The sequence below is a fragment of the Phocoena sinus genome, chromosome 6, assembly GCF_008692025.1.
Source record: "Phocoena sinus isolate mPhoSin1 chromosome 6, mPhoSin1.pri, whole genome shotgun sequence".
Lineage (NCBI taxonomy): Eukaryota > Metazoa > Chordata > Mammalia > Artiodactyla > Phocoenidae > Phocoena > Phocoena sinus.
The window spans coordinates 76,259,826-76,548,183 of NC_045768.1; the positions used below are offsets into that span (position 1 = coordinate 76,259,826).

General features: G+C 39.7%; 1 protein-coding gene across 1 annotated transcript; it reads right to left on the reverse strand.

Annotated features, from left to right (window-relative positions):
* Positions 1-195,377: 195,377 nt before the first annotated feature.
* On the reverse strand, positions 195,378-197,378 carry LINGO2 (leucine rich repeat and Ig domain containing 2). The gene has a single exon (XM_032635611.1). It carries the CDS (start codon positions 197,376-197,378, stop codon positions 195,558-195,560), a length of 1,821 nt encoding a protein of 606 aa, XP_032491502.1. The 3' UTR covers positions 195,378-195,557.
* Positions 197,379-288,358: the final 90,980 nt, after the last annotated feature.

The window sequence follows — 288,358 nt, forward strand, 5'->3', positions numbered from 1 at the left end:
CCAGCTGGTGAAAGCACGATGCTAAGGAAGGATGTCAGTTCAAGCCCTGGGTAGCCCTGTGCGTTTCCATAGATCCTATGGCCAGAGACAGCGGCTTCATCCTGGACTTCATTGTTCAGAAAGGAGCCGGGGCAGGGGTGGATATATGAAGAAATAAATTAGTATAGGTATATTAAGACAGCGCACACAGTGTGCTTAAGAAATCCAAGCCATGTGCCTGGTCAGTATCCTTTGGTTATATCTCAAATCCAGTGTTTTGGATTCAGTTGATTGGAGGCTTCTGTTCAGAGTTTATTTGTGGTTCTGAGCCTGATCCCGTTGAACCACTCAGTCAGCAATGCAATCCTTTTGTAAGCCAATGGAGAGCAAAGGGCTAATGTGTCTTATTTATCTTTTTTTTTTTTTCCCCCAGTCCTTAGAAGGAAGCTGGGCACGTAGGCATTCTATAAGTATTTGTTGAAATTACTGAACTGCTGTATGGAGAAGGAGGATATACATAGTGCTAATACATAGTGAGCACCTACTGGGTACCTGGCATGCTAGGCACTGATAATACAGTGATGAATAGAACCGTCTTTGCCTCGAATCCATGTTCAAGTCTTTCCTCGTGAATAATGGATGTAGAAGATGATCTGGAAAATGTAGCACTGACCTCAGGTGCTCTAAGGTCAGCTTTGGAATTGTCCAAGTTCATGATTAATGACTTCAAGGAGGTTTGTGGTACCTTTTTGGCCATCTCTTGTTCTGCACATATCCTTAATCTGCTTGGAGAACGGAGAGTGTAGGCCTCTAGCATGGACTTAGATATGGCATGGAAACCTGAAACCTACATCTCATTTTTTCTTCACTTGGTTGATAGCTGGCTCAGGTTGGATCAGAGGCAAAAAACTCATTGACTAAGCTGGTCCCTCTTCAAGAAGTGCTGATTCCCTGCCTGGGGGTTGATGGCTGGGAGCATCTCACAAACACACCGTGGATCATGCATGTGTTCAGTAGTTCATTGTTCAATAGCTCTCATGTCTAACTCTGTAACCTTAGTGAAAACAAGGCTATAATAGAAAGCACCTGGGAAGCTCTGACTCATCCCTCCTTGTGTTCCCCCCAGCATCTGTACACCCCTTTCCCATAGAAGTTAGTATGGTAGGGCACTCATTTATTGCTGTCTTCTTCCCTTGGCTGTGAGCTCCTTGAGGATCCAGACTACTGTATGTATAATTGGCCCAGAATCAACCTGCACAGGGAGCTCAGAGCCACGTTGCTAAGGGCTGAAGCTTTCTTTGGGAGAAGCAAAACAGTTCAAACCTCTGACTTCCACTTTCTCTTTTTAGGTGGCTTCAAGCTTCAAGGACATTTCTATTTTGGTCACATCTTCTTTTGCTGATCATTTGCTGAGATAGGCCCAGGAGTCCTCTTTACCCTTTTGAAAAAGTCAAACAGGAACCAGAGTGGGTCCTGGGAAAATCCTGCAGGAAGAGAGAGAGGTTAATGCAGGGCCACTTGTTGCAGTGGCAGGAGTACCAGTCACATTGAATGTAATGTCATGTGAACGGTGCGCCTTGGAGCTGCTTCTGTGAACATTTGCCTCCTCCCCCGTCAGTGGTCACTCCTGTGCAAAGGGGCAGCCAGTTCTCCGGGATAAGAAAGAGTACGGGGATGTCAAACCACAGCCTCAGCAGTGTTTGCACCATCCTGCAGTGTATTGGAGCAACGACTACGCCTCAGGGCTCTGCAGTGAGAGCAGTCAGCAGGAAGAACACAATCGTAGCCACACTTTACCATCACTGATAGTCATTGTCTTAATCTCTTATTTATCTCATTATCAGCAGTTTTAGGCACCCAGCACATGGTAGATATTCAACAGGTGATGGGTGGGACTCACTGGATGACTGCAGCGCGTCCTCCATAACTCCTCTTACATAGTTATGCACAGTAGGAATCATCAGTGAGGTAAGAAGGCTTAAGGATATGTGCAGACATTTGCTGCCCGCTGATGGGCTGGCTTTGCTGCTTTTGCTCTCACATATTCCATTTTGAGCATTTTAAAAAGAGCATAAACTTTAGAGTCATTTTCAGATTCTGGCTCTCCTATTTATTACATGCAAGATCTCGCACAAGTTCTGAGCCACGTTTTCCTCATCTGAAAAATGGGGATAATATTACCTAGCCTAGGTGCTCAGTAGTTATTATTATGCTTATTGTTATCGTCAAAACATGGATCTTTGCCTCCTATGTGTCCAACACCTAGTTACCCTTTCCCGCCATGTTTGATTTCTTTCCCACAGACTTTTGGTATGACCGTGGCGTGCCACTGAATTTCTAGTTTTCATGCTGACATTCTGGATCTGTATGGTAGCCACTAACCAGATATAGATATGTAAAATTTAAATTAATTAAATCTAATTAAGAATTTATTTTCTCAGTAGCACTGCAGCCACATATTGGCTGCCATATCGGACAGCACAGCTATAAAATATTCCATCGCTGCAGAAGGTTTTGTAGTTCTGTGCTGCCCTAGAGCTTATTATCTCTGACATCTGGACTGTCACAGATTGAGTCCCCCAGGGGAGAGACTCTGAGGCAGAGATTTACATTCAGGAAATTGATTTGTGGGGGGAGTAGTCTCAGGAACAAATCTGGAAGGGAGTGAGGGAAGTAAGGTTAGGCAAAGGGAGAGGTTGAACTGTGAAGCAGTCACAAAAGAGGCTTCAGTATATCCCAGGGGGACCTTTGAATCTGGGATGGCTCTTCAGAAATTTCTGGAATTGAGGCAAGGGGGCCAGACCTCTGTACCCCTTATCCAACAATCACTGGACATTGGCTGCCCCACTCTCCTCCTGAAGAAGGGGCATATACTTGAGGGAAGCCGCTTTCTTTTAATAAGGGGGAATGGCAGGGAAGGACACAGGACTGGGCTGTGAGTTGTCAGATGCCAACAGTATTAGCAGCTGAGGAATAAATGCCTTCATCCTGAAGGAGCAATGGAGTGGCTCACCAGTGTCCCCTGCATGGGCCCATTGGAGCTCTGACGTGCTGTCACATCTCAGCCTCCTGAAACCCGAAGATCTTGTGCTCAGGGCTTCTGCCTCATCAACTCTTTTCTGTGCTTGTTCCTGCTCAATGTAACATGATGGGCCATACATGAGAGAGTTTTTCTGAGACTCAACGTTTCTTCTATCTTTCAACTGATGGTACTAATTAAAGCCCAAAGCAAGTGGTGTTGGAGCCATATATACGTTATCTCTGTGGGTCTAATCTTCTCACCTTTAAAATGAAAACAAAAGGTGGAGTGAATAGAACTAACTCTGCAGCTAGGCTAGCACTGGCATTTATCCTTCTACAGTCCAATGTGAGCACAATAGTTGTCTTTGGATGATTTTGATTATAAGTAATAGAAATCAACTCAAGTTGATCTAAGCAAAAGGGACATTTACAAGAAGGATACTAGGGTATCTCATGGGATCCAAGGGCAGCCCAGCTGGAATCACATCCATGCCCTTATTCCAGCTATCGTCATGTTAGGGTAGAACCACATTTCCCCCCAATCAGCATGTTCCCACGTGGAAAGACTTCTGTTAGCGTAGGACTCCTGGCTCCTTTCTACCCCCTCACTCACTCCTCCTTGGGGAAGGATGACTTATCTAATTGGTGAGTTTGGAAGAATAAACTGGGCATATTTGACTCATCCTTTTCCTTCTTTTTGGGATCTATCTGCTTGCTGAGAACACACACTCTGCTCTGCTCCTTCATCCCATATGTTTTAAGATGCCTGAAAGGCGCTTGTAGGGAAAACCTGTGGTGGTCCTTTTACTGTGACTGGAAGGGTAGGTCTGCTTAATCTGAGGTTATGAACTGGGAAACCAACTTCGCCATATACCTAAAGCTGCGATCGCTAAACTGTATCACAAATAAAGGGGGACATTTTGATTTCCACATGTATCCTGCGTCTCCTGCTTGGTTCAGAACTCAGGCACAGAAGAGGGATCTTTGTATTGAGGCTTCTCCAACTCCAACACATCTCTCTTCTTTCCATTTTCTTCGGTTCAGCTCTTCCTGATTTTTCATTCACATGGAAGATGACTGTATTTGCACCCATCAGTTCCTAAGGCCACTTGCAGCAACTGACAGGTGACCTTTCAATCTCAATTCCAGATTCATAAGATGAGTAGCTGGTTGACTTAACTTTGGTCGGATGTCCATCTTTGGTTGAAAAAACTGGGCACAACGGGGGGAGGATAAGTTTACATATTATAGAAATGACTTTTCTGGGTGGCGAAGTAGCTGGCAGAAAGTGAGGTATTTGTGACTGCCCAAAGCAGTCTTTTACACAACCATGGCAAGGGTTAGGTATTTTGGACCAATTAAACGTTTTCATTAAACTGATTAAAAAGTGACTTTTAAGTCTGTTCTTGTCATGGTGGTCTTCATGTTTCTGTTACTATGAATCTATATTCTTTTTAAACTGAACTTTCAGCTCAGAGCTGTTTACATGCCTACCTCTAGAGGGAGCCCTGAGAATCATTTGATTAAATAATCTCTTTAATCTGTTTCCCCCAAAGGTCATATGCTATTGAAAGTTTTGCCGGGCCGTTGTGTGCAAAGGAAAAGAAAAAGGGGAAAAAGTCAACATTTCATGGGACATAGGTCAAGCCGACAGGTAGTACACGGCCATCCAGAAAGATTTTCCTTTATTTAGAATCAGATATCACCAAACTTCATACAAATGGTAGCTTTCAGTGGCATTTCGGACCATCAGATAATCTCTTACTCAGGTTGTGATGCTCCATAATAAAATATATTATCAAACCAGAGTATCCTCTATGCTTTCACTTCAGAGTAACTCTTATTTTCTAGAAACCCAGAGCCAGCTCAAAGTAGTTTTCTTTAACAATCGTTTAGGTCATCTGACCTGTCTCACACCAAAGGCAGGATATTGATGATGAGCCACGCTGTTGATAAATTAATCTTCAATCAACATGTGTATATGTGTCCTCTAGAAGTCACCATTGATATTGCATGGTTTCTTTTATTGTAGAACTGAGGGGCAAGTTACATGTCAAGATGAAATCAATGTGAAATTGATGGGCTGAGAGGAATTTGGTCTTAAGGGCTTCGCAATGGTGTAACAATCGAGTTATTCTTTCCCCTGCCTTACTGAACTATTTTATTTTCAGTAGCAAATTCTCCACAGAAAATGCTATATACACTTCCAACGTAATTCCTTTTTTTCAAGTGCTTTGAACTTCATCATTGTATTTATTTCTGTTTTTATTATAACATTGGTATGTGCTCACTTTATAAAGCTGATAAAATAAAAAATAAGAAAGATGAAAAATTATTCATAATCCTACTACTATAACATTTTAGACTGTTTCCTACTAGTTTATTTAGGCTTTCAAAAAAACAAAATTGAATTTATTTTGTATCTGTAGTTCTGTTTCTCCTTTTTTCCTAACTGCTATCATAGCAGGCATTAACTGTGTTGTTACAACTACCCTTAACACCCATAATTTTTAATGACTGCTTAACCATTCTCCTTTTGTTGAATATTTTGTTTGGTTTCACTTTTTCATATTTATAAAAGGTTCTATAACTTATAGAGCTATATGGATGATACTACAATTTGTATATGAGTTATAAAAACGTATATATGTATTTTTTTTTCCTTCAGATTAATTCCCAGAAGTAGAATTGGAATTACTAGGTCAATGGTTTTTTTAAATTAATTTACTTATTTTTGGCTGCATTGGGTCTTCATTGCCGTGCGCGGGCTTTCTCTAGTTGTGGTGAGTGGGGGCTACTCTTCACTGCAGTGCGCAGGCTTCTCATTGCAGTGGCTTGTTGCAGAGCGTGGGCTGTAGGCACGTGGGCTTCAGCAGTTGCGGCACACGGGTTTCAGTAGTTGTGGCTCGCGGGCTCTAGAGCTCAGGCTTAGTAGTTGTGGCACACGGGCTTAGTTGCTCCGCGGCATGTGGAATCTTCCTGGACCAGGGCTTGAACCCCTGTCCCGTGCATTGGCAGGCGGATTCTTAACCACTACACCACCCGGGAAGTCCCATAGGCCAATGTTTTTTCCTTCGGATTAATTCCCAGAAGTGGAATTGGAATTACTAGGTCAATGTTTCTTTTTAATGTTCTCTTCTTCTTGACTCAGGCCCAAAAAGATTTGCTGGATGCTTGAGAAAGATACGCTTTCTTGGCCTGAGATTCCTTGGGACAAATCAAAACGTGTTCTTTTCATTTCAGTGGTGATGATTATGTCCCTTTTTGCTTTGGACTGTTTTGAGATGCTTTCATTCTCCCCGCCCCCTACCGCCCAACACTCACAAAACGCACACTATTCAATCATGAAAAATGGAGAGCTTCTGCTTATCTTGTCCTGGCTGAGAAAGAAATCTCCTAGCAATTTAAACAATGTAGTTGAAAGTGCAGGAGTTCTAAGTGATTTTAAGGTGTTTCTTTTTCCTCAGGCATGCTGTACACATTTGCTGCTAAAATCAGTGACCTCAAATGCCTGTGGAGTTATAAACACTTGGTGGGCACTTGTGGGATGGAGGAAATCACACTGGATTTGGGTGGGAATATCTGGCTCAGGCCCTGGTGCTCTGCCACCTTTGTGTCTGTTTCACACCACGTGAAGTACTTTATTTGAAATCCATGGCCTCATTCAATCCTTATGGTGACCCCCTGAGCTAGGTATTATCACTCCCATTATATGGCTGGGAGAGCCCAGGTTTAGCAGTGAGGCATGGCTGCCCAATGATAGACTTTAGGAAGATCAGAATTCTGATCCCAAACATTTGCTGTTCCCATTGTCCCAGGCTGTTCTTGTTATCCATGTTTCATTGAACAAGTACTTAACCCCTCTGAGTCTTGCTCTGTTCCTTTTAAGTTGTAGATGATTTTATATATACCCCACGGGGCTTTTGTGATAATCAGGTGAGACAATTTCAACTGAGTGTGCTATTTAAAGTGGAATACGAGTGTTAGGAATTATGAGTATGCTAATGAAAAAGGTAACTAATGTTGTTGTTTCTCCCCCCCCCCCCCCCGGGGGATATTGCTTTATTTATTTACTTATTAATTTAATTTAATTTGGTTACCGAACCAAACTTGGGTCCACTTTCCCACGTGTAGTAAAGCCAATCTGCTGATACTGAGTTGTGGTGAAGGAAAGTGCCGCGTTTATTGCAGGCGCCAAGCAAGGAGTCCAGGACAGCTAGTGCTTAAAAGGCCCAAACTCCTCAAAAGCTTTCAGGGAGAGGTTTTTAAAGATGGGGTGGGGGCGGGGGGTGGGTTGTGGGCTGTGTGGTCAGCTTGTGGACGTTCTTCTGATTGGTTGGTGGTGAGGTAATTGGGAGCCAGCATCATCAACCTTCTGGTTCCAACTGCTCTAGGGTCTACGTGCTTGTGGGCAGCCGACAGTTAGCTTCTTCCATCTGGTGGGGGGTTCAGTATCTGCAAAACAGCTCAAAGGACATGGTTCAGAATATTATCTATAGCCCTTGAGGAGGAACTAAAGGTCCTTGACTTTGTTTACTGGCTAAACTATTATTATTTTGTCTTGCTTGACTGTCTTCCTTTCTTTCTGCATTTTCTCACTTCTCTGATTCAATTTATTCTTTGGTGAAAGTTCTTCTACAGACAAAAGGCAGGCAGAGGACATGGGGGTAGTCCTGTTCCGGGAAGGCCCCATAGGGTCTTGCTCAGTTACAGTTTTATTTTTTTAATTGAAATATAGTTGATTTACAATGTTGTATTAGTTTCAGGTGTACAGCAGAGTGATTCAGTTGTGTGTGTATTCCTTTTCAGATTCTTTTCACATATAGGTTATTACAAAATAGTGAGTATAGTTATAATGTTTACTTACACTGACTCATATAGACTTCTAAAAAGTTTGAGATTTAATTTTTTAGTTCCATTTTACAAGTTTTCATTTTATCTGTTTTCTTTTTTAAACAAAAATTCCTCTGATAAGTCCCAAGGAAATGATGCAAAAGCATTTAATAATTAAATGTTAAGGTACTGGATTTAAGCAAAGCAAGAAGTGAGTTCTTTTAATATAAGTTTCTCTGTCTCATCACTATGACATTTCTGGGTGGGATAATTCTTTGTTGAGGGGGCCTAGCCTGTATATTGTAGGATGTTTATCAGCATTCCTGGCCTCTGCCCACTAGATGCCAGTGGCACCCCCATCCCAATTGTGACAATGACAAATATCTCCAGATATTGCCAAATGTCCCTTGGGGGTGGGGTATGCAAGTTTGCTCCCATTTGAGAATTACTGCTTTAACAGAATGTCTGTCTCATGAGACAAAAAGTTTATTCACTAGGATCTTGGTTTGAGTGTTTTTATTCCTTAATATGTCAAAAGTATAACGTAGGAGAGTTAATTCTGCGAAGGAAACTATCTTTTGCATTTGTTGCCTTGGTCTGTTCAAATTGTGCAGCTTTGTTACTAGACGACCATCACTGTTGTCCTGACTGCCCAGACAGTTTGCACTGACTGCCAATACCAAATCTGAACACGAGATTATAAAAATCAAGAAACAAAGAAAAAGAAATGTCCACACAATTATAATGAGAAGGCTGTTCTAGGGATAACAGCTCCTGTAAAATTTCCCATTTCGATTACCATTTTGGTCTCAAGAATGGATTTGCGTTGTGCCATTTTCAGCTCTTGTTACCGTCGTTGTCATAACGGGGCACGAGCCAAATTGCAATGTGGGGATAATCTGTCGCCTGCAATAGTGTGGGGCCCTGCTCTGACCTTCTTTTATTCCAGAGTGATGGAGAGGCACAGTGGCTGTCTGGGGAAGATGTAGCACTCTGGAGAGATCAAAGGCCACTGAGGCCTGAGGGGCGTCCAGTTTAGCACCGGGGGTTCTGTTTAGTAGTCTAAATTGCAGCTGGTCCCTCTGTCCAGAGAGCAGTATGGCACATAGGTATGCGACACCACTCAGCTCAGCAGAAGGGAATCCTCATTAGAGGGAAGAGGAGACTAGGAAGCGATCTAGTATTTCTTAATACCTACTACGTGCCACTGGGCTGAAAACTTTACATGTGTCGGTTCACATAATCTTCACACCAAACGTATGACGTAAGTATCAGTATATCCAGTTTTTCACTCCAGGAAGTAAAGTAACACGTCTAAGATCGGGTGGAGCTTGGAGGTTCAGATCATGGCTTTAAAGTCTCTAGTTTTGCTAAATCTGAGTACTTCCAGCTAATGACCTAATATTACTGAGTTTTCAGGTCTGCTCTTAGCTCACAGGAGGCTCAGTTGTTCTCCTGTTGTTCAGTTGTTTTCCTGCTTTAGATTCCAAGAGATTTATAACCTAACACCAAGTTCCTCTTCGGACTCTAGTTAAAATTAGCATGGGTCTCTCATCCTTCTAACCCAATGGGCTTGGGGCAAAACAGCTGGCTACACTGGTCTTCCCATTCTCTGAACTTCCCGTTCACTTACTCTGTACTATTCTTTTTCTAAATCTATCAGGTCCTACTTAGCCCTCTCATTTGGCTAATTCCGCAGGTGTGCCCATTTTCTCACCAGATTATAAGCTCTTTAAGGGTAGAAGCAATGCCTCACACTGGGGAGGTAGCATAGCATACTGGTTTAGAACGTGGACTCTGAAGGTAGACCTCCTGGGTTCGAATACCAGCTTTTCCACTGTATCAGCCAGGATAGGCTGGAGGATGTGCCATTACCAGACAACCCTCAACTGTGCGGAGGCTTGACATACCCAGCAAAGGTGTGTTTTTTGCTCATGCTAAATGTCCTACTCAGGTTGGCAGGAGACCTATCATCGTCGTAGTCACTCGGAAGCCTAGGTTGATGGAGGCTCCGTTCCAATACCTACTCAGTGATCATCAAGCCAGGGCAAAGAGAAACTGGTGGATCGAACACCGGCTCTTAGAGTTTCTACCCAAGTGCAGTTCTAGCATGGGCCTCCAAGGAGAACAGAGATATTTACAACCAGCTCTTAAGTCTTCCGTAATTTCTTGCTAGCTGTGTAACTTGAGGCACATTGCTTAACCTCTTTGTGCCTCAGTCTCCTTTTCTTTAAAATGAGATAACAGTAGAACTTAACAATTGTGAGAATTAAATGTGATGATATAGGTAAAGGGCTTAACATTGCGCCCAGCTCATTGCTAATGCCATAGGAGTGTTAGCTGGTGCTACTTATAAATACTTCAAGTCTAAGCTACTTGCTTGATTCTATTCACATCTCTACCTGGAAATGGAAACTTCTGAAGGTACCAGCATTGGCATGCTTCAGGGATGACATCTTGATAGAATTACTTTCTGATCTTCTTTCATATCTTATTCATGTAGGGACAGAAATTTCAGCTAGTGGTTGTGCTGTTCTCTTGCCTTATAGCTTAGCTTTCTTCTAAAAACTCGACTGTACTACAAAAGGCCATCACTTTCCCACTGCAGCACTTACCCTGCCTTCTGCAGAAAATGGCATTCTAAACAACTGTTGATAATTCAAAAGAAAGGAATACACATCTGTTAGCTATTCATTGTGTCCATAATCACCTCGAGAAAATAAACCTCACCATGAGGGCCACAATATCTGCCGAGGTTTGGTTTAGAGATTTTTATTCTCATTTTCTGGGTAGACCCCCTGAATGACTTATCACATCCTTAGCACTATTGGGAAGGAGTTCTCTAGTGGCTCAAATCGCTGTGCTCAGCATTGCTTTGCGGGGAGGGGGTGGGGAGGAGGGGGAAACATAGGGTTCCAGCTGCAGAGGCCTGACATTGCTTTCAGACTTTCTATCAGAAAGTATTCTACTCAAACTGAGCACTAGTTAGAAAAAGAAAAGAAAAAAAAAAACTTTAAAAAAGCTGCCTAGAATAATAAAAAATGGCCTCTATTCTAATAGAGAAGAAATATGGTTTGGCATCCACAAGGGAGTGGACAAGATGAAGTGTAACCAGAAAGATGCAGCCTCATCATGTGATCTAAGAAGTCTTCTTTTGAATAGTTAGTTGCTCAGATATTTGCTTTAGCACACCCACCAGGGGGCCTCAGTGAATTTTTTTTTTTTCCTCTCTCTCCATGAAGGCTGGTGAATAGCACTTTGATCCATTGGGTAAGTGTCTATTTACATGGTGTGTCCAGCTTTCTCTTTCTAAGCACACAGATCCTCCATCCATTCTGTCTAGGGCTCTGCCAAGCCCAGGAGAACCAGGGGATGCACCTGGTGATTTGTGCCCCCATGCCCTGCCTTGAACTAAACCGTAACCCGATTCAGCTGGTGGTTTTTTTTTTCTATATTGTGCTTCTAATTTCTCTGGGATGTTGCCTCTCTGTTCACTTTTCTTTCAGTCATCTCTTGTAACCTTTCCTCTCTCCCCATTTCTCTTGATCTCTACTGTAGACGTCTAGCTTGGATCTCGTATTTTGCTTGAGTGTCATTCAGCTCAGCAGGCTGGGTATTATTTTGTTCTGTTGCTTGATGAAGGAAAATAAGGTAAGACTAAACCAGAAGGTGTGGGTATCTCAGAGTAGCTTCTGTGGATGGCACTTTCCAAATCCTATAATGATGAGGTAGATCTGGGTTGCAAGTTAGGACTAACTAGTGGGTAAGTCACCCATTGACTGAGGTAGCCTTGGTGCTACCTGTAACATATCAACTCAGTGAAGTATTTACCACTATTATGCCCACTTTACAGATGTGGAAAAGGAAACTTGAAGAAGCTGAAGGATTGCCAAGGTCACACAGATATGACTCCAGAAAGTCTGATTCTGAAGCCTGTGATAAAATGGATATTTGTGTCTCCTACAAAATTCTTATGTTGAAACCTAATCCCCAATGTGAGGGTATTTGGAAGTGGGGCCTTTGGGAGGTGATTAGGTCATGAAGGCAGAGCCCTCATGAATGGGATTAGTGCCCTTATAATAGAGATCTGAGAACGCTCTTTTGCCCCTTTCGTCATGTGAGGGCACAGCGAAAACATGGCTGTATATGAACCAGGAAGCAGGCTCTCATCAGACACGGAATGTCCAGACACCTTGATCTTGGACTTCCCAGCCTCCAGAACTTTGAGAAACAACTTTGTGTCATTTATAAGCTACCCAGTTTATGGTATTTTCTTACATCAACTCCAACAGCCTAAGACGGAGCCCAAGCGATAAACTGCTGTGTGAGACTTCAGCCTGTTTGGATCTCAGTGTCTTCCTATGCAAAATGAAAGAATGTACTAAAATTGGGATTTTCAACCTCAGCACTACTGATAGTTCGGGTTGGATAATTCTTTGTTTTGGAGTTTGCCTTGTATATCATTAGATGTTTAGTAATATTCTTGGCTTGTACCTGCCAGATGCCAACAACTCCTCCCCACCCCTTGCCCAGTTATGACAAAGAAAAATGCCTCCAGTCTTTGCCAAATGTCCTAGCCAAGGCAGGGTGTGGGGTGGTGCAAAATTGCCCCTGGCTGAAAACCCCTGGCCTAAATAATTTCCATGGTACTTTCTAGAATGAATAGTCTATAGTTCAATGTGTGCTTCTCTGGTTTCCTTTTCTTAGTTCTTCTCCTACTTTTTTTTTTTTTTTTTTTTTTTGCGGTATGCGGGCCTCTCACTGTTGTGGCCTCTCCCATTGCGGAGCACAGGCTCCGGACGCGCGGGCTCAGTGGCTATAGCTCACGGACCCAGCCACTCCGCGGCATGTGGGATCTTCCTGGACCGGGGCACGAACCCGCGTCCCCTGCATCGGCAGGCGGACTCTCAACCACTGCGCCACCAGGGAAGCCCTCTTCTCCTACTTTTTTATTCCTTCGCTTTGCTTTGTTTATCTTTCTATAAATTAGGGACAATGAACTTACCCATCTTCACATACAGTTGTTTTGAGGATAAAATGAAGCAATGGTACCAGATCCTAAAGACAGTCTTTGACACATGTAAGTGCTCATTAAAAACCATCTGTGTTGTTGTTAAAATTCTCGTCCCTGTGAGCAGATTAACCATATCCCCATCTCATCTGAGACAAGCTCTGTCCCAGCTCACTGTGAGAGGAGAGGAGAAAGGAACACATCCACTCTGGAGACCCTAAAGGAAGCCCTTCTCTTTCCTCTTGGCCTGCAGCCCATTTGTAGTATTGCAGGCTAGGTTCTTGTGGTTTCGGGGAAATGAGAACAGACTTCAACCGTAGTCAATTAATTGACGCAAATCATTTTCCTTTCAGTCAGACTTACGTAATGGCATATCTCAAATGACAAACCCTGCTATTTGTCATCTTCACTAAGAAAAACCCTCAGCTGCTTTCCAACTGTAAATTCTGAAGAGAGGCTGATAGGTTTCCCTCATTTAAATATAGCATACATGCATTTTTAAGAACCCATTCTATCTAAAGGGAATGGAATTGACAGACCTGGACCTTGAATGCTCATTTGATATACTAATGCTCTATGGAGTTCGGCAAGGCTGTTTTTTAACCCACCCTGGAGCACTTTCTGTTTCCTTCCTTGGTTCTACTTCAGACTCTTACTTTATATACTACCTGCAACCAAGGCCAGTGATTACCTTCCCCAGAGAGAAAACTAAGAATATTTTTCTTCTGCAAAGTTTTAAGATCCTTCTCCCTTCTCAACTGCATATCCAGGCATATGCAATGTCCCCATTTGCCTAGAATACGATTGTAGCTTTGCATTCTACTCGTCTTCCATACTACAACCGTTGGGTCAACTGTCTCTTTAGCCAACATCTTTTTGGTGAATGAGGCCTTGTGAGGGGTTGGGCTGGGCCAGAAATCTCTCCTTTGAGGTCCTTGTTTCACTTGCATGTTTACTTGTTGAGGCACCATCTTGGCCTTCAGGAAACAGCACCGTGCATCTTCTACCTCTCTTGCAATATCTTGCCATCTTCTATCCTTTCCAGTTTCTGTTCTGTCCTTTTCATTAGGCTCTTTATTTCCTTCTCACTCTCCTATGAACTTCATTCACCATCCACAGGAAGAAGAGGCAAAAGAAGTGTGTTTCCTGTTGCCCTCTTGTCCAGAGATAAGTCCTAGACAAAGGCACTTTTCCCAAAGATTTACTCCATAGTCGATCATTGGATCTTGTCGTGGAATTAAGATTGGATATTGGGGGTATATCGAGTGTGCTGCGTTAAACATTGTAATTTTTAAAAATTAGAGCATTTCTCAAACTTTTGAACATGATCATGTGAATTTCTACGAAGAAAGATAACATACAAGTTTCTCAAACTTCTATGATTGCATATCCCTCATTTCTACAGTGGAGCATCTTACAGTTTTCTGTGCAGCACATTTTGGGAAGCACTGTTCTAGGCTATTTTACTTGTACTCTAAATGCTCCTTGGAGTTCTGTGTTTTTGATATCTTAAAACTAAAATTTTCTTGCTTTGGAATCAAACGATGGACCTTCTGATGGCTAGAAAGAGCATGAATTTACAAAAACAGCATAACCTAGGTAGCATTCTGTCTTGAAAATTATTAAAGCACACAATGCTTTGTGTTACTGATGTAATCCATCAGGTGAACCCATGGAAAACATTTTACTTCCTTAATCACGACTTTAAAAAAACAAGAGCAGTGCTGACTTGCCCGCCTCTATGTCTTGTGTATACCCCATAGCTTTCCAGGCACTTTCAGTTAGAAAATACAGTAGTAGTAGTTCCGCCTTACCTGCAGTTTTGCTCTGTGTGGTTTCAGTTACCTGTGGTCAGCTGCCATCCAAAAATATTAAATGGGAAATTCCAGAAATAAACAATTCATAAGTTTTAAATTGTGTGACATTCTGAGGAGTGTGATGAACTCTCCCTCAATCCTGGTCCATCCTGCCCAGGATATGAATCATCCCTTTGTCCAGCATATCCTGCACATTATTCACTTATTCACTTGGTTATCAGATCGACTGTCGTGGTACCCCAGTTCTTGTGTTCAAGTAACTCTTATTTTACATAATAATGGCCTCAAAGTGCAAGAGTAGTGATGCTGGCAATTTGGATATTCTCTTACTGTGCCTATAAATTAAACCTTACCATTGGTATGTATGTATAGGAAAAAACATAGTATATATAGGGTTTGGTACTATCTGCAGTCTCAAGCATCCATTGAGGGTCTTGGAAGGTATCCTCTGTGGAGAAGGAGAGATTGCTGTACTGTCATTTAGGGGAATTAAGATTATGTATGTATATATATATATATATATATATATATATATATTTTTTTTTTTTTTTTTTTTTTTTTTTTTTTTGTCTGATTCAGGGCAGTGTAAACCACAAGTTCAATCTCACATCCAGTTCAACCTTCTCCCTTCTCTCTAGCAGGCTTGAGTGGTGGCTTGGGGACTTGTAGTGGGGCATATGTGGCATGATTATTCTACCTTACGATCTCCTGTTCTTTTATTTCGCTTGTGTATCCTTCTAAGTCTTATAGGTGTGGAGGGAGGAGAAAGAAGTCTAGAGAGAAAAAGACAAAGGTCTTTTTTTTGTGTGTGGTATGCGGGCCTCTCACTGTTGCGGCCTCTCCCGTTGCGGAGCACAGGCTCAGGATGCGCAGGCTCAGCGGCCACGGCTCACCGGCCCAGCCGCTCCGCGGCATGTGGGATCTTCCTGGACCGGGGCACGAACCCGTGTCCCCTGCATTGGCAGGCGGACTCTCAACCACTGCGCCACCAGGGAAGCCCTGACAAAGGTCTTTTGCTTTGTCTTATTGCTGCTTGCATATTTCTTGTAACTATCTATGTTCTCCATGATGGGTGTGTAAATGCTGGCTTTTTTTTTTTCTGTCTTGGGCATTGATGGATACTTTGGAGGCCTACTGGACCACCATATTGCCCCCAGTAAGGGCCATGCGCTTTCTAGCTGATTTCCTGTATCTACTCCTACTGCTGGCTAGAGTACTTACAAGGTGGCCCATTTATCTTCCAAGGCATGCACGTAGTTCTCAAGGAATTGATGCATCCTTACGGGGCAATCTGTCTTTTGCTGTGCCATCACAGGCTGCTCCAGCCTGACTCCTACCTTTGGAATTCTCCAGATGAGAGGAAGATCCAGTGTTTATGACTGTGGATGTGAAATTTCAGTGGACACACGTCAGACCCTCCTGAAAGCTCCTTTTATGCCCTTTCACTTGGGTGAGTGCACTGGTTTAGTTCTAAAAGTATCTGCAGCTCAGCAGACATCTAGGTGAAGTGAATAATGCCAGCCTTCTTTCACACAGGACTATCACTCTGGATACATTTTTGGATGCTTCTCTATTAATTTTTCAGGGGGAGGCATTCCTTATCCTCCCCAAACAGAGGAGGGAAAAACAATCCATAGCACTTTTCACCTCAGAAAAATCTCCTACCAGTTCTCTTCTATCACCTTTTGGAATTTCTAGTTTTCCTTACTGAGGCTATTAGGTAGATGATGGGAATTAATAATCACTGGGCTGGTTCTTATTGTTATATCATGGATGAAACTAGCATTCTTTTTTTTTTTTCTTTAGGGAGTGATGAGGTATGAATCTTTATTCCTTTTATTTTTAGTATAGTTTTTGTTGCAAGCTTACATAATTTAAATTTCAAAGGTGGTTCTATATAATAATCAGCTCACAGAATTCCTGCAAGTTGAACAATTGGCTCTTGTGAGCCAGTGTGAGCTGGCTTCAGCACACCGATGCCAAAGTGATTTTTTAAATTAATTAATTTTTATTGGAGCGTAGTTGATTTACAATGTTACGTTAGTTTCTGCTGTACAGCAAAGTGAGTCAGTTATACATACACATACATCCACTCTTTTTTAGATTCTTTTCCTATATAGGTCATTACAGAATACTGAATAGAGTTCCCTGTGCTATACAGTAGGTTCTTATTAGTTATTTATTTTATATATTGTAGTATGTGAAACTAGCATTTTTCCTTCGTGTTACTTACCATCTATTGAATTGCAGTAGACAACAGGAAAAGCCTGATTTAGTTCCTAAATGCAAATATTCTTCATAATATTTTCTTTTGTTGGTATTAAATAATTTCTAAAACAATGTCCGTTGTTAATCAGTTCATCTTCCCAGGAGTGGCACATCTAGGTCAAAGGGCATCAAGGACTTCCCAGCTCTTGCCACTCTATGGCTGAAGCCCAAAGTAAATGACAGCTGTGTTTAGAATTATTAAACTTTTGAATAATACCACAGTATACATGCACCAGAGTTAGAATAGTAAGCACTGGGTGGATTTTATATTTAATTTCAGTAAATGAAATGGTCTAATTAGACAATTCTAGCTAATCATTTTTTTTAACATCTTTATTGGAGTATAATTGCTTTACAGTGGCGTGTTAGTTTCTGCTTTATAACAAAGTGAATCAGTTATACATAAACATATATCCCCATATCTCTTCCCTCTTGCGTCTCCCTCCCACCCTCCCTGTCCCACACCTCTAGGTGGTCACAGAGCACCAAGCTGATCTCCCTGTGCTATGTGGCTGCTTCCCACTAGCTATCTATTTTACATTTGGTGGTGTGTATATGTCCATGCCACTCTCTCATTTTGTCCCAGCTTACTCTTCCCCCTCCCCATATGCTCAAGTCCATTCTCTAGTAGGTATCATTTTTAATTTTAGCTACCTAGAGCTGTATCCCCTTACTAATTCTGTGACCTGGCTGGGCCAGTTCCCTGTACATTCTCTCTCTCCCTCCCTCCTCCCTCTCCTCTGTTTTCCCCTGCTGTTGTTTGCTTAGTCTCAAGTCTCCAATAGTGTCATTTCCTGCTGGCTTCTCCAGCTGTGAGTCACTCCCTTCCCTCCCCTCCCCCTACTCCCCAGCTGTCTCAATGGGCAACATCAAACTGCTGATTTTAACACATTTGGTTAGCATTTAGCTGGGGCCAGGAACTCTGGGTTAACTTCTAAAATGTGTTTATGATGCAAAGATATATTTTGTTCTTAATTAAGCCTTTCACTAAGGGGAAGAATAAAAGGGCCTAGAGGTTTGAGATTTTAAATAGCTGGTATCCCAGAAAAGGGCAAAAAACAGTCAAATAAGTAATACAAGAATTCAAAGGAACCGGAAGTCCACATCTCTGTTTCTCATGAGCTGGGGGCTCACATTGTCTTGCCTTCACTCAGGCTAGGCTGTCTACCGGGAAAGCAGCAGAAATACCTGTTAGGCAGGGACCCCTGAAGTGGACAACACAAGAAACTCCTTTTGTGAAGGCACTGATTTTCAAGTGTTCCAGTATCCTGGAGGTATGTTGTCATTTTTGAAGCATTCACTACATGCAAAGGCAAGAAAGAGACCCTTTGTTTGCTCTATTTAAGGAGGAAAATTGAGATGCAGCTGGGAGAGGCAGGAACCACGCAGTCAGCAAGATAGCAAGGAGAATTTATATTACATGGCAGCTTGCGAATGCGTTTGCTTTAAGACAGACCCAGTGCTGCTATAAGCAAGGCAGGATGTAAATGATTTTTTAAAATACAAGTGTTAGCTCAGATTTTGACTCGAGATGGTGGCCCATGGACCTTGGTATTCAGTAAAAGTATTCTGAATGAATGGGGAAGGCTCCAGTGCAAAGCCTGATATAGAGTAAGCCTTCAATACAGTTCGCTGACTTTCTTGCTTGCTATTTTAAAGAACCCATCTGACCATACTCCCTACTCACCTTCCTTGTTATAATCATCTCTCAACCTCCTTAACCTTGACCATCTCTCAAGGTCCTTCTGCTCATTCATAGAGGATTTGTGCTATCTTCCTCTTCACCCCTACTTCTGTTATTACTTTTGGGAAGTTTCTCATTCATGTGGCTGATTTATCAATCCAGTCCTCTGGCTGATCAGTTAGATGAACTGTTCCTGCTTCTAGCTGAGGCCAACCTCTCCTCTCTACCCAGCACTGGATCCTTCCTCCATCTGCTCATGGAAATGACTCTTAAAACGATCTCTTCTTTTCTGCATTCAAACTGTGTCCACTCACCACTGGATTATTCCTATCGGTTGGTATATTTCTCATCTTAATTACATCAGACATAATATTAAAATAAATATTTTTCATTCTAAAATAAGGTCTCTGTCTTGATTTAACACTTCCCTTAGCTATCACCCCATTTCTCTGCTCCCCTTTATAGCAAAATGCCGCATTTACGTCTTTATGTCCTCACTTCTCTGGGTCTTTGTAGCCATTCCAATCAGGCTTTCATCCCCTCTACTTCATTAATTACTAATGCTGATGTTTCCAAGGTTACCGAGAATCTCCATGTTGCCAGACACTCTGATGACTTCTCTCTCTCTGCTGGAACTGGTAGTTCTTGCTGAACTTCTTAGAAAAATTGGACATAGTTTATTATGCCCTTATCTTTGCAGTATTTCCTTCACTTAGAAACAGAATCGCCATATTCACTGGTTTTCCTGCTCAGTCACCTTTGCTGGCTCCTCCTTCATTCCCCCTCCCCAGGTTTATTGAGATATAATTGACAAATAACATTGTGCAAACTTAGGGGGTACAATGTAATGATTTGATATATGTATATATTGCAAACATGGTTAATTAACACATCCACCACCTCACACAGTTACCACTTTCTGTGTGTGGTTAGTATATTTAAGATCTACTCTCTTAGCAAAGGTCAAGTATATAATACGGTATTGTTAACTATAGTCATGGTGCTATATATTAGATTCCCAGAACGTATTCATCTTATAACTGTAAGTTTGTATCTTTTGACCAACTTCTCCCCATTTCTTCCACCCTTGAGCTCTGGGCAGTCGCCAATCTATCTGTTTCTATGAATTTGACATTTTTAGATTCCACGTATAAGTGAGATCATGCAGTATTTGTCTTTCTCAGTGTCTGACATTTCATTTAGCATAATGCCCTCAAGATTCATCCATGTTGTTGCAAATGGCAGGATTTTCTTCTTGTTTATGGCAGAATAATATTCCGTTGTATATACAGTCGGCCCTCTGATATCTGTGGGCTTCACATCCAAAGATTCAACCAATCGCAGATCTAAATATTTGAAAAAAAATTCCAGAAAGTTCCAAAAAGAAAAACTTGAATTTTCCAGCAGCTACTTACATACCATTAACATTGTATTTATGACTTTTTACAGAGCATTTACATTGTGTTAGGTATTATAAGTAATCTAGAGATGCTTTAAAGTATACAGGAGGATGTGTGTAGGTTATTTGTAAATACTATACCATTTTATATAAGGAACTTGAGCATTCTCAAATTTGGGTATTTGCGGGAGTCCTGGAACCAAACCCCGACAGATACTAAGTGATGACTGTATCTTCCTTCATTTTTTGAACTTTGAATGTTAGCATGCCTTGCGGTTCAGTTCCTGACTCTCATATTTCTCTGTTTACACTGACTCCTCAGCTGATCTCATCTAAACTCTTCACTGATCACTACACTCCTACATACAGCAGCCTAATGACAACTCCACCAAATGCATCTGAAACAAACCATAGCCAAACAGCATCTTTGGTTTTCTTCTACCCTAACATCTGGGCATATGTACCTACACACAAACACCTCCTGTGTTGTTTCCTCATTTAGGAGATGGCACCGTATTCCCTCAGTTGCCCAGGCCAACAACCATGGGCATGTTTAATTCCTCTCTCTCCTTTACAAACCGTATCCTTACGCTTTGTCAGTAAATCCCGTTAGATCTAGCTTCGAAGCATATCCTGAATCTGACCTCCTCTAGCCATCACCACTGCTAGCATCCTATTAATGGCCACCATCATTTCTCTCCTAGACTATTGCTCTAATTTCCTCAATGGTCTTCCCTTTCTTACCTTTTCCTCACTACTGCTTATTCTCCACATCATAGATTTTGTAGAAATGAAATCACTTTGTGCCCCTGTGGGGATTGCCATAATCACTCCAGGTAAATATTTCAATTTAGTTGAAAGAGAAAAGTATCACATTTAATAAAAACTTACATTGAACCTTCCATCAGTTTTTCCTTTTCATAAGTCTGCACATCTATGCACATGCTGTCTCTGAAGCCTAGATAGATCTTCCCACTGCCACACCCACCCAAACTTCACTTTCAGATCCCTGGCAAGAAATACCTCCTTTTCCAAGTCTAACATGATTCTCCCAAGCAGCGTTAGTTGCTGGATCACTTGTGTCTCACTGTATGTGGTTTTCCCCTCTTCATGGCCTCTGCCTCACTATTTTTCAATTCTTTTTATCTGTCAGTTTTCTTCCATTAGACTCTTAGCTCCTTATATCCCCGTAGTTTAACATGGTGCTTGGCACATAGTAGGATACAGTATGCGTGTGAAGAATAATTACCAATTTGGCGTACAGAATTTCTACCTCAGTTGTAGGAAGAATATGATCAGTCAGCAGGATACTGAATCTTTTCCTAAAAATAAGAACAAAAACCGTCCATTTAGGACCAGTCACTAAGAGTGCCAAAGGTTGTTGTCTCTTCATTAATGGAATCAGTCAGAAGAATGTGCAAGGAAAAAAAATACCCGTGAGGTCTAATCAAAAAGACTGTAAGTGGATTTACCTAAGGAGAAAATCCTAAGGTTAGTCATATATACCTTGGTTATAAAGAAATAGCTATAACTTTTCCAGCCTTTGAAAATAAAGGATATGAATCTGTTTGCTGACTTTTAACAGATACTTTCTTATATTCTGTGGCTTCATTAATAACTTCTCTCTTGGTTTGGGGTAAAAGTAAACAAAAAAACAAAAACCATATGTTTGAAACAACCTTTCATTTCAAAATTATTGCTAAACTATAGACTCATTTTCCATTCATTTTTAAAAAACAATGTCTGCTATGTTTAGTAAATAATATTTTAATCTTTTCTGCAGAAGTATGAGTGGTATGCACACTAAGGGGTGATTCTGTAGGAATAGACTTTTAAATTCAATTCAGCACTTTTATTGAGAATGGAGAAGCTTAAAAATTAAGCCAGCAGGCATCCAAAGCCTCAGAGAACACTACTGGATGCATTCTTAATTAAAGCCAATAAAGTGTGTTTTTAGGGAAAGCTTTCCCACCGAAAGCTCAGTGGCAAAACTCAGAAGAAGGAAACAAATTAAATTCTCTATATTAACTGCTTGGCACACTGTTTCTCATGAGTTGTTTAGCCCAACATGGTAGTTGACAAAATTTCACTCTCAAAACTCCAAACAACCCTGAGATAAACTACCAACTACTTGCATATTTTCCCCTAATACCCAACAGTCCATACTAATTTCAAATCTTCCTAGGATACTAGAAAAAAAAAGAGAATGCTGGAGTATGATGAGTTGAATGATGGATGAAGCCTCAAAAATCTTGGATTTTGTTTCCATCACTAGTTTTTTTTTCTTTTCTTAAAAAAACTCAGTAGGCATATTTATGTTATGACTTGGAGTATTTGTTGACATGCTGTATGACACCCATGCAAGTAAACAGGTACTGTTCAGAGGAGGTGGAGCTGCTGGGAGGTGTTGAGTACTGTATTTCAAATATGATGTAATGAGTAGCATTTTAGACTTTTTTGAAGACATGTTAGTGGTGTACACAATGTGGTAAACTGGTTACCAGACGAATAAATTAATCTGAGCATTTCTTTTCCTCAGCTGTGCAATGGAAGTATTTTCAACTCATAAAACATAAATATACCTAACGATTTAAATGGAAAATCTTATAGGACATTGTGTGATTATTCAGAATATTTTAGAATATTTTAAGTGTAAAAGGTATTAAGAAATAGATTGAAATGACATTCATTAGAATGTGAGTTGCTGAGGCCATGTGCTTTATCTCATCCTTCCACTGATTCATTCAGTTTTTCTTCCAGCAACTGATTTTTTTAAATCTTCTTTCTATTTTTTTTTTTTTTTTTTGCGGTACGCAGGCCTCCCACTGTTGTGGCCTCCCCCGTTGCGGAGCACAGGCTCCAGACGCGCAGGCTCAGCGGCCATGGCTCATGGGCCCAGCCACTCCACGGCATGTGGGATCTCCCCGGACCGGGACACGAACCCACGTCCCCTGCGTCGTCAGGCGGACTCTCAACCACTACGCCGCCCGGGAACCCCTAAAATCTTATTTCTTAATTCCCAACACCTTGTGCAGAGTCTTGCATGTAATAGGTACTCTTCTGTCTTGTTGAACATATGAATGAATGAACAATTACTAGTCACTCATCAAGACTTGTTTTCCTCTTAAAAGGCTTCCTAAACTTCCTTTAGGAGGAGGTATATTGAGAAAATTATTTTAATATGCCTTTGCTCCTATCATAGTACTTTCCACTTCAGTGACACTAAATAAATATTTATTGGGGGCAAAACTCAAAACTATAAGATATGGGGAGTATTTAGAGAAGAGAAAGCTCAGGTTCAACAACATGGAGGTCTTCAAATACCTAAAATCCCACTACATTTGGGAGGAAGGTTAGACTTACTTTTATATGGTTGGAAGTGTTTTAATGAGGACCAATTGTTACCAAACCAAACTTGGGTCCACTTGCCCATGTGCAGTAAAGCCAGTCTACTGACACTGGGTTGTGGTGAAGGAAAGTGCAGCACTTATTGCAGGAGCCAAACAAGGAGTCCAGGTAGCTAGTGCTTAAAAGGCCTGAACTCCCCGAAGGCTTTCGGGGAAAGGTTTTTGAAGACAGGGTGAGAGAGAGGGGTTGTTAGGTATATGATCAGCTCATGGACATTCTTCTGAATGGTTGGTTGAGAGGCATTTGGGAGTCAACATCATCAACCTTCTGGTTCCAACCAGTCTGGAGTTTACATGCTTATGGGCAGCATACAATTAACTTCTTCCACCTGGTGGGGGTATAGTATCTGGAAAACAGCTCAACACATATGGCCCAGGATATTATCTACAGCCCTTGAGGAGGAACTAAAGGTCCTTGACTTTGTTTAATGGCTAAACTATTATTATTTTGTCTTGCTTGACTCTTTTCCTTTCTTCGTTTTCTCACTTCTCTGATTAAATTTACTCTTTCTAACTGAAGGAAGGCCTAGGAGGCTAAACTTTTTCTATAGACAAGCAGGCAAAGGACATTGGTTGGGGGGTCTGTTCCAGGAAGACCCCATAGGGTCCTGCTTGGTTACACAATGAGTGAAATCTCCAGGGAGATTTTAGTTTATGATCTAAGGATGTCCTAAACTGCTTTGTGATACATCAATTTCTATTTACTTGGAAGCACCTAACAACAGTGGAATAATGTTTCAAGCAAGCTGAGGAGAGCATTTCAGCCCCAGATGGGTGTTTGAAGTGGATGACTTGTAAGGTCCCTTCTAACACTAGAATTCTTTGGTTGAATGGATGAAGCACAATGTGATCCCCCAACTAAGACTCCACTTGAGTAAAAGCACCAGATGCTTTAAAACTGTAAGTCTTCCCATAGCCTTTCTGGAAAACAATTTTCTATCTATCTTCCCAAAGATCAGGTAAATGCAAAACTAGGGAGAAATATTACTTGGAAAAGCACTAACCTTCCCTGATTTCTTCTAGTAGTTTAAGGAAACACTTTTAGTTCTGTCATGCTTTTCATCAGCTCCATGTAAGCGTTTAGTTCCTACTGCTCCAAAAAATTTTGTTTGCATGTGGGGGTGAGGGGTAGGGATGGTCTTAGGGGTTCCTAAGAGTGCCCCCTTAGATCTTTAAGGGGGAAATTTGTAAAATTCAGTTTATGTTAGTCTTTCTGGCTCTATAAATGTGTATAAATATGAGACTAAGAGCTGGTGTTTTATTTCCTTGATGAAAGAGTTTTCCAGATACGTCTTTTTAAGCTCATGCATATTGAATGGGCATTAAATAAAAATAATTAGCTTCTATATGAATAGAGAACTCAGTCTTCTAAGCATATCAATCTAATTATGTTTTGAAGAATTTCACGTGAGTTTGGGGTTAATTATTAACCAGCAGTATAGGTCAACTCTTAATGTTTAAACTGTTATTAGTTTACACATGATTATAAACACAAAAATGTTTTTTCCTCTGAAAGGCAATACTAAAGAAGAAGTAACATTATTATTTATAAAATTCCATTTAAGCTCAATTTCCACATTAAATTGCCACTGAAGAATTTAAATCGACTGCATTTATGTTTATTGCACAGCATAAAGCATGTAAACAGAATAATACTATGTGCTTCAAAGTAAGTACCTACTAATATAATAAGTACCTGAAGAAATACCTAATTAGTTTTTATGAACTCGTAATGGTACATGTGGTATTTCATTATTTTATTGCTTAAATAATCAATTATTCTTTTACCCTTAAAATGGAAAAAAGGGACATTGATGCAATTTCAGTGGAGATTGTTCAAAATTCTAACTAAATTATTGATATAATGAAATCAATGAATAAAATATCATAAAATTAGAGAGAGCTAAGGGAGCCAAGAAAAAGCAAATATAAAAGACTCTCCTGGAATTCATCCAAAAGGCAGAAAATTAAGAAAATTCACACTTCTCAATGCAATAGGGAGAAAAAGAACTGCATGAGGTCCTGTGGTTCTGAGTAAATGTTACATTGCATATGGTTTCAATAAATATACTGAAGACACTTGATAAAATTTTAGTAATCAAAAATACATATGAACAATAGGAAATTTATTGATAGAAATCTCATATTTTTCATTAGATTACACATCATTTATTACTTGTTTTTTATTTAAAATTAATTAATTTGCTTATTCTAATTTTTTTTGGCTGTGTTGGGTCTTCATTGCTGTGTGCAGGCTTTCTCTAGTTGTGGTGAGCGGGGGCTACTTTTCATTGCGATGCATGGACTTCTCATTGCGGTGGCTTCTCTTGTTGCGGCGCATGGGCCCTAGGTGCACAGGCTTCAGGAGTTGTGGCACGAGAGCTTAGTAGTTGTGGCTCACGGTCTTAGTTGCTCCGTGGCATGCGGGATCTTTCCGGACCAGGGATCGAACCCGTGTCCCCTGCATTGGCAGGCGGATTCTTAACCACTGCGTCACCAGGGAAGTCCCATTACTTGTTTTTTAAAAAGTCATATTTTTGTCTTTATAACAACAAATTAAAGATATGGTGGGAAAAAATCCACGAGAGATTTGTTTCTAGTTGTGATGGAGTAACTTGATGATCATTGCTATCACTGAGGACAATGAATAATGCTGAATTTTTAAAAATCTGATTAAAGACATGAGAGAGCTGTTAAAGTAAGCAGGTCAACAGGGGCCAAGATTGTTGGAGAAGGGTGACTGCAGACAAGTGAGCTGAACTTCTTTAGTGACATTAATCCTGGAGGCATTTGCTGATTGTGGGTATAGGGCAAAAGGCTGTAAGTATCCATGGTTTTCCTAGGCAAAGGGGTTGTGTTGAAGGACAAAGTAACCAGCAGAGATTTGGGAGGTCTTATGGGGCTGGAGAGACATAATTGGAGACTTTGGGGGCCAAGATCCCAGTGAGAAGGGTGGTATGGAGAACAGAGCCTGATTTCCTTTTCAAGATGCTTGTTGAATTCTGAAGCTGCAAGGAACAGGAGGCCACAGAACCAAGCAGAAGGTCTCTGAAGAGCCAGCCAGGGTATTTCACCAGCCTCAAGGTACTGATGTGGATAGATTCAGGACTCACCAGGTGCACCAGTCTCAAGTATGAAACCCTGGAGGCTTACACCCAGGAGCAGAGGTGGACTAGAGGTAAATGGAAACTTACCAGATTGTTGCCCAGTTATGATCCAGTTCAGTCTCAGAGGAAAGGGTGTACCTTTTCTGAAGGAAAATAGTATTGAGACTGTATATATTTTTTACAGATGATACCTGACATTCAGTAAAACGTTACTAGGCATGCCAAAATACAAGGCTATAACTTAAAGTATAAGATTAAAAAAAAAGAATTTAACAGGTGATTCAGATATTGGAGTTAGCATAATAAGAGCTTTAAAATAATTGTAACTAATATGCCCGCCAAATAGAGGGAAATATAAGTGAAATACATAAGGACAAGAAGGATCTCACGAGAGTACTGGAATATACAAAAAAGAATTAAATAGACATTTTTGAATTGAAAAATACAATAACTTAAATTTAAAAAGTCAGTAAGAGATGTTTTAAACAAAAGGCTGGACACAAGAGAAGACAGGAATAGTGAAGGTAGCACAATAGAAACCAAACTGAAGCTCAGGAGGAAGAAAGCAGAAAATACAGGGAAAAAGCATAAGAGACATGTTCCAGTGAAAGAAAATTTCCATACATTAAATAGAAATCCCAGAAGGAGAAGATAGAAATAATGGGGCAGGAGAATGTTTGAAGAGTTAAAGAACATTGGAAGGAAGGAAAATTACAGTCCAATTTCTCTCTCAAAAGCTTAAGCTGAAGAGTTATGATTTGTGTTCTTTTCTGTATTCATGTTTCCCTTAAACAAAAAATGTTAAAAGGCCAAATACATGTCTTATTAAAACAAAATTTGAAGTTCTTGCCATACTAGCACTTAACAGAAGAACTGAAGCAGAGTGGCAAAGGTTTTTATTTTCTGACTTAAAAATTGTTTAAAATTTTACAATATAAAAACTATATAGTAGAAAATGAAAACCTCTAAGATCCCATTATATATATTTGTATGCATTTATATTTTTTCCAACAAGAATAGAATCAAATTATACATAATATTGTATAATTTATATATTTTGAGTTAAAAGTGTATGATGGATATCTAGTTATGCAATTACTTCATTTTTACTAATGGATACATAATATTCCATGACTTATTTTTTAACAATTTGGGTTGAAAATATTTTTCAAAAAATATTTCTTCTTATGAAAAAAATTGCTGTTCCCTCAAGGGAGGTGATCAATATTTCCATCTTAGTGGTTCTTTTTACTTCCTCATAAATGTAATTTGTGAGTAGTTTTCTCTTGGTAGTAATAGCACACTTGATTTTTCATCCATTCAAGTATATTGATGGTTTCCTTCTATATACCAGGCACTGTGCTAGATAGTGAAAGTAAGAGTAAACAAAACACACATATTTGCTGCCCTCAGGGAATTTAGCGTCAAATGGGAACACATACATTGGACATGCCCCAGTGATGTACAGCAAGGTCTAGAGGGAGGAGCGGGTGATGTCAGGAAGGTGTTCCCCAAAGAAGACTCAGAGTATAAGTTTCCAAGTGAATAGGGAAAGGGGAGAGGTCTGTGTATGTGAGGAGAGATGATTAGGTTCAACAAAGGCTATTTTACATAATCTCAAAGGCTCATACAGTAAAATTTCAAAAGTAAAATTTTTTTCTAGAAATTTAAGGTGCCAGTGTACATCTGTTGTGTGTCCATAGAAAGTTTATTGACTATAGAAACTGGTGAACAGTTTATATGTAATATGGATATAAATTTGATTCAGATAAACATATTCATTTTTTTTCAAAGAATTTTGGAACAGTCATTGATCAAAAGTCATAAGAACATGGGGACCTAAATTAAAATTTTATTTAAAGGTCTGATTTAAAACAGCCTGTTGTGAGAAGAAAATTTCCAAATATCCCCTTATTTAAAAATACAAAATACTGTAGTCTATGAGGAAAATGAACGTGAGAAACGACACTTATGAATCAAGGGTTGTGCTCTACATCCCTTGTTCTTGGGCACAGTTTGGATGATTGTGGCGCCTGACCCTGGACTGCACAGTGTGAGAGTGCTGTCACTGAGGCCACACTGTGCCAGTTCCCTGAGATCTGGCGAAGAGCCACAGTAGAGCTCAATGCAGCAAGAATCCACAGGACCCAGAACTAGGATAAGGGCGTGACAACACAACTCATATAACTGAACAATCTCGAATGTTTTCTTGTTTTTTCCCCAGAGGGACAACTTGAATAGTGAAATTCTTGCAACTGAAATGCTTTCGCTTAGAGGTTGGAGAGACACTAGTACTATTAACCTTAAGGTCAAACAAGCATGCAGAACGGTGCTCCTGAAAGTGCTTGAACGGTTCAATTTAGAAAGTGATCACAGTAATGTAATTGCTCCATCACTTCCTATTTTTTAAATTTCAGGGCAGGGAGTGAGAGAGGAAAATATGGGTAGAAAGAGATCAGCAATAAGATAATACTGCTAAGTAACAAGAGAATTTGTGTATGAGACCTGTGACATGCATTCTTCCATCATTTATGTATCCCCTGAAGCCAATGAGATTTTAAATAGAGAATTCAGTGTGTGTTTGACAATGTATTTGGTACTTCCTATAAATTAGATAGTGGAGAATTCTACAATAAGTTAGTACTGCATTTGTTGCCGCTAATTTTTTCAAAGGTAACTAGCTTGGTTATGCTTAATTTATTTTATTCTTTAGTCTGCGGGTATAGTGGATTATATTAATTGATTTTCAAATGTTAAACCAACCTTGCATTCCTGGAATAAATCCCACTTGGTCATAATGTCCTTTTTATATATCACTAGATTTGATTTGTTAATACTTTATTAAATATTTTTCGTCTATTTTCATGAGGGATATTGGTCTATAGTTTTCTTGTAACTATGTGTGATTTTTTTTGTTTGTTTTTTTTGCGGTACGCGGGCCTCTCACTGCTGTGGCTTCTCCCCTTGCGGAGCACAGGCTACGGATGCGCAGGCTCAGTGGCCATGGCTCCGCGGCATGTGGGATCCTTCGGGACCAGAGCACAAACCCGTGTCCCCTGCATCGGCAGGCGGACTCTCAACCACTGCGCCACCGGGGAAGCCCTCTTGTAACTATGTTTTAAGTGTAATGCTGGTCTCATAAACTAACTGGGAAGTGTTTGCTCCTCTTTTTTTTTTTTTTTTTTTTAATACGGACTCGGCATTATTTCCTCGTATTTTTTTTCTTGAGGAATAAACAATTTTATTGGTCTCAGACCAGCAGTCCCTGGGTCTTGAGGACCTCTGTGTATTTGTCAGTTTTTCTCCATGTTCTTTTCCACCTGTTTCCTTAACCTCATGAGCTGCTTTTTCTTCCTGTAATGGATCTTGACATTCTTTCTCTTCTTCTCCAGCACGGCTGTTACTGCCTGGTACTTCCAGCCAATCCATGTGCCTGACTCCCTAGGAAGGCAAACTGGTGGGGGTACGGTGGGGTGCAGAAATAAAGTGGTAAGGAAATGAAGCCAGGGTGCCTAGGGTAGGGGTGTTGACAAGTTGTCCTAGAGGATCCCAGAAATGTAGTAATCCAACTTTTCTTAGCAAGCCTAAGCTCAAAAGACACAGTTACCCCTGTAAAGGCTCCCTCCTCTTCCTGGCATGTTATTTCTTCTTTAAATGTTTGATATACTTTATTGGTGAAGCCATTTGACTTGGAGTTTTTTGTGTTGCAGTTTTTAAGTATGAATTCAATTTCTTTAATACACCCAGGACTATTCAGATGATCTATTTTTTCTTCATTGAGCTTTAGTTAGTTTATGTCTTTCAAGGAATTTGCCCATTTCATCTAAATTATTAAATTTATGCACATAGAGCTATTTGTAATATTTTCTTATCCTTTTAACATCTGTAGGGGGTCTTTGTAATGTCTCCTCTTTTATTCCTAATATCATTAATTTGTGTCTTTATTTCTGGCTGGAAGTGTATCAATTTTACTAATTTTTTTCAAAAGCCAGCTTTTGGCTTTATTGATTATTATAATTTTCCCTTTCCAATTCATTAATTTCTACTCTGTTGTTATTTACTTTTGTGTACTTGCTCTGGGCTTAGTTTTTTTGCAATTTTCTAGTTTCTTAAGGAGAAATCTTAAATAACTGGTTTGAGATCTTTACTAATGGAAGTATTTAATACATTAAGTCCCCTGCATACGAACGAGCTCTGTTCTGAGAGCACATTTGTAAGTCCAATTTGTTCTTAAGTCCAACAAAGTTAGCCTAGATACCCAACAACCATAATCAGCTATACAGTACCAGCTACATCACTGCTGCTTTTACTCTTGGTTCTGGACATCATGGGCTTGAAATAAAGACACTGTACTACTGTATTCTATACAGTACTGTACAGTAAATTACACAAAAGCGCAACCACTTGTAGAGGATGCACACGTGACAATGTATTGCTGACACGTGAACTAACTTATGTGACTGGACATGCCAATGCATGTTCACATCTTTGAAAGTTCACAACTTGAAGGTTTGTATGTAGGGGACTTACTGTTTTATAAATTTCACTTGAAGCACTGTTTTAACTGTATCCCACAAATTTTTATGTTCTATTTTACTTTTCATTCAATTAAAAAGATTCTCTAAGTTCCCTCGTAACTTTGTTTCTGTTAGAAGTGGGTTGTTTAATTTTCGATTATTTGGGGATTTTCCAGACATCTTTCTGTTATTGATTCCTAGTTTAATTCCATTATAGTCAGAGAACCTATTTGTAAGATTTCAATTCTCTCAAATATGTTAAGGTTTTAGGACCAGAATATAGTCTATTTTGGTGAAAGTTTCATGGAAACTTGAAAATAATGTATATTCTGCTGTTATTGGTAGTGTTCTATAAATGTCAATTACATCAGATTAGTTGATAATCTTGTTCAGGTCTTCTATATCCTTACTGATTTTCTGTCAACTTGTTCTATTGATTGCCGAGAAAGGAATGCTGAAGTCTCCAAACAAAATTGTGGAGTTTTCTGTTTCTCTCCTGTCAGTTTTTGCTTCATGTATTTTGAAGCTCTACTGATAGGTGCAGAGATGTTTAGTTACGTTTTCTTGGAGAATTGACCCTTTTATCATTTGTACTGTACCTCTTTATCCCTGGTAATGTTTCTTGTCCTGGAGAATGTTAATTGTTTTTGTGATTGTTGATGTTGTTAGGAGGTTATCAACCTGTTCATTTTCACATCATAGGTTTTCTTTCACCTTCTGTGGATAGTGTTTCCAATCTCATTTCTTTGCTGTGCTGCTTTGTTTCTGTCCCGCACCTGTGCCTCTCAGATGTTCTGTGATCTGAGTTGTGGTTGGAATCTTAGGTATATTCCTGAAACCTCAACTCTACTGCTTGGGTCTCTCACACGTGCAGACTCAGCGGTGAGGCTGATACTTATCTTCAGAGTAAGAGTTATCCCCTACCTTAGCTATCTCCTGTCTCAAATTCCCCCCACCTTCTCCAACCTACCAAGCCCTTTACCCCATTCCTCTGGTCAGAAATAGGATGTTTATATTGACATTTTAGCTACCTGAATTACAGCTCAGTCACTGTGTAGTTTCCTTCCCTAAGTTCTCTCTTTCCTCTACCATCCACCATCTTTTATTTACTTTTCAGAGTCCTCAGGTAGCCGTTTTCTGTATTTTGTTAAGTAGTTTTACTTGTAATGAGAGGTAATATAAGCTGTAGTGGAATTTTTCCTACCATGCTGGAAGAGAAATCTCTGCTCTCTTTTGAAAAGTATCTGAGGCAGGCTGAAAATGCTTTATTGTTATGGAATCATCAAGAATATGGTGAAACCTTCCTGAGTTGGGGAGGATCGAGAAAAATTATGGTCACAGGGGCTGTGGAAAGCTGTAAGCGCAAGGGAATATAAAAGATTCAGGCAGAGCTTTGCCTGTAACTGTTTTTCCTTCTTTTTTTCCCCCCTGCTCCAAAGAAATTTACTGATTTTTGCCTGTGAAACTATTTGAAGAAACTCTGAGCTCCATATGTTCACAGAGGATATAAATCTATTGTTCTAAAAAGTCTGTTGCCCAAATTTGGAATTGTTCATTCAATTGTTATATTGCCCCTTCAGGACCACTCTTTCCTTCTTAGGGTGGGAATTGATTTTTCTTCTCTTATTTTGTCATGTGAGAGTACTAAGTATATTACAACAGCAGAATTTTCACACATTATTTAAAAACCTGTTCACAATGTGAGAAGGTCTTGCGCAGGCTTGTCTATACCAATGTGTAAAAACCTCCAGCTGCCTCTGAAATTGTGACGACAAGCTCTGTTCCTCATTAAGTGCACAGATTAATGTCTGAGGAAAGCGAACGCTTTCTACAGATGTTTTCCAAAATTTGAAGTTTTCTGTATTTGAAGTGACATCACCCTAACCTCTAAGTTTATGCATGCAAATTATTGGATCTTTCCTACCCATAATTATAATAGTTGCTTACAAAAAATCCATCTAAGCATTTAAAATTAGTCAGGACTTAGTAGAAATTTTTGATTTATATAAGTTAATGCTTTTTGAATAAGCAAATCTAAATAGTTATACTCAAAACATTTATTTGCATAAATCCTGCATACATCAAAATTAGGATGACAATTTAAAGGCTGGTTTTGGAATTGAAACACTAACTGATCTATACTTTCAGATTTAGCTTTGCCATGTTTGAGCCTATGTTTTATTTGGTCCCTACCCCCGAACTTCCTTTGATTCTCAACTTTCAAATAGTAAGCTATTCAAACCCTTTTTTTTTTTCTGTCAGTGAAATAAATTGTTCAAAAAGGAAAATTCAAAAATAAAGTATGATGGCATTTCCATAGCATTGTTCATGAAACGGGCTTGTGCAAATATGGTACAGACTGGACTCCCCAGAAAGAAGGATTAGAAGGGGCATGGGTCTCCTGTCCTCTCAAAATGGTATATCTGGGCACAGCTGGCCACGTTCTTGGAATAGGATCTAGGAGGGGACCTACCCCCTTACTGTACATTTTTATGGAGCAAGTGTGAGAGCTGCCTTGCCACTGGAGACATAGGTTGAGGTAGACTGCCAAATAGTCTGAGCTTTAGAGCCAGTTGTTTATAGGATTTATTGGAGACCTTGGGGGAAGGTGAGGTCATGTCCAGCCTCTCCTTCTAGGGGAAAGGCAGCCCCCAGGCCCAGCTAGCTGATTGTCAGGCAACTCAGAGAGAGCTCTAGGGGGCTTTAGACATTCCTGCTTATCCTTACATATCTATTTTTAATATACTTTCAATTTTTAGATAATTTTACATTTACAGAAAAGTTTCAAACATAGCTGCTTTAGACTGAATGTTTGTGACAACCCAACGTTTATATGTTAAAATCTAATCCCTAATGTAATGGTATTTGGAGGTGGGGCCTTTGGGAAGGGATGGTAATTTTGTTATAGTAGCCTGAACAGACTAAGACAATAGTCATTCTTCACTCAGTTTTCCATAATTGTAACATTACTTTGGTACATTTATCAAAACTAAGAAATTAATTACTATTGACAGAACTTCAGAATTTATTGACTTTGTCATTTTTTCCACTACTGTCTTGTTTCTGTTCCAGGATACCATATTGCATTTCATCCGTATCCAGTTTTTAGATGGAACGATGAACATTATAACCTTCTGTCACTGATAATTTTCTGATCGTAATCCTCTGGATACAGTCATAAGCAAATTGTATGTAAAAGCTAACCGATTGGAAAATTCAGTCAGGAGTCAGGGACACTTCTCTTTAAAGATTTATCCAGTCCAGGTGCCAGGTCTTGATCAGAATGATTGGAGGTTGGGGACATATCTTTATTCAACCCATTGTACTTAGCGCAGTGCCTTGTACCCCAGAGATATGCAGACCTTGTTACAAAATTAATGAACAGATGAGTGTCACTCGCTGAAGCTTACTCATCCTGACCTAGCCTAATGTTTCACCATATCAGTGCCAGTTTATTTTTAGAATTCAGATGGTGTCCTGGTGAATCTTTAGTTTCACAACAGTATAAAAATTCTTACAGAAAAGTGGAAATTATGCTTTCCATGTTTTAAAAAAATGCTTTTTTAAAGCAAAACCAATAAGTAAAACTGTAACTTGACCCATTACTCATATATAATATAGATTCTGTTGGATATTACCATTCACCACATCTACCTCTTCCTCCTCTTCCTGTTTTTCTTTGTTTTTTTTTTTAAAGAAAAACTAATTTATTCAGTGAGATTTTGAGAAGTTCAGTATTAAAGAAGATTGTGGCTTGTCCACTTTCATGGATGAGGTTTAGTTATAGATTTCTACAGAGTCAAATTACAAATGTGAAGAGATGAGAGATGAACTAAGCTAGGATGATCAAAAGTAGTCCTGGAATTTTTCTTTCTGATAATTAGGAATGTATATTTATAAAGGGTGTTGCTGATACTGCCCAAATACACACACACACACACCTCTCAAAATCAACTGCTCTGTCAACACATTTTGAAGGAAGCTCTTGTAATAAGAGTAAGAACAAGGCAATGAAGCCATCAGAAAATGTGTTTGAACAGAGAAGTCACTAGCCACGTATAACTATTTACATTTAAATTAATTTAAATGAAATAAAATTAAAATCCAGTTCCTCTGTTGCACTATCCACATGTCAAGGGCTCAAGAGTTGCATGTGGCTGGTAGCCACTATTTGGGGCGGCAAGAACATTTCCATTATCACAGAAAGTTCTATCTTCAAAGCTACTTGTATGACATTTGGCACTGTTTGAGAATTAAACTTAAGTGATTCTGAAGTTAAGGGGATCTGGTTCATTTGGTTAAGTTTAGAAGTTTTACTTTAATTCTGCTTAGGTTCAATCTGAGCAAATATCCCTAATGAATGTTAACCATTCTAACCAGTATTTTCCACTGGAGTTGTACCAGTTTCTCCTTTGGCAAGGCAAATGGACAGATTTCCAGTATAGACCTAATATTCCAGAAATAAATTTCTAACTTTATGCTCTAGTGTAATCAAATACTCTTGCCTTCCTCGGGGTTTATTCTAGTTACGTACCATGCTTCAGGAAGAGTGATAGCTCTACACTGTGGTTCTGTTCATAATCCACAGAGATTATTTTTTAAGCCCAGTTCTTTCTTTCATACTTTGCTTTTCATATTTTACTATCATTGCTATGTGTTTGGAAGGGCAGGGTGGTAGTGGGTACAAATATACATGAAAGCATTAACTTACTGCACCATGTGTGCAGAAGAGAGTTACCACAGCGTGCTTAAGACTATTATCTTTAGAAAGACCTACCTGCAGAGTGGCCTTTGGCTGACAGCTGGGAACTTGGCTGTCAGAGCATTCCTGGTAGTCAACATATAACTGGTAAGGTTGGTGTATTGTGCCTAGACTATGCAAATATGACTTATGCTAAATACTTGTATTCCTTCTGGGAATCTGGAATTTTGGTATGTTCGGGGCAGAGAGTGCCTATGTGACCAGCCCCAATAAAAACCTTGGGCACAGATGCTCTTACGGGCTTCCTTGGGTAGAAACATGACAACACATGCTGCATTTTTGTTCCTGGGGGAAGAGTGTGCTTTGTATGACCCCTCATGGGAGGGAGGGAAAGAGCACAAGAAAACCTGTATGTGGATTCCTCCAGACTCTGCCTGCCTATTTTCCCCTTATGATCCAGCTGTTTATTCTTACTACTTTGATGTGATAAATCTTAGCCATGAGTACAACTATATATGAGTCCCATGAATCCTTCTAGTGAATCTCTGAATTTAGGGTAGTCTTGGGGACTCCTGACACACCATCCTTAACAGAATTCTGTTTTTATTTTTTAGAGAAATGATAGAAAGCCTTTTGTTGTGGGTTACTAAGAAGTCCCAGTGCTCAGATTGAAACAGACTTATAATTCCATCCAAACTGCAAATGTTGTCCTGAGGAGGATAGAGAAAAATAATACTTAAAATATATGTCAAGGTACCCAGCACATAGTAGGAATTTAAATATTATTACTTGTATTTTTCTTTCTCTTATTCCTCCCACCCCCACCCCATTAGAAAGCAATGTTTTTCAGTGGGTGGACATTATGACACATTTATGTTGCCTGTTTTCCTGCTGCTATTTTCTTTGCTGGAAAGCACACAATATATTTAAAAGTTAGATCGTTAACCAGGTTTGTTCTTTTGGCATCTGGTATTTAAGGCAGTTTCAGTTTTCACTCCAGTTTTTTTCATCACATGTTTCTACCAATTGAATCTCACTTGCTCTTTCTGAAAGGAGAAATATGAAACACAGAGAGGGATCATTTTATGGTTTCAAAGTCATCAGGGTCAAGCAGGAGAGCTCATAATTGAAATCTAAAATGTGTGGCTTTTCTCTTCTTTGCAAGAAAAGAAGAGAAGAGGCCATGACCCAAACCACTAGCACTTTGGTTGGTGGAGAATGGTTGACACTGAAGCAATTACTAGAGCTTAGATTTCAAGTCTGGGATGTGTGGGAAGACACATAGGCACTTACCAGGGAAGTCATTCAAGAAATTTTCTTTTCCTAACACTGGGTCTAGTGATTTTAGTTTTTAGCTACTTATTTTTTTTTATCATGAAATGCATAGAATAAACACAGCTTATAAGTTGGGTCGCTGACCAACTAGTGATCAAAATATAAGTGACAAGGTTAAGGACATGCGAGGTGATGCTCACTTCTCAGAAAAGGATATTCTGGTCTCTGATGTGCAGTTACTAGCGACCCATTTTCATTTCTACCCCTTCTCACTTTCACAAACCTGCCTCTCTTTTTTGAACTTGAACCATACCTTCATAGTGTCCCACTGAATATGGATATCTCCATGTAACAGTCCCTAGGTATCTCAAATTTACTGTATGCAAAAACGAATTTATTTCAGAGAAGGTGTCAACCTTTAGAGAATACCTGTTTTGCATCACTTGCAGTATAGAGGCTATCTACGTACATGATCTTACTTGATCTAGTTCCATATCTGAGATATCATGTCATGTCCCTGTAGGGGAACTAGTCTTGCAAGTAAATATCTAAGGGGTGAGAGAAGCCTCAGTTAAGCATCTGGGGATGTTCCTTCAGTAGTCCGCTGCCACTTCAGAGGTTGCATGGATTGAAATAGTGACTATTGGCCATCTTCCACGTGTATAAAGCAGTCCCATGTGAGAAATGGGAGGCCTTCATCTCTGTCCCTCTACCATCCCTGGACAAATTGTAAGTACCTTGCAGTCAGCAGAAAATCACTCAAGTCTAGCTCTCCATTTCCAGTGTGGCTTCTTTGATGAACGACACAATTATAAAAGGGTCAGAAATACTCAAACTCTGTGTCACAGATTCCCAGCCCAGCAAACACCCGGCGGCCATCTCTCAAGTCTGAGGCTGTTAATTTGAAGCTTTTTGTTCCTTATCTCTCCCTCCTGCTGCTGCTTCTTCTGGCTTCTGCCTTACCTGTTGATCACACATTGACCTTTCTGATGCCAGACACTTCTAAGCCCTGTAGCTAACTTCAGATGTTATTATCCCTCCTCTGACTGCAAAGTTGCCAAATGTTCTACCTCACAAAACGTTGGCCAGGAGTACATCTGGTTATCTACCATTTGCTCACACAGGCAGCTTGTAGTACATCCATTCTCTCTCAATGCAAACCTCTATTTTCACACATTATAATCCACTGGCTCAGAGAAAAGAAGGGGGTAGATGCAAGTGCAGGAGAATTTAAAAAAAGAAATAGAAAAAGGTGGGTACATGATTTGATATAGCTCTGAGTACATTAACCATGAAATTAAAATTGTAGATCTCTAGAAGCTGTGGACTTTTTACAAACCTTGAGTGTCATGGGATTCCAGTATACTACCTACCCTGTAGTCAGTCATCTTTGATGTAGCTGAGGTTAGACAGGGCTGGAGGAGGAGTGGCGCAGAATAACAATTGTCTGGTGAGAGTGGTTATTTAATCTGAGCCCATCACCTGAATTGTCTATGAAAATAAGTGTCTATGAGTAGAAAAAGGTGATACTGTAGCTTAGGGGGTCAGTTGTTTTTTGTTTTTTTTTTTTAACAAGAGCTATACAAACATTTCTACATCAGTGGGATATTTTTTGCTCAGATTAGGAATATTTACAAAACACATACTCTTGGGCACGTTCTGGACATCCTCAGAATAAAGACAAGGCTGGAGCCTAATTTGTGTCCTCTCTTCTCGGAGACCCCTGAGATCATACCCCAGAACCCTGGGGCTTCGTGGAGCATAAGGCGACGGTGTGGTCTGGTGGAGAGAGAACAATTCTCAACTCAGATGGACTGGGAGTTTGAGTCCCAGTTCTGCTGATACTACCTCTTGATCTCAGCAATTTATTTAATTTCCCTGGACATCTGTTTTCTCAACTTCAAAAAAATAAGGGCAAATGGTATCTATTTTAAGAGATAGCTGTAAGGAGTGAATGTGATATGTATAGGTGTGGCACACAGTTGGTATTTAACAGATGTTAGTTTTCTTTCCCCTGTCCTTCAATTAAAGTCCCTCCTTCAAGTTAGAATAAAAACGAAGAGCTTTGGTTAAAACATTGAGGATGATATTTGAGAGTGAGGTTTTGAGTACTGCCTTGGGTCTTCTTCCACGTATGAAGATTGCTTTAGATAGGGTTAGAAAGCTGGCTCAGAGAAGATAAGAATGAGAGCTGGTCCAATTAGGCAGCAACGGATGGGAAGAGAAAGCTTGCTGACAGGAAGAGGGTGCTGATGGGGAGCAGCGAGGTCTGGTGAGGGTGTCCTTATGAGGTGTAGAGGACAGTGAAAAGTGTCTGGGGTAAAAAAGGAACATTATAGATTGATGTCCAAGGGAGGGGATCCCGATTAGATTGTAAATTATAGACTTCCAAGATAAATTTCAATAGTTGGGAATTGGATGTTGAGGGGGTAGACCAGTTGTATCACAGAATCACAGAACTTCTGAGCTGGAAGGGAATTTATCCATCATATGGTCCACCTCCCTTGGTTTATGGATGGAGAAATGAGGCTCAGAGAGGTTAAGTGGCTAACGCAGGGTCCCGCAGTAAGTTAGTAACGGGATTATGGTTCTGGTATATTTCCTCTCTCATATATTACCTACTCTTTTAGACTTTCCTCTTATTCCAAGTCAGACTGCACACGATTCCACAGTCTCTCTTAGCAACCAGTTATAATGTTCATGACTCAGAATATAATTCACAAATAAGAAATTCTGTTTTAGGGACTTCCCTGGTGGTCCAGTGGTTAAGAATCCACCTTCCGATGCAGGGGACGCTGTTTCGATCCCCAGGGAACTACGATCCCACATGCTGCGGGACAACTGCCACTAAGCTGGCGCGCCACAACTAGAGAAGGCTGCATGCCACAACAAAGACCCAGCACAGCTAAAAAAAAAAAAGAAATTTTGTTTTACTTAGATTTGAATCTAAGCCAGTAAACGTACTTTCTGATCATTTTTAAAAGCCACTCTACCTGCAATAAACCTGAATGCCTTAGATAAATTAGTGGTGTGTTAAATGCAATAACCCCTTATACACGAGGAACAAATTCATATAGATAAAAAGAGGGAGTTTTGACAAAGAGTAAAATCAGATTTCAGACCCCTTGCCAAAGAGGAGACATAACAATCTGATCGGGAGTAGGAACATTAAGATACCTCTCCAAGTATAGATCTAATCCAATTACAATCAAAGAACGTCTTCTGGTTAACACAGGAAAAAGCACAGAAGCTGGTTAATGACTTCATGAAGAGTTTTAGAAAATATATGAAATTTTTAAAAAGTCAAATGAAATAAAAATACTTTGGTATAAAATCCACAGAGATTAAAAATCCTGCCTGTTATAGTTTGAGAAAGCAAACAGTAAGGTAGTCCCTGGAGGGAGTGGAGGTTGGTGGCACATTGATGTGATGGCTACCTTCTAGGGGAGATTATAGAGCTCTGGGGAATGTACTCGTAATAATAAAATTCACAAGCAACTGGTGCACAAATTGGACGTCACTTTGTTAATTTTTAGTGAAAAAATATAATTGTCACAAGGAAATTTAAGCTTGCATGATACATGCTTGTTCTCAGTGTGGGTAGTCTATCGTCTATGCCTAAAAACCAAGTAGTAACTAAAAACTAGCTTGGAAAATGTACAATGAAAGTTATTTGGATAATCTTCATGGCCAGTGTCATCAAGCTATGATAATCTGATGAGTCTGTCTCCCTCCTGTAGGAGTAGGCTCCATACTGACCTGATATCTATTTTCATAAGTAAGGGACTCTTTTTCCTGGATGGTGCTGGAAGCACAATATTATATATCTATATACATAAACATAACAAAAATTACAATACTGTTGTGAGTGCTCAAAAAGCAGAACATCTCCCTTATGATTGATATTTTTTCATCCATTGATTCAATAAGTATTTAATGAACACCTACAATTTGTCAGGCATTGTGTGCTGGGCATAAAAGAGGAGCAAGACAGACACAGCCCTACAGAGATTAAGATCTAGAGATTGAAGGTACACAATTAAACAGGCTCTGACCACAGTCTGTAAGTGATTGAAGATACACAATTAAACAGGCTCTGACCACAGAGTGTAAGTGTTACAGTAAAGGAAGTACAGGGTGCTGTGGAAGTGAATGAGGGGGCACCTAACCCAGACCAAAGATTGCAGAAGTCTTCCTGTGGGAAGTGGTATCTTACCTGTGACTTGGTTGAGTACCAGTTAGCGAGGTAAGGGGCAGAATATGTCCCAGGCAGGGGCCAGCATAAGCAAAGATCTAGAAGTAAAAGGAGGATACACTTAAAACAAAGAAAAACACAGTGAGATATTCCTTCTTGACAAGTGTGCAGAGGTTTTGTTTTGTTTTGTTTTGTTTTTGTGGATAATGTACTTTGTTGGTGAGTGTATGAGTACATACTCTTTTCTTTTTTTTGAAGGTTACTCCAAATTTTGTTGATCTCTATTTTGAGTACATACTTTTATACAGGGCTGATAGGGGTGTAAATTGATGTGAACTTTTTAGAAGGTAATTTGGCAATGTTATGCCAAAAGTTTAAAGATATGTATACATTTGATACTGTAATTTTAGATATTTATTCTAGGGAAATAATTATAGATGCATAAAAAATCCTAGGTTTTGGTTTTATAAAGAGAAAAATTGGAAACAACAGAGGAATGGATAAATAAATTATATATACCAAAAAACATCCTATACAGCTAATAAAAATACTGTCAAAACATCTAAGCTTCTAGACCATAGCAAACTCTAGCCAAACTATGGCAACAGCATGCCACCTGCTTTTTTTTTTTTTTAACTTTTTATTTTGAAATAACTTGTTTCATAGGAAGTTGCAAAGACAGAACAGAAAGGTCCTGTGTATCATTCACCTAATTTTAACCACTGGTTACATCTTACATAGCTGTAGTACAATATCAAACCAGGGAATTGACGTTAGTACAATGTGTGTGGATTTCTATAATTACAACCACAATCCAGATAGAGAACTATTCCATCATCACAAGGATCTCTCTGTGCTATCCTTTGATAGTCATACGTACCCCTTCTCCCTAACCATGTCTAGACCTTGGCAATCATTAATCTGTTCTCCATCTCTGTAACTTCTGGGAATGTTATGTAAGTAAAATCATATAATCTATTACCTTTTGAAATAGGCTTTTTTTTTCTCACTCTGTATCATGTTCTTGAGATGTATTTAAACTATAGGTGTATTGATAGTTCATTTCTTTTTAGTGCTGAGTAATATTCCATGGTATGGATCTATCAGATCTTGTTTATTTACCTACTGAAGGGGGCATTATGGTTGTTTCCTCTTTTTGGCTGTTACCAATAAAACTGCTGTGACCATTTGTGAATAGGTCTTGGTGTGTACACAGGTTCTCATTTCTCTGGGATAAATGCCTAGAAATGTGATTGCTGGGTTGGATGGTAAGTATATGTTTAGCTTTTGAAGTAACTGCTGAGTAGCTATATCATTTTACAATCCCCCAAAGAATGCATAAAAGATTCAGTTGCCCTGCATCCTTGCCAGCATTGGGTATTGTCATTATTTTTTATTTTAGCTGTTCTGATAGATCTGTATTAATATCTAATCAAGCAAGTTCTTTGTTAGATATATGGTTTGTACTACCACACAGTCTTGATTTCTGTAGCTATAAAATACATCTTAAAATTGAACAAAGTGATTCCTCCCACTGTAGTCTTTTCTGAAAATTGTTTTAGCTCTTCTAGTTCCTTTATCTTTTCATGTGAATTTTATAATAACCTTGTCCATATTTGCCAAAAAATTTGCTGGGAATATGGCAGGAGTTATGTTTAACCTGTATATCAGTTTAGGGAGAATTGAGATCTTAGCTATGTTGAGTCTTTCATTCCATGAACACAATATGTCTGCTACCTGTTTTTGTAAATAAAGTTTTATTGGAATGCAATCATGACCATCCATTTACATATTGTCTATGGTTACTTTCTTGCTATAAAAGTAGAACTGAATAGCGACAAAGATCGTATGGCCCAGAAAGCCTAAAAAAATTTACTCTCTGACCCTTTACAGAAAAATTTATCAGTGTTGGGATCAGATCAACGTTTATGCTGTATTGTTAAGTGAAAAAAGTATATTACAAAATAGTATAAATGGTATCGTACCACTTTAATTTTAAGTATAAATTTTAATCACACTTATATATTTATCTACATATATTAAAATGAAAGACTGTAAAACAGAGATTTTAACCTTGGTTCTTCCAGCACAGTAGTATCATGGGGATTAAAAAAAATCTGTTTTGTGTGTGGTTTTTTGCACCTTCCACTTTCTACTCTAGCTAGCAAAAAAAAGTATCAGGTTAAGGAAGGATTCTGCTTCCCAATCTGTCTCTCACCAATTTTATGACTTGTTCCTTTCAGGTAAAAAGAGACTTTAAAATTATAGCAGGTATGACAATCAACTGTTTGTGTTAGGGATAGAGAATAATGCTTTTCCAATATGCTTTTTCAAAACACAGATGAATTCTTACAGGTTCATAATTTAAGCATACCCTTAGTCAGTAATTGAAGATAAGAAAATGCCATAGATATTGAATCTTAATCCTTGGTGTTTATTCATGATAATAACAATGGAGTGCTCCACCCTAGAGATTTATTTACCAGCAGCTCCATACAAATGTCACATGCTTAAGCCTGCACACCAAGATGAGCAAATTGGTTATCCCTAAATGACCATTTCAAGTTACGGAGACTGGCAAAATGAATACTTGCATGTTTACTGCTCTGACCCTCTGTTAACAATTACTGACAGGCTTCTTCCAGTTCTGATGGGGCGTCAACATAGATACAGACAGATCAAATAGCAAGTCACACCATGAGAGTAATCTGCCATTTGAGAAACTGAATGTAGGGCATAAAACACAGTGATTACAGCTATGCTTTCATCTGGAAAGGGCTCTGATAGGGTCATGAAAGACAAGAGGTGTTTGGAACAGACATAGGTCCCTGACAGGTTAATGACCCACTTCACAGAGTCACAGTGCACCTCAAATGACTGCATTCTCTTCCTGGAGGGATTCTTTCTTAAACCCTAATCTTGATTGTTAACCCTACTCTAAATCCACTCTGAATGCTCATTCATATGGTATGAATTAACAGAAATTAACGTGACTTTAATAACTCTAGGAATTATACATTAATAGTTCCCTCATCCTAACCACTGAAGAAAGGTGGTATGGGGAAAAGAGATGAAATTCTAAAAGGCTCTGATACTGCTCAGAAACAGGCACAAATGTTCTCAGCTGAAAACATGTTTATTACATAAAGACTGCAGATGCTCGGAACAGCTTGTCATCCCTTTGCTTTCAGGTGATGCCCACACAGTACTAAGAATAGCAGAGATGTGGAAATTTTCTAATTAAACCTGATCAATATTGACAACCAGACGGCATCATTCTGGCCCCAGAGTAGATTTGTGGGCCACAGTGATCCTATTTGTCTGTCTACATTGCTCACATTACCTGGGTAAATTGGCTGATCAAATCTCTGCTTCTGTAATACCAGCCTGGAGGAGAGAGGTTTAGGGAATTGCTCAACAGTAGAGAATGGATAAAACGTGTTCATTCGTTCATCCTTTTTTTTTTTTTTAATAAATAAAGTTGACAGTCACTTCTGCTCTACTTGATATATGGAAATTACAAAAATGAATCAGGCATGGATCTTTCTCTACAAGAGGCTTAGAAATTATGGTAAAAAAAAACCAGGATGTATAATCCTGAAAGTATGCTCTAAGGCAGATATGTCATAAGAAATGTATAGATGCAGTACAGTAGGAGTTCATAGGATGAAAACATCACTTCTGTCTGGGAGGAATCAGAAAAAGCTTTCTGAAGGAAGTTGTCTTGATCAGGGACTTGAGGCAAGATGTAGAATAAGGCATAAGCCACAGAAAGGGATGCAGATTAATTAACGAGAGTAAACTTAAGAGATAGCAGAAATTAATTATTCTAAGGATTCAGGGGAGTTTTGGGAGAACACGAAGGCAGACATGCAGCCAGGCCTCAGGAAGGAATTGGAATCAGGGTTGGGAAGCAATCAGGAACCTAGGGAGTTCTTTCTATTTCTCCTTCATTCATGTCTGAACAGACCTGCTTTCTCTGTATCTTCATTCACACAGTGGACTATGGCTACTCCCAACTCTTTAATTGAAGAGAATAATCTTGCCCTACATTATGTCAGTTTCATGAACTACTGCTAGGAGAGTGAAGGCACACATATACAGCTTCCTGGGGAAGATCTAGAAGTTCCTAGATAAGGGGAGATGACTTGCATGGTGATCAGACATTCCCTAATGAGTATGTGCTGTACTGTGTACGGGGAATTGTAGAACAGTGCAATTGGAATACAAATTTGGAAGGGCAGTTAGGGAAAGACAATAAGGACTTTGGGGCATCACTGGGAAGCATAGTTATATGAAATAAATTATACTCTGGACAATCAATTTGACAGCACTGAGTATGATAAAATTAAGTAACAGATTTCTTGTTGTCTTATTTTTGTGTTTGTTGATCTCACTGCATTATAGGCACTTTTGTAAGCCACTTTAATTTCTTTTAGATACAAGATGCAAGATACACAATAATTATCAATATTAAAAAAAAGAGTACAGATGATAGGTGAGAGAAATTCAACTTAGAATTTATGTTATCTACTAATTTGTTCTGTGACCATTGCATGTCCCAAAACCACTCAGGGTCCAAGTTTTCTAGCTTAAAAAATGTGAGAATACATGGGCTTCTCTTCTCTTCAGTAAGAGTAATTGTTACTTATAGAGTATTTCCCCTACAACCAGAAATTCTGAGTGATAGAATCATCTTCCTTGACAGAAAGGCACTTTGTGAATGTTATGTGCTCTCTCTTTATTTCTTTGAATTTTAATATTTTTTTCACTATTTCTCTTAGCATTTCAAAGCATCCAACTGATCTGGATATGAATCCCAGATCTGCTACTTACCAAATGTTGGATGTTAAGCAAGTGAAATAATGTTGTTAAATAAGTAATAACACTTCTTTAAATTTTTGTCAGAGAAAAGTTACTCAATAAAATGAGTTTGGGAGATCATTTGAAAAGAAATGCGAGGATTCAATTAGGACAAAAATGGCTCTTGTGTGCCCCTCATCCCACTTGTCCCATCTAGACAGTACTAAAGTCCTTGGCTTTTTCCCTCTAAGGTTAGACCGGGCCTCAGATTCTTTCTCCATTCCCAGGCAGCTCATAAACACCAATCCACTGACGGTGTCACCTGAGGCCAAAATATTTGCCATCCCTTGACTATGATTGTAAATTGCTAGGTTTTTATCATATCACAGTATAACGATGGGAATTTTTGGCCAATCCCCTTATTTCACAGATGAAAAAACTGAGGCCCAGAAAGAGTGACTGGCACAATATCACACCACCTAGTAAGCTACAGCCCGAAACCAGTCTTCTTTCAGTAATTTTAATGAAGTAATTGTCTTTGCTGTTATAATCCTTCCCGTATGTGATCATTGAGCTTTGGTTTGGAATTGTTCTTCTAAATACATGCAATTGAACTTTCTGATTGTTTTTTGAATTTTGTTTTCTAACAGACTGATGGGACACAGCTACTTGACTTTCTATTTTCTGTAAAATGTAATCTGACGTTCAGTGGACCACCACTGACATATGGGAATTTAGCAATTAGGCAAAAACAATTACCTTAATATTGGGAAATTGGAACTTTAACCTGCTTATGAATAAACGAACGTTTTCTATTTGGTGGCTTGTCAAAAAGAAGAAAAAAAAAAGACATAACTCTTAGTGAGCATTCCCTGGTTTGCTTAGCCATTCTGAGGATTGTCCCTGTGTTCCGTTACTCTTGTATTGTTTTCCTCTTCTGGCCCATGTGCCCTGATTTTTCAACAGCTGGGGGAGTGCAGCCCCAGAATCCTAGAGCTGCAAGGTTTTCTAAGAGGTCTACCGATCTGGTCCTAGGAGTCCAGGAGATGAACTTAGTCAACCAACAGAAAACTTCTAAACTTCTTCTGAGTGAACTCAATAGACACAGACCAGATCAGGATTTTATATCCTTCTTTGGTACAGATATCTGTTTTAGTTTATGAACGCCCTTTAGGCGGCACCCATTGCATTGTGCTGCAATTCTTTGTTCACCTGTTTACCTCCCCTTGGAAGTACTTGAGGATAGGAATGCATATTTATCATCTTGTAGAGCACCCGGCACATGGTAGGGGCTTGATAAACGCCCATTGTTCCATACATGGTGCAGGTGGTGACTGGAATATTCCAGTTTGTTATAAAGCATAGTGGAAGCCTATATCCTTTTGTTTTGCACCTTCAGAAGGGCCCACATCCCCAGCACAGGGACTAACACAAAGTGACCAATCAGGTTGGTCGTGTTGAATGAAATGTGTGTTGAATGAATAGGTGAATAAAAGATGATTTCACACCTCTTAGAAGTCTACTCATACATTCCTTCTTGTGTTATCCTTTATTTTCCCAATTTGTATTGATGTATTTAAGACATTTTTCTCCATATAAACCTGTTCATGCCCTGTTAAACTTCAAAATATTAGTCAACTAGGAGATGTAATAGGCAAAGAATCCCAATTATGTCATTGCTTCTCATGCTATGGCCTTTCCTTACATTGCCAATTAAATTTAACAAGCAATCTTGAGCATCTCTATGTACGGGGCGCAGGGGATGGGGCAGATATTTAAAGATTTATCCGGGGAGGAATGACTTGTCCAAACACCCACACCCTGTCACTTCCTCAATGTGACCAATCCTTACTGACTCCTTGACGATTAGCCTGTTTCCTCCCGTGTCTGGGCTTCCTCTCCTGCTGTTCCTCTACCTAGGCAGTGAAGCATCCTGCTCGCTATTCAGTCACATAATCCTGGGTTTGAATTCTGACTGCTACTATCTAGTTGTGTGATCTTGGACAAGTTACTTAATCTCTGACTCAGTTTCTTTGTCTATAAAATGGGCATAATTATACTTCACAGGGCTGTTGGGAGGAGGGAATGAAATAATGCACATCAAGTGCTAACCAGAGCACCTGGCACACAATGAATGCCAGCTGTTTTCATTATTAATGTAAACGCACCTTCACTCTCCATTTCCTCATCCCTACCCCATGTTCAAGGCCCAGCTCAAAGGCTGCTGCCTCTGAAGACTTCTCTGATGCCTGCCAAAGTGACCTTTCCCTTTCCAAGTATCTTTTATGTTCACTCATTCCACCTCCCGGTCACTCCCTCGTTACATGGCACTATGCTATTCTCCAGTGGCCTGTGGTACAGTTTAGCATTTGGGCATGAAGAAGTTGAACAGCATCCTGCCTTGTTCATCATATAATTATTCCCCGAAGTTGTCTTCTCCTCAGACAACATCTAAGTAACATGTGGGCAAGGACTGTGTAAGGCAAAACACAGGATCTTAAAAAACACAACTGAAGGAGCTGGGCCATGCCTTAGCTTTCTCTCTCTCTCCAATTTTCTTCTCATGTTAACTCCTGCTTTCAGTTAGCTTTCTGATTTAAATGAGCCCATTTTTCTTTTAAAAGACTGCCACAGTCAATTACTGGGCATAAAACACTATGAGAGTCACTGGTTTGTGAAGGTTTTCTGTACCAGATTCACCCATCTCCTCAGTCAAAAGGCTCAGCGTTCTGCACAGCTGTATGGAATTGGCATTTCTATATTAGCTACATCAAAGCAGCTTGAGAAATAGCCAAGTCCAGGGTCTTTATCTATTCATTCAGACAGTTCTAGGAAAACTGCCTCGAAGACTTGTCAGCTAACTGTGGGCTATGCAGGACAGAGAGCTGCCTGCACAGTGTTGGTGGGGATCTCATCCCCTGCTTCACCCAGAGTTTCCTGGCCCTCAGCTCAAGATACCCCAGCAAACTGTGAAAGGAATTACACACACAGATTCCACGGAGTGGTTACGTTTTGGGATGGGGGGTTGGGAGAGAGAAGGGACACGGGAAGGGGAAGAGTAAAAGGGGCTTTCCAAAACAATACTAACATTCTCTCCTTTAACTTGTTAGTGGTTACTTGGGTGTTGGTTGTATCGTTACTTTTTTATACTTTCCAATGAACAATTTTGTATATACTGAATATATAATTTTTTAATGTAGAAAAACTGGTAACTGTAATCCTATTGAATATTATTTATTCCCTTGCCATCTTTTTCCTGCATTCAAAATGCAGAGTCATCCAAGAATTCTAAACTTACTATGGAAAGGTCATCTGGTGATGCCCACCTAGTCAGCTTAGTTTTCACTACCAATTCCCAGGATTCTATCAGAGGTGCCTCAGGCACCATCCCAAGGGGCAAAGGGAGGTCAGTAGGTGGAGCCTGGGCTCATCACTCCTTTCAACCACATGTGATTCTGTTTTACATATTAAGATTCCAGGTAAGAAATGGTTAAGGAGCCAGGAGGGAGGTCACAATAGCTCTTTTCTAATTTTCAAAGAGTATCAAATGAAATTAGGCTGATGTTTATGGCTTCCAAGGGAGACTGAGGATAAATGGGTAAAAGTTCTTGGGAGATAGGATTGAGTTGCTACAAGTACGGTGACTACATCGCAGTTCGCTTGAGGTAACCCAAGTTCATGGCTTTATGCCTGCTGCCCAGGGTGGTTACGAATAGCACCTTCTTTCAATCTCTAAGTGTACCAGTTTGAATAATAAATTGTAAGGTCACTCCAGTTAGAAGGAATACTTTTCTAACAGTTATATCTAAGATTACAAAGAGCTAGTTCCCAAAGCTGGAGCAAGAAGTGAAATAGGGCTTCCCTGGTGGCTCAGTGGTTGGGAGTCCGCCTGCCGATGCAGGGGACACGGGTTCGTGCCCCGGTCCGGGAAGATCCCACATGCCGCGGAGCGGCTGGGCCCATGACCCATGGCCGCTGAGCCTGCGCGTCCGGAGCCTGTGCTCCGTAGGGGGAGAGGCCACAGCAGTGAGAGGCCCGCGTACCACCAAAAAAAAAAAAAGTGAAATAAATGATGAGGAGCAATTAAGGAGCTTTCTTGATCAATTGTTTTTTGAACTTTTTTTTTAAGTAGAATTTTTTTCTGGCTCTTTAACTGTTTCCCCTGAGGCATAGTTTGCAGATTCCTCACCTCTTGGTCTCTCTGCTCTTGATATGTTTCCATTTTTCTCCCAGAGTCTCCAGAAACAAAAATGATAATTCAATTTTGGTCTACTCAGAGTGGATTGAAGAGGCTTTCAGAATTGTAGAATGTTTGTATCAGAAGGAAATAAAAGACCATCAAGCTCATCCCAATAGGAGCAGGAATATGGTGAACTCTGATGTTGGGCCCTTACATTAGAATCGCTAGAGCGTTTGCTGTGCATACATATTTCTAGGCCTGTCCTGAGAGATTCTTATTAGGTTGTTCTGGGATGAAACCTGGGGAGCTGAATTTAAACAATATCTCCGGTGTTGTGTTGCTTGACCATTTTTGGGAAACCTCAGGGAGCCCACTGGTTCCCCAGTGGTGGGCCATGACTCCCAAGGGTGTATAGGATATGTCGTTATTTTAGTTATTCTAAATGCTACCTTTTTTCTTATCAAATAAGTATTTTTCTTCCTCATATTTATATTTATCAAATCTGTAGATGCTATTGTAATTAATAAAATACATGTTTAAAAGTTATCCAATTCATTATAGCTATTTGTCTTTGTTTTTTGTTTGTTTTTTGTCTTTTTCTTAACAAATAAGTACTACTGAGAATATAAACTTTATCACATATATGTCTAACTTGCTTTATTTATAATTAATTGGGTTCTTACACTCTAATAGGATGAAAACTTTATATAATTCATTTAATTTTACAGATAAAGCCAGATAAACCCAAACCAAGGTCATGGCCAGAGGTGTCCTGGTAAATGTCTCATAAATAGCTGTCTGTGGAAGGCTGGGGAGAGAAGTGGGGGGTAGGGGGAGGGAGTAAAGAAATCCCTGATCTGTAAAGTTTATCACTTTCTGTACTGTAAATATTTTTATCCTGGCTACCAACCTGCCTTTATTCAATGAGGATTTGGGAAAAGAGGCAGGCAGTCGGCTCTTGTTGAACTAGTGCAAGCTGGCTCCAGCAGACCCCTGGGCTAACTGAAAATCTAGTTCTCATGACTCCTAGTTTAGCGGTCTTTTCATTGCTCTACAAATAAAGCTGGCATGGTAAGAAGTCCTGGTAGCACATTATTTGTGGAATCAGGGGCTATCATTTTGTATTCGAATTCCAGGGCCACACCAATGTAAAATCATCCATATCTGAATTCCTGTGGATGTTCCTCTTGCCTCCATGACACCTTATTCTGACCTTATAGTTGCCAATTCTGGCTTCCCAGAACGTTTCCATGGGCTTTCGTTCCTCCTTAGCCTAGTTCTTTCGTGACAATCTAATATATCTTCAGGGTAGCCCCTCACTAGGACTCCACTTTGGTGAGGGTCAGCCCTCTTAACTATGACTTTAAGGTTCTATCAGATCTGGTTTCTCAGGGATCATGTGATGACTTTGACAAGCATCATTATCATAGACTCTGTTAATTTTCAACAGCGCTCCTTAATTCAGTGCTTTCCAAAATGGCTTCTAAAAAGCAGTAGTCATTATAGATGTTAAGTGAACAAAAGGGTTTCATGTTCGGATATGAATGGGAAATGTGGCATACTACTATCTTATAGCTACTCCCCTCTCCCTACCACGCTGAAGAATCACAGTCTGTTTTCACAAATTAATGACTGAGCGATCTTGTAGAGAGAAATATACTTACTTTGGTCTGATTTAGCTTTTCCAAAATTTATTCAAACATGGACTTCGTCACTGATCCTTATTTAAATCCCATGAAATATGCTTAGTGAAATACTGAACTAACAGTTCATAGTAGCATCTACCTTATGGCATTTCACAATCCGTATTCCATGTTGGGTTACTTCTTATTTCCCCATGTCTGAATGATGGCCACCTGGCACCATTTGATTTGCTGATTGGAAAAGACTGATGTATTCTGAGGTCAATGATTGGCCCAGCTCTTCAGGTTTCAGTGGCCAGCTCTGTCTTCCAGGGTCCCTCCTACTTTCCAGTTGGACCCTGCATAAGAGAATGGTCTTTAATATACAAAACCTTTCTCATATGAAAGAACTACCAGACAACTTCCGTTTTTCTTCCTCATACATACTTGACTAGAATGGGTGGCATAGAATGGGTAGCTGTGAGTGAGGATAAGGAAGTATGGGTAGAAGGAAGAAGGATAATAGGGGACCTTGATAGTCAGGCAGAGGAATTTATTTTTTTATTTTTTAATTTGGCCACACCTTGCAGGATCTTAGTTCCTCGAACGGGGATTGAACCCGCACCCTCGGCAGTGAAAGCGCGGAGTCCTAACCACTGGACCGCCAGGGAATTCCCAGGCAGAGGAATTTAAATGTGAAGATTTTAAGAAACAGGACATGGAACAGCTGCCCTCTTCTGTTTGAGCAGCTCCTTCAAGGGAGAGAAGTCATGCTTTGGTTGGATCAGCTCATTTAGAATGTGTTCCTTTCTTTTGCTTAGATAATAGCATGGCTTTAAATCTGAGCAGCAACACCTAATGTGACCCAGGTGGGCTTTTGTAAACCTCTTACTGCCCCTCTTACTGAGGTAAGGTAAACCTCTTACCTCAATACTCTTGCATTGGTAACCCTTGAGTTCTTTACCTCTTTCTCAAGTGGTACCTCTGTGCTTGATTCATTGCACCTGTGCTCTCTGGTGCTCAGCCTCAGGTCCCGTGGCAGTAGTCATGAATTTCTTCATTGAACAGGGTGATATCCTTGGAGAATCAAACATGCCCCAAAGGAACAATAAGGTTACTAGTTTTTTGGGTTTTTTTGTTTTCTTTTATGAATGCCCAGCAGAATTATATCCTTGCTTTGAATTTCTCTCTGATAACACTTCCTGTCTTTGGGGAATATCTGTTCTGCCATTGGTTAAATCTATATCTGCAGGGGATAGAAATGCTTTGCCACCCACGATTGCTCTGAAGATATTTCCTTGTCCCAAGAGCCAGTGAGAGAAATGTGAGAACCTTTTAATGCTGCCTTCTTCCACCGCCTCAGTTACCCATAACTGCCTTGAAGAAATGCTTCCTGACATGAGCATCCTAGAGCCTGCCTCCTCTGCCAGCCTGGCCATGTGAAGATCGCCAGACATGGGACTTCCCTGGTGGCGCAGTGGTTAAGAATCCACCTGCCAATGCAGTGGACACGGGTTCGATCCCTTCTCCGGGAAGATCCCACATGCCACGGGGCAACTAAGCCCGTGCACCACGACTATTGAGCCCACATACCACAACTACTGAAGCCGGCGCTCCTAGAGCCTGTGCTCCGCAATGAGAAGCCACCTCAATGAGAAGCCCACGCACCACAACGAAGAGTAGCCCCTGCTCGCCACAACTAGAGAAAGACCACGCACAGCAACGAAGACCCAATACAGCCAAATAAAAAATAATCAAACAAATAAGAAAAAGAAAAAGATTGCCAGACATTTCACCTACAGCCCACTCATTGCTAGCCTTCTTATTCTAATATTCAGAACTTCTCCAGTCTAATGTCGTTACTTTCTGTGTGTACCTGCTTTTACAATATAGCAGGGTCATGGTATGCTCATCTGCTTATGGGACTTCCTGGGACTTTGCTGTTTTTTTTTTTTTTTTTTTTGCGGTACTCAGGCCTCTCACAGTTGCAGCCTCTCCCGCTGCGGAGCACAGGCTCTGGACGTGCAGGCTCAGTGGCCATGGCTCACGGGCCCATCCGCTCCGCGCCATGTGGGATCTTCCCGGACCGGGGCACGAACCCACGTCCCCTGCATCGGCAGGCAGACTCTCAACCACTGCGCCACCGGGGAAGCCCGAACTTTGCTCTTTTACTCAAACCTGATAGCAGATTCGATAAGACAACTGATTCTTTACAAAAAGACACTTACTTTGGAGAGTATATGTTGAAACCTTCTTAATCTTTTGGTTCCCTTGTGACTTAGCTGTTTCTAGGAACTCCCAGTAGAACTTAGAAGGAGACAATGGCTGGAGTTCTTAAGTGGTTATAAACTGTTGAATCTAGTACTCCCCAGTGACTAGCTGAGCTGAATACACAGGTGTACTCAGTTCACTGAGCATACAGGTGTTTGGCATAGATTTTAATTATTCCTGTGTTTTCTCTACCTTCTTATCCCTGGTCCTATATAACAGTTGGCCTTCCCACCCATAATGCATCTGCAGGCACCAAGATGGCTCCATCTACAAGGTATGTTCCCGGTAAGGGCTCAAGGCCCTGTTTCATTTATACTGTGCCTATTGCTTCTTGTTCATCTCTTTGATACTTTGATCTCTGACGTTTTCATGTGGTGCTCGCTATTTCTTTTGGGCTCTGTTTTTTCTTTTGACCATTTGGATTCTTCTCTGGCTTATGAACAGTTTTCTGTCATAAGCTCTTTGCTGGGCATACGCTCTGATTTATATAGTCCTTAAATTTTTTTTTCTTTCTTTTTTTTTTTGCGGTACGCGGGCCTCTCACCGTTGTGGCCTCTCCCGTTGCGGAGCACAGGCTCCGGGCGCGCAGGCTCAGCGGCCATGGCTCACGGGCCCAGCCGCTCCGCGGCATGTGGGATCTTCCCAGACGGGAGCACGAACCCGTGTTCTCCTGCATCGGCAGGCAGGCGGACTCTCAACCACTGCGCCACCAGGGAATACTCCTCAAAATTTTGAATGAATGATGTTCATAATCTCCCTAACCTTTGTGAAAGCCTGCTAGCTGGGCTGGACTCCTTAAACTAGGGAGGAGGGAGTTTTGAAATTTTATTTGAAATCCAAAGTCCGTAGTCCTTCACCTATTGCAGCCAAGGACAGCAGATGAGACCATCAAGATACTATGATAATGGAGGTCTTGTGGTTCTAGTGGCACTCATGGCTCAGCTTGCAGAGATATGGTTGGAGCTACTGAGGCTTCATTTGCACACATTCTGGGATGAAACCTCTACTTTCCTCACCCTCATAACGCTATTGATCCTGCTGCCAAAGAAGTCCAAACGGGAGTCTGACAAACTACTAGGCATCTGTCTACAAGTTCATTTTCATGTGTAAATTCAGGGTTTTGGGTCCTATGAGCACTACATTGTCTTCTGTTTGTTGGGGCATGGGGAGCTGAGTAATATATGATTCGCCTCCAACAGCCTGGCAGTATCCCTTTGTGGTGTTGTATCACGTTCTAGCCTGTCTTATGATTGACATGGGCTCAAATGGAATTGAGGTGAACAATGCCCTTATCTAGCTGAAGAGGTAGAAGATTAGCTTTCCTATTGTGATCCTTTATGTTCTTTTGTTTAACTCTTCTGCTTACCATCCTTTATTCTTCACTTTAGGATAGGGCCATCTGCTGTCATTTTGTATTCTTTTTGGTTGAAGGAGTTTTATAGGCCCCTTTGTGACTGGGTTATAAATAATCACCTGGTTGCCATATGGGGCTGTATGTAGCTCATCTTTGATGTATAGATGCTGAGCAATGGGGAGGAAACGTTTGACTTTAAGTGATAGCCTTGGTGCTGAGATAGCTGAAGCACTTGGGTCCATCTGGAAGCAGTTAAATGGCTAATTGGCAGATGCTGTGCATCACATGATAAAGAACCCAGGAGAAGTTCGGAATTTGAGAGGACCCTCATTTAGAAACATCAAATACTCCTCCTCTGACTTCTTTGCTAGGTTTTTTAAATTACAGGGTAATGAGAGAAGTGAGAAGAAGCTAAATTGGGAGTGGATTGCAAAAGACATTTTTTCAATAGAAGTTTCTGTTTATCGAAATAATTACAGATTTACAGGCAGTTGTAAGAAATAATATGGAATGATCCCTTGTATACTTTTCTCTGTATCCACCAGTGGTAACATTTTGAAAAATTACAGTATAATATCACAGCCAAGATAGTCACATTGATACAATTCACTGATCATTAGATTTCCCCAGTTTCACCTGTCATTCCTATGGGTCTGTGTCTCTGTGTCTCTGTATGTACTAAATTCTATGCAGTTTTATCACCTGCATAGGTTTGTGTATCCACCTCCAGTCATGATACTGAACAGTTCCACCACTATTAGTATCTCTCCTTGCTCTTTTATGGCCACACTGACTGCGTCCTGTCCCCATTTCGTACCTCCTCCAGTCCCAAACTTTGGCAACTACTCATCTGTCTTCCATTTCTAAAATTTTGTCATTTCAAAAATGTCATACAAATGGAATCATACAGTATGTAACCTTTCAAGATGGGCGTTTTTTCCGGCTAATTCCCTGGAGATTCATCTAAGTTTTGCGTGTGTGTGTCAATTTATCTGTCTTGCGTGTATCAATAGTTCATTGCTTTTCATTGCTGACTAGTATTCCATGGTATGAATGTACTACAGTTTATTTAACCATTCATTCCTTGAAGGACATCTGAGCTGACTCCTGTTTTGGGTTTTTACAAATAAAGCTACTACAGACATTCATGTAGCAGACTTTCTGTATGGGTTTAACTTTTCATTTCCCTAGGACAGATACTCAGGGAGGGGTGACTTTGCTGGGTCATATAGTAGTTGCATATTTAGTTATTAAGAAACTGCCGAACTTTTTTTTTTCTCAGAATGTTTATCATTTTACATTCCCACTGCTTCATTGCTGGCGTTTGGGTGTCTTCATTAGTTTTTATTGTAGCCATTCTGACGGATGTGTGGTGAGACCTCACTGGGGTTTCAGTTTGCATTTATAATGGTTAATAATGTTGAACAGCTTTTCATGTGCTTATTTGCCACTTGCGTATCTTTTTCACTGAAATGTCTCTTCATTTTCTTTGTCTCTTGCACATTGTCTAATTGTGTTATTTTCTGTTGAGTTTTGAGAATTCTTTATATATTTTGGATACTAGTTTTTGTTACATATGTAGTCTGCAAATATTTTCTTCCTGTCTGTAACTTGTCACTTCATGTTCTACATATGGGCTTTCACAGAATAAAAAAGTATTTTATTTGGATGAGGTTCAATTGATCAATTTGTCCTTTTATAGATCGTAATTTTAATGTGAAGTCTGCATAGCCCTAGTTCTCAAAGATTTCCCTTGTTTGTTTTTTGTTTTCTGGTTTGTTTCATAGTTAAGTTTATGATCCATTTTGAGTTAATTTTTATTTAAGGTATAAGGTGTAGGTTAAAATTAATTTTTAAGATTTTTTTTTTGCCAATGGATATCCAGTTGCTCTAGCACTATTTACTGGAAAAGGTGGTTCAGTGTAAAAAAGGCCTAAATTATATTAGTGTCAGGAAAACAGTATCCTTTAATCTGGGCTTGAGATGCTACTATGCTACTCTGTAGTGCCCGTGTTCATTGTGAGGTTTTTAAAGGTCTGTAAGACCTTGAAAAGGAAGGTTCTGATTTACTTTGTACTTTATGGAGGACATTACTTATAAGGGTTTTTCAGTGACTTGAAGCTCAGGCCAGGGGTGGCTTGGTAATCATTCATTGTAGAATATTACCCTTTCATCAGAAGATTGAGTAGAATGAGATGAAAGCCTCGTTCTAATTCCAGAAGACCAGGAAGGGCTTGAAGTCCACTGCATGATCAATAGCACAGGCAGACAGACCTCTAGCTTCAGGGCCTGTGGAAGCCAGTTCATCCTCCAAGGGACAGGCCTCTGTAGCCTCTGTGTCTCAGAGGGGACAGAACAGCATCATCTGGATGACCAGCCAGTAGAATAAAACATTCTCTCCAGGATGCTGCTTATGTTTTAGGGTCTCCAGGATGTCAGCAAACGAATTCATCCTAGTCTAAACGATCCCGGCTCCTCTGTTACCTCCAATTCAAAGGTCTTTCCTCTCACTCAGCTGTCACAATAAAGGTTGGCAGGAGTGTATTTTTCAACTATAATGCTAAAAATTTCCGTAGCAGTCAAACAAAACACACGCCATTACTGGCCAAAAATCAAGAAATACCTTTTCTCGGAAGGGTCTTCATTTCATTGACCTTTGGACAACTGCATTCAGCTACAAGTGCCCAGGGAGTAGTGAGCTATGGGAGAAATGATACTAGATTACAGCTAACAGGTCAGGAATAGAGTCTAGTCCTCATTGGCTGGTGAACCTTAGATAGAGCCTCTGACCTCTTTGGACTTCGGTTTCACTTTCCTCAAAATGGCAATAAGACTTGTCTTACCTACTTCACTGTGCCATTGTGAGGCTCAAATTAGACGTAAGTGTGACAGTTCTTTGAACAGCTCACAGTTTTCCAGATTGAGAATGGCCCTGATGTGTGCAACAGAAGGCTTCCCTGGCTACTCGAGCCCTGACTGCTGTCTCCCCACTCTCCCGGTGCAGCCTGGGCTAATTAAAAAAGAAAACACAAAAACCTTTAATCTTGAGGTCAAGAGCTTGAACACAGTGTCTGCTGTCTAAGTGTTCAATAAATCCTAGCTGTCATAATTCTGTCATATTTCCTTGTAGCTTACCACCTTCTGGATGTCAAAGCTTGGTTGTGGGCCGTGACATAGATGGTCAACCGTCTGCTAGATAGCTGTGCTCCCTTCTGTAGCACACAGTTCTCACAGGGAAGTGCTGGCCACCATTGACCACATTTCCAGAGCACGCTTGCAGTTAGGCATGGCCATGTGGTTGGGTTTTAGCCAAAGGCATATGAGTGAGAGTGATGTACGCTACTTGAAGACCTGACCCTGAGAACTCCTGTGGTGCTCTATGCTCTTGTCCCCTTCTGGCTGCCTGGATTGGTGGTGATTCCCCAGGAGGCTCTAGAAGGAATGTAGAGAAAAAAGCAGAGCTTCTGTCAGTCTCCCTGACGTGCCTGAATGTCTACACAGAGGAGGACTGCTCTGCTAATCTGTTTACCTGCCTAAGAAACCTTACTTGAGCAAGAAATATACTTCTGTTGGGTCTGACTAATTGCGTAGTTTTATTTATACATTTTTGACAGCAGTTAGCCTATCCTAAGTAAGTCATGGTTTGCTTTCTCATTTTCTGTGTGAACGTGTTGAGGGACTCTAGACATAGGACATATTGTACTTTGCTCTTATTTTTCCCTTATGACATGTAAAAATCAAATTACACAGAGCAATAGTGTCTTTGGTTCAAATAAATCAATCAGAACAACTTTTTATAATATAGTCTTTCAAGACTACATTTTTCTAGAGTTGACTTTATTAAGTAAAATGAGTGTAACCCACAGATGTTAGCCACACCAATTTTTGAGCTATGAAGAAGGCATTTTCTCTCCAAAAGGCATTTTCTCTCCAGAAGGAATTTATCTAATGAAATTTTCTTCATATGGCCCACATTTGGTGCAGTCACCGAAACTGTAAACTCCTCTGTCTTTATTTTTTATTCCCCCCTGGGTTTGTCAAACACAATGCCACTGCTGGCCCTTTAGATACGTTAGAGATCTTTATTTGAACAAACAAAACCCTGGGGCTCGGAAATGCTAAATATCACATGGACATTTGAGTGTTGTTGTCCCCTCAGCCTTTGAAGCCAAAGGGATCCAGGCTTAGGTCCAACTTTACCTTCAGCAGATCAGTCATGAACCAGTGAAAACTGACCTAAAGACTCAGTTTCCTTAGCTGAAAGAAGAACTAATAATAGTAGCGTGGGATACATGGCATAATACATACAGATTGCAGATTACTTAAAATGCACCCAGCGAAAGTCAGCTGTTCCGTTTATAAGCACTCTTTGTTAATAACTGCACCAACAGCAATTTTAAAACATTTCTGCCTCTTTATTAAAATGAAACGATTTTGCTGTAGGACCGTTATGCGACCAGCCATAAAACAAGCAAGTCTACTAGGAGACTCCTATCTGGATGGTGACCAGTGGTATATATAATTGTATGTGTGTGCGGGTGTATTTGTGTGTGTATGAGAGAAACGATGAAAATGCACATGGTAGACAATGGAAGAAAGTCTCTGAAATATTGGAAGAAAACAAAAACAACTTTCCACCCAGAATGCCATACCCAAATGAATTTTTACCTTTAAAAAAAATTTCTTTTATCACTCTTAATTTCTTTGTGCAGATCTGAAGATCTTTGGCCTGATGTCATATTCCTGCTGCCTGAGGAATTTTTTTTTTTTTTTTTGCGGTACGCGGGCCTCTCACTGTTGCAGCCTCTCCCGTTGCGGAGCACAGGCTCCGGACGTGCAGGCTCAGCAGCCATGGCTCACGGGCCCAGCCGATCCGCGGCATGTGGGATCTTCCCGGACCAGGGCACGAACCCATGTCCCCTGCATCGGCAGGCGGACTCTCAACCACTGCGCCACCAGGGAAGCCCTGCCTGAGGAATTTTAACATTTCTGTAGTCCGGGTCATCTGACCATGAATTTTCTCAGTGTTGTGTTTGTCTGAAAGTCTTTATTTTGGCTTAATTATTGCCCAGTGTAGTTATACCGAGCACTCTGCACTCTGTACTGGGAGGAGGTCCCATCACTACAGCAGGGTGAAAATTTCCCCAAAGCACACTATAGATTCTATAGATTTTACTTATATCTCTTGCTTCTTGTCCCCTAGAATGTCAGTCCCATGAGAACAGGAATGTTCTCAGCACTTAGTGCAGGACCTCATCTCAGCCACCCTTTCCTCTGCAGACACCATCCTCCCTGGTGGCAGCTGTATCCTGGTCCTCCTTTGGCCCCTCGGCTGTTTCCACCATTACCTCCAGGGCCTTCACCATCTGTCACTGCCACCCACCCCTATCACACCCTTGTTGGTAGAAGGGTGATGTGACAAGGCTCTACTATCACATCTGCCCTCATGACAGCAAAGCAGCCAGCCACTGCCTATGGTGGTGAAGGTGGAGAGAGAGGAGGTGACGGGGTAGGAAGAAGACAGAGGTGGCCCAGGGCAGGACCATATCAGGGATGGGCAGGATGAAGAAGCTGAAGATCTGAGGATCCCTATTACTCCCTGGAGGCAGAAAATGCCCTTCAGAAGGAGGAAATGGGACTGAGGAAGATGGTGGCACTCGGGTCAGAAGCTGGTAGGGACCGGTGTGTATGTGTGTATGTATGTGTTTAAATTTAATAGAATTCATGGTAAGCTGATTGGCTGTAAACAAAACTTTTAAAATATTAAGGAGCTATTTACCAGGCAAAGGAAAGAGCCTCTAGACTCGTAGTAAAGAGGGTGTTAGTAATACTAAGTTGTAGTCTTGGACCTGCCTGCCGATTATGAGCTGTGTAACCTCTCTAAAATCTCACTAAATCATCTGAAAGATGGAAAAAAACACTACCTACTGTAATGGTTTATTTTTTTTTTTTTTGTAGCAACTTGACTGGGCCATGGAATGCCCAGATATCTGGCTGAACATTTTTTCTGAGTGTGTCTGTGAGGGTGTTTCTGGGAGAAATGAGCATTTGAATTGGTGAACTGACTAAAACAGATTACCTACCCCAGTGTGGGTGGGCACCACCCCACCTACTGAGGACCCACATAGGAAAAAAGGTGGAGGAAGGTTGAGTTCTCTCCACCTGACGCTTGAGCTGAGACCTGGGTCTTCTGCTCTTCGCCTGGAACTCGCACTATCAGGGCTCTCATCTCTCAGGGATTCAGGCTTGAACTGGAATTAAACCATGGGACTACCGGTTCTCCACCTCTGAACTATACCGTCACCCTTCCTGGGTCTCCAGCTAGCCAAGGGCAGGTTGTGGGAGTTCTCAGCTTCCATTATCCCATAAGCCAATTCCTTAAATATATATTCCTTATATATGTAGGATGTTTCTTCTCTGGAAAACCCTGACTAATACACCTACCTTACATGACAGTTAAATGATGTATCTAATACCCTTGTTCTGTACTTAGAACCCGGAAGCTACACAGTGAATGCTACTATTATTAAGCACATAAACTTGGAAATCACCAAGAGTTTCCCCAAAATAGGATTTGTCTGTCTTTCTAATGTAAAGAGGTCTACATATTCATGACCTCCATGCCTCTTTTGGGGTTTATCTACTCTATGTGAAGTCCATGATTTAATTCCCTGGATTTTGAGTAGAAGCTCTCATTTGCATGCCAGCCAGACATAGATAAATGCATGTATAGAAAAAGCTTCAGTAGTCTTCAATGTATTCTAATTATTCATCTTGGTGATTTTGTTTCATGAAAAATTCCTTGAAGAATTGAGCATCATCATCATTTGTCTAAATCAAGTAAACTCAGAATGTTTGGTAGGCTGTTTGCCTGTGCAAATAGAACTACTCTACTGTTACAGAAATAATAGAAAGAATGACTTAGCCCATATTAAGTCGCCTTCCTGTGTCAGACTTTTTTCCCCTCGCGTTCAGCTTTGACACTTTACCAAACTTGAATTTTTAAAGCACACATCGGAGTGTGTCTCATCTCCAACCCAGACCCCCCAGGGGCTCCCCACTGTCAGATGGCTTGGTCTGACATGCCCGCCACACCCTTCCAGCCTCAACTCTTACAATGCCCCTCAGAGACCTTATGTTCTAGAGAAACTGAGACATACTTTATACCATGTCCCATGCTTTCCCGGTGGGAATGTTTAAATTCTACCCATGCTTGAAGGCTCAGAAAAAATGGCACTTCTTCCTTGAAGCTTTCTCTAACTCCCATTCACCAAATCCAAATTATCACAGAACTTTGTTTTACCTGTCTTGTGTCATATTGTACCTGCCTGTTTGCCTACCTGCCTTTCTCCTTTCCTAGCTCCCTCCCTCCCTCACCATGTACACCTACTATGTGTCACGTGCTGAACATGCAGCAAGGAATAAAGCAGGAAGGATCCCTGTTCTTGTGGATGTGGGGAAAGACAGCCCCTAATCAACCAAAAAGTAAATTTATAATTACAAATGTAGTTGAGTACTGACTAGGAAAGTACAGAGGGCCATAAGCTAGCAGAACAGAGGAATGCATTTAGAATTTTAAATAGGGAAAGAAATTTTGGTCAGGGAGGTGGTACAGACCTGATATAACATATATGAAGGTGCTAACAAAGGACGCCAATAGACATCATACATTCAGGTGTCCTAGCCCCCAACCTATAGCAAAATAATTATGATCTCCTGGAGGATTTATAAAAAAACTGACATTATTTTCTTTGGTGTTCATCCACCTGCCCAAGAGCAGAACACCTTGATTAGCCCTTAGGTGTTCATCAATTTATCCAAAATTTACTGTTCTCAAACTCTCTATGGGTTTCCCTTCTCCCCTTCTTTTCTCCTATGAATCCTGATACTGTTTTTACTAAATGAAATCAGTTAATAATAATTACTAAGTAATTTTTTTTTCTTTGCATATAAGTAAATGACATGTTAATAGATATCTACCTGTCTTGGTTTTTTTTTTTTTTTTTGGCAGAAATTACTGTTTACTGAACTTTGTTTATGTACCAGTGTTGTGCTAAGAGGTTTAAATATATTCTAATTCTCACAACAAAACTCTAAGATCAAATATTATTCTTTTATCATCAAAACGGAAACTAAAACACAGAAAGGTAAATCAAGAGAGGACCAGTATTTGAATGTTCTATTTGATTCCAAAACCTGTGCTTTTAACCATAATGCCATACCATTCCCAGGTGTACATGTTTCTTGAAGGGAAGAAAAATATTCCATCCATAGAGTCCTGATATGTGAGATGGAAAATCAGGTGGGATAAATACACTTGTTACCATTATGTTTTAGAAATACAAGGGCTCGTGCTGATTCTCTGAAAACCAGACTCTCAATTTTAAGGACCCAAATCAGTCAAAATTCAGATACAAGTTTTCCATAATAACTAAAATAAGTCCAGCTTGTAAGCAATAACTCTAGATTTTTTTCAAGAGAACTATTAGATGATATTGTAAATATATTTTCCTTGTTTTCTCTCAACACTTTGACCAAATAGATTCTTTTTTTTTCTTTTTCTTTTTTTTTTAACATCTTTATTGGAGTATAATTGCTTTACAATGATGTGTTAGTTTCTGCTTTATAACAAAGTGAATCAGCTATACATATATCCCCATATCTCCTCCCTCTTGCATCTCCCTCCCTCCCACTCTCCCTATCCCACCCCTCTAGGTGGTCACAAAGCACTGAGCTGATCTCCCTGTGCTATGCTGACCAAATAGATTTTAACCTATTTTTCTATCCATGTATCTGTCTGCCTGTCTGCCTTCTTTCTTCTTTTCTTCCTTCTTTATTTCATTCCTTTTGTATTTCCTTTTCTTTCCTGTTTCTTTTCTTTTTCCCCTCCTTCTTTCATTCCTTCTCTTCTCCATGCATCCATCTTTTCTCATTTAATACATGAATCAAGGAGTGACAAAATAGTTGAAATTTCCAGAAATTCTAAGCATCCTTGCCTTCCACAAAAATGGTTCTCCATGCATTAGCATTCCCATAGCTGGGTTCAAGAACTGGCATATGAGTTAGCTAAGTTGAATAGTTTGTGCATCTCTTGTTGAGGGTGATTTGTAGCTTTATTTGGAAAGGAGTTTTGTTTTCTATAAAAAAAAAAAAAACAAAGGTACTGCTTGCTCCCCACTAGAGACAAATTCTAAAGCCTTCTGAAAGCATTCTACCATGAATGAAAAATAAGGCTAGATGATGAATAGGTGGACCTTGAATCCTTAAACACTGAGATCCTCATCTGAGCCCAAGCTCTGCTTCAGTAGAGTAACCTGATTAACTTCCAAGGTTTGACATTTGCTATTTCCATTCAAGCCAGAATATCTCTAAGGAAAAACCACTTTGCTGTCATATTGGTGCTGTGCTTCAAAAACTCAAAATGGTACAGACCGAAAGTAATCTTAAAAATTTGGTAACATGTACTTGTGAGTGTGTGTTTAGCTGTGCGCATGCAGGATGAAACTTAGACGTGATGGCATCAGAACAGCCTAGTGATGTGGCATCTCCTTTTTTTTTTTTTTTTTTTTTTTTTTTATTTTTTGGCTGCTTTGGGTCTTCATTGCTGTGCGTGGGCTTTCTCTAGCTGTGGTAAGCGGGGGCTACTCTTCGTTGTGGTGCGCTGGCTTCTCACTGCTGTGGCTTCTCGTGTTGTGGAGCACTTCTCTAGGCGCACGGGCTTCAGTAGTTGTGGCGCACGGGCTTAGTTGCTCCGCGGCATGTGAGATCTTCCCGGACCAGGACTGGAACCCATGTCCCCTGCATTGGGGGGCAGATTCTTAACCACTGCGCCACCAGGGAAGTCCCTGGCATCTCCTGAAAGCAATACTCTTTAAAGGGTTGTCCGACATGTAGTTAGTAGTATAGGAGAGCATCTGACTTCCTATTAATAAAAACTATTCCTCTCTTTACGTTCAGAATAAGAGATTTATTAAATGCACTGGATAAAATTTTTAAAGCTTTTCATAACTATTTCCTTCTGTGGCTTTTAGCCATTCATAATTTAATAATGTTTCTTAGTTGCATTCACTAAGGAAAGAAGTAACTTGCATGAATATGGCTGCAGGTTTGTTCAGAATATTAAGTTTAAAAGTATTTTTTCTTTTCTGTTTCATGCTGGCTAAACATTTCCAATTTTACTGTGGTTCTATTTCTTTATCTAGTTTTCCATTGTTGTTTAAACTGGAAATGTTCTTGGAGTGCACTTACATCTTTTTGTTGTTGGAGGGGTGGTGGTTGTTTTTTTTTTAAATTGTATTTGATTTAAAATGTCATTCATTTCTGCTGTACAGCAAAGTGATTCTCTTACACACACACACACGTGTGTGTGTGTATATATATACATTCTTTTTTAAAATATTCTTTTCTATTACAGTTTATCACAGGATATTGAATATAGTTCCCCGTGCTATGCAATAGGACCTTGTTGTTTATCCATCCCATGTATAATAGTTTGCATCTGCCAATCCCAAACTCCCAGTCCTTCCCTCTCCCACCCCTCTCCCCCTTGGCAACCACAAGTCTGTTCTCTGTCTGTGAGTCCATTTCTGTTCCCTAGATAAGTTCATTTGTGTCATCTTTAGATTCCATGTATTGATGCCATATGCTATTTCTTTCTCGTTCTGACTTCTCTTAGTATGATCATGTCTCGTTCAAACAATCTATGTTGCTGCCAATGACATTATTTCATTCTTTTTTAAATTTTTATTTATTTTTTATCTTTATTGGAGTATAATTGCTTTATAATGTTGTGTTAGTTTCTGCTTTATAACAAAGTGAATCAGCTATACGTATATCCCCATATCCCCTCCCTCTTGCGTCTCCCTCCCACCCTCCCTATCCCACCCCTCTAGGTGGTCACAAAGCACCAAGCTGATCTCCCTGTGCTATGCAGCTGCTTCCCACTAGCCATCCATTTTACATTTGGTGGTGTATATATGTCAATGCTACTCTCTCAGTTCATCCCAGCTTCCCCTTCCTCCCCCCTGCCGCGCCGTGTCCTCAAGTCCGTTCTCTACATCTGCGTCTTTATTCCTGCCCTGCCTGTAGGTTCTTCATCTTCACTAGTACCGTTTTTTTAGATTCCATATATGTGCATTAGCATATGGTATTTGTTTTTCCCTTTCTGACTTACTTCAGTCTGTATGACAGACTCTAGGTCCATCCACCTCATTACAAATAACTCAATTTTGCTCCTTTTTATGTCTGAGTAATAATCCATTGTATATATGTGCCACATCTTTATTCATCTGTCAGTGGACATTTAGGTTGCTTCCATATCCTGGCTATCATAAATAGTGCTGCAATGAACATTGTGGTGCATGTATCTTTTTGAATTATGGTTTTTCTCAGGGTATATGCCCAGTAGTGGGATTGCTGGGTCATATGGTAGTTCTATTTTTACTTTTTTAAGGAACCTCCATAGTGACTGTATCAATTTACATTCCCACCAACTGTGCAGGATATTTCATTCTTTTTTATGGCTGAGTAATATTCCATTGTGTATATGTACCACATCTTCTTTATCCATTCATCTGTTGATAGACATTTAGGTTGTTTCCATGTCTTGGCTATTGTGAATTGTGTTGCTATGAACATCAGGGGAATGAATGCATTTAATTTTACAAATTTAGATAAATAACATTTCAGTATAGCATGCAGTACATCATACTTTTTTCTGTGTTGCAGATTTTTCTTTGATTTTTTTTTTGACTTTCAGCTGACTCCTCTCAGTGCTGATGGCTTGGCTCCATATGCATGGAATAGAAGATTTTTGCATCTGTAAATTTACAGCCAACAATGAATACCTTCTGATCTGAGTTTTTCCACTAATTTTAATTATTTGATCTGTTTTTGCAGAGCTGAGAGAAGTTTTCACATTTTTTCTCTCCTCACATGGCAAAGAGGCTTTCATGCCTATGGATTTATGGAAAGAAAGTTAAATCTGGCAGGATCCTCAGAGATCATATGATCAGGCTCATTAGTTTTGTGGAATAAAAGAAAATCAAGCTGAAACAGGTGATGTGAGGCCTCCTGAACCTCCTGAAAGAAGTCACCTGTTCTATCTACAGGAGGACAATGATTGTGCTATGGTCCTTTTGTGTTTCTCCTAGTTTTCAAGCTTCAGTGGCAGCCAGGGAGTTTTAAAGCATCAAGAGCTTTCTGAATGTCTCTGTTCTTTAATTCTGATGCAGCACCACCTTGCAGTCTGGGAGCCAGATGTGGGAGGAGATATAAATAGAGCTAACCAAGAATTAGTTAAATACAGTGTAAATACTATGGAGAAGTAGAGTATATGAAAAAGAAGTAGGGCTTCCCTGGTGGCGCAGTGGTTGGGAGTCCGCCTGCCGATGCAGGGGACACGGGTTCATGCCCCGGTCTGGGAAGATCCCACATGCCGCGGAGCGGCTGGGCCCGTGAGCCATGGCCGCTGAGCCTGTGCATCTGGAGCCTGTGCTCCGCAACGGCAGAGGCCACAACAGTGAGAGGCCTGCGTACTGCAAAAAAATAAATAAATAAAGAAGCATTCGACCTTGTCAGGCAGACTGGGGAAAGCCTCCAAGAGGAAGGCTCATTTAAGCTGAAACCGCAGAATGATTTGGAATTGTCCAACCAAGGGAAGCGATTTCATTAAGAGCACGAGCGTGAAAACCATCCAGTTGTGCTTAGAACGTAAGGTTTGGGACCTTGGACTCTGAGGCTGACTGCCTGCCTGAGAGAAATTCTCTCCTTTAACAAGTTGTCTGTGTCTGTGGGCAAGACACTGACGTTCTCTATTCCCTACCACTCTTTTCTGTAAAATTAGCATAATAATACTACTGGGGTATGATACTGTTATGCTATTATGACAATCGCTCATAAGGCTTGACTGAAATAATGCCTTAAAGCACGTTCGTATAGTGCCTAACACTCAGAATAGGACAACTGCTGGCCATTGTTAACCCAGGGCTTTGCAGATTACAGAACACTTTGATAGGCATCGTGTATCATTTGATCACCATGTTTCCCTCTAGTACCCAGTCATCAGTACCTCTGCTAATGGTACTATGATTATTTTTGGAGAAAACGAGTAAGCTCTGTGGGCCCCTCGTAGGGGCCAGGAGTGTCCCAGAGAGAGAGAACAGAGATAGAGCCTGGGTCTCAGGGTCTCAAAGAATATTCAAGAATCATCCTGTCTAGACTGGAAGCATGTCAATTCTTCAAATGCTAGTAGTATGTCAAGAAGAAAGGAAACACATTTAAGGGACTAGGTTACATTAAGGATTTTGACAACATGACATTTACGGTTTAAGTGCCCCTCAGGAATCATGGCCTCAAACTGTTCAACAATGGTGTAAAAAATGGGTGAGCAAACAATTTAAGTGTTACTCTAAGATAATCTCAGTAGGAGCACAATGTTGTAAACAGTCTTCTCCACATCCCAGTTCTGTGAAGTAACTGTTCGTTGTTGTCCATTTATTGCTTTACATCTATAAGTCTTTGACTAAGTCGCTTAGCATCTTCTAACGATTTTTGAAAGATTTTCTGAGGAAATCCAACATAAGATGGCGTGGGCTATTATACTAACCGTAAAGCATGTGATTTCTATTGTAAAGAGCATGTTTTTCCACTGCACACATTAAACCTCTTTATGTCTGGTGTTATGGCTCATATGAGGGAAAGAATGGTGGCATTCATTGTCACAATTCTACAGCATTTAACATTGGTAGATGATTTTACTGTTGATAAAATACATTACCCACTTTATCGCATTTGATTCTCCAAACAGCCTTTCCCAGTTTTTACTTAGTGAAACTGAGACCTGGAGATGTTTAAGCAAGTTCACATAGTTGGTTAGTGACAGAGCCAGGACTTGAACCCAACTGTTTGGTCTCCAGATAGAGTTCTCTTGTCACTAAACTGATTTTTGCCTTGTTTGCAAAGCTTGCGTGTGAAGACAAGAGCGAGCGTTTTAGAGTTGTAAGACTAGTAGATTGTAGAGGACCGTCTTTCATAAGTGTGTCTTGGAGGACTCCACTCAATGTAGATTCAGTTCCCAGGAAATATTAAGACTTCAGAGGCCACTGGTGAGCAAGAGAGACAATGTTGCAGCAGCCATCATGTGACCTACTGATCCCCTGGGAGGGAGGTACAGAGTTAGACTTGGCCACGTGGCTCTCTTACACCTTGCACCCTGGGGAATTCCTCAGAGGCCAGGAGGCAAATGTTCTCTGAAGGTCCTTGGGGGTTTCCAACTCTGTTGCAGCAGACACTTTCCAACCATTTCCCCCTTAAGGCAACCACTGACAAGTTGCTGATGATTCCCTTAGGGTCCCTCACTTCAGGCACTTTAAGGATTGTTTCACTAGAATTTGAATCAGGGCACTTTTAAAAGAAAAAAAAAAAATCCAGCTTGCTTTTTACCACCCTCCTTTGGGATTAAGTTAAGGAAACTAAAGCCATTATCTGCTTGTGGCTTTGCTGAGTCAATGAATTTTACTCACTAGAAAGTCACACGAAGTAGTTCTTTTTCATGAAAAGATGGCATAGGCATTTTTGAGCCTTGAGTTCTGAAGAATACACAGAAGGCTGATAATTAGAGCTGGCATCAAGGCGGGTACACGAGCAGTAGTGGAGCTTTTCCTTTTCTGACACATTGAGAGACAGAGGTGCAGAAACTGTTTAAAGTAAAATAATAAAAAGAGGGACAAGGTTAGGAAGGGATTAATAACATCTGCAAATCACAGGAAGGATGTGTTTTTCTCTGAATGTTGCTCTAAATTGTACCTTCTTTTCAACTGCTTGAGATACCTTTGTTCAAAAGGAATACAGATTCAATAATGCTTTTCTGGGGCAAACATAATGGACTGCACACATGGCTTAGGCTGAGCGGTGATAACTAGGCAAAGCTACCATATTTTTTAAAATCTAAGACTCCATTGATTCTCAGATGTACTATATTATATTAATGTATCACTAAGAGAGAGAGAAAAAATGCTAGCAGTTGGCCACGTCAGCCTCCTGTAACTTTGACTTGTGTCTTGTCTTTTTGATGGTATTCGTGCTTTCTCCTGCCTTTATTTTATTGCTTGGCACTTGAGAGGCACGTTACCAATAACAAAACAACTTCATTTACATCTCGGTTGTGGCTTCATCCAAAGAACGTGTTTGTTGCCTTGTAAGAAAATGGGGAGTTTCAGTCATTACTTTGACAATAAGTATTTGCTTCACAAAGAATACCAAATTTACATGCAGTGGCTAATTTCAACAAAATGACTCTGTTTCAACGATAAACAATAGTATAGTCTTTTTGAGAGCTGACAAGTTAGGACATTGGATTTGTCATCACTGCCACTGGGCAACAATGATGAGAAGACACATCCCAAATTTGGAAAAATTAAAATGTGAAAAAAAAGTGTGACTTAGAATTGATGAACTATGAGAGTTCATCAGCCTAAACAGCCAAGGGAGAAGACCATCCAGCTGTGGGAATTTCAGTTCCAATGACAAGAAAGAATCAAAGCAGTGAGCTGGTAAACCAGAAGGCCTTGACGTTCCTCTCACCTTGATTAAACTTTAGACAGATTTCTTCATGACTGTGGGCCCTGACCTCCCTTTTCTTAGTGCAAATACTGTAGAAAATTGCAATTTTCAATTCTTTCTCTGCCCCTTGGAGAGGTAAGTTTTCTACAACCCAGAAATGTCTTCTGGAGGACCATCCCTTTGAAATGTAATCATTCAAAGAGACTGTGTGCCTCTGTGGGAGGGTGGGAGCCTAAATTCTATAGGCACCAATTAGCAAACACAGATGGCCTAATCACATTGATCAGTCTCCCTGCCAAGTCCTCCAGTATGTTTCCATTGGCTCACCGCATTTCTTAAGAATCACCCACCTTTTATTCAGCAGAGTTGTTTCTTCTTGCTCCTCTATTGCAGTAGTCTTGAATAAAGTCTGCCTTGCCTGTTTAACTGATCCAGTGCAGTTTTTCTTTTATACTAAGAACTCAGTTCTAAAGAAATAGTCAGCATTAAAATGATCCTTTATGCATACTTAGAAAGTCACAATTCAAAGTAGAATGTGCTTTTTTTTAAATGCACATTCTTTGGTCTCCCACACAGTTTGTGTAGTTTATATGTTTTTGAGACTAAAATCCCTGTAATATATTTTCCCCGGTATTTCCTTATTGTAAATGCTTCAGTGCAAGTGTGTTGAGAATTAAAATTCACAGAACTGTTCATTTTTATTGTTTTTAATCACAGGAGTCAAGGGGTGAAAGGGTGTTCTTTCTGATCCAAGTATCTAATTTTTCAGGCTCATATTCTGTGGCACAGAAATACAGCCTTTCTCAAGATCACATAGCTAGTTAATGGTCAACCAAAGACAAGCCAGTGTTGTTTCCACTAGACCAATGACCCCCACACTGAACTGAGCATTTACACACCTGGAGAGTTTGAAAAAGATGTTGATGTACTTTAAAAAATCAGGGTCCGTTGATTCAGAATCTCTGGTTTTCGATCTAGGCATTTGTGGTTTGTAAAAAGCACACAAAGTTTGTTTGTTTGTTTTTTAAAGTGCATCTAAGATGCAGCCAGGTCTGAGAGCCACCGGAATAAGCTTTCTCCCTGTACGTAACATACTAAAACCAAGCAAGGAGCCAGCTGCTGTTTTATGTCCTGCACAGAGGAGCAGAGGCTAAATTGTAAATGCTTTTTAGCATTTTTGCACTCACCAATTCTCATCCTTAAAACATCCAGCACTTCTCAGTTATTTCTTCCATTACTTTCTTGCCCTAGAATTGTGTAAAGTTGCATGTGGTACAACTGCTTGACTGGTTATGGTAGCTCACAGAACCTGGGAAGGTGGCCTTTGTGCCAAAGCAAATAGTACTTCAATGAATATTTCTATAATGTTACAAATCTACTAGACTACTGGCTCACAAGTCTATACAGGTGATGGGATATTTTTTTGCAGGTGAGATATGCTTCATGAGAATGAGCTCCTAGGAAGAAAGGAATTGTATAAATGCAAATAATTATTTTTATTATGCAAACGAATGATCCTAATACAGTAAAAATAGCAATTAAAAAGAAATCCAGGTCCCTATGCCCTAGAGAGCAACATCTTTGTAAGGAAATCTAATGAACTTTTGTAACTATTATTACATGCCTTAACTGCAAGGTTTTGAGTAAGAACCAAACTTTTAAGTGGGTGTTGTTGTTGTTTTTAATCCATTAGACATAAATTAAACCAAACCAGGAGATTGAAGCGTTTCCTCCTCCTTCCTCCTACACAACTGTGGGCTTAACCTTAATTTGCTGATGTTGGCAGTATTTGTACAAGCACTGCTATCTTCTAGAGCAAAAGCAATGCTACTGTAATGATTCAGGGAAAGAATTAGAAACTATATATTTAAAAATCTTTCCTTTTATGAGCAATTTAAATTGGCAGGAAAAACACAATTAAGCAATTTCAAAGGTGTAATTTTATGGAGAGTTAAACACTACATCTCTAAACACTGTTTTTAAAAAGACATTGGTAATTAAGTTTTCCTATTTTTTATAGTTCTAATCTAGGGGAGACAGTGGTGAAGAAAATTGCCAAGAATGTGATTTTTTACAAAGTACAGTTTGAAAGTTCCCATCCTAAAATGTTGAAATGGAAAAAGATGACAGTGACTAGAGATTTCAGATGTGGAAAAGAGCAGAGATGTCCTCTTGGCATGGCTCTTTAGATCATTAACTAAGGGAGTCCTGCAAACTCCATCCCTCAGCTGCCGATGGAAAAATGTTACAACTGCAAATTAGAGAGATCTTGCTGGAGATACTGTAGAAGAAACAGGAAATTACCAGATGTCTTTAACCCTTCCATTTTCACACCCTATCTTTGTAACCTTCCAATACAAGGTTTCATTTTATAGTTATCTCTGACAGCATCAAGATCTTCAATTACCCAGAGTAGTGGGAACTCCTAGTTTTTGAGTCAGTTCCATTGCCCAGCTTTGCTGCTTGCAAAATTTTTTAGCGCATCAATGAAAATCTGATTCCATATTATTTTTTTTCCTGAAGTTGCCCCTCTTTATAAGTCTGTGTTCAGTGACATCAGATTAGAGCTTAAATCTGCCACAGTGAGATTGTTCACATCAAGGAAATCTGTAAAGGCTACCGTTAATCTGGGAATCTTGGGAGAGCTGGTTGTTAGGTCTTTGCCGGCACACCACTGTCTCTGGAACTAGCTAATAAGTCTGCTTCCTCATCTCTACAATGGGCTTTCAAACATGTGAAGGTTTCCTCCCTGTTCCTCAGAAATCTAGGCCACACATGTTGGGAAGGACCCTGGTAAGGTCTGTAGCTCAGTCTAATTCTGGGCAAGGGGTATGTGTCTTTATCTGTATGTATATCTTCTTCCAGGATATATTGCTTATCTTATTAAGCTGTTTCAGTAATTAAACAAAACGATGCCTGCAAAATGCTCAGCCTTTCACATAGTAAGACCTTGGGTACTATTAGCTATTATTATCTTTAGGGTGAAGGTTTATTGTACCAGAACAACCTTTGTTTACTCCCCTCTCCTATCTAAGGAGGTTAAAAGGTATACCATAAAACGACTTTTATTTTTTCCAAATTGTTTCTTAAATTTGTGCAGTTCTGATTAGACACCAGGGCTAGGTATATGTTTATTTCCAACTTTAAATTGAATACAACATCCCATTAGGACACTTGGTGGATTGTTAGAATGGGGACCTCAAAGTCTGTCTTGCTTTTCTCTTGCAAAGAGAGCTCCAATACAGTTGAAAATACTTCAACATGATCTCTCATCCTGACAGCCTAATCTTTGGTCTGAGGAGAGACTGAGGAATGCATAGATTTCCTATACTATTCTTCTTGGTCTGTCTTTCTATTTCACAGAACCTATAACCCACTCGACCCTCTGTCTATGATTACCTACCTTTCCTCACCTAAAGTCCTTAAGACTCGTGACACTCTCAACACCAAAAGAGGAACACAGCTATGGTTGGTGACATGCTAAGATGGCCCTCAAGTTTTCCTCCTCCCGGTGTATATGTGTCATACAATCCTCTCCTTTTGAGTGTGGGTGTGACTAATATGATGGGATAGCACTCCCATGATGAGGTTATGTCATATGGCACAGTTGACTTTTGAGAAAGGGAGATTGCCCTTTGTGAATGTGTCCTGATCTGGTGACTCCTTAAAAGGGACGGGAAAAAACTAAAAATGGAGTTGCTGTATGATCCTGCAATACCACTCCTGGACATATATCCAGAGAAAACTATAATTTGAAAAGATACATGCACCCCAGTGTTCATTGCAGCACTGTTTACAATATCTAAGACATGGAAGCATCCTAACTGTCCATTGACAGATGAATGGATAAAGAAGATGTATATTTATACAATGGAATATTACTCAACCATAAAAAAGAATGTAATAATGCCATTTGCAGTAACATGGATGGACCTAGAGAATATCATATTAAGTGAAGTAAGACAGAGAAAGATAAATATCATGATATCACTTATATGTGGAATCTAAAATTTTAAAAGATACAAATGAACATATTTACAAAAGAGAAATAGACCCACAGGCGTAGAAAACAAACTTACAGTCACCAAAGAGGAAAGGCAGGGAGGGATAAGTTAGGAGGTTGGGATTAACATATACACACTACTATAAATAAAGTAGATAACCAACAAGGACCTACTATACAGCACAGAGAACTATACTCAATATTTTGTAATAATGTATAAGGGAAAATCTGAAAAAGAATATATATATATATATATATTCTATCTATATCCATCTATCTATCATCTGTCTGTCTATCCTGAGTCACTGTGTTGTACACCTGAAACTAACAACCTTATAAATCGACTATACTTCAATTTAAAAAAAGCTGAATTAAAAAAAAAAAAAAAGGGACTGGATTCTTCCTGAAGCCTGAGGTTTTGAAGCACGAGATGGATTCCCTGGGAGGGAGATTGTCTGTTGCTGGCTTTGAATTAGAGACAGTCAACTTTTAAGGGTCTGAGACCAACCTGCAGCCAACAGCCAGCCAGAAAACGGGACCTCAGGCACACAGCCTCAAGGATTTTTTTTTTTTCCCCCAGAGCCTCTGATAGAGAACTCAACCCACTTCACATATTGAGTGCAAGACCCTGAGTAAAGAAACCAGCTTAGCCAGGATGGACTTCTGACTCACAGTGTGATGATAAGTGTCTGTTGTTAAAAGCTGCTAAGTTTGTGATAATTTCTTATGTAACAATAGAAAACCAGCCTACTAACTGTCATGTGTTCTCATGATAATACCTTCTCCAGTCGAAACAGCTTCAACCTGGTCACCATATTGTCAGGTTCTCATCAGCCATCTTCTGGATTGTTCCCACTTCCCTAATGTTTTCTCTTGAAGTGCGTGTAGAATGACTGCATTTTGTCAGCATTTTGTCTAACTCTGGTTCAACGATCATTCTCTGCACAGGTAGAACATTTGCTAAAATGATCCAAGGGATATTCCCAAATGCAGTAAATGTACTAGAAAAGACATAAACTTCTGAAGAGGCACACGCAATTTACCTCAGCATGAAAAAGTAAATCTTTTCTGAAACAGAGCAGGATAGAAATAATTGAATAAAAAAACCTCTGGCTAAAAATTAGACCCATCTCTCTATCATGGCATTCTTCCCACTGCCATGTGATTATTTTCACTTTGGTCTAGTGTATGAACTTGACAGTGAGGGTCTGTGCTCTATTTATCTCTAAACTCTAAGTTTAGTACTCGGTATATTTTAGGTGCTCAATAAGCATCTTCTACATTTACCTGAAACAGAAGCATTTGCAAATGACAGGATTTACAGCTTGCTGAGATTAATTGAAGTTTTTCTCCAAAGTTGAAAAGCAACAAAGAGGACAATCTGTTCAGAAAGATGTGAAGGGCTGAGGAATGTACTCGAGAGTAAATGCTTTCTCAGAATCACAAAGCGATTTTTATGAAGCAGGAGGTGTTGGCGAGCTCTTTCTGGGTAGGAGGTGAAGAATAGAACAAAAATAAAAATGAAACACCTTAGAATTTGCCATAGAACAAACAAGACAGGAGGTGATAACCCTGAAAGTTCAGAGCTGCCCTGAAAGCATATTTTCTCTCGGGGAGGAGCACTGTTTCTTCCTTGAGAGACACTAGGTTATACACACAGACGTAGCCAGGGGGATTTGTCCACGGTATAATAGCCAAACTAATATTAAGAGAAGAAAATCCACTCACAGCCGAAAGATAAATGGAACAAAGAGGTAGAGGCTGAAGTGCTGCAGGCAAGTCTAGGCTCCCCTACAGGGAACCCAATTAGTACTTTCCTAACTCCGGCTGCCAGTTTCTCAGCGTAATCTGGGGAACATCTGAGGGCAGCAGGCAGTTGTGGAATAACAATAACCAAGAGCAAAACTGATGTTACTATTTGCAGTCTATATATGCATGCATATGTGTAATGTCAGTAACAGTTTCACCATTCTTTAGATGGGGAAACTGAGGCTCACCAGGTAAGTGGCCTGCAGAAGGTTGCAGAGCTAATAACTGATAAGGAGGACTGGAACTGAGTACAGGAATTCGGAGTCAATCTCTGTGCTCTTCCAGAACATCAAATTGTCTCTCCAAGGAGAAAGAATAGGAAAATATTACGCACTTTGAAATTAACACCCAAACTCCTCAGGGCTGCTGTGAGAATCAGATGAAAGAGTTATGTTCTTGGGAAAGTCATTGAATTTCTCTGAAAAAAATTCCAGTAATCCATTCAACTCTGATAATCTTTGACTGCCTGATTGGCCTCTAGCAATTTACTGGTACCTAAAATGGACAAAGCGCCGGGCCTGAGACATTATAGGAAATATAGAAATACAGACTCTCTGTGCCTGCATATCAGTTATTTAATGGATATTTATTAAAAGTCTTCTTTGTGCCGGGCAGATACTCAGAAATACTCTGCTAGATTCTGTGACATTTTCCTTCATCAGCTAATTATGCACAGGTTTTTGTTGAAATTTGGCTGATAAATTCCCATCTTCTCTGATGTCAATCCTATATCAGTGATGTTCCTCCAAACAAATCAAAAGATGTTATGTGTTTTATAAATTTCCTTTTAAAAGCAGGAAATGTTAAAAATGTCACATTTAACTTGAGAGTAAAAATTGTGTTTGTTTTTCAATAGCTACAGGTCATAAACCACTGACTGCCACTTTTTATTACAGAAAAGATCAGTCAATTTAGGATACTTGTTTTTGATTTTATAGAATATTTTGGAAAATGAAAAGTGTATGATTTATCTTTAAGGGCTATCACTTTTTTTTTTTTTTTTTGAGGTATGCGGGCCTCTCACTGTTGTGGCCTCTCCCTTTGCGGAGCACAGGCTCTGGACGCGCAGGCTCAGCGGTCATGGCTCACGGGAAGGGCTATCACTCTTAAAAAATAGACTTTGCCACTGTGAATATCTGAGTGTCTGTGTGGTACACAGTTATGATTACCATCTCATTACAAAGTATTGCATTGCTTCTATTGTTTGATATGATATAATCTTCAAATCCATTGAATGAGGCAGACATAAAGTGTAAAACCACCCTGTAAGTCAAAAGCGAACAAATGAATGAGGATGCCACTCACTGTTACCTCCTCCCTGTGGCTGAACTTCCAGGATAGTTGGCTTGCTATAAGCGGTAAGCATTTCTCCAACATCGGGACAAGAAGCCGTAAATCGAAGTTCTCATATTTTCCCTCCTTGCCTGATACAGCAACTTGTACCATCTTATACCAGCACAGTCATCATTGCCTCCCTGACACTGTTCTCCCTCCCTCCTCCCAGGCAACTGGAGCTCAGTGTGGAGAGCAATATTTAAATAATACATGCTGACTGCAGAAAAATTTAACAACACGTGTATGTGTAAGGAAGAAATTAACAGAACTCCTAGCACCTCAAAACAAAAGTATTTGACCCAACTGGAATTTTTGTGTTTGTGGTGGTTAGTGGGTATGTGTGTGTGCAGTCTTTAATATTTTTATTTTCATATCTCAGCACTTAATAACACATATTTTTTCATTTCTATGGGATTATTAGTATAAAGAGAAACTATTTTTAATATTTATATTTTATTAAATTTATATTTTATCTGACCATCTTACTAAATTCTCTTGTTACTTTTTTTTTTTTTTTTTTGCGGTACGCGGGCCTCTCACCGCTGTGGCCTCTCCCGTCGCGGAGCACAGGCTCTAGACGCGCAGGCTCAGTGGCCATGGCTCACGGGCCCAGCCGCTCCGCCGGACGCGGGATCTTCCCGGACCGGGGCACGAACCCACGTCCCCTGCATCGGCAGGTGGACTCTCAACCACTGTGCCACCAGGGAAGCCCTCTTGTTACTTTTTTTTTTTTTTAATTTATTTATTCATTTATTTATTTTTGGCTGTGTTGGGTCTTCGTTTCTGTGCGAGGGCTTTCTCTAGTTGTGGCAAGCGGGGGCCACTCTTCATCGCGGTGCGCGGGCCTCTCACTGTCGCGGCCTCTCTTGCTGCAGAGCACAGGCTCCATACGCGCAGAGCTCAGTATTTGTAGCTCACGGGCCCAGCTGCTCCGTGGCACGTGGGATCTTCCCAGACCAGGGCTTGAACCCATGTCCCCTGCATTGGCAGGCAGACTCTCAACCACTGCGCCACCAGGGAAGCCCTCTTGTTACTTTTTTTTATTGGAGTTTAAATTTCCCTAGTATATGGTAAAATATCAGCAAATTGTTTTTCAATTTTAAAATCAAATGACTCATTTTCTAGTCTTAGAGCATTTTCTAGAGCCTCTTCGATAAACTGAATTCAGTAAATATATTTAGCAACTACAGTGCAAAGATATTACTAAACAGTCTATCATTATCCATTGGATTTAACTCTGTACTGCTAGGTTCATGGCTTGGTTCATGGCTTAATTCATGGCTTACTGCTGATTCCTCTATTTTTCATCCTCCCTTATCTTGAGGAAATCTGCCTATTCAGCAGATAACTTTTAATGTGCATGAATGGGATCTGATTCCTGGCCCAGTCTAGTTTTGTCCTCAGTATAATTTTTGCATGGCCATTTCCTTCTTTAACTAGTGACGGTAATAGGGAAAGTATTGTTTTGCTCTGATCATCTGGTCTTTATAATTTCATGGTCTAAGAATCTGGTACCTGTCAAGTGTCAGGAGTCAGGGAATCTGGCTGTCTCTTGATGCTAGGATTCTTGCATGTCTATCATGATGATTCTAGTATTGTCTGGCATCTAAGACATCTATCTCTTTGCCACTAAACTGGCTACATTTATTCAGACCACGGACTAGTGATTTCGGTCATGACATTAAGTTGCTGTGTCATTTCCTTTGCTTTTCCACTGTTGATATAATTATTTGTCTGTAATGTCTGTATGAACTCTGGAAGTCTAGATGGGGTGTCCCAGCTGTGAAACCAATGTTTATATATGAAAGTCTATGAATATTTCCAAAGGCAGAATAAAGTAATGGACCCATGGTGTCTGTATTTGCTTTTGATCCAAATGTGAAACTGAAGTTACCAGTTTTCTCTGTATGTGTCTATAAACAAAAAAGCTGAAAAAGCCTTTTTTCTTAAAAAAAAGATTTTTTTCAGCAGTCTCTTCGTATTTATAGCGCTTTTTGTATCTATGGCTAGATCTCTGTCTCTGTCTCTATTGAGCGGAGGCATGCACTCTTATCTTTCTCTCTCCCCCAGGACCTTTAGAAATTAGTCACAATAATCTGTTATTTCTGTGCACTTCAGGGATCTCTTATTGGAAATATCTGCCATTTAAAGGGAAATGTATACAAAGATGGAAAGAATTTAAGAAGCAAGCTAGTTTTCATTTGGCTCGGAGAACGGACGGATCTAAGTTCCAAGTGAGTTTTACTTGTTTTTTTTTTTACAATGTTTGTATAAAAAATATGGGGTAAATTAAGAGGATGGGATTAACAAATACACACTGCCATACATAAAATAGATAAGCAACAAGGATTTACTGTATAGCACAGGGAACTATACTAAGGTAAAGAATGAAAATGTATTGAGAAAAAAATGCAGATTGAATGGAAATTATTACTTCTGGTTTGCCCTGAGTTTCATGTCCCTTCATTAAGACCTGAAAAATCTGAAGTGCTCTGAGTGCATAACCTTTTCAACTCTCTTGAATGTAATAGAACAATTTTAAAGAAACTCACAAATGAGCTAAATCAGATGTGAGGAAAACGTTTGGGTAACTAGAACAAAGTGGGGAAAAAAACCTTAGAGTTCAGACCCTTTCTTAATGGACAGTTCAGGTGGGCAAATGTTAGAGGAGACAGCTTCTGTGAAATAGGGAGAAATGGCCCTAACTATAAACTCCTTATATTGGAGTTAGGAAATTTTGTTCCCAGACTAAGATAACTGCCCAAGTATCAGTACCAGGGAAAGTGACTCTATTAAAGGGAATATCTACCTCCAAATTTCCCTACCTTGACCAAGATATTGGTAAGATTCCTTTACTTTGCAAGTGTACATGGTTTCCTGAGCAAATAGGTTGAAATACGTTTACCTTTTTGGGAGGGGATTAATAACTTACATTATAAAGACTCTTAAATATAAAGGAGTTTCTATTTGGATTGGCTTATAGAGTGTATTTAGTACTTCCATACTCCCAGGATAAGAGACCTCAAAAATTCCTAGATTACAAAGGAACTAAACTTCTATGCTTTAAATGTCCTGGCTTTTAAAGAAAGCTCTAGACTTTTGTTGAAGTTATAACTCAGGGAGAGAAAATTAATGAATATTGTTATAGTAAGTGATATCCAGCTTGTAAAACAAAACAAAAACAAAACAACACTGGGAGAGGTTTAGTATTAAGACTAATTGAAGAATTGTCTTCTTCTTAGTTTTATCCTGTATGGGACCCTCTGTGCTTCCTGGACTTGATTAACTATTTCCTTTCCCATATTAGGGAAGTTTTCAACTATAATCTCTTCAAATATTTTCTCAGTCCCTTTCTTTCTTTCTTCTTCTTCTGGAACCCCTATAATTCGAATGTTGGTGCGTTTCATGTTGTCCCAGAGGTCTCTGAGACTGTCCTCAGTTCTTTTCATTCTTTTTTCTTTATTCTGCTCTGCAGTAGTTATTTCCACTACTTTATCTTCCAGGTCACTTATCCGTTCTTCTGCCTCAGTTATTCTGCTATTGATCCTATCTAGAGTGATTTTAATTTCATTTATTGCATTGTTCATCGTTGCTTGTTTCATCTTTAGTTCTTGTAGGTCCTTGTTAACTGTTTCTTGCATTTTGTCCATTCTACTTCCAAGATTTCGGATCATCCTTACTATCATTATTCTGAATTCTTTTTCAGGTAGATTGCCTATTTCCTCTTCATTTGTTAGGTCTGGTGGGTTTTTATCTTGCTCCTTCATCTGCTGTGTGTTTTTCTGTCTTCTCATTTTGCTTATCTTACTGTGTTTGGGGTCTCCTTTTTGCAGGCTGCACTTTCGTAGTTCCCGTTGTTTTTGATGTCTGTCTCCAGTGGCTAAGGTTGTTTCAGTGGGTTGTGTAGGCTTCCTGGTGGAGGGGACTAGTGCCTGTGTTGTGCTGGATGAGGCTGGATCTTGTCTCTCTAGTGGGCAGGTTCACGTCTGGTGGTGTGTTTTGGGGTGTCTGTGGCCTTATTATGATTTTAGGCAGCCTCTCTGCTAATGGGTGGGGTTGTATTCCTGTTTTGCTAGTTGTTTGGCATAGGTTGTCCAGCACTGTGGCTTGCTGGTCGTTGAGTGAAGCTGGGTGCTGGTGTTAAGATGGAGGTCTCTGGGATATTTCCACCGTTTAATATTATGTGGAGCTGGGAGGTCTCTTGTTGACCAGTGTCCTGAAGTTGGCTCTCCTACCTCAGAGGCAGAGCCCTGACTCCTGGCTGGAGCACCAAGAGCCTTTCATCCACACAGCTCAGAATAAAAGGGAGAAAAAGTAGGGAGAATTAGTAGAAGTATGAGTAAAGAAAGAAGGAAAGGAGGAAAGGAAGGAAGGAAGAAAGAAGCGAAGAAGGAAAGAAAGGAGGGAGGGAGGGAGGGAGGGAGGAAGGAAGGAAGGAGGGAAAGAAGGAAAAAAGACAGAAAGAAAGATGATACAGTAAAAATAAAATAAAGTATAATATAGTTATTGAATTAAAAAATATTTAGAAAAAAAAAAAAAGGGACGGATAGAACCTTAGGACAAATGTTGGAAGCAAAGCTATACAGAGAAAATCTTACACAGAAGCATACACATACACCTTCACAAAAAGAGGTAAAGGGGGAAAAATCATAAATCCTGCTCCCTGAGACCACCTCCTCAATTTGGGGTGATTCGTTGTCTAAAGGAGGGAAGGAAGGAAGGAAAGAAAGAAAGAACGAAGGTAAAGTACAATAAAGTTATTACAATTAAACTTAATTATTAAGAAAAAGAATTTTTAAAAAAAAAGTCATGGACGGATAGAGCCCTAGGACAAATGGTGGAAGCAAGAGTATACAGACAGGATCTCACACAGAAGCATACACGTACACATTCACAAAAAGAGGAAAAGGGAAAAAAATCATAGATCTCGCTCCTAAATTCCACCTCTTCAATTTGGGATCATTCCTTGTCTATTCAGGTATTCCACAGATGCAGGGTATATCAAGTTGATTGTGGAGCTTTAATCCGCTGCTTCTGTGGCTGCTGGGAGAGATTTCCCTTTCTCTTCTTTGTTCTCACAGCTCACAGGAGCTCAGCTTTGGATTTGGCCCTGCCTCTGCGTGTAGGTCGCTGGAGGGCGTCTGTTTTTTCGCTCAGACAGGACGGGGTTAAAGGAGCCGCTGATTCGGGAGCTCCGGCTCACTCAGGCCGGGGGTTGGGGGATGGGGGAAGGAGGGGCACTGCGTGCGGGGCGGGCCTGCGGCGGCAGAGGCGGCGTGACGTTGCGGCAGAGGCCGGCGTGACGTTGCACCAGCCTGAGACCCGCCGTGCGTACTCCCGGGGAAGTTGTCCCTGGATCCCGGGAACCTGGCAGTGGCGGGCTGCACAGGCTCCGCGGAAGAGGGGTGTGGAGAGTGACCTGTGCTCGCACACAGGCCCCTTGGTGGCGGCAGCAGCAGCCTTAGCGTCTCCCGCCCGTCTCTGGGGTCCGCGGTTTTAGCCGCGGCTCGCGCCCGTCTCTGGGGTTCGCGCTTTTAGCCGCGGCTCGCGCCCGTCTCTGGAGTTCCTTTAAGCAGCGCTCTTAAACCCCTCTCCTCGCGCACCAGGAAACAAAGAGGGAAGAAAAAGTCTCTTGCCTCTTCGGCCGGTGCAGGCTTTTCCCCGAACTCCCTCCCGGCTAGTCGTGGTGCACTAACCCCTTCAGGCTATGTTCAAGCCGCCAACCCCAGTCCTCTCCCTGAGCTCCGTCCAAAACCAAAACCCGAGCCTCAGCTCGCAGCCCCGCCCGCCCCGGCGGGTGAGCAGACAAGCCACTCGGGCTGGTGAGTGCCGGTCAGCACCGATCGTCTGTGCAGGAATCTCCCCGCTTTGCCCTCCGCACCCGTCGCTGTGCACTACTCCGCGGTCCCGAAACTCCCCCCTCTGCCTCCCGCAGTCTCCGCCCGCGGAGGGGCTTCCTAGTGTGTGGAAACTTTTCCTCCTTCACAGCTCCCTCCCACTGGTGCAGGTGCCGCCCTTATTTTTTTGTCTCTGTTTTTTCTTTTGCCCTACCCAGTTACGTGGGGAGTTTCTTGCCTTTTGGGAGGTCTGAGGTCTTCTGCCAGCCTTCAGTAGGAGTTCTGTAGGAGTTGTTCCACGTGTGGATGTATTTCTGGTGTATCCGTGGGGAGGAAGGCGATCTCCGCGTCTTACTCTTCCGCCATCTTCAAGGTCCCCTCTTCTTAGTTTTATTTCAGAGTAAGAAAATGAATATTCTTGACCGTAAGAGACTTGATGCCATTCATCATACTTTCCTGTGCCTTTTTCTACCAAGTTCTTTCACTTAAATTCTTCAAACTGCCTAATTATACCAGTTCCAAACAATTTCAATGGTTGACAGCAATCTTTTCAACTCTTGGGTGGACATCTGACCCCAGACTTCTCTTATAAAGTTCTTATAGCCATATATATATATCTCCATGTTCCATTTTATGGTCAACACAGAAATATGACCACAATAATTAACTGCTATTATCAATATCTCACAGAGCCTCAAAGAAATTCAGAGGAAAGGGGTAAAAATGGGTATGAAATTATATAAGCTATGGTCCAATTATTTCTCATGAAGCTATGCAGAGATCATTACAAGATCTGTTTAATTCACCAATTTTTGTCCTTTACCATAGTCAAACCAGTAAGGCTGGAGAGCAACGGATAGCAACTGTCTGTTGTAAACAGCGCACTTGTATACCTTCCAGATGCAACTCCCAGTGTGTGTGTGTACAGATTTATGTGTTCAGATGGCCCTCCTGTGCTTACCACATCAAAACATGACCTGTACTTTTGATACGGTCATCTCGCCTTCCCAGTGTATGCAAAGGCACCCTCCCTCTCCAATTAGTACTGATTTATTTAGAGCCTGACAGTAATTTACCAGGATGCATCTGTAACACTGGATATCATTAGTTTGTTTGGTTAGGGTTAGGGTTACTTATTTAAAAGTTTCCAAACTAGAATGTCTGATCCACAGTTTAAGAAGACTAAGGCCCAGAAAGCAAATGAAGCAGCTTAAGTGTTAGAGACCTAACTTACACTAAACCAGCAACAGTAGTCCAGTAGTCCAGCTTAGACCTAACCAGCAACAATAGTCCTGGATAGTAGATTTTCTCTTAACTGTTTACTGGCCAATCACAGCAAAGCATGCACAGTGTCTAAAATATTGTGTTGTGCCTGGGTAAATACTTGAGGAAAAGATGGAAGCATCATGAACTCAGAGGAAAGGCCACTTGATTATTTAAAGTTAACTGCCGTTAACCACGGGACTTATTCCCTTGGCTAGGTCTAGGCTGAAAAGAACACTACATACAAACTAGGTTCCAATTTTTCTAATGACTTTTTGATTGCCCTTTTCCTTTTTGACTTTCTCCTCTGTCTGATATATACTTGGTTAAATGTTACTATGCAGCCAATATTCTAACCAATATTCAGTGGATGATACAGAATCAAAAAGAGTCAAGGTGTCCATGGTCAACTCAATTCATCAGGCATCTGAGGTGGGCTTAAAGGGAGGCTGAGAAATTAGGAGGCAGTGGTGTGGACCTGACTTAACTGAACTTCCGCAGACAGGTCATCGGCAGCCCTAACTCAGATACGGCTGACTACACTCCTGAAACGGCAGTATTTCTTAGAACCCCTGAAATAATGAAAACTGCATCTCTCATCAGCTCCATCCACTGCTAATGGGCAAACTCTCCTCTTTGGCAAATTTCAGCCAGTTAGGTGTGTTACAGTGCTGCATCCCACAGACCTTCTGCAGTGTTGCCTTGCCTTTGTGCAATGAGATGACCTGTGCATGTTTGGTCTTCCTCATATATGGGTTAATTCTACGTGTACTCTAACTCAGGGGTGGGCAGACTTGTTATGTAGTGTCAGATTGTAAATATTTTAAGCTTGGTTGTATGGTTTCTGTTGCAACCACTCAACTCTACCGTTATTGGCAAAATGGCCATGGACAGTATGAAAGTGTATAAGCATGGATGTTTTCTAATGAAACTTCCTTTATGGATATTCTTTAGATCCATATGGACATATGAATATTAATCTTATATCTTGAGGTATAATGAAGTACAATTTTTTTTTCTTTCCAGTTTTATTGGGATATAACTGACATACAATACTGTATAAGTTTAAGGCATACAGCATAATGATTTGACTTGCATATATTGTGAAATGATGGCCACAGTAAGTTTAGTGAACATCCATCACCTGATATGGATCAAAAAAACAAAAAGAAAAAAGTTCTTTTTCCTGTTATGAGAACTCTTAGGATCTACCTTCTTAACAACTTTCAAATATGTCATACAGTAGTACTAACTGTAGTCATCATGCTGTACATTACATCCCTAGTACTTTTTAATCTGATAACTAGTTATCTTATCCTTTTGACCATCTTTATCCAATTCACACGCCCCCCCCCCACACACACACACTGCCTCTGGTAATCACAATCTGATCTCTTTTTCTGTAAGGTTGGTTTTTGCTTTTCTTTTGTTTGTTTTTAGATTCCACATATAAGTGAGAGCATGCAGTATTTGTCTTGTCTAACTTACTTTCCTTAGTTTAACGCCCTCAGGGTCGATCCATGTTGTTATAAATGGCAGGATTTCCTTCTTTTTTTTTATGGCCAAATGGTATTTTATTCATTCATTTCAACTTCTTTATTCATCTATCAGTGAACATTTCAGTTGTTTCCATATCTTGGCTATTATAAATCATGCTGCAATGAACATGGGGGTGCAGATACCTCTTCAACATAGTGTTTTCATTTCCTTCAGATAGATTCCCAGAAGTGGAATTGCTTGATCCTATGGGAGTTCTCTTTTTAATTTCTGAGAAACCTCCATACTCTTTTCCATAGTGGTTGTACCAATTTGCATTCCCACCAGCAATTCACAAGGGGATCCCTTTTCTCCACACCCTTCTCAGTATTTGTTATCCCTTTCTGTTTGATGATAGTCATTCTAACAAGCCTGAGGAGGTATCCTGTGGTTTTGATTTGCATTTTACTTATGATTAGTGATTTTGACCCTCTTTTCATGTATCTGTAGCCATTTGTATATCATCTTTGCAAAAATTTCTATTCAGACCCTTTGCCCAATTTTTAATTGGATGGTGACGATGATGATTTTGATATTGAGTTATATGAGTTCTTATATATTTTGGATATTAAGCCCTTATCAGATAAATGGTTTGCAAATATTTTTTCCCATTCTCTAGGTTGTCTTTTTATTTTGTTGGTTTATTGTTTTGCTATGCAGAAGCTTTTTAGTTTAGTGTAGCCCCACTTGTTTATTTTTGATTCCGTTGCTTGGGCTTTAGACGTCTTCTCCAAAAAATCATTGCCAAAACCCAAGTCAAGGAACTTTTCCCCTAAGTTTTCTTCTGGGAGTTTTATGGTTTTCATTCTTATATTTAAATCTTTAATACATTTCGAGTTAGTTTTTGTGAGTTGTGTAAGATAAACTTCTAGTTTCATTCTTTTTTATGTGAATATCCAATTTTCCCAGCACCATTTATTGAAGAGACTGTCTTTTGTCCATTGAGCATTCTTGAGTACCTTGTCAAATATTAGCTGACCATACATATGATTGCATGGGTTTATTTCTGGGCTCTTGATTCTGTTGCATTCGTCTATATGTCTGTTTTTATGCCAGTACTATACTGTTTTTGATTACTATAGTTATATAGCATGAAGTCATGAAGTGTGATGCCTCCCACTTTGTTTTTTCTCAGGGTTGCTTTGTCTATTAGAGGTCTTTTGTGGTTCCATATGAATTTTAGGATTATTTTTCTACTTCTGTAAAAAATGCCATGGAAACTTTGATAGGGATTGCGTTGAATCTATAGATAGGTTAGGGTAATATGGACATTTTAACAATATTAATTCTTCCAATTCATGAACACAGGATACCTTTCCATTTATTTGTGTCTCTTTTTGATTTCTTTCATTAATGTATTATTGTTTTCAATGTAGGTATCTTTCACCTGCTTGGTTAAATTTATTCCTAGGTATTTTATTGTTTTTGATGATATTTTAAATAGGATCATTTTCTTTATTTCTTTTTCAGATCATTTTTGGTCAGTGTATAGAAATGCTACTGATTTTTGTATGTTAATTTTGTATCCTGCAACTTGACTGAATTTTTAAATTAGATCTAATAGTTTTTCTGTGGAGTCTGTAGGATTTTCTATATATAAAATCATGTCATCTGCAAATAGAGATAAGTTTACCATTTCCAATTCTGAAGTCTTTTATTTCTTTTCTTACCTGATTGCTCTGGCTAGGTCTTCCAGTACTATGCTGAATAGGAGCAGTGAGAGTAGGCACCCTTCGTCACTGAGTATGAGGTTAGCTGTGGGCTTGTTGCATACAGCCTTTATTTTGTTGAGGTACATTCCTTGTATACCTAACTTGATAAGAGTTTTTATCATGAATGGATGTTGAATTTTGTCAAAAGCTTTTTCTGTGTCTATTGAGATGATCATAGGATTTTTTTTTCTTTCATTCTATTAATGTGATGTATCACATTTATTGATTTGTGTATGTTGAACCATCCTTGCATCTCAGGGATAAATCACACTTGGTCCTGGTAAGTGATACTTTTAATGTGCTGCTGAATTCAGTTTACTGGTATTTTATTGAAAATTTTTGCATCAATATTCATCAGGGCTATTGGCCTGTAGTTTTCTTTTCTTGCAGTGTTCCCTCTTCGATTTTTTGAAAGAGTTTGAAAAAGATTGGCATGAATTCTTTTTAAATGTTTGGTAACATTCACCAGTGAAGCCATCTGGTCCCGAGCTTTTTTCCATTGGGAGAGTTTTGATTACTGATTCAGTCTCCTTACTAGTAATTGGCCTGCTCATACTTCTAGTTCTTACTGATTCATTCTTGGTAGGTTGTATGTTTCTAAGAATTTTTCCATTTCTTCTTGGTTGACCAGTTTGCTGCCATATAGTTGTTCTTAGTAGACTCTCAGGATCCTTTGTGTTTCTGTGGTATCTGTTGTACAATTGTTATGTTTTCTTGATGAATTGACCCCTTTATCATTATATAACAGACTTCTTTGTCTCTTTTGACAATACTTAAAGTCTGTTTTGCCTTATGTAATTAGAGTTACCTCTGCTTATTATTTATTTATTTATTTGGTTGCCATTTATTTGAAGTATCTTTTTCCACCCTTTACTTTCAGCCCATGTATGTCTTTGAGTCTAAAGTGTGTCTGCCGCAGGCTGTGAATTAGCTTCTCTGCCTGGGAAGAATGGGAGGGCCACTCTAAGCAGCCTTCTGGGTGTTCCTGTTTAGGCTTTCTGGTTGGGAGGAGCCAGATACTACACCCAGCAGTAGGTGGGATTATGAATTATCTCCCCTGCCTGGGTGGAGCAAGGGAGGTCTTCAAGCCTGGAAAGGCTCTTTGTTTGCGGCCTTGACTCAAGCCAAGCAGCTCCCCAAGTTCCTTGGCTGAATGTTGCCCCTGGCTGTGCTCTTTAGATGACCAGTTCTGCCCCACTGTACTCCCTGCTTGAACATTGCTGGCTAAATAGCTTCTAGATGTTCTGGTTAACCTTTTTGGTTAGGTAGGCCCAGAAGCTACAGTTAACAGTGAACCAGACTGTGACTCAACTTGCCTTTCTGGGTGGGGACAGATCAGGCTCCAGGGCTAGAAAGGTTCTTCCTTTGAGGGCCTGAATCAGGCATCCTAATGAGTTACCTGGTCAGATGGAACTAACCTCCTGGCTCTGCATGGGAGCAAAGCTGCTGGTTGTGACTACTACCTGGACACTGCAGGTACGAACGTGGTCTGCTAAGATCCAAGTTCTTGTTGTTGTAAGGCCCTTCCGCCTTCTCCATCTCAATCAGATTCCCATTGGTCAAGCCCTACAGATTCCACAGAGATCCCTGAAGGGCACAACCTGAGTAGAGAATCCCATGAACTGACTCACAGTGCTGGAGAAGCTGGATGTCCTCCCTGGGCTCTCTTTTCCTACTGGAAGAACCATATGCTCAGGGGAGACCTCTTGGTGTGGTATCATGTTGGCCTGGGGGAGGGGGATATGGTCATTGTGTAGCCACTTCTCTTACCCTTCTAACGTAGTCTGTCTTTAGTCTCTGTGGTGCAGCGGGCGTGCTTCAGCCTCACCCCTGTGTTCTAGGATTTTCTCAGTGGTGTCTTGTCCGTGAATAGTTGTTAGTTGTTCTCGTGATGGGGAGAGAAGTCAGGAACGACCTATGTGGCCATGTTGGTGATGTCACCTATTATTTATAGATAGTGAAATCTGTTTTTTGTATATAGTGTTCTGTAATAAAAGAAAGAAAAATATTATTATTTTTGATTTATTTTAACCATTTGTAAATGTAAAATATTTCTTAGCTCATGGGCTGTATAAAAGCAGGCAAAGACTGGATTTGGCCCATGGGCTGTAGTTTGCCATGACAGCTACTCCAACTGAGTATTTCTGAGTTGTTCTTTGTCAGAGTGTGACACGCAGAAAAATATGAGGAAACAACAGTAACTTAAGGGGAAAACCTCCAAAGTAAGCTGATGGTGTGAAAAGACGGATTGCCTGCTGGGAAATGTTCACCCTGAGGACATTCTTGGTAAAAAATAAGAAACGGCAAGGAAATGAACTGCGAGATGGGTTAAATATTTTTCTCATTTCTCCTTTTATTTATTCTTTTTTCATTTGATGGATTTCAAGCTTCACAATGGAAACTGCTATCACCTGCTTATGTCATAAACGGACTGCAAAAGGAGTTAGAAATGCTATTTTGAAGTCATCCAACTCCTCTGGTATACATGCGCTATAACCTATTTATATCTTTCTGATGGGCTTTTCACCTCCCATGCTAATAGTGAATTGAATTTTTGTCTCAAAGAAGCAGTGCAGCATAAGCTTTTCTGAAAAATCGAGACAAACAGTGCCAATGTCTAGCAAGTGATTTGTTCCAGAGAGCTTGTAGGAAGCGGAAGAAATAAATGAACGTTGTTGAATAGCTACTATGAACTGAATATTATGCTTAAAGTGGAGAATGCTCAGTATAGCGTTTAGCACAGAGCCAGCACTAAAAACATTAAATACAGCATATCAGTTATAATGATCACATAGTGTCTTTTTTGATCTTCACAAAAACAACCGTGTGGTTGAGATACTATGGTGTCTGTCTTGCACTTGGAGAAAATAAGCCTTGTTGAGAGTAAGTAATTTTTCTCATGTTACATAATTAGTAAGTGGTAGCCCTGGGTACATAGTAGGCTCAACAGGTACTTGCTTAATTTTGTTTTTATTGTGATGAGGACACTTGGCATGAGATTTACGCTCTTAAATTTTAAGTGTAGAATACAGCATTGTTGACTATGGGCACAGTATTCTACAGCAGATCTCTAGAATTTAATCATTTCAAATAACTGGAACTTTTTAATCATGAAATAGCAACTCTCAGATGGTGAGTTACTAAATTAGCGAAGGAGTGAATCTACTGGATTTGAAATCAATTCTGTCTAATGTGAACCTTTCCTGCTTCTACCTGGCACAGAGTGTAGTCTATGGTGACAACTTTTACACTAAAGTAGCTCCCTGATGGGCTACTGGGGTTGTACCTGATGAATTCAAGAAAAAAAAGTTCATCAGCAGCTAAGGGAGAGTGAACTCCTTGACCCAGAACAGATGATGCTGTTACGGGATTAGCAGTGCCGTGTGTAGAGTTATGATTAGCTACATAGTTGGAGACACTTAACACAGGGCTTTTGCTAAGAGGGAAAAAAATAATGCTATCTGTTGTTCATATAATTAGATTTTTCACCTCAAGTGAAAAAGTACATTGAGCACAAGAGGCAGCAGACCTGAAGTGACTTCTTAAAGGTGATGTGGGTCTTTAATTACAGGACTCATCAGATGTAGGACTTCAGACTCACCAGGAGATGCTGCTTTGAATTCAAAAATGTTAAAACCTCCAAGACAACAGATTACTGGTCAGCTCTGTAACCACTCTGGCCACCAGGAGATGAGAATCATTTATACTGGCACTTCATGAGGGTGTGCAATCAAATCCCACTTGAGGTGCCTTGAAATAATTCCACTGCTTTGCCCTGGAAACTTGTGTCAGTCAGTAGGCGGGGCTGCCTTTCCTTCCCCCGTTCCTCTCTCCAGCTCAGCAGCCCTAAACCTTTGCTGTCAGAGATTTGCTGATGCAGCAGCTCAAAGGCACACCTGTTACGTTTGCTGTGCCCTCTCGTTTCCTGCCTCTCTAGATGCTACCTCTCTAAGGATCCATTTCAGTGTTCCTAGTAATTACCCACTCCTGAGACAGGAACTAGGAGACAAACTTCGATGCGACTAGCCTCTCATTTTCCAAAATAGGACCTCCTATTGCCTTGTCTGAGTGTTCTGGAAAATCATATATTTCCTGTGCTATATGATACTACAACCCAAACTAAGAGGAGTCAAAGATTAGGAAGAGGACGATTTTGTACTTGGGGAATGAGGTAAGGAAAAGGACGAGTATTTTGTGTTTCTTTAAAATATAACTTTCATAACAGTCAATCATGGACATAGTTACCTATAGCACCCAAGTAAAAATGTATTTTCTGATAGAATAATTTAATTCCAACAAATCACCTTTTTCAAGTCTCCTAACTAACTAGAAACTGAAGAGTAATTCTTTTTGTTGATATAATGATGTTCTTCTCTGTGCTGTTCCCGAAGTTTTATATTGTTTTCTTTTAAAAAAATTCAGATAGAATCTCTTTGTTTTCTGTATTTCTGGTATCTCTTTATTTTATCTTGTGAATATGTGCCCATATTTTAGTGTGAGCTGCCTCAACACTTTTTGAAAGTGGGGATGTATAAACGATATCCTGAAAAAGAGTAAATCCCTCAGACTAAAAAAGATCTAACAATTCAAAATACATACAAAAAGCCCTTCTCTGTTTCTGATTTAATATTATTTTCTCTGGTCAGCTCTGACTGGTTATTGAATAGTGGGCTTATATTTAATAGATAATGGATACACCACTATTTGGTTTACATAATCCTGAGTTTTACTTTAAGCCCTGCCATGTGTTGATGTGAACATAAAATTTGGCCTGGCAGGGTCTGTTCATCAGAAAAAAGCCATAGTAGAAGTTCCTGAGCCATTGGCTGAGAAACCTTGAGGACATTTGTAGAGATGACTGGGTAGAAGAGAGGCCAGAACATGCCCCACTCCTGAGAAGGGAGGGATGTGAGAGGTCACTGGGACTGCATTAGGAAGTGTCCCTAAGGGGAGAAGAAGTTACTATGAACAATATTGATATAGCTATTTTATCTTTAAATTGCCAAATCTGTGGGGCCCCAGTGGAAGGTGATTTCTTAGGAGAGATTGGTTATATTATGAAAGAGTAGATCTTAGGAGGATAAGAAAAGGAGGCTTTCTCCCTCTTTAAATTTGATACCCTGTTTTCTTCCTTGATTGCACTTCCATTCATTCTCTCAGCCTTTACTTTTGTTTTGATGTTACAAATTAGGTGAGCATTCTTCCAGCTTTGCCTAGGAGAGGTAGAGTTTATTACTACTGTCCCGGTATAATTATGAATAGTAGCCCCTTTCACTTTCAAAAGCGTTTCACCTTGGATGATAAATCACATACGCACTCAGGAGGTAAAATGATTGGTCTATAGATTTTTCTCCCCAAAGGAAGAGATGGAATATAGAGTGAACATATATGGTGGCACTGCTTGGGGACCTGTATGCGGTGTAGAGGACTGTGGGATGAGCAGAGAGGAAGGCAATATGGAGCACTGGTCCATAGCACTGGGTAAAAGCAGCCGAGCGGGGGTCCATCCCCTGGGGACTGAGGCAGGCTGACTGAGGGAGAGATCTCAGCCAGGCAGTTGAGCAGGGGGTCTGCCTGAGGAGGTGATGCCTCCTGAGCTCCTTTCCCCCGACAGAGTTTTCCCTTTGGTTATTGACTTCCTTGCCATGGCAGTAAGACATAAAATAACCCCAAAAATCACACACTTTGGCAAGTTGCCAAGGTTTAAGAACTCTTACAGAGTTTGCATAGCCCTTAGCCTTTTCTCTGTATTCATATACATGAATACCCACAAGTTCTCTTAATCTTCTGCTCCCATCTCTTATTTCTGAGGGCAGATTCATCAGATTCCACCCTTTCCCAGGCACACTGCTTCCTTCAACCTGGTGGCCAACCCCCTCATTCAGTGACAATTAGTCCTGAGTCATTGATGTGGACATTGGTCCCTTTAGGGTCCATTTGCATCTTGGGGACCACCGGATGTAGCAAGCCCCATGCCAATGAGGCCTGGTATAGCTCTTCTTCATGGTTAGCCACACAAAGGATAATGAATCCCTCCAAGCAGACCTGTAAGAAATCTCAGAGAACTTAAAGAAACTGGAGGGTATTGAATCACCTGCTTGACAGAGAAGATTCAGGAAAAGCAGACTTCAACAGTTGAATATACCTAGATTTATTTTGATACCCATATGTGCATTTATTCTTTTACTCATGAATTCAGCAAATGTTTATTGAACATTTATGGTGTCATTGACTGTGCTGGATCTTGGGGACATAGAATTGAATAGATGCAGTTCTTGACCTTAAGTAACTCATTGTCAAGAGAAGGGGGAAGAAAAGAAAACCAAGGTTTATTGTGTGGTGTGGTGTGTCCAGATGAGGATGTGCATAGATTGCTATGGAAGCAGAAGAGGGACATCTAGATCAGTTTTGAAAAATCAGGGAATGCTTCCGAGGATGGCTGTATTTTGGCATAAAACCAGCAATCAATGAGGAGGTTATAGTGAGAAGTGGTGCTGGGGTTGGGGAGATAAAGAAATAATAGTAATCTGACTGCTGTCAGTTGGAATGTGCATTCACTGGAGTGCTGTCCTTTTAGCAGTGCTCTTTCAGGGAAATAAAATTCCACAGTTCTGCTGCGTTAATATTGTAATTGATTTTTTTTGATTTACCCACTTTTTTTAAATTGAAATAGAGTCGATTTACAATGTGTGCCAATCTCTGTTGTACAGCAAAGTGACTCAGTTATATATATGTGTGTGTGTATATATGTGTGTGTGTACATATATGTGTGTGTGTATATATATTTGTATATATATGTGTGTATATGTGGGTGTGTATATATATGTGTGTGTATATATGTGTGTGTATATGTGTGTATATGTATGTGTGTATGTATGTGTGTATATGTGTGTATATGTATGTGCATATGTGTGTGTATATGTGTGTGTGTATGTGTATATGTGTGTGTATGTATACGTGTGTATGTGTGTGTATATGTGTGTATATATGTGTAAATATGTGTATATATATGTGTTTATATATGTACACACACATATACACACACATATACATATATATACACACACACACATTTTAAAAATATTCTTTTCCATTATGGGTTATGCCAGGAGATGTAATTTATTATTTAAGTTTTAAAAAGGGAAGAGGAGGAGGAGTTGCCTTCAGTGCCCCAGACCAATCATATTCAACACCTGCTGGTATATCCCACCCTCTACCAACTCTCTTCACCAGTCATCTCAAACTGGTAGCACTTGGGAGTATTGAGGGCTGGATTTGCTCTTTTATCTCAAGCAATCACCACTGAAAGCATCCCTCCCATTGCCGTCTCACTCCTTCTTATCCAGTACTTTTCCAGTGCTTTAGACAGAGAAGCTGGCCGCTCCGAGGTCTGCATATAGGGAGAGCAAGTAACCCAATGACTTAAGAAAAGTCTCTCACTCAAATATAATTTCATTTATTAAGGGAGACATGAAATGTCTATAAAAACATAACCCAGGAAAACATTTTTTTCTATTATACCCATTAAAGACTCTAATTGAAGATTTAATCACATTTCATTGCCATGTAGCTTGTGTTGTATAATCCTGACAACTGACACATGTCAAAATCAAGCATCTGGAATCTTGTTATGACCTTCTAGTTATGACTCTTAAAACTCTGAGAAAGAGAATCTATAATGCTATTCTGGTCTGGTATGCTGTTAAAACACGTTCCTTGTGAACATTGCCCTGTTCTTAAGACAAATTCATACAAGGAATGACAAGTCCATCTTGCTTATAGTTAATTCATTCAGAAACTTGATTAAGGCAGAGGTTTTCTAACACTCAGGATGAGCTTAAACGTTTAGGATTCAAGGGAGATAGGAGATATCAAGGGATTGAAATCAATGGAACTGTATAGCAATCAGAATATCTTTAACAGCCTCCATCTCCACCTCAAGCAAATCTTAGAGAATGCCTTCTCAGTTTGTCCAATTGTGATACTTTGATTAAAAGTAAATTGGGTTATTAGTTAAAATGAAGATTTGATACCTCAGAGGAGTTGGCTGTGTTGCAGAAGGAAGGAAAGGAAAAACACTTTCAGGAAGAGTGACTTTGGGAAAGTTGTGTGTAGTCAATAACTTAGTTACTTGCTGGGAGTCTGAAATCTTTGAATCTAAGAGCATTTTTTTCCCTCATAAAATCTCCAAAGCCCTTTGGTAATGGTGGTTAACATTGAGCATTTCAACTGAGAGGATTGCTTGTTATCTGTGCCTAATTGGGAAATTTTCTAGACTGAAATAACTCACTTAAGGTAATAATCACAAATAGAAGAGTTTCTTTCAGGCTTCACCGTTGATTATGACATCTTTGGGGATGGATGGCTCAAGCATACTTAAGCGGTAATAATAAATAGGCGAATGCATTCACTAAGCGAGGGGGAGCCTCCTCGCACAGAACTAGCAGCCGTGTTGTGCAATTCTTTTACATGGGACCAAAAAAGGAAGGCATTCCTTCATGTAACTAACATTTATTGAAACAAACCATATGTGTCAGGGTATGTATTAAAGACACTGTAGTATAAGCTTGACTAAGTCACACTCCCTACTTGGAAGGGTATTACAGGGGAGAAGTCAGAACGAGAAACAGATAAAAGATACTTCAGTGTGTGAAGTGCCCTCACGAGGGCCTCAAAGAGTGCAGCGGAGCTCAGAGGAAGGAACTACTTATTTGGTCTGAGATTGTAAAGCAAAGTTTTCCTGAGGAGATGGCATCTCATCTGGCCCTAAAGGTAGAAAAGGAGATAGGAGAGGAAGAGGGGAAGGGTATTCAAGGCAGGGGGAGTATCAGGGGTTCAGGCAGATGAGTGCTGAAAGGACCTGATGAGTTGTATTACAATGGTGACAGAGGCGATGGACCAGAGGAGGTGGGGAAGGATAAGACAGAAGCTCCTGCATGCCAGGTTGAGGAGTTGGGTCTTAATCCTGTTTACAGCAAGAGCAATTGCTTCTTTCTTGAAATATAGGCAGTTGGGTGAACAGGAAGTGCTCATCAGGGTACAGTCAGGAAATAGCTTAATTCCACCATTGTCCTCTAAATCTGCTCTGTTTCTCTGCCTAAATTGGGAAGGTTTCACAGCATTTTGTCACTTTCAGAACCTCATTAGAAACTCCGACGTGCTAAGAGTGAAAATTCCAATTTCCCTTGACCACAGCTAAAGCCTGACCTAGGTGCTGGAGGGGGCGGGGCAGGCATGGTCTCCAAGCTTGCAATGGGGGTGAGCTCCTCCTTCAGTCTGGCTCCCAAGGTGCCTCTCTTGCTTCACCCTCCTCTCAGCCCTGCCTATCCTTTTAATTCCCCAGCCTACCCCACCCACAATCCCTTGCCCTCCCCTCCCCTCCTCTTCCATTCACGATGCTGTTTCTGGCTGCTTCAAGGTTGGGAAAGAGAGGGAGTGGCAGAGAGGGCGAGACATGCCTTTCACTTGGCTGGTGCAGTTTGCTTCTTGACTGTTAATGCCCTCGCTCATTGCAGACACTCCCCGTTCTTTCAGGGCATAACTTGGTGGATTTGGGGGAAGCCTCTGGGCCTTAACAGTTGACAGTTTCCTGATGCGCATATGCGTTCTCCAGATGGCATCTTTTGACTCCTGGGTTCCTACACCATAAGCGTATAGGGAAGCAGATTCACCCGGAGGCTAATGATGCCTCAGCTTCAGAGCCCCTCACTTGGACAGGCTCCGATCAAGACCCTGGGAAGGGTCCTAGCAGTGTGCTCACATGGTCATGTGCTTTTGTAGAATGTGTAGGAGTAAAGCTGTTTTGAAACAAGCAGCTGTGTTCACTCTGATTTTCCTTCTGAAATACTTCCCCTTATCGCTAGCGAACTTGAAGGGCTTACGGGAACTTTGGGGAGCTGACCAAGGGAAAGTTGATTTGAGATTCATTTAGTTAGGGTTTAGTGGCATGTATTTGTGTGGTTCAAAAGTCACAAGATTTTGTTAGCTACGCAGCGTGAAATGGCTTCTAGAAATATTCCAATCGCTCACTGTCATAAGCAGGGTTGCGAGGACAGAGTCTTACTAACATTGTGTCCGATGGCACCTGGCCTTGGAAGCATGTGGGTCATAGAGAAGAAACTAGATTTGAAACTTAGGAAGCTCAGAGCTAGAGTGTGAAAAATTCTTCCAAATATTACAGATACAAAAGAAACTGGTCACAGTTTCCCCAATTTGACAACAATTCTGAAAACTTACATGACATCACCAAAGTAAGATAAGGGAGAGAAAGTTTCTCAACTATCAACAATTTTAAAAAATTAATTCAACTGCACCTGAGGAAAGACTAAATGATCTTTCAATTCTTCTGTTATTGTCATAGGGAGCAGGTTTCAAAAATATACAGCCAATATTTTTAGGGAAAAAACTATTGTGGAAGAGTGTCAGACAGTTAATTAAAATATTATTTTCTGGATTTATGGTGTTTGAGGCATTTTTCAGCTTTTAAAAATTTATATTTCATTATGTATTTTCTTATTCCAAATAAAGCTTTACTTTTGTGGCTAGTTTTGTATATGTAAAAGTAGACCCCGTCCAAGTTATGTGTACTTGAGGCCCCATGAAACTTCAAATCACCCTTTCTGATGGGCTCATCTTTTATTTATTTACTTGTTTTTGATTTTTAAACTTATTTTTTAGTTTTAACTTTTATACTTTCCCATAGAAACTTTTTTCAGTTTTAATATTTTTTATTGAATTAGACTTGATTTACAATGTTGTGTTAATTTCTGCTGTACAGCAAAGAGATTCAGTTATACGTATATTCTTTTTTTTCATATTTTTTTTTAATATTCTTTTCCATTATGGCTTATCATAGGATATTGAATATAGTTCTCTGTGCTATACAGTAGGACCTTGTTGTTTATCCAGTCTATGTATAAAAGCTTACGTCTACTAACCCCAGCCTCACACTCCATCCCTCCCCCAACCCCTCCCCCTTTTCAACCACCAGTCTGTTCTCTATGTCAATGATATCTTTTCAGTCGGGTGTCCTCTTCAGCAGTAAGCTTTCAAGATGACTCAAGCTCAGTGATTTTCCATGTTACCTAGGCCGCAGGAAATATTTGCATCCCTGTACTGCCAAACTCAGGAACGGTGACTTGCTTCAAAGAACTTATTCTCCCTCAGCTCTGATAGGCAGGATCAGAGCTGTATGCGCTCAGCTCACCAAACCTCTAGCCTGGGGCGCTCAGTCCCTCTGGCAAGGACTCTCCTATCCCCCATCCCATCCCCTATACACCGTGCTGCTTTTGCTCCTCCTTTCACTTACCTTGAGGCAGAGGAGAGCAGGGGATGGGTAATGCCTTAGACTCATCCTCCGAGGTCAATAACTAAATCACTGCAAATAAATCTGCTCTGATTATTCTTCTCAGTGATTCTCTAGCCTTCTTGGATGTGTATGTTGGGCAAACCGATTTCACTTTCTTTAACAGGCAAGTCCTATAAGGTGTCAGGCGCATCTTGTTAGAGAATGGGGACGCTTGTTATCTATTATCCGCAGCTGCAGGTTCAGGGGAGGCAAATTGGGGGGTAACTACTTTTGTTCAAATATGTAGTCCTTCCTTGAACCAAGGCTTTATAATTTTTCCTGTAATCAGGGAAAGAATCAATCAAACAAAAAGGAATTCCAGGCAGATGATTCGAGCCATTCAAAGGCAGCAGGAACAGAAAGAAAGCAGGCTGCCTCTGGGGGTTCCTGGGATGTTAAGGCAGCTGCAGCAGAGGGGGTATGAGATGAAGTGTAAAGAGAAGGTGTTAGAAAAGGGCCATGTTGTGACCTTTTGTAGGATATTTTGTTGTTTCTCTAAAGGATCAATGATAAAATCTGAGGCAGCTCTTTAACCTTCAGTAATTTTCAACATTCATTTTGTTTCTTTTATAGTTCCTTTACCTTCCTTACACCCTAAAGTCTAATTTTGTACCTCCCCCAAAATTTCAGGAATCGGCTTTCATGTCTTTGGGTAATTGATTGCCAGAACATATTTCTTTGCTTTCTGAATCTCTTCCTCTCCAATTCGTCACAGACTTTGACCACTTCTAATATCAAACTTCTTCTGTGAAAAGATTTAGCGGCAGAGGAAAGAAGAAGCCCTTCGTGGTCTTTTAAGAAAATACTAAGATCTGAAAGGAGGAAACTGGAATTATATTGACTGATTTTTTTTTCTTGTACTATGCTAGGAATGTCACTCTCTGTGCCTCAGCTATTACAATGAGTTTTTGGTATTTATGATATTTTTTTCATGGAAAATGAATATATCACCAATTTTGTATCATTTAAAAAATTTTGGTTGGCATACCATATAGTATCTTGGCTGAAGTACAACAGCAGATGTCTACGGACTTTTGAGTTACTCATTTGTGCAATGAAAGCAAATATGCACATACAGATGTCTAAGAGCGGGGGGGGGGGGGGGGGGGGGGGGGGGGGGGAAGGAAAGGGCTCTAGGACACATCCAAAGGATTGCTAATTAACGGGAATGGAGACTTAAAAGGAGGGGGTTTGGAATCTCTTGACTGTCAAATAGCAAGATAAAACTAATTCATTCCAAACAGATTTCATTTAATTTAACAAAAAAATTTTTGAGCACCTACCATCAGAAAATATATGAGCACTAAATAGTCCAGGGTGGCCCAGTGGAGAGTGCATGAGATAAGTAAGAAATCTGTGGATAAAGTTCTTTATAGATTGGGGCCTGAATGATATGGGACTTAGAGCCTATGAACATTATTCTAAAGGCAGTGCAGAGCCACCAAAATTCAGAAGCAGAGCATGGAGTAAATTAGAGGAAAGACAGGAGGTAAGGACATTACTAGTGTATTAATATACATTAGGTTAATAGTACAATAGCACAGTAGTGTAGGCCTTTAGGAAAGCTAAGAACCAGAGCAAAGACAGAGGCATTGTGAATTGAAAGGGTTGGGTGGGAGATATAAGAGATATTGAGAGGTGCAAGTTCTAGAATGTAGCAACTGATTGCTAGCAAATAGAGACATTAAAAGGTATTTTCAAGTACACGTAACCAGGAATATACTGATTGCATTATAAAAAATAGAATGTCTATTGATAGATGAATGGGTAAAGAAAACGTGGTGCATATATATGTAATGGAATATTATTCAGCCCTAAAAAGGAGGAAATTGCAACAACATTATGCTAAGTGGATAAGACAGACAGAGAAAGACAAATTCTGTCTGATCTACTTGTGTGTGGAATCTAAAAACAAACAAACAAACAAAACCCCCCAAAACTGAGCTCATGGATATAGAGAAGAGATTGGCAGCTGCCAGAGGCAGGGAGTAGCTAAAATGGGTGAAGGCGGTCGAAAAGTACAAACTTGCAACTATAAAATAAGTTTTGGGGATGTAACATACAGCATGGTGGCCATAGCTAATAATATGGTATTGTAAATGTGAAAGTTACTAAGAGAGTAGGTCTCAAAAATACTCATCACGAGAAAAGAAATTGTAACTATGGTGACAGATGTTAGCTAGACATATGTGGTGATAATTTTGCAATACGTGTAAATATCTAATCATTGTGTTGTACACCTGCAACTAATACAATATTATATGTCAATTATATCTCAATTAAAAAAATTGAGGTTAAAGGAGGAACCATTTGGGGAATATGGCAAATCATGAGGATATTCAGGTATCATTTTCTAATAAGTGGGTGAAGTGTTATTTGTATGGGACTTGGTGAAGAAGATGGGACACTACAGTATATATTTGGGAGTGCTTGGAGGCATTACATTTATGGTGTGGTGAAAAGAGCACTGGACTTAAGAGCTAGGAATAAATTTATAGACGTGGCTACTTTCTATCTTTGAGCCCCCTGGGCAGGTGACTTCACCTGTCTGAGTCTCTCAGTTTCCTTCACTGTAAAATAAAGAACAATAGGTTGTTGGGAATATTAAAGGAAAGGCTATGTACATTGTGTAAGCTTCTAGACAAAGATAAGGTATAATTATATGGAGAGAGCTGGTGGTGAATTTGTGACAGGAGAACCAATGAGATTGCCCAGAGAGTAAGTACAAGGAGATGCAAAAAGATGCTTGGGGAATGCCCACACAGATGGGATCTGGGGAAGAGTCTCTGGCAAAAGAACTGAGAGGGATTGGCCAAAGATGCGGAATCACCTTAGTGTCATCCAAGGCAAGAGAGTCTCAGGAGTAAGTAGGAGGTCAGTGATACCAAATGGTATCAAAGATGACTTGGAGGATCCTATTAAAAGGAACCTATCGAATATGATAATTGGATGGTCACCAGTGACCCTCAGAAAATCAGTTTCAATGAAGGTGTGGCAGCAAAAATCACATGGATAAATTTGTGGGAGGTGAGATTGCTCTCTGATGACCTACTTTTGCCATTCAGCAGTAGCATAGCCCCTCAGTACACACAGGGAGATGAAGATGTTCCTCCTTCTGGCTCTCTAGCCCTCTGTCCTGATATCCTCAGTAGTCATCTGAGGGGTACAGGAGAGACAGTGGGAGGAACAACAAAACCAAACCTTCATAGCTGCTTTCCCTGCGAATGAGTATGTGAAACCATTTGGCCCTTACTGTTGTATCTGTAATTACATGACTATTCCATGTAACTAACCATACCAAGAACCAAAGGCAGAGTGTACTGAAATAGTCATTTGTTTCATTCCGCTTCGTCACCAAGCTCCTGCTGCTGTGTTCTGTATGGCAATAGTTCTTCATGTTCTGAATATTAGTCCTTATAAACTCCCTAAGTCCTAATAGCCTTTATTCTTGCTCTTTATACCTCTTAGTCAAATTTGAGTACGTTTCAGTCTGTGCGTACGTGTGGTAGTCAGTTAGTTGTATGGTTGCACATTGTTCTATGGAATGATCCACTCTGCCTTGCTTACGATGCTTCTGCTTACTCTTATGGAGTGATTTCCTTCTATTAAATCACTTCTTACTCAAACGTAAGAAGTCACCTTCCTCCTTTCTAACCAAATTGTACCCTGATAGAGAAAAATAAACTCTAGTTTTTGAAATTTCCATAAGTGAAGATTTAAAAAATGTCTCCCGCTTACTTCTAGTGTGATTTTAGCAGCACTTGTTATAAAGTTTGAAAAGTCTGTGTTCTGTTCATGTTTTTCTTTAAGTTTTATTTTTATTGATTTATTTTTTATTGAAGTGTAGTTGATTTGCAATGTTGTGTTAGTTTTAGGTGTACAGCAAAGTGATTCAGTTATACATATGTATATTCTTTTTCAGGTTCTTTTCCCTTATAGGTTATTACAAAATATTGAGTATAGTTCCCAGTGCTGTTCAGTAGGTCCTTGTTGGTTATCTATTTTATATACAGTCATGTGTATATGTTCATAATGTTTTATGAGATATTTGGGATCTGTATTTTGTGAGCCGCGAGAAGCCAAAATTTGCCTTCATGTGAGAAGAAATGTAAATGACTGTTGACTTTGTCTTTTTCTCCTTATTATGGATAAATCCCAAAGAGGAAATTAGCGTGGTAAAATATCCTGTATTAAGAATTTACTGGGCTTGCCTGGTGGCGCAGTGGCTGAGAGTCCGCCTGCCGATGCAGGGGACGCGAGTTCGTGCCCCGGTCTGGGGAGATCCCACATGCCGCGGAGCGGCTGGGCCCGTGAGCCATGGCCGCTGAGCCTGCGCGTCCGGAGCCTGTGCTCCGCAACGGGAGAGGCCACAACAGTGAGAGACCCGCGTACTGCAAAAAAAAAAAAAAAAAAAAAAAAAAAGAATTTACTTATTATCACCAGTCAACATCCTAACAATGCTTAAAATCCTACATATACTCATAATCTTTACTATGGTTAGTCTTTTATTGGGACAGCTTTTAAAATGTCCATTTTGTAGCACAAGCCATACGCAGGTGAACTGGCTGATTTGCATATGGCAGATAGGTGTGCCCAATCACATGCATGATCACTCATTGGTTGTATTTGTTCTTAGGCCCGATAGACATTGACAGGCTAAAGAGATCAGATGGATCTATGTAAAGGCTGTCTATGATAATACACTGTCTTACGCGTCTCAAGTTTTTACGTTTACAGTAGTTAGATGAATTTGTGGCACAGATCAAAGAAGAGTGTCTTGTAAAGAATATTAGAGTAGAAGAGGTGAGTTAAAGGCTTAAATTCCAGATCTATCGCGAACCAACCACGTATGTGACCTTGGGCAAATCACTCCACCTCCTCTGGCCTCATTCAGTTTCTTCAACTGTAGAATGCAAGTTTGACTACATCATCTCTAAGGGCCCTTCCAAGTCTGTGATTCTCTATTTAAGTTTTCTTTCTAGCTGAAAAGATGAAGGATTGAAGGACTGCCTTAACACTGAGCAAAAGAATGCATGATTTTATGCTTGCCTGTCTCTCTGCCAGAATTCACAGAGTGAGCTTCAGGCCCCGTCACCTTGACACATCGTGTTTGAGCGAGCTCCCCGGTGCTTTTGTCAGCCCTGGGCTTTTCTTCACAGAGAGTGCCTGCAGGCTGGAGCACTCTCATCTCTCAACGATTTGAACACCTCCTGCATTTGTAATCAGTTTTTTGTTTTGGTTTTTTGTTTTGTTTTTTAGTACTGGTTTTCATTAAATGAATTAAGTCACCTTAAGTGGCTATGAACAGTATGCTTCCCTATACATCCAGGGATCCCTCAGATGGCCCCATTCAGATTGCTTCAACTCATGCATACCTGCTAATTGATCTACTCAATTCTTTAGTACTCTTTCCCAGGTCGAAAGAATACTGAAACAGATGAAGCTAATTTCTATACAAAAATGGCTTTATTCTTTGCCATCTCATCTCAATTTTCCCTTGATTATGGGTTCCTAGGTCCCTCGGCCTTCCAGGCTCCCTCATCTTCCACTTGTAACCCTCAGGAGACTAGTAAACTCATCCCTCTTCAAGGTACAGCTGGACTCCTTTTCTCTTAGATCTGGTGTTGTCATAGAGACACACCAGAGCCTAGGTCCCTCAGCACACTTATTTCTGCTGTAAGTAACCCACCCTCTCATGGCATCTTGGGCTCTGTTACAACTGAAAGTAGGTGAAAAAGGATCAGATAAATCAAGGGATTCCAAAATCCCCTTTCTAGATACCCTGCCTTCACGTTTTGGTGTCTGAGTGGTCAATACCCATTACTCTGTGTACTCGTTCACATCACAGTTGTTTCCCTCTTTCTGAGGAAAGCCACCTCCTTTTCCTATGCTCTCTGCTGTCCTTCAAGCCTCTGTTACTACAAGGGGACCAAGATATAGATACCCATTGAATGCAAAAAGATAGATTTCCCCAATCTGCCCATAGATCTCTCAGAAACTCCCTCAAATAAGTCCTCCGAGTGCTAGAAATATCATGGCAGATTTTGCCAAGTCATCTTAAAATAAGGGGACTCCCTGTTACAGTTACATTCGGGCATTTTTATCTGCCAGCATTTTTATCACCTCTTCTCTGAGTGCATGGCCTGTCTTTGCAACCGTTGATTTAGAAAGAATAAACATTCTGCCCATTTTAAACAACCAGCTCCATTTTGGTTGTGAGGTTATATGAAAACCTGTCAGGAACCGTATTTGTAGAGCTCCAGAAGGTAACAAAAAGCAGGACATTTCCTCTTCTGACCCTCAAAAGCTTATAATTCTGATTCTCTCTTTTTTTAAAACATCACTTTATTTTGTTTTATTTTATTATTAATTAATTTATTTTGGGAGGCCTCACCATGCAGCATGTGGGATCTTAGTTCCCTGACCAGGGATCGAACCCACGCCCCTGCACTGGAAGCGTGGAGTCTTAACCACTGGGCCGCCAGGGAAGTCCCTGGTTCTCTTTTTTCTTTGAGGATCCCTTTAGTTTGGTCTTTGCAGAGCTTTGCAGAGCCAAATCCGCTTATTTGGTTATAATTTATTTTTGTTTTCAGATTCCCTAGCCTTCATTAAGTCTTTGATCTTTTACAGCTAAGACTGAGTTATTAAGAGAACCACTTGTTCTTTCTTGGGTCAGAATGTTGAAGGGGAATCAGGTTACACTCTGTTTTACTACCTTTTGGTAGTTGTTGTCATTAATTAGCAAGAATTTTAGGGCTATCTGTTACCTGGAGCTCATGGTTCCTTGATGGTATGTGTGGAGAGAAGGGAGAGGAATCCAAGGATATCAATATTCCATGCATGAGAATAGGTCTTTTTCTGAAGGGGCACAAAATTTTCATGATATTCTCAAAGGGATCCATGTCCCCCCAAAGTTAAGATCCACTGTTGTAGAACAATGCAAATCTGGGAGTAAGTTCTGGTCTATGAGATCCAGTGGAACTTTTCCCTCTATCGTAAACTGTAGAACATATGATTCTAGTTTTACCAAGAATGGTGAAGATTTATGCCTACCGTTCTTTGATACCCTGACCTGTCATAATGAAAGCTTACATCTATATCTATCAATTCTAGGCAGCAATAAGGCCCTTAGCTGTGTCACTGGGCTCATCTCTGGTTTCTGCTGTTCCCTGCTGGCCAGATAAGTTTTGAGGCAACTAGGAAAAACTAAGAAAGACAGCAACTTGTAGGCTGGTGATCGATTTCTCAGCAACCTCCAAAGGGTAGCACACAGGAGGGAAAAAGTTTAGTGAAAATTTTACCTTCAAGGGCAACTCATGGTCAAGTCTTTTCTATATCTAAGTTAGATTTTCAAACAAAGAAGAAAGTTTGTAATTCTCCCCTCTTTGACCACATTAGCCAAAATAAGCACTAACTTATTTGTTAGACTAATTCTGTCCTTTTGGTCTTTCTGTCTCAGGTCAGGACCTACTGCTGGGAAGGAGAAATAAAATTGCTATTCTAGTGTTAAAACACCAGTAGAAAGAGCAATTATTTCTAAATGTATGCTAGCCAATAGGGTCTCTAATGTCATTTAAGATCTTTATAGTTTCTTAAGGTTCAGGGAGAGGAAAGTATCATGTGCAAGTAAAAAAGTAGCGCATGGGGCGGTCTCGTATCATTGTGTCTTTTTCAAACGGATGAATCTTGGCTCCTAGGAAGCCTATTGGCCAGTTCTCTGGAAAAATATTCTTTATACATTTAACCTCTACAGATGATTTAGGAATTTAAAAACAAGCAGAATCTCTTCTAGACTACAAAACCTTATCCTCGAGGCCCATGGAGAGTTAGAACTTCATAAGCTTGATTAATAAGACTGCCCAAATTAGAAGTTCTAACCTGGCGAGACCCAGTGTGGACTTACCTTAAGTCTTATTACAAATAGCCTACACTTATTACTGCTGCTATGACATACACTAAACTTAGACAACTGAATTGGGGTCATATTCTAACCTGCTCCTCTTCTTTTTTTTTTTTTTTTTTTGCGGTACGCGGGCCTCTCACCTCTGTGGCCTCTCCCATTGCGGAGCACAGGCTCTGGACGCGCAGGCTCAGCGGTCATGGCTCACGGGCCCAGCCGCTCCGCGGCATGTGGGATCTTCCTGGACCGGGGCACGAACCCGTGTCTGCTGCATCGGCAGGCGGACTCTCAACCACTGTGCCACCAGGGAAACCTCTCCTCTTCTTTTTTTATTTTATTTATTTACTTTTGGCTACTTTGGTTCTCTGTTGCTGTGCGTGGTTTTCTCTAGTTGCAGCGAGTGGGGGCTACTCTTCGTTGCAGTGCACGGGCTTCTCATTGCAGTGGCTTCTCTTGTTGCGGAGCACAGGCTCTAGGTGCATGGGCTTTAGTAGCTGTGGCACACAGGCTCAGTAGTTGTGGCTCACAGGCTCTAGAGTGCAGGCTCAGTAGTTATGGCGCACAGGCTTAGTTGCTACACGGCATGTGGGATCTTCCCGGACCAGGGCTCGAATCCATATCCCCAGCATCAGCAGGTAAGATTCTTAACCACTGCACCACGAGGGAAGCCCTAACCTGCTCCTCTTCTGATTGCCTTCAGGCCTGAGCCAGACTTGGACATGCTTAGACCTCTAAAGAAAGCAGTCTCGTTAATATTCAGCACAAAGAATAATTACCAGAAAAAGAAACCACTGAAAGGAAAATTTGTGATGAATAATTCCCAGAGCTTACACAGGGTTGGAAGATAATTGAGTCTGACCATTCAGACTGCAGAAACTTGTAGAACCTGGGACCCTCAGTAGACACACCAAAATGATGTCCTCTTTGTAGTAGGAGTAAACAACTCCCACAGTGCTTTCTGGATCTACCATTAAAATATTAAAACAAGGCTCAAAAATCTCAGGATAAGATCTATCTTCCAAAGAAAACTTACTGCTCTTTAAAAAAAGACAAGATCTAGGCACTCATAACATAAATGTACAATAGAAAATTACCAGACATGCAAAGAAGCAGGAAATATGACCTATAATTAGGGAGAGAATATGTTAATAGAAACGGATGCAGAAATGACAAGGATGATGTAATTAGCAAACAAGGACTTTAAAACAGTATTATCAAAGATTTAAAGGAAAACATGAATATATTGATAAGAGAAATAGAAGATATAAACAATAACCAAGTGGAACTTCTAAAGCTGAATATTAATACCTGAGATAACATACTGAGAAAAAAGTTTTAACAGTAGATAAGATACTGAGAAAAAAAGGTCATTTAACGTAAAGAGAAATAGAAAATATTCAAATAAAAGAATTCACACAGAAAAGGCTAAAAACCAATACATTGAGTCTCAGTGACCTGTGGGACAATGTCAAGCAAACTAAAATGAATACAATTAGTCTTCCAGACAAAAGGAGTGTCAGGAAAAATATTAAAAGATATAATGAGAAAGTTTTTGCTTCTTGATTAAAACTATGATCATAGAGCTCCATAAAGCTAAAATAATCTAAGCAAGATAAACACACACACACACACACACACACACACACACACACACAATCAGGGCACATCAGAATCAAATTGCTGAAACTCAGTAATAAAAGAAAAATTTTAAAGCAGTGAAAGGGGGGAAGGGGACACGTTTTATCCAGGGGAACAAAGATAGGAAGTATTTTTGACATCTCATTAGAAGCAATGAAAGCCAGGTAACAATGGAATGACTTTTTTTTTTTTTTTTAAACTATTTTTTTTTTTTTTTTTTTATGCGTTACGCGGGCCTCTCACTGTTGTGGCCTCTCCCGCCGCGGAGGACAGGCTCCGACGCGCAGCTCAGCGGCCATGGCTCACGGGCCCAGCCGCTCCGCGGCATGCGGGACCCTCCCAAACCGGGGCACGAACCCGTGTCCCCTGCATCGGCAGGCGGACTCTCAACCACTGCGCCACCAGGGAAGCCCTGACTTTTTTTTTTTTTAACATCTATGTACTGATTATTTACATAGATTATGTCTTCACTGTATATAATATCTTTTTTTAAAACATCTTTATTGGAATATAATTGCTTTAAAATGGTGTGTTAGTTTCTGCTTTATAACAAAGTGAATCAGCTATACATATACATATATCCCCATATCTCCTCCCTCTTGCGTCACCCTCCCACCTCCCTATCCCACCCCTCTATGTGTTCACAAAGCACCGAGCTGATCTCCTGTGCTATGTGACTGCTTCCCACTAGCTATCTATTTTACATTGGGTAGTGTATATATGTCTGTGCCACTCTCTCACTTTGTCCCAGCTTACCCTTCTCCCTCCCTGTGTCCTCAAGTCCATTCTCCACGTATGTGTCTTTATTCCTGTCCTGCCCCTAGGCTCTTCAGAACCAATTTTTTTGTTTCTTTTTAGATTCCGTATATGTGTTAGCATATTGTATTTGTTTTTCTCTTTCTAACTTACTTTACACTGTATGAGAGACTCTAGGTCCATCCACCTCACTAAAAATAATTCAGTTTCGTTTCTTTTTATGGCTGAGTAATACTCCATTGTATATATGTGCCACATCTTCTTTATCCATTCAACTGTCCATGGACACTTAGGTTGCTTCCATGTCCTGGCTATTGTAAATAGAGCTACAATGAACATTGTGGTACATGACTCTTTTTGAATTATGGTTTTCTCAGGGCATATGCCCAATAGTGCATTGCTGGGTCCTATGGTAGTTCTATTTTTAGTTTTTTAAGGCCCTCCATACTGTTCTCCATAGTGGCTGTATCAATTTACATTCCCACCAATGGTGAAAGAGGGTTCCCTTTTCTCCACACCCTGTCCAGCATTTATTGTTTGTAGATTTTTGGATGATGGCCATTCTGACTGGTGTAAGGTGATACCACATTGTAGTTTTGATTTGCATTTCTCTAATGACGTTGAGCATCCTTTCATGTGTTTGTTGGCAATCTGTATACCTTGTTTGGAGAAATGTCTATTTAGGTCTTCTGCCCATTTTAGGATTGGGTTGTTTGATCTTTTTGACATTGAACTGCATGAGCTGCTTGTAAATGTTGGAGATTAATCCTTTGTCAGTTGCTTCATTTGCAAATATTTTCTCCCATTCTGAGGGTTGTCTTTTGGTCTTGTTTATGGTTTCCTTTGCTGTGCAAAAGCTTCTAAGTTTCTTTAGGTCCCATTTGTTTATTTTTATTCCCATTTCTCCAGGAGGTGGGTCAAAAAGGATCTTCCTGTGATTTATGTTGTAGAGTGTTCTGCCTATGTTTTCCTCTAAGAGTTTTATAGTGTCTGGCATTACATTTAGGTCATTAATCCATTTTGAGTTTATTTATGTGTATGGTGTTAGGGAGTGTTCTAATTTCATTCTTTCCCATGTAGCTGTCCAGTTTTCCCAGCACCACTTATTGAAGAGGCTGTCTTTTCTCCACTGTATATTCTTGCCTCCTTTATGAAAAATAAGGTGACCATATGTACATGGGTTTATCTCTGGGCTTCCTATCCTGTTCCATTGATCTATATTTCTGTTCTTGTGCCAGTACCATACTGTCTTTGATTACTGTAGCTTTGTAGTATAGTATGAAGTCAGGGAGCCTGATTCCTCCAGATCCGTTTTTCTTTCTCAAGATTGCTTTGGCTATTCAGGGTCTTTTGTGTTTCCATACAAACTGTGAAATTTTTTGTTCTAGTTCTGAGAAAAATGGCATTGGTAGTTTAATAGGGATTGCATTGAATCTGTAGATTGGGTAGTATAGTCATTTTCACAATGTTGAAACAATGTTTCACAATGTTGATTCTTCCAATCCAAGAACATGGTATATCTCTCCATCTGTTTGTATCATCTTTAATTTCTTTCACCAGTGTCTTATAGTTTTCCTCATATGGGTCTTTTGTTGCCTTAGGTAGGTTTATTCCTAGGTATTTTACTCTTTTTGTTGCAATGGTAAATGGAAGTGTTTCCCTACTTTCTCTTCCAGATTTTTCATCATTAGTGTATAGGAATGCAAGAGATTTCTGTGCATTAATTTTGTATCCTGCTACTTTACCAAATTCATTGATTAGCTCTAGTAGTTTTCTGGTAGCATCTTTAGGATTCTCTATGTATAGTATTATGTCATCTGCAAACAGTAACAACTTTACTTCTTCTTTTCTGATTTGGATTCCTTTTATTTCCTTTTCTTCTCTGATTGCTGTGGCTAAAACTTCCAAAACTATGTTGAATAGTAAGGGTGAGAGTGAACAAACTTGTCTTGTTCCTGATCTTAGAGAAAATGCTTTCAGTTTTTCACTGTTGAGAATGATGTTGTCTGTGGGTTTGTCATATATGGCCTTTACTGTGTTGAGGTGAGTTCCCTCTATGCCTACTTTTTGGAGGGTTTCTATCATAAATGAGTGTTCAATTTTGTCAAAAGCTTTTTCTACATCTATTGAGAAGATCATATGGTTTATCTCCTTCAATTTGTTAATATGGTGTATCACATTGATTGATTTGCGTATATTGAAGAATCCTTGCATTCTTGGGATAAACCCCACTTGATCATGGTGTATGATCCTTTTAATGGGCTGTTGGATTCTGTTTGCTAGTATTTTGTTGAGGATTTTTGCATCTATGTTCATCAGTGATATTGGCCTGTAGTTTTCTTTCTTTGTGACATCTTTGTCTGGTTTGGGTATCAGGGTGATGGTGGCCTCATAGAATGAGTTTGGGAGTGTTCCTCCCTCTGATATATTTTGGAAGAGTTTGCAAAGGATATGTGTTAGCTCTTCTCTAAATGTTTGACAGAATTTGCCTGTGAAGCCATCTGGTCCTGTACTTTTGTTTGTTGGAATATTTTTAATCACACTCTCAATTTCAGTGCTTGTGATTGGTGTGTTCATATTTTCTATTTCTTCCTGGTTCAGTCTCAGAAGGTTGTGCTTTCCTAAGAATTTCTCCATCTCTTCCAGGTTGTCCATTTTATTGGCATATAGTTGCTTGTAATAATCTCTCATGATCCTTTGTATTTCTGCACTGTCAGTTGTTACTTCTCCTTTTTCATTTCTAATTCTGTTGATTTGAGTCTTCCCTTTTATTCTTGATGTGTCTGGCTAATGGTTTATCAGTTTTGTTTATCTTTTCAAAGAACCAGCTTTTAGTTTTATTGATCTTTGCAATTGTTTCCTTCATTTCTTTCTCATTTATTTCTGATCTGATCTTTATGATTTCTTTCCTTCTGCCAACTTTGGGGTTTTTTTGTTCTTCTTTCTCTAATTGCTTTTAGATGTAAGGTTAGGTTGTTTGTTTGCGATGGTTCTTGTTTCTTGAGGTAGGATTGTATTGCTATAAACTTCCCTCTTAGAACTGCTTTTGCCACATCCTATAGGTTTTGGGTCGTCGTGTTTTCATTGTCATTTGTTTCTAGGTATTTTTTTATTTCCTCTTTGATTTCTTCAGTGATCTCTTGGTTATTTAGTAGTGTATTGTTTAGCCTCCATGTGTCTGTATTCTTTACAGATTTTATTCCTGTAATTGATATCTAGTCCTATAGAATTGTGGTTGGAAAAGATACTTGATACCATTTCAGTATTCTTAAAACTTACCAAGGTTTGATTTGTGACCCAAGATACGATCTATCCTAGAGAATGTTCCATGAGCACTTGAGAAGAAAGTGTATTCTGTTGTTTTTGGATAGAATGTCCTATAAATATCAATTAAGTCCATCTTGTTTAATGTATCGTTTAAGGCTTGTGTTTCCTTATTTATTTTCATTTGGGATGAACTGTCCATTGGTGAAAATAGGTTGTTAAAGTCCCCTACTATGTGTTACTGTCAGTTTCCCCTTTTATGGCTGTTAGCATTTGCCTTATGTATTGAGGTGCTCCTATGTTGGGTGCATAAATATTTACAGTTGTTATATCTTCTTCTTGGATTGATCCCTTGATCATTATGTAGTGTCCTTCTCTGTCTCTTGTAATTATTTTAAAGTGTATGTTGTCTGATATGAGAATTGCTACTCCAGCCTCTTTTGATTTCCATTTGCATGGAATATCTTTTTCCATCCCCTCACTTTCAGTCTGTATGTGTCCCTAGGTCTGAAGTGGGTCTCTTGTAGACAGCATATATACAGGTCTTGTTTTTTATCCATTCAGCCAGTCTGTGTCTTTTGATTGGAGCATTATCGATGTGTATGTTCCTATTACCATTTTCTTAATTGTTATTGTAGGTCTTTTCCTTCTCTTATGTTTCCTGCCTAGAGAAGTTCCTTTAGCATTTGTTGTAACGCTGGTTTGCTAGTTCTGAATTCTCTTAGCTTTTGCTTGTCTTTAAAGGTTTTAATTTCTCTGTCGAATCTTAATGAGATCCTTACTGGGTAGAGTAATCTTGGTTGCAGGTTTTTCCCTTTCATCACTTTAAATATGTCCTGACACTCCCTTCTGGCTTGCAGAGTTTCTGCTGAAAGATCAGCTGTTAACCTTATGGGGATTCCCTTGTATGTTATCTGTTGTTTTTCCCTTGCTGCTTTTAATATTTTTTCTCTGTATTTAATATTTGATAGTTTGATTAATATGAGTCTTGGCATGTTTCTCCTTGGATTTATCGTGTATGGACTCTCTGTGCTTCCTCGACTTGATTGACTGTTTCCTTTCCCATATTAGGGACGTTTTCAACTCTAATCTCTTTAGATATTTTCTCAGACCCTTTCTTTTTCTCTTCTTCTTTTGGGACCCCTGTAATTCAAATGTTGGTGCATTTGATGTTGTCCCAGAGGTCTCTGAGACTGTCCTCAATTCTTTTCATTGTTTTTTCTTTATTCTGCTCTGTGGTAGTTATTTCCACTATTTTATCTTCCAAGTCACTTATGCATTCTTCTGCTTCAGTTATTCTGCTATTGATCCCTTCTAGAGAGTTTTTAATTTCACTTATTGTGTTGTTCATCATTGTTTGTTTGCTCTTTAGTTCTTCTAGGTCCTTGTTAAACGTTTCTTGTATTTTCTCCTTTCTATTAACAAGATTTTGGATCATCTTTACTATCATTACTCGGAATTCTTTTTCAGGTAGACTGCCTATTTCCTCTTCGTTTCTTTGGTCTGGTGGGTGTTTACCTTGCTCCTTCATCTGCTGTGTGTTTCTCTGTCTTCTCATTTTGCGTAACTTACTGTGTTTGGGGTCTTGTGTTTGCAGTCTGCAGGTTTGTAGATCCTGCTGTTTTTGGAGTCTGCCCCCAGTGGCTAAGTTTGGTTTAGTGGGTTTTGTTGGCTTCCTGGTGGAGGGGACTGGTGCCTGTGTTCTGGTGGATGAGGCTGGATCTTGTCTTTCTGGTGGGCAGTACTGCGTCCGGTGGTGTGTTTTGGGGTGTCTGTGACCTTATTATGATTTTAGGCAGCCTCTGTGCTAATGGGTGGGGTTACGTTCCTGTCTTGCCAGGTGTTTGGCTGGGGTGTCCAGCACTGTGGCTTGCTGGTCTTTGGGTGGAGCTGGGTCTTAGCGTTGAGCTGGAGATCTCTTTGAGAGCTTTTGCTGTTTGATATTACATGGAGCCAGGAGGTGTCTGGTGGACCAATGTCCTGAACTCGGCTCTCCCACCTCAGAGGCACAGGCCTGCCACTCGGCCAGAGCACCAAGACCCTGTCAGCCATACGGCTCAGAAGAAAAGGGAGAAAAAGAAAGAAAGAAAAAATAAGATAAAATAAAACAAAATAAAGTTATTAAAAACTTATTAAAATCAAAAAGTAATAAAAATAAAGAAAGAAAGAAGAGAGGAACCAAACCAAAAAACAAATCCATCAATGATAACAAGTGCTAAAAACTATACTAAAAAAAGGACAGACAGAACCCTAGGACAAATGGTAAAAGCAAAGCTATACAGATAAAATCACACAAAGAAACATACACACTCACAAAAAGAGAAAAAGGAAAAAAATATATATATATATATATTAAAAAAGTGGAAGAGAGCAACCAAATCACTAAACAAATCTACCAATGATAATAAACTTTAAGTACTAAATTAAGATAAACATAAAAGCAGAAACAAATTGGATAAGGAAGCAAACCCCAAGTCTTCTCTTGCTCCCAAAGTCCACCGCCTCAATTTTTGGATGATTCGTTGTCTACTCAGGTATTCCAGAGATGCAAGGTACCTCAAATTGATTGTGGAGATTTAATCCACTGCTCCTGAGGCTGCATGGAGAGGTTTCCCTTTCTCTTCTTTATTTGTACAACTCCTGGGATTCAGCTTTGGATTTGGTGCCTCCTCTGTGTGTAGGTCTCCTGAGGGCATCCGTTCCCCAGGTACATGGGGAGTTTGTTGCCTTTTGGGAAGTTTGAGGTCTTCTGCCACCATTCAGTAGGTGTTCTGTAGGAGTTGTTCCACATGTAGATGTATTTCTGATGTATTTGTGGGGAGGAAGGTGATCTCCATGTCTTACTCCTCCACCATCTTGAAGGTCTTTCTGGTTTGGCTTCTTTAAAGGCTAGAAGGAAAGGAAAAAAGTGTCAAACTAGAATCATATGTTCAGCAAAACTATGTAAAGGAAGGCAAAAAATAAAGGGACATGTTTAGACAAGCAAAATCTGAGAGATTTTTTTTTTTTTTTTTTTGCGGTACGCGGGCCTCTCACTGTTGTGGCCTCTCCCGTTGTGGAGCACCGGCTCCGGACGTGCAGGCTCAGCAGCCATGGCTAATGGGCCCAGCCGCTCCGCGGCATGTGAGATCTTCCTGGACCAGGGCACGAACCCATGTCCCTTGCATCGGCAGGCGGACTCTCAACCACTGTGCCACCAGGGAAGCCCTCTGAGAGAATTTATTATTAGCAAACCTGTACTACAAGAAACATTCAAGGCAGTTCCTTTCACTAAAGGAAAATAATACCAGATGAAAATTTGGCTCTAACAGAGATGAAGAGTGCTAAAATGGTAAATATGTGGATAAATAAAAAAGATGTTTTCTTTCTAGTTTTTGTTTCTTTGAATAATAATTAAATGTTTAAATAAATGACAATGTATTATGGGATTTATAACATGTAGAAATAAAATACATAATAATACAAATGGTGGTGGTAGGGTAGGGTTATAGAATATGCTATTAACAGATTCTTACATTTTACTTGAAGTGATACAGAATTCATGAGTAGACTTTGATGAGTTCAGAATGCATATTATAAAACCTAGAGAAATGACTTAAAGAAATAAAGGTGTACATCTAATAAACCAATGGAGTAAGTAGAATGGAATGTTAAAAGTATTCAACCTGGGCTTCCCTGGTGGCGCAGTGGTTGAGAGTCTGCCTGCCGATGCAGGGGACACGGGTTCGTGCCCCAGTCCGCGAAGATCCCACGTGCCGCGGGGCGGCTGGACCCATGAGCCATGGCCGCTGAGCCTGCGCGTCCGGAGCTTGTGCTCCGCAACGGGAAAGGCCACAACAGTGAGAGGCCTGCGTACAGCAAAAAAAAAAAAAAAAAAAAAAAAAAGTACTCAACCAGCTCCTCCTCTTCTCTTACTCCCCTCCCCCCCAAAAAAAACTGACAAAGAAGAATAAGAGCAGTAAGAAAGACACGATGACCTTTCTTTTCTCTCTGAAGTTGCAATGCTGCTGAGAACTCATCTGCTGAGAAGTGAATTCATCTGCTGGGCACTGTTTGAAAAAGATGTTAAAAAGAATAGGAAGTGGGGAGAAGGACTCTCCACACAGAAAGGGCCCATCTGAGGATGGAGAGCATAAGTTTGTAGTGACATTATTTCACATGGTTGTACATTTTCCTCCAGCAGTGCTAAGCCATTTAGATGAAAGGAAGGGGAGCGAAGTGGTTAGGTTGATATAAGGTTGTCATGCTCGAAAGCCAGACAGCAATGAAATTATGGGAGTTAATGAGTTCAAATGATGGGTGAGGTCTAGGCTAAATATGTGAGAAATTATCTCATTTGGGGCTCACAGTTTGGCAGAATAAAGTGTTCAAGGAATTAGAATTTTTAATAAGGTTATAGAATAGGTATAATAGGAGTGATAAAATGAGAGAAGTGAAGTCATGTAGATTTAGAGTGGGAAACTAGAGTTTAAGTTTCAGAGGTGGAACAGTTGTGGGTGTTATCAAAAAGTGAAGTGCAAGTGTCAGGTGGTGGGGTGAGGTTGTCATTGATTTTTGTGAGGTTAGCATTTTTGGGGGACTGTCCAAATGTACTTGCATATTACTTAAGATGATGGTGAGACTTAAGATGAGTTAGAAAGAGTGTGAACCAGGTGCCGATAATCTGTCATCAGTAGTATTTTCAGGGTATAGGAGTCAAGTTTTATTTTTCAATTTGTTTCATTTTTTAAAACCACTTTCTCAAGGTATAGTTAACATAAAAAGCTTTAATGTGTACAACTTGACAAGTTTGAGGATATGTATACACCTGTGCAACCATCACCACCATCACTGCCGTAAACATACCCATCACCTCACAAAGTTTCCTCCTACCTCTTTATTATTGTTATTATTGTGTGTGTGTGTATCTGTCTGTATGTTGTGGTGAGAACACAACACATAATATCTATGCTCTCAGCAAAGACACATATGCTAGTTATATATACTGCAGTTATATTTTTAAGTTTTTGAGGAACCTCAATATTGTTTTCCATAGGGGCTGTATCTGTTTATATTCTCACCAGTAATGTGCAAGTGTTCCCTTTTCTCACCATCCTAGGAGCATTTTTTTTTTTAACACATAATGAGATCCGTGATTTTGACCTTCCTGTGTTTTGATCTAGTCAGCTCAACTAACCAGCTACAGGTACTTAGTAAATATGGAATATCTATGATGAAAGAACAAGGGGGAAATTACTGGAAATCTCTATAATGGAAACATTCATTCGCTACTAATGCCTACCTGAACTCTCTTTCTGATACTGTGTTAAGACGTATACAAAACAAATGAATCGCTTCTACCACATATTAGTTAGAAAATTCAGAGGAAGACAGTATTATAAACATTGACATTTATACTTGGATATTGTATTTCATGGGTCATTATGTGATTTAAAGGAACAGCTGGAAGGAGAAACAACATCGATTTTCAATGGGCTAATTACTAACTTATGTGCTTTCTACTTGTATAGTGATGTTTAAATACTTATGAACACTTTGTAGATGAGGAAGCTGAGGTTCCAAGAAGGGATGTCACTTCACTGCATTGTAATAGGGTGATTTGGAGAAATTTTAATCACCCTTCTATCTGGAAGAGTTATCTGAAAACAATTCCAAGTCTGAAATAAAATTGATAAAATTGCTTCTGCAGTTGTTAGGGACTTTTATTCACTCTTTTTGGCATTGTAATTAGAGGTCTGCAGAGGGAAGGGAATTACAGATTTGGTAAAGTTACCAGTAGCTTTAGCCCTTGAGCTAGATTAATAATTCCCTTTAACTTTCATTTGAACTATTCTACTAAACTCTACAGAATAACAAAGAGTTAGACTTCTGATATGTGATCTACTTTTTTCCATATATATTTCTTTCTTATTTATTTGGACTATGTTTATTTTTCATACCTAATATTGATATAAGCTTGTGGTTGGTTGCTTGCTTTAGTGGTTGCCTCCATGACAAATAATGATGGTTTGCCAGTTATTTTAATAATCAATATCTGTCAAAAATATGTTGTTCGCCTTGATTTTGTTCTTTCCTTTTCACAGATAGATAATAAACCATGGTAATTTCTAGAAACATTTTTTATAGACACTATTTAGTTTGGGCCCAAATTTTAAGTAGAATAACTTGTTGAGTTAAAAAGGAATGAAATTGGGTCATTTGTAGAGACGTGGATAGACCTAGAGTCTCATCATACAGAGTGAAGTAAGCCAGAAAGAGAAAAACAAATAACATATATTAATGCATATATGTGGAATCTAGAAAAATGGTACAGATGAACCTATTTGTAGGGCATGAATACAGATGTAGACATAGAGAATGGACTTGTGGACATAGGAGGGGAAGGGGAGGGTAGGACGAATTGGGAGATTAGGTTTGACATAAATACACTACCATGTGTAAAATAGCTAGTGAGAACCTGCCATATAGCAGAGGGAGCTCAGCTTCGTGCTCTGTGATGACCTAGACGGGTGGGATGGGGGCGTGGGAGGGAGGTCCAAGAGGGAGGAGATATGTATCCATATAGCTGATTCACTTGTCGTACAGCAGAAACTAATACAACATTGTAAAGCAATTTTACTCCAATAAAAAATGTTAGAAAAATATTATATCATTTGATGTTTACTTCTTTATGTAGTTCTTAAGTATTATCAAAGTCTACAGGTCACCTGAATCCTTTTCTTACTGGAGCTCAGTATTTTGCAACAGGGGGTATCTGCTACTCCTTCCTATTTCTGTCCTTTCCATTCAGACCTGTATCTCCTCTCAGGCAGGGCTAGTATTCTTCCCTCCTCTATCTGTGATATTGTACAAAGCAAGATGGTCTGAGTCCTTGTTCTTCATAGCAGAACTATTGGAGAGGGGCACTAGGGAGGAATGCAGATTATGTATCTCTGGTTACCATAAAGAATAAAAGAAGGACTAAAATTAACATTTATTGAGTCTGCAGTTATTCCATCACTACTCTAAGTGATTAACATATATCATCTCATTAATCCCTATATCAACTATACTATGTATTATCTTCATATTATTGAGAAAAACTGAGGCGTGGGGAAGGTTTGTCTAATTCCAAAGGTCATTATGTTTCTTCTATCACATTCTATTGCCTCTAAAATAGTTTGTAGCTGAATAGGTAGGTTTGGAAATGAGAGAAAATAAGAGTATGAGAGCCCTAAGGGTGGGAAATTTTTAATGGAAGATAAAAGTTACCAATGTCAGCAACTATAAAGAACAATAATAATACAACATAAAAGATAACATAAGGTTAAATAACTAAACTGTATGGAATTGATTAAGAGATTAGACCTGGTTCTCCACCTTTAATTTGAATTAGTCAACTGTGGTGTTTGATCAAATAGAAATTCCTGGGGCCTGACTCCAGACCTCTTGGATCAGAAACTATTGGGATGGGTCAGTGATAATGATGGCCTACATGATATATTTAAAAGACACTGGTATAGAACAAAAATTAATGAAACAAAGGCATACCAGGTTAAAGAGGTGAAGTTGATTTTTCAGTTTGTTCATCAGATGTTGAATGAATTAATGGAAATGCTGGCGTCCTCCTGCTCAGGCCATGATTGGTGCACTCCCCATTTTTCTGTGGCCTTGTGGTCGGTGAGATCAGAAGGTTCTGGCTCATTGTTCTTTGGTCCGAGAGACCGGAGACTGCATGACCCCCTGGCTCTAGGCCTCCACTGCCCTCTCGTGGCCAAGTGCAGTACCGCTCACACCTTGACTCCACTTTGGCTGGAAGCTGTTGGTCAGGCTTAGCAGCAAGAACTTTGGAGAATAGGACTAAGGTGAAAAAGCTGAGAATAAACTTTCATTTATTTTGGAGTGAGAAGAAAAAGAGAGTAAGTAATAGACTTACTGGTTGGGGATGGTGGTGTAATATCAACATATGATGAAATGAGGGCCTTGTGACTCAAATCCTAAATCTTTTTTTTTCCCATTAAAAGTGCACTGCAGATTAAGGATCACACAACTAGCATTATTAAAGAAATAGAGTAGAACAGGGCCACCCCAAAAGGATTCAACTGTCCTGGTCAGTATTAATCATTTAAGAACACTGATAAAACTTCAGGAGGGATTCCTGAATAATGCTGACGATCTTAAGGATATACAGAAAACAAGAAAAGGGTCAGAGGTAAAGATGGAGCCAGGTAGTCTTGATTTTCCAAAATGGAAATAGAGAAGACTCTGGAAAACAATCCAGTAACGCTGATGCGGCCTCTAGGAAAAACTTTATTAAGATTCTTCATAAAAGCTCTTTTAGATACACTTAAAAGGATGCAATAATCATGAACATGAGTGTGTCAGGAACAAATTAGGTCAGAGAGGAGTCCACTTCCTTCTTTAAAGGACTACTAAATTAGCGATTCCAGGGGAGAGTAGACCTAGGGCATCTTGCATGTGCCAATGCATTTGAATTCAAGTCTGTAAAGCCATAAAAGTTTTAGACATCTTTCCTTCTTGGCTTACTTAATTCCCTAATCTTACGTCCATCTTCAGTTCGATCAGGAGTCGCAGTGTGGAGAAAAACAGAGTGTTCACTGGGCAAGTGATCATTGTGGCCTGTCTGGGATGCCTGTCTGTCAAAGTAGACAGAGAATGGCAAATTACCACTTCATTATAAAATCTAGAGTTTTGACATTTTTGGTAGGAAATGTAATTGAGGCTCCCCTTAAATTAACTATTTCTATTTCATAGTATTTTTCTCACTGTTATATGCCTCAGTATTAACTATTTGTTTCTATTCTTAAAAATAAAAATAATAGACATTCATGCTTTAAAAAGTTAAAGTTCATACAGGTACTAAAATTCAGAAAAAATATCACTGAGTCCTCAGTCTCTAGCTCTTCTCTTCAAGAAACACTGCCATTAATAGTTTTAATAGTTTTCCAGAAGAAAATGTATTTCCCATATACTTAAACACGTTGAATCATACTATCTGTATGTACTCTTTTATATCTTTCTTTTTTTGCATTAAATAATGTCTGAGAGATCTTTCCATATCTACAGATATGAAAATTCCTATTCTATCATTTAAATTCATAAAATAGTCTATATGTGTGGTGTTCAGGATCTTAGCCACCAGCCACACTGAGTACTTGAAATGTGGCTAGTTCAGTTTGTGAGTGCTGTTTATGTAAAATACACATATTGAATCTTGAACACTTAGTACAAAAATATGTAAAATATTCCATTAACAATTTTTCTATATTGTTCACCTGTTGAAATTATATTTTGGAAATATTTAATTGAATATTTAATTTAAAATTAGTTTTACCTGTTTTACTTTTTAAAAAGAGGCTAACAGAAAATTCACAATTGCATATATGGCTCACATCTGTGGCATGCATTATATTACTGTTGGGAAGTACTGTTGTATATATACAAAAATATCAATATAATATATACTATATGGTACAAGGAATAAAAAAAGCATTCATATATCCATGACGATTTATTATTCAGATGGTAGGCACTAGTGTGGCTATAGTGACTGTGGAAGGGTGTCCATACTGACTGGTAGGTAGCTGCTGATCTGAACCTCCGGGTGCTCCCCTTACCCCCCCTGCCCCATCTCTTTGGATGTGAACCTCTTTTAAGATTCAGTTCTTAAACATATAAAGCCTGGAAAGCAGTCACTGTTTGGACTCTGATAAATTACTATAGCATTTGTCCTTTTAGATTCATTGGTAGTTAGACTGTTTGGATTATTGCATAATATGTTTTGAATATCAACCCTGCCTATACCTACCACCCAGCTTAAGAATAGATTACTAATATTTCTGAAGCCCTTTACGTAACTTTCCCCTTAGGTTTTCATTTTATTTCCTCTCCTCCCCTCCCATAGGGCTAGAAATTCTTCTTTATAGTTTTACTATAAAATTTGCATCTATAAGTGATAAATTAGTGCTGGTTTCAAATCTGTATATAAATGCAATTGCAATGTGACTATTTTTCTTCAACTTCTGTTTTTCATTTAACATGTTTCTGAGATTCATTCATGTTTGAGACATATAACGACAGTTCATTCTTCTGTTCTGCTGAATAGTATCCCACTTTACCAATACATTGTATCCATCGTCTTATTGGTAGACATTTGGGTTTTTTTTTTTTTTTTAACAGCTTTTTTGTTGTTATTCCAGTAGTGTTGCTGTGGGCATGCTTGAACATATTTCTTCACATGTTGAAGTTTCTCTTGAGTGGAGCGTTTCAACTTTTATTTTCTATCAGGACTCAGCATTACATAGGTTTGGCAGTGCACAGAACACATACACACACATGATCTATTCTACTCTCCACTCTTCTCAGCTCTTGTCCTCTGTCTTTTCTTCTGTTCTCATTTTATGGTGAGGTAAGTTCCACACTACACTCTTCTTCAAGAGGAGAGTTAGTCTGTTGGCGATGCTTGACCCTTTACTGTTCCATATAAATTTCATAGTAGGCTTGTCAACTTCCATGAAGTTGTCCTTTGTCAAGATTTTGATGGGAATTGAGTTGTCTAGAGATTAATTAGTGGACAATTGATCATCATACCCTTCAGAAATTTGTCTAAGTACTTATTTTTTCCAAATAATTGTTGGCTTTATTGATCATCTTCTTTGTTTTCATTAATTTCTGTTCTTCACATTAATTTTTACTTTTCTTCTTTTCTAGCATGAGCACTGAATGCTTAAATGCATCATCTAGGCTTTTGGTGCCTCTTCATAGTACAACCAGATGACCTGCATAATTATCTGAGTCTTGTATCCACTTTCCAACAGCCAGGTTGTTTCGGCAAAGAAACATATTTGAGTGTTCTCCTTACTTAAACATGTGTCTCACACAGTATTGTGTCCACCTTTTGTCTTTCTCTTATCTCCCAGCTTTCATTTTGAGTAAAAAATATTTGGCAATTACTTATAAGCTAGCTATCTTAAAGACATCTTTTAACATTTTAATGAAGTGCTAAAATCCTTCTAAAAAGTTGATGTGTCCTTCAATAGCAAAGTGCATTTTTATTAAAAAGAATAACATACCGACTAAAATGGGCAACTTATCTTGGCCTCAGAAGCAGTGTATGTACATACAAGAGAGTCTCAAGTATGTGGTGCTTTTGAAAAGTCACCATATCTCAAGCACTCTGCTTTGTGTTGGCTAATGGTGAGAGAGCTCTTTTTGAGGCTGGAGTTGTTCAAATCTGAATGTTGTCACCATGGGGATAAACAGAGAGCCCCTCTCCATCTTTTTATGACAAATTATCAGGAAACTGATCACCAGGTACTTTGTGGGGACCACATCTCTTGGTATGCAGATAGATTTTCTGAGTAGACTGCTCCAAATTCACTTCAAATTGTTCCAAATTCTGTACCAGTTTGACTGTAAAAATGTAAAAAAGAAATTCATGTGCAGGTTGAGCATTGAGTAAACTGAGAATGAATTTTTTTTTTCAATGCATTTTTCACCTTCTGGTATGCAAAAGATGAGTTTTATTAAAAAAAAAAAAAGTGCTGAAAGAACCTGGCCTGACCAGGTGCCCGCGTCTGTGTCCTGGGTTCACTTGGATGGCCTGAGGCAAGTGTCTAGCCCCAGAGTATTCCCTGCCTGCTCCTCTTGCCAGGATCCTCCACACCCTGGCTGAGGGGGCCGTTGTTTTGCTGCTTCCACTTTATTTAGAGGGAACAGGCCTGGGCCCCACTCTTCCACAGCACCCCATCCCCAACCCTTGCCCCAGTCAACTGAGAGCACAGGGAATCGGTGTGGCCCGTGGGGACTCAGGGCCTGCCCTAGGTGCTTCGTCCTGAACTGCTAAATAAAACTTCTCGAGACACCAGGACAACGTGAACATAATTATCCCTAGAAGAGGATACATTTTTAGAAAAATTAAAGTTGTGTTTTTTGGAAGGCTGGGCATGTGATTACCTTTATTTCATTTAGAAAATATGTTCCTGGATGTACTGACAAAAACACTCAGCAAGTACTGATTCTCGGCTCACCTCAGTGTTTAGAATGCATGGGACAACTATTCCGGTTAGTCGTTTTTCCTTTTTGAGTTTTAGTCCAGAGTCAGGCACTGGGAGGGCCCTGAAGACATGAAGAGTAATTCTTTCTCCCCTGATAGGCAGCTATGCTGTGGAAGAGGTGATATTTTTGTTACATATCTGGAAATAATGGGGCTGAAGTTCTTCTGTGGCCTCACTGAGTTTAACCTGTATTTGTAGAGTGTGCTCATATCCCCAGGACGCCAGTGAACGCTGTGAAGTCCCAGATGAGCATTTAGCTAGAACAACACTTCAAATAAGTGAGCGCTGACATTGGCTGCTCTGTTCGATAAGAGTACAGGATTCTCATACAGTTTTTGATATTGTAACCCCACTGTAGACATATTATTGTAACCCCTTGCTCAAGACTCGAGAACAAGGTAGCGTTAGGAAAAAGGAATCCCAAGTTTTCAGAGTTTTCAAGAGCTAGGTGGATCTCTGACCTGGAAGCAGAATCAAAAGGAGTATATCTGTGCCTCTCAGAGAAGCTGTCCAGGAACTTACAGGTGAATGCTGGAATCCTTCTCTGGGATAGAAGTGTTGATGGCCTGGGTTTAGCTTTCTCTGTGAAGTGTGGAGAGGGAGAACCTAGAACTAATGACCAGTCTCATGGTAGAGTTTGGAAGAGATGGAGGAGGTAGAGGAATTGTTATTTTCTTGCTAGGTCTCTTAAGGACCTGCAGATGATCTAGCCCTTCGAGCACCTCTCTTCTGAAGACACCTGAAGCTATTCAAAACTTGAAGTTGTAAAACTTCTTAAAGACGTTTATCTTTTGACACTTCCCATATTTGATTCACTGCATGTTATCACAAAGGGAGAAACCGGTGAAATTAAAGATGATACTGTAGTTAGGCACCTTACCAGTCCTCCAGCTTTTTAAAGGGAGGACAGAGGCTTAGAGAACTGAAGCCCTAAGGAAGAGCAAATAATATGTTTCTTGCAAGTCTTTTTTATTTTCCTATCATGACGGTTCTGATGAGCTTGTGTGAAGCAAAGCAAGCCATGTATCTCAGCGACCTACCTCTTGGAGTTCAACTGGTAGTTATAATTACTTTCAAAGTCTCCAGAACACGGAAATCTAAAATGTATTTCCTATTACAAATGGCATGGAAAGGGTGGAAGAGTAGAAATTGGAGAATGGTGTTACCCACTGTTCTTTATTTTTTCTTTGTTGGAGTAAAATTGCTTTACAATGTTGTGTTAGTTTCTGCTGTACAACGAAGTGAATCAGCTACATGGATACATATACCTCCTCCCTCTTGGACTTCGCTCCCCCGCATCCTGCCCATCTAGGCCATCACAGAGCACCGAGCTGAGCTCCCTGTGCTATACAGGAGGTTCCCACTAGCTATCTGTTTTACACATGGTAGTGTATTTATGTCAAACCTAATCTCCAAATTAATCCCACCCTCCCCTTCCCCCACTGTATCCACACATCTATCCTCTATATCTGCATCTCTGTTCCTGCCCTGGAAATAGGTTCATCGTACTGTTTTTCTAGATTTTAAATATATGTGTTAATATACGATAGTTGTTTTTCTCTTTCTGGCTTACTTCACTCTGTATGACAGAATCTAGGTCCATCCACATCTCTACATATGACCCAGTTTCAAACCTTTTTACGACTGAGTAATATTCCATTGTATACAGATACCACATCTTCTTTATCCATTCCTCTGTTGATGGACATTTAGGTTGTTTCCATGACCTGGCTATTATAAATAGTGCTGCAATGAACATTGGGGTGCGTGTGTCTTTTGAATTATGGTTTTCTCAGGGTATATGCCCAGTAGTGGGATTGCTGGGCCATACGGTAGTTCTAGTTTTAGTTTTTTAAGGAACCCCCATACTGTTCTCCACAGGTGGCTGTATCAATTTACATTCCTGCCAACAGGAGGAATTTATTGTTTATAGATTTTTTTTATGATAGCCATTCTGACTGGTGTGAGGTGATACTTCATTGTAGTTTTGATTTGCATTTCTCTAATAATTAGTGATGTTGAACATCTTTTCATGTGCCTCTTGGCCATCTGTATGTCTTCTTTGGAGAAATATCTATTTAGGTCCTCCGCCCATTTTTTGATTGGGTTGTTTGTTGTTTTGATATAGAGCTGCATGAGCTGTTTGTATATTTTGGAGATTAATCCGTTGTCCATTGCTTCGTTTGCAAATATTTTCTCCCATTCTGAGGGTTGTCTTTTCATCTCATTTATGGTTTCCTTTGCTGTGCAAAAGCTTTTAAGTTTAATGAGGTCCCATTTGTTTATTTTTGTTTTTATTTTCATGACTCTAGGAGGTGGGTCAAAAAGGATCTTTCTGTGATTTATGTCATAGACTGTTCTGCCTATGTTTTCCTCTAAGAGTTTTATACTGTCTGGCCTTACATTTAGGTCTTTAATCTGTTTTGAGTTTATTTTTGTGTATGGTGTTAGGGAGTGTTCTAACTTCCTTCTTTTACATGTAGCTGTCCAGTTTTTCCAGCACCACCTATTGAAGAGGCTGTATTTTCTACATTGTATATTCTTGACTCCTTTATAAGAGATAAGGTGACCATATGTGTGTGGGTTTATCTCTGGGCTTTCTATCCTGTTCCATTGATCTATCTTTCTGTTTTTGTGCCAGTACCATACTGTCTTGATTACGGTAGCTTTGTAGTATAGTGTAAAGTCCAGGAGCCTGATTCCTCCAGCTCTGTTTTTCTTTCTCAAGATTGTTTTGGCTATTCAACGTCTTTTGTGTTTCCATACAAATTGTGAAATTTTTTGTTCTAATTCTGTGAAAAATGCCATTGGTAGTTTGATAAGGATTGCATTGAATCTGTAGATAGCTTTGAGTAGTATAGTCATTTTCACAATGTTGATTCTTCCAATCCAAGAACATGGTATATCTCTCCATCTGTTTGTATCATCTTTAATTTCTTTCATCAGTGTCTTACAGTTTTCCACATATGGGTCTTTTGTCTCCTTAGGTAGGTTTATTCCTAGGTATTTTATTCTTTTTGTTGCAATGGTAAATGCCCTCCACTATTCTTGACGTACTCAAGACGTGGGGATCTTGTGAGGAGTTCCTGATCGGATTGTGTGGGGGGGCCAGCTATAGCCCAGAAACTATTTCCCTTGTGAGTAAGAAGGTGATGAAGCAAATACTTTTCATAAGTTTTGCACAACTTGGGAGGCTAATATTAAATGTATGGTATTTAGAAATCTACATAGTTAAGTAGTTCTTTGAATCTATATAGAATTGCTAGGACATTTCTTAGGAACCAGGCAAAATTTGTGGGGAGGTGATTTCTGTTTTCTTGCTACACAGTACTTTTCTGCCCTAGATTATTGATTCTTGAGAGAATGTTTGAGACTCTTATCTAAACCTGAATGGAATAGGGGAAATATTTGTTTTTAAATTTCAATCTTAAGTCTCAGCATGATAGCAATTTTTGTCCTAGTGATCAGCAGAAAGAACTGTTCCCTAAATACCCCCCAGTGAGAGAAAGAGGCAGGAAGACAGGTCCCTAATTCCAACAACTGCAGTAAATGAACAGAGACCCAACTGGGACCTTCTCTCCTTGCACAGGTGTTGAAGTGGAATATGGATTTGCTTTGATATTAAGCTTTCCCTACAGGAAAAGCCTCCTTGGGCCTTTTTGTGATGTGATTAGGGATTTCAGTGGGTGTGATTTGGGGATTTCTGAGGTCATCAGCCAGGGAGTTCATCTTTCTATAGTTCTTTCATAGCTCTAGAGGTCTGAAGGAAAATAGGGTGCTGAGAAATCTAGATGGGTGTGTGGTGGCTCTTACAGAGATGAGCCCAGAAAACCAGCTAGAGTTCTGAACCAGTGTTTGGCGCTGATGGGAACACCTTGGATCCCACAGGCTTAGAGTTGGTTAGAATCTCAAATAAATGCATATATACTTGGCATCTTCCTGAATGAAACCAGATTTTTCAGGGTTGGCAGCAAAGGGAGAATTTCCATAAAGAAGAGGCTTAGCTAAGGCTCTATAACCAGACGTTGTTTCCTTTCTCTAGGGTGTTTCTTGAGGATTTCTATTGCACCATTTTGTAGATGGCATAGATGTATGGTATTGTTTCCCTTTGAACTTTCTTCTCTAAGAGGGAATCTGTCCTTCTATTAACAGTTAGGCTAAAGTTGGGATATTTATATTATTTATGTAAGACTTATCTGAAAGTTGGGCAATAACAAAAGAGAAATAAATGGAGAATGACGTGTAACCATGGTTTACAAGGGATGACTGGCTTCCATGAGCATATGACAGATTACCTGAATTTTAGAAGATGGAGGCATAGAGGAATAAAGCCCTTACCTCCTTCCCAGATAATTGATGACAGTCTCCAGGGGTGACCATGCCTACCTATAAGATTAGAAAATCACACAGTGACTGATAATTCCTAAGTACTAATATAAAGTCATTAAGTTTTGGAGCTCTGTGGCATCTCTCTGTATTATTTTTCTTTATTTATTATGTATTGAAGTATAGTTGATTTACAATATTTGTTTCAGGTTACAATATCAATAGTGATTTGATATTTTTATAGATTATATACCATACAAAATTATTGTAAAACATTGACTATATTTTCTGTGCTGTACATTACATCCTTATAACTTATTTATTCTATAACTGGTAGTTTGTACCTCTTAATCCTCTTCACCTATTTCACTCATCCCCTCACCATCCTATTCTCTGGAAACCACCAGTTTGTTCTTTGTATCTATGAGTCTGTTTCTATTTTATGCTTGTTCTTTTGTTTTTTAGATTCCACATATAAGTGAAAACATACAGTATTTGTCTTTCTCTGTCTGACTTATTTCACTAACCGTAATACCCTCCACCTGTGTTGCTGCAAATGGCAAGATTTCATTCTTTTTTATGGTTGAGTAATATTCCATTGTATAGTATACCACACCTTCTTTATTCGTTTGTCTATCAGTGGGCACTTAGGTTGCTTCCATATCTTGGCTATTATAATAAATAGTGCTGCTATGAATATTGGGGTGCATATATCTTTTCTAATTAGTGTTCTCATTTTCTTTGGATAAATACCCAGGAATGAAATTGATGGATTATATGGTAGTTCTCTTTTTAATTTTTTGAGGAACCTCTGTACTGTTTTCCATAGTGGGTGTACTAATTTACATTCCCACCAACAGTTTTCCATAGTGGCTGTACCAATTTACATTCCCAGCAACAGTGTACTAGCATCCCCTTTTCTCCATATCCTCACTAAAATTGTTATTTGTGTTCTTTTTGATGATAGCCATTCTGACAGGTGTGAGGCAACATCTCATTGTGATTTTGATTTGAATTTCCCTGTTTCTGAGTTTTAAGAGTAAGAAGTTTTGATGCTTTGGCTATGCTATTTACAAAAATCTCAGATTATCTTAATGCCCAAAAAGGTGGGATTCTATAGCCTCTTAAGGAAAAAATGTTTGGGACTCTAGAATGGCCCAAAGTAGGGAAAGAGGAGAAGACAAGGCTTAGGAATTAAAGGGTGTAGGAACATCTCCATGCATGGCTATGAACTTGCTGACATCCAGTATCAAGAGACTCTAGTGATGGGCCGTATAAAAAATAAAGACACTATTATTGTGAAATAAAGAGAACATTATTGCAGATTTGGTGTTTTGTTTCTTCTGAGTCTTATCCGGGCATAAACTTTGAGGTTGCTGGGCTCCTGGGTAATGTCTAAGTAATGTTCTGGCTTTTAAAGTTACATGCTAGCAATAAATGTGTTATCCCAATGCAAAAAATTGTATTTCCAGGATATGGGTCGGTTTTTCTTCCTAGCAATAGGAAAACAGAGTAGAAGAAGGAAACAACACTTAGCAAATCATGACAAGAAAAGATCTTGCCTAGATAGTCTATACTGACATCTTTGTTTTCCCCAATTGGGCACTTTCTAGTAGAAAATAGTGTGTAAATGAAGCTACTGTCATCTGTCCTATTGTCTACTGTATTTGTAACAATACTTTTGAGTGTTGGGCACCCAATTTCACCATGTACATTTAAAAAATTGGTGCATATCTAAAGAAAAAAAGACCACTACAGTGAAGAGGCTAGAATTCAATCAGATGAAAAATCTTTGAAAGTATTAGGAGTATTTAAGTCAGAGAAGTGAAGACCGGAGCTCATTATATAAATAGTGTAAGCATTTCCCAGTGAAAGAGAAGTTTGTTCTGTATGAGTCCAGAGGATATGCTGGCTACTCTTGCCTTCATGGTAAAATTTAAACAATTATAGATAACCCTGCACAAAAGAAACTCAAATAGTTTTGCAGCTCATTTGAAGACAGCCAACATACATATTAAGATCCAAGCATACACATTTTCCTTTTTCATACACCTTTTCATCATTTCATTGATTAAAAATAGTCAATAAGTGACTTGTTGACAATAAATGATTATTGAATGCCAGTGATGCACCAGCTCAGTAGTGACCATAACAGCTATGGTCTCTTTTCTTGCCCCTTGAGCAAAATCCAGAATATTTTATAAATATTACCTCTAATATCACCTCTTTTGTGATCCTACTAACTTCTTTTAATCACCCCTTTCACCATAATATATTCATTTAGTAAAGCATATTTCACATCACATTGTGTTTATTTTTCATAGTTATTTAAGAGTCTGTTAAGGTTAATTTTCTCTTTAGGTTTATAGCCCTATTTCCTGGTATATATCAGGTGCCTAATAAATGATTTATTAATGAAAGAATGGAATTACAAACGTGTCTTCCACATCCGCATATAGTAGGCCTACTTAAGGGGCATCTCTAATGCTTGACTCAAAGATAAAATTTAAGTCTTCCTTTTCTCCATGCTTTTTATAATCAATGTAGATTGTTCTAGTGTTGGTACTGCCCATACCAGAGAGCGAAGGATTATCATGGGAAGGAACAAACCGAGATCCTACTTGATCTGCTATTAAAATTCAGTCTTTATCAGTACTTATTTATACTTTTCATTCGCCAAGAAGTTAAAAAGTAGGTGCTTTACAAACCATGTCTTATGTAACTTAATTCTCATAGCAACCTGTAACTTGGCACATTATTAAGATGTTGGGCTAATTTCTCAGAAATTAAATTATTTGTCCCAAATTCTATTCCTGATATGGTTGCCAGAGTAGAAAATTATGGTGTAGCACTGAACTGGTCTATCTGAGTAGACATTTTTAACTCAGATCATGAAAGCTTTTAAAGAGGGACATCACGTAATTCTTTACCAGCCCATGCCTATTGAACTTTAGTGGGAAAGAAATAATAATTGTTGACCTATTTTAGACCTTCTTTAACTTGATGGAAATAATCATATTTATCTTAGAGGCTGTCAGTTACTCAAATTTGATTAAATTCTTCTCTTATTGGTTAAGATGGCTGTTCTGTGGAGTTTCCTGAAAGATGTAATATTCTCAGTTCTGGGCTTTCATATTGATTTCCATGTCTGGCATTGGAGTTACCCAAAATGATCCTGTCAGTAAATGAGAGCTAGTTTAGCTCTTTGATTTCTTGATCAGCATCTATACCAGGGTCATTATTTTTTTGGAGATGCATCTTTTGATGGGATGATGGAAACTTTTTTGTTTCCAATTAGTTCATGTATTCCTGTTATTGCTAAATGAGATAAGGATCAACATCAATTCCATTCCTATTTTTTGTTTTTATGGATGTCTGAGAAATATTATTTACTGAACAGTAGGTGGGAATGGAAGGAGCTTTGTGATGGAAATGTCACTCAGTTTTAAATCATTTTGAGATACATGACAAAAATCATATAATGATTAATCATCAAAAATACTTTTTATGAACACCTGTCAGCTGGTAAGTTCTTCAGTCAATCTAGGTGAAAGCAAAGAATTAGAAACTCCTTGACTTATAAAAAGATTAAAAAAGAAAATCCCGTCACTAAAGTCATTCATTTTCTCAACGCCCATACCAATATTTAAATCATCCATTTGTTTGACAACTTAAGCCTCTTTCTCTGTAAAATTTGAATACTAGTTTACCTATTTCTTAGGATTATTGTTAGATATTCATGAATTATGCATCTATCATTGTAATAAGAAGAGCCTCTCAACAAGTGGTAGCTATTTCATGATGAGCTTGGGCCTGATGTAGGTAGGCAATCTTAACTAAGCATGAGTGGGGCACAGCATTGAAATGTTCAAGAGCAATGACTAAATAGAAAAGAGATAGACGGCACTATCAAGATTTCGGTATATTTTACAATTTAAAATAGGATTACGTCCAGTGGAAACATCCCATCTCTTTGGGGAGGAGATTGGCCAAAACTGGGTTGGGTGTCCGTAGTCCAAAACATGGGCTTAGGTTAAGAGAAAATTCTAATTTCCAGCAGGAACGAAGTACAGAGAAGAAAAATGATCCAGAAACTCAGTTTTAGAGGTGGGACCAACATAGCAATGTACTGTGGAAATTTAAGGGTGGCTATGGATGGGTGTGCGAAGCTAAGTTTCATCCTCTCCCTATATACGTGCACACATGTATAAACATGTGACAAAGAGCCTAGAAAAAGGAAGGCAAATGAGTATCATCTTTGGTTCTAATTTCTGTGTGTTGATAGGGGATTTCTGGAATGGTGAGAAGGGTTTTTAAGGCCAAATATTGGTTTATTAAAGATAAACATTCTGGTGGGTGGGGTTAGTTAGCATTCAGACTTCTTTGGCATGCCAGGCCTCTAGCAATAAAATTAATTCTATTGATGGTGATCAACTGCTTATTGAACTCCTTATCTTGCTCAGGATTGGTTCAATACCCATACAGGAAGAATTTCAATGAAATAAAAGAGCTTCCTTAATTACGTTCTGAATTCCTTAGGTGGAAAGCAGTACAGAGTACAGCTATCTATCCAATCCAAGGCTGCATGTAGAGTACAAACTGATCAATGATTGTCACTGACTGTAATAGTTTCCCGAGAATGCCTTAGCAAGGTACCAAAAGCTAGGTGGCTTAAAAAACAGAAACTTGTTTTCTCACAGTTCTGAAGGCTAAAACTGCAAAATCAAGGTATTAGCAGGGTTGATTCCTTGTGAGGACTGTGAGGAAGAACTGATTCATGATTCTGCTCTTGTCTGACAATCTCAGGCATCCCTTGGCTTGTAGATGGATTCTCCATGTGTCTTCTCATCATCTTCCTTCTGTACACGTCCCCCTCTATGTACAAATTTCCCCTTTTTATTAGGACACCAGTCACATGGGATTAGGGCCCACGCTAATGACCTCATCTTAACTTGATCATCTCCTCTATAAAAAATGTATTTCCAAATAAGGTCATACTCACAGGTCCTGGGAGTTAGGAAGGACTTCAACATCTTTTTGAGAGCTATAATTCAACTCATAACACTGATATATCCTTAAGTGAGAAACAGGCAAATCTTAGAGCCTTTAAAACACCCAAGGATTTCCCTAGAAAGTGGAAGAACACCGATTAGGAATTAGAAGCTTTTGTTTAAGCCCTACATTTGTCACTTACTGACTGTGACAACCCAGGAAATAATTCAAAAGTTTTAATCTCAGTTTTCTTATCTCTACACTGGGAGTAAAACTTCATAGTTTTGTTAAAAGCATTATAATAAATGAGAATAATAGGTAATAGTGATTTGTAAACTGTGCTATACAGATACTATATGTAATTACAGCTTTTATTAATGCATTGATTTTGTGCCCTATCATTCCTAGATTATTCCAAGCACTAAGTAAAAAAAAGTTGGAAGCTCTAAAGTAGCTAAAAGACAAGTAGAAGCAGGGACCATTATCTATATAATTAGTTCTTGAATTAGCAATGAATTTCATTATAAGCATTAACATAGTTTAATAACTGTTTTCCATAAACATAACTTAAAATACATTGCTTGTCTCACAGTTTCATTTATGGAATGATTTTCTTTATTAGTGTATAGAATATTGAAGAGCCAAACAACATTTAAAATATTTGCAGATCTTTGGAAGAAAAACACTGTGTTGAACGCCCATGGGGGAAATATACAGTGTTAAAGAATACACACACACACACACACACACACACACACACACACACACACACACACACACCCCTTTCCTGTGTCAAAACAATGTGGGCGTAAGAGTGTGCAGGGTCAAACAGGGCTCTAAGTGCTATGACTTAAACTTCTACAATTGGCTAAATGAATTTCCTCAGTCGTTTATTCTGCATGCTTAAAGGTTTCAGGGGCTGACAGATTGCTATTATGACCATTGCAGACATTGAAAAATAACTTAGGAGAAACAGCCACCGCTAGGGGAAGACAAATAGCTTCCCAGGAGAGGGAGATTCATGCAAGAGGTCATTAGCACATACTCGACTACTTGAACCTCAAATACATGTAGACAGTTCAGTATTTGGCAGAATCAGTACAGAAGTTACCTTCTAATTTCTCCTATTTTTTTCCCTCTCTCACCTTACCTTTCTTCTACTGATTCTGATACAACTTCTCCCCTGCTCTAGTCACCAAACAGATAGAATCAATACTAACCCTACAAGTTGAAACGAAAAGACTAGACAGTAAGTCAAAGCTGTATAAAGAAATAAAAAGCTCCGTGAAATTAAATGCAAAACCATTTATAAAAGCTAGTGTTATTGTAACTTTTGTTTGTAACTATACTTTTTGTTTTTTTATATGATTTAAGAGGCTAATACATTTAAAAATTAGTCTAAAAGCTAATATTATTGTAACTTTGGTTTGTAACTACACATTTTGTTTCCTACATATTATAGAGATTAATGCACAAAAAACAAGTATTAGTTAGTGTTTTTAGACTCACATGTATAAGGATGTAATTTTTCTGAAATCAATCATGGAAAGGGGGTAGGGATAGAGCTGTATAGGAGCAGAGTTTTTGTATGTTGTTAAAGTTAAGCTGGTATAAATTCAAATTAGAGTATTATAACGTTAGGATGTTAAATATAATCTCCATGGTAACCACAGAGAAAATAGCTATAGAAAATACACACAAAGAAATGAGAATTAAAATGTTTCATTGCAAAAAAAAACAAAACCAGTTAAACATAAAAGAAAGTAGTGTAAGAAATGATGGACAAAAAGCTATAAAGCACATAGAAAACAAAGTGACAGAAGTAAGTCTTTACTTATCAAAATTACTTTGGGGACTACCATGGGGGTGGACAGATTAAGAATCTGCCTGCCAATGCAGGGGACACGGGTTCAGTCCCTGGTCCAGAAGGATCCCACATGCTGCAGAGCAAATAAGCCCGTGCGCCACAACTACTGAGCCTGCGCTCTAGAACCCGAGAGCCACAACTACTGAGCCCACGAGCCACAACTACTGAAGCCTGGACACCTAGAGCTCATGCTCCACAGCAAAAGAAGCCACCGTAATGAGAAGCCCGTGCTCCCCAATGAAGAGTAGCCCCCGCTTGCCACAGCTAGAGAGAGCCCATGCGCAACAATGAAGACCCAACACAGCCAAAAATAAATAAAATTATTTAAAAAATTACTTTAAATGTAAATATATTAAACTTTCCAATCAAAAGACAAAGATTGGTAAAATGGATAAAATTACATGGCCCAAATATATGTTGTCTATAAGGGACTCACTTTAGATCTAGAGACACAAATGGGTTGAAAGTGAGAGGATGAAAAAATATTTCATAGAAATAGTAACCAAAAGAGACAGGGATGGATATATTAATATCAGACAAAATAGCCTTTAAATCAAAAGCCTATTAAATGAAAAGGTTACAGGGGACAAAGAAAGGCATTATATATAAATAAAAGTTTCAATACAGCAAGAAAATATAACAATTATAGATGTTTATGCACCTAATAACACACCATCAAAACATATGAAGCAAAAATGGACAAAATTGAAGAGAGAAATAGACAGTTCTACAATAACAGTTGGAGATTTCAATACCCCACTCTCAGTAATGGATAGAACAACCAAACAGAAGAGAGAAGCAAGGAATTAGAGGACTTGAACAACACAATAAATCCATTAGATCTAACTTTTAAGGAACACTCTACCCAACAACAACAAATACACATTCTTCTCAAGTGTACATGGGCATTCTCCAGGAGAGACCATTTGTTAGGCCACAAATTAATTCTCATTAGATTTTTAAAAAATTTTATTATTTATGTATTTATTTAAATAGGTGCAGTTTATTACATGTCAATTACACTTGACATGTGGGATCTTAGTTCCGGGACCAGGGATTGGACCCACGCCCCCTCCACTGGGGACACGGAGTCTTAACCACTGGACTGCCGGGGAAGTCCCTCATTAGATTTTAGAAGCTAGATATAATACAAAGTATCTTTGACTCACAACAGGATAAAGTTAGTTATCAATAATGGAAGGAAAACTGAAAATTCACACATTTGTGGAAATTAAACAACATACTCTTAACAGCCAGAAATAAACAGAAATAAACCTATTTCTTTAACAATAGGTCAAAGAAAAATATCACGAGAAGTTAGGAAATATCTTGAGACAAATGAAAGCAAAAATATAACATACCAAAACTTACGGGACACAGTGAAAACAGTGCTAAGGGGGAATTTTTTTTTTTTTTTTTTTTTTTTTTTTTGTGGTACGCGGGCCTCTCACTGTTGTGGCCTCTCCCGTTGCGGAGCACAGGCTCCGGACACCCAGGCTCAACGGCCATGGCTCACGGGCCCAGCTGCTCCGCGGCATGTGGGATCTTCCCGGACCGGGGCACGAACCCGTGTCCCCTGCATCGGCAGGCGGACTCTCAACCACTGCGCCACCAGGGAAGCCCTAAGGGGGAAATTTATAGCTATAAATCTTTGCTTTAAAAAGGAAGGGAGATCTCAAATCAACAACCTGACTTTACAACTTAAGGAAATAGAAAAAGAACAAACTAAACCCAAAGCTAGAAGAAAGAAGGAAATACTAAAGATTAAAGGAGATACAAATGAAATATAGAATAGGAAAACAATAGAGAAGAATAGAGAAAATCAGTGAAAACTGAAGTTGGTTCTTCAAAAAGATCAACAGAATTGATAAACATTTAGCTACATGGACTAAGAAAAAAAGCCTCAAATTATTGATACTAAAATCAGAAAAAAATATAGAGGCCAGCAGCTGGGTTTGCACCAGTTGCATGGGCCCATGGTCTTTCTCAAGCCTGACTGCCTGGCTCTGAGACATGGTGCATTCTGCCCATTCTGGCCCTCCTGCAGAGCTCAAGTCTTCTGCCCTTAGTCCTTAACACTTGGCCTTTTAAGAATGCAGTTGAAGCAGTGTGGAGGACAGTAGCATCTGCAGGTTCTCTCTTGGATGCAGTTGAGAGTGGCTGTGCTGTGTGTGAGAGAGCAGTGTGATGGCACTGTAGGTTTTGGGGGAAGTCCTGATGAATTTTGAAAATTCTTAAGATGAGATGTGCTGCTACCGTTCCATCTACATATGTGATAAAATTAAGAATACATGGTCAACTAGGAGATCTGCCAATCCCTGGAGCAGGGCCTAAGTTGATGATGCTATGGGGCCAGCCTTAATCACTGGGGATGGTGATATATTGATGTGTTTTCCACCAAGCTACCAAGCTGTAGAATATATGAGAAGACCCATTCATTGCTTGCTAAAAAGTGATTTCAGGAATTCAGAAGTATTTTCCAAAGTTCTTTGGGGCTGTTATATATTCCAATGTAACTGGAAGCTATGATGCTGCTTACATTAAGCTTCCAACATTTTGTCAGTTTAGTTTCATTATTTATAATTTTCTAAAGAATTCGCCAACTGAGGAAAAAGTACACTGCATCTAATCCATCTTTTCTGTCAGCATCTATATTTAAATAAGAGAGAAACAAAGGCTAAAAAGGTTGCTAGCTGTCACCTTATAGTGTGCCTCAAGTACTCTAAATTTTTTGTGTAAAATAAGCACAAAAATAAATTTATAGTGAGTATTAATAAACATTACTACTGATTATATAGAAACAAAAAGGATTCTAAGAGAGTACTATAAATAATCGTATGCCAAAACATTGCATAATCCAGATGACATGGATTTCTAGAAACACAGAACCTACTATGACTGAATCATGAAGAAATAGAAAACCTGAATAGAATTAGAACTAGTTAGTAAATCAGTAGTTTAAAAAAAGTCAGCCAACAAAGACAAGCTCTGGGCTTAATGGTTTCACTGGTAAATTCTACCAAACACACACAAAAAAACACAAAACACCCTAAGCTAACACCAATCCCTCTCAAAGTTTTCCAAAAGGTTGATGAATAGAAAATACTTGATAAATCATTCTATTTGGGTCAGTGTTACCCTGATCCAAAGCTACATAAAAATACTGTAAGAAAATTATAGGTCAATATCCTTTATGAACATTAATGCAAAAAATCTTCAACAAAATTCAGCAAACCAAATTCAGCAGTGTATCAAAAGGATTTTACACCATGACCAATGGGACTTATTCTTGGAATCCAAGGATGATTGAAATATGGAAATCAATCAATATAATGCACCACATTAACAGAATGAAGAAAAAAATCATCTCAATTGATGTAGAAAAACATTTGCCAAAATTCAGTACAGTTTTATGACAGTAACACTCAACAAACTAGGAATGGAAGGAAACTACCTCAACATAATCAAACAATGTATGAAAAATCCATAGCGAGAATCATATTTAATGGTGAATGACTGGAAGATTTTTCTCTAAAACCAGGACCAAAGCATGGGTGCCTGCTTTTGCTGCTTATATTCAACCTATTACTGGACGTTCTAGCCAGAGCAATTAGGTATATTGCAGGAAAAACATGTTAGAACTAATAAATAAATTCAGCAAAATAGGATACAAAATCAACATGTAAAGATCAGTTGTATTTCTATGTGCCAACAATGAACAATCTGATAAGAAAACTAAGGAAATAATTCCATTTACAATAGCATCAAAACAAACGACACACTTAGGAATTAACTTAACCAAGGAGGTAAAAGACTTATATTATATGGCTTCTCTGGTGGCGCAGTGGTTGAGAGTCCGCCTGCTGATGCAGGGGACACGGGTTCGTGCCCTGGTCCAGGAGGATCCCACATGCCGTGGAGCGGCTGGGCCCGTGAGCCATGGCCGCTGAGCCTGAGCGTCCAGAGCCTGTGCTCTGCAATGGGAGAGGCCACAACAGTGAGAGGCCCGTGTACTGCAAAAAAAAAAAAAAAAAAAGACTTATATGATAAAAACTACAACATATTGCTGAAAGAAATTAGACAAGACATAAATAAAGTCATAGCATGTCCATGGAATGGAAAACAATCTTGTTAGGATGTCAGTGTTACTCAAAGAGATCTATAAAGTCAATGCAATCTCTATCAAAATCCCAACAATGTTTTTTGCAGAAATAGAAGGAAAACCATTCTAAAATTCATATGGAATAGCCATAACAATGTTGAAAAAGATGAACAAAGTTAGAGTACTCACATTTCCTGATTTCAAAACTTACTAAGTTACATTAATCATAACAATGAGGTACTGGCATAAAGACAGATATATAGACCAATGTAACAGAACAGAAAGCCCAGAAATAAATTCTCACATGTATGGTCAAATAATATCTGACAAGCGTGCTGAGACTATTTAATGAGGAAAAGACAATTTTCAACAGATGTTTCTGAGAAAACTGTATATTTACATGCAAAAGAATGAAGTTGGACCCTTATCTAATACCATATATAAAAATTAATTTGAGGTGAATCAAAGAGCTAAATGTAAGAGCTAAAACTATAAAATGCTTAGAAGAAAACAAAAGGTTCACAACATTGGACTTGACAATGACTTCTTTTTTTTTTCTTTTATTTTCTTTTATTTACATCTTTATTGGAGTATAATTGCTTTACAATGGTGTGTTAGTTTCTGCTTTATAACAAAGTGAATCAGTTATACATATACATATGTTCCCATGTCTCTTCCCTCTTGCATCTCCCTCCCTCCCACCATCCCTATCCCACCCATCTAGGTGGGCACAAAGCACGGAGCTGATCTCCCTGTGCTATGCGGCTGCTTACCACTAGCTATCTGTATTATGTTTGTTAGTGTATATATGTCCATGCCTCTCTCTCACTTTGTCACAGCTTACCCTTCCCCCTCCCCATATCCCCAAGTCCATTCCCTAGTAGGTCTGTGTCTTTATTCCCATCTTACCCCTAGGTTCTTCATGACATTTTTTTTTCTCTTAGATTCCATATATATGTGTTAGCATATGGTATTTGTCTTTCTCTTTCTGACTTACTAGTTTTTTAAGAAACTTACTAGTTTCTTTGGAGAAATGTGTATTTAGCTCTTCTGCCCATTTTTGGATTGGGTTGTTTGTTTTTTTGTTATTGAGCTGCATGAGCTGCTTGTAAATTTTGGAGATTAATCCTTTGTCAGTTGCTTCATTTGCAAATATTTTCTCCCATCTGAGAGTTGTCTTTTGGTCTTCTTTTTGGTTTCCTTTGCTGTGCAAAAGCTTTGAAGTTTCATTAGGTCCCATTTGTTTATTTTTGTTTTTATTTCCATTTTTCTAGGAGGTGGATCAAAAAGGATCTTGCTGTGATTTATGTCATAGAGTGTTCTGCCTATGTTTTCCTCTAACAGTTTGATAGTATCTGGTCTTATATTTAGGTCTTTAATCCATTTTGAGCTTATTTTTGTGTATGGTGTTAGGGAGTGTTCTAATCTCATACTTTTACATGTACCTGTCCAGTTTTCCCAGCACCACTTATTGAAGAGGCTGTCCTTTCTCCACTGTACATTCCTGCCTCCTTTACAAAGATAAGGTGACCCTATGTTCGTGGGTTTATCTCTGGGCTTTCTATCCTGTTCCATTGATCTATATTTCTGTTCTTGTGCCAGTACCATACTGTCTTGATTACTGTAGCTTTGTAGTGTAGTCTGAAGTCAGGGAGCCTGATTCCTCCAGCTCCGTTTTTTGTTCTCAAGATTGTTTTGGCTATTCGGGGTCCTTTGTGTTTCCATACAAATTATGATTTTTTTGGTTCTAGTTCTGTGAAAAATGCCAGTGGTAGTTTGATAGGGATTGCATTGAATCTGTAGATTGCTTTGGGTAGTAGAGTCATTTTCACAATGTTGATTCTTCCAATCCAAGAACATGGTATATCTCTCCATCTGTTTGTATCATCTTTAATTTCCTTCATCAGTGTCTTACAATTTTCTGCATACAGGTCTTTTGTCTGCTTAGGTAGGTTTATTCCTAGATATTTTATTCTTTTTGCTGCAGTGGTAAATGGGAGTGTTTTCTTGATTTCACTTTCAGATTTTTCATCATTAGTGTATAGGAATGCCAGAGATTTCTGTGCATTAATTTTGTATCCTGCTACTTTACCAAATTCATTGATTAGCTCTAGTAGTTTTCTGGTAGCATCTTTAGGATTCTCTATGTATAGTATCATGTCATCTACAAACAGTGACAGCTTTACTTCTTCTTTTCCGATTTGGATTCCTTTTATTTCCTTTTCTTCTCTGACTGCTGTGGCTAAAACTTCCAAAACTATGTTGGATAAGAGTGGTGAGAGTGGGCAACCTTGTCTTGTTCCTGATCTTAGTGGAATGCTTTCAGTTTTTCACCCTTGAGGACAATGTTGGCTGTGGGTTTGTCATATATGGCCTTTATTATGTTGAGGAAAGTTCCCTCTATGCCTACTTTCTGGAGGGTTTTTATCATAAATGGGTGTTGAATTTTGTCGAAAGCTTTCTCTGCATCTATTGAGATGATCATATGTTTTTTCTCCTTCAATTTGTTAATATGGTGTATCACATTGACTGATTTGCATATATTGAAGAATCCTTGCATTCCTAGAATTAACCACACTTGATCATGGTGTACGATCCTTTTAATGTGCTGTTGGATTCTGTTTGCTAGTATTTTGTTGAGGATTTTTGCATCTATGTTCATCAGTGATATTGGCCTGTAGTTTTCTTTCTTTGTGACATCCTTGTGTTGTTTTGGTATCAGGGTGATGGTGGCCTCATAGAATGATTTTGGGTGTGTTCTTCCCTCTGCTATATTTTGGAAGAGTTTGAGAAGGATAGGTGTTAGCTCTTCTCTAAATGTTTGATAGAATTCGCCTGTGAAGGCATCTGGTCCTGGGCTTTTGTCTGTTGGAAGACTTTTAATCACAGTTTCCATTTCAGTGCTTGTGATTGGTCTGTTCATATTTTCTATTTCTTCCTGATTCAGTCTTGGCAGGTTGTGCATTTCTAAGAATTTGTCCATTTCTTCCAGGTTGTCCATTTTATTGGCATAGAGCTGCTTGTAGTAATCTCTTATGATCTTTTGTATTTCTGCAGTGTCAGTTGTTACTTCTCCTTTTTCATTTCTAATTCTATTGATTTGAGTCTTCTCCCTTTTTTTCTTGATGAGCCTGGCTAATGGTTTATCAATTTTGTTTATCTTCTCAAAGAAGCAGCTTTTAGTTTTATTGATCTTTGCTATTATTTCCTTCATTTCTTTTTCGTTTATTTCTGATCTGATCTTTATGATTTCTTTCCTTCTGCTAAGTTTGGGGTTTTTTTGTTCTTCTTTCTCTAATCGCTTTAGGTGCAAGGTTAGGGTGTTTATTCGAGATGTTTCCTGTTTCTTAAGGTAGGATTGTATTGCTATAAACTTCCCTCTTAGAACTGCTTTTGCTGTATCCCATAGGTTTTGGGTCGTCATGTCTCCATTGTCATTTGTTTTAGGTATTTTTTTGATTTGCTCTTTGATTTCTTCAGTGATCACTTCTTATTAAATATTGTATTGTTTAGCCTCCAGGTGCTTGTATTTTTTACAGATTTTTTCCTGTAATTGATATCTAGTCTCATAGCATTGTGGTCGGAAGAGTTACTTGATACAATTTCAATTTTCTTAAATTTACTAAGGCTTGATTTGTGACCCAAGATATGATCTCTCCTGAGAATGTTCCATGAGCACTTGAGAAGAAAGTGTATTCTGTTGTTTTTGGATAGAATATCCTATAAATATCAATTAAGTCCATCTTGTTTAATGTATCATTTAAAGCTTGTGTTTCCTTATTTATTTTCATTTTGGATGATCTGTCCATTGGTGAAAGTGGGGTGTTAAAAGTCCCCTACTATGAATGTGTTACTGTCGATTTCCCCTTTTATGGCTGTTAATATTCGCCTTATGTATTGAGGTGCTCCTATGTTGGGTGCATAAGTATTTACAATTGTTATATCTTTTTCTTGGATTGATCTCTTGTAGTGTCTTTCTTTGTCTCTTCTAATAGTCTTTATTTTAAAGTGTATTTTGTCTGATATTAGAATTGCTACTCCAGCTTTGTTTTGATTTCCATTTGAATGGAATATCTTTTTCCGTCCCCTCACTTTCAGTCTGTATGTGTCTGTAGGTCTGAAGTGGGTCTCTTGTAGGCAGCATATATATGGGTCTTGTTTTTGTATCCATTCAGCCAGTCTGTGTCTTTTTGTGGGAGCATTTAATCCATATACATTTAAGGTAATTATCGATATGTATGTTCCTATTCCCATTTTCTTAATTGTTTTGGGTTTGTTATTGTAGGTCTTTTCCTTCTCTTGTGTTTCTTGCCTAGAGAAGATCCTTTAGCATTTGTTGTAAAGCTAGTTCGGTGGTGCTGAACTCTCTCAGCTTTTGCCTGTCTGTGAAGGTTTTAATTTCTCCATCAAATCTGAATGAGATCCTTGCTGGGTATAGTAATCTTGGTTGCAGGTTTTTCTCCTTCATCACTTTAAATATGTCCTGCCAGTCCCTTCTGGCTTGCAGAGTTTCTGGTGAAAGATCAGCTGTTAACCTTATGGGGATTCCCTTGTGTGTTATTTGTTGTTTTTCCCTTGCTGCTTTTAATATGTTTTCTTTGTATTTAATTTTTGACAGTTTGATTAATATGTGTCTTGCCGTGTTTCTCCTTGGATTTATCCTGTATGGGACTCTCTGTGCTTCCTCGACTTGATTAACTGTTTCCTTTCCCATATTAGGGAAGTTTTCAACTATAATCTCTTCACATATTTTCTCATCCCTTTCTTTTTCTCTTCTTCTTCTGGAACCCCTATCATTCGAATGTTGGTGCATTTAATGTTGTCCCAGAGGTCTCTGAGACTGTCCTCAGTTCTTTTCATTCTTTTTTCTTTATTCTGCTCTGCAGTAGTTATTTCCACTATTTTATCTTCCAGGTCACTTATCCGTTCTTCTGCCTCAGTTATTCTGCTATTGAACCCATCTAGAGTATTTTTAATTTCATTTATTGTGTTGTTCATCGTTGCTTGTTTCATCTTTAGTTCTTCTAGGTCCTTGTTAAATGTTTTTTGTATTTTCTCTATTCTATTCCCAAGATTTTGGATCATCTTTACTATCATTATTCTGAATTCTTTTTCAGGTAGACTGCCTATTTCCTCTTCATTTGTTAGGTCTGGTGGGTTTTTATCTTGCTCCTTCATCTGCTGTGTGTTTTTCTGTCTTCTCATTTTGCTTATCTTACTGTGTTTGGGGTCTCCTTTTTGCAGGCTGCAGGTTCGTAGTTCCCGTTGTTTTTGGTGTCTGTCCCCAGTGGCTAAGGTTGGTTCAGTGGGTTGTGTAGGCTTCCTGGTGGTGGGGACTAGTGCCTGTGTTCTGGTGTATGAGGCTGGATCTTGTCTTTCTGGTGGGCGGGTCCATGTTTGGTGGTGTGTTTTGGGGTGTCTGTGGCCTTATTATGATTTTAGGCAGCCTCTCTGCTAATGGGTGGGGTTGTGTTCCTGTCTTGCTAGTTGTTTGGCATAGGGTGTCCAGCACTGTAGCTTGCTGGTCGTTGAGTGAAGCTGGGTGCTGGTGTTGAGATGGAGATCTCTGGGAGATTTTTGCCGTTTGATATTACGTGGAGCTGGGAGGTCTTTTGTGGACCAGTGTCTTGAAGTTGGCTCTCCCACTTCAGAGGCACGGCACTGGCTCCTGGCTGCAGCACCAAGAGCCTTTCATCCGCATGGCTCAGAATAAAAGGGAGAAAAGAAAGAAAGGAAAGAAAGGAAGGAAGGAAGGAAAGGAAGGAAGGATAAAAGACAATAAAATAAAGTAAGAAAAAATAAAGTTATTAAAATAAAAAATAATTATGAAGAAAAAAACATTTTTTTAAAGTAACAAAAAAACTGGATGCTAGAACCCTAGGACAAATGGTGAAAGCAAAGCTATACAGACAAAATCTCACACAGAAGCATACACTTACACACTCACAGAAAGAGGAAAAGGGGAAAAAATAATAAATCTTGCTCTCAAAGTCCACCTCAATTTGGGATGATTCGTCGTCTGTTCAGGTATTCCACAGATGCAGGGTACATCAAGTTGATTGTGGAGCTTTAATCTGCTGCTCCTGAGGCTGCTGGGAGAGATTTCCCTTTCTCTTCTTTGTTCGCACAGCTCCTGGGGCTCAGCTTTGGATTTGGACCCGCCTCTGCCTGTAGGTCGCTGGAGGGCGTCTGTTCTTCACTCAGACAGGACGGGGTTAAAGGAGCCGCTGATTCGGGGGCTCTGGCTCACTCAGGCCCGGGGGAGGGAGGGGCACGGAGTGCAGGGCGGGCCCGCAGCAGCAGAGGCCAGCGGGACATTGCACCAGCCTGAGTCGTGCCGTGCGTTCTCCCTGGGAAGTTGTCCCTGGATCCCAGGAACCTGGCAGTGGCGGGCTGCACAGGCTCCCTGGAAGGGAGGTGTGGAGAGTGATCTGTGCTCGCACACAGGCTTCTTGGTGGCGGCAGCAGCAGCCTTGGCGTCTCATGCCCGTCTGTGGGGTCCGCACTGTTACCCGTGGCTCATGCCCGTCTCTGGAGCTCCTTTAAGAAGCGCGCTTAATCCCCTCTCCTCGCGCACCAGGAAACAGAGGGAAGAAAAAGTCTCTTGCCTCTTCGGCAAGTCCAGACTTTTCCCCGGACTCCCTCCCGGCCAGCTGTGCCGCACTAACCCCCTGCAGGCTGTGTTCACGCAGCCAACCCCAGTCCTCTCCCTGCGCTCTGACCGAAGCCCGAGCCTCAGCTCCCAGACCCGCCCGCCCCGGCAGGGGAGCAGAGAAGCCTCTCGGGCTGGTGAATGCTGGTTGACACAGATCCTCTGTGCGGGAATCTCTCTGCTTGGCCCCCCGCACCCCTGTTGCTGTGCTCTCCTCCGCGGCTCCGAAGCTTCCCCCTCCGCTACCCGCAGTCTCCGCCCGCGAAGGGGCTGCTAGTGTGTGGAAACCTTTCCTCCTTCACGGCTCCTTCCCACTGGAGCAGGTCCCGTCCCTATCCTTTTGTCTGTTTATTCTTTTTTCTTTTGCCCTACCCAGATACCTGGGGAGTTTCTTGCCTTTTGGGAGGCCTGAGGTCTTCTGCCAGCGTTCAGTAGATGCTCTGTAGGAGTTGTTCCACGTGTAGATGTATTTCTGGTGTATCTGTGGGGAGGAAGGTGGTCTCTGCGTCTTACTCTTCCGCCATCTTCCTCCTCTCTCCGTCGACAATGACTTCTTACATATGACCCTTAAGGGCACAGACGGTAAAAGAAAAAAATAGACAAATTGGTCTTCATGAAAATTAAAAACTTTCATGCATCAAAAGACAGTATTAACAGAGTATAAATATAAATCACAAAATGGGAGAAAATGTTTACAAATCATATATTTGATAAGGGATTAATAACCAGAATAAACAAAGAATTCCTAAGGCTTAACAACAAAATAACCAACAGGCTCTGAGGATGATACAGTCAGCGCTTAAAATGGACGCTCATTAGAAGCTGGACCCTTAGGCAGCAGTTTCTAAAGTAGGCAGTCCAATACCTTCCAGGGGAAAAGCTGGGAGATGGGTGTTTTGTGCCTGCTCTCTCAGTGCTGAGCCTTGGGGGAATAGATGTGACAAGTACTCATGTACCGGTTAACAACTGCTTCATGGTTTGCTATAGTCATGTTGGATTTGTGGAATGTAAGCCTCATTGACTTTCAGAGCTAGGTGATTTGGGGTCCTGTCCTTTGGGTGGCAGTGTTAAATGTTGGGGCACTAGATGTGTGGTCCAAACCCTTCATTGCTCAAGGAAAAGCTGGGAGTTGGAATTTTCCTCCCAATTGTATGGCTCTGTGTTGGCAGTGGGGTTTATTGCAAGAGTGTGTTACCAGTTTTGATATAAGTATTTTCTCAGTCACCCAATGTGTAGGAGTCACTCAGCTAGTTTCTGGATCTCTCTCAGAGAGAATTGCTCCATGTGCGGCTGTATATTTGGAGCATCCATGGGAGGAGGGATACTCAGGAGCTTCTTATGTTGCCGTCTTTGTCCAGAGTCCCTGCTAGGCTCTATTTGAAACATTTCAGAGATATCAACTCCTTTAAACTTTACAAGAAGCCACCCAATACGAAGGGCTCTGTAGACAGGGAATATACAAAAGTGGCCTTCAATCATAAAGGCAGGTGATTTTGGAGACTAGGTCCCATGACCTGCCACCTGCAATGTGGAGACTTAGGAAAGTCGGTGGTATAATTTAGTTTGAGTGTGAGTCTGAAGGCATAAGAGTCTGGGGAAGCAACAGTTAAATCCCATTCCAAGGGCCAGAAAAGATGAAATATCTTCTGAGATATCCCAGGTTAAGTAGGGAGTCAGGAAGCAAACAGGGCCATTATATCATTTTATATTTATCATGTATTTCTCTGTAAAACTTACTGGGCTGTACAATTATGTTTTCATAATAGTTCCTATAAAGTTGGCCAGACAAGAGCACCCTCACTTCATAGACCAAAACATACTCTCCGCAGTTCTAAAGTTGTCACCGTTCAAATAACCACACCAAAAGATAAATATTATTATATTAAAAGTATCTGTGAGAGGAGGGAGTTTTCCTGTATTTCCAGGATGGAGTAAATGTGGCAAGGTTTTTAAAGCTCCGTAAGTTAAGATGCATGTGCTGACCAAAACCATCTGACCATGAATCATGAGAGTGGCACATAGACCGTCAGTCCAGAGACTGGGGGGGTGTGGGTCTGAGGAGGCAGCAGGGTGAGTCAGCTTTACAGCGAAACCCTTCATGTCAGGCATGAGGTCTGAGATTTCAGGCCAATAAGTACCCATAATGCATTCCTGCAATGCTTAAAACATTTTTGACACTAACTAAATGAGTAAACTTCATAATTTATATAGAAGGGAAGCAATGACATGCTTCACGTGTGCCCGGGAAAGAGGAGCCCTTTCACAAAAGGATATGTGTTATTTAAGGGTATCATATAGGACAGGGGTGCCCAACCCCCAGGCCGCCCAGCAGGAGGTGGGCAGCAGGTGAGTGAGCGAAGCCCCACCTGCAGCTCCCCATCACTTGCGTTACTGCCTGAACCATCGCTGGCGTTACGACCCGAACCACGCCCCCAGCGACCCCGTCTGTGGAAAAATTGTCTTCCACGAAACTGGTCCCTGGTGCCAAAAAGGTGGGGGACCGCGGAGATAGGAGATCTTATTAACCTTCTCTAATCGCATGCAAAATGATATATGCTAGTTCAGGATTCAGACGAATTTGCTTAATATTACCCAAAGGAATTCTTTTGCTCAAGATTTTGTAGAGATAGCAAAATAATGTGGAAGGACTAGAACCCACAGAACGAACGGAACAGTGCATACTAAACAGTTAATAAATATTTTATGATGTGTAGTTATGTGGTCTGCTGTTCACTTCCAGTTTCTTCTTACCAGAATTCAAATGAACCTCTACTTTTATGCAAACTACAATAGGGTCAATACTTTGATCCTGGTCTTCATAGCTTTTATTCCATTACAATCTAATTTGGTGGTAGTCCTCAGTGTTTCTCACAGAATACATCCAGCTTTCCACCTTCAAGACACATGATAGAATTGAACTGTTTGACTCCCTTGTGGTTGATAAGGACCAGATGACTTTGATAGGGACTATGTGGTCAATTCTTTTTTTTTTTTTTTTTTTTTTTTCCATTTTGTATTTTTTTTTTTTTTTTAAACATCTTTATTGGGGTATAATTGCTTTACAATGGTGTGTTAGTTTCTGCTTTACAACAAAGTGAATCAGCTATACATATACATATGTTCCCATATGTCTTCCCTCTTGCGTCTCCCTCCCTCCCACTCTCCCCATCCCACCCTTCCAGGCTGTCACAAAGCACCGAGCTAATATCCCTGTGCCTTGCGGCTGCTTCCCCCCAGCTATCTACCTTACTACGTTTGTTAGTGTGTATATGTCCATGACTCTCTCTCGCCCTGTCAAAACTCACCCTTCCCCCTCCCCATATCCTTAAGTCCGTTCTCCAGTAGGTCTGCGTCTTTATTCCTATCTTACCCCTAGGTTCTTCATGACATTTTTTCCCCTTAAATTCCATATATATGTGTTAGCATACGGTATTTGTCTTTTTCTTTCTGACTTACTTCACTCTGTATGACAGACTCTAGGTCTATCCATCTCATTACAAATAGCTCAATTTCATTTCTTTTTAAGGCTGAGTAATATTCCATTGTGTATATGTGCCACATCTTCTTTATCCATTCATCCGATGATGGGCGCTTAGGTTGTTTCCATGTCCTGGCTATTGTAAATAGAGCTGCAATGAACATTTTGGTACATGACTCTCTTTGAATTTTGGTTTTCTCAGGGTATATGCCAAGTAGTGGGATTGCTGGGTCATATGGTAATTCTATTTGTAGTTTTTTAAGGAACCTCCATACTGTTCTCCACAGTGGCTGAACCATTTCACATTCCCACCAGCAGTGCAAGAGTGTCCCCTTTTCTCCACACCCTCTCCAGCATTTATTGTTTCTTGATTTTTTGATGATGGCCATTCTGACTGGTGTGAGATGATATCTCATTGTAGTTTTGATTTGCATTTCTCTAATGATTAATGATGTTGAGCATTCTTTCATGTGTTTGTTGGCATTCTGTATATCTTCTTTGGAGAAATGTCTATTTAGGTCTTCTGCCCATTTTTGGATGGGGTTGTTTGTTTTTTTGTTATTGAGCTGCATGAGCTGCTTGTAAATTTTGGAGATTAATCCTTTGTCAGTTGCTTCATTTGCAAATGTTTTCTCCCATTCTGAGGGTTGTCTTTTGGTCTTGGTTATGGTTTCCTTTGCTGTGCAAAAGCTTTGAAGTTTCATTAGGTCCCATTTGTTTATTTTTGTTTTTATTTCCATTAGTCTAGGAGGTGGGTCAGAAAGGATCTTGCTGTGATTTATGTCATAGAGTGTTCTTCCTATGTTTTCTTCTAAGAGTTTGATAGTTTCTGGCCTTACATTTAGGTCTTTAATCCATTTTGAGCTTATTTTTGTGTATGGTGTTAGGGAGTGATCTAATCTCATACTTTTACATGTACCTGTCCAGTTTTCCCAGCACCATTTATTGAAGAGGCTGTCCTTTCTCCACTGTACATTCCTGCCTCCTTTATCAAAGATAAGGTGTCCATATGTGCGTGGGTTTATCTCTGGGCTTTCTATCCTGTTCCACTGATCTATCTTTCTGTTTTTGTGCCAGTACCATACTGTCTTGATTACTGTTGCTTTGTAATATAGTCTGAAGTCAGGGAGCCTTATTCCTCCAGCTCCTTTTTTCGTTCTCAAGATTGCTTTGGCTATTCGGGGTCTTTTGTGTTTCCATACAAATTGCGAAATTTTTTGTTCTAGTTCTGTGAAAAATGCCAGTGGTAGTTTGATAGGGATTGCATTGAATCTGTAGATTGCTTTGGGTAGTAGAGTCATTTTCACAATGTTGATTCTTCCCATCCAAGAACATGGTATATCTCTCCATCTATTTGTATCATCTTTAATTTCTTTCATCAGTGTCTTATAATTTTCTGCATACAGGTCTTTCGTATCCTTAGGTAGGTTTATTCCTAGATATTTTATTCTTTTTGTTGCAATGGTAAATGGGAGTGTTTTCTTGATTTCACTTTCAGATTTTTCATCATTAGTATATAGGAATGCCAGAGATTTCTGTGCATTAATTTTGTATCCTGCTACTTTACCAAATTCATTGATTAGCTCTAGTAGTTTTCTGGTAGCATCTTTAGGATTCTCTATGTATAGTATCATGTCATCTGCAAACAGTGACAGCTTTACTTCTTCTTTTCCGATTTGGATTCCTTTTATTTCCTTTTCTTCTCTGATTGCTGTGGCTAAAACTTCCAAAACTATGTTGAATAAGAGTGGTGAGAGTGGGCAACCTTGTCTTGTTCCTGATCTTAGTGGAAATGCTTTCAGTTTTTCACCATTGAGGATGATGTTTGCTGTGGGCTTGTCATATATGGCTTTTATTATGTTTAGGAAAGTTCCCTCTATGCCTACTTTCTGGAGGGTTTTTATCATAAATGGGTGTTGAATTTTGTCGAAAGCTTTCTCTGCATCTATTGAGATGATCATATGGTTTTTCTCCTTCAATTTGTTAATATAGTTTATCACATTGATAGATTTGCGTATATTGAAGAATCCTTGCATTCCTGGAATAAACCCCACTTGATCATGGTGTATGATCCTTTTAATGTGCTGTTGGATTCTGTTTGCTAGTATTTTGTTGAGGATTTTTGCATCTATGTTCATCAGTGATATTGGCCTGTAGTTTTCTTTCTTTGTGACATCCTTGTCTGGTTTTGGTATCAAGGTGATAGTGGCTTCGTAGAAGGAATTTGGGAGTGTTCCTCCCTCTGCTATATTTTGGAAGAGTTTGAGAAGGATAGGTGTTAGCTCTTCTCTAAACGTTTGATAGAATTCACCTGTGAAGCCATCTGGTCCTGGGCTTTTGTTTGTTGGAAGGTTTTTAATCACAGTTTCAATTTCAGTGCTTGTGATTGGTCTGTTCATATTTTCTATTTCTTCCTGATTCAGTCTTGGCAGGTTGTGCATTTCTAAGAATTTGTCCATTTCTTCCAGATTGTCCATTTTATTGGCATAGAGTTGCTTGTAGTAATCTCTCATGATTTTTTTTTTTTCTGCAGTGTCAGTTGTTACTTCTCCTTTTTCATTTCTAATTCTATTGATTTGAGTCTTCTCCCTTTTTTTCTTGATGAATCTGGCTAGTGGTTTATCTATTTTGTTTATCTTCTCAAAGAACCAGCTTTTAGTTTTATTGATCTTTGCTATTGTTTCCTTCATTTCTTTTTCATTTATTTCTGATCTGATTTTTATGATTTCTTTCCTTCTGCTAGCTTTGGGGTTTTTTGTTCTTCTTTCTCTAATTGCTTGAGGTGCAAGGTTAGGTTGTTTATTCGAGATGTTTCCTGCTTCTTAAGGTGGGCTTGTATTGCTATAAACTTCCCCCTTAGAACTGCTTTTGCTGCATCCCATAGGTTTTGGGTCGTTGTGTCTCCATTGTCATTTGTTTCTAGGTATTTTTTTATTTCCTCTTTGATTTCTTCAGTGATCACTTCATTATTAAGTAGTGTATTGTTTAGCCTCCATGTGTTTGTATTTATTACAGATCTTTTCCTGTAATTGATATCTAGTCTCATGGCGTTGTGGTCGGAAAAGATACTTGATACAATTTCAGTTTTCTTAAATTTACCAAGGCTTGATTTGTGACCCAAGATATGATCTATCCTGGAGAATGTTCCATGAGCACTTGAGAAAAATGTGTATTCTGTTGTTTTTGGATGGAGTGTCCTATAAATATCAATTAAGTCCATCTTGTTTAATGTATCATTTAAAGCTTGTGTTTCCTTATTTATTTTCATTTTGGATGATCTGTCCATGGGTGAAAGTGGGGTGTTAAAGTCCCCTACTATGAATGTGTTACAGTTGATCTCCCCTTTTATGGTTGTTAGTATTTGCCTTATGTATTGAGGTGCTCCTATGTTGGGTGCATAAATATTTACAATTGTTATATCTTCTTCTTGGATCGATCCCTTGATCATTATGTAGTGTCCTTCTTTGTCCCTTTTAATAGTCCTTACTTTAAAGTCTATTTTGTCTGATATGAGAATTGCTACTCCAGCTTTCTTTTGGTTTCCATTTGCATGGAATATCTTTTTCCATCCCCTTACTTTCAGTCTGTATGTGTCTCTAGTTCTGAAGTGGGTCTCTTGTAGACAGCATATATAAGGGTCTTGTTTTTGTATCCATTCAGCCAATCTGTGTCTTTTGGTGGGAGCATTTAGTCCATTTACATTTAAGGTAATTATTGATATGTATGTTCCTATTTCCATTTTATATATTGTTTTGGGTTCGCTACTATAGGTCATTTCCTTCTCTTGTGTTTCGTGTCTAGAGAAGTTCCTTTAGCATTTGTTGTAAAGCTGGTTTGGTGGTGATGAACTCTCTCAGCTTTTGCTTGTCTGTAAAGGTTTTAATTTCTCCATCAAATGTGAATGAGATCCTTGCTGGGTAGAGTAGTCTTGGTTTCAGGCTATTCTCCTTCATCACTTTCAGTATGTCCTGCCACTCCCTTCTGGCTTGTAGGGTTTCTGCTGAGAGATCAGCTGTTAACCTTATGGGGATTCCCTTGTGTGTTATTTGTTGTTTTTCCCTTGCTGCTTTTAATATGCTTTCTTTGTATTTAATTTTTGACAGTTTGATTAATATGTGTCTTGGCGTGTTTCTCCTTGTATTTATCCTGTATGGGACCCTCTGTGCTTCCTGGACTTGATTAACTATTTCCTTTCCCATATTAGGGAAGTTTTCAACTATAATCTCTTCAAATATTTTCTCAGTCCCTTTCTTTCTTTCTTCTTCTTCTGGAACCCCTATAATTCGAATGTTGGTGCGTTTCATGTTGTCCCAGAGGTCTCTGAGACTGTCCTCAGTTCTTTTCATTCTTTTTTCTTTATTCTGCTCTGCAGTAGTTATTTCCACTACTTTATCTTCCAGGTCACTTATCCGTTCTTCTGCCTCAGTTATTCTGCTATTGATCCTATCTAGAGTGATTTTAATTTCATTTATTGCATTGTTCATCGTTGCTTGTTTCATCTTTAGTTCTTGTAGGTCCTTGTTAACTGTTTCTTGCATTTTGTCCATTCTACTTCCAAGATTTCGGATCATCCTTACTATCATTATTCTGAATTCTTTTTCAGGTAGATTGCCTATTTCCTCTTCATTTGTTAGGTCTGGTGGGTTTTTATCTTGCTCCTTCATCTGCTGTGTGTTTTTCTGTCTTCTCATTTTGCTTATCTTACTGTGTTTGGGGTCTCCTTTTTGCAGGCTGCACTTTCGTAGTTCCCGTTGTTTTTGATGTCTGTCTCCAGTGGCTAAGGTTGTTTCAGTGGGTTGTGTAGGCTTCCTGGTGGAGGGGACTAGTGCCTGTGTTGTGCTGGATGAGGCTGGATCTTGTCTCTCTAGTGGGCAGGTTCACGTCTGGTGGTGTGTTTTGGGGTGTCTGTGGCCTTATTATGATTTTAGGCAGCCTCTCTGCTAATGGGTGGGGTTGTGTTCCTGTTTTGCTAGTTGTTTGGCATAGGTTGTCCAGCACTGTGGCTTGCTGGTCGTTGAGTGAAGCTGGGTGCTGGTGTTAAGATGGAGGTCTCTGGGAGATTCCGCTGTTTAATATTCTGTGGAGCTGGGAGGTCTCTTGTTGACCAGTGACCTGAAGTTGGCTCTCCTACCTCAGAGGCAGAGCCCTGACCTCCTGGCTGGAGCACCAAGAGCCTTTCATCCACACGGCTCAGAATAAAGGGAGAACAAGTAGAGAGAATTAGTAGAAGTATGAGGAAAGAAAGAAGGAAAGGAGGAAAGGAAGGAAGGAAGAAGAAGCAAAGAAGGAAGAAAGGAGGGAGGGAGGTAGGGAGGAAGGAAGGAAGGAGGGAAAGAAGGAAAAAAAGACAGAAAGAAAGATGATGCAGTAAAAATAAAATAAAGTATAATATAGTTATTGAATTAAAAAATATTTAGAAAAAAAAAAGGGACGGATAGAACCTTAGGACAAATGTTGGAAGCAAAGCTATACAGAGAAAATCTTACCACAGAAGCATACACATACACCTTCACAAAAAGAGGTAAAGGGGGAAAAATCATAAATCCTGCTCCCTGAGACCACCTCCTCCAATTTGGGGTGATTCGTTGTCTAAAGGAGGGAGGGAAGGAAGGAAAGAAAGAAAGAACGAAGGTAAAGTATAATAAAGTTATTACAATTGAAACTTAATTATTAAGAAAAAGAATTTTTTAAAAAATTCATGGACGGATTAGAGCCCTAGGACAAATGGTGGAAGCTAGAGTATACAGGACTAGATGTCACACAGGAGCATACACGTACACCTTCACAAAAAGAGGGAAAAGGGAAAAAATCATAGATTTCGCTCCTAAATTCCACCTCTTCAGTTTGGGATCATTCCTTGTCTATCAGGTATTCCACAGATGCAGGGTATATCAAGTTGATTGTGGAGCTTTAATTCCGCTGCTTCTGTGGCTGCTGGGAGAGATTTCCCTTCTCTTCTTTGTTCTCACAGCTCACAGGAGCTCAGCTTTGGATTTGGCCCTGCCTCTGCGTGTAGGTCGCTGGAGGGCGTCTGTTTTTTCGCCTCAGACAGGACGGGGTTAAAGGAGCCGCTGATTCGGGGCCTCCGGCTCCTCAGGCCGGGGGTTGGGGGATGGGGGAAGGAGGGGCACTGCCGTGCGGGGCGGGCCTGCGGGCGGCAGAGGCAGCGTGGACGTTGCGGCAGAGGCCGGCGTGACGTTGCACCAGCCTGAGGCCCGCCGTGCGTTGTCCCGGGGAAGTTTGTCCCTGGATCCCGGGAACCTGGCAGTGGCGGGCTGCACAGGCTCCGCGGAAAGAGGGGTGGTGGAGAGTGACCTGTGCTCGCACACAGGCCCCTTGGTGGCGGCAGCAGCAGCCTTAGCGTCTCCCGCCCGTCTCTGGGGTCCGCGGTTTTAGCCGCGGGCTCGCGCCTGTCTCTGGGGTTTGCGCTTTCAGCCGCGGCTCGCGCCCGTCTCGGGGGCTCGCGCCCGTCTCGGGGGCTCGCGCCCTCAGCCGCGGCTCGCGCCCGTCTCTGGGGTTTGCGCTTTCAGCCGCGGCTCGCGCCCGTCTCGGGGGCTCGCGCCCTCAGCCGCGGCTCGCGCCCGTCTCTGGGGTTCGCGCTTTTAGCCGCGGCTCGCGCCCGTCTCTGGAGTTCCTTTAAGCAGCGCTCTTAAACCCCTCTCCTCGCGCACCAGGAGACAAAGAGGGAAGAAAAAGTCTCTTGCCTCTTCGGCCGGTGCAGGCTTTTCCCCGAACTCCCTCCCGGCTAGTCGTGGTGCACTAACCCCTTCAGGCTATGTTCAAGCCGCCAACCCCAGTCCTCTCCCTGAGCTCCGTCCAAAACCAAAACCTTAGCCTCAGCTCGCAGCCCCGCCCGCCCCGGTGGGTGAGCAGCAAGCCTCTCGGGTTGGTGAGTGCCGGTCGGCACCGATCTTCTGTGCAGGAATCTCCCCGCTTTGCCCTCCGCACCCGTCGCTGTGCACTACTCCGCGGTCCCGAAACTCCCCCCTCTGCCTCCCGCAGTCTCCGCCCGCGGAGGGGCTTCCTAGTGTGTGGAAACTTTTCCTCCTTCACAGCTCCCTCCCACTGGTGCAGGTGCCGTCCTTATTCTTTTGTCTCTGTTTTTTCTTTTGCCCTACCCAGTTACGTGGGGAGTTTCTTGCCTTTTGGGAGGTCTGAGGTCTTCTGCCAGCCTTCAGTAGGAGTTCTGTAGGAGTTGTTCCACGTGTGGATGTATTTCTGGTGTATCCGTGGGGAGGAAGGCGATCTCCGCGTCTTACTCTTCCGCCATCTTCAAGGTCCCCCCTATGTGGTCAATTCTGATGAAGGAGTTTTGGGCAGAATTGACATGTGCTACTTCCAGGCGGAGTTTTTAATTATCTGTAAGGAATTCTACAAAGTGTTCTTTTCCCTTTGGGATGGCTATTGGATTGATAACACTCAGGATGGTCACTTCTCCATCAGCCTGGGTCCCTCAGTGATGAAAGAGTCCCCCTGCAGACCCACAATGAATATGTAGTGTAAGAAATAAATATTTGGTTTTCAAGCCATTAAGAGTTGGGAGATAATAACTGTAGCATAATCTAGCCTTTCTTGACTGATACCCATGCAGTGTTATAGTTCATACTGCTGGACACAATTTCTTATCAGGCAGGTCATAGGTACATACTAATTATGAAGTGTTCTCAGTCTCTGCTTTTCTTGTTTCAAGTTCAGCTTTTAAAGTACAGAAAACTTCTGCTCAGAGATAGCAACCTGCAAAATGAATCTATTGTTCAAGGATTTTAGTTACTACTTTCCATTGCGCAAATGTATACAGATGCACAAAATGCTAGTTATATGAGTGAGAGCACATATTGCCTTCTGAAATAATGCCTTCTTCAAAATACCATAGCTTTGATTGCATACGATTTATAGGCCTTGATGATATATGCAAGTGGTAAATGGAAAATGTTTGGACTGAGTGTTTTCTGGGAGACTCTCCCATTCCTTAGAAAACCTTTCATCTACTGGTTATTCTCTCTTACACAAATAAGTGAATCTTGGCTGTAGTCACGGGTTGTGGCTATTTTGTAACGACAAAAAAGTAGATTACATACGTACATAACATAGTATGAACAGTATTGAAAGGAATTTTAAGACTATCCAGTCTCCTTTGCCTCTGTAAAGACTAGGAATTATCTATCTCTTACCAAGCTGTCTTGCTATTCCTTTAAACATCACCAAAGCATTGGAAAAAATCATTACGTGCGTCAGTGGCTTATGTAATGGTGACGTCATTAAGAAACTAGAGTGACTGCCTCTGTTGGGAGGAAAAAGTCTTGCATTCCACAGAACGGATGCTTCTATCAAATATGACCTTGATAGAGAAAAAGCAAGAGTGCAGTGCCTACTTCAAAGGGTTAGAAACAGTCACAGTAAATGGAAGAAAAGAGACTAAGACTAGTAAGGGGATGGAAAAAAGGTTAATGCCACCTACATATAGCTTCGTGGAATAATATCTAAGAAAAAAAAAAGCTTTTGGAAACTTCATTTATCTAACCACCAGTTGAAAGTTACATATGAACCCTAATAGAACCAACAGGATATAGATAGGTATAGATGTAGATTAAAGACATAGATTATAGATATATAAGAGGAGATTTATTATGGGAATTGGCTCATGCAATTATAGAAGCTGAGATATGCCACAATCTGACCCTGCCATTTACCAGCTGAAGAACCAGGAAAGTTGGTGGTATAATTCAGTCCAAGTTTGAAGGCCTAAAGACCAAGGGAGCTGATGATGTAACTCCCAGTCTGAGGCTGAAGGCTTGAGAAGGGATGGGGGTATATGTGGGCTGCTGGTGTAAGTCCCAGAGTCCAAAGGCTTGAAAACCAACCAGGAGCGCCAGTGTCTGGGGACAGGAGAAGGTGGATGTCCCAGCTCAAGAAGAATGAGAATGTACCCTCCCTCTGCCTTTTTGTTCTTTTCAAGTCCTTAGTGGATGATGCCTGTCTGCATTGTGAGGGTGGATCTTCTTTACTCAGTCCACAGATTCAAAGGCTAATCTCTTGCAGACACACCCTCACAGACCTCCAGAAATCAGGTTTTGCCAGCTGTCTAGGCATCCCTTAGCCCAGTCAAGTTGACACATAAAATTAACCGTCATAAACACCATCCCTTGGAAATGCTAATCATGAAATCCATTCCTATGTGGCTGCTATTTTTTCTGCTTTTGGTATCAGTATTTGCATCGCTTCCATTGTCTTATACAACTCAGCAATTTTGTCTTCAGCTACTTGCAGTATCAATTAACTCCTCTCAGCATGCTTTTCATACAAGAATTTGGTTCACATGCCTCCTAGCCAGAATACAATGAGTTTTCCCACAATTATTAAGTATGCCTATCATTCATTCCTGGAGTATTTCTAAATTTTACCCAATACATTTGAGAATGAGTGATTTTTATATACTAGTATCTTTAATTTTATTTCCAGTTGTTTACCATAATGAATCAAATGGGCTACTCTTTGACAAACGGCTGACCTTTAGTGGTGACCACATGTTTCTCTAGAAGGAGATCTATGGGCAAAAATCTGATAAATTCCACCAAATCATTGTTCTATTTTTTTAATCATATAACTCACAACCATCCCATTTTGGGGACACTGTTTTATTTATATAGTTATTTTGTCTGGAATAATTTATGTAACTGATTATATAAAGAGATTAAAATTAATCTGGGCAAATAATAAAGTTAACATTTTTGTCTCTCCAGTATTTTTGAGTATTTCAAAACCAAGAGAATTCTACAATGACCAGTTCTTAGATTATTAGAGTGTGAAGGGAAACTTTGATATCTTCTAATCCATTTCCTTCATGTAGTTGATGTCTGTTGTTTTTTTTGCACCAATATGTGTTTGCATTTTCTCTTCTAACGGCACCTGGACTTCCTTTGAATTGTATTTGGCGAGCATGTAACTCAGATTCAAGCCAAAGTGACTGTGTCTCATCTTGGTCATGGTTGTTGGTTCAGGGGTTGATGTGAGCTCAAGTTAGGTGAACAAAAGGTGATAAATACCAGCTCCAGGTCCTTTGCTGAAACTGTTGGGAAACATGTTCTCTCCATCCACTATTGTTACACAACAGCTAGAATATAAGCCTGATGTTTCCAAAGGCCATTTTTGTCTCCCGTTGAGAAGGGCCTCTCTGAAAATGAAGCTCAAAGGACACTGAGTGAAGGGTGAAGAGAGACAGTTCAGTATTTTACCCCTTAAGCACCTAGATTCAGCCTTTCCTGAGGTCTGCTACCTAGAAATTTTGATTATGTAAGATAGTAAATCCAATTTTTAAAAATTAAAGCACTCTGATTTGAGTTTCTATGACTTGCAGGCGCAGCAAGCCCAGTTTATATGCTTTATTGTATATACAAAGGAGCTATGACCCCCAAAACACTGTGATTTACTTCCGGTTCACAGCCCTGAGCCAGAATCTAAAACTGAATCCTGCCAATCCACAGCCTTTCCATTTCACACCCTTCCTCTTTAGAAGGGGACTGTTAGGATCCCAATTTGGGGAGCTGACAATTTTCCGTCTTGTTCTGTGTTCGTTTTGCATCACTGCCTATACCAGCCTCCTTGTGTCACATGTAGAATGAAGTTCCCGATCGTTCATGCTTCTGACGCAGAAGGCGACAGATTGACAGAGAGAGAAGGAATGAAAAGATGTCTTTTATTTCTGGATGTTTGTCTTGTCAGAAATAAGGCTGAGCTTTGATAGGATGCCTTGTAAATAATTCTTAGGTGGAATATATAGAACACTCACCTTGCCAAATCGATGGCAGCCATTATGAATTGAGAGGGTGTGCTTTCTCTGACCCAAATGAATTTGAAAAATTGAATATTTAATCTTTCTTTCAGTATGAAGACTTTCAAAACTCTCCCTTAGAAATTCCAAAGTGAGGGCATTCTGTATGACTTATTTTTGATGAGGATCTGACTACTACATTTAATGGTCTAACTCTAAATTTAGGAAAACATAAGATATTATCCTCTAGGTAAAAGGCATATGAGGCATAATTCAAACAAACCTTTAGTTTCCCTGCATGGCCATATAACTATATAAATATTTAGCAGTTTCAGTCAGCTATCAGGCCAACTCAGAAAAAAAAAAATGCAGTCTTTGGTGCTTGAAAAGTTGGTCTTGACTTGGAAAAGTTTTGCTAAAGATTCTTGTTGCTGCATTTCTGATCTGTCAGAATACTGGGGAGGGCACTCATGATATTAAAGTGAATTTGTCTTTTAATTTGCTGGTAAACAGAGCTTGCTCAGCCAACGGCAATGGCGAATGTGGTGTGGTATTTCCTGCTGTCTTTCTGCCTTTATGGAATCATAATCTTCAAGGTGGTGTCAAGGTGACACCAGTGTGAAAGGAGTTAACTGCCTGTGAATCCAGCAAAAGTGCCTCAAGCAAAAAACAAAAACAAGAAAACAACAAAAGACTCAAAACAAACACACAATACAGAAATTCCAGCTTTAAGAATTTCTATTTCCCATCCCCTGAGTGGGTTAATGGAAGGCAGAAATGATTTTCATTATAAGAATTTTTCTTATACATTTGTGAATAAAACTTCTGTTGTTTATCTTAAATGCCGCTTAAATTCGGTTAGAGATTTGTACTTGGCTCACTGTTTTTTAAAGTAGGGCCAAGGCTGTTCTCTTTTGATGCAATTTGTTTTTTTATAGGAGTGGTTTCTTTCTCTCTGAACTAATACATAACCCCTGCCTTCTCAATTTGATGCAACACTTGAGAGTTGGCAGTTGGCTGGTCAGAGCTACCTGAGAAAGGAGGAGTTAATCTGTCATTCAGGTCAGCTGGAGTTGTAGGTGCTGGGGGCAGATGCAGACCTAGCCACACTGCAGGCACATGTGATAGTTTGTTGAACCAAGGGCTACAGTTTAGACACTTTAACTTCACAGGTGGAACTCAGTCCCTAAATGCAGTTTCTTCACATTTCTCCTGTCTCTGCATTCTTACCATCTTCCCAGTAACGTGTGGGATAAGAGGACAGTAGCTTTCAGAGGGACCTAGGTCCCATTTGAACTATGCAGAATGAGAAAGAAAAGAGAGGTCCCATCAATTTTGGAGTCTGGGGAGTCATGGAAACAAGTGTCCGTGGGTTGGACTCACTGCTTGCTCTGAACTCACTCAGTAGGAGGGGTGGAATTAGGAGTATTTTACATTCACTGAACCCAGTTACTTGGTTAGAGAGAGAGAGAGACAGAGACAGAGAGGGACAGAGACAGAATTTGCGTTTTATGATATGCGGTGAAGGAATTTTGAGGAGGGGCACCACCAAGCCTCTTAAAACATAGCTTCCATGGTATCATTGACGTTCTTGCTGGTTCTCTAAAACATGAAAACCCTTTGAAAAGGCATTGATATTCTAATTAAAGAGGTTGGCAACCAATGTTACAGAAAGGTTAGGGAACTTCCTTGTCACCGATTGCCTTGACTGATAAGCCATATCAGAAGCTTCACTCATTTCAGAAACAATAGGCAGCAAATAATATCCAAAGAACTAACTTTTATATTTTGGCCCTTTTGGAAAGGTCAAAAACACCCTGAAACACACAACAGCAAACCTCAAACAGGACGAACAGAAGGAAGTGTTTCCTAAGTCTCTGAGAGAGGAATAGCACAAATCGATTTTGTGAGACCTGATGAGTGGGCTTGCTCAATGTGACACATCATCTTCCCAGAAAAATGTCGACTTGAGAGATGCTTTGGAGAGTGCAGGAGGCAAAGTGTATGACTTACAATGAAATCAGTTGATCATTCAGTCTCTAATGGTTTAATGAGATCTTTTGAACGCCTTTCTTTGCTTTGGGCACGTTGTTGCTGAAAATTATCTTCAGCTGTTTGCTGATAGATGCAGGTCTTTGTTATTTCTGGGTAGCTGGCATCTTGGCAAATTGGGAAACTGAATTGCTCTAGTAATTTAACATTCTGGCCAATGGTTAGACACCTGCTTTCTCCCAACATTAGGATCATCTCTCTTTTTCTCTGTACGTCTCTCTGTCACACTCTCTTCTCTGCCTTCTCTTTTTCTTGCAAGTTTTCTCCCGGGATGTCGATAAAGAACTAGGACTTTGGAAGGACGGAGTTTGCTCAACGTGGCAAAAAGGACACCTCGGCAAAAATGTAGGCTCTGTATTTCGCAGATGTTTCAGAGTCCAATTATGGACCAAGGAAAAGGAATAGGTGAAGCAGAGCTGTTCAGCCATAGAACAGGCTAACCTAGATGATTGTGAATTCTCCTACTCCTGGAAGTTCAGAGGAAGTGAAGCATAGCGCTTAACAGCATGGATTTGGGAGACAGACTGCCCTCGTTTAAAACTCTGGCTCCAACCCATGGCAGCTGTGGGACTTGGGCAAGCTGTTCACCCCAGGAAACTTAACTCTCATTTGTAAAACAGGGACAGTAATTCCTATCTCACAACATAATTTTGAGTATTAAAATACAGCAACTAAAGATTCTTATTAAGTGACACATAGTAGGAACTATGTGTAATTGTTAGGACCACCTATTATACATATTGTAGAAAGAGTCCTATTTAAGCAGTTTAACATATTTCATTCCACTGTTCTTTCAGGAAAGAATTATCTTTCTGGTATTGACTTTCATTCTATCTCAAGAGCTTACTCTAAGAATACATGGTAACTGTCATTACTTGGCTAATCAGGATTTTTTTTTTTTTGTAGGAGTTAGCCACCTAAACTCTCAGTCAGAAAATGGCAAGAATTAAGTGAGTTAGTACTTTGAAGTATTACACCCACCACCCCAATTCTCCCATTAATATTTTACTAAACTTGCTTCATCTCATAATCTATGCATCCATCCAGCCATTGATTTTTGGATGCATTCTAATGTAAGTTACAGACATTAGTACATAGTATCCCTAAATATCTCAATATACATATAATTATAGTTTAATTTTTACCATGCTTTTATTTAGACAAAATTTACATACAATGAAAGGTACAAATCTTAAGTGTACTATTCTATGACTTTTGACAAATGCATAACCTGCATATCCCAAACCACAGTCAAGATACAGAACATTGCCATCACCCCAGAAAGTTCCCTCATGCCCTTTTCTAGTCATGGGTTTACCTCCAGAGGCAATCCCTGACTTGATGTTTAGTTCATCCTGTTTCAGTTTGGCCTGTTCTAGAATTTTATATCAAAGTCTAGGATATGTACTCTTTTGTGTAAGAATGCTTTCATTTAGCATACTATTTTTGAAATTCATGCTTTGTTATCACTGAGTAGTATTTGATTGTATATGAATGTAGCACAGTATTTTATAAAAGTATGTTCTCTTGTTGATAAACATTTGGGCTATTTCCAATGTTTGATTAGTATGAATAAATCTATGAAATTTCCTCTACATGACTTTTTGTGGACATATGCTTTCATAGCCCTTTGGTAAATGCTTATAATTTTTACGAGCTATAGTTGGTGCACTTCCTTTTCAACAATTGGAGTATTACTCTTTTAATTTTAGCTCTTCTGGTGGGTGTGTAGTAGTATCTCACTGTGGTTTAAGATGCATTTCTATGAAGTGTGATTATATTGAGCATTTTTTTATGCGCTTATTACCCATTTTATATCTCTTCCAAAGTGTCCAAGATTTTTGTCCATTTTTTGAATTGGGTTATTTGTCTTTTATTATTGTTATAAAAATTCCTCATGTACCTTCAGTACTAATCCTTTATCATATATGTTTTTTGAATATTTTTTCTCAGTTTGTTGCTTGCCTATTTATTAATGGTGTCTTTTGATGAGCACAAGTTTCTAATTTTGATGAAATCTAATATATCATTTTTTCTTTTGTGCTTATTGCTTTCTGTGCACTGTTGAAGAAATATTTCCTGCCGTCATGTGGTTCTACACTCTTAGAAGCTTTCACATTTTAGCATTTACATTTAGATGTATAATACATCTCAAAGTTTTGCATATGGTGTGAGGTAGGGGTCAAAGTTTATTTATTCTGTATGAATATCCAGTTCTCTTAGTAACATCATTTGTTGTAAAGACTTTGATTTCTTCATGGATTTCTTTGGTGCATTTGTGGAAAAAATTCAAATGATCCTATAAAGGTGGGCCTATTTCTAAACTCTGTTTAGTTCTGTTGACTATTTTGTCAATCCGTATGCCAATACCATACTGTCCTGTAACTTCTTAGTAAGTCAGCATCAGGCAGTATTTGTCTTCCAATTTTATTCTTCTTTTCAAGGCTGCTTTTGCTATTCTATGTCATTTACATTTCCGTATACATTTTTAAACTGGCTTGTCCATTTCTACAAAAAGCCTAGTGGAATTCTCATTCGGATTACATTGATTTTATAGATCATTTTGTCGAGAATTGACATCTAAGCAATATTGAATATCCTAATCCATAGGTACAGTATATCTCTCCATTTGTTTAGGTCTTCCTTAGTCACTCTGAGCAGAGTCTTGCAGTCTTCATTGCAGAAGTCTAGCAGCCTTTTTGTTAAATTTATTTCTTAGTATGTATGTTATATTTTTGATGCTATTATAAATGAAGTTTTTCTTTTCATTTTCCATTCTATACCACTAGTGTACAAAAATATAATTAACTTTAAATATTGACATTATACTCTGCAATCTTTCTAAGTTTAGCTGTTAATTCTGATAGTTGTTTTGTAGATTCCTTAGAATTTTCCACATAAGCAGTCATGTAATCTGTGAAGAGAGATAGTTGCCCTCTTCTTTGATGGCCTTTATTTCTTTTTCTTGCCTTACTGCACTGCTAGGCCATCCAAGAAAATGTTGAAAAATATATCAGAAGTGGATATCTTTGCCTTGTTCTAAGTTTCAAGAAAAACACCTTAAATATTTCATCTTTAAGTGTGATTTTAGCTCCAGGTTTCTCAGAGATGTCCTTCGTGAGGTTTAGGAAGCCCTTTTATATTTCTAATTGTTGAGATGTTCTATTATGAAATGGATTTTAAATTTTGTCAAATGTTTTTCCTACATCTTTTGAGATGGCTATATGTATTTTTCCTTATTATGCTAATGTAGTGAATTAAAAATGATTGATTTTTGAATGTTAAAGCCACCAAGCATTTCTGGGGCAAATCCTCCTTGGTAATGATGCAATGCCATTTTAATATATTTCTAGAGTTGAAACTATTAAAGATTTTTGGGTACTCAGATATAAAATATTTTTTTTCATTTATAAAACTCCTTTAAAATAATTGAATGGCTAAACAAAGATAATAACAATGCATCATGAGAAGTAAAACATATGACAGTAGTTCAAAGAATGACGTGTAGATGAAATTATAATCTTGTAGCAGTCATACATTTTACATGACATATTATAATATTATTTGAAGTAAAATTGAGGTATATTAAAGATGTGTATTGTAAAGCATAGCATAACCACTGAAAAATAAAGCAAAGAAGTAAGACCAATTAGGTAATAGTGGAGAAAAACGGAACTGTACTCAGCCCAAAAGAAAACAGTAAAATAGAAAAAAAAAAAGTAACCAAAAAAAAAAAAAAAAAAAAACAGAAGGGAGAAATAGAAAACAAATAACAAGACAGTTGATTTAAACCCAATGATATTGATAATTATATTAAGTATACATAGTTAAAACATTCCAAATAAAAGATGGAGGTTGTTACACTGGATAGAAAAGACCCAACTTTTGTATTCCACGGAAGCCCACTTTACCCCCATGATACTATGTTGTAACTTTTACTTTAAGCAGTCATATATTTTAAAGAAAGTAAGGGGAAAAATTAATTTCTTTTGATAGGAAGCTTCTAAATTTAATGAAATCTAATGTGTAATTTTTTCTTTTATGATTATTGTTTTCTGTGTCCTGTTGAAGAAGCATGTGCCTGTCTCCAAGAGGCACACGGTATTAGAGCAGAAGGCACATTTTCTGGTTATCAGACCAGTGATATTGTCACTATATCATGGTGAAATTCTGTATACAGGAGTGCTGTGTTCATTGTCAAGCAACCCACAAATGAATATAGCATGTAGTTTTTTTTAGGGATCCCTGGAACACAGCTGTTTCAGGAGGTACCTTCCAGTCAGTGGTCTCCAGGAGGTTAGAAGTTGTGCCCTCAGCAGCTGGACACTCCTGCCACGGGAGATTTCCAGTCCACGTATCTGGCTTATGAGAGCTTGCAGCCGTTTTTGCCTGCCAGAGGAGAGCTCCCATTGGCAGGTGCTCAGAGATGACCGTTTGGCTCTCCCTCCATTCCAGTCCTGTTCCCCACAGTCTCTACCATTTCATCAAACACATGGTAAAACATAGCGTGCACGTGAATGTATAGAGTACAAACATGGGTGAGTGTGCCCTCCTCCTGAAGCAGGGGCAGGGTAAATGGTGAAAAACCTTCAGTGTGCGGCACCTAAAAGTCTGTTTGGCTTTAGAGTGGACTGAGGGTGTCAATGTCTGGTGTTTCTAAATCACAACCTGACAGAGAAATGAGTTTCAACTCCCCCCCCACCCCAATTTAGCAGCATTCTCCTTTTTAAATGAAATTTTATACAGAACGCTATTATAGATAAAATTTCACCTCTGTCTCTGTAAAAGCAGGTAAATGGCTTAAAGGTCTACTCTTTATCCTCCGTGGAAGCCTTGAACACAGTCTAAAATGATAGGAAAGATAATTTATTGTCAAGGTTGGGAAAGAAATCCAGTCCAATCTGCACTGTGTTATGCTTGTTTACCTGGATGAAGCACTAAGTGCTCATACAAACCACTAATAAAAAGACGGAAAGCCTTAAAAAAATAACAGGAAAACATGTAAAAGTCAGTTTGTAGAAAAAAACAAATGCAAATATTAAAATAACTCAAAATATGAAATGAAGCTAAACTTCATTCATAATTAAGAAAATGCATATCAAGACAACAATGAGACACATTCCCCCTTTTTCACATCCGATGGGAAAAAATTAAAATGTTTAATGGTATCCAGAACTAGGTGTGAGAGCGTGGGTAATGGGAATCCTTATACTTTGTTTCTGAGAGAAAATGGGTGCAACCTTTCTGGAGAGAAATTTAACAATATTAATGAAGATAAAAATGACCTGGAAGTTCCTTTGCTAGGAATTTACTCTATGGTTGTGCCTGGAAAAAATTTACCAAAGCATACGTTTTGGGGGAGAGAGGGTATCCCTTCTTCTACACTCTGATGTTTTCTCCCATGTTGGAGGAACTTCCACCACCATGAGACTGTGGCCTTTCTTTGCTCCCTTATTCACTCTTCCCAAGAGGAGGTGGAGTGACATATCTGATTTGTGAGCTTGGAAGGAGAAACAGACTTGTGCATCTCTGCCCCACCCTTTCTCCCTTCTTTAGGAAGCTGCCTGCCTGCAGGGAGTATACATTCCACTCGCCCCTCCATGCTGTAGTTTTGGTGTGTGTGTGTGTGTGTGTGTGTGTGTGTGTGTGTGTGTGTGTGTGTGTAAATCTTCCAATTCTGCATTGAATTATTAGGAAGCCCTGTTGCAGACAGTTTTAAGCCAAATTCTTCAATGTTTGTAGTAATGGAAGCAATATTTTGCCCTCTGTATGCCTCAGTCTTTCTTGTCTCTCTCTTATTTAGTTGAGAACTGGGGTGGGACAAAAAGGATAAACCTTGAGAAATATGGAAGGAATGGAATTTCAGCTGCAAAAGGAACCATAAACATTTTTACCTTGGCAGATTGATGTGACATTATTTTGGAGAACGGGCTGCCTTTCTAGAATCCTATCCTGTTTTTAACTCCTCCAACTGGAATCCATAGATTTCAAGACTTATTTCACGTGATATTTTGACTTTAGCAACATGAACCAGCTTGTGGCATGTTTGTCCGCTAGCTAATGGTTATTTTTATATGTGTCGCACTAGCCTTAGGCAAACACACAAGGGCGTTCGGAGAAGACACAGGCCTTAGCAAACATGTCAGCCTTAGCAAGCGTACATAGCCCTATGCCTGCAGTCCTCCAGAGAGAGAATTTTGCATAAGAGGGATCATCTTTGCAATAAACCCTGACTCTCTTAGAGCCAACATCAGTTGAGCACCTATTTGGATTCTAGTGATCTTGAAGGATCAGTGGGATAAGAATACAGTGGTCTTGGTTGCTAAGCAGAGAATAAGTTAACACACAGCAGAAACCCTAGTTCATTCAGTTATTTATGAGTCTAAGGTGGAAGCAGAAATAGAGCCTAATCTCTGACATTCCTCATCTTCTCCTCTCATCAGGGTACTCCTTCTTCTTCCATTACCTATGCTGATGCCTTGTCAGAGCAAATAAAGATAAGACAACACCACCATGATTCTTGTGTAAGGGGCTTTGCTCTGTGTGTGTAACTGCCCTGCCCGAACTGTCCTTCTCGCCCACCTCTGCCTATCCAGACCTCTTATATTCTTTGAGGCCCACGTGACGTCCTGCCTCTTCCTTGAAGCCATCCTTGATTGCTCACGCTGGTCTTCTTTCTTCTATGAACTTAGAACTTCATATCAAACGGCCTCATGTTTTTCTCTAGACCCAGACGCCACGGGGGCAGGATTTTACTTGTACCTCTTAGCCAAATCACAGTGCTCTATAGTTTTAAAAGTACTCTATGATTACAGGGAGGTTTATAATTGAACAGTTTATGAGTCAGTGATATTTTATTAATATTTGAAAAGTTAAAAGAAAAATTCTAATTTCACTAACCATCACCAGAAACTTTTTTTTTTTTGAAGATGTTGTTGGTAGGAGTTTATTAATTAATTAATTTTTGCTGTGTTGGGTCTTCGTTTCTGTGCGAGGGCTTTCTCTAGTTGTGGCAAGCAGGGGCCACTCTTCATCACAGTGTGCGGGCCTCTCACTATCGCGGCCTCTGTTGTTGTGGAGCATGGGCTCAGTAGTTGTGGCTAACGGGCCTAGTTGCTCCGCGGCATGTGGGATCCTGCCAGACCAGGGCTCGAACCCGTGTCCCCTGCATTAGTAGGCAGATTCTCAACCACTGCGCCACCAGGGAAGCCCACCAGGAACTATTTTTATTTTAACTGTATTACCTGTCTTTCTTTCTAAGCTGATCTCCCTTGCAGATCTACCTTGCATGTAGCATTCTGCATTATGCTTTTATCCCCTTACCAGATAGCATTATGTATAAGTACATGCATCTATATAATTCTCAAGATTATCATTCTTATTGGCTGCATCATATTCTAGCTTGTCGATAGACCATAATTACCGTGTCATTCCCTTTCGTTGGGCATAAAGATTATTTACAGTTTCTTGCCACAGTGTAGAGTTAACATTGTCAAGTGTGTAACTTTTTGGGTTTTGCTATATTTTGAGGATAAATTCCCAGGATGTTGTGTGATTCATAATAGGTGTCAATAATTGAATGCCATTGATTTTGTCCCCAAAACACTTTTGAGTAACTTTGTGGGGTGAGTCACTATAAAAGTTACTCATTTTCTTTTGGTTAACAAGATCTACAAAGAATATTGATTGATTATTAAATAATTTTCTCCTAAGTTTCAATGTCCAACTTCTTTGGGAAATGTGGAGGCACTGGAATTAAAGTCTTCCAGGACATATACTTTTTCCTTTGGAACTTCAGAACACCAGATACAACAGCAACAAAACCACCCACACTTGGCTTGCAAGGATAAAACTGTCATGCAGAAAATCCTGTAACCCAAATAGCATTGTCTCCAGACACATGGCAAACATAGCAGTGTGTCCAGGGAAATATGTATTGGTCCCTCTCATGTCTTCATCTACAGTTCAGTTTTGCTGGCTATTAAAAATGCAAGAAACCTTGTTGGGATTTATCATAGGCTTACCAGCCTTCTTTAAAGGAATAATCACAAACTATAAAACATGCAAGGATTGAAACAGAGTGGATGACACTCATATAAAGATGGTTGTGATTTAAGAGACAGGAAATGTAATTACATGCTGCTGAAGTTCTTGTCCTTGCTTATGCAAGGGCACAGTAAATACGAAGTTTCCATACCCCAGGCAGGGCAAAGTCTTGCTATAACTTGTTGGAAAGATCTCAAGAATTGAGATCGAGAACCATTTTTTTTCTGACATAGCATTTTGTGGACTGCCATAAATATTGTAGATTTGTATTTATTTTAGATGTGTTGTTGGATCAAGGAATAAGTGGATAAGTACCAGAAGGATGCATCTCCAAAACTCATGCAGAGGTAATATGGTATCTCTCTTCTTTCATCCAGGATCTCTGGGTCATACCTCTTTCCCACTTTGTTCTGTCATAAATCCACCTCAGTATTCTGCAACTTATGGACTAAATGGGAGAGAGAACCACCACAAACATAGCTAATATAAGTAGCAAGGGAGAGGGAGCGGAAGCGAAGCAAGGGCACACAAGGAGATGTACCATCTTGATTCTACAGAGTTGAGCCATGAGGCCACAACTGTTCCTTGTTATTTGCTATTTTCATTTCCCATTATTAACTGTTTCACATTCCCCTTTTCTCTGTCCATTATCTCAGATAGCCACAGTTCCTTGCCTGTACGGTAATCTAAACATTTACTTCTGAGAAGACAAAGTGTGTGGTGGTCCCAGCTATGTGTAGTTTGAGAGAGTCTGCGCTTAATGTTTACAGAGTGAAACAGAAGGTGGTTTACGGTATACTCTGGGTTTAAACGCCTTGTGGCCCTCACTGTGTTGGAACAACAGTATTTCCTGTTATTGTCAGTGTGAGTCACCTCAGCCAAGCCCATGACCTCCTTTTTTTTGCGTAAGATGCATGATCCCCAACTGTCCACACTGAAACTCAGATTTCATCTAACGGAAATATTATCTGTTTTCAAGTAGAAATGTCCCTTGCGTGAGTATTAAACCTGTGAACAAGCAGAGTGCTGAGTATGGGATCAAAAGGCAAACATTTTGAGTGTGGACTATTAAATGCACCACTGAGAGGTACCATCCACATTTCTACTCTTTGGTTCCCAGATGTGTTCATTTGGTTGGGGGTGAAAAGCCATGATATATTGGCCTTTGGTTTAGACATACACATATGTTACAAGACATCACTCCAAGTCTACAACATATTTTCTCCCAGGTGGGACTATATTGATTTTCAATGACCTGTTTTAACATTTTTCAGTATCAGCTACTTTTGGATGGTGAATAACATGATAAGACCCCTGGCTTCAAACGGGGTTTAGAACGGAGAGCCTGGTTGTCACACAGAGCATCTTTAAAGAATTTACAATTGAATTGAGAGTTAAGTCCTGAGAAGTCATTTGCTAGATGGAGGGAGGAAGGGGCAAGAGTGTTCCAGGCAGAGGGAATAGAATATGCAAGGAGCTTGTGGGGGGAGAAAGGATAGTGTATCTGAGAAACCAAAGAATGAATAAGAGCGCAGTGAAGCCCAGAGACTGAATGAAAGAGAAGTATGAAATGAGGGAAATGCGGATGGAGATATAGGCGGGGCCAGAGCATATAGAGCCTTACAGACCATGTTAAGTATCTTTGGTGTTTATCCTAAGAATAATAAAAAGCTATAAAAGTGTTCTAAGGATGTGTGTGTGTGTGTGTGTGTGTGTGTGTGTGTGTACACGCACATTATGCACATAGAAAGGAAAAGTTTTGACATAATCAGATTTGCTCTATAAAGCTTTCACTCCAGCTGTAGCGTGGAAGCATGGAGGGCACATTACAAGGGTGCCAGGAAGCATACGTAGAGACTAACTGGGGACCCCAACCAGAGCATGAGAAAAAAATGGTGGCAGATTGGTGGCAATGAAGACTGCGATGAGTATATGGAATTCAAGAGATTTTCAGAATATAACTGAAGACATAGAAATAGATGCGATTACCCAAGGAGGTTGTATAGAGTGAGGACCGAAGGACGAAGCTTGAGACTTGAGGAACTTCAACAATTAATGGTGGGATGGAGGAGGATAAACCTGTGTAGGAGGCTGATAAAAAGATCATAGAGAGGTTGGAGGAAACCAGGAGAGACTTCTGTCATGGAAGCCAAGGGAGGAAAGTGTTTTAAGTGATGGTTGTGATTAACGGTGTAAAACGCTAGTGAGAGGTAACGTAAAATGAGTGCTAACAAAAACGTTCCTTGGGTTTAGTGCCAGAGAGGCATTGATGATCCTTCACGTGAGCAATTTTGGTGGATGGACGCAGGTGGAAGGAAGAGTGGGAAGTGAGGAAACAGAGACAAAGGGATAGCAGCACAATATTTAAGGAATTCTGTGAGACGAGAGGGATTAGTTTCTGGGGAGGAATGTGGGTTAGTGGATAGTGGTTTTTTGTTTTTGTTTTTTTTTTGCGCTACGCAGCCTCTCACTGCTGTGCCCTCTCCCCTTGCGGAGCACAGGCTCCGGACGCGCAAGCTCAGCGGCCATGGCTCACGGGCCCAGCCGCTCCGCGGCACGTGGGACCCTCCCGGACCGGGGCACGAACCCGTGTCCCCTGCATCGGCAGGCGGACCCTCAACCACTGCGCCACCAGGGAAGCCCCGATAGTGTTGTTTTAATAGGAGAGTTTTGTGAGAAAGGACACCCGATAGTGTAAATTTGCTGAACTAAACGAGAGACAGGATTGAAAGAAGGAGGGGGCTGGACATTTCCTCTCTTGTGATAAGAGGGAAGTGGGTTTAGGGTTGGGAATACTAGGAGTTTGATAGCAGGAAACTGAGGAGTTCCCATTTGAAGGCTTTTAATTTTTGTGCAGTAGACGTTATCTGCCGGGAGTGGAGAGCCATGGGGAAAAGATTGGAGATTAGAGAGGAGTTTTGAAATTGCTATTAGGGAGAATGGAAGAGGGAGATGATCATAAAAGGAAAAAAGGACCAGAGCAGGACTGCTGGGCAGTGTTGGTGATTATGAATATATACATCTGAATGAATAGGCTGATGGGTAGATTATGGAGGATGGAGAGATACGTTCAAATGAATTTACCTAGGCGAGTGGTGCCCAGACTGTGTTGAACAGGTCTTTTGTTAAATACCTAAGATGTGAATAGATACTTTGCTAAAAATAGAATAGCATGGCAGGGGAGGGGGAACCTAAAGAATTCTGTCTACTGTCTCCCTCACTTAGGAATTCACAATGTCCTTCATTGTACTGTGTGTCTGTGAGAAGTCTTAAACTTGCTAAATTTTGTTTAAACCAGTTTCCCCCTAGAGAGTTCTTCAAGATCAGGCCTCTGCCTGACGACCTTGCCACCTGTCAGTCTCCTGATCTACTGCCTCCCTCCCCATTTCTCCTGGACTATTTACATTTCTTTAAAATGCCCCAATCCTTCTTTCCTCAAGTCCTTTGCACAGGGTGTTCCCTTAGCCTGGAACATCCTTTTCCCCACCCACTTTTCATATGACTGTCTCCGAGTAGAAGTCACTTATGCCAGAAAGCCTTTCTCCGATCGCCCAAGCTTTGTGTCGGTTGTCTATGTTTGTCTGGTCTCCTGTTCTGAGGTCAGAGCACCCTAACTCTCTGTTGGCTTATAGTCTCTCCCACTGGACTGTAAGCAGCTTGAAGCAAGGAAATTTGCCTTCTTTAGCACTGTTTCCCCAGCACAGGGTTCATTCAGCGTACAGGCTCTGTCAGTGGCTGGAGAGCCAATGATAAATGGTTCTTCCTCTCACCTTGTGCAGGGGAGTGGGGAGGTGCATGATTGCGAGGAATGCTGCGTCAGGTGGATCTGGCCCTGGGTGGGCACTGAATCAGCAAGCTCTGGGCTGGTGCTGGAGGCTTACGCTTCCATAGTTAACTTCGGTCATTGTTTTCTGCACACAGTCATATATATGCATGTTCCCATCATGCATATGTGTAACACACATGCACACAATTTGCATTCTCTCTTTTCTCAGCTTTTACTTTTATCTTCTCCATCTGCCCTGGATTGCTTACAGAGTTATGGTTGTTTTCATACAAATCGTTAATCAATTATGGCAGCAGAACTAATTAAAAAGCATGCATTATACATCTTGTGGACACAGTCTTCATTAGCATAGATTCTCAGCATTACACATTCATGTCAGAGGGAATGAAAAGGAAAAATTAAAAATTAAAAAGACATACATACAGACGAACCAGGCACTTTGGTTTTCTTAAGACTTTTGTCAGGTGTATCTCCTTGTGGATTCAAATGTCCCTTTCATTTTTTGTGTGATTTTTAAAAGAAAAACACGATGTCCTGTTTTTATATATTAAAAAAAAAATCCAATAAACCTTATAATGACAAAGTTAATCCCACTTTTACCCCCTCAGAAGCTTCAATGGTACTCAGTGAATAGGTTTCTAGAAACAGAAACATACCTTTAATTTAGCTCTTCCATAACATTTCCTAATACACATTTGACTTGAGTAGCTCAGTCACTGGACTCTCATATTTGCAATGCGGTTGCTTTCAACTCAGTTCTTATTCCAGAGCCCAGCTTGGACAGTAGCAAGACAGGCCGAGTCAAGGGAAGGGCAGCTCAGAATTGCCATAGAGTTCCTCCGTGTTTTTGACTTCTTCCTTAGGAGGATATGTTGGCTCAGTGACAGTTTGGGCTTAAGGATACTGGACCACGTATCTTCTGTGCTGACAGAGTTCTCTGGTGCATAAGCACTTCTCATAACTTTCTCTGTAGACACATTGACGTGGAAACCAATCCTGATAGACAGTAGAAGTGCTGATATGGGGATAACCAGGCATCCTTTAGTCACTGAGCCAGGTAATGTGATGATTGGATTCTGCTTTTAACCATGAGTATTCATATCACTTTTTAGTGTCTTGCCTCCTTCCAAAATAGGATTCAAGAGCTTGAAATGCAGAGTTGATGACACTGTAATAAGAGCTTTGCAACTCATCTCCCTACATTTACTCCTGGCCCATAGTCTATTCTCCACTCAACTATTCAAGTGAGATTTAGAAAATGTAAATCAGATCATACTGCACCCTGTGTACAACTCTCATGCTTCCCATCATTTAGGAGAAAGTTCAGTCTTCTAAATGGCCATCTAGGCTCTCCTTGATTTGGCCCCGTCTCTAATCTCCTTTCTTATCGCCATCTGTCTTTTCCACTTTGCTCTAATAACACTGGCATTCCTGTTCCTTGGACACATCAAACTCGCTTCCTCCTCAGGACCTTTGCACATGCTCTGCCTTTTCTTCTGACAGTCTTACCCCAGATGTAAGTATGGTTTGATCCATCAGTTCATGCAGGTGTCTCCTCAGAAGGGGCTTCTCTGACTACCTTTTCTGAAACACTAGGTAGCTCTTATGGCTACCTGATCTTTTGTGTACATTTATTTGAAATGTCTTCTCTCTATCAAAATGCAAGCTCCTTGTGGTTAGGGGTTTTATCTCTCTGACTCAGTGTTTTTATAGCACAGTCTGGAAGAGTACCTGGTACGTAGTATTCACTACACATTTATTGTATAAATGAATGAGTAAATCTTCTGTGGTGTACTTGAGTGAATAGTGGTATTTAGATTTGACCAGTTATCAAATTCGAAAGGACCTGTTAGGACACATGCCTCTTAATGTGAGAGCTTAAGAGGAAATTACATAGGATAGGACAGTGAAAAATATTGTAAAGAGGTGAGGCTGGTATTATTGCAGGACAATAATGGAGGGTCAGGTGGGATCTAAGTATACTTCATATAAAAGGACAGAGTGACAATATTACAGTTGCTTTCATCAAAACCTAAAATGGTTCATGAGCGTTCAGGGAAAAGAGCCCTCTTCTACCCAACTGCTCAAACTGTAAATTGGCATCTCTCTGGTGTCACTATTTATCAAAAGCCTCAAAAAGTTGCATTATTTTTGACTCATCAATTCCACTTCAGATAATTTAGCTTACAAAATAATTAGGATCATGACACTCCTAATTAGCTCCAAAGACACTCGGTACAGTCATTGACAATAAGAAAAAAAATTGGAAACGACTTAAATATCCAACCATACGGCTTTGGTTAGATAAATTACAGTATGATTAGACAATGGAATTCTGTGCAGCCAGTTAAAATAGAAAGATATTCACAATAAAATGCTAAGTGAAAAAAGAAGTTTATGAAACAATATGTACCCATTAAAAATACATAGGTATGTAGTAAAATTGGTTTATGCTTGTGTTGATTTAACCACCTAAATGTTACCAGTGGTTATCTCCTCATTTAGAGTGATTGGAAATTTTAAGTTTTCTATTTTTTAATGATTCTGTAAGGAACATTTGTTATGTGTGTATTTGAAAATAGACACCAATAAACCCCACAAAGAGTGAATGATTTGTGAAAGAGCTTCCTGCATAGAAGTTTGTCCATGAATATGCTTCTTCATGCTGTGACCTATCTTTGGGTTATGCATCCATTTATCTGACACACACTTAGTGAGCACCTACTGTATGCCAAACTCCATATTAGGTTATCCCTCTACCATGGGGATGCTGACTTCACACAACCCTTCCCCACCACTGTAGGCATTTCCCTGGGACAGAGGGGAGGCTCTTTCACACACCCCTCTATCTCCCTTTCCTTGAAGATATTTCCAAAATGTCTGTGTTAGCCCAATCCCAAGGCTTTTCATTTTGGACAGGCCACTGTACTGATTTTTTTTTTTTTTTTTTTTGGCCCAGAAGACCTGCTCCTTGATAGTAAAATGGAATGTTTGACCTGCAACAGTTTCTGTTTGAGGTCGTCTCCCAACTGTGTCACTGGACTATGTGCCTGGCCTAGCTTCCCGAGACAGAGCTGATATACTTATTCTGTTTTCTACTGTACAAGCTGGACAGAGACAGGAATAAAAGGCATCTTGCTGAATGACTTCCACCCAGAGAAGTAGCTAAAGGACAGGCAGTGACGTGATACCTCCTTTTCTAGGTTACTTGAAGTGGAATCCCCAGCATATTGGCTCACACAGAGCAGGCACTCAGTAAATACTTAAGTGATTTACAAAGAGTCCAGACATCAGCTTGCTTGTTTCTAATCTCACTGAAAGCACCCTAGAGGGGGCCCTGTTTCTCCATATACCAACTCAGGAACATGTGAAAATGTAAGGAATTTGGGAAGAGTACTATGTGTAGTAACTCTGACAAATGAAAGCATGCTATGGCAAAATGACCAAGATGAGGAGGCACATAAATAACCCATGTTGCACGGTAAAGATTGCAAAAGCACACACAGGCCATTGGTCTTGGCCCTGCTTAATGTGAAGGCATTTAACTGGAAACCTAAATAATAGATTGAGCTTTCTGTGTTGGAATCACTCTCTGTCATTCTGCTTATCTGTCCCCTGAATGAGATGAATTTCCATAGCACGCTTAGATTGCTTTATTCGACACCAGCAGGCAACACTGTTACTGCTTCTTTTCTCTCCTGGTAACCGGAAGGGAGTTTTCATCTTCCTGGGGGAGGTGGTTGAACCAGAGCTGCCCCACAGAGTCCATCTGCATCATTAACCTCTAGGAATAGAGAGCAGCCTCTGCCTCTCTCCTTCCCTAATTAGCAGAAGTTTCCACTGTACTTAATATCCAGTGTTCCCAAATTAGGCATATATGCTTCTGTGTTTCATATACCCCAAGACTTACTGCCTGTCTATAAAAAAAAAAAAAAAAATGAAGGGTCTGCAGAAGAGAGATGCTTTCCCATATAAAGCACATGAGGTTTCCTCTACCTATGGGTTGCACAATCTACTCTTATCTTCTGTTTTACTTCAACTCCAGGAAAATCCCATTCTCATCAAGAAAAATGTGTCAGAAAAAAGAACCCAGACTACTCTTGTTGTATGGGGGTTATATAACCAATTTCCCAAACTAGCTAGTAAAAGGAGGCTTTATCAACATGAAGACAGGAGAGTTTTGAAGGTGATCAGCAACGAGTTTTCTCCCTGTGGCGGCTGTGATCACAATCATGAGATAACTTCAGAGGAAGAAAAATGCCCCTTTGCCCTTTCAGATAGTCGGTAAGCTTTTGCAAGCAGGCACCAAAGAGTCCACTGTACTCTCATTTAGGTTTTAATTAATATCAAATTACAGTTGTGTTTTCACAGCATCCCTAGTTAGATCCTCATTAGGCATAAGAGAGTTCTTCCCGATGGATGTTATTGTGAAGAACAGGGGGTTGAGTACGAGATACAGGGCTGGTGCAGGGGGTGGGAACGGGGGCGGGGGACACATGTAGAACAACAATAGTCACAGGCCTCCTTGTGACATGATTATAAGGTTTTGTTCTACTTAGGAGAGTTTCAGAGTTGAGGGGCAGCATGGCAGAGCGCTAAGAAGAGGATGTTGAAATTGGACAGCATCGGATACGTATCCTACAAAATGAGGAAAACTAGTGGTTGCCAGTGGGGAGAGGGAAGAGGGGAGGGGAGAGATAGGAGTATGGGATTAAGAAACACAGACTACTATGTATAAACTAGGTAAACAACAAGGATATATTGTACAGCAGAGGGAAATACAGCCACTGTGTTGTAATAACTGTTAACCGAGTATGATCTCTAAAAACATTGAAGCCCTATGTTGTACATCTGAAACTAATACACTAGTGTAAATCAACTGTACTTCAATTAAAAAAAGATGGTGCCTATCCACATCTAGGGTTTCTGGGAAGATTAACGAGCTTGTTTTTGTAAAGTTCCAGGTACACGGTGGGTGCCCATTATTGCCTCTCATTTGCGTCTGTAAATTTCAAAGAGGGTCATATAGACTGGGCTGAGTAAGAATAATTTTTTTTTAGAAGAATGTGAACTTTTAAGGATACAATTCCCACCATGATCACTGCAGAGGATTTTCTCAGACCCTTTTTTGCCGCCCTGAATGAGGGAGTAGGCAGGTTATTTCTCCTTTCTGGGCTCTTTTGTTGGCACTTCACCAGAGGTCCTGGAGTGTTGAGTGGAGAGAAATAGCAGGAAGTGGAGGAGAAGGAGTGGGGGCGGGAATGAATCATGGTGGTCGCAGCAAAACCTTCCAGATCTCTATCTAAAAACAGAGTTTACTCTTTAAAGAAGACTAAGAAGCATTGTACTGGGATAATAATTGTGATTGCCTTTCAAAGATAGGCGTATAAAGGATGTTTTCTTTCCTGTCCTCTCTGTATTTTCTACAATGAGCCGGCATATAGTACTTTTATAATTAGAAAAGATAAAAGAAAACAGCCCCCTGTTAATTACTTCATCGTGCTAAGTCTCGTTCTGGACTTTTGAAGGAGTGAAGTTTGAGGAGCTTAGCGGACTCATGGTCAGATGTACATTAATAGGGAATGAGGGGTTTAGACACTCAAATTCTAGCCTCAGAAAGCAGCACAGCCCCAGTAGGCTAGGACCCTAGACCCCTTTAGAGTTTAGAAAAGGCAAGGACAGAGTATTTAATATGAAAGGATCTAGCTTCGTAAACATACCTCTAATCTTGGAAAAAGAAAAGTTGGTCCCTCCCTGATTTCTGGAACGTTGTGTTCCAGCGTGGGACAAAGTCTAGTGGCCTAGCCTCTGATACAGAATTTTGGTTCTCTGGGAACCTCAGCGAGCATGAGTAACTTGGACAATTGCTGGCTTATCACACTGAGCCTGGCACCCTGTTTCTGTACTGTCAGCAAACCCAGTAGGAATAGCTACAGGGGAGCTTGGGAGCATCTTGAGTGAGTTTTAATTTAGGCAGTTATCTTCTTCAAACAGACAGTTTGGGACTCTTTAGGTCAAGCAAATGGTCTTGGCGAATACTGTGGTGCTTGTTTAGACAAGAACACTTTGACTGACGCTTCTGCACCAAAATAACTAGCCATTAGCCTGCCACTTAGCTCACATGGGTAAGCCAATCTGCATACTGAAAATGGTACAGCTGACCTGGAATGTGAGTACGTTTTGAGTAAATAAGAGAGAAAGAGATTTAAGAGGCTACGATTTTTGCAGAATTATAACATAACTCTGGGGATGTGTCGTGAAAAACCAGAAGACACAGCTCTTTAAGGACTTTGGTGCAACAGAATGAAAAGTCATATGCAATTGCAGAAAATTCATGACAACTAGGCCAAGGTCCTGAAGAGTCAAGGAGTAGGAAAGTAAGTGAAAACAAGGAGAGGACTTTTGTAGTTGTTGAAATCCCTTTTCATTCCAACTTCATTTGCTTATATTGACTTCACTGACTTGTCTTCCTAAGATTGTTACCAAACCAGGTTCATCTCCCTCATGCACAGCAAGTCAAAACCCTGAGACTCCAAGATTTGCAGCAGAGAAGGGGTTTATTCACAAGGCAGTCAAGTCTCAGATCCATCTCGCTAAAGGAGAGGGGCTTGGGATATTTATGGGATAAAAAAGCAAGGCGGCCTTAGAAGTGGAGAGAGGTGATTGGAGGTAGGGAAAAGGGGAGGTAATCTGTGTTCTTTGCAGGCATATCTGAGTTACATGCTTCTTCATGGGATATATGTTTAAAAAAGGAGGTGCTTAGCATGCTCTGAGGGTGGAATTTTTGGCCCTCTGACATCAAAAGGTCATTTATTGGACACCTGCATGGGCCCAGTTTTAGGGTGAGTGGTCCCAACCAGACTTAGCCAGCTTGAACTAGACACAGCTGACTCCAAGTTCCTGAAAAACAACTTTGACAAACATCTTATTGTTTGGGCTAGGTGAAGGTTGCAGGGTATACAGTTTACAACAAAATAACTAAGGCAAACTTGCTCACCCAAGGTAGGCTACAAGCAGATGGGTTTTTAGCAAGCTGTAAGACTAGCTCAAGAATTTCTGTTAGTCACTAGTTTCTGTAAGCCCTATGGTGCACCATTTCAGGATAGGTTTTTTAACGCTATGGGCCATGGTTTCAATATTATATACCATCTCTCATGCTCACAGTAAATAAAGGGGATGGAGCGCTGGATTAATGTGCAGAAACCAACTGCTATGGACTGAATTATAGCGATAATTCACTATAATAATTATAGCACTCCCAATTAATAAGTTGAAACCCTAACCCCCAATGTGATTGTATTTGGAGATAGGGAAGGAAATACCCTTTTAGAAGGAAATTAAGGTTCAATAAGGTTATAAGAGTGGGGCTCTAATCTGACAGGGTTGGTGGGCTTTATAAGAGGAGAGATAGAAAGAGATATCTCCCTCTCCCCATGTGCATGTCCCGAGGAGAGGCCATGTGAGGACACATGTGAGAAAGTAGGTGTCTGTAACCCAAGGAGAGAGCTCTCACCAGAGGCTGACCCTGCTGGCACCTTGATGGATTGCCCAGCCTCCAGAACTGTGAGAAACAAATTTCTGTTGTTTAAGCCACCCAGTCTATGGTGTTTTGTTATGGCAGTCCAAGCTAAGACACTAACAACGTTTATTTTTTTGTTTTGGTAAAGTTTCTTTAAATTACTATGGCAGAATCCTGGCCCAGAAGTTTTTAAATAAATCAAATTTAATTGTTTTCATCTCATTTCCTAACTGACAGAGATAATATCTCATGGTTATTTCCCATCACTTGCAGTGACATTTTTTGCTGGAAAGAAAATAGGTCATGTTACCATACACCTTGGAAGGCCTGTTTCTTCACACCCATCTGTCTTAAGTGATTCCACAGTCAGCCTTGAATGTGGATCCCTCAGAATGGGTTCTTCTTAAATTTTTTCAATTCTAAATCTTGAACAATTTTATTTTACTGTTTCCCAAGTAGATATAATTGAGCTATACCAATGAATGTAGGAGAAGGTTGAGCTTCTATTATAATTATGATTAAAATATGATAATGCAACACTATTAATGAAACATTAAAAGGATGAAGAGAAGAATAAATGGTATTTTAGAACATTCAAAAACCAAATACCTTTTTTTTAGGAAAGTATTTTATTTTTGTGTCTCAACAGATGAAATTCATAACCTTGTTTTCTGATAAGACAATTCAAAGGTACAAATCAATTACAACAATGTGCTTATCAGCTCCCCCCTCCCACCCCTGTATTTGAAAGCATCTGACAGTTTTGAAGGACACCAACACAATAGGGCTTAGCTAAACAATATGGCAATTAAAATTGGCCCTCTAAGAAAATAATTACAGTGGTTGTTGAAAAGAATTCGTCCTTTGAGCAAAACAGACAGCATGAAAAGAATCATCGTGAAACGGGTGGATTTTAGCTTCCCTTCCAACAAAAGGGAAAAGAGGATGTATGTTAAAACAATGGTACCGAAAGCTGGGGAGTCAGACTGAAAACAACAGAAAACCCTAGGCAATAAATTTCTCCAATGAAATGCATCCCCTTGAAGATATCCATTCAAACTCTTGTTTTATATTGAAATAACTACCCCCACCCCCAGCACCTGGAAGGGAATCATTTTATTATCCTTTGTTAAAATTAGTTTAATAATTTTTCCAAGCTAACATCTCTCAAAGAGAGGGAAATTTGTGATGAATCTTGTAGACATCATATTAAAGCTAAACCAAGCCAATTGACGGTCAATTAGATTCTAATTGTATTAGGGAGCAGACCTGGGCCTCCCAGGGGGAGAGGGGTTCATACTCAATGACCTTGTCCAGCCACTCTAAATCCTGTAGCACCTTTGTATTAGGCCCCCTATTCTACATACAATTCCCTCATGCTTTTACTATAAGCCTCACAGCACCCTTGTGAGGTAGGTAGTGTTACGGTCCTTTTGAGAGATAGGGATGCAGAGATGTTAAGTATCTTGCCCATTAACATGAGTCCGGTGACAGAGCCCTTAGAACTCTTACTCCAGATCCTTGTCTTTTCAGTACTTAACTACACTGACTCCCTGAGAGTGGATCATTAAAGCAGGTAGGTCCTTAAAGCCAGATTAGTGCCTGGCCATTTGGACACTAAGGCCCGTCTCTAAACTACATGATTTGGATGACGGAATGTGAAATAAGTTGTGATCAACCGTGAAAGCCAAAGTTAATATGGAGAAATGCGGGATTAAAGCTGGGACTACAATCTGATAACAGTTTTATTTATTGATGTACTGTTAAGTTACTATGATAATGGATACTCAGTAGATGTTACATGATTAAGTAGATGAATGAATGAATGAATGAATGATGGAGATTGTGCTTGGATAGGTGGAAAATTAAATTTTGTACATAGTTTAGAACTAGAGAAATCTGATTTCCAATTTCTAATCAAGAATGAGAAGGAAAGAGTTCAGTAGATTCCTGAATTTTCTGTGGGCATGTATTTGAGCTAATACTGACAGCATTTAAAAGGATATAGATACACAGACATTTAAAATAACTTTTAATATAGACTCTGTGTACTTACTGGTTTTGAATCCAAACTATGAAGATCAATATTAGAGGCATTGCCACATACATAAAGAGCATCCATTTCCCTTCAAAACGAAATTCCCTTAAGTATACCTATTTTCTCATTGCCATTTATTTGAAAAGCTTGTGCTCTCCACTTCTTATCAAATCCTATTTTGAAAATACATTGGACTAAAACAGTGAACTTCTTCTCTCTTGACTCACGAGTCAGGGAACACTTTTCAGTTACTTTCCATTTCTGTGAACCTATTTTTTTTTTTACTCCAGAAGACTCAGGACAGAAAACAGCTGCCATGTATTGAAACCAGCCCTCCATTAATACCAGCAATTTTTTTTTTTTTAATTGCAGTGCCGTGGAAGGCTCTTGAGACCACTAAAGCAGAGGCAACTGGATTCTCCAGGTGTCACTAAAATAGAAGAGCTTATGTAAATCAAGATGGTGGAGCTGACTTGGTAATCTCTTTGCATTCACATTTGTTCCGTGTTCAGCAAATTAATTCCCAGTAAGATGTTTGAACTGATACACAGTGAGGCTTAAAGAAACTCTGGACACTGTGGTATGGGTTTGTTTGTGTATGTGTGTGTGTGTGTTTAAAGAAGTGTTTATCTAACTTTCACGAGAGCCCTGAATGTATATAATGGATGTAACCTGTTAGTCTTTTGTACATCCAGCTAATAGCCCATGAGAGAACGAATAGATTAAATGTAGTGAATTGTCTCTATGCTATGGTGCCAGCATGCTTGATTTCTTGCGCTTAAGAATAATATGAGGAGTGATGCTGTCGTTAGGAAAGGCTTATGTAAATGAGGAGGATCTGCTAAATAGATTTATCTTCCAATGTGACAGTGAACAAAAGTATTCAATATATATTCAATATACAACTAACTTTTGCAATCATGTTTAAGATATAGGTCTTTCAAGTAAAGATGTAACCTATGTAGTAGTATGTTGTTTCTCACAGAGACTTTCCGTGGGTTTTCATCTTTCAGACCCTATTTTCTTAGTGATTGAGTTCTGTTCTTAGTTTTCTTTATTAGAGGCAAACAGAATCGTGAGAATCCTCAGATAAACCATATATTTTCCATCTGCCTTTTCTTTTTCCTTATCTTTCTCCTGGTAGTTCTTAGTAATTGTGTGTGTGTGTGTGTGTGTGTGTGTGTGTGTGTGTGTGTGTGTGTGTGTGTGTGTCTGGCATTAAACTACATGTACTATATAGAGAGACTTATTGACATGTTCTGACATTCTGATTTACCCAGTTCAGAGTATTATGGAATGAAACAATGCCTGTAGAGCTATAACAAGAGTTTTCCTTTCAACCCAAAGTTTTTATAGAGGGTCATAATTTTTGCATTTAGTTGTTTATAAGAGTTGATGAAAGGCACCGAGTGACAAGCCCTACAAGCCAGTGTTTTCACATTTTCCAGCCATCGGTGGCAGAATTCCTAGGTGAATTTCCCCTCAGGAATCCCATTAAGGTTTCTCAATTTTTTCCTCAACTTGGCCTTATTCCACATTAGTCTTCACATCCTGGGTTTTAGGTCTGACAATGAGGTAATTATGAAAAGAATATTGGGTTCTATAATATACTTATCTGCCTTAACGGGAGTGTGTAGGAACTCATAACTTTTATTTATACTGTCTCAAATGACACAGAAACATTAACAGCTGGAGCAGGATGCCCATGACTAAGGAAAATGAGAGGGAGAAAAAGACCAGCAAACATCCCCCCAACTCAGAAACTCAAAACTCTGATGGGCTTGAAGCATTTATGAAGCTTGAAATTTATGAAGCAACACATGGTCAGAATGTCCTTATAAGGACAGAGCCAGAAGCCAGACTGCTAAGAGTACATTTGGCTCTCATTTAAACTTCATTATATTGTCTTCTTTCCGCTTATCCTTATTTAAGAAAAAGTCCTGAAATATCGGGGCTATCTTTTCCCTGATCAGGGAATAACTTGATCAGGGAACAGGTTACTGGACAGCCTAACTTGTGATGTATTAGTTGGTAGAGATGTATTCCCAAACATACTCAAAACTATATTCATGGAAAATCTTTCTCCGTTTTGGTCATGCTAGTTTAGTGGTATAAAAGGAAAGCCCACTGTCAGAGCTGTGACTCTGAGTTACGCAGCTTTGGCAGTACCAAAAAATCTTCCGGAGAAGGAAGCGCTTTCTGGTGTAAGCTCTTCATTCTGTAGTTAAAGAATAGCAAGGCGGCCTTTTGTGAATTTCTTGCCAGCAGCCTCAGAGTTTATCTGCTGCTGCCTGGAGGTGAATCTTGGACTTTCTTGTATTTAGCAGTATGACTTCCAGGTCCCATTCCTGCCAGGTTTTCTGCTTCTCCACTTACTCTCTCTTCACTGGAAGGCATCTAACGAGCTCTAGGGGTGAAGATGAAACCACAGGATGACGCTCCCTGAGCACACCTCCCTAAAGCCTGTTCCCTTAAGCACCAAAGGTGAGGAGGAGAAGCACCTTTGCTCTCAGAAGAAAGAGTGCACAAAGGGCAGTTTTTACATTTTCAGTTCTTTTCCTCTTTTACACTAGACAGTCTTCTTTCCTTTGTTACCAATTTGCCTGAAGACGAGAGAAAAGATTTTTCTCTTTTTAATATTTTGCGCCTTATCTCACACGATGTCTCGATCATAGATAGTTGGCTGAGTGAAAGCTCACTCAGAGAAGGTGACTAGATGATCATGTTGTGTGTATGGCTTGCTGAACCCTGCAGTTCTTGATCAAATATATTTCATACCTAAAGTCATGGCCATTACTTGCTTTTTGTAACCAACTCAAATGGATGAGATGATTCTGCAAGTGATACAGGATTTATCTTCAGTAAGGTAGAATATATTTCTAGTGCGGTTGATATGACCTAAATTTGGATATTCAGCGGCTCAAATCATGGCCCCTTGGAATTTTGCTTACGATGAACCTGAAAACTTGGCCTCTGATTCCCTTCTGAGTGGTTTCCATTCACCCCGGCAGTAGAATCAGATTGCCCTGGGCCTGCTGCTTCTCTGACTGGAATTATTTGTAGCTTATCTGTTCTAATAACCATGTTAAAGATATTCATGCAACCTCATGTTCCCGGTAAGGCTCATATAACCTACCTCTCTCAATAAGGAAATATTTTCTGATAGATGACTCCAATTGTCTTTTATTATATTTCATTTCTTAATAATACCCAAATGGATTTAACTGAGATGTCAGATACTTAAGCCCTTTACATCAATAAAGAAAACATGTGTTCTTAACTTACTTTACATGTTAATAAAATAAGTTAACTTATTTTTACATGTTAAAAATAAAACATGCCCACAATAAATCAATATAGTCGACGAGGCATAACCCTAAATCAAGATACTTTTGTCATTAGCACTAATTTGTTTTGAGAACAAAAACAAGCTATCAGGCATTTAAAAAAAAAAGTTTTCTAGGTTGTTGGTTAGTAGCTTCCAGTCATGGGATGGTCCCAGAATAAGACTTTGATAAGACATTAAAGAAAAACACAGACACACAATTCTGTTGTTGTTTTTTTTCTCCTGCTCAAGCTTATCAACTTTAAAAACAGTTACATTTTATACACTTAAAAAAAAATCCGATCACCCTCCCCCTCATATTTATATATGTATATATAAACAATAGCTTTTAAACTGATTATTATTTGGGGCATTTCATACCATATGGAAAAGGATAAAACGTAAGAAGACAACTGACTTGCGTATCAAAGCAACACACATGTATGTGTGGTACACCTGATTTTATAACTGGGGAGGAAAAGAGCCTGTTTCCTTCCAAATAGCCTCTAAAGAGTTTGTTCATGACTCAATTCCTCTCTCTTGCCATCACATAGATATGTATGTGACTCAGTGTGTTGCTGGACACACATTGTTGTAAAGATTGAACTCTTTTTGCAAGTCTGAATTACCCCCCTGCTTAATCTTCATTTGTTGATTACATGGTATTACAGATTACATTGATTTCATTGTAGTGGAGATTACAAATATTAAAGCAATTTAGAATAGGAAGTTTGCAAGAAAATGAAGAAAGTTAACATGGCAACCAAATTTCTGGGTTTTTGTTTTTTGTTTGTCCTTGTAGAATAGACCCAGCATCTTTGACTCTGACCCATTTGTAGTATGGAAAGTTATCGTTTGAACTTTATTGGAATTAATACAGTTAACCAATTTAGGAGAATGTAAATTTGAATTTTTGTTATCTTCTAATGGCTATTTTGCATATTAAAGGCAAAGCCTTCCTTAAAATATGCAGTACTCTCTTGATTATGCCAGCTCTTTGCTCATTCTGCTAAGGCTATAAATAAAGCTTCTATTTAAGGCTGGCATTATATCAACCCACCTGCTTCTAGAAGAGAGAGAGAAAAAATCAGACTCACTCAACCTGCAGATTGCTGTCAGCTTGTGATTATGTGAATGGTAAGTCTTAACTTTTAAAGTGTTATGTGAGATAGGCTGGAGGGCTTTTTAAAAGAAGCAATTTCCAGTTTAACAATTGCCCAAGAATTTCTGAGTACTAATGAGAGGAGACTTTCCCCTGGGGAGAGCATTCATCGATGAGGTATGACAGCAGCTGGGGGGTGACAGTGGTGGGTAAGGCAGAACTGGAGAATGAGGGATCATTTCATTTGTAGTATCAGGAAAGAAGGCAGGAACGGGGGGGGGGGGTGGGGGGGGGGGGGGGGGGGGGGAGTACGAAAGCTTCCCTCTCTCTGTGAGCTGTCTCAGGGGAGTTAGTATCCCCTGATCTTTTCCTCCTTCCTATTCAGAATGTTCTCCAGGGAGAGGGGCAAGGGGAGGGGAGAAGAGGTATTAAAGACTTTGGCCAACTGGAGAAGGGCAGTCTGGGTACTTGCAAGCTTGTCTTGATCAGATTCCTATATTTTGAAAGAGGAACATCAGCTTCAGTTCAGGCCTGTTTTAGAAAAACAAAGCTTTTACAAACTTCTGAATTATGTCTTTTCTTTTTTTTGCTGCAAACATTTTATCCTAGACAATCTGTTGAAAAGCTCACAACAGGTAAGCAGTTTCCATTCTCTAACATTTTTGAGAAAATATGCAGAGCTACATTTACTGCTACCAAAACAGAAAAGCCAACTTCAGATTTGAAAACCTGTCATTCGTTGCTGATTTAAAGCATGGTTTACTTGGCTAAATCTTGCAAGTCTAGGCCTATGGCTGCTAAACACCATTTTTTGTTAGGTAACTTCTTAGCTAAATATCACGGCAAATCAGCTCTCATTTTGATCTTATTGACTTAGACTGTGAAGCTGTCCTTTCCCTGTGGCAGGACTTTTGCTGGAGTGAGACTGAGAAGGCTCTCTTTGGAACGGCTTTTGGAGGAGTTAAGGGAAGAGTAACAGAGATTCATGTCAAATGTTTGCCAAAGTACCAGGAAGCATACTCTGCTGCGTGACATGCAACTCTAAAATCAACAAGTCAGGTGATGGCTCATTCCTCAAGGCTTTCCACACACGAGGGCAAGGATAACTCCAGAATGTCCTCAATCAGAAGAGAGCAAGGATTTTGGAAGAAAGGATGGGGCTCTCAAAGCCAATGGTGGAAAGTCAATGGAAATCACCAGGCACCTCGTGTATTGATATTAGTCTAATGGGAAATGTTTCTAGGGCTTTAACCCCAGGAATAAAGGGGATAAATCTTTACCTAAATACTAAGTAGAATGAATAGCTTTGGCCTCACATGCTTTGTTACTAGGTTCACATGGCATAAAATCCATTTGGAATGGCTTATGTGAGCTCTATAGATGTGACCAGGACATAGGTAAGAGGGACAAAAAAGACACTGATGAAAGTTAAAGAAGAGTATAACCTCTGATGTTTCTTCAGTTAGAAGGTAACTATAAAAAATAGTAATAAAGGAAATAGGATTAAAATGGATTCAAACGTCTCCCTCCAACCCTTCTTTAAACTTCTGATATTTTTTTGGTCAGGTCTTAGCCTTCTAAGTTGAAAATGATGTGTATTTTTTTTCTTTCCTAGAAAGCCTCACGACATATTTTGTGGTGTTGAACAACTTCTGAGCACAGTCCCTGAAGTTAAAACAAATGTCTTGATGTGGAGATAAAGAGAGACCCTGGAAGGGTAAGTTAATCTACATGGGGCTCTACTCAATTTTTCTTCTCCAAGATCACATCCTGTCTTTTGTACCTTATAATATTTAAACATATTTGTTCCTGCTTGAGTCATGGAAAATGACAAAGGTCAGGCTTAAATGCAGGTGAGATTTAAATAATTCTTTGAAAAAGTCCTGGAAGACTGTAATTTCTGGACTCCTCTGAGAACTGAAGAGAACAGAATATTTGACAGAGCAATGGAAAAAGAATCCACCTTGAATACTTTCGAGCAAATCCTGAATGCCTTTATACTACTGGGGAGTTGTTGGTGATAAGCAAAAGTTCTGAGGAACTTGAGCAAAACCAGAGCTCTGAAAATGTCCTCTGGGACTAGGAAATACAAGTCTTGGCAATTCTTGGTTTACATTTTCAAACTTTGAGAATATCTGAAAAGCTCATAATTATAAATGCAATGAAAATGAAAAAAAAAAGTAAGTAACGGGAGAACTTGGAAAAGTAGAAATCCCTTGCCAGGAACACATTAGGCCAAATCGTTTGGTGAGTTATCATACTCTAATAACATGTATTTCAGACATCTGGGGGCATAGATCAGTTCTCTGGCCATTAGGGCTCTAGTCAGGGCATTTTTCTTCTAGAAATTTAATGCCTAGGAAGTATAAAATCTTCTCTGAAGATGCCTAATATGCACACAGAACTGGTCAACCCAGAGTTAAATGCCGAGCCAAACAACTGCATTTCCTCTTAGGACAGTTTGGACAAATACTCTGGGAAGATGATGACCCCGAGATGACTACTCAGGGGAAAATTTGGCCCACTTGCTGATCTAGACTGCTGTTGGTTACCACAGTCTAGTTGGACCTGACAAAGAGGTAAACTGAGGCCATAAGGAAAAATTCCCTTTGTGAAACTCAGTCCTAGAGCCCCAAGATTCTAGTCGACGGAACCCAAGATCAGAGCTTTGCAGTTATAAAAAGGAACCCAAGATCTGAATAGATAGTGAGAATGTAGAAAATTAAGTGGCCATTCAGTTACCTAGAAATCCTTTACTATGATGCTTCAGACAGAAAGTCACAGATTCTCCTAGCACTATTTGGCCAGTACATTTTTATGATCAGATCACTTATCCAGGTGGCGTATTTCTTTTTTTTTTTTTCTGTAATCTATTGGAGCCCAATTCAAATAGTAATTTTACTCTTCTTGGAAACATTGGGTTTAGGAATAATTTGGGAGAGTACTATTTTAGTCCAATGTTGACCAAACTGGGTTCTGTGGAACTCTAGTTTTTCAAGATGTTTAACAGTTGCATCACGAAAAGAAGTGCTTCATGCTCAGATACGTTAGAGAAACCCCAAGGTAAACAAAATTAAACAGGATTCTTGTTTATTGGACTTTTCAGAGGATTTGTTAGGCTCAAATAGATACTGAACCTCCACGAGGTGGTTACAGAATGCACCATTTTCCCAACTTATTAGTCTATGGGACTCTTTTTTGGGAAGAACGCTTATTAATATCTTAAATAACTAGTGTTCCAGGGATCAGAGTATGGAAACCCCTGAGAGAGTGCAATCTCTTTTCTTCCTGTGGAAAAATAACTAAATCTTTTCACGGATGAGTTAACTTTAATCCAATTTCATTTGACTAAGCGTTTTGGTCAACTTTTATTTTGACAGAAAATAGCAGTGAGAATTATAAAGCCCTTTTATTAACTGCTAAATGTTTCTCTCTTTTTGTTGGCCAATTAGTTAAGTACTTACTCCATGCAAAGTACTCTCCACTAACTTTTGGAAGACTCTCTCTCTAACTTCGTTCATTCTTAAGTTTGAAAGACTCCATTCCATTTGCACACAAGTTGGAATTCTGATAGAATTTGTAAGATCTCGATTTGTATTGTTAGATATAAATAAGAGGGAAATAAATATAAATTGCCGTAAGAGGGAAATGAATCTCTAAGTGATGTATGGTAATCATCAGGAAAGTCAAATGAAAAATGATTCAAGCAGGCAATTCTTCAATCTTTCTATCTCATTTCCCACCCTTTATTAAGGGAGGAATGGGCTTAACCACGTTGCTATCCAGTTGGCAAACAATTTCTGGACCTGTCACTTTTTTATTGGGGTCAGTTTAATTTTATTGAAGTTACTAAAAATTTCAGATACTCAAAAAAGCCAGCTTTTTGAAAGTCAAACCTCCAGTCTGATATGTCAAGAAACAAACCCCGGAGACCTTCTACTCCAGCTTACATGCTGTCCGAAAGGGTGCTCTTTTTTAGGTCTCTCTCTCCGAGTGTGAAAAGTGTAGATATCTATCTGTTCTATGCTAATTACATATATCATATGTCGTGAATACACTCTATATATTCAGTGCTTTCTCAGATCACGTAAATATAGTTGACCTTGAACAACATGGGTTCTAACTGTGCAGGTCCACTTATACACAAATCCTTTTCAACAGCAAATACTATAAGTACTATGCGATCTGAGGTTGGTTGAATCCGTGGATGCGGAATTGTGGATACACAGGGCTAAGTTATGTGAAGATTTTCAACTGTGCAGAGCGTCATCATCCCTAACTCCCACGTTCAGGGGTCAACTGTATATGCTTTGAAAACCATTGACTCAACCTTTAGCCAAATGGAATTGTGTCTCATTTGAACCAGGTCACTGGTGGTAATGGCATGACGCCATTGTTTTTAAACTATAATATTTTAACTTTGAGTACCAATCAGTAACACAAACTGAATTGGATAAACAGCCTTCATTCAGAGGCATGAAAGCGTCAGCACGATTTAACCTACTTATAGGGGTAAATCTTAGTTTTTCCTCAGTGGAGAGAAAAAAAAAAAAAAATCAGTAAGTGCTGCCTAATCTACCTTGTTTTTTGCCACTTCTTTAAAAACAAGACAGATTCTTCTTGTCTACACCAGACAATTTTCAAAATAAAAATCTATCTATTTGCAGAGGAAGCAGGGAGAAACCCCGAAGCTGTCCATTTAAGATAATACCGTGGGGCTTCCCTGGTGGCGCAGTGGTTGAGAGTCCGCCTGCCGATGCAGGGGACAGGGGTTCGTGCCCCGGTCCGGGAAAAAAAAAAAAAGATAATACTGTGTTTAAAGTATTTGAATAGACAACAGCAGAGTTGCAGTAGCTAGATGATTCCTTAGACTGGAAGCAATCTAGCATTCAGACAGCTATCATCTTTTAAACAGATCCTTAGTTGCATGGATCGTGTAATGCATGGATCACCCTGGTTTGTGCTGGAATCTGAGAAGAACTCCTCCTTATCCAGAGAGCTTTTAAACATCTGAATAGTTGATCTTAGCTACGAGCTGAATAGTGCCCTACGAGTATATATAACAAGCACATCCTCTTCCATTTTCTATTAACTCATTAGTAGCAATCGATGAAAGTAAAATCAAGTTGTGGTTAAATGAATAATTTTCATTATTAACACCTACCTTGCATTTTACAGGTATAAACAGTGGCACACCACCTTCTGGAGAAACCAAGGACTTTGTAACAGTAAACTGGTCCAGTGTGATATCACAAGTATAAAAAATATTCCATTCTGTATCAAAACTAGGCACATGCCTTTATTTATAGTAACAGAAGTTAACAGAATTGAGCATTTTTGCCTTGGGTCCTATTTCTTGGCATCCTACGTCAGACAAACACATCTTTCAACATATATCCGCCCATAACTCCAGGGATCTAGTCTCAGGGTTATCTCTATGGAAAGGAAGGTGAAATCACACTTGGATCGATAGTGGTGAGTAACTAAAAGCACAACCTCTCATTCATATTGCTTTAAAACATATACAGCATATATGTTTTCAAAAAAAAAAGAGTAAAGAATATATTGATTTCTTTGTGGTGTCGAACCAACAATACGGTATGATGCAAGGCTTTAACAAATGAGAATCAGAGATACAAATTTTTCTGTAGAGTATGTTTTGGACAAATGTGTCTTTTTAATATGTAAATCCTACATTGTAGGTTGTTCCTTTTTATTTATTCTTTTGTTTTTGCAGTGGTAGAAAATGTTGAATAACTGTCCATGAGCATAAGCCAAAGGTCAGGTTCATTACTGAGATCCCCAGAATGCCAATATTTGCAATGCAAACAATTAGTATCCCACTGTGTGAAGGGCTCTGACACATGCCTGCCTTTAGGCGGCGGCGAGTCTCCATCCGAAGTCCTCCTGCTTCCATGGACCCTGCTTTGACACAGGGGCAGCGGCACTAAGCTGCCTTTTAACCTAGTGCTTTACTGTGCCAGGCTGTCTTGACTGGTTACCAACAATGACACGGAAACCATAGCTGGAGTGGTCGACCCTCAAATCATTTTCATGTTGAACCTCCTGGGTCCAGCCACCTCCCCTTCCACAACAGCACCATTGTTTTTTCGGGGTACATACTCAAGGTCAATGCTGTTTTTGTGTTTGCCTTTCCCTCGGCTCCACACAAAAAGGAGGAGAAAACAAAATAAGACCACTCCCAGGAATGTGAAACAGCCCATGGCTGTAGACACCAGTATGGTTTTAAGGTCCAGGGAAAAAGTATTGGCATTGGTGCCATTGGAAACGGTGTCATTGGAGTCGGTCATGTACATAGGGGTCCTGTTTGCATAAAGGAAGCGGTCTGAAGTGAATCCTTTCACAGTTAAGGAGGCTGTGAAGGTGTCATTCCCAGCGGCGTTGCTAGCGATGCAAACATACATCCCGCTATCCTGATCCTGGGCAAAACGGATTTCCAAGGTGCCATCGCCCAACACAGTGGCTCTTCCATTGGACTTGGCGGTGATGAAACGCCTTCGAGGTGTCACCCAGGAAATCACAGGCTGTGGGTCTCCATCTGCATTGCATTCTAGCTGGACCGTCTGCCCCTCATCCACTAGCAGATGCTGCAACTTCCTTTCACGGATTTTGGGTTTTTTGCAGGTAAAGTAAAAAGAAAGGGCAGTGCTGTGGAAATCCTTGAATGACCTCTCACGAATGGTGTCTGGGCCAGCACACATGGGCTGCTGGCCACCGAACTGCAGGGTGGGGTGACGCTGCAGGATCCAGAGAAGGCGGCAGTCACAGGCCAGTGGGTTGTTATTAATGCTCAGGACCTCCAAAGCCCTAGGGGAGGAGAAGACATTCTCTTCCAAAGTTTCCAGTAGGTTCTGAGACACATTGAGCACACGAAGGAAGCGGAGCCCTTGGAAGGAGTGAGGCTCAATGGTGCGGAGCTGGGCCCCCACTATATGAAGCTCCTGAAGGCGGATCAGGTCCGAGAACATGCCTGCTTCGATAGTGCTGATGGGATTGTAGGAGAGGTTAAGGTGGGTCAGATAGACCAGGTGTTTAAAGGCAAGGAAGGGTACAACGGACAGGTTGGTGTTCGTGATTGAGAGGGATGTGAGGTTGAGACCATAGAGGCTATTGGCAGGCATCATATCCAGTAAAGGCCAATAGTCAATCTCTAGATGTTTCAGGTGGAACAGTCTTTTAAAGGCATACACGGGCATGTTGTTGATACTGAGATGCTTCAGATGCAGGCTGATGAGGCTGCGGAGATGGGAGAGGGCTTCTGTTGGTACCGCTGTTAGGTTGCATTTCTCCAGGGTGAGCTGCTCCAAGCTAAGCAGCCCACTGAAGGCCCTATGTGATATATAAACCAAATCATTATCCCCCACTTCTAGAGACTTCAGGTTATGCAAATCCTGGAACATGTAGTCCAGTAAAATGACAATCTTATTTTCACTAATGTCAAGCTTGGTGAGGTTGGCGAGGCCCGTGAAGACCCCCAGAGGGACCAACTTCAGGCGATTGCCCTTCAGGCGGAGGGAACGCAGGTTGAAGAGGTTGTTAAATGCTCCTGGCTCCACATTGGCGATGATGTTGTCACTCAAGTCTATCTCCTCCAGCAGAGGGTATGAGATGAATTCTTCAGGGTTGACACTTTTCAGCCTGTTCTTGCTGAGGTCCAAGATTTTGGTCTCGATGGGAATGCCCTCTGGGATGGCGATCAATCTCCTTCGGTGGCAGCTAACAGATTTGTTCTGGGCTGAGCACTCGCAGCGAGCAGGGCAGCCAATGGTGGATCCCATGAAGATTAAGACCACAGCCAGACCCAGGAATGGCTGCCAACATGATAAGGCCGTGTGAAGCATGACTCCCCCTCTTAGTCTTACACCTTGGTCACGGGCCTGCAGGAGAAGGGGCCAAAGAAAGGAGGAAGAGAAATTGAGTTAGGACATAGATAGGTAAAGAGACATAAATGAGACAGTGAGTACAATGAAGAAGACCCTGGATTTGGAACGCTACAGATCCGAGCTTTAAACCCGAGAGCTGCCATTGTTAGCTACACGATCTCAGGTAAGTTACTGCGTCTCCCTGTACTTCAGTTTTCTTGGCTGTAAAATGGAAATAAGGGGGATGATAATAGTAGCTTCCTAGAGTTATGACAATTTCAGTATTGGACAACTGGAAAGAGACTTATGACAGTGTCTGGCGCAGACTGTGGAGCAAAACAATACATTTCACAAAAGGTCCTGTTTTGAACTCAAAGGACCGAAGCAGAGGTCAATGGCTAAGAGGACACCTGTTCAGTTTGAATCAGTGTCTGCATCTCTGATGCTTGGGAATGTCATCCTCTGTTCAGAATGAAGCTAACAGAAGCTTCATTCAACATCAGGCCCTTGGGTCCCAAGTACAAAACAAAGTTACATTCAGAGAAAGAGGATGAGACTTTTTACCTTCATATATAAGTTTTCTATTAAAAAGTCCCTTTCAATTAGAAGGTGTACCTCTTTCATAATTCAGTATTTTGATTTATGAAGGGTTTTTCTTTTTTGAGGTAAACAAAAAGATCCTCACAATCTCCCTGTACTCTTCATGTTTATCATAGAGATGAGGCAGAATCACGGCATCATAGCCGCTCTGATGATGAAAATGCTTTCTTTAAGATTTTGGGTTAAATACGTAAGAGTGAGAAGAGTCATCATTTTAAGGAAAAAAATGTTTTTAAATAATAAATGGACTATCATTTCTTCATATTTAAATTCAAACCCAGTAAACATGTTAACCTGAATTTGAATAGGTATCAAATGAGATTGGAAATGAGTATGTTTTAAATGTATATAGTTAAGCAGACACTGAACTTACGGCTCAACTGAATAGCGAGAGGTGTGTTATGGAGCAGTGCTTCTCAACCTGAGATCCCTGGGGGTGCACTTCATCCAAAAACACCATATTTTACTCAAAGGTAAGTTGTTTAAGACAATATTTTTAGATAAAAAAGTATTCGATGAAATTTCAGCATTTGCTGCTGAGCTGTAAGAGTATAATTCTCCAGTCAATGTTTACATATATGTCTCTGTCTGTACGTATAGCTATGTCTACATCTAAACATATCTATCCGTAAAAAATAACAACTAGGGCTTCCCTGGTGGCGCAGTGGTTGAGAGTCCGCCTGCCGATGCAGGGGACACGGGTTCGTGCCCCGGTCCGGGAAGATCCCACGTGCCGCGGAGCGGCTGGGCCCGTGAGCCGTGGCCGCTGAGCCTGCGCGTCCGGAGCCTGTGCTCCGCAATGGGAGAGGCCACACCAGTGAGAGGCCCGCGTACCGGAAACAAAACAAAACAAAACAAAACAACTAGGAACAAACTTAATACTGAATCACTAGGCAAATGGCCTTAAAATGTAGAAAAAAAGTGAAGATGCAAAACGTGCTAGCAAAATCAATTATAGAGGAACACAAGATTGAGTTTTGCCACATCTTTCCCAATAATTCTATCTGTAGATCAAACCGAAAGAAATCAACTGAAAAATCAGAACAGAGAATAAGTAAATTAACATACTACAAAATGAAACTAATTTTCATATATATAAATCATTTAGAAAATATTACTGTGTAAAATGATTCCAGTCACAGCATCTCTGAAAAAAATCAAATTCCTTAGAATAAACTAAACAAGAAATACACAAAGTATTACAACCATTCAGCCCTACTAAGGAAACAAAATAAAACTTACTAAAAAGAGGGAGATAGTGTATATATTTCAATAGAAAGATTCCATACTATAAATACATTAATTCTTAGTAAATACATACATTTCAAAGAGATATTTTTGACTTGAAAAATGAATTCTAAAGTTCATTTGGAAGAATAGAAATACGAGAAATATCCGAAATATTAAAAAATAGTAATGAAAACAGACTTACCCTACAAAATATTTAAACATAAATTACAAAAATTAATAAAAAATAGTATCATGCTGACACAAAAATACAGAGTTAATGAAACAGAAAGAGTAAGGAATTATATCTAAATACATTTGAGAAGTCAGTATATGTGAAAGGTGGCATTTTAATCCAGTGAGAAAAATGTAAGTGGCTAGATATTTAGTGGGAAAATTTGCACATCAACTTCACTGGTTCCAATAAGATAAATTCTAGAAGAAGGTTTAAAATGCAAGAACAAATAATGAATCAGAAGAAAATTCATTAATATTACAATAATAGAATTGAAAAGCCTTTTCTGTGATGAAACCTAGCAACCATGAAAGAGAAGAATCATCTATTCAATTGTGTGTAGTTAAAAACTTATAACATGCAAATAAACAACAGACACAAACACAAAGGCCATTGCTAAAATGGAGAATATCTTTTAGGCTTATAATAGATGAGGGATTAAACATAGTACTAAACAAACGGTTCTTGTTAATCAATAAGGACAAGAGGTGAATGTCAGTAGAAAACTAGGCAATGAATGTAATAAAAACTTAAAGCAGCTAATAAATATGTGAAAAGCTGGCTAACTTCATTAGTAAGCAAAGAAATACAAATTAAACAACAGGGGTATATCACTTTTGCTTATCAGATTGACACAGTTCAACAATTATTTTTGCCCAGAATTAACAAGAGTAGAAGGAACTGACACGAGAAATATAAACTGGTATAATCTTCAGGAGGTTGAGGTACAACAATGAGGCGGTTAATGGATAAATTAAATAAAAAAAGAACTAAGTTCAATATGTTCGTCCCTTTGAACCATTTTTTTCCTTGTAAATTTTATTTATTCTTTCAAACCACTTTATTGAGGTATGACTGACATACAGAAAACTGTACATATTTAATGTATAGAATTTGAGTTTGGAGATAAGTATATATCCATGAAACCATCACCACAATCTATGCCATAAACATATGTACCACCTCCATAAAATGAGGGTAGATCTTATGAAGCTTTTCTTTTTCCCTAGCAACGTATCATAGGGAAATAATTTAACATAGGTGTACATAGATGTTTGGTACAGGCTTGTATATAATATAGGAAAACTGGAACTATGTAATAGTAGGAGTTTAGTTATACATTAAGATACAACCATACTATAAAATATCACGTAGCCAATAACACATAAGACTTAGGTCTATACTTATTAACATGGAAAAATGAAATAGATATATACTCCTATTTGTGTGAATATATTAATATATATATGAATATATAAATATATGTAGGCAAGGACAAAATTGGGATGACATAATAACAGTGTTGACCATTATGAGATTGTGGGACTAAATGTGATTTCCATTTTCTTATAACTTTACATGCATTCTCTTTCTTTCCACAATATACCTGTATTACTTTTATAAATAGAAAAACAAAACTACTTTGATTTTTGAAATTGCTTTGACATGTAAAATGTCATGGATATATTTTACAATAAGGGATCAAATTTGCATTGATATTTTTTAAGGTTATTTAAATTTTCATACAAATCTTAGCGTCACTTGCCAATTTCTAAGAGTCTGCTGGGACATTGATAAGAGTTGTGTTGAATCTATAGGTTTTTGTGGAGAATTGATATTGTAACAATATTTAGTTTTCTAGCCCATGAATGTGGTACTCTCCATTTATTCAGGTCTTCTTTAATTTCCTTCAGCAAGTGTTTCTTCCTTTCTAACTTTTATGCCTTTATTTTTGTGCCTTTTTGTGTTTGCTACTATCTCTATGATAATGTTGAATAGAAGTACTGAAAGCTATCTTCCTTTGTTCCTAATCTTACGAGAAACCATTCCTTTTTTTTTTTTTTCACCATTAGGTTTGATGTTAGCTGTAGGCTTTTTCTATATGGATGTCCCTCATTAGATTGAGCAAGCTCTCTTCTCTTCCTAGTTGAGTAAGAATTTTTATCATAAACAAGTTATTGAATTTTGAAAAATGCTTTTCTGCATCTATTCGGGTGGTCTTGTTATTTTTAGTATGGTAAGTAATATTGATTTTTTTGAATGTTACACCAACTTTCAACTTTTGGGATAAACCCCATTTATATAAAGTGTGTATGTGTGTGTATATATATATATATATATATATATACACACACACACATTTTATTGGGTTTGTTTTGCTAGTATTTGGTAAATTTTCTGTTTCATGAGAATTTTTTCTCTGGTTTTTAGATCTCTTGTGATGTATTTGTGTAGTGTTACTATGGGTAATAGAGACCTCATAAAATCAGTTGGAAAATATTTCCCAGGCTTCTATTTTGTAAAGGGTTGGTGTAGGATTGTTATTTCTTTCTAAAATATTTGATAGAAATTACCAGTGAAACCAACAAAGCCTCGAGTTTTCTCTGTGGGAATGTTTTGACAGGTAAGTCAGTTTCCTCTGCATATATTGAAATACTTAGATAATCTATTTTGTGTGTGTCAGTTTCATAATTTGTTTAAGGAATTTGTCTATTTCATCTAAGCTATCAGATTTGCCTGAAGCCATAAAGATCCCTTATTATTCTTTTAATGTCTGTAAGCTCCCTAGGTCATCTCTTTTATTCCTGATATTGCTAACTTGTGAATTTCTTTTGTCTTGATAAGTTTAGCTAGAATGTTGTCAATTTTATTGAACTTTCCGAATACAAACTTTTACTTATATTTTCTCATTAATTTCTGTTTTATGCTTATTATTTCTGTCCCTCTATTTACTTTGGGTTCAGTTTGCTTTCTCTTTTTTTTTCTAAACTTCCTAGGGTAGAACCTTAGATCACTAATTTTGGACCGTTTTTCTTTAAGCTTTTAAAAGTATAAATATCCCTTTAGGATATTTATACAGGACTGCCACAGCTGCACTTCACAAATTTTAATATAATTTTAAAAGATTATCATTCAGTCAAAAAGTTTTTCAAATTTACTTTGTTGTTTCCGTCGTTGACCTATATGGATGGTTTAGTTTTGAGTTAGTTTATTTCCAAGTATTTAGGTCTTTTCTAGATTCTTATTGTTTTTTGTTTCTAATTTAATTCTGTTGTGGTCAGAGAACAAACTGCAAAATGACAACCTTCTAAAATCGACTGAGATTGTTTTATGGACCACCATACGATCAATCTTAATTACTATTCCATGTGTACTTAAAATAAATATGGACTTGCTGTTTTGGGGTGTTGTGGTCTGCAAAAGTCACGAAGATTAATATGGTTGCTCGCGTTAATAAGGATTGGGAACTTCTTCTAAGTAATTCTATCAGTGACAGAGGTGTGTGTTAAAATCTCCAGATATGTATGTGAATTTGCCCATACCTCCCTAAGTTATGTACGTTCTTGTGTCACATATTTTGAAGTTCTGATATTAAGCAGACGTTCAGCTTCTGATTTATTGAATTTTTTTTTATCATCAGAAAGAGTCTGTCTTTGTCTCTGGTAATACTTCTTGTCTTTAAGTCTCTTTGAATGATTAATATAGCTTAATGTTTTCGTGGTGTATGTTTTTCCATTCTTTTATTTTCAACATATTTGTGTCTTTGTAGTTAAGAGCATCTCTTGTAGGCAGCATGTGGTTACATCTAGCTTTCTAATGTCTGATGATATCTGCAATTTCTGCATTTTGTTAGATTGCTTAGCCTGTTTAAATAGAATATAATTACTATTACGGTTGCATTTAAGCATGCCATTTTGCTAATCTCTTGAGTTCTTTTGCTCCTCTCGTTCTCCTGTCTTCTGTTTTAAACAGTTAGATTTTAGTATGCGTTTCAATAATTCTTTCTGTATTTATTTACATTATTTTTATTTGTGGCTGTATGGATTATAGAGTATACCTCTCTAACTTACCACAATTTACTTACACTTTTTAAAGAATTGCTTCAGGTAAAATATATAGTAGCCTTGCAACAGTATATTCTCGTTTATAGCCTCCCCCCACCATCCTTAGTGGAGGGAGGTATAGTGAGTTCTAGACAAAGAGAACAGTGTGTGCAGAGACATGGGAACAAGGGAGAACACTCTGTGACTGGGGAATTAAGGTATGTAGTTCAGAATGGTTGGAGCAAAAACACAAGAGAAATGGAGAGGAAAAGAGGCTGAGTGGTAATTAGGGGAATGATTTACAAGGGGCTTGTAAAGTGTGATAAGCTGTTTGCACTTTATCCTGAGGGCAATGGCAAGCCATTAAAGTGGTTTATGCTAAAGAGTGATATGAACAGATTTACATTTGGGGAAGATTAATCTGACTGCAGCATGAAAAAATAGACTTGCAGGAGGGGAAACCTTGAAGCTGGAAACTCAGGAAGCTGTTGCATTAATTCAAGCCAGAACAAAGTGGTCTCTAGCAGGGTCATAGGAGTAGGCTTTAGTAAATGGACAGATTCGAGAGGTGTTTTGAGACAGAGTAGAAATGCTTTCTTTACGGATTGACTGTGAGGGGTGGAGGCAAAGATGATGTCTAGCCCTCTGTCAACCGGATGGGACCTGGCGTTATTCACTGAGATGGCGAGCTTAACAGTAACAGGATGAGGAATTCCTAGTTCCTACAAATGTGTCCATCACTGGGCCAAGGTGTGTGGGCAGATAAATGATTTTCTACTTCTTGAAAATAATATTTTTCAAATATCTGGGTAGTTCTTTGGTAAGGCAGGGAAAATGTACTGTCCATCACAGATTTTACGTTCGAGATAAAAGTTTTATTACACACTCTGTACTTGTCAGTTTATTTTGACGTATGGTAAAGAATGAGTTATTTTTTATAAATTCCACTGCAGAGTGTAGTCTTTTCTGGCAGAGTTTGTCCAAGCTACATATCACCAGTTAGAGAAGGAGATAACTGACATCCTAGTTGATTTATTTCAGTGATGTTTCAGGGAAAGATTATTTTATTGCTTGGATCCCTTAATCGGGCTCTACGTCCAACATGGAAATGACAGTATCTAATTCAATCATGGCTGCAACTTAACCAGAAAGGAGTTCAACTAAAGGTGGATAGAAGCAAGTATCTTGTTCCTTAAAAAACTGGTACTTTTGGTTCCAAAGTGAAGGACCATCACAAAGAAGGATGGATAAGGGCTCAGCAAGCAGGCAGCAGAAGAGCTCTCTTCTGGTCTGGACAGCTCCCCCATTCTACTTCCGTCTTTCAGCTAGGCAGAAGTAGAGAATATGGGGCCATATCTCATCATAGTTCTTTGATGTGGTTTGGAAACTGTGTAGGAAGGTTGTGCTTTATTATTCTCATCACAATATTTCTCAGTTTTAGTCTAGAAGGGCAAACTGCTGACTCCATTTAGCTTCCACTGTCAGCGGAAGTCTTGTAATCAAAGCTTTCTCCTAATGTCTGACTGTGACGACGGTTTGACAAGATGAACTTCATTTCATTAAGAATAAAGCTGGAAACTAAAATCCATAGGAAGCCGACTAGGGCCTTTCTATTAATTCTGATCAAAGGGACTCTTAGGCGCAATGATGAATACCTTTTTAAACCTACTGTGTGAAGTTGGATATTTTCATACTTCAACTTTTTGTGTGCTGAGTGTATTTTACCACTCATTCTATTAAAGTATGAAACAAACAAAACACAACCATAAAGGACTTAAGGAAGCAATGGAAAAATAAAAACAATATTTGGACGCAAATACGTGGCTCAAACTGAGTTTGACATTTGTTAGACGTGGGACATGGGTAAGCTGATACCATCTGTGATTCTCGTTATCTTCTACGTTCATTTGTGGTAATAAAGCAGGATAAATGTGAGGATTAAAGATGGTGTATGTAAGGTGACTAGTACATAAATAGCTGTCATTATTGTAAATTTTTAATGGGATGATGGTTTGGTTTGTTGAAACAGTATCTGTCAGAAGGCATTGCAAAGAAGACACGGATTTCCTCTGAGGACAGATTTGGAAGATACTGGAGAAGGAAATCCTCAAAAGGATGGTGATAAAGGGAAAAGGGGAAAAGGAGAGTTTCAAACAAACAGCCATCATTTAAAAAAACAAAAACAAACACACAGAAAAGAAAGAGGTGATGGTGGTTGTATGTTGTTGAAAAAGAAAGCTTAGAAGAGAAACAGCTGCTTTGATGATTGATAAGGCAATGACAAATTTCTTAGCCTGGGAATTCTATGATGAATTTAGTTTTCTGACTGGCAACTGAACAAGGGCACAAAACAATAAATGGATAGCACAGAAATCTCTTTAAACCTTCACACTACCAAATGATAGATTCATTTGTTTATTTATTTCCAGTAAAGCTATTTCCCAAATGGAGAGATGGGGGTGATGAGGGAGGTAAGGTGGGGAAGAAAAGAAAGTAGAGGATTTAATGAAAAAAGTGTCCAAAATATGTCTGAGATGGTAACTTCCAGGTTTCTAAAACCACAAATTCATAAATACTGGTCTGTGCCCAAATCAGATACTGAAGAGTTATGGAAGTTGTATAAGACATTTGAAAACCAAGAGAAATCAATTTTATTTTAAGTCTTTAGTGTAAGTCACCAGGGTTACCTAAGTTCTTCGAAGGACCTGGGTGAACTTGAGATTGAACCCCAAAGTCCCCGACCTGGCAGGAAACATTGGACTTGAACTGTTTTTCTGCAAAATAAAAATTATCCTTCTATGTGATCCCTAATTAACCTCCAAAGCATTGTATTTTTAACTTTTTCTCTCAACTCATTTTTGATAGGGAGGAAAGGGAAACTTTCAATATCAAGACTCTTCTTTAACATTCAAGGGGGAAATGGAAACAGCCAACATGAAAGCCAGGTTTGGAAGGCATCTGATGTCTTATATTTTTAAAACAAAACTCACAAATGAAATGATAAGATTACTCAGTGGCTCTTGCAGGTAGGTAAACAGCTATCCACCATTGTAGATACCTCTCAATTAATCATAAGCAGATGACCAATTCTGTAAATAGCTAAAGATAGCAATTTGATCTTGAGTTACTTGGAGAGAGACTGTTAGATGCTTGCAATTATCATTTGATTTATAGTCTCTATAGATGTGAGATTCTATCTGTACGAAAATTAGCTGTTAATGTGATTTAATGCAATGAAATTTATGTGAAATGATCATACAACTAGTAAACTGAACAAGCAGGACTCATGGATGTCATCACATAGCATCTTAAATTTTACCCTCTGTTTTCCCTTTATGGTTAATTCAGAAGGGGTAAGGAGATCAGGAAAGTTCTTATTTAACTAGAACCGTCATAGATAACTTAATGTTCTCTGGGACTTGCAGATTTTAAAGCTGATCCCTTTTATGTGGCAATTTCTAGGGCTCCTTGGGAGCCACAATAAAGGGATATCTCATTCGTAGTTCCCTTGACCTGGATGAGTCAGTCTCTGTTCTGGTTTGTTGAGTAGTCATCCCACAGTCCCCAGGAATATTCACCTCCAGCTAGTGTTTGCTGAGGTCCCATTATCCTCCCAGATGGCATTATAGTAGAGGACCTAAGACACTGTCCTTACTGGCTTTCTCATGCATGTTGCCCTCATTTGGTATGGGGAAAACTCATTTGCCCAGAAAAAACCGCCACCAGTGTAGAAAAATCCCAATACAGCAGCAACTTCCTTTACTGTGCCACAGAGAGGCTATCTAGCTTAACAATTGTTCTTTAGATTTCCCAGGAAGAAGTCAGACTGAAGTCATGGTGTGTTCTTAACTACAGTGGAAGACTCTGAAGGATTCCACAAAGCCTGTTGAAGCACTTTCCTCTTGACTTGAGGAGAAGGCGGAAGTACCCTTCTTGCCTGTGAGTCATTTACCTAAGATTATATAGCCCTAGTCAGTAATGGAGCCAGTATTTCTGTGCAATTTTTACGTCAAAGGCAGAGTTCTTACAGTTTACCCTGTACTACTTCCATCCTTTCTCATACATTTGCACTAAATACAATTCATCTCAAATAGATGATAGCAACTATAACTATTAAAATGTTTTCTAAATAGCAATGCTTTTTTTAAAAAAAAGAACAGAGAAAAACAAAATTCCCTCGTCTTCCCTCTCAGCTAAACTTTGGTATCTTTTTTCATGGTTCTGAAACAGCTTTCCACTGGACTATATCTACTTCAAAACATGAGTTCATTTTGCATTCAAGTGACTAGTAAACAATTAGTAAAGCTTGTCCAGAGTCATTAATTGTTTCTGCTTAATCTTTCCTGAAAGTGGAGCGCCCTCTGTTCTTGTGTTTATTTTGATCTCTTTGAAATGCAAATCAGTTGTTCTTCTGCTATAGTTCTGAGTCTCCTTTTGGCCTACATAGAAATATTTGGACATACAGAATATGCCTGTTCTACTTAAATCTTTTACAGATGAAAGTGGTTTTTGTCTAGCTTTGAGATGTGTCTCTTTGAAATTAATATTATTAAATACAGGGTAGTTGGCTTCTGATGGCTTCACAAATATATTATGTAGTGCTCCAAATCTGTAAGGCAGTATAAGGTAATGGGCTAAGAACATGGGTATGCAACAATAAAAATGTGTTTAAATCTTAGCCCTTTCTTAGTCTCAGTTTTCTTACCTCTAAAACGGGAGTAATTGTAACTAACCTACTGGGTTACTGTGAGAATAAAACATGAGAGTGTATGTGAAGTCGGATCGCCATACATGTTAACTATTATCATCATTATTATTTAGAGAAAGGAAATATTACAAATGATATCTCCTAGACATCTCCATTGAAGGGAGTACTTACAACCTTTCCTGATTAAATAGTCACTTTCAGGGAAAGGAGATCTGGAAGCACTGGATTAGTTTATTAAGGTAGATATTAATGTCTATTAAGTATCTCATATTACAAATAAGAAAACTGAGGTAACCATCTTTGCCAGATAGAGAGTTGCATCTAATATTTCCATTTATGTGCCTATTCTGTTAAGAATACTAAGTCATACTAATAATGCTAATAATGACTTAGTATAACTAAGTATACTAAGTGTAACTAAGGCTAATTAGTACAACTAGGTATAACGAAGTCATTAGATTGCTGGGTGATAGGAATTTTATCATTTTTCTAGATGAGAAAATGAAGGCAAATGAAGCTTTAATTTGAAAGCTATAAAGCAAAAAAGCTAAGCAAGAACATGTAATTTTTATATCTCAAGACACTTCTAATAGATTTTTGCCTCTAACGTCAGTAGATACTTGCGGACTTTATTTTAGCAACTGATGGCTGCCAAATGATTGCTTGAATTTCCTCCAGAAAAGAGTGGGAAACTACCCAAAAAGAAAGTATATTCAATTCAACTCAATAAACACATTATAAGTACCTCGTATGTTCAAGGCAGAGAGCTGGGGACGTAGAGTTAATACAATTCTTGTTCTCAAATAGTTAATAGTCTAGTAGGGAAACTGTCCAGTAAACAAATTAATGATTCAGTTTTCCCAAATTAGAATCAAATTACAACTTTAAACAAAGATGCATTTTACTACATTATTTAATGTGTTAAAATATTACATAAAACAATGTCCAGTCATGGAGAAATAATTACATTATCTGTAATTCATCTCCTTAAATTATTACACAGGAATTAAAATCATGGTTATAAGAGATATTTAATGACTTGGAAAATTTTTACATGTAAAAATGTTAAATAAAAAAAGTAGGCTATAAATTTGTATCTATACTATGAATATAATTATAGGAAAACAGCCTTATGCATCAAACAAAAGATTGAAAAGAAATACACCAAAATGTTAAGTGTCAGAATAAATACCCATTACTTGTAGCAACAATCTATCAATTGTGGGATTTTTTCGTTTACTTGTTTTTGTTTAAAAAATGTTTTCAACGTGCATTACATTCCTTTGAAAAAATGAACAGAACATAAAAATGTAATGAAAGCCTTTTGAAATTCAATCCCGGGAAGCCTCTGTTCTAGTGGATAACTGATATACAGACATGAAGTGCTATAGCTTTTACTTAATCGGCCACATCATTATCAAGTTAGGAAAGAAGGCAGGTCCCCTTTTTGGTTACTCTTTCTATTTTCCCTGTCAATGTTATAGTGCTCTATAACTACCTTATGATTTCCTACCATATATTACGTATGTACGTATCGTATCTTCTCTACTAGAATCTATGCTCCTTGAGTTGGCATCCAACTACCTTAATGGAATAGCAGTTCTCAACCATGGTGCCTCCAAAGCACAAATCTAGGGTAAGTCAGTGGAAAAGGACTCAATCATAGATGCTAGAAAGGGAACTGCACATAAGCCTCAGCCTATGTGATCTGTGAGTAGCTCTTTTCATACATGAAGGTGCCTATTTGTGTCCTGAAGGAAAAAGGGTGAGGACAGTGTTCTTGTGCTCAACCCCGTATCCTGCCCAAAAGCATGGTAACCCTTTATGAATAGGTACTAAGAACAGGAGCACAATGTTTCCAGATGCCAGTCCTTTGTTCCCGTGGCATGATTTTTGTTAAATCAGTGTGCACTTTTAAATCAACTCATTTTTAAAACCTAAATACCCTAAAGGTAAAAATTTACCATACAATTTTAAATGGAAAACCAGGATGGAAAGTAGTAAATGGGAAATAATTTTAAAAACATAAACAACGGAAACAAAATAATATTACGTTCCAGCTAAAAATCTCTTATCTTCCAAGGCTCTGAGCCAGAGACCGGATCTCCATTTGGGACAATGGCCAGGGTTGGAGAGGTCTTAAAACCGAGTCTTCCTTGTAATCAGAAGATTGACAGTAAACTCAAAAGGGAATAACTTTATCCTCATTAATTCAGGGTTACGCAACATTTTGTACCTGCTAAAATCAGAGGATCGCATTGGAATGCATCCCACACTTTGGGAAACAGGCAACAGGCTTTTCACTTCCGATATTTCAGTTAGAATTGTGTAGGCGGAATGAGACTGAAAGGATGATTTCAGAGTCAGTCAGATACCTGACAAATGCTGGAAGAGGGACGTGCACTCAAGCCCTCCGCCTACACTCTCAACATTCCCTAACTCGCATCTCCTTCCTCTAATACCCTCTCCTCTCCATGCAGCCCTAGGCATCTCTTTTCATCTTATTGCTCGGCATCAGTTGCTGCTGACAGAGTATTCATGAATATTCCGTCCTTCAACTGAGTTATTTCTAATGAGGGATCAGAGAAATCACATCTCAATTTCTTGTTTATTTCTTTCCATTGAAAAGATATACACAAGGCTGAGAACTTTAATTTACATATACATATATACACGTGTGTGTTTTAGATGGAGTTGGTATCTGTGTGTCTCCCTGGAGATTACACGTTCATATTATTTATGTTTAAGACACACTATATCTACATCATGGATACGTGTGTGTATCGATCCATCTATCTATAGATATATACACATATTAAGGAGGCTTACATATGTTTGCCAGTTCATATTTTGGTAAACATTTCTGGAATCATAGGGAATCACATCTTAATGTTATGTTTACCTTTATGTAATATACATGCTAATTATCTTCATTTGGATAAACTGTGTAGAAAGAAAACCAATAAATGGCTCGGCAAACTGAGATTTTTTTATGACTAAAAATGACGGTGAAAAACAGATAAGGTATGAAAGAGCTCAGAGAGTATAAAACAGCATACCTAAGGAAATAATTCTACAAATTCTAAATTTGTTTCATGGAAAGCAATGTCATTCGAGGTTTTAAGTCAGCCAGTTCAGGGGTATAATTCATAAGTTAGGTTTGTGTGAACCTTTGGTTGACTATTTAAAACCAGGTGAAATCTTAACTTGGTTTTCAGATAAGACCACTGTGATTTAAACGAGGCCAGTTAGTACCTAATAATGTGGGTCCAGAGAAAAGGCAATCTTAACAATTTATAGGCCTTAAGTATCTCCCCATATTATATTTCAAAATGATGACAATTAAAATATTTATTAGATGCTTACTTTATATGCATTATATTATTTAGTCGTCAAAATAACCTCCCTCTGAGATAAGAACTGTTCTTGTTAGCATTTTCTATAGACAAGAAAACTGAGTCTCTAGGTTACGTCTACTCATCCAAGGTGGTGCAGCAAAGAAGTGGTACAAGTGGTATTTAAACTAACGTCTCTGTGGTTCTAAAGCCCTAGTGACACTGGTAAAAACAACCCTGGGTGGTAGGTGGTATTATTCCTGGTCTCTGGATAGAATATGCAATTGAGCCTCAGGGAGAGCCGAGCAGCCAGGTCCAGGCCATTCTTGTAACAAGTGGCGGGGCGCGGATTCTAACCCCGCTCTGTCATCGACTCCAAAGCCTGGCTGGGCTTCCTCTGCCCATCTCTGCAAAAATGTGGGTCTGCCATAGCAGAGAAACAAAGAACTGCTATTTTCCCACATATTTTATGAATTACATAAGCAGCATTTGTTATATAATTGGCCTTGGCTTTACTAAGGCTTCAGGTTCTCAGCATGGCAAAACCCAAGGTTGGGGGGGGGGGAGGTACACCTGTGTCCACTCTGGTGATTTAGGTTTTATACAGGTAGAGTGACCATAGAGGATACCACCCAAACTGGGACACTCCTGTGCAGGGGTGGGTGCACTATTCATAATATTCTGGGCAACAGGTAAAGAAACGTGAACTGTCCCAGTCAAAGGAGGCATTTGGCCACTATCCCGGGAGCATGTAGATTTCCCTCCTGATGATGACAGGCTGGGGTTTCCCTTGGTTCAGGGGTTCTGTTACAACTATTCTTCCCCTGGATGCTGACCTCAAAACTGAGTTCTTTCAACATCAATATGCCGAAAAATATATTTTTTGATCTTAATTGATTAGTTTTAGGAAAAAATTGTCTAAGATTAAGTAAATGGTCTGGGGTTAGAACTGAGCAGATTCTCCTGACTTTTGAGGGCTACGTTATCTTTACAGCCAGGGGACTGGAAGAGTAAGAAGTTACCCTAAGTAAACAACATTGATTTTTGTGTTCTGTTTTTGCTCTGGGAAGAGCGATGCTTTTGACTTCTGTTAAACCTGAGGAAATACTGCCTTTGACTCTCAATCCTTGTTCTGAACTCCAGTGTGAGAAATTTGTACAGTGGACTGTGCTATTTTCTATCAATCAAAAATGTTTGTTATAATGGGAAGCCAAGTTCAAAGACTTGGAATTGGCAACCAGCCATCAAGAAACCAGGCATAATGCTATGCTATGGAAACAGACACATCATGAAAATAGCTGCCATGGAAAGGGAATAGGAAATTTTGGACAGTCTTACCTGACTCCAGTGCCCGATCTTGCAACTGGGGAGAAGTATGTTAACCATGGCACGTAAACTCAGGGAGTCTCAGTTCCATAACGTCAAGGATAGTATCTCTACCTTTCAACTACTGGTTGAGATTTTTAAATAAATTAAGTACATAGAGTAGTTGGCAGATAGGAAGCCCTTACCAAATCTTGGTTCTCTCCTCTTTTTACTTAAAGTAGCAAAGTCACACTCCAAGTTCTATATAACAAGCCTGTTTAACTGTATTTTTCACATCAATCATATAAAGTCACAAGCTCTCTTCCTTTTCTCATCCCTTCTTTATCTTTCTTTAGTCCTCCCTCCCTCCATTTTTCCTTCTTTCTTTTTCTCATTCCATCTTCCTCCTTTCTTCCGACTCTCCCTTACCTCTTTCCCATCTTATTTAAACAAAGACTTAAGGTGGCCAAAGTATTATAAAATGTGACCTCCTGCACACAAAAAAGAATTTGATGGAATTAGAAATTTGACCTTTCAAGAATTAATCATTATCAAAATAATTAACCATTGAATTAATCATATGTCAAGTTTGTTTATAAGACCTTTTGGGAAGGATTTCAAAGACCACATCTCTTATAAAGCTAACACTTAAAGAATGTGCAAACTGAGGACATTTTTTCCTCTGGAGAATAAAATTCTCTGTAGCAAACAGACACGTGAATATTAACTTTCGATAAAATGCTCTTCAAATTTAGTCTGATTCCTTAAAGACAAATAAAAAATATTAGACTATGTACATGTTTAAGTCCTTTACTATCCTTAGATGGAAACTTCTATGTTAGTGTTCATGTTTGTTTTTATTCTTTTCTTTGACACTCTCGCCATGGGACTTCAATAATGGGTCCTGGAATGGAACCAAAGTCACAGAAGGATTTATAAAAGGGGAATAAAGGTATGTAGGTAAAAGAAAGAGAAGGAAGTTGAGTAATCAAACTCCTTTGTCTTGGTGTAGGAGACGGTGAGGGCATCTAAGGATTTATTGTATGAATATAATTTTCCAGTATTTTTTAGCATCAGCAGCTGGGTTCTGGTAGTTGAACTCTGATTACTGCATAAAGAAGTGAAAAATAGATGTTAATTAGATAAAGTTGTCTGAAGAGAATAGCAATGTTTAGGAAACCTGGGACACGAGAAAGGCTTTCTTCAAGTTTGTTTAACAAGGGAATGTTTCCCCTCTTCATCCTAATCCTCCTTTCTCTAGCTTCTCAAAAATCCTCCTCAGAGTCCTGTAACAACCTGTCCTGAACAAGTCAATGCTCCACTGTGCAGAGTCTGGGATAACACTGACCTGTCCAGTGATGGAAACCTTGGGATTTGAATGTGGCTCACCACCACCACCCATCTATAATCTCTTCACCAGCGAGGCCAATTTAAAGAATAAAAGGCCTTACTGTCTTTCATCCAAGTGGAAATTTTGGGGTATTCCAGATGAGAGAGCTGACTTTGGGTTTTCTGGACCAGTGAGAGTGAAGGTCCCAGGCTGCTACGTTGGGGATGCAGGAGAGAGGCTGCTCTGAGCTGCTGTCCTCTGTGACAACACCATCTGGGTCCCTTTATAGTCTTTCTGGGATTGAGGTCAACAGCTCCAACTGAAAACCTTTTATTTCTCTGCACTCTTTTATTAGGAGTCAACACAGGTCTCTAGAGAAAGCTTTTGGGTGGGTTTTGAGTGCTGGGGAACGTGTGTAGTTTTGTAGAAGGATAGGAATGCCTGGAAACATAAGGCAGAGTCAGCTTCCTATTAAGTCACCAAAGGCCTATGGGTACTATTTATTGGGATAACGGGAGAGTCCTTGACAAACCTGCAACACCATCCACACAAGGCCAGTCACCATGACTGCGTTCCTTGCCACATAGTAATGCATGCTTTTATTCAGGGATCATCAGAACACTAAAAGTTCCCAGAGTAAAAGCACTATTATTCCTATTTACTGAATGTAATTTTTGACCATTGATAGTTGGGTTTCACAAACAGGGAGTAGGTAATTAAAATATCATTAAATGCATTTGATTTACTCAAAAGTTGAAACTGCAGCCATCATTAAGGTGAGTGAAGAGAAAGTTAATTTATCACTTTTGGGGTAAAAAGAGTCACTAGGAGAAATATATGAATACTATTCTAAGCCTAATTGGGGAATTCCAAGCCTATTTAATGCTAGAAAATCCCAAAATGCTGCTTGTTTTTTTGAAAATATTTGCTGTAAGACTGAAAGATGGGAGATTTAGAAACACCGTGATAACTTATCAAATCTGCCCCAGACACACTCCACATGCTTCATTTTGTTGCCAGAGAAGTTATTAAATATCTAGACTTCTGATATGCATTCTAGGACTATAAGAGTAAAGACCTGGGGACACTTTTTCTTCCTCATGGGTTTAGCTTTGGGGACTCTGACTACAGAAATAATTATTTAGATAATAGGAAAGGGATGAGAGATCAATGCTGTGTGACTAATCCACGTTTTTGGTTACTGGCAAGAATTCAGTGATTAGCCTTAAGAAGTCAATACTGTGATTAACTCTCTACTTAATGTGCCAGTCTTAGTCACGTACTATTTAAAATATCTTTCTTTTTAAAAGTGCCCTTTAAGGAAAACGTGTGTGTTTGGTTCAGGACACCTGACCTACTGGAATAGTGGTGTGCTGGTAAATGTTTAACAGCCAGTTTTCCAAAAGAAAAAAGTACCCTGTTTCCTAGCCATTACTGATTTCTGTGGTGTAAATAATCCCACTAAAGCCCATATCTACCTGACATGATATCAGCATATTTATAGCAGCATATTGATAACTTTGACTCTTGCAAAACTGGTACAATTTGGATTGAACACACATAAGTAACTGAAACCTACCACTTTGAATTAAATAACTTCATATATATTAACTAGGGCAGTATTTTATATATCGTATATAATTTTGTATATAAACTTTATGTGATCAAATGTGCTAACAAATTCCCTGTATTTAAAAAAATTGTTATTGACCGGAGGGTGGAGACACAAGATGGCAGAGTAGAAGGACTTGAGCTCACATCCTCTCACGAAAACACCAAGTCGTGACCAAAGTCACAAAAAGTCACAACTAACTGCTGAACAGCCATCAACAAAAAAAGACTGGAACCTACCAGAAAAGATATTCTACATCCAAAGACAAAGAAGGAGCCATAATGAGATGGTAGGAGGGGCGCTTTCATGAGAAAATCAAATCCCAAACCCACCACGTGGGTGACCCACAAACTGGAAAACAACTGTATCACAGAAGTTCTCCCACAGGAGTGAGAGTTCTGAGCCCCATGTCAGGCTCCCCAGCCTGGGGGTCTGGCATAGGGAAGAGGAACTCCCAGAGCCTTTAGCTTTGAAGGCAAGTGGGGCTTGAGTGCAGGAACTCCACAGGACTGGGGGAAGCAAAAACTCCACTTATAGAGGGTGCACACAAGTTTCACATGCACTGGGCCTCAGGGCAAAGCAGTGACTCCATAGGAGCCTAGGCCAGACCCACCTGTGGGTCTTGGAGGGTCTCCTGGGAAGGCAGGGGATGGCTGTGGCTCACTGGACACTGGTGGCAGAGGCCCCAGGGAATATTAATCATTGTGAGCTCTCCCAGAGGTCTCCATTTTGGCACCGAGACCTGGCCCTACCCAACAGCCTGTGGGCTCCAGTGTTGGGACGCTTCAGGGAAAACAACCAACAGGGTGGGAACACAGCCTCACCCACCAGCAGACAGGCTACCTAAAGTTGTCCCGAGCCCACAGCCGCCTCTAAACACACCACTTGACATGGCTCTGCCCACTAGAGGGACAACACCCAGCTCCACCCACCAGGGCGTAGGCACCAGTCATTCCCACTAGGAAGCTTGCACAAGCCCCTGGACCAACCTTACCAATCAGGGAGCGGACACCAGAAACAAGAGGAACTACAGTTCTGCGCCTGCAGAATGGAAACCACAAACACAGAAAGTTAGACAAAATGAGATGGCAGAGAAATGCGTTCCAGATGAAGGAACAAGGTGAAATCCCAGAAGAACAACTAAGTGAAGTGGAGATAGGCAATCTACCTGAAAAGGAATTCAGAGTAAAGGTAAAAAAGATGATCCAAGATCTCGGAAAAAGAATGGAGGCATGGACTGAGAAGATACAGAAATGTTTAACAATGAGCTAGAAGGTTTACAGAACAAACAAAAGGAGGTGAACAATACAATAAATGAAATGAAAAATACACTAGAAGGAATCAATAGCAGAGTAAATGAGGCAGAAGAACAGATAAGTGACCTGGAAGACAGAATGGTGGAAATCACTGCCATGGAACAGAATAGACAAAAAAGAATGAAAAGAAATGAGGACAGTCTCAGAGACCTCTGGGACAACATTAGACACAACATTCACATTATAGGGGTCCCAGAAGGAGAAGGGAGAGAGAAAGGACCTGAGTAAATACTGGAAGGGATAGTAGCCAAAAACTTTCCTAACATGGGAAAGGAAACACTCAAGTCCAGGAAGCACAGAGATTCCCATACAGGATAAAAACCAAGGAGGAACATGCCAAGACACATATTAATCAAATGGACAACAATTAAAGAGAAAATACTAAAACAACAGGGAAAAGCAACAAATAACATACTAAGGAAATCCCCATAAGGTTATCAGCTGATTTTTCAGCAGAAACTCTGCAGGCCAGAAGGGAGTGGCAGGATATTTTTAAAGTGATGAAAGGGAAAAACCTACAACCAAGATTACTCTACCCAGCAAGACTCTCATTCAGACTCAATGGAGAAATCAACAGCTTTACAGGAAGGCAAAAACTAAGAAAATTCAGCACCACCAAACCAGCTTTACAACAAATCCTAAAGGACCATCTCTAGTTCGAAAAGAAAAGGCCACAACTAGAAACAAAATTACAAATAGGAAAGCTCACTGGTAAAGGCAAACATACAGTAAAGGTAGGAAATCATCCACACCACAAATATGATATCAAAACTAGCAATTGTGAGAAGAGGAGAGACCAAATGCAGGGTACTGGAAATGCAGTTGAAATTAAGAGACCGGCAACTTAAAACTATATATCTATATCTATATATATAGCTATATCAAAACCTCATGGTAACCACAAGCTGAAAATCTACAATAGATATACACAAACGAAAAAGCAGTCAAAATACAACACTAAAGATAGTCATCAAATCACAAAATAAATGAAAGGAAACAAAGGCACGATGATGCAAAACCTATGGGCTGCAGCAAAAGCAGTTCTAAGAGGGAAGTTTATAGCAATACAGTTTTACCTCAGGGAATAAGAAAAACCTCAAATAAACAACCTAATCCTACACCTAAAGCAACTAGAGAAAAGAAAACAACCAAACCCAAAGCTAGTAGAAGGAAAGAAATCATAAACATCAGAGCAGAAATAAATGAAATAGAGACAAAGAAAACAATAGAAAAGATCAATGAAAGTAGAAACTGGTTCCATGAAAGTAGAAACTGGTTCCTTGAAAAGATAAACAAAATTGATAAAACTTTAGCAAGACTCATCAAGAAAAAAAAGGGAGAGTACTCAAATCAATAAAATTAGAAATGAAAAGGAGAAGTTACAATGGACACCACAGAAATACAAAGGATCATATGAGACCACTACAAGCAGCTATACACCAACAAAATGGACACCCTAGAAGAAAGAGACAAATTCTTAGAAAGGTGCAATCTTCCAAGACTGAACCAGGAAGAAATAGAAAACATGAACAGACCAATCATGACTACTGAAATTGCAATGGTGATTAAAAACCTTCCAAGAAACAAAAGTCCAGGACCAGATGGCTTCACAGGTGAATTCTATCAAAAATTTAGAGAAGAGTTAACACCTATCCTTCTGAAACTATTCCAAAACATTGCAGAGGAAGGAACACCCCCCCAAACTCTTTCTATGAGGCCACCATCATCACCCTGATACCAAAACCAGACAAACAGTATGGAGGTTCCTTAAAAAACTAAAAAGAGAACTACCATATGACCCAGCAATCCCACTACTGGGCATATACCCTGAGAAAACCATAATTCAAAAAGAGTCATGTACCAAAATGTTCATTGCAGCTCTATTTACAATAGCCCGGAGATGGAAACAACCTAGGCGCCCATCATCGGATGAATGGATAAAGAAGATGTGGCACATATACACAATGGAATATTACTCAGCCATAAAAAGAAATGAAATGGAGTTATTTGTAGTGAGGTGGATGGACCTAGAGTCTGTCATACAGAGTGAAGTAAGTCAGAAAGAGAAAAACAAATACCGTATGCTAACACATATATATGGAATCTAAGGGAAAAAAAAAAAAGTCATGAAGAACCTAGGGGTAAGAGAGGAATAAAGACACATACCTACTAGAGCATGGACTTGAGGATATGGGGAGGGGGAAGGGTAAGCTGTGACAAAGTGAGAGAGTGGCTTGGACATATATACACTACCAAACGTAAAACAGATAGCTAGTGGGAAGTAGCCACATAGCACAGGGAGATCAGCTAGGTGGTTTGTGACCACCTAAAGGGGTGGGATAGAGAGGGTGGGAGGGAGGGAGACACAAGAGGGAAGAGATATGGGAACATATGTATATGTATAACTGATTCACTTTGTTATAAAGCAGAAACTAACACACCATTGTAAAGCAATTATACTCCAATAAAGATGTTTAAAAATATTAAAAATAAAGGCCATATATGACAAACCCTTAGCTAACATCATTCTCAACAGTGGAAAGCAGAAAGCATTTCCTCTAAGATCAGGAATGAAACGAGGATGTCCACTCTTGACACTTTTATTCAACATGGTTTTGGAAGTTCTAGCCATGGCAGTCAGAGAAGAAAAAGAAGTAAAAGGAATCCAAGTTGGAAAAGAAGAAGTAGAACTATCACTGTTTGCAGATGACATGATACTATACATAGAAAGTCTCCAACATCCTACCAGGAAACTACTAGAGCTCATAAATGAATTTGATAAAGTTGCAGGATACAAAATTAATACTCAGAAATCTCTTGCATTCCTATAAACTAACAACAAAAGATCAGAAAAAGAAATTAAGGAAACAATCCCATTTACCATTGTATCAAAAACAATAAAATACCTGGGAACAAACCTACCTAAGGAGGCAAAAGAACTGTACTCTGAAAACTATAAGACACCGAGGAAAGAAACAGAAGGTGACACAAACAGATGGAAAGATGTACCATATTCTTGGATTGGAAGAATCAATATTGTCAAAATGACTATACTACCCAAAGCAATCTACAGATTCAATGCAATCCCTATCAAATTACCAATGGCATTTTTCACAGGACTAGAACAAAAAATTTTACAATTTGTATGGAAACACAAAAGACCCCGAATAGCCAAAGCAATTCTGAAAAAGAAAAATGGTGCTGGAGGAATCAGGCTTCCTGACTTCAGACTATACTACAAAGTTACAGTCATCAGAACAGTACGGTACTGTCACAAAAACAGAAATATAGATCAATGGAACAGGATAGAAAGCCCAGAAGTAAACCCATGCACCTATGGTCAATTAATCTCTGACAAGAGAGGCAAGTATAGACAATGGAGAAAAGAGTGTCTCTTCAATAAGTGGTGCTGGGAAAACTGGACAGCTACATGTAAAAGAATGACATTAGAACATTCTCTAACACCATACACAAAAGTAATTCAAACTGAATTAAAGACCTAAATGTAGGTTTGAATACTATTGATATAAAACTCTTAGAGGAAAACATAGGCAGAACACTGACAAACATCGCAGCAATATCTTTTTGGATCCATCTCTTAGAGTAATGAAAATAAAAACAAAAATAAACAAATGCCATGTAATTAAACTTAAAAGCTTTTGCACAGCAAAGGAAACCGTAAGCGAAATAAAACGACAACCCATAGAATGGGAGAAAACATTTGCAAACAATGCGACTGACAAGGGATTAATCTCCAAAATACACAAACAGCTCATGGAACTCAATATCAAAAAAACAAACAACCCAATCCAAAAATGGGCAGAAGATCTACACAGACATTTCTCCCAAGAAGATGTACAAGGTGACCAAAAATCACATGAAACGATGCTCGATATCACTAATTATCAGAGAAATGCAAATCAAAACTGCCATGAGGTATCACCTCACAGTGGTCAGAATGGACATCCTCAAAAAGTCTACAAACAATAAATGCTGGAGAGGGTGTGGAGAAAAGGGAACTCTCCTTCACTGTTGGTGGAAATGTAAATTGGAACAACCACTAAGGCAAACAGTATGAAGGCTCCTTAAAAAACTAAACATAGAAGAACTACCATATGACCTAGCAATCCCACTCCTGGGCATATATCCAGAGAAATCCATAATTCGAAAAGATACATGCACCCCAATGTTCATTGCAGCACTATTTATAATAGCCAAGACATGGAAGCGACCTAAATGTCCATCAACAGAGGAATGGATAAAGAAGATGTGGTACATATATACAATGGAATATTACTCAGCCATAAAAAAGAATGAAATGATGCCATTTGCAGCAACATGGATGGACCTAGAGATGATCATACTAAGTGAAGTAAGTCAGACAGAGAAAGACCAATATCATATGATATCACTTATATGTGGAATCTAAAAAAATGATACAAATGAACTTATTTACAGAACATAAACAGACTCACAGGCTTTGAAAACAAACCTATGGTTACCAAAGGAGAAAGGTGGGGGGGAGGGATAAATTAGGAGTTTGGGATTAACATATACACACTACTATATATAAAATAGATAATCAACAAGGACCTACTGTAGCACAGGGACCTCCACTCAATATTCTGTAGTAACCTACATGCGAAAATAATCTGAAAAAGGATGAATGCGTGTATATGTATAACCGAATCACTTTGCTGTATGCCTGAAACTAAGACAACATTGTAAATCATCTATAATATAAAATAAAAATTAAATTAAAAAATATTGTTATTGAGTACAAAATCCTGGTGTGCCTCCTTTTACAAAACTGATTGTTTCTGAAGAGCTGCAAGTGAATTGAAAAATTCTCAAATTCATTACAAGAGAAACTGATATAATTTTATGTGCATTTCTTAAAATGAAAATTTCTTCTGTTTAAAATATACATATTTAATTTTTCTTTTGTGTTACTACATTTTCACATTTGGGAGCTATGTAGTAAAGTGAGAGAGGCTCTTCATCACATGTGGTGCTGATGATTTGAGAGCAAGTGTCTATTGGGCCTCATTCTTGAGGACTGGAAGGCAGTACATACTAATGGTTTGGCCTGTGCGTTCTTGAGTCAGACTAGTTCTACCACCTGCCACCTGAATGAATGAAGTTGGGAAGTTACTTAACTTTTCTGCTTCAATTTTCCTTCTGTAAAATGGGATAATAACAGTATTTACCTCATAGTATTGTCACAGGCTTCAACAAGTTTAATATATGTAAAGTGCTTAGAACAGTGCCTGCAACCTATAAGGACCACGTACTGCTGTTTTTAATGGCCCCTCGTGATGTATCTGGGGAAGGCAGTTGACTTAAGCTAAGAGTACAGTACTTAATAAATATTGCCTTAGATGAGTTGTCTCAAGGTCAAGGCCCAGCAGTCTGTGTTTTAACAAGCCCTACAGGTAAATCTGATGCACACTGAAATTTGAGAACCACTGTTTGAGATTACCACGAGGAATTCCTGAGTTCCAGAAGAGTTAGCTTTCTTTCCAGAGGATTTGACTGATCATTTGAAGATTAGCTGTACCAGAATCACCTGTAGAGCTTGTTTAAAATGATCCACGTTTGTGTAAAATATGAGAAAATACTTAAATATGTCTTGACTGTATGTGGATAAAACAGCTCTGGAAGAATACAAAGATAATATTGGTTACTTCCATGGAAGGGAACTGGGTAGACGAGAGGCAGAGGTGGGAAAGAAAATGTTTATTATATCTACTCTTGTCCCTTTTGAATTTTGAATGATACACAATTTAAAATTTGTACTATAAATATTATAAATTAAATTTTATATATGTATATATATAATATAGATCTGGGGGTTTTATCCCAAGCATACTAAATTGGAATCTACAATAGCACCTGCCAAATCAGAATGCTTGTGGTAGATTTCCAGAATATCTATGTAGTTGCCTTGGTTAACATGATGGCATATAGGCAGACACCTATCCATTGCTAATTTCCATAGTGTAAATACTCCCACCATGACCAATTTCTAGCTGTGCCAGTGGTTTGATGTTGCTAAATTGCTCTCTTCATTCGGCCAACAGAAAAAAAGGAGACATATCCATATGTGGATAGATGAAAGGCATAGTTACGGCTTGTATCACCTGGAAAGCCTTTATATATGATGAGATATTATTGGGACTATGAGGTAGGAGCCTTGGCTTCTATCTGATCCTGACACTAACTGGGTAACGGGGTAAGACCCTTAACTTTTCCATCTCTCAGTTTCCTTATCTATCAAATGGGGACATTAATAACTGTCTTACTTACATCACTGGGTCAAGTGGGATTAGATCCAACACAACTTCTAAGATGCAAAGTTAATGAAAAAGGTAATTAAAATTGGCTTCGATAAATCGATTGCACATTTAGGGCATTTTAGTAACACTTTGAATTTAGTTGCGACAGAAATCTCTTACACGCCAAATGGGACGTGAGTTTCTAAATAATTTTAAAATTGTAAAAAAATATGTTCAAAAATCTCTTTCTCCCAATAAGAAAATGCAGGGGAGATTAGTTGCCTGTCTTTAATCCCATTCAGGTTGTACTAAGTATGTGGATTTTACAGTATCTCTAATACTGTGAAAGAGTTTATAATTCCAATAGAACTGGACACATTCGATTAAAATCGATCCACAATGTCCTTGCCAAAAGAAAAGCATTCACTTTAACTGAATTATTATTAATTAGCTTTCCACACAGGCTGTAAAAGTGCCACATGTGAGCCTGCCCAAACATAAGACGGAAGTAAATGAAATGATGGCTCCGGCAGGGAAACAGAACGATACGGGAAGGGGCTTTCCTTCCTGGCACATGGCCTGCCTCACTATCCTTTTGTTACAGCAGATGAAGCTGGTGCCTGAGTTCGGATGTCGCGTGGAGGGCTGCTTGGCCTCCCCACAGAGGGACCTGTCCTCAACGTCTCTGCCTGAAGTCAGCCTTCTGGGAAGGATCATGGACCATTCTTACAAGACAGACTTCTCCAGTTTTGAACCAGAGTCCCTCTTTGCAACCGAACTGTGACATCATGACTTAAACTACCCCTTTCTGCTCAGGCACATCCAGAGTTTATATTTCCATAGAATAATTTTTGAGACCAAATTACCTGAATTCAGGAAACCTCTGAATAATGAAATAGCTATCATTTCTATGCCAGACACTGTGCTGGTATCATCTCATGTACTCCTCACCACTGCATGAAGGAGGCACTGCTGTCATCTGTTTGCTGGATGACACGATTGATTCTCAGAGCCCTTAGGAAATGGACTTGATGTCACGTGCTCGTAGCAGGTCTGGCTCTGTCATCTCTCCTTTTATCCACTGCACCGTACGGCCCCCTCTTTCTAAAATAAAGACTATTCAAACATTTTACCTTCATTTTTTCAAAGGATTTAAGTTGTAGGAAGGAGATTCATTAAGTTGTATGAAGGTGCAAATCTAAATGTTGTACCCTTTCTACAGTTCCCAAGAGCGCAGATGCTGGGCCACGAGTCAGCCTAGCTGGAAAAGAATTCTCTGTGTGACAGGAATACACTATGAGCTGGACCACTCCCATGATATTTTGCAGAACCTTCTGTATAGTTTTTGATCTAAGTCTGGTTTCGAGCACAGAAAATCTCTGTGAGAAATCCCATGAGAAGATTCCACTAAGGCAACGACAAAGACTCGTGTTCCGATCGACTTTTTATGTAAATGGAAAACAAAAATGAATTGGAAGCACACACCTGAAAATTCATAAGAGGCGCTCTCTCAGTAATTATGCAATATTCATGGAAATAGACTCTAGGCATCATGCTAAAAGTCGGACGTTGTCTCCATTTTTTCTCTCTCAAAAAAGCAGACGACCAGAAGGGAGAAATGGTGCTCACAACCACACTGTAGGCACGAAGACGGGAGGTGGCATTTCACAGTCACTCCTAATGGTCAATATCTGAGAATTAAACCTCCCAGACAACCGGGGAAGCTTTGCCTGCTGGGAATATTCATGCCCCTCTGGGTGACTAATTCATTTCTTCAGGAGACAGAGAACTCGAAGGGCGACCGACAATTGTACTGTGGCTTTACCCTTATGTCCTCAAAAGAGAAATATGTTTTGCTTTTGCACTTCCCCAGGTTACCATGACTCCCCAGCTACTAGTATAAATAGAAATAAACTATTCAGAAGCATCTATTACAAATGATAATATTCTAGGGAGAGCTCTTGATGACATATCCTCAGGAGACAAATTTTATTAAAAATAAAAAAGTGCGGGTATGTTAAACAGCAGCACTATCACAGTATACTTTTAAAATATTTATTTAAAATATTACTACTATGTTAGTGAAATATTTAAAGTGATTATCTGAACTGCTCCCCAGCCGCATGGAAGCCTAAACATGTCACCAGCCAATACAACAGTCTCACATTGGCACCATGCTTTCCAGAAAACAATTCATGCCAAAGAGTGACTGCAACTGTTTTTAACAGGAAAGAAATACATCTCAAATAAGTGCTGAGACCAGGCATTAAGAGATGCGTCAAGCTGTTTGCCCCAGATTCAGGCTCTGCAAACAAGCCCCAGTGGGCATCCATGAAAACATTTTTGGTTCAGTCGAGTGTGTGCTCTACTGCTTTTAGCTCCCTCTTCCTGGATAGCATCTCCGGAAAGGACATCTCATCAAAGAGCCTTTTCGACCTGGCCACACTTTATATTGTTTTTGTCTCTTGTACCCTTTGCTTCTGGGATGGGATGGATATAAGAACAATTCATCTCCAGATTCAGCTTTGACATTGATTCCATCCTGAATTCTAAACTCTTGCCAGGCTTCTTAAGCCTCTAAATGAGCGATCTTTAGCTGAACTGCAATTCAATGCAACAATGCTTTGGAGGGACACTGATCACGTGGCTGAAAAGAGACAAACAGGTTCTACCTGGGAGAATTTCTTTCTTTCTTTCTTTTTTTGCGGTTCGCGGGCCTCTCACTGCTGTGGCCTCTCCTGTTGCAGAGCACAGACTCCGGACGCGCAGGCTCAGCGGCCATGGCTCACGGGCCCAGCCGCTCCGCGGCATGTGGGATCTTCCCGGACCGGGGCACGAACCCGTGTCCCCTGCATCGGCAGGCGGACTCTCAACCACTGTGCCACCGGGGAAGCCCGAGAATTTATTTCTAAATGGAGTCTCTCCTAGACTTATTTTTAATATAGAATCCAGCAACAAGGCCTGAGAGGCCATTGAATAGCTCCATAAAACTCTCCTCACACACATTTTGATAAACCTAATGCTTCAAAGTTGAAAAGTAGAAAATACAGAAAAGTGGTTGATTCTTTTGAATAATAATTGATATCACTGATTGAGAGGGTACTTACTATATGCCATGCACTGTGCCAAGCACTTTACTCACCATTTACCAACCCCAAAAGGAAAACCACCTTCTATTTTACAGAACTCAAGGCTCAGAGGAGTCAAGTCACTTGCTCAGGGTCACACAGCTGGTAAGTGGTGGAACTGGAATTTGAACATTGATGAATCCTATTCCAAACTCCATGCACTCACCTGCTAAACCCAGAATAGGAAATATGCTTCACATTGTGTAACAAATCTAATCCATGGGAATGGCTACCCGAAGCGAAGCACTGGGTTGAGAAGGCTGCGTGTGTGGGCTCACCGGGAAAGAGGATCAGATCAATTAGCAGTGCAAGGTTAGTGGAACTCTTGTGCCAGGATTTGCCATCTTCATTTCCATTTTACTGTCCCTCAAGTCATTGACCTTTGTGTCCTATTTCGGTTTCCTATGAGTTTAACACACACGGGAAGGAAATGCAGTGAAGTGGGAAGACATAGGGTTAACGTACTCCTGGGTCACTCTTTCACTCGGTTATCTGGGAGAGGTCACTTAGTCTGTTTTTCATATATGTCCTGAAGGAACTGAACTGGATGATCTTTAGGATTAAATATAATGTGTAAATATATATTTTAAAATGATCGTACCAATGAAGTAGTTTTTAAATTATCTTGTGAATTTTGTTTTATGTCGTTTTCTATTCTCTTCCTGCTAGTAACCTACCTCAATGGAAAAGAAAAAGAGAGGTGTGATAAAGGACATAATCTTTATGGAAAGTAGAAGCATGCATTTTACTTCCCCTCCAGCTCACTTCTGCAATGTCAAGACAATTTGGAAGAACATTCCACTGTGATCCTTTGATATTAAGGACAATAAGAAAATGAAAGATATCCCGTCATAATAAGTGGAAGAATTCTATTGTCACATATTAAAGGACAAAGGCTTACAAAGGAAATACTAAAACCAACTCCTTCTCAGAAATAAGCAAACCAAACCCTTCATATAAATGAGAACCAATTGAAAACCAGAGTTGTTCTAAAAGTGTTGTTCAAGGACCTACTGTGTAGCACAGGGAACACTGCTTAATATTATGTAACAACCTAAATGGGAAAAGAATTTGAAAAAGAACAGATACACGTATATGTCTAAGTGAATCACTCTGCTGTACACCCGAAACTATCACAACATTGTTAATCAACTATGCTCCAATATAAAATACAAAGTTAAAAAAAAGGAACTCCTGCAAATCAATACTAAAAAAGACAGACAAAAACCTGAACATTTGACAAAACTGCATATTCATATGACTAACAAATAAAGGAAAACACGTTCAGAAAAAAACAGTGTGGTTCCTGAAGAGGAAGAGTCTCATTGCACGTGGGTAGTCATCCTTTCTCACTAATTAAGGGAGCTGGGTTCCCGTTCCAGCCAGTGTTGACATACGAAGGGGACAGGGCCCAGGGTACTGAGTACCTGTTCCCAACACTGGCTATTCAGGGTGCTTTAGCTTCTGTTTCACTGGGTGGCAAAAATCTTGCTTTGATGCTAAGAGACAAAGGTGCAAAGGAAGGATTGCTGTTCAGTCAGAAGAAACGAAATAATGTACAGTATTTGTTATACAGCAGAAACTAACACAACATTGTAAAGCAATTATACTCCAATAAAGATGTTAAAAAAATAACGTATAGTAATAAAGCCAGTCCAAAACAGAGGTAGAGAAAGGCACAGCTCTGGCTATAATGTCCTCAAACTTGCAGGATGCCCAGTACCTTTCTATGTCATTCATTCATTCATTCATTCATTCACTTCCCTGGCAATGAACTAGCAAGAAAATTCCCTAATGAATAATCCATTTTGCGGGTTAAGTCTGAAGCGCTCAGATTTCCAGAAAGATAGCCAGTACCAGATAATCATCCAGGATTCTGGACATCCAGTATTTTTGCTTCTAAGTCCAAAAGACAGAATGTATTGTCACTGCCCTTAAAGGGACTATCTCCAATGTTTGACCACCATCAACAAGACGATTAGCATGCCTTTCACCATCTTTATGAAACTACAGATGTTTGCCTTGGCATTTTTCCAGGCCTCCTTGTGTCATCAGGCCTGTAATGCCTTCTTCATTAGTTGGTGTGCTATTCATTTCTGGTCCTGAGTGAGAGGGCTGTCTCTTGAGCCCACTATGCAGTTGCTTTGATTTCAGATGTAAGAGGTTGGCCAACCTGGGGTGGGTGAAGATATTCCTTTGGCTCTTACACACATCAACCATGAGGGGGCTCAGGCAGCTTTGGGGGATAAGAACGCAATAGGATAAGTGCCCCTCAAGTGGTCCTTTTTCTGTGTTCATGTTTAGCTTCTAATGTGACGTAATGAATTATGAACTAAAGGTAATTGGAAGATTTGTGCCCTCTGTGCAGAAGTGTCACGTATGAAAGCAAACCACAGGTCAATTAGGAGAGTTGATCACTCTTTATATTGCTCTTTAATGAAAGGAAATAACCCTGATAGATTTTCCTGGGGATTGCTGTTGAGTGTGTATTTGTAGTCAACACATGGGGCATTTCATTGATCTCAGTCAAGTTAAAATTTTATTAACAAGTCAGATACTCATCTGTACTTTTCTAGAAGTTCTCTCTCTCTAAAAGTCACTCAATACAAATGCCTTCTGTTTCTCTTCCTCTCTCTCCCTTAACTGACATTTAAGTACCCGATCCTGATATGTGCTGAATACTTTCCCATGTATTATCTCATTTAATCCTTCTGACAACGTTGTAAATCACTATGTTTTATCTCCATTTAAAGATAAAGATATTGAAGCAGAAAGAGGATAAGTGAGTTGCCCTTTATCACACAGGTAATAAAAAGCAAATCATGGACTCACACAGACCCAGTTTTCCCTGACCCTGAGGTTCATGTGATTTCTGCAACCCCATATGGTCTCCCAGTGGCAGAATGAGGGTAGTTTTGTAGCATGGCCTGATTTGAACGAAGATGATGAGAAAGATGAGGCTGGTGAGGAAATGCACCCAACCAGGCAGCCTAGGAGCTGTCTTAACCCACCCAGGAGGGCCCTGGGGCTGCTGCTGCCCCAGCCTGGTTCAAAGAGCAGAGTCTCCTGTGCATCTAGCATAGCGGAGGGCCAGCAAATCAAACATGGCACCTCTAAGTCAAGTGATAGAATTCAGCACGTGTGACCCTAAACCTTTTGAGACTCAGTTTGGTCCCTTGGTTTTTAGCGGCTCTAAAGCAGATACAACTTGTATTTTGAACGGTATTTCTACTCCCTGACTGTCTGGATTGAGTCTCCTCACTTTGTTCAAAGGCTGCTTTTAGACATCCAAGCAACAGGAACCACATTAGAGAGTTTGAGGTTTAATCAATAAAATTGACTAGGAAAGAACTCAAAAGCCACACTGCCTGCTTCCATGCTTGATACACTGGGCAGACACTTAGCTCTCGTCTTGTGTTTGATCTACAGACTCTGTGAAAACTGTAAGTTTCCCTTCCTGCGTGATACTTTAAATTAGAGCTTGCATTATGTTCTGTGGGCTGCAGGGTTACTGCGGCAATCAGCTCCTGAAGCACAGGGATTTTATCTGAGAAGCACCTTAATGAAGATTACACTAGAGGTCAGGGCTTTGTCTGTGTTCATCTTCTACACGTTGGGACCCTGTTCCCAAATGGATGTGCTGATGCCTACTCACAATCTCCTCATAAATACACTATACATAATTTATAATCAGGCTGCCGCCAAGAATCAGCTCTTTTGATGAAAGGAAGTGAAATGTACTTTAGGAGCTAATGTGTGAGAGATTTCCAGAAATGCGAGAAACAGTTCAGTCTAGTGAAAACACGCACACGCACACACACACACACACACACACACACACACACACACACTTATTAAGTATTTCCTAACATGCTGGTTCTAAGAAAATTTTCTAAGAAAATTATATGCATTAATGCAATTCCCCTGAACACCAAATGTGGTAAGTTCTATTTTTCTTCCCATTTTGAGAATGGCAAACTAAGGCACAAAAACATTACATGGCTTGTCTTATTTAGCTCACACAGCTAATAAGTAGCAACACTGGGATATTAATACTAAGCAATCTGGCCAAAGATGATACATCCTTAATTGTTCTACTATCCTGGCTCAAAATTTGTTCTGAGAGCAGAGAACCTAGCTGGGAATCTCAGACCCAGCTCTGTGATCTTGAACAAGTCACTTAAAGGATGCTCAGCCTCAGCCTCCTATCTGTAAACTGGTTAACAATAATACCAACGTCTCATGATCGTTCAGAGGAGTTAATCAGAAAATAGGCACATTTTGTAAACTGCAAAGTGCTACATGCGTGTCATCAATCAGTTGTGGATACAGCACACGATACACACTGTGTCTTTCCTACTTTGTTCTTCTCTGTTGCCCTGACTCCATCCCATAATACACTAGACACATAAAAACACGTAACACTTAAAATAGTAATTTCTAATTAAATACAACCAAGTGACCTTGAGATATCTTCCTAAATCATGATGCTAACAATAAGGGTATGAATACATCATTTTTTCTCAGAGAAAATGGGGAAATGATTTTAGAGCAATGGGAACAAATTGTGCCATCTAGTTATGAAAAATACATGCAGCTTAGAGGCTCTGTTAACATTAACATCTAAATGTTAACTCAAAAATACTAGTTAACGGGCTTCCCAGGTGGAGCAGTGGTTGAGAGTCCGCCTGCCGATGCAGGGGACACGGGTTCGTGCCCCGGTCCGGGAAGATCCCACATGCCGTGAAGCGGCTGGGCCCGTGAGCCATGGCCGCTGAGCCTGCGCGTCCAGAGCCTGTGTTCCGCAACGGGAGAGGCCACAACAGTGAGAGGCCCACGTACCAAAAAAACAAAAACAAAAAAAAAACTAGTTAACGTTAGAGATATTCTCACCATTAAAATGATGACATGGTTGAGGACTGGTATTCTGTACCTTTACTGCATGGACTAGAAGTGCTTGTCAATCATCTGAAGCGGGTGGGACATTAATAGAAAAGAGGCACAGTGAGGAAGTGAGATACCAAGTGGGATAGGCCATGGGCTTTGGCTCTGGATTCAGCAGCCCAGGTACAAGTCTCGCATCCATCCAAAAGCCACTGGGTGTTTACACGTGCCAGGCCCTGTCAGGTAGGTACCAGAGATACAAAAGCACATAAAGACATGGTTCTTGCCTTCCTAGAGCTCTCCTGCTTACCCGATGACCCTCGGGACTTTATGTCAGTCTTTTCATTTAACTAAGAAAAGCCTTGGTTTCCATATCAATAAAAGGGAGCCAGTGAAGAATCAGAGAGGTAAAGTCACCTTTCTACAATTCAAGTTTTCTACAAGTCAAGTTTCTACAAGTCAAGTTTCTACAATTAATTGGAATGAAACTTTAGATTTCTAATTCAGTGTTTTCTGCAACCGGATCTCACTGTTCCTTTTGCAATTTGCAGCACTGTTTGTTGCATTTCTTAAGTGTGGGTACAATATGCCAAGATATAAGTGATTCGTTTCACATTCTGCCAGGGTTTACTTTTTATTGCCATAACACTTTTTTTTTGCCCAAGATTAACAATGATTTCTCTTTGAAAGAAATAGTTTTAAAAAAGCTAAGCCACAGACTGGATAATTTTTGCAACTATATCTCTGACAAAAGGCTTTTATCCAATTTATAACAAACTGTAAGTGATTAATTTTTGAGTTTTCCCAGATTGTTTTCTCTGCTTACCCACCAGAGATTTCTGGCAAGGTCTACATTAGAACCTACCCTTCTCTTCAGCTGCAAGATGTAGTCTTGGGCAGTTCCAGGGCCGTACAGTGGGGAAATGATAGAAAAGCAGGCAGGGGGAAGCAAAAATAAGGGCTGTAAGAGTTTTCACTGGTTTGAGAAGCAGAGCTGTACTGTGTGTGGCAATGGATTGGGAAGAACCTGGAAAGGGATTTTAAAATTTATTGCTGGGGGATTTCCTGTCCCCTTCATAATACTGAGTAATGCTAGTTTGAGTTGTTTTAAAATTATTCTTGGTTGCTGCGACTGTGTTCATTTAAGCACAATATTGCTCTGAAATTGATCTATGCGGGTCACAGGTTTATGAGCCCTGAACAACCATTGCCTTCATCTTATTAGCAGTGGGAGGCTATGTGTGGACCTTCCCAGTGCATCTTGAATGTGAGAACCAACTAGGCTTTAATAGGTGAGCAATGAGCTGTAGCACATCTGGCCAGGGGAAATGGTGTCAAGAAACGTAATGAGTCTTCGGAACATTTGTCTTGTTAAGTACATACGTTCCTACTTCAAAACTTCCTTCGTATATTTATTTTATCCCACTACTGGGCATATACCCTGAGAAAACCATAATTCAAAAGGAGTCATGTACCAAAATGTTCATTGCAGTACTGTTTACAATAGCCAGGACATGGAAGCCACCTAAGTGTCCACTGACAGATGAATGGATAAAGAAGATGTGGCACATAGATACAATGGAATATTACTCAGCCATAAAAAGAAACGAAATTGAGATATTTGTAGTGAGGTGGATGGACCTAGAGTCTGTCATACAGAGTGAAGTAAGTCAGAAAGAGAAAAACAAATACCGTATGCTAACACACATATATGGAATCTAAGGAAAAAAAAAAAAAAGGTCATGAAGAACCTAGGGGTAAGATGGGAATAAAGACACAGACCTACTAGAGAATGGACTTGAGGATATGGGGAGGGGGAAGGGTAAGCTAGGACAAAGTGACAGAGTGGCATGGACATATATATATACACTACCAAACGTAAAATAGATAGCTAGTGGGAAGCAGCTGCATAGCACAGGGAGATCAGCTCGGTGGTTTGTGACCACCTAGAGGGGCGGGAGGGAGGGAGATGCAAGAGGGAAGAGATATGGGGATATATGTATATGTATAACTGATTCACTTTGTTATAAAGCAGAAACTAACACACCATTGTAAAGCAATTATACTCCAATAAAGATGTTAAAAAAAAAAAAAACGTCCTTCAAAGCTCTGAGTAGAAGGGAAACACATCATTTCCTTAATGCCACCTGGTGGTTGAAACTAACAGTCGATAGGCCTGCGCTTGGGCTCTGGCTTAAGGTCTGAGAGGAATATAGGAAGAGCACAGTTTATTTTACACATAATAGTTTGTACCTCTTAATCCCCTGTCCTTGTTAGGCCCCCCTTCCCTTTCCCCACTGGTAACCAATAGTCTATTCTCTATGTAAGCTACAAAGATGTATTGTATAACACAAGGAATATAGCCAGTATTTTATAATAACTATAAATGGAATCACCTTTAAAAATTGTGAATCACTGTTGTACACCTGAAACATATTACATTGTACATCAATTATACCTCAATTAAAAACAAAAAGAGCACCCTGCTTTTCTGGGCTAAGGAAATGGAAATCCACTATAGGACACTGACAAAGTCAGCATCATAGTTAATTCATTTTCTGTGCTTCTAGCTCTAAATTAGACGTCATAGCTAACTCTTGCTCTAAATGTTTACATTCGAAAAGCAGAGTGGGGTGAGGAGAATGGTGTTGCTAGTTTATATTCATCCTCTATTACTTTTTAAAATCCTTATGACACCATATGTGGTGGTATTAATAGTATTCCCATTTTACAAATGGGGAAAGATTTACAGAGTTTTAATGATCTGCTTAAGATGTAATTATCACAGTAGATGTTGGGGAGGAGAAGAGAATGGGGTATTTAATGATGAGATAAAAGCTGTAAACAATGGTGTTTGGGGGGGGGGGAGAGGCTAATCTAACGTAAGCACTTCCGTTGAAAAAAAGCAATTAGTCACATGTCTCTTGACTCTGAATTCTTTTAGTTTGACAGTCTAGGTGTGATATAAATGCATGGAAATGAGACAACAGAACTGTTACGACATTCTTCTTTCCAAGTGAGGAGAAAGGGTGTGTCTATCAGTGGATTCTCACGCCTCAAGACGGGTGTCATAACACATCAGCTATGTGCATCATGTATACACATGTATCTATTTTTTCTCTACTTCTCTTTGGCTCTGGGTTTGCTTTGATGTGAATGTGTGAAATTTCAGTTAGTCAAAATAATATTTCACAATTTACAGTTAGGCAGGATGAGTGGGTTCCAGAGATCTGCTGTACAAAATAGTGCCTACATGCAACAATACGTTATTCTGTACTTAAAAATATGTTAAGAGGGTAGATCTCATGTTAAGCGTTCTTACCACAAAAAAACAAACAAAAGAACAAAAGGACAGAAGAAAGCTTTTGGAGGTGATGGAAATGTTTATTACTTGGATTGTGGTGAGGGTAACACAACTGTACATGTATACGTTCATCGTGTCCTAACTCACTGAACTGTATACGTTAATCATGTGAAGTTTTTTGTATACCAATTATACCTCAATAAGGCTGGATAAACAAACAAACAAGTAAATAAATAAAACTATGTCTCTCTTTAAAAAAATTAGCAGATCCATAGCAAGGCATCAGGCATACAATTCACAGTATGCATCCAACATAAAATGTTAGAATACCCCCAGTTCTTCCCTTGAGCATGTTCTCCCCAAAGTCTCTGAAACCATTCTCCAGATGATATAGAACTATATATTCTAAAATACATGGTTTTAAAGGCAGTATGTGATGTGATGATTTTTAAGACTATGGTGAAAGGAGCTAGAGGATGGAGAGATATGTATAAAGGTAGAAAAATGTGTGGCACTGTTTTTCTTTTCTTTTTGGAATGTTCTCCCACCATCTAAAAGGATAAGTGGCATGAAAGAAGCCTCCCTGTAGGTCTTCTCAACTCAGAGTCAGGAAGACCTGCTTTGGGGGCTGTTTTCTATGGGATGAGGGTGAGAAGTAGTAATTCCCACTTTTTCACGAAATCTCACTAATGACCAACTTGTTTTGTGAGCCTGAGGTAATTATTAACTTTCCTACATTTTAGTCTCCTACTCAATATAATGGAGTTCAAAAACCCACCTGAAAGCATATATATAAGGATAAACATGAGATGATTTTTACACTGAGCCAAGTATCTGTTATATCAGATCTTCTTTTTTTTTGGTACGCGGGCCTCTCACTGCTGTGGCCTCTCCCGTTGCGGAGCACAGGCCCCGGACGCGCAGGCTCAGCGGCCATGGCTCACGGGCCCAGCCGCTCCGCGGCATGTGGGATCTTCCCGGACCGGGGCACGAACCCGTGTCCCCTGCATCGGCAGGCGGACTCTCAACCACTGCGCCACCAGGGAAGCCCTATCAGATCTTCTTAATAAGCAGTTTTTGATTTTGAATCTGAATGCTAAACACTTTCAAGGGGGTGGAGTATGTCTACAGTCAGGGAAATTTCTTTTTTAAAAAATAATTGGTTTAAGTATGAATTAGATTTTCAACATCAGCATGGAAAGTACCATGCCCTGAACAGCTGAGATAATAGCTTTAGACTGCTGTTATATTAAGTAAACAAGATATTTGATTTGAAATTATTTACTTTGAATGCCAAAAAAAGTCATTTGGTTATGGGAGAATTGGGATCATATGTGAAGCGACCCCTGACTTTATGCATGAATGATACTATCTGTTGCTCAGACCACAGCCTTGGAAAGAGTCCATAAAATCATGTGGACTTATAAAGTTCCACTTATAGAATGAGGGGCCCAGCTTCATTTATGACTCTTTGAATATCAACCACCACCCCTTATAGAATGAGGGGCCCAGCTTCATTTATGACTCTTTGAATATCAACCACCACCCCTCCCCCAAAAAAAACACCCCAACTGACCTCCCTGGAGACTTGCTTCTCCCTGACTCTTCCCGTCTCTGTAAATGGCACCACCAAGCATCCAATTGCTCAAGGCAAAAATCAAGAGCTATCCTTGATTCCTCTCTCCTACATGCCCCTCACCCAATTCATCAGCAATGGAATTGATTACTCTATCTTCCAAAGGTAAAGACTGAGACACTAACTACTTCTCACTATTTCCACCACTGCCACCCTAGTTCAAGGTAATTATCTCTCGCCTAGATGAATGCAGTAGCCCCTCCATCTCCTTCCTCTATAGGCGCTCACACACTGGCCTTCATAATTTCCACTCAACATCCAGTGCAATCAGGTCACCCTTACCCCACTCTTCACCCTCGTTGTTTCCAAGTCCACACAAGAAACTCTTGTTTTTAAAGCCAGGTTTATAAGGTTTATATTGTCATTTTTTCTGTCCTCTTCCTCTATTCCCTCATCTCCAGCTACACTAACTTTACTGATATTTTTGAATGTCACCAGATCATTCCCATCTTGAGACATTTGCAATCTCTCTTCCTTCTGCCTGGAAAACTCCTTCCTGGATCTTTGCCTGATTTGCTCCTTCACTAAGTTCCGGATTCTGATCAAGGGTCCATCTATCATCCTTTCCTCTCATCCTGATTTGTTGTTGTTCAAAGCTTCTGTCACTCCCTGGAACTGTATTATATGTTTATTTATTCACTTTTGGTTGTTTAGTTTCCCAATGGAAATATAAGCTCCATACAGGTGGGGACTCTATCTTATCCATTGCATCGTCCTCAAAGTATACAGTGCGTTTGCAGTAAGTACTTATTAAATGACCTATTGAACTGTGTGTGTATGTGTGTGTGTGTGTGTGTGTGTGTGTGTGTGTGTGTATGGGAACTACAGAAGAAACTACACCATGAATGGAAGGTTCTGGCAAGCACTGGGGGACGAAATGCTTTGGGCAGACATGCTTTGGGCAGCCATGAAATGCTTTGGGCAGATGTGGCCAGAAAGCCATCATTATTATCATTCATGTGGCAATTGTACTGTCACTATGTGCTACTGGAACCAAAGCCCCATGACCAGAACAAAAGAACACAGATAACTGTGGGTCAAACACTGTCCTGCACTCTTTCATGTATATTGTCTCATTTAGTTCTCACCCAACAAGACTGACATTTTTCTCATATAGGCCAGATGAGGAAAGAGAGACCTGAAAAGGTAAAATCACTTGACCAAATTCATTCAAGAAAGTGGTAGAGCCAGGATTTGAACCCAAGTTTTATGACTTCAAATCTATTGTTTTCCCCCCATTGCTTCTTTTTCCTTTTATTGAAGTATAGTTGACTTATTAGTTTCAGGAGTACAACACAGTGATTCAATATTTTGATACATCACACACCATACAAAGTTATTATGATATTACTGACTGTATTCTCCTCTTGCTTCTACATTGCTACCAAAGTTAGGAAAGCTCATTAGGATGCAAGAGAAGAAGAGAAATAAAGAACGAAGAGGAGTCCCAGCTTTAGAGGCTTCAATTAAGCCCCATTTCTATATGAGTCCACCCCTGTTGCTCCAGCCTGTATTAAGTAGTCTTTCCTTTGAATGAATTTTTGATAACTTTCATTTAGCAAATAGTACATGCTTTCTCCCACTTTTACTGATGATATACACTGTCTAGTTATTAGAATGAATCTTATGAAATTGCTAATATTCTACTATTCTTGACTTACAAAAATAGCAATTCAACAATTAAAACTCAAATCCGTCTGACACAGAGTCTGTGTGCTTAACCATTGATATACTACATCACCTCTGACAAAGAGGCATCAAATGCTTTGCTCTCTGTAGAAATAAGATGTTCATGCCATGGAAATAAATATCACACACTAACTGCTACCTGGCATCCATTCTTTCCACCGTACCTAAAAACAGAGAACTGACTTTGCTCTGCTGAAGAAGCCAAGAAGTTCAGGACCACCGGTAAAGAGAGTCACTTTCCAAGGGGCAAGAATCCTTTCCTGCCTACTTCCCACTAAGTACATTTGAGCAGGTCAGGACCATAGCAGGTAAACGTCACACTACACAGAAGAGCCATCAATGAATCAAAAATCAAGGAAAAATAATACAAATCCTAATGATTCCTCTAAGCTCTGTTCTTCTTTCTCAAAGTACTTATAGTAAGGAACTCACACCGTTACATACGGAATTTGGTTAAGCAAGATAAACAAGTGGAAGAATTTCTGTGTACTGAGTTACTGGTGGTGTCTACTGCTTTCTCTGTCAGAGCTAAGAGAGAGGCTAATTTTTCCTCTCTGGGATGATTCACTTGTGGTTTCGGTCTTTTTACCTGAGAACAAGCAAATGGACTAGGTGACCTCGAAGGTTACCCCCATAAGCCCTCAAGATCTGTGCTCAGATGATAACACAAAGACAGCTGAGAGCTTCACTTGGGCTCCTCTTCTCTGGGAACTATAATTAGTGCCATTCTCTCAAGGCTGGGCAGAGGCCAGGTGTAGAAACATTCTTATTTTTAGAACACTGGAGTTGGTTGCCCATGAAAAGAATACAGACAAAAAGGGAGGAGCAGACAACGTGAAGGGCAACTTTGAACACATAGGAACACAACTCAAATGTTGATGATGAGTAACAACATCGCTGGCCATAACACAGTGACTATGTAACTTCACCTTTGGCACACTAGCTGTCTCTCCCACTTTACAGGATGCCTACGGAGGTAGAGCATTTCTGAAGACAAAAATTGAGGAATATGATTTTCTTTATGTAGTAGGAAATCCCGTTATGTATTTGCATTATTTTGTGGGGAATGGACCATCATATTAAAATATTATGTGTTTCAGTGCCTTCCATGAGTCAGCTGAGCTGTCTTCCATTTCAAAAACGTGTCCCTGTTCCCCATCTTCTTTCACCTGCCTCTTGATTTCCACAAGGTTCCAGCTGTCATCAAATCCATACACGCATTTTCACTGCTTTCTCCAGCTAAACCCACACCTTGATTATGGGAAATTCCCACCCTGGGTATTCAGATTGATTTATATTGCTTTACTGCTTCTTTCAAGTTACTTGCAAAAGTGATAATAATGCAGTTAGCTGTGAACCTCAGTAACTTACCATCAGTTTGATGAGTTTTGATTGCAAACGCCCTTCCAGTCTTTTGCCCTAACCTATTACTGACAACACTGTCAGCTTCATACACTGTCTCAAATCCTTATATTTTCTAAAATTTGAGTACTCATTCCAAGAGGGGCTATATAGAAGTGAAAAAAATAAGACAGCATTTCAATCATAGAAACAGCGGTTACATAAATTATGACATAAGGCTCAAAGTAATGTATGCACCATCGTTAATTTATTTAACAATTATTTATTGAATCTCTGTGCCATACCCTGTGCAAATCACTACAGCAGAGGCAAAAGAAACTGTCTCTTGGTGGAAATAGTCTAGTACATAGGGAAAAGAAGCAAACAACAACAACAACAACAAAAAAAACCACGTAAGTTATACAACGTGGTAAATGTTAAAATAGAGGTGAGGATAGCATGCTTTGGAAAAATAGAGAAGGGAGCAATCAATGCAGCCAGAAAACTAGTCATTATAGAAGCTCTTGTAGCAACTAGGATAGAGTTGTGTTTTTTTTTAATTTTTTAAATTGAAGTATAGTTGATTTACAATGTTGTGTTGGTTTCCGCTGTACAGCAAAGTGAATCAGTTATATGTATACAAATATCCACTCTTTTTTAGATTTCCTTCCCATATAGGTCACCACAGATCATTGAGTAGGGTTCCCAGTGCTATATAGTACATTCTCCTTAGGATAGAGTCTGATGATATAACGTAAAGTGAAAAAGAATAAACTTGGATTAATACTGTGGACACGTTAGATGTACATATGGATGAGCATTAGAAGGCAAGGAGGGAAGATGAAGTTAATGGGTTAAAGTGGTAGATTTCCAGTTGGTTTTTGCTTTGCTTTCTCTTTTTGTAATAAATGAAAATTTGGTGAGGGAATGTTAACTAAGTAAATGGAGCCTTGGGTGAAGCATCACTTTCTAAAACGGATCTTGTCTAAATAAGAGGCAGTGCAAAAGCAAACTGACAGACTTCCTGTAACAGGCACGTACGTGAAGCTGATAGGTGGATCCATATTCACGTCACTGAAAAGGCCACATGTGGAACCAACGGAACTGTTTGTTTGTTTTTGCGGTACGCGGGCCTCTCACTGCTGTGGCCTCTCCTGTTGCGGAGCACAGGCTCCGCATGCGCAGGCTCAGTGGCCATGGCTCACGGGCCCAGCTGCTCCGCGGCATGTGGGATCTTCCCGGACCGGGGCACGAACCCGCGTCCCCTGCATCGGCAGGCGGACTCTCAACCACTGCGCTACCAGGGAAGCCCTCGGAACTGTTTTCTCCGTATATTAGTTGGAGTATGTTGTCATTAGACAGGAAGTCAGCCGTAGAATCAATAATTCTCTGGATAAGAGGCATTAATTAACCACTCGACCATTGTTAATGAAGAGGATTTACTGACTAATATGAAAAATTACATACGATGCTAACATTTGTCCAGTTTTCTGGAGGTAAGGTTAACGTTTGAATTACAACTTAATTTACATTAATATAATCTATAATGTATAATACCATACACTATGTTTGGTGATTTATTCCTCTTTTCCTTGGCCATTTCAAATGTATCCTAGGTTAGGAAATAGATTTTCTTTGTTTTGGTAACTAGCATTTTGAGGCTGGATTGTGGATCATTTGAGTATTATTATCCTTGGTTCCTCATGAATAATATGTCAATATTAACTCTGACTTCTCCCTCTTCAAATATTATCTATCATTAAAAGTCCATATCAAGCTGTACTCCCATGAAATCTTTTCTGTCAATAACAAATCCTAAATGGGAGCTCTTTTTACTTTTCTTAATCTATGTTTAAAGAGATAGGAATTAATAATTGATCATTTCTTTATATCTAAATATTTATATGTACTAGTCTTCACCACTATACTTAATTGGAAATTCCTTAAAGGGAGGTAATTTTATATTTTAGCACTCACCCTTAGTACCTAGCTTAGGGCTAAAAGCATATAAAGAGCTCAACAAATGCTTATTTTATTTTAAAAAAGATTGATTTATACTTTCACAACACACACATACATATCTGTTACTTTCAGCTCTAATGGACACAGCTTTCAAAGAACCTCTTGTATAGGGATATGTCCAATTGAACTTTTAATCTCCCAAAGAGGAATTTAATATTCACACACATTCAGCAAGATTCCTTGCAAAACTATCAGTTATTTCTGACACATAATGGTTCTTGCTGGTTTTATATCAAATTTAATCAAAGCCCAGGACAACTGGCTGCAACATCTGTAACTGGGTGAACCACATAGGCTGCTCAAGGTCAGGCCTAATTATCCACATTTGCACTCATCTGGCAGATGTAAAAGACTTAAGATTTTGCATGTGCTCATTAATTGGGGGGCAAGCTCTTCTCTGCAGAATTCAGCAAAACTCCAGCTGAAATATAATGGCATTCATTTTGAGGTAAGATTCCTAGGTCATTAAGCACTTTGAGATACGATACTCTCTCTAGTAAGAGAGAATTTGAGTCTAGATGAGCTCCAACCTGGCTCTTTTCCTAAAAGCTGTGTGACCTTGGGCAATTCCCTTCCCCTTGCAGAGCCTCAGACCGCTGCCTATAACACAAAGTTGTTTTGCTAATGGATCACTAAGTTCTGTCTTTGATCAGACTATGATTCACTATTATTTAATTGAATACCTAGATCTAATTTTTATTGTGCACTTACTATGTGTGAGGCAATATATTTTTATGGGTTTGCACTGTGCACCAGGCTGAAATTGGGTTTAACCACCATGAAGATATATTTGCTAAAATATATCTGTTTGCCTTGTCTGAAAGCTACCAATAAGCCAGTAGTTTGTTCTCTCTTTAAGATCTAATGGTTCTAAAACAAGTTGGACGCTACTTTAATGCAGTCATTTTCCAGCCACTAAGCAAGTCATTCATCCCTAAATTGTGTTCACTGGAGCAGCTGATACTCCTTTCTAAGTGTAGGTTTTCAAGGTATTTATTCTAAATGGATTTTAGGAAATGAGTTCACATAAGCTTTTTTTCTGAAGTGGACATCAGTCTATGATTTAGTCGCTATTTTAAAAATTATAATGTGTTAGTTTTCTATAATACACTTTACTTGATACTCACTGTGGTAGCTTGTCTCCAAGATGACAGCCATCAATACCTTTTTTTCCCTGTACACACTTCCCTTGAAAGGGAAGTTCTATTACTCTTCCTGCTTGAACCTGGGCTGGCCCAGATTCAACTACTTTGATCAACAGAATGTAGAGAAAGTGGTGCTGTGTGACTTCTGAGGCTAGGTCGTACAAAACTTTTCAACTTCCACCTGAGTCTTTTGGAATGCCCACTTTGGGGAGGCCACCTGCCATATAAGAAGCCCAGCTGCTCTTAGACCATTATGCTGTGGGGAAGTCCAAGCTAGCCATGTGAAGAAGCTTCACGTAGAGATGCCTGACCAGGCCTCAGCTGTTCCAGCCCAGGCACCAGTGAGGGAATCTTCAGGTGACTCCAGTCCCAACCAGCGTTTGACTGCAGGTGTACAAGGACCCAAGCAGGTACTGCCCAGCTGAGGCCTATAACTACCAGTGCATGAGACAAGAATAAATTATTACTTTAAGCCACTACATTTTGGAGTGGTTTGTTACATCACACTAGATAAATAGAAAAAACACTAAGCTCAGAAGACCACAGTGGATAGAAATTTATTCCTTATGTGCCTTAAGTGCCTCAGATTCTACTAGAGTGTACAGATTAGGGTCAACCTAGAATTCGGTCTTATTTTTTTATGCTGGTTAAAATGTTGGTAGAAGAGAGAATTCAAGCACACTTAGGAATGCAGAATCAAGAGTCAAAAGGTCTCTTTTGAGACCAAACTCAAATACACCTAGAGGAAGAAAGACATTGGGCCTTAGACCTCAGGTTCTACGTAGTGCACCTGGCTGGAAATTAAACAAACAAAACAAAACAAAAAACACCAAGACAGAGAAACTAAAATGGATTAGGAAGGCCATAACCAGAAAGCATAGACCACGTAAACTATCACGGAGAAATGCCTGGATGAGACACTGATGGAAGAGAGAAAACAATTATGCTTTGTGTGCAACTGGCCAGGTGACAGACGATCTGAATTCACAAACCCGTTCAGCTTAATCACAGCGTCTAATTGTGAGAGTGTATGCATGTACGTACGTCGGCGTGTGGGAGGCCTGACGCGAAGGATACTCACTGGGCTTTCTGCCCTGGAGGCAAGAGATTTACGGGTGGGTGAGTTGTTTCCTCTGGGGTCTCACTGGTGGAGACTGCCACTCAGGCTTCTGGGATGCCCTGCCAGAAGTCTTCGTCTGAATTGTCAGCGAAGTCATTGTATGTGATAATGGATATCCCTAAGTCCAATGAAACAGAGGCTGTCCTAAGGCTTGTTACAGCTTGAGAGACAGAGAGACAGAGAGACAGACAGAGAGAGACTGATTTCTAGGACTGGAGAACTCTCAGACACATGTTATTTAACATAGATATAATGGAAATTGTACATGAATAGAGGGCAGAATGGATTTTAAATGACAAAATTCTCCTCTCACCCAATATGAGATCCTCTATCAAATCATTGTGATATCAAATAATTGTTGTTACGGTACTTGATTAGCTTTTGAGGGGATTGGATTGTTTTCTAAAACCTCTTTCTTAGATACGTAACAATGATGTGATATTGATTTTAGATACTTAACAGGATAAGCTCAATGAAAAGACCAGGCGTGAGCGAGAGAGCCTGAACACCACCAAGAATTGCTCTGGAGGGGGTCGTATTAAAGCTTGAGGAGTAGGACAGAATGGCGTTATTCCAAAAGCAATGTGTGAGTCATTTTCTTTCTAACTTGCGATAGGTTTTTAACTGAAACAGCGTGATAAAGGATGGTTAGCTTTATCGGGTAGCCTTCAGTAAACAGTCTCAACATATCATGTAGGCAAACAGTGGTATTAATAGGCCTAAAAGAAGGAGAAAAAAAAAAAGAGAGAGAGAAGGAAGACTGGGTGTTAGCTCCCTTTTGGCTCCTTCATTATAAATTTTAAAAGTCTGAGTCAATGGGGTTTGATTAAATGCTTTAATAAAGATATCGTGGAAAATCCTTTCTTGATACATGGGACTGTTAGATGGTTCTGTGCTTATCATATGGTTAACTGGATTTGCTAGAATACAACCTCTGTGTTCTTGGCACACTATTCAATCAGACAAGCATCTATTGAGCACCACCTGAAAGCCTAACCCTGTGCTAAGTGCCATAAAGCAATAGTTCGGACATCAGTGGATGTAACAGACTTATAGAATTTTAAAAAGTGGGGAAACTATCATAAAGTTGACAAGTCTTTTTATTTTCCAAGAAAGCAGATATAAAAGAAAACAACTGCTACCTGTTCTCATAATTATTCTTCACTGCAGCCTGTTAGGAAGTTTACTCAGACTCTCAATTGGAAGTCACTGCACTGCAGTACCTAAAATTCATATAAAACACACTTCCACCTGCCTAGTCATTTTCTCCTGACATGTCAGCTTAATTCTTAGTTGAACAGTGACTAAAACTGTTGTTCCCTGCAAGACAATTCCAAATTACTTTCATAAAATATTTTAGATTGACCATTACACACAAATCAATCTGTTTAATTCTAGACCATAAAATCACTGTCAATGTATTTTTACACAATTGTAAAGGACGTTTCTTAACCTACTATGAAAGGTTGTCAAATTTTCTTTTAAAAAACATAGAATCCTTTCTTCAATTAAAACCTTATTCAGGAAGGGCTTCCCTGGTGGCACAGTGGTTAAGAATCTGCCTGCCAATACAGGGGACACAGGTTCGAGCCCTGGTCTGGGAAGATCCCACATGCCGTGGAACAACTAAGCCCCTGTGCCACAACTACTGAGCCCACGCTCTGCAACAAGAGAAGCCATCGCAATGAGAAGCCCGCGCACCACCACGGAGAGTAGCCCCTGCTCACCGCAACTAGAGACAGCCCGTGTGCAGCAATGAAGACCCAATGCAGCCAAAAATAAATAAATAAATGTATGTTTAAAAAAAATCATATTCAGGAAGACCTGTATCTAAAATAGATCAGGGCTTCCCTGGTGGCGCAGTGGTTGAGAATCTGCCTGCCAATGCAGGGGACACGGGTTCGAGCCCTGGTCTGGGAAGATCCCACAGGCCGCGGAGCATCTGGGCCCATGAGCCACAACTACTGAGCCTGCGCGTCTGGAGCCTGTGCTCCGCAACAAGATAGGCCACAATAGTGAGAGGCCCACGCACCGCGATGAGGAGTGGCCCCCGCTCGCGGCAACTAGAGAAAGCCCTCGCACAGAAACGAAGACCCAACACAGCAAAAATAAATAAATAAATTTCAAATGATATAAAATAGATCAAAGTGAGCTGTTCTGATTAAGCAGTCTGCTGGGCTCCCCTTCCCAGCTTCTCCATGCCACAGTGGCCCCCCAAAGCACCTCCACACGACTCTCAGGGCTGCATAGAGCAGTCTTGAATGGCTCCTGATTTAACAAAGCTAGAGACTCGTAGAACTTCTAGGTCAGAAGATACCTCAGAGATGATCATAAATGACAGAATACTGAGTGAAGTAAATCAGACAGAGAAAGACAAATATCATATGATATTGCTTATATGTGGAATCTAAAAAAAGCGTACAAATAAACTTGTCTACAAAACGGAAACAGAATTACAGATGTAGAAAACAAACTTACGGTTACCAAGGGGGGAAGCAGGGGGTGGGGTGGGATAAATTGGGAGATTGGGATTGACATATACACACTACTATATAAAATAGGTAACTAATAAGGACCTACTGTACAGCACAGGGAACTCTACTCAGTACTCTGTAATGACCTATATGGGAAAAGAATATAAAAATGAGTGGATATATGTATATGTATAACTGACTCACTTTGCTGTACACCTGAAACTAACACAACGTTGTAAATCAACTATACTCCAATAACAATTTTTTTTAAATGGCAGAATAGCAGAGCAGGAAGAGTCTTGGAGCTCAACTGGTTTACCCACCTCAATCCACAGATAAGAAAACCAAGGCTCAGAAAGGTAGCAAAATATACCTCCCCCCCCAGTGTCACATACTTTGCTACTTAGTGGCAGACACATGGCTAAAAATTTGGACTCTTTTGCTCCAGTCCAGTGTTTTTCTTATCTTATTTGCAACTCTTTTGGAGGTACTATGTACAGGGAAAATGGCAGGAGCATTTGAAATGGAATTATTTAAAGTAGAGACAGTATCTAGCAGAGAAGAGGAAGCCTGAGACAGGCAGGAAAAGAATGGACAAATGGATCCTATCTCTTACTAGTTGCTCTTATGTTCAAAACAAGTAGCAGCTGAATCATTGTCTTCAAGAGGCTTCCGATTTAGTTAGGAAAAAACAAAGAGGTAAAAAAAGAATGCTTATGACTTCTGTGATGTTCTAAGAAGACCAACTCCAAGTGATAAGAAGTCACAAAAATCTTGATGATTGATAAATTGGAAGTTACACAGATATGTGAGGAAACGTTGCTGCCCCATAATCATAGTGGTTACAAATGAAAGTTAGACCATCATCTGACAATCGAGTTTATAAAAGCTTAGTTATTCATACACTTTGGGAGGGGGTGCTTGTTGCTTTTCAGGATGCAGAGCTGAACTGGGGCACAGCTGGCCCACCCATCAGATTGAATATTACAATGTGAGCACCACCGACGTGGACAACCCGTGAACATAGATAAATGAGTTCTGGGAGCATGTAGGCTGCTTGATGTACCAGCATTGTTTTTGTCCAACTTGAACTCACAGAGCTCAATACATATAAATTCTCTCTTCCCTATCCTCCCTCCATTCCTTTTCTTTCTCTTTCAAATTTCAACTTATTTCGATATATGAGAAATAAGTGTATGTGTGTGTATGTTTAGAATCACTAACTTGACAGAAACTCAATATTTTTTCCTAATCTTTAACAGCAATTTGTATTCAAATTTCTACTCACATTTAAGAAAATGGTGTACCCATGTCTATAAAATTCATCCATTAGCAAGTGGTTCTAAGTTAGAAAGCACTACAACTGAGAAAGCAGAAGCAGACCTTCTATTTGTGCCAATTCATTAATTTTTCTTCTGTTAAAAACCACTATAATAATATTCAAGAGAATTTTTCAAAGAGGAAAAAAATCATTCTCATGTTTGTATTATAACTATTCCCATGTGTCCATGTTCCCATTCAATCTGTTCTTACATTCTTACATATTTTTAAAATAGTTGAAATCATGATGTGTCATGTAATTTTGCTTTCTATTTTGATTGCTTTGCATACTGTAAGCATTTATCTATGCTGCTACCTAGTCTCTTTGCCAGGGTAGACAAAGCCAGTATACATGATGGGGAGATGGAAGGACATAAAAACTAGTGATCCTGGTTGGAACCAAGTTTCTCTCTCTTTTGAATCCCACTATATCAAAAACTCAGGATATGCAAACATTGCTGATTTTGACATATGTTTTTTTAAATTACCCATCTAAATAAAGGGTGAATTTGAACCCATTGTGTGGGTAATTTAACCAAAAGGTAACATGTTTTCTTTTTAAGGACAATGAAATAACTGAATTAGCCTTCAGTATGAGAAATACAACTTGTATGACATCCATATTGGAACACTGGAAACACTAGCTTTTTATTAACCTAGCTTTATGATACAGTGCATTGTTTTTAAAAAAGGGAAGTATTATGCAATACAATCACTGTGATAAACCATATTAACAAATTGAAGGAGAAAAACCAAATGATCATCTCAATAGATGCAGAAAAAGCTTTTGACAAAATTCAACACCCATTTATGATAAAAACCCTCCAGAAAGTAGGCATAGAGGGAACTTACCTCAACATAATAAAGGACGTATATGACAAAGCCACAGCCAACATCGTTCTCAATGGTGAAAAACTGAAACCATTTCCTCTAAGATCAGGAACAAGACAAGGTTGCCCGCTCTCACCACTATTACTCAACATAGTTTTGGAACTTTTAGCCACAGCAATCAGAGAAGAAAAAGAAATACAAGGAATCCAAATTGGAGAAGAAGAAGTAAAGCTGTCACTATTTGCAGATCACATGATACTATACACAGAGAATCCTAAAGATGCTACCAGAAAGCTACTAGAGCTAATCAATGAATTTGGTAAAGTAGCAGGATACAAAATTAATGCACAAAAATCTCTTGCATTCCTATACACTAATGATAAAAAATCTGAAAGAGAAATTAAGGAAACACTCTTATTTACCACTGAAACAAAAAGAATAAAATACCTAGGAATAAACCTACCTAGGGAGACAAAAGACCTGTATGCAGAAAACTATAAGACACTGATGAAAGAAATTAAAGATGATACAAACAGATAGAGAGATATACCATGTTCTTGGATTGGAAGAATCAACATTGTGAAAATGACTCTACTACCCAAAGCAATCTACAGATTCAATGCAATCCATATCAAGCTACCAATGGCATTTTTCACAGAACTAGAACAAAAACTTTCTCAATTTGTATGGAAACACAAAAGACCCCGAATAGCCAAAGCAATCTTGAGAAAGAAAAACGGAGCTGGAGGAATCTGGCTCCCAGACTTCGGACTATACTACAAAGCCACAGTAATCAATACAGTATGGTACTGGCACAAAAACAGAAATATAGATCAATGGAACAGGACAGAAAGCCCAGCGATAAACCCACACACATATGGTCACCTAATCTTTGATAAAGAAGGCAAGAATATACAGTGGAGAAAAGACAGCTTCTTCAATAAGTAGTGCTGGGAAAACTGGACAACTACATGGAAAAGAATGAAATTAGAACACCCCCAACACAATACACAGAATACATCATACACAAAAATAAACTCAAAATGGATTCAAGACCTAAATGTAAGGCCAGAAACTATCAAACTCTTAGAGGAAAACATAGGCAGAACACTCTATGACATAAATCACAGCAAGATCCTTTCTGACCCACCTCCTAGAGAAATGGAAGTAAAAACAAAACCAAAAAAACCCAAATGGGACCTAATGAAACTTAAAAGCTTTTGCACAGCCAAGGAAACCATAAACAAGATGAAAAGACAACCCTCAGAATGGGAGAAAATATTTGCAAATGAAGCAACCGACAAAGGATTAATCTCCAAAATTTACAAGCAGCTCATGCAGCTCAATATCAAAAAAACAAACAACCCAATCCAAAAAGGGGCAGAAGACCTAAATAGACATTTCTCCAAAGAAGATATACAAAGTGCCAACAAACACATGAAAGGATGCTCAACATCACTAACCATTAGAGAAATGCAAATCAAAACTACAATGAGGTATCACCTCACACCAGTCAGAATGGCCATCATCAAAAAATCTACAAACAATAAATGCTGGAGAGGGTGTGGAGAAAAGGGAGCCATCTTGCACTGTTGGTGGGAATGTAAGTTGATACAGCCACTGTGGAGAACAGTATGGAGGTTCCTTAAAAAACTAAAAGTAGAACTACCATATGACCCAGCAATCCCACTACTGGGCGTATACCCTGAGAAAACCATAATGCAAAAAGAGTCATGTACCACAATGTTCATTGCAGCTCTATTTACAATAGCCAGGACATGGAAGCAACCTAAGTGTCCATCAATCAGATGAGTGGATAAAGAAGTTGTGGCACATATATGCAATGGAATATTACTCAGCCATAAAACGAAGCGAAATTGAATTATTTGTAGTGAGGTGGATGGACCTAGAGTCTGTCATGCAGGGTGAAGTAAGTCAGAAAGAGAAAAACAAATACTGTATGCTAACACATATATATGGAATCTAAAAAAAGAAAAAAAAAAATGGTTCTGAAGAACCCAGGGGCAGGACAGGAATAAAGACGCAGATATAGAGAATGGACTTGAGGACATGGGGAGGGGGAAGGGTAAGCTGGGACGAAGTGAGAGAGTGGCATGGACATATATACACTAGCAAATGTAAAATAGATAGCTAGTGAGAAGGAGCTGCATAGCACAGGGAGAGCAGCTCAGTGCTTTGTGACCACCTAGAGGGGTGGGAGGGAGATGGAAGAGGGAGGAGATGTGGGGATATATGTATACATATAGCTGATTCACTTTGTTATACAGCAGAAACTAACACACCACTGTCAAGCAATTATACTCCAATAAAGATGTTAAAAAAATAAAATGCCAGACAGAATTAAAGTGTATTATTTAAATATAGCATATTTGTGAATGTACGGAAGACTATTAGATCCTTAAAGGTAGGGATTTTTGTCTGATTCATTGTTCTTCTCCTCACAACTTACAGCACTGTGATATACAAGTAGTATATGATCCATAAAATTCATTGAACTAAATTGATCTTAGCTTCAAAATAATCAGTTAGCAGGGGACATATCTTTCTGATAAATCTAAGCCAGTTTGTAACCTAAGTTCTGACACTTATCAGATGAGTCATTTAGGGCATGTACCATTCAACTTTGTTGGTGGAATATATACGCTCAAATCTGAAAAGCTATTACCTTGAGTAATTTTGCCATTTCAACCACGGATTAAATCAATTAACTGATTGCTGACTCCAGCAGCATTCAGACCACGTGGCCTTTTATATTCTGTCGCTTTGTTTAAATTCAGTTTGAGTGTGCGTATTTACCTTATAGGGAGTGTATATTGTATAATACCCAGGTCAGAAAAGAGTTCCAAATGAAACCCACGGCCCCTGCTGTATCCTCTCAGAGGACTGGCCCCCTGGTAACCCCTGTCTCAGTCTGTAATCGTATATTTGTGAGGTTACCTGGTTATAGCACATACCCCTCAGAGTCTGTAATCACCATGAGAGCAGAGGCTGCATCTGTTGGTATATTATTTTATCCCTAGAGTTTGGTACAGTCTCTGGTCCATAGCGCATATCCAAAAAAGGCAGCTGAACAAATTACTGAAATCCAAGGGAAAACACAATTGGAGCTGAGTTTTGAAGACAGGTGAAAGAATTGATCTAGCAGCAAGATGAGAAAAGGCCACCAAGTAGGGTGAGGGCTTGAAATGGGGTTGTGGGTTCGGGTAGAAAGACTGGAGAAGATCCCTAAGGAATGCCTCTTAATACAGCAGGCGCCTCTGTGTCTTAGGAGCAGGTATGTACATAACAGGAGTTCCTTCCAGAAACAGGTTTGTGTTTTTATCTGACTTGATTTCTAAAACCATCAAGAAGCCCAATAATACTGAGTGGGCATGGACACGAGAGGCTTGTTTTTCTTAGACACACCTTTGTCATGCAAGAAGAGGAAATTGCCATGATGCCCATAATTAGGCAGTGTTTCTGAAAGTGGCCAGTTACTGGTTACTGTTGGTTTCCCTCCCCAGAAAAAGGAAAAACGTAACCATTTTCCCAAGAGCACATGACTCTCACCCAGGTAAACTTTTTATTTCCCAAAGGGTGTGATCAGCTGAGATCATACAAATTTAATGGTCCTCAGTCAAACAGCCACGTCAGACATTTTCCACTATTCTATAATGTTCTGTGTCCACCATGGACACTTTAGAAGTTTGGAATTTGCGTAGCCATGTCACCCTTAGGTGATTTGATTACCATGTTACTTTATCCTGGTCTGGTGAGGGAATAATCATATCTTGTGCTTCCCAACTCCTCTGAGATGATGTCAGAACAAATTGAGGGTTCCACAATTTTCCTCAGGTCCTCCTTTTCCTTCTTCTCTCTCCCTTTCTCTTGCCAGTTCTGTTTCCCATTTCCTTTTTTTCCCCATAGTTTATATCTATGTCTCCATACATCCTCAGATATGCAGTATCCAGCGTCCCAAATTGGTGTACTTATTTTGTACATAGAAAGTTCAATTTTTACCTCCTCCCAAAGTTTTATTCAAAGAATATGGCTGCTCCCAAGTGTCCCATTGGGCTGTAGGCCTATATATTTTGAGTGTGTTATGTTTGGGTGATTTCTGTCTGAGATTCCTTTCAGCAAGCGGGGGAAGTAAAATGGCCACAAGTTGGATATATTTTGTATATATTTTCAATACGTCATCTCTTATTTTGATTGTAGCTTTGACAGAAATGCATTTTGCAAATCCCCACCTCTCCAGGGCAGGCAAGTCAAAAGAGGAAGAAGAAAAGCTTTGTGAGAAAGCATCCAAAATGCATAGATGGCCTTATCATTTTGAGATAACCAACCTGGCCCAGTATTCCTTCTTTGTCTGATTTCTATTAAAGCTATTAAGAATGGATTCAGTGGACCGCACTTTCTATCTTCCTAGAGATGTAAACCCCGGTGGAGTCAGAATCATATGAATAGGACTGTATGTACTGATAAGCAATTATCACTGGGGTAAAAAGAAGAACGATAAGGTCTAAGACTATCACAGGGCAAAGACATAAAGGTTTATTTCCAGTGGTATCAGAAGAGCTTTGCTTAGCCATGCAAAGCTCCTTCTGGGAGAGAAAAAGGAAGAGAAAAGCATAAGGGTAGATTATATTCCTTGCAAACATCTATCAATCAAAACAGGAAACTGAATGCAAAATTGAAACACAATCACGAAGTCAATTTTAAATAGGTGGAAAAGCCACAGAAAACATGGGCCTTCTGAGAATTAAAAGGAAGAAATCCTTATTTAAGATTAAAAAAAAAATCCTTACCAGAGATCAAAATAGAGAGGGGCTATGAGAGAGAGGAATTGTGAGGAGATTGCTTTTACAAATGATTTGGGATTGAAATAATTTATATGGCTTGTATTCTGCCATTGAACACAAGATGGAACATTTATAGAACTGTAGAAAATGGCCTGCATTAGATCAGAACTGTAAAAAGTAGAACACAAGCTCAACTCCAGGGACCCAGTGAGATTTTCTGTTGTTGTTGTTAGGAAATACAAGTTGTTCACGAAATGCAATTTTAATCATGAACTTGAGGATGATGTACATGAATTCCAACAAATCCTTTTAACGACAGTATCTTTTGCCCCAATAGGTCGACAATGATCTCTCAAGGAAAGATGAAAACTCTATGAGGAAACACTTCCTACTTTGTGTTCTTTCTTAAGGACATCCTGTCTGAAATGAAAATTTCAAGGCATCAGCCAGTTCAGAAGCTAACTAGCAGATCAAAGAATGCTAAAATGGTTTATCACAATCAACCTCCATGGTTCTATGTCTCAGAAATGCCTTCCACTGAAACTGACAGCAAAGCTTAACAAATATTTAGGATTGAACACATTTAGGGAGCCAATGATCCTCATATACTGAGCTAGTCTCATTCATTTCATACATTCACTCATTGCAACAATTATTTTTTGAACACCTGATACGTGTTAAGCACTGGACTAAGTGCTGGGGATGCTGAAGTGAACAAACAGACAAGACACCTGCCCTCTTGTGACTTGTCATATAGCAAACTTGAATTTCACTACTCTGTTAGTTTGCAGTTAAATTTTTTCTAAGCCAAGAACTCCTTTTTCAAACAAGTTCACTTATAACGCATAGAACAGCAGACTCTTACAGACAGAAGGGATATTAGAAAAAAATCTCAGATGCAGGTCATCTAGCCCAAATCCTTAACCTAAAAAAGATGTGAAATCTAGAGTCCCTTGTCCTGGGTCTTATCTTCATCACAACGAGTCCTGAAAGCCAGGAAATGATGACATGCACAATAATAACTGAAACCTGAGAAAATGCTTTATAGAAGAATTTAAACAATTGCATTGGTAGAAGAGGTAGGCAGGAAAGGCAAAAAGACAGAGCCATGCATGACAAAAGCAAAGAAATTGTCTAGTAGCAAACAGAGCCTTGAGATTACGATGTCCAAAAATGAGCGGTAAACCTGGCTGTGAAGCTGTCCTTTTAATTATTTTCTCTCCAAAAAGATAACCCCACTTATCTTTATTTCTGGAGCCTAAAATGGCTCTATTGAGAGTTAAAATGAAATGTCCTTGGTGGACCCTCTCTCAGTCACTAAATGCCCTTATGAATAGAACAAAATGTTGGAAAAAAGCGATAGGAAATGATTTCTATCATTTTTTTTTTTTTTTTTTTTCAGTATGCGGGCCTCTCACTGTTGTGGCCTCTCCCGTTGCGGAGCACAGGCTCCCGACGTGCAGGCTCAGTGGCCATGGCTCATGGGCCCAGCCGCTCCGTGGCATGCGGGATCTTCCCGGACCGGGGCACGAACCCGTGTCCCCCGCATCGGCAGGCGGACTCTCAACCACTGCACCACCAGGGAAGCTCTATCATTTTTACAGCTAACTTCTGACGAATTAACTCGTACCTATTCAAAGTCTGTACAACTGAAACTGCCATACCTGAGAGTTGCAGAGCAATGTAAGGTTTCCTAAATACTTCTTAAATATAAAAATTATCATATTTTATTTTCATAACAACTCTCTGATGGTTGGATGGACAACTACACCAATTTCTATTCTACTGATGAGAAGAACACGTAAGTCAAAAGAAATCAAGATTATAGATCAGGTTTTCTGGCTCCTGGTTTGGTCTTCCTTCCATTGTGTCACAGGGCCACTCACCAGCAGCCTAATGTCCAAAAGGCTCAGCAGCTGGACTCCTTCTCTCTTATAATGTTCATGTAGCATCTTCCAAGGAGCTTGGGCAGTGAGGATGCTCAATGCATGTTTACTGAATAACCATTTTTACTTTGAAATCAGGGTCTTTTATTATATATTTTAACATTGCTCCCAGCTTATACATCTGTCTGCAAAATTACCCCACCCGCCTCTCAAGAGAGGTCTGCAAAGGTGGGCAGACTTTCTGTGAAAAGCAACAAAGTAGGGAAAAACTGAAAGTTATTATTTTGAGTTGCAAGCTGATGGAAAATACTAAAACTTAACCTAATTTCCTTATGGTATTTCTCAGCATTCTGGTATTTATCTGCCCTGTAACCATAACTTGTCTGCTCTTACAAAATACACATCTTTCCATTTTATATATATATGACAAATAATATGTATAATATATAATGTAACTTACGCAAATATAACCAGAAGGGCACAGTGTACACCTCCCAAATCACAGAAAACATCAAAGCTAAGTATAATTCTACTCTCACTATCTCTATTCAAATTGTGCTGGAGTTTCTACCCAGGGCAATTAGGCAAGAAAAAGAACTAAAACTTTTTGTTGAAGATGTATGATCTTGCATATAGAAAATCCAAGGAAATCCACTTAAAATATCAGAGCTAATAAATGAGTTCATTGAGGAGTCAGGATATCCTGTCTATCTATCTATCTATCTATTTATTTATCTACCTACCTACGTATCTATCTATATTAGTTATATTTGTATGCATTAGCAGGGAAAATCTGGAAATGAAATTAGGAAAACAATTCCATTTACAGGAGCATCAAGAAGAATATAGTACTTAGGAATACATTTAACAAAAGAAATGCAAAACTATAAAACGTTGTTGAAAGAAGTTTTAGCAGACATAAATAAATGGAAAGACACCCTACATTCATGGATTGGAAGGTTTAGTATTGTTAAGATGACAGTACTTTCCAAAGTGAATTACAGATTCAGTGTAATCCCTATCAAAATCCCGGTTGCCTGCTTTGCAGAAATGGAAAAGTTGATCTTAAAATTCATATGGAATTACAAGGGGCACAAGTAGCCAAAACAATCTTGAAAAAGAAGAATAAAGTTTGAAGACGTCCACTTCCTGATTTAAAAACGTACTACAAAGTAACAGCAGTCAAAACATTATGGTACTCACATAAGGATAGACATATAGAGCAACGGCATAGAATTGAGAGTCCAGAAATAAATCCTTATAGCTATAGTTACTGATTTTTTGATAAGGTGCCAAGACAATACAAAGGGGAAATAATAGTTTTTTCAGTAAATAATCCTGGCACAACTGGGTAGCCATATGCAAAAGTTAACTCAAATGGAAAACATAGGATTAAATCTTAACCATCCTGGGTTAAGTAAAGCCCCCTTAAATACAACACTAAAAAGCACAAGTGATGAAAATAAAAGAGAAATTGTACTCCATCAAAATGAAAAACTTTTGTGCCACAAACAATATCATGAAGAAAGTGAATAGGCAACTTAAAGAATGGGTGAAAACATTTGTAAATCATATGTATCTAATAAGGGACTTTAATGTAGCCTACATAGAGAACTCTCAAAACTCATTAATAAAAGATAACCCAATTAAAAATGGGCAAACAATTTGAATAGCTACTTCAACAAGAATATGTAAAAATGACCACTATGTATATGAAAGGATGCTCAACAACATTAGCCATCAGGAAAGGCAAATAAAAACCACAACAAGGGCTTCCCCGGTGGCGCAGCGGTTGAGAGTCCACCTGCTGATGCAGGGGACGCGGGTTCGTGCCCTGGTCCGGGAGGATCCCACGTGCCGCGGAGTGGCTGGGCTCGTGAGCCATGGCCGCTGAGCCTGCGCGTCCGGAGCCTGTGCTCCGCAACGGGAGAGACCACAACACTGAGAGGCCCGCGTACCGAAAAAAAAAAAAAACAAAAAAACACAACAGAATACCACTTCACACCCAGTAGGATGGCTATAATAAAAAAAGACAGACAATAAAAGTTGGCAATGATGTGTAGACATAGGAGCCCACATACATAGTTGGTGGGAATATGAAATAGTGCAGATTCTTTGGAAAACAGTCTATTTAGCAGTTCCTCAAAGAGTTACTGTGGTAACACAGATTTACCATATGCCTCAGAAATCCCATTCCTAGGTATACACTCAAGAGAAAATATATATCCGCACAAAAACCTGTATGTGAATATTCGTAGTACCATTATTCATGGTAGCCAAATGTAGAAAAGCAGAAACCCAGATGCCCATCAACTGATGAATGAATAATAGAATGTAATATATCTATATAAAAGATTATTTGGGGGCAATAAAAGGAGATGAAATACTGATCTATGTTACAACATGGATAAACCTTGTATATGTGATATAAATCAATCACAAAAGATCACATATTGCATGATTCCATTTATATAAAATGTCTACCAGGGGCAGAAAGTGAATTTGTGGCTGAAAGGAGCTAAGGCATGGGGGGAATAGGAGGATGATAGCCAAAGAGTACAGGGTTTCTCTTTGGGGTAATATGTTTTAAAATTGATTGTGGTGATGACTGTATATCTCTATGTATAGTCTAAAAACCACTGGGTTGTAGAACAAGAGTTGTATACTTATGTATATGTGTATTCAACAAATTTTGGCCATCAGGTTGTGCTAATTAAAGAAAAAGTTAAGTATAACTGACTTGTAGGGAGGTCGTTTGTCTGAGTTGTGAGAACACTGAGTTAGCAACTCAGCAAAAACTTTTTTTTCTGAGTAAAATCTTACATGGAAACTCAGCGTAGAAAGCAGAGTTAAAAGCCCAGTTTCGCTGGTTCAAATGGGGACGAAGGTTCTAGATCCCACTCATGCAGGTTTTATTCCTGAGTTGGCCCCTACAACCTCAAGTGGTCAAGAAGCCAGTGGGCTCCATTGTGTTCCACAGAACACAGTTTAAAAGCGTTCTACGTGTGCTCAAGGATGCCTTCCAACCTCAACCATGTCTACCTTCTACCGCCATAGGGCTCTAGTACTCAGCAGGTGTGACCCATGCTTCCAGGAAAAGCTGGGTGAAGATAAGGGATGTTAAATCCGTCAACTGGCCTGTGGAATGGGGGTGTGAGTAGGGAGGGATACAAGAGAATAAGGAATAAAGTCAAAAGTCAAGAATCGGGTCAAATACGTTTTCAGATTAGCAGTGAGGAACAAAGGCCGGATGTTTGTGGGCATGAAAAAAAAATCAGTTGCTGGCACCAGGATTCTTCTGATGGAGGGAAATATGTTTGTTTAGGAAAATTCTCTCATAGGTCCTTTGGGAGCAGAAGATGTGGCCCTAAAGGCATGAATATTTCGAGCAAATGAATCAAATATTGTGCATATCGTTCTGCATTGGAGAACAGTAGGAATTTTGGAGAATGGTGGGGTGTGGGTCCAAGAAAAAGAACAAGAATCCCTGACTTGGAAACATGGACACATAGCTGAAAAGCTTTTTAAGAAGACGAAGTTGTTTGCATTTCTGTGCTGTAAATCCCTCTCTACTGCCCCAAATCTTGACGTATGTTTGCTGCACACACACACATGCCTAGAGATTTAACAGTAGAAGGTCAGACAAATGGGTGAGGTTATATGGGTCATTTTTCCATTCTTTTGCCTTAGAAGTGATGGAATCTTATTCCACGTATATGTGGGTTAGAAGCTTCATGACCAAAGGGATCGCTGAGGTCTGTGCATTGTCGTCTTGCTGGAGAGATGAAATACTCTACCTATAGTCACAAACTATGAGGCAGCCTCAGGCTAAGCATTTCTGATCTTATTCCCAAAGAGAGAAGTGGCTTGATGAGGAGGGAGTCTCCTGTGGCAGAGAGCCAAAAAGACAGAGCAGGAACTTGGATCCAAGGCAGCCTGTGTGCACCAACAACTGCCCTGCACGTCCAGGGGACTGTGGGTCTTACCTGGCAGCCCCATGCCTCTTAAGGATAGTCACACTGTCACTCATATGATTAGAGCATTATGAAATGTATTTCTTCTTCTAGGACCCAGTGGAACTTGGTGATTATTTTCATTTAAACCAGTCTTGTGTCAATACAACCTCATTACCCTTTTTTCCCACGTGAGCTTAGTCAGAACCTCACTAAAGCAACGATTGGAATTTATAATAGGAGTGGGGTGAGAAGGAAGCACCAATCTGCTATAGTTACAGAAAACTCTGTTGTTGTTAAACTAGTGTGGTCACTCCTTCCTTCAGCCACTCATTCAGGAATCCATCCATCCACCCATCTATCCACCCATCCATCCATCCATCCTCCAAACATTTAGCTTGACCCTGTAATCAGTATTTTTAGCAACTATAAAATACACCTGTCCAGAGGAATGTGGAAAAGATGGGTAGAGGGTGAGCTGAAGCTGACAACTGCTTTTCCACTAGTGTCTTAATGTCTACATTGGCTTTCCATTTGGAAGCCTTGGCTCTACCTTGCTAACAGGAAGTAGAGGCTTCCCACAAAGAAGGAATTTATAGCTCTTCTTTTGAGAAACCCAGATTTTTACTTGGAGTTGGACATCAGTAAGTGAAAAATTATTTATTACTTTCATCCTCTTAGCACTGCAAATTGGTCCATGACGGGGTTTTAACTAGTCTTTTAAATGTAAGCATATTTCTAGCTAAAGAATGGTGCGTTCATTGCCCTTATTTTCTTTTCAATTCCTAGGAAGAACTGAAACTAGTTACATTGCTAAGGTGAAGAGGTACATGCTCTGGGGTATTCTGCCCTGCAATTTCTGCAGTGAAGGTCGTGTGCCTTCACATCTTGCAAGCTCACATGTCAATCATCATTTCTAGCATACACACTGCTGTGTGGGATGCGGTTGCCACCCAGAAATTATAGCAAGTTAATTTAAAGGCTTTATTAAATCATTCTTAAAAACACACGGACACAGTTGGTGTCCTTGAGCTTTTGGAAAATTAAATTATTCTTTAGAATTAGCCTACTGAGCTAGAAGAAAATAAAGAACACTCATGAAATGGGAAAAGAGTGACAAAAATTCCAATGACGGATGTTTTTTAATTATAATTGCATAAGAGTCTCTTGTTACGAGTGCCACTTAGTGCTTTGATAATTCCCACCACTGATCCATTAGGCCCCTTCATACATGTACAGGCACCCAGGGTAGAGGACAGAAGAATATCAGAATATTCTCTAACTGCACTCGAGCACCTTGAATTAGATCAATTTAGTGGCACTCCTAACCATCCTACTATTAGCAAATGCTGGGAGAGTGAGAAATGATAAGCCACTTGTAGCTAATATTCTAGTGAATAGTTTTATGCTGGGATAGAAAAGAAATAGAATATAACAAAGGTAACATTTAGTTTATGGCAATATTTTACTGTTTTAAGTTCCTGATGATTATGAATAATGCTGCTACAAACATTCATGTACTAGTTTTCATGTGAACATAAGTTTTCATTTCTCTAGAATAAATTCCTAGAAATTGGATTGTTGGATCACATGGTTATTATACGTGTTGAGAAAGTCTGACTTTGAAGAATCCCCATGAGATACCATCTGTCTGCGATGGTGGTTGTATTTGTCGTATGTGTTAATACTCATAGAACTATGTGTAGACGTTGAGTCCACAATTTTTTAGTGGAGAATTATTAAAAATTTTAATAATAAAAGTGCGTAGGACAAGCACATAGTGAGGCAATAACGAATTGAAAATGTTAAAGTAAATCAAAATCTTTACCACCAAGTCCACAAACGGCAAATCAATGAAGAGAGAAATCTGAGGTCTGATGTTTAAATAAAAAGAGCGGACCACTACTCTTTGCTCTATCTTTAAAATTCTAAGGGTTCACGATTGTCTGGAAATTTTATATCAATAAATATTACCTGTGATGTTGGCAATTTTCAAAGCCCTAAATATATTAGGAAGAGAGCTTTTTGAAAGAACCAGACATCACTTCCGTGAGAGGGCAGAGATACAGAACAGAGTAGTTCTGCTTTTAATAAACAGAGTGAGTCAGATTATGCATTTTCCACAAATAATATGCCCTTTCACGGCAATACTTATAAAACTGGAGCTATCTTTGTCCCTTTTCTACACTCAAGAGGAGCCATCACTTAGATGATGATCCCAACTTACCTTAGGCTAACGCCAGGATGAGAGATGAGATGTGAAGAAAGCTTGAGCTCTTAGTTTTCATTCATTGATTTGTTCACTTAACAAATATATGTTGGATACAACTACACAGCACAAACTGAGTGTTTGGGATTCAGTGGTGAGTGAATTGGAATCGGACTTAGCAATAGAAGAAGCCAAATAATCACACAAGCATTTAAGTAGAAACTGTATTGACGATTTCAAGGAAAAAAGGGACCCCCAAAAAGATGCATCAGGGATATTTTAGGGGAGAGTACCTTTTCTGAAGTTCAAAGGCGGCTTCCTTGGAGAAGTAACATTTGAACTTAATTTTGTGACTGCTGATCTACAGTTCTTTATTCCAATTTCCTTTTTCCTCAGCACTCTGGCTAACGTCTATGAATAATCTCAGGGTATTTGCTTTAGGTTCCAAGTGGGACCTAAAATTATATTAAAACCGGGCAGTAGAACCAATGGTAGGGGCTTAGGTGGCACTGTGAGAAGCGGCCTGGCATTACCCACAAGATTTCTGATGAAGTTCCCACCACTGAGCAGTAGTTACACCAGACTATCTGAGGTACAACGTGAGATGCAAACACTCTTATCCCCTAGGCTACTCTGGTGCTCTGAAAAAAGGGTTTAATTCTTAGATGTGTTTCTTCTATTGAGAAATACCAGTTTCCAACTTATGAAACCCAGGGGAATTATTTTCCCCATTATCTAGCAATGGATTAGCAAACTAAAAGCTCACTATAGCTAGGGAGCACTGGGTAAAGAACTATGGGAGGAAACAGAGGAAAACTAGAACCTTGATCTGGTCCTTCATGTTACTCTCTTCAGGAAAATATAAAACTCACCTATTAAACAAACTGAAGGTAATGATAAAAAAAAATTATAAATAAAAAATAATATAATCAGACATTTAATCTGAACGCCAAAGAAATACCACATGACAAAGTAGTCAGATACATAAAAATTTAACAGGGTTTCTCGTGAAGTGGTGGAGTTATGACAGATTCCTAATGTATTCTTTTTGCTTGTCTACACTTTCAAAATTTTCTTCCATAAACTATTTTTCTCTAAGAATACAAAAATAATAAAAATTTTGTAAAAAAATTACATAACTATGAACTTCAAGTCTTCAACTTGAGTACTTCTTTGGCTGTGTCTAGTCTACTAACAAGCCCATCAAAGGCATTCTTCATTTCTGTTTCTGCTTTACAGTATTTTCTTTTGATTCTCAGAGTTTTGATTTCTCTGATTACATTACTTATTTTTGCATGTTTTCTACATTTTGCGTTAGAGCCTTCAGCATAGTTATTTTAAATTGCCTAATTCCAAAATCTTTATCATATCTGAGTCTGATTCTGATGTTTGCTTTGTTTCTTCAAGACTGTGTGTTTTCTAGAGTTTTAGTATGACTTGTAAACTTTTGTTGAAAGATGGACATGATTTATCAGGTAATGGGAACTAAGATAAATAAACTTTTACCTATCAGTTTAATTTTTATCTGGTTAGGAGCTCCGCTTATATGTGAAATCTAAAAAAATGATACTAATGAACTTCTTTACAAAACAGAAACAGACGCACAGACTTCAAAAACAAATTTATGGTTACTGACGGGGAGAGGGATAAATTAGGAGTTTGGGATTAACATCTACATACCTCCTCCCCCTTTTTGCCTCCTACTTAAATGGAGCCTATGCCTTGCAGATCTTTCAGCTGTAATCCACTGGAATTATGCTGTAGCACTGTCAGTGTGGTAGTAAGGTATGTGGAGGAGAAATGCTCTACAGTCTTACAAATATATCTCAGTCTTTTAGTGAGCCTGTGTTTCTTGGCCAAGAGCTTCACGTGTGTTTCTTAGCTTCCCTACCTATCCGGTGAAACAGGAAAGCTAGAGGGTGCCAGAGTTAGAGAAATGTCCTTTTCCCCTAGAGGGATAAGGCTCCGGTAAAGTCTTCTCTTAAGTGTTGATATTTGTTACAGAGACCGCTCTGGGCATATTTCACAATGGTTGGTCCTCCTCTCCCCTGCCAGAGACAAGAGGAAATCTTCCTTGCCTCTCTTCGCTATGCGAACTTGGTAAGGTTTCTGGAGGTGAAACCGACAAAAGTATGGAGGTGCCCCTAAGACTGTGACCCTCAGGAATTTCTCACTCTGCACCTACCTAGTCTACCCCATGGCCCTAGCAATTCATCAGAATTATCATTTAAGTTTCCCTATCAGTTTATGGCCCTAGAAGCTTCTGTCCCAAGTAAGCAAATCTCAGCTATGACTCTTAGGATTCACCAGTGTTATGGACTGAATATTTGTGTCCTCCTAAAATTTACATGTGGAAACCCTAACCCCCCCCATGAGATGGCATTAAGAGTGGGCCTTTGGGAGGTAATTAGGGTTAGAGGCAGTCATGAAATGAAGTTGAAGCTTCTATGATGGAATAGATGTCCTTGGAAGAAGAGGAAGAGACTGGAGTGTTCTCTCTCCACCATGTGAGAATACAGCAAGAAGGCAGCCATCTGCAAACCAGAAAGTGGGCCTTCACCAGACACCAAATCTGCCAGCACCTTGATCTTAGACTTTCCAGCCTCCAGAATTGTGAGAAGTAAATGTTTGTTATTTAAGTCTTTCAGTCTATGCTATTTTGTTGTAACAGTCCAAAATAGACAACTTGTCTCCTTAGGTTTCAGCATGGCAGTTTGCCCGGCATCCTTAATTCTCTGACAGGTCCAAGGAAAGTCATTGATTTTCAGTTCGTTCAGCTTTTTCTAGTTATTAAGAACAGAAATAACCATTGCCAAGCTGTTTGAATGGAAATCAGAAGTGGCCCCCTTTTATAATTACGTATACCTAGTAATACCTTTGAGCAAAACTGTATGATTTTAAACATTGAAGTGTCTTAAGGGCTGCTGCCTACAGTTGTGAAATGTGTGCTCTACACAAGGGCACCCAGCCTAGGAGGCAAGAAGGGATGGCATTTAACTTGCACAGAGGTGCCCTGTGGGCTGACAGCCGACCCTGCTTTGCAGATTGGAAAAAGGGAGATCCAAGCGGGAACCTGTCAATGATAGCCATCCTACAAAACTGTCCAGTGGCTCTTCCCAGCCTAGTTTGTGCGGTACATTCAGACCTACCCTTAGAATTTCTCCAACCTGATGAGGACTTGATAGAACTGGACCACCAGCACAAAGTCCTTGCAGATCCTTCACTAATTTCCAGCCTCGCTCTCTGGGAAGGTCAGAGCCTCGCCTGACAATTTCTTCATCTTTATTGTGCCTCCTACTGCCCCTTGCCTGCCTGGAGCCTGGTTGACTAATAACATTTGAAAGCAACAAGTGTGTCCCCATGTTCTACAATCACAGCCCCTTAATGGACTCCCTCAGGGTTCTGGGAAGCCAAGTGGCAAATGTAAACTTGGGTGGAAGAGAGAAGACTTGTGCAAGGCAGCCAACGTCCCCAGTGTGGAGCCAAAGGTTGCATCTAACAGGGGGGTTTGAGCAGCATTTTCGCAGCCCTAATGATTAAATCAGGCCCTTACAAGACGGGAGGGGTTGGTGGTATAGAACCTAGTAACGATTCTGGCCCTGCACCAGCAGTAGGCAGCCCTCATTTGTTTTGCTGCCTAGCGCTAGGGCAAGATCATTGTTTATTACGGCTCCAAGGCAGTAATCATTTCACATAATGGGAAGGTTTTTTTTTTTCACTCAATTTACTCTCATGCTTTGGGCTGATGAGAATAATAATGACATGTTGATTACTGGTCCCTTGACAGATGGATGCTCGCAAATGGAGGTCACCGCTCATTCCTACCCTTTTCCCCCTCAGACATCATAAGACTGTGATTTGAAATCTCATTCAGTCACTACTTTCCCATCCCAAGGTTTCTGATACTGAGAAGACCAAGACAAAATATTTCTTTTAGGGGCCCCCAATTCCTGCAGTCTGCCCTATGGGATAATTTATGCTGATTCGTTATAAAGAGACAGGCATACATAATTCATGTCCGGTGCATTGTGGCTTTTAGCCATTGAAAATACTATCTTTCTTTTGGCAGCGCTTGCAGGAACTAGTTACAATAAACATGTCATACCTCAGTGGACACTCTTTTCTCAGCTAATAGGAGCCTGACTTAAATGTAGACTCCATCATGAGAGGAGTGTATTTAATGGTGAATTCAGCTGAGCATTTTCATTCCTTCCAAAGCATAAAATGAGTTTATTATCAGTATCAATAGTTGGTTTTTTTCAAAAGGAGTCAAGGTGTGAAAGGGCATGAAAGGGAAATTAAAATGAAACTCTTGGTAGTTTCATGGTTGGAGGCCAGTTGAAAACTCAAACTTAATAGCTGCTTTTGAGCTAGCCAGGAGAATTTTAGGGTCGGAAAACACAACAGATTTGAAAGGAAGCATCAGGGCTGGGCTTACCACCCAGAAGGCAGAGGGCTGGACAAACTGGAGGCTCCTATGAGTTTCGGGAGCACCGCTAAGGATGGCTGAATTTATACCTGTGAAGATTACAGCGGCATTAAGTATAATCTACACCAGTAGAGCCAAAGCTTTCTTTTAAAAGTGCAAATCTCAACAAGCTCCTCTTCTCCCCCAGACCCTTCCCTGGGCTTTCCATTTCACATGGCTTTGTCCCAAGGCCAACAGGCCTACGTGTTCAGGTTTCTGCTCATGTCCCATCCACAGCAAGCCTCCTCTTGCCCTTCCTAACTATGCTCTAGCTACTCGGGCCTTCTTTTGTCCACAACTGCATACTTTCACCTGAAAAACTCTTGCTCTCACCGCAAAATTCATCCTAAGGAAAAATTTCCTATTTACTCTGGCAAGTTTAAGTCCTTCTGTTAAATGTGCCCACGCACACTTTTGCTCCTGTAATTGTTCGATTGTTTGAAATTTTTGGTGTTTGTGTCCTTCCACTAGACTGGAAGCTCCTTAAGGACACCTGGACTCTGATTCACAGATGTAGCCTCCTAGGGCATAATCAGCCCTTGATAAATAGTTGCTATATGAAGAAATGAATGAGGGCAATAGTTCTCAAATTTGGGGGGCACCAGGATCACCCGGGCAGCGGGTTAAAGCACAGGAGTTCTGATTCATGGGGGTGAGACCCAAGACTCTGCATTTCTAATGGGTTCCCAGATGGTCCCGGAACAAGCACTTTGAGAACCACACAATATTGGGAAGCCCTTCCACAAATGTGCTCTTACCATGGGGGTCCCAGGTGAGGAGATGTGCATTCTGGATCCATTGCCGCAACTAAGCAGCCAGAGGTCCTTAAGCAGTCCCTGATATTTTCTTCCTAGTCAGTTAATCCTTTTGCTTCCTCCTCTGCGGTATCCCCGTTCCTCCCCTTCTAGACGGGAACCTTCTAACCTTACCTTTGGACTATTATAACCACATTCGAATCGTTTTCTTGGCCCCTGCTGCCTCTTGCCCTATGAATCCCTCATTGACTTTATTGCCAGTTTTAAGTGCTTCAGAGACCATCATGACCACGCCCTGCCTTTATCTAAAACATTGATGGAGATATCAGCAGTTAAGTGTTTTCACAAACTGGATTCCTGCCCACCTGCCCCAATCCAGCATGAGACTCCCCACAGCTTATTGCATTTACCTAGTCGCCCGTCTTTCCTGACAGGCTATCAGCTGCATAGAAGCAAGCACCGTGCTAGTCTTGTTTAACTGACATAAACTTGACCCGTATTTGTTGCATCATAAAACATTACTGAACAGAGAGGTCGCTGAACATTAGATCTTCCCTTCTGTACAAAAACAATAATCCTAGAAAGCACTTAACTTGGGTTACTCTAAGCCAGATCTTTTCTAATCACTTTATACATACCAGTTTATTTAATCCTTACAACAAGCATCCCCATTTTACAGATGAGAAAATCGAGGCACAGAGAAGTAATGTATCCAAGGTCTTACAAGTGATGACTCAAGGATTCAAATCGAGGAATCCGGTTGTAGAAGTTCATGATCTGACCTACCATGCTATACTGAACAGAGGAGTAGCCCAAATGATGCCTAAAATTACGGAGACTACCAAGAATATATCTGTGCCCGTTTACTGAGCTACACATAATCACTCACACACAAAATGTATTATGTCCAGGGGGCTAAGACAGATACTAGGGAATCAAGCATGAATGGTAAACAGTGAATAAGGTGAGAGGCAGATGAAGTCAGACAAACCATGTTCCACCATTTTCTGAGCTATGTGACCCTGGGGAGTTACATCAGGCCCCAAGGTAACCATCAAACGCTGCACAGACAAGTGCTTAGCAGATGCTTACAAGGAAGGCTCACAAAAGCTTTCAGAAATAGGACTGAGAGTGAGTATATAAAAGGCCCTCTATGTAGAGAACTCCAGCACTGTGTCTTTCTTCCTACGAAGACACCTATTTCTTATTTTGTTTGATGATTTAAAAATGTCTGAAAAACAAGGCCAGTTTAAGAATCAAGTGGTAAAACAATTTTTATCTAGAGTAGTGATTTTCAAATTTTATTGTGTATTACTATCACTAGACTCTTGCAGGATTGCAAGGTCAGACCCACCAAATCATCATTTCTTGAGACTGGGATCCAGGAATCTGAATTTTAACAAGCATTCCAACTGTTGTGCTGCCTTTGATCCGTGGCCAACACATTGAGAATCACTAAGGTGTAAATTAAAAGCAGACAGGGTACTCCTCAGAGCTATTCAAAAGACAGAGAGGAGAGAGAAGATGCAAGGCTTGTTGATCTGTGTGGGAGAAGAAATGGTTAAGCCGCTTCGAAATTGAGAGGCGGGTGGAGAAATTTAGCGCTCAGAGTGCCAGCACAAGGAGGGGCTATGAAAGGAAGCACATTTGTAATACAAAGAAGAGTCAGAAATAAGATGAAGGAGATGGTGTTAGGAGATAGGAAAAGTGACCTGAGATAGACAAGAATAAAAGATAAACTTTAAAGGCATAGTCAAATCTTATAATAATTAGGAAATAGGTAGTAGATTGCTATTTTGATTAGTTTCTTTTTTTTTTTTTTTTTTTTTTTTTTGCAGTACGTGGGCCTCTCACTGTTGTGGCCTCTCCCGTTGTGGAGCACAGGCTCCAGATGCGCAGGCTCAGCGGCCATGGCTCACGGGCCCAGCTGCCCCGTGGCATGTGGGATCTTCCCGGACCGGGGCACGAACCCGCGTCCCCTGAATCGGCAGGCGGACTCTCAACCACTGCGCCACCAGGGAAACCCTGACTATTGTTTCTTTAAAAACTTCTCTGGTTATTTTCCTACTTAAAATGAAAACTTTTTTCCCCCTGTTGTCTAAATAAAGTCCCCCCGCACCCCAACACACACACAGACACATACCCACATATGCATGGCTCTATAGGTTCTGCGTTAATTTCATCACTGGCTGATGGGAATTGTTAGCTATTTTAGAGATTAAAGGTAACTTCCATGGGGTGCTGTGAAGATTAAATATAATAACGTGTGGGAAGATCTTAGAACAGTTTCTGGCAAGTAGAATAAAAAAACTGTATTTATTAGTATTAATTATTAATGTGCAATTATGGGACTTGGAGAGCATTTCCTGTTAATTGGATCAAGGTTGTAAGCCAGAGAGCAAAGCTTAAAGGCACAATAATTCCATAGTCTCTAGAGAAGCAGCAAGGTTCCTATTGAAGCAAAGTACAAATTTCCAGTGATAAGCATAAGAAAATGACTTTGGAATCCCAGAAATCAGAGAGGATGATGCAAGGCCACCAGAGAGCAGAAACCCGATCTCTAAGGAGAAGGTGTTCAGACCTGTTAAAATCTTCCTTATACTTCAGGCCATAACTGGCTGTCACTGAAGTTGCCGGTAAGGCCAAAAATTATGGGGAAGTAGTAATAGCGGTAGGTGTGAACTTGGCCACAAATGATTCATGTTCAACGCAAATCGGGACATGAGAAAATGGCCTTCTTTGCGTGAGGCCACTTCTGAGATCCTGAGATAGAAAGTGCATATTTATATACTTTTATGTTAATTTCCTTTTAACAGATAATGTGGACTTTTAATTAATAGACGATATTTACGTATTGACTAGTAAGTATCACACCCTGAATAACAGACTCACTGTTATTTAAGGAACTAATTTAGAAAAAGTCTTACAAAATTCCTGAGAAATATAAAAAGCTTACTACTGCATGCAAGATGAAAAAACAAAAGGGCCCAGAGAAACTTCTCTCATTTATGAGCTAAATATCTGGCAATCACAAACAGGCAAACTGGATCGGAAACACAAAATAAAGAAAGCGTCGAGTAGGCAATGTGCATTAAGTATCTAACAGCAAATAGTAAGTGTGCAGGGTCCTGGTATCACAGTGACCCTGCAGGAATGTGCCATCGCTTCAGCCTGAGGGAGTGAGTCACACACAGGTTTTTCTCTGAAGCTAATTAGTAGTATTTGCGGCACAATTCTAACACATTCTGACCCTACCATACATTATAAACAACAGACCAGAATGTAGTTTGAGAAGGTGGTGCTGGTAAGAACAGAAAGTGACAGGGACTCGTCCATTAGTGACGGAAACAGACAACCTGTGAAACACAGACATGGATTCAAAATGACACTGTGAAGTTATTTAGTTACTATTTCCAAAACATTATAAATTCATGTCCTTCTTTTACAAATGTGGAAACAAATCAAAGCAGTGGACCACAGCATTCCTTTGTTTGCACACTATACATGCTTCCTTCGCACCTGCAGAGACTCTGATATGTATCTTGAGGTGCAAGTAGCGCCTCAACTAAGGGTTGGTAGTGATGTCCCTCATTCATAGGTTAATTACTTACATAGGCAGCTAGTAAGTCCCTACGATGTGCTAGGCACTCTTCTAGTGGCTGGGAATACTGCAGTGAACAAAAGAGAAAAATCCCTGTCCTTGTTTTGCTTACATTACGTTGCGTGAGTGTGGAGAAATCAAAATAATTAAGATACATAGATAGTCTGTCAGTGAAAAGTACCATGGAAAAAATCAGGGAAGGAGGAAAGGGAGTGCCAGGTGGCGAGGCAGCAGTTGTAAATGGGAGGCTAAGGAGAGCCTCATGTGAAATGGTCTTTGAGGGGCTTCCCTGGTGGCACAGGGGTTAAGAATCCGCCTGCCAACGCAGGGGACACAGGTTCGAGCCCTGGTCCGGGAAGATGCCACAGAGCAACTAGGCCCATGCGCCACAACTACTGAGCCTGCGCTCTAGAGCACGTGCTCTGCAACAAGAGAAGCCACAGCGATGAGAAGCCTGTGCGCTTCAGTGAAGAGTAGCCCCTGCTCGCTGCAACAAGAGTAGCCCCTGCTCGCTGCAACAAGCCCGCGCGCAGCAACAAAGACCCAACGCAGCCAAAAATAAATAAATGAAATACATTTATATTTAAAATAACAGCCCCTCAATGGACAGGTTTAAAAAAAAAAAAATCTTTGAGCAAAGACTTGATGGGAGTGAGGCGGGGGGCGATATCTGGAGGAAGACTATTTCTGACAGAAGGAACAGAAGATGCAAAGGCCCCACGATAGAGGCATGCCTGGCCTGTTTGAGAAACAGCAGGAGGCAGCGAGAACAAGAGAGGGCGCATGGGGAGACAGTCAGCGAGATGAGCCAAATCATGAAGGGCTCCGTAGGCCACGTGACCCGGCCGTAGGTGTAAAACCACTGCAGGGTTTGACGTCTTACAAGTTCAAAGGATCACAAGAGATTCTAAGGAGGCAAGGGCAGAAACTTTAGAAGGCTACTGGAATAATGCTGATGAAAGATGACGTGGCTTGTACCAGCAGATGGACGTGAAGGTAAGAAGTGGTCAGATTCTGAATATATAATGAGGGAGACTTGATAGGCAGTGGAGAAGAAGAAAGGACCCAAGATTGACTCTGGGGCTGAACAACCAAAAGGATAGAAGTCATCAACATATGCTGCTCAACAGTGTAGGCAAGTATACTTTATCCACTGAAAAAGATTCCAATTCAGAATGGATACCATAACACTAAGTTTGGTGCTTAAAAGCCTACGGATTCAGTGAGTTGGAAAACTCTGTCACAGGATCCCTCAGTCCCCAAAGATATTGACTAGAAGAGACACTGTTGTCTTTCAAAATCAGGCCCTCCCTTCTACTGGGTCTTTCTAATTTCTGTCACATTGCAATACCAATGGTGGAATTAAAATTCAATTTCTTCATGTGTAATAATACTAACACATGGCAGTTGACAAACCTATTTGGTCCACACAGTACAGATGAATCTGGAATCACGTTGTTCAGAGGAAATTAGGTCTCATCTGGTGATTCTTTAATCCTCTCCCCACACCCCAGGGCTGCCCATGTGGTCTTAAGCATTCATGAATGGAAAAGTTGTGACGTCTTGAGAAGAAGAAAATTCAACTTATATGGACCTTTTCTAAATAGGAATCATATCTTATCCACCTTTGGACTTCCAGGGCCTAACACGGGGCCTGACACGTAAGATGCACTCAATAATTACTTCTGGGTGAAATATTTAATCTGGGTTTTGGGGTAGGAGGGCCAGATGTCTATCTGAACCAATGAAAAATCTGAATTAAGACAGTTTGTTTTCCTAAGATGGATATATTCAGGAATGTTTACTTAATAAAATTGTACCTAACAGAGGTCCTCAAGGGAGCGGCCTTTAATGAAAAGATGAGAACGACTTGTAATTAGTATAGCGATCATTTGCATGTGAACACATGCTTGGAAGCATTTTATTCTCTTGACTGGCTTAAATATTCCATTGCAAGTGTGTTCACCTGATTAATTTGCTTAGCAAACATCACCTTCTAGTCAGTACAAAGCTGAAGTTCAGCCCACACTCCTGTCCTGATATGCAGAAATTCCGAATCCTGAATTTACTTGTGCATTTTTTTTGACAAGCTGCTGAACTTCCCAGGGCCACGGGGCACTTGAGAGAGTGGAGGAGGGGGAGAGAGAGAGGTTTCTTTTTGAACACAAGGATTTAAATTATACAGTCACTTCCATACTTTTTTGATTCTGATGTTGGATTCTGTGATAGTAATTAATGGAGTCTAGTTTAACGAAGCTTTATAGTGTTGGGTCAAGTTCTCCCCATATTCAAGCTTCTTGGCTAATCAATGAGTCTTTAAAATGGAAAAAGCAATAACTCTTCCTAGACACTGAGATCCTATAGAGGTGTGATTTCTCTGATATATTGAAAACATCAGTGGTGGCCTTGTGTTAGGTTTTGGAGACACTCACTAAAGAAAAAGGGATCATCCCATCATGTTTTACTTTGTTATGCACAAGCTGAGCAGTCAGTCTGTGCTTCTACCCACTTCAGTAGAAGTAGATGGCTTTTGACTGAGCCAGATTGCCTGCGTTGGAACCTGGGGTCTGCCATGTGCTTCCTGTGTGACCTTAGTTACTTAACCTCCCAAAAGCTCCATTTCCTCATCTATACAATGGGGACAATGAGACACCTGCTACACAGCGTTCTTGTTGGGGTGGGATTAGTTAAGATAATTATGACCTGCTCACGGGCGTCAGCTATGATTACTGCTTGCCCAGGGCTGCTGCGGTACGTCTGGGAGAACCCTGCCAGTTCCCTTTCAGGCCTGCATTGCAGTAAACTGTCCAGAACACACACTCATCTATCAAAGGAAAACAAATGACTACAGGGAGATATTAGCGATTCTATTCTTAAAACTATTGGGAAAAACCACACTTCACCATAAACCTCAGAACCCTCCTTAAAATACCTGCAATCTGGTGTGTTATTGAGGCAGCCCACAGCCGGGAAGGTGGGCAGTACCTATTAAAAGTTGTTTGGAAATTAATTTCGTGTCTTTTTATGGCTGAGTAATATTCCATTGTACAGATGTGCCACATCTTCTTTATCCATTCATCCGATGATGGACGCTTAGGTTGTTTCCATCTCCGGGCTATTGTAAATAGAGCTGCAATGAACATTTTGGTACATGACTCTTTTTGAATTATGGTTTTCTCAGGGTATACGCCCAGTAGTGGGATTGCTGGGTCATATGGTAGTTCTATTTGTAGTTTTTTAAGGAACCTCCATACCGTTCTCCATAGTGGCTGTACCAATTCACATTCCCACCAGCAGTGCAAGAGTGTCCCCTTTTCTCCACACCCTCTCCAGCATTTATTGTTTCTAGATTTTTTGATGATGGCCATTCTGACTGGTGTGAGATGATATCTCATTGTAGTTTTGAAATTAGAACTCAGAGAACAGCTGGGTACCTTTGTTACCGGCAGGCTGCTGACTCAAAATGATGGAGAAAAAAAAAAAAAGCCTCACTGGAATGAAGAGAGAGAAAAACTGCAGAGCTGAGGGTAAAAAAAAAAAAAAAAAAACCAACCAGCTCTTGGCCTTTGAAAACAGATGGCTCCGGCGTCCTGTCATGAAGTAGGTGTACAGGCATTCACAATTCCACACAGGGCCTAATCCAATTTTGGGGGGGAAAAACCAACATCAACAACATGATAAAAACCCAAGGCCAGGTGCAGGCTGTTTCCTCTTGCTGCTCTGAGGAGGCATTTGTTGCTTTATTTGTATTACAAAAGTCCACACACTTCCCTCACTCTCTCTGCCCAGCCCCACTTCAGCCTCCCGGGCGGCAGGAATGCTGATCATAGAAAGGCTCCCGCCAGGGAAGGAGAGGAAGCTCCTACCCTGCTGACAATTCAGTGTGATTCACATAACTAAGTGCTCACACCTCATGATTCGAGGCACTCGACTCTGTGTGTGTGGATCCCGTTATAACTCAGGGGCAGGTCACAGAAATATCTTCCATCTCTCAGTGCCTTCAGGCACTCTCATTGGGTCTTTTTTTTCTTTAATTAATTAATTTATTTTTGGCTGTGTTGGGTCTTCGTTGCTGCGTACGGGCTTTCTCTAGTTGTGGCGAACGGGGGCTACTCTTCATTGCGGTGCACAGGCTTCTCATCGCGGTGGCTTCCCTTGTTGCGGAGCGTGGGCTCTAGGCACGCGGGCTTCAGTAGTTGTGGCGCGTGGGCTCTAGAGCACAGGCTCAGTAGTTGTAGTGGACGAGCTCAGTTGCTCCGCAGCATGTGGGATCTTCCCGGACCAGGGATTGAACCTGTGTCCCCTGCACTGGCGGGCAGATTCTTAACCACTGCGCCACCAGGGAAGTCCTCACTGGGTCTTAGAGTAGCTCACCAAGGCAGGCAGAATGGAGTTTCTTAACCTCTTTTACAGGTGAAGATGATGAGACCCAGAGCGGTCAAGCAGCCCACCCAAGGCCACAGAACTAGTGGGTGACAGACCAGGAATCCAGGGAAAAGAACCTGTAACTCACTACTGAATATACACTGACATAGGGAGATCCTGCCAGAAACACGCTCCTACAACGTCATGACGAACAAACACTGCCATCTGAACGTTCTACGTTGGTTAAGTCATCTAGTCTTCAGTGCCAGTGACACGAGGGGAACAGTGTACAGCAAAAAAAAAAAAAAAAAAAAAAAAAAAAAAGGGTACAATTTTAAAACGAAGTCTTTCATCAAGCTTCACCTTCCTTGTGTAAGAAAGAGATTTGAACCTGAACGTTTCAGGAGAGAGCACTCTTGCTATCCTCATCCTTTCTCTGATTATTTGTCCAAATGAAATTCCTGCAGCTCTCCACTGAGATGAGCAACGTGCTCGAAAACTAGAAAACATGGCATCGACAGAAGCCAGGACTACTGCAACCGATAACACAAAGCCTGTCCCCTTCGGCATTTGCTTCCTTAATCCCTTTAGTTATGTAACCTCAGTGGTGTATGTGAAGATAGATGTGTCTTCACTCCCTTTGTACATGTCTACTGGGCCCAGCCCAGTGTGTTACACTAAATAGCGATTTATTCATTCTTTAAACAAAATGCTCATTGAAGAGTTTTGGAGACACTGGCAATTTTAGGCAAAGGACCTTGTATTAGGAGTCATCCAAGGCTCTTGCCCGTTTGCACTGGCTCACTGCTCTGCCATACTTCTGTTAATGGTAGGCAGAAGCACAGCAGTAGGGGTGTAAGTTGCCATGTTATAATTTTAAAAGGCTCCCAGAAAGTAAATACATCAAGATATCAATTAAGGAATTTCCTCATGTAAGCAGCTCTTTGCAGGAAACTGCCCTCAGCAGGAAGCCCCTTTTTTTGTCACTTTAGCAAAGTTATGTTGTAACTAACTGTTAAACTGAGGACCCACATGCTCTACTTATCTCCAGCCCAAGCACGCCTTTCAGATCTTTTAATCATACAATAACCTTGCCTAACCTGTCATTTTTTCCCCATAGGTCAAAGAAGTAGAAATGATGACCAGATCTCTTCCCTAGCTTCCCTTTCAGTAATCTCACGACAAAACTGTGTGGCCAAACCGTATGCACACGGTAACATCTAGAGGACGGTCACAATGAGTCGATGAGGCTGCCCGCAGTGGGGGGAAGGTGACAAGTCTGACAGCCCCGCATCTCAATGATTAACTGAGATTACTTCCCTTCTTCCCTTTAAAACTTTCATGGCCCAGCAGAATCTTCGGAAGTGGTTTTTGGGGGACACTGAGTTCACCATCTCCCCAAATTGCCCGTATTCTGATTAAAGGCACCTTTCTCTTCTACCAACATTTGTCTCTCTCTCTCATATTGATTTTTTGAGTGGCGAGCAGCCGGACCTGATTGAGTAACAATCATGGACTGATTTTTTTCTCCTAGTTTTTTATATTTTGAGAATGAATTCCTTTCATATTGGCAAAACCCCAACAATGACACGAAAAATTTTCAAGTGTTTCTATTCCACCTAGGATTAATACCGTTCTGGATGAGCTTGTTTCATCTGTGAGATATTAAGAAGTGTTAAGAAATACCCAGGATCATCTGCTACATCTATTAGGAAGAGGGCAGAAGACTTTGCTGAGTTCAGTTAGTTGGAGCTTGGTGTGAATTTGGCCCAAGTCATGTGTTTCGTCTCCTTGAAGGACATTTGTTTAGCACGTGATGATTTCACACTCCCTTCCCTCTCTCCCCGCCTCCCGCCCCACCCCGTTCATCACTCTCCCCTGGGCACTTATGGATTCTATTCTTGTAAACACAACTTTAAATATCAGTTTCTCTAAAAAGGAGCAGTTCATTTTTATGAACGTCTGAAGGTCTTCCTTCTACGAGATGCCTTGGCGAGGCTTCATTTGCTCTGGAGGTCTTGGGCCCTCCCTATAGTTTAGCAGGCTCTTCCGAAGTGAATCAGCTTCATTTCCCCTGTTGCTCTACCTTAAACCTGGGAGGTGTTTGTTTCCTGGGGTCAGGGCTTGCCGGAGGCGTTCAGCTGCCTGCACACCAGCTGCTACTCCACTCCCGGGTGTGCATTTTGTAACAACACAGCTCCTTTGCCGGTTGTTGAATAGGGAGAGGGGCAGCTGTGAAAGGGAGAAGGCTGATTATTCATTTTCTTTCCTTTGGAAATTCTGCTTTGGGATCCTGTTCCTAACTTAGAATGTTTCCCCAGCAGCCCATTCCATTTAGCTCTCTTGCTAGGGAGCATTTTCTGTCAATTTTCTGAAAGGTATATATTCCAGGCAGTTCGTTGGAGGTTTTACAGAGATCCTTGTTAGCAAAGCTCAGCCTGGCCTTACTTTGTATTCCAGAAGCCTAGAACTCACAATGAACTCAAGTATCCTTATGTGTCATACTCGAAGGATAGGGCTTTGCGAATCAGCCTAGAAAACAATGATAGCATCTCTTGGCCATAGAACAAACAGAGAATTCATCCCACCTCCTTGGCTTGGAGACCAAGGATTTATCTCCTGGAACAAGTTCTCAGGGAGGATAGCCAGTGACCTGACATTTTTCTCATATGAGTTCGAAAACAATATTTAAGCTAGTAATTGCTATCTTCTCTTCTTCAGAACTCCTTTTTTTCCCCCTCTGACTTGTTTTGGCTCCAGTCTTTAAAAGCAGAACCAAACTACCATTTCAGGTGGATGAGCTGCAGATTAAGGGTGCAGGGTGACTGTGGCTAGCCGTGAGCCCTGGAGTCCCATTCCACAGATATTGCAAACCACAGACCTAACTACATCCATGCAACTCCAGTGCCTGTTTGGATATTCAAATATTTTCTCAAGAAGCAACAATTATATATTAACTTACAGCACCTGCCCTCCGGGAAATTCAACCCTCGGGGTCTTTGGGTATAAATGGTCTGAAGTTGCTTTTATTTTCCTAGTTCTTGTCAGCACTCTGCTACTCAGCTGATATATGTGTTTTTTTCTCTGCTTTATGATTTATGCGTCAGAGGGACTTGTATAGGCAAAGTGGATAAAGCTATAAATTTTCTTATAGGGCGTATTTTAAATATTACTTTGAAATTCAGAACCTGTGTTCTCACTGTGGCTATAAATGCTTTTCTCAAAACAATTCAATAATTTCAAGGGCAGTGTCTCATTTATGAAGGCCTTTCCCAGTTAATAGGACTTCCTCTGACAACTGTCAGAGTGTTTCTGGTATGCTACAGTATATTATAGAATCCAGTGTTAGCAACTATGAACTAGTAGAATTTCTGTTAAATTCAACATAATTTTATAATTAACCACACATGCTATTATACATTACCCATTCACATAATTAATGAATGTTATACAGGTCTGTCTTCAGTTGAAGCATTTACTTTACATATCGTATTGACTTTCCCCTGAATAATTACATGTATTTCAGGGGCAACATTACTAGTAAAATTCTAAGACTGTGTTAGGACATAAAAATTGAAGTGACATCAATCTTTCCAATGTACAGAGCTGACACCACAGTAGGGGTATGTATATTGAAAATGTATTTGTTAAGAGTTAGGAGGGTCTATATGAATGTAAAAGCTTATCATTATTGGCTTTTATATATCCTCTTGCTTTGAATTCCTTATTATTTAAATGGAATGGAAACAGCAAAACTACGTAACACGTGCATATACAATACTAATATTGACTCATCAGGTATTTGATCCAATGTGGTCATTCAATATCTGTCCTTCAATTTTGAAAATTATTGTTGGAACAATGCCAAAGATAGGAATATAGTTTACTTATTTAGTAAAGTGCTTTGATTCTTAGGAAGCCTCTCTGCTGAATGTCAGGAAAGAGTTAAAGAATTTAAATGAGCCCCAAAGGGATTTTCTACTGGGGAGGAAACAATTATAAGAGAAGCCAAAGCATCACGTATTAAACAAGACTGTCTTGTTTTGTAGGCAAAAAGGGAAGTCTTTGAAAGGGAAAACAGACAAAGACCACGTAGAAATGACATGCTGTTGAGGCAGACAATCTTCTTACCAGCAGTTAACTAATTAGTTACTTCTTTTTACGAACGCAAAAGGATACAGAAGTGTCCCAGGTCATGGGAAAGAAGAGGAACCATTAGAACAGGCTGGACACGTGTGACATCCCGGGTAGAAGTAGCTTTAGCTTGGTAGCCAGGTTCTTTATAGGGGCTCCTGGTTAGCCAAACTGTGGTTGTCAGGAAAACCACAAAGACTGAAGTTATCAATCTAGCTCTAGTAGACCTACGGCTGGGGGCAGAGTTTGTAATCGATGAAGGTAATAATCTTTTGGCAAAAAATGGTTTTCATTAGAAAAGTGTCCAAAGAAAAAGTGCTGCTTTGGGAAAGCTATGAAGAAAGACAAGTGAAGTGAGAATACGTTAACCCAAAGATTGGTGCAACCTAACCTAAACCAAGATGCCTCCTAAGTACTTAATTAGATGGAGGGAAGTGGTTCCCTTTCAGCACTGTACTGAAATGACATGAATGGAAAAACGCAAATAGGCACGTATGTAAGACGGAAGACAAGTTAAGGGAAAGGCTCCTTAGCAACTTAGTTTAAAAAAATTCAGGAGAAGGGTGAGAAACCAGAATACTTCTAGAAAGAGGAAATGATGACTAGCTTAGTCTGGACAAGAGGTTCTAATGAAAACTTGGATCCAGAAGTTAGAAAAGTATTAATCTCTACAAATGAGGAATTGGTGGTTAAATGGGAAAGGTGTAATGCTTATCGCAAATAGTTCTGTCAGGGCCTCTGCACACATCTCGATATATCTGTGTGTAATTCGTTCATGCTGCTGCCCTGCTTATTCTCTTCCCTTAGAGGTTATTACAAAATATTGAGCAGAGTTCCCTGTGCTAAACAGTAAGTCCTTGTTATCTATTTTATATATAGTAGTGTATGTATGCTAATCCCACCCTCCTAATTTATCCCTCCGACCCCCCTCTCCCCTTTGGTAACCAGGACAACTTCTACTTTCTTTTGTGTATGGGGGGGGGGCAGTTATTTTGTTAAGTGCCAGCTACTCTGAGTTCTTTACGTGAATGAACTCCTTTACAGTGTTACCACAACCTCATGAGGTTAGAATTACAAATATTCTCTTTTTAAGTGAGGAAACTGAGGCATGGCAAGGTCAAGTGACTTTCCCAAGATTAAAAACAGACAGTAGTAGCTGGACTAGGGCTGAACCATGGGGGAGGAGCTTCAGAGCTGAGCTCTTAACCACCAGGCAGCTCCACCCTAACTGTGAGAGGATTGATGAGTGCAAGCTTTCCTTATCTACTTCTGGAAAATGAGCCTGCAATTTCATTTTCTGAGATGATAAGAGGCATTTTAGCCTAAGCAACCCAACATTTATAATGAATTTAACTTGAGACCATGCCAGGACAGACATTTATCATGGTTCATTTAAGTAACTGTTCATTAAGTGATAGGGGAAAAGGAAACCACTATGAGACCAGAAGGGGCCTCTAAGGAGAAAAAGAGAGGGATGTGGGAAACCGAGAATATGAGGTATTGGGAACATATACTGTAGAAAATTATAGAGATGTGCACACGCTCACATTCATAAGTTTTAAAAGCACTGCTTATAAAATCATAATACACGTAGTAGTACAGAACCTTGTTGAGGTCACAGAAAAACACTCCAACAAACAAAATCTATTTTCAAAAAACACGGATTTTTTTCAACTTGTATTTTTCAAACACTGTGAAGGATATTCACAAACCACAGCAATATATTAGAGTTCCCATTTGTTTTCTGTATTCGCTTCTCTGAGACACCATGGTTGCTTGCTTCCCAGCATTTTCCTTTAAACCTCTTCTGAATGAACTTTCTGAATTTCCTTTTCCTGTACCACTATTCTTCATGATTCTGTGCCATGACATCCCAAAAAAGGAGACTGGCGTTGAAAGAAGGCAAGGCAGGAGAAAGAGTTTAGGGCACAGCCAGAATCCGTTTAGCAGGCAAAGGGAAGAGGACTTCTATATATTATCAAGTGTTCCGCCCCTTCGCACAATTAGAAACCGAGTGCGAGCTGCCTGCCAGTGGGGCTGTGCCGACTGGACACTCATCAAGTATAACTGTCTATATAAATATTTCTCAAAGGGATGAGGCTGTGCCCTTAATTTCCAGAAATGAGGCGAACAACAACAACAAATCAATAAATTTGACTACGTAATTTTAAAACTTTTTGAAGCTCTGCGTAAAAAATTTAAATGTAAAGAGACTCTCAGATTTTCATTGAGGCAAAATGCAAGAAAAAACACATTACTGCATACACATTCTAACTAATAATAGAGGCACAATTAAAGGTGGGGAGGGGCAGGGGAAGTAAAGTTTACCAGAGGAAATGCCTTCTAGGCTAGCTTGAAGCATAGGAGGGGTGTGTGTCCCTGTGTGTCTCTGTGTGTGTGTGTGTGCGTGCGCGCGCGCGCGCACGCCCGTGTAAAAGTATGAGTAGGACATAATAATAAAGTGGGATCCCTTAGGAATCCATTGAGTACATTTAAGTCTTTAGGACCCTGTGTGTAAACAGCCTCACATCTGTGTGGACGAGCTCTTCACCGCAGAAGAGGAAGGGATAAGAATATTTGTGAGTCCATGGAGTTTACTTTTTTTTTTTTTTTTTTTTTTGCGATACGCGGGCCTCTCACTGTTGTAGCCTCTCCCGTTGTGGAGCACAGGCTCCGGACGCGCAGGCTCAGCGGCCATGGCTCACGGGCCCAGCCGCCCCGCGGCACGTGGGATCTTCCCGGACCGGGGCACGAACCCGTGTCCCCTGCATCGGCAGGCAGACTCTCCACCACTGCGCCACCAGGAAAGCCCATGGCGTTTACTCTTTGAGGGAGTGAGGGCTAACTCAGTCACAGCAAATCTCAAATCCTGATGTCATTTGATCAGACAGAACAGTTTAGTCTTTCAATAGTCTCCTAATGAAAATTTTGGTCCCTCATAGACACAAACGCCAGTGCTCTGCTCATCTGGTGTTGGGGCCCATGAGGAAGTGTATTTCTGCCGTCTTTTCTCCCAGGAAATGCCCCCTCTGACCCACGACCTTGTGCCTTCTGCTAAAACATCAGCTCCACGGGGTCGCAGATGTGTTCCTCTTTACACGTCTGCCACACTCCCTGAAAATGGGAAGTTTATGAAAACATATGCCAAGCCGGAGCCCATGTGCTCATCAGCCTGAGGTAAGGTGAGCGATTTGATTTTGGTCCTGGGAGATTCTTCAAAACCACTTTCCTCCACTCCTTGCATTTACAGCGTAAATCAAATGTTGAATGATTATCACTCCCTTCCTTACAAACTACATTGTGCCTTCTTTCCTGTTAGTTTTTGGTTGATGTTAGCAAAACAGACTGCTTCATTAAGAGTTAGCTGTGGTCTTTTCAATTCCTCTCCAAAGAATTTATGCTAGTGCAGCAAAGGCAAACTACTAATAATCCGCCTTCAACATTATGGCTTCATGTTTGACTGGGAAGCCTTCACAACTGAAAATGAACCCGGATATTAGAAATGGAGAAACTGCTGAATTGGAAGTCTCCCAGTAACTGCCCAGTGTAACTTCCTTTCCACCTTTTGCTGGTTTAAAGACTGCTTGAAGTCTTCTTTTTCTTTCCTTTTTTTTGGGCAGGCATCTTACCACCTCATAAGACAGACTACTCTTAATTGTTAAAACACTTTTCTTTGTACTTTAAATGAAAAAAATTCTTTCTTCCTGATAGGTTCATGGCAGTTTCTTTCTCTACTATGACACAGTGGTTTATAACCCAGCTCTTGATAATAATTCTATTGTTCTAACATTTATTTAGTCCTGCCTACCTCCAATACTGCTGCTGTTGGCTATTGTCCAGTGAGTGCCCACAGTTCAATAGCCGCTTTGCCTATACTGTCTCTAAACCTTAAACAACATCCCAAGAAGTTTTATTCATCCCATTGTACTGATAAGAAAACTGAGGCTCAGAGAATCGAACCAACATTTCCTGAAACACACAGGTTAATTAGCAGAGCCAGAACTTTGAACACAGGGATGCCCGGCTCCAAAATTCATGTGTTGTTTTTTTTTTTTTAACCCCGCCACAAAATACGTGCTGCTGTTTACTTGATGTACTGCCACTATGTATCAGGCGCTGAGTTGGGTGCTATAGCAATAAAGGGATGTCTACAGTACATAGTGGGCTCTTGAGAAGTTATCAATTTGACAGGAAAGACAGTCACATACTGATAGTATCTGTGGCAGGAAGACTTCGTCAAGCTAAGAATCTCATTCCCTCACTAGGTGGAATCATGCCACAGCATTGCTGGTTAACATTTCTTCCTTAGAACCCGAAGTCTATATACAGTGAAATACCAAAACGTTACCACTGTGGACAGCTGAAAAAATATCCTCACAAAAGAATATCCAAGACCTGCTATGTCTGAATCGAACATCTATTTCTTCATACTGCATGTCCCAGTTTCTGAGAGCTTGGAGGTAGGTGAGGCCAATATAGACTCATAGCAAAGCAGCCAGAATTCTAGACTTGGGTCCAGGTCAACAACCTTCCATGAGTTCACAAGGGGTGGTAGAGGACAGTGGGATGGACAGATGGGCTGTTGTCTTAATGTTCAAGTTGTACCGAATAACTAAACTGCCTGGAATTCCTCCTTATCTGTGTGCTTTGTGTCTGAAACCAACGCTGAACTGCCCTTCTTTGAGTATAAATAATAATGCTAATTGTACAGAGTGTGCTGGGTGTGTGTGTGTGTACATGTATGCAGTGCGTGCATGTGTGTGTGTGAGACTGAGAGAGAGAAAGAGAAATTGGCTAAAATGGAAGGTCACTTTAAGAAGATTTTTAAAATCCAACCCAAATGAGCATTCATATTTTTAAAAATCTCAATGTTTTTTTAAAGTTTGACAAACTTATTGGTATTTTAGTAAAGACATTCATCTCAGTCGTTTCCCTCTCCCATCTTCTTTTTTTTAAATTGGGGTATAGCTGTTTTACAATGTTGTGTTAGTTTCTACCGTACAGCGAAGTGGAGCTCCCTGTGCTATACAGCAGGTTCTCAGTACTTACCCATTTTACACATTAGTGTATATATGTTAATCCCGATATCCCAATTCATCCCACCCACCCTTCCCCCCTTGGTGTCCATACACTTGTTCTCTGCATCTGTGTCTCTATTTCTGCCTTACAAACTGGTTCATCTGTACCATTTTTCTAGGTTCCACATATATGTGTTAATATACGATATTTGTTTTTCTCCTTCTGCCTTACTTCACTCTGTATGACAGTCTCTGGGTCCATCCACATCTCTACAAATGACCCAATTTCGTTCCTTTTCATGGTTGAGTAATATTCCATTGTATATATTTACCACATCTTCTTTATCAATTCATCTGTCGATGGACATTTAGGTTGCTTCCATGACCTAGCTATCGTAAATGGTGCTGCAAGGAACATTGGGGTGCATGTGCCTTATTGAATTATGCTTTTCTCTGGGTATATGCCCAGCGGTGGGACTGCTGGGCCATATAATAATTCTATTTTTAGTTTTTTAAGGAACCTCCGTACTGTTCTCCATAGTGGCTGTATCAACTTACATTCCTACCAACAGTGCAAGAGGGTTCCCTTTTCTCCACACCCTCTCCAGCATTTACTGTTTGTAGATTTTCTGATGATGCCCATTCTAACCAGTGTGAGGTGATACCTCATTATAGTTTTGATTTGCATTTCTCTAGTAATTAGTGATGCTGAGCATCTTTTCATGTGCCTCTTGGCCATCTGTATGTCTTCTTTGGAGAAATGTGTATTTAGGTCTTCTGTCCATTTTTTGATTGGGCTGTTTGTTTTTTTGATATTGAGCTGCATGAGCTGTTTGTATATTTTGGAGATTAATCCTTTGTCCATTACTTCATTTGCAAATATTTTCTCCCATTCTGAGGGTTGTCTTTTCTTGTTTATGGTTTCCTTTGCTGTGCAAAATATTTTAAGTTTAATTAGGTCCCATTTGTTTACTTTTGTTTTTCTTTCCATTACTCCAGTAAGTGGGTCAAAAAAGATCTTGCTGTGATTTGTGTCAAAGAGTGTTTTTCCTATGTTTTCCTCTAAGAGTTTTACAGTGTCCGGTCTTACATTTAGGTCTTTAATCCATTTTTTAAATTAATTGTATTTATTTATTTATTTTTAGCTGCACTGGGTCTTCGTTGCTGTGTGTGGGCTTTCTCTAGTTGCAGCGAGCGGGGGCTAGTCTTCGTTGCAGTGCGTGGGCTTCTCTTTGTGGTGGCTTCTCTTGTTGCACAGCATGGGCTCTAGGCATGTGGGCTTCAGTAGTTGTGGCTGGCAGGCTCTAGAGTGCAGGCTCAGTAGCTGTGGCATTTGTTGCTCTGCAGCATGTGGGATCTTCCTGGACCAGGGCTTGAACTTGGGTCCCCTGCGTTGGCAGGGGGATTCTTAACCACTGTGCCACCAGGGAAGCCCTTTAACCCATTTTGAGTATATTTTTGTGCATGGAGTCATGGAGTGTTCTACTTTCATTCTTTTACATGTAGCTGTCCACTTTTCCCAGCACCACTTATTGAAGAGACTGTCTTCTCTCCATTGTATATCCTTGCCTCCTTTGTCATAGATTAGTTGACCATAGGTGTGTGGGTTTATCTCTGGGCTTTCTATCCTGTTCCATTGATCTATATTTCTGTTTTTCTGCCAGTACCGTACTGTCTTGATTATTGTAACTTTGTAGTACAGTCTGAAGTCAGGGAGTCTGATTCCTCCAGCTTTTTTTTTCTCTTAAGATTGCTTTGGCTATTCGGGGTCTTTTGTGTCTCCATACAAATTTTAAGAATTTTTTTGTTCTAGTTCTGTGAAAAATGCCATTGGTAATTTGATAGGGAGTGCACTGAATCTATAGATTGCTTTGGGTAGTATAGTCATTTTGACAATACTGATTCTTCCAATTCAAGAACATGGTATATCTCTCCATTTGTTTGTGTATTCTTTGATTTCTTTCATCAGTGTCTTACAGTTTTCTGAGTATAGGTCTTTTACCTCCTTAGGTAGGTTTATTCCTAGGTATTTTATTCTTTTTGTTGCAATGGTGAATGGGATTGTTTCCCTAATTTCTCTTTCTGATCTTCCATTGTTAGTGTAAAGGAATGCAAGAGATTTCTGTGCATTAATTTTATATCCTGTGACTTTACCAAATCCATTGATTAGCTTTAGTAGTTTTCTGGTGGCTTCTTTTGGATTTTCTATGTACAGTATCATGTCATCTGCAAACTGTGACAGTAAAAATCTCAATTCTGATTTACTGGAACTTACATTGCATCAACCAGGAAAAGAGAATCAAAGAAGACAAAGATAATTTAGACTTAACCTAATAAATTATATTTGGCAGCAATGATTTGGGCTCAGAGAATTTAGACATTTGTTCAAGGCCACACAAATAGTTAGTGACAGACTATAATTTACGAACTTTTTCCGTTCCATGGCACCTCACCCTACAACATACAAGTCTGCAGTTATAATTATTGCAATATGGAAACTTTTACAACTCCCTAATGCCTGGAGTAAGGCGTGTAAGACATAGGCGTCAACCATAAGTAAAAAGAACTGACATTTTGGAACGTTCTTCTAAAACCACAAACTACTTTAGTACTATCTCCTTTACAGTAACAGAGTCAGTGGAGTACAGTAGAAAGGAAACAGGTATTACATTCAGACAGAGCTGCGTTAGAAGCTTAGCCTTGTGACTTCTTAGTTATGATTGTAGCTAACTTACCAAGTTTCTCTAAATTGTTTCCTCACTGCAAAGTGGGGAGAATAAAATGTACTTACGTACATGTTTCTAAAGGTTTAATTAAGTGTGTGAATTACCCAGCTTAGTGCTGGTACAAATGTTAGAGCCTGCCTAAGACTGGTAAAAATGGTGTATACAGATAAGACAGAAACTGAGCATTTCATATTTCCTTTTCTTCCATTTGCTTTCAGTTCAAAACTCTGAAGCATTTCCTGATAATGGCTGTTCTTCAAAGAATGAGATCAGAAAATTCACTTCATTACTACCTTTTAATCTCCACCACATTCATCACCTATAACTTGCCCCTTGGGCTCTCCTCTACAGAAATCAATGTGCTCCTTACTGAATTGTCAACTTGCATAAAACTGTCAAGGCCAATGATACGGTTTTGGGAGAAAAAGATATGAAAAAGTCCCTGGTACACACTGGGAGTTTGATGATGAGATTTGTCTTTGACTGTAATGGGTATCTTTTTAATGACATTTTTCTGGTTTCTTTGAATTTTGTAGAGATGTTAAAGAAGGTGACATAACCAAAGGCCACCATCTTTCACCCTTGAATCCTGGAATTAGTTTGTACTGGGTATGAAAAGAAGCTATAAAATTCAAGGGATTTTTTTCCCCCTACACATTAAATTTCATTGTGTTCTTTATAGAAAAATTCACATCTTTAATCTATTTTTTAGTATTTTGTCTCCATTTCAGAATCCCACCAGAATCTCAAGGTGATAATGTACTTGTTCATTCATATTCTGCAATGAACAATATCTTACATTCTTTACTGCCCTCACTTTCTCTCCCATGTATGTTACCTTTGCGCCCTTTCCCCCTTCTTCCATTTAACAAATATTAATGATTATGTGAATGACAATTCTGAATAATATTGAGAGGGGAAGAGAGATGAATGAAATGTTACCTCCTCTCATGTCAGTGGGGCTGGAATTGCCAGATACCTGGTTCAGTAGCACAGGCAGAGGTGAGGGGAGGAAACAGTGTAAACATTTCTAAAGAAAGCAAGTTCACTTCGGGGGTCTAATGCAACGTGACGTTAGCACATTTCATAGATCGAATAAAAACTGTGCCCGGATAGCATGCATGCTCAAACTGGGGCACCCTGCCTGGCCAAGCCCCTGGTGTTAATGAGACACCCTGCAGCACATCCTGGCTTCACCAACCAGAAAAGGAGATGTCAGTGTATGCCCTCCGGGCGTTTGAAGTTGGCACTTATTTTCAAATTTCCTTCCTGCCTGGCAGAGGAAACACTTTCTCAGACACATGATAAAACTGCAGCATGGAGTGGGATAACGAGGCTCTGGCAGGGACTGTTTCAGAGAACTGCCGTGCTCACCAGCTGCATTGACTGTGTGCCCTCAACACACACACACACACACACGCACACACGCACACACGCACACACACACATCACTCAAGATTACTGATGACCTCTTTTTATCCCACAATGAAGAAGAATTTTCATCTGACATGGCTCACCCAAGAGAAATTTGTCAAGTGCTATATAGTATGTAAGAGGAATGTGGTTGAGGGTAGGGGGCTGGGGGATTGGAGACTGGAACCAAAATCATACCAATGCATATTTGCTTAATATTATTAGAAAAAGAACTCTTCCTTGCTCAAAACTCAGAAAGCGTAGGGAATCCTATTCCATTTTAGAAAACATTTCTTTATGAAAAGTTTCAAACATATACAAAAGAATGGGAAAACGAACCCCCAAGTACCCATCAACATTGATCAAACATTTTGATCAATGTTGATCAAAAGTACCCAATTTGATCAACATTGATCAAATGATGGCCAATTTCATTCCCTCTATCCTCCCGACCTCCACCTAAGCCTCTACAATTGATTCTATTTGTTGTCATTACATTGTGTTTGTATCAGGATTCACCTAAGGTTATTACATTGCAATTGTTGATACATATTTTAGTTTTCTTTTAATCTATACGTTTTCCCCATCTGGTCTGAAGTAGCCTTTGAATTCTAAACTCCGGGTCCTTGTACTAGGAGGTGGAAATCTGCCTTTAAAACAACCTGTGGCAACTTAAATGTCTAAATATGGAGGAATGGTTAAATAAACAGTGGTGTTTGGTTAACTATTTGTTAACCATTGTGCACGATGTGGTTGAAAGAATGCCCTCTCTGTGAAACCCAGGGCAAGGTTTATTTTTGAGCCTCAATGTATCTATTTGTAAAATGAGAATAAAGGATTAAATAAATTAAGCCCAAGGATTAAATAAAGTACATACATCTCCAATCACAGTGCTCATTACATAACACCAGAGCATACAGGGGTGTTTTGATATCATTTTAGTATATATAATACTTATAAATTTT

What these genes read in the sequence shown, in the direction of transcription:
- LINGO2 (XM_032635611.1), bottom strand. Translation starts at nt 197,378, where the DNA reads ATGCTTCACACGGCCTTATCATGTTGGCAGCCATTCCTGGGTCTGGCT.